Below are 246,213 nucleotides of genomic sequence, written 5' to 3' on the forward strand. Positions count from 1 at the left end.
TACAACCAATCAGAGCAACGCATAAGTCAACTGCTTTGCATAGCGCAGTTTTCAAATACAGAACGTAGCCTACTTTATTTATTTTAGAAGTTAAATAACGAGTGTTACTTCTTTTACTTACTTCTCCATTTTGGCCGGGGTTGGAGTGGTCTGTGATGATGTTCCCTGCCTGTTTCTTCACTCTGGCATTGTACAAGTCCTGAAGGTTGGGGAGGTGTACACCAGTGATCCCTTCAGCTGTCCTAACAGTCCGTTATAGTCTTCTTATATCTGATTTGCTGGCTGACCCAAACCGGCAAGTTATAGAAGTGCACAGAAGCGGCTCAATAACAGCTGAGTAAAACTGAGTAATCTGCGTTTGTGGTAGGTTGAACTTTTTCAGTTGACGAAGGAAGTACAACCTCTGTTGGGCCTTTTTGTCAATGGAGTCAATGCGAAGACAGTGATATCGGTTAAAAAGATGTTAGTCATCTGAAGCACGGTGTCTTTAAGTGTGCTTGTGGCTGTTTATTTCTTTTTTACACTCATGTTTAGAGAAATGTTTTACATCTAAATTTTACCACAGGCTATTGCTACTATAGCCCAAGGACATACTCCCTGCATTTATATTTCCCTCAGAACTCTCAATATCTGAGGTGGTAATAGGCCTGATAGAACTCAACTGTGTTTTATACTGTATATATATATATATATATATATATATATATATATATATGAAGAGTTCAGATGCAAAAGCCTCTAAATGCCATTTGAAATTTTCTTCTTTAATGATGATTTTTATCAAACTTGTATATTTAAGTTCAGTAATTTCACATAAATAACAATTAATAGGTAATTATCATTGTCATTTAAGTGAAATTACTGAACTTAAATATACAAGTTTGATAAAAATCATCATTAAAGAAGAAAATTTCAAATGGCATTTAGAGGCTTTTGCATCTGAACCCTTCATATATATATATATATTCAATTTGGAAGCACATAATTATAATTGTAACTGGTTATAACTTGGGATAAAACTTGGGATAAAAATAAATAATAAAAATGTCTTACAAGTAAAAATAAAAATAAATAATATAAATGAATTAATGCGTTTATGCATTGTGCCTAAACGGTCATAATGCATCATAGATGTGTTATTTCAGTTATTTAAAAGTGTAAGTAGGCCTAATTGTCATGACATTTCAAGTGTTTAAATTTGGGTAAAATGTTCAACTGCTCTGTTATTAACCACAGAGGACTCTTACAATCTGCAAAGTGGGCAGAACCAGTCTCATGAAAGTGCGTATCTATAGACCGAATGTCATTTCTCGTGCCATTTATACGCCAAAAATGTTTTTTTGCGTGCATATGCTAGCACTGAAGACCCCTTGCATACGTTAAATTGTTGTGATTATATCAAACAAAGTGGCCAAAACAACATTTCTTCAACCCGGTATCACGACAAGACGTAAAATAATCACGTTGATCCACTTTTGAAAACGTGTAGATGTCACGGTTTAAACCCCCTCAAACGTGAAACTTACACTTAAACTGAAACTTACCATCACGACCTATTGGTTTTCATTAAACCGAGAAAAACGGAATTTTAGTTTTATTGACGATCACTGAGAAATGGTCTATTATTAAAAATGCAAAAAACATTTATTATTTTCAAGGTGAAAATGATTCATTTGCCTTGATCCACTCCAGAAAAAAAAACGTCTAAATGTCTAAAGGTACGCTAAAACAACGTAGGGAAGCGCGGGGCACAACCTAACGCGGGGTTAAATGTAACACGGACCGTTTACATATCATCAGGATCAAGCTGGCTGTCTTTCCGCTATTTTTCTCTTGCTGCCAGAAGACGATCTCCAGCAAATTTGCGGAAAATTTTGATTATATTTCGTGAAGATACTGGACAAAGAGTGTTTTGACACCATGAAAGCAATTTTTTTCATCATAGTTTTTTTTCGGTTTCTGAGTTGGGTGTATACGTTTCCAAATCTAACTTTATATTGTAAAAATTGAGGTTAAAATATCCCAAAAATGAGCTACACGCATCAAAAGATTGAGAAGAAATAAGGTTGATGATGTCATTAAAAAACTGACAAGTAATAGTGCTGCCGAGATATTAACCTGAATTAGCATGCTAAATTACTAGCCCCGGCCCGGCAGGTGTCGTAATACCAGTTTCGACCATGGGAGGCGGTATGCGGGCGGGCAACGTTACCACCAGCCAAACTGCAGTCCACGAGTGAGTCGCGCTCGCGCCAGCTTGTGTGTGTACTTGAACCTGACGTCAGTCGTGTGGAAAATACAGCCCACTACTACATTTCAGTTCAGGGAAGAGTTCAAAAAATGATTGGTCGATATTATGCATGAGGAATACATTTTGGTAAGTTGTAGCATACTGTATCTTTCAACAGTGTTCGTGTTCTTTTACCATTAGCTAGTAGAGATGATCGGTTCACGTGCGCTAGGGATCTGTCGTGTAAAGCGCCAATACTGTATTTATTGTTTGAATTGCGTAATAAAATGAACAGAATCTGAGAGCTGACATCGGTCTCCGTGTCCTTTTCTGTGCATGACAGAATTGATGTGTGGCGTGAGAGTGTAATAAACGAATAGTTGAAATAAAGTCGTTATTTTTGTTGTTTTTTTGCGCACAAAAGTGTTCTCGTCGTTTGATAAACTTAAGATTGAGCCCCTGTAGTCACTTGGACTATTTTAACGATGTCTTTAATGACTTTTCGAGGGCAGCAAGAGCAGTCCCTCAAGAAGCCTATGGACTGTATGCAAGAGCGATCTTAATATCTTAAATATCTTAATTTGTGTTCCGAAGATGAACGAAGGTCTTACGGGGTTGGAACAACATGAGGGTGAGTAAATACTGACAGAATTTTCATTTTTGGGTGAACTACCCCTTTAAAGCATAAAAACACCACATAGGCATATAACCATTAAAAACTTGATTTTCACCTTGAGGAGACTTTAATACATCTACCACAGAAGATAATGGTCTAATTACCTGATAAAACTGAAATCTAAATAATAGGATTACACAGGAAGTAATATTCCTCATAGTGCATTAAAGACAAATAGTATTTTAGTAAAGATATTTTACTACACCTTTACACAGAGACTTATGGAAGAATACAACAGAAGAGCCTATTTATTATTAAACAAAGAGATAGCATTCACTCACTCACTCACTCAAACCACTGAAGAACACAAAAGAAAGTCTATGAATGAGTAAAATACAGGCAGTCGATGAAGTTGGAGGTCACTGGAAGCGGGCAAGGATGTTCCTCTGGGGTCCCGGCTGAGGCCCGGTCGTCGTCGTGGTTGTCGTCTGCTGCTGCTGCTGTAACTGATGTCGCAGCTGCTGGGAATAAGGGTCTTCCAGAGACTTCACTGACACAGTGGTTTTTGGTCCTGTCTTCCATTCGATCCCGCTGCTGTCTACAACTGAGGCTTCAACAGAGACCACGTGTGTGCCCAGGATGGAAAAGTTGAGCAGGAACTGTGTGCTGAAGTAATCATTATGAGGCTCCACTTTCTGCTCAATCTCATTGGTCTTGGAATCAAGAGGAATCTAAAATCAAAGATGAGATCATGAGAGTACGCAACTGGGAAATGATGTTTCCCACCAGCTGAGAACGACTGCACTAGACGATCAACAATGTGAAACTTTTGACTCTGGGTTGAACTCACCTTGAAGTCTGATCCTGGTTTAGTCTGTAGAGTAGAGCTGACTTTAAGGCAGACCGCCTGAATCTTCCGGAACAGTCCCGGAGTGGAGCCATGCTGCACCACCCCCTCCACCTTTAAAGTCAACTGCTGGTTGTTCTGCACTGGGATTGGCTCGTTGGGGGTGCGAGGAGATGGAGAGAGGGCAAGCTGAAACAAAAATCATTTTAAAATCATATAAATGTGGACATCACACATGAAATCTGCAAACTTTGCACGCGGGTTATTTAGGCATAACCTCAACCAGTCGATTATTTTTAATAATTTCACATTGTACAGATTACTTACTTTAATGCTGGTGGACTGAAGCTTCTGGAAGAAATATCTCTGGAACGACAGCGGTACCTTCAAGATGGCTATGACGGCATCGCACAGGCAGCCAGTGTGCTTGAAATGGATAGTTAAAGAGACACATTTAAAAAAATCAAGTAACAGAAAAATGAAAGAAATGATGTCTCGGAAAAGTTGGCCAATGGAAACACTTCAACATTACCAGGTAAGAGACAGGGGGGTGCTTCCTGCTTAAGTTTTCCACTTCCTCCAAGACGTGATTGAACACAGCCAGCATTCTCAGTTCATACTCGCTCTCTGCCAGAACCGATCCAATGGTCCCGAACTCCTGGAAACTGAACCAGATGGCATTACGACGTGCCAATGAAATATTAAAACGAATAAAAATCTACCAAACGTCTTGTCAAAATCCCACATTAAATATTTGAAGCATCTGTTTAAATGTAAGATTCATGAGTATTCTTACCTGGCCGTTTGTGGATCAATTATTAAAGCCTCAATAACATGCGATACAAGCAAGCAGCTTTGCTGTTGTCTGAGAAAAGCTTTAAGGAAAGTACAGCTGTTTTGAAGAGCAGCTTAAGATTCATTTATAAACACCATATTTACAATATCTTATACACTCACCTAAAGGATTATTAGGAACACCTGTTCAGTTCAATCATTCAATAATGCAATGATCTAATCGACCAATCACACGGCAGTTGCTTCAATGCATTTAGGGGTGTGGTCCTGGTCAAGACAATGGCCGTTTCTCAATATGCGTACTTGTCTGTACTTGTGTTCTTGTGGACTTGTGAAACGTCATCAGTCGCTGCCGAAGTACTGTTCCAATTCAAAGTTCGCATCTAGCCAAGTCCACTTCAAATCCCCGGATGTGTTCTTGATCCGCCCCGTTTACCGAGGATGCATCGAGAGGTGACTTGTGTGGACTTGAGATAGCCAGGTAACCCAGAATGCACCTCGCACCAACCAGCAAGCGTCAATGGGAGAGGAGAAAATCCGCGAAATATCAAAATACTACTGTTATTGAGTCATGAAATGTAATTTTAAGAGTGTTTCAGGTGAGAATGTGGTTGTTTAAATCTCAAATCTGTACTTTATTTATAAAGATAGCGCCTATATTGTAAAATGCATCTGACGTTTTCGGAGTTCTGACATCCAAGCCTTCAGCGGACACTCAGCGAGATCAACCCCGACTGGAACAGCTTATCCTCGGCTAGTGCTTCTGACGTTTGCCGCCGGCTCTGATCTCTCTAGTCTAGTGGATAAACCTTGACGTATAACTCGTCTTTTGTATAAGTCTATCTTTGGTCTCATTAAACTATAATTTGTTCCATGGCGCAAAAAAAAAGGTTTTAAGGTTTCATGGCTATTTTTTTATATTGTCTTCACTATATGAACAATAAAATAAAATGACATAACCCTGTCTCTGTTTGATAAACGTCAATAAAAATCCAATGTTTCATATTTTTAAAATGAAAACAAAAAGATCATGTTCATTTTGTTATAATATATGCAGTGAAGAGAATCGCGTTGACTGAACCACATGGCCATTAGGATTAGGCTATTATATGCTATGTTGTTTTTTGTTAATGAAGAGTCAGAGGGGTGTTTTATAACATATTTTGTCTTATTGTTGACGAAAAGATGCAGAGTTGTAGCAAATTTCGTTTTATTTTTGCCTAAAATATAGAGTAGAGCGTGCTGAGTGACGCGATCAAGTACGCTCTGTTCCATTTGCAGAAGAACCGGACTTGCGTCCTCGCATTCTCGGGAGTTCGTTCTCCGGAGTCGAACTTGCAAGTCTGAACTACCAAGGACGCAAGTCCGAAGTCTGCGTACTTGGTATTGAGAAACGGCCAATCTCCTAAACTCCAAACTGAATGGGAAAGAAAGGTGATTTAAGCAATTTTGAGCGTGGCATGGTTGTTGGTGCCAGACGGGCCGGTCTGAGTATTTCATGATCTGCTCAGTAAAATCCCAGTATTTTCACCCACAACCATGTCACAAACACTGCTCTTACGGGTGCTTGAAGAAATGTCTCAATGGGTCAAATCAGGCTACTTTCAATAAAAGCTCCAAACATATTAGGAATAGCTTTTAGCTGTGTTGCTATATGTCATGATAAGCAACTGAGTAAGCTAACACTCAATACACTGGTATTGAAACATCCATTGTGTAGGATGTGAGGGAGAAACAAACACAAATGAATCTTCCAGATGATTCATTCAATCAGAATTCCACACAAAACTCAACACTCCAGACACCAAATCAACAATCTAGGACCATAAATAATGTGTGGGCTCCAGCCAGTCTGAGCTAACTAAAGAACCCCTGAGCTAAGTACTTTATGCAAGCTTCAAAGAGCGCCTGGCTAAAGGAAGAACGGTGCCAATGTTAGGTAGTTGGTAAAAGACAGATTGGTTCGGAGATGGCACCGTTCGAGTCCCACAAAGATAACGCCAGGGGATGTTTAATCCCATGACAGAGACTTAAAACAGACCTTCCTTTTCTTAAAAAACCTCTGAGCGACCTCAGGGTGGAAATCTCTCCAAAGCCACAGAGATTCAGACTTTACATATGAAAATACATAAGATCATCTCAAAACAATGCTTGACGTACTTATAGACTTACACAGTTGAAAGATGTTTGATTATACCATGTCTACAACTTATATATGACAGTATAGCCCGAACCTTGTGTTCTCACCATTTTAATGACGAATCATTCAAAAACATACATGAATTCAAATGTGGATTCGCAAGCCGGTTGTTCCCGAAGGAGGGCTCAGTATCCAGTGTATATGGATCAGATTCGTCCTCCTCCGAATCACAACCTGTAAGTATTATTAATAATGTTTGCTGTTATGTTTTCTGTAGCATGCACAATATAGTTATATTGTGTTGTGTGTGTTTTGTACACTCCGCGCAGCTTCCAAGCGGGGTAAAGTTAGTTTTGTTTTTGATATTCACCAGACATTCATTGAAAAATGGCAATTACCTCCCAAACTACTTAGCCAAATATGACTTCGCTCTATATAATAAGCACTGCCCCTCAAAAGCCGCCGCAATGTGAGTTTCGCCGGGAAAGCTTGCTCTTGACGGAGACGCGAGTAAGGGACCGTGTGGAAAGTGCACTTTTTCTGACACGTTTGTTCAAACACTATATACAATTTTCAACACTTGACAAGCTATAAACCTGGTTGGGCGTTCCGTTGCTGACAATCTCTGCCTACAGTTTACCAATAACAACTGACTGAGTCATTTCACCAATCGCCACAGATTCGCGTCACTCAAAGGAGGTGTTTGGGAAAATGAATCGTCGAACGACTCATTTGGGAGTCGTTGAGCAAATCAGTTAAAAATAAATGCATATTATAAGACAAATGAAGTGTTTTTTTATCCTTGCATGCACGTTAAACTGTTTTTGGGAACTCCTAAAACAAAAATAGGAACATTTCAAATGCTATGATAGGGGCTCTTTAAAAAGAAAATATTTTATAAAGACAGTGCACTTGTGTATACAGGTGGCACCATCTTTGGAAAACTGCGTTCGTGTAAGACTTGTCGTGACTGTTTTCCAAAGATGCTTCCTGCCTGTATACGCGCAGTGAACTGTCTTTATAAAATATCTTCTTATTAAACGGTCTGTACACTTACAAATTTCTCAATCCTTCGGTTTGCATGAAGGGACCCTCATTATGTTACTGTGTTTGTGTGGGGATATTTTAGATTTTTAAATAAGTGATTCTTTCAAAATTCCCTTTAAACTAATTAATAATTCCCTCATAGCCAAATCGACTGGTTTCCCTTACAATTGTAGTATGTTGCATACAATAGAAATTCACCATTCGCATTGATGTGTTCATGAACTTTTTAATCTTTAAAGGACTAAATGCAGAGAATTTTGGATTGCGCTGGAGCTGAATGTCTGGGATGCTCAACGTTTACAATTTTGGGGGAGATAAACCCCATGAATGGCATACTAATAGTAATCAATGAATTATTTTAACACAAAAATCTTTCATATTTCACCTTTAAAGAAAAAATAGAAGTAAACTTCTTTGTCGGAAAGATCGTCCCCCAAGAGAATAAAGGATACAGTTCAACATTACGGAGGGTGGCGTAGTCGGCATCAAATGAAGACTGATACAGGTCAGCATAGCGAGCCGCCAGACTTCGAAATTCATCCATGGAAAATTTCATCTGATCAAATCCACACAAAAAAGAAGCATACAATAAACATGCTATCCTCATCCTCAATTCTTACATAATTTTAGCTGAGGGAATCAGAGAAACAAACCAAATACAGTCATACATAGTGATACAGTCAAACCAAAATTTATTCAGACACCTTCAACATATCTCACAGTAACACAGTTTATTTGCAATAGTTTAGAAAATGGTAATAAAATATGACAAGAACTCACAGTTATCAAATCAGTTGATATTATTACAATAGTTTTGGCCATTCTTCTGTTAGACAAATGAATTTGATATAATAGCTGTTGGCTGTCAGCTGATAAAGTACACAATTAAATAATACCAATTACCAAGCAAAGCTTAATTTAGTTCAGTCTGTGGTGTAAAAATTAGCAATTAAAGAAAAAACACGGTCAGGTCAAAGTCATTTTTGGTCCCAAATGTTTTATAAATTTTACTGGTAATTGACCAGTATGAAGAATGATTTTGGCTATAATATGTCAGAGTTTACTTTATTTTGCACTAGTAAAAAAATGATATGTGGTGTCTGAATGATTTTGAGTTTGACAGTATACGTTTTCCAGCACCTGTGTTGATATACGGCCGCAGCGCTGCAGTTCGCTGCCCGAGGACAGAGCGATGGTGGTGGCGATGGCAGGAGGGGGGCTGGTCTTCAGACTGTTGCAGGTGCAGATGAGCTGGGACAGCGCCTGAAGAGTGTCTATACGCAGCTTCACAAACTCACACTGGAACGCCAGAGGACTCAGCGGCGTACTGGCGGCCTGAAGGCAGAACGTGGTTATAATCAGTCGCAAAAAACAGTTCTGTGCTTCAATATGAAAATAACTGAAAGGGACGAAGCTGAAAAAGAGAAGAAGAGCATGACTGGCGTATCCTAACCATGAGAGACGCGATTCCCTTCTGGTAGGATTTGAGTGCTTCAGAGATGGCGCTCATAGCTGCGCTGTAGTCTCCATCTGAAAGCCCGCTGAGGCACTGCTCGGCCTGGGAGAACTCCATCAGACTGTTCAGCCAGAAGTAGAAGTGCTCTGAGGCCACGCGGGTGCGAAGGCTCTGGTACAACTCCCTGGAAAAATCATGGCAGCCCTGCGGACGAATTAAGTCATTTTACCTTTATATAGCTACTAACGCAAATCACTCTCTCATTTTTTTTTTACACTACAATGGCCCAAATATAAAAATATATTTAAATTGTACAGTACACTTGAGTGAATATATCATTAAGGTTTTCATAGAATTATTATTATTATTTTTATCCTGAAGCAGCAAAATAAATGTCAGAACAAAATGTAAATATGTCTGGAATTATATATATAATGGAACTATATAAATAACAAAAAAAGTCAGCAAAATGGCAGGTTACACTTTATTTTAAGGTATGTTTAAGTACCGAGTAATAATAATTAACTGCATCTACTTACTATAGGGTTAGGAATTTGCTTTGACTTATGGTTAGTTGCAAGTAATTATGCACAATTTATAATAATTACTGTACACTCTTAGAAAAAAAGGGTTCATTGGGGTTCTATATATGAAGCATAGGGTTCTTTACTCAACTCCAAAGAACCTTTTATGCTAAAAAAGGTTCTATAATGACAAGAAAGAACCCTTTTGGCACAAAGGTTCTTTATAGGCTATTATTCGTTCATATATTACAATATATTCTGCAACGTTTTGTAGTTGTAATTAAATTATTGTTTATTAAACTGTTGTAGTAACTTAATATCACATTTTGATCATTGATTAACTACATAAAAGGATATAAATATATACATTTTCTAACCTCCATATCTTGAATATTGTGATCATTCACATGCATTCATAAATACATTTTAGGGTCTTGATGTTTGTCAATAATATGAAATATTTAATCCGGAAAGGACGACACAAATGATAATGAATGAACCCAAAAGGTTCAATATAGAACCTTTTTCCTGGTTACAAAGAACCCTAAATGTTTTTTATTATTGAACCCTTAAAAAGGGTTCTGTATAGAACCTTTTAGGGGTTCCAAATACGTAGCGCTGATAGAACCTTTTAAGATTCTATATATAAAAACTTTTCTTCTAGCTACATGTAATGTGTAACAAGGACAATAAAATAAAGTGTTACCAATTTTTTAAATAAAATAATATCATATATCAGACTGATCTCATGTATGACACGCCAATTCGTATTTCAATTTTTGGCGCGCTATCAACACGCATAATCGCTTTTCAGCGTGTTTATGAACGCTGTTGACTTAACGTTATCACTGTATATATAAATATATGACTTACCTCAACCTAAACCTAACCGTCACTGGGGTTAATGGCATTTATGACTGTTCCCTAACCATCCTAGGAAAGAAAAACATAGCTCCCCAGATGTAGATGTACATTTTGCTTTGTTTTGCTCGGACATTTGACACCGTGTACAGACACGCGGAATGACGCGGACGTTAATGGCGTAGACATACACGCATACACGCGGATAGCTCAAAATGCGTCGAGATAACACGCCACTTGACTCGAAATTGGCGTGTATGTTTACGCAAAAGTCATGATGTCATGTTGCATATACGGGTCAGAAAAAAAATGCACTTTTGTTTGTTTTAAAAACTTTAACTATACAATATAATATATAAGGTTTTTCACCATAAAAGCATCTTTTAGATTTTTGTCAGTTCATTAAAGGGCCTGGATTGTAATGGTGTAAATCGGACAGTTAATCACGATACGATACGATATCGATTCTCCCAGCCAGCGATATGATATTTGCTGATATCTCAAAAAAAATTCTACAATACGATTACGATTCGATTCGATTTAGGGCTATATCGATCGATTAATCGATATTTAGATATTATGTACCAATTATTATTATGTTTTCCTTTTACGAGCCGAAGAAGATATCACGGGTTGGCTGAAATCCATCCTCAATCACTTTTAGTCTGCTTCGACGAAACTCCTCTCAGCTAGCGCGTCTTTTCAAAGTGACAAGGAGTCTTGTCACCTGACCTGAATACTGCGCACTGATTTGCTAAAACAGACTTTTCGGGGCTTGTCCTCTCTGCTGCAAAACATCAACTTGCGATGCCTTTTCAGTGGAAGATACCAGCTTTTGTGACAAAGGGTTCAGTGAGTCTTGTCAGACGTCTATTTCAGCGGAGAAAAGTTACGTGAGGATTTGGATTGTGTCAAAATAAAGGTACCATATATCGATATTATATGTGTGGTATCAATGCATCGTATCGTTAGACGTTTGATCGATGCATCGATCCATATCGATATACTGTTACACCCCTAACTAGATTGACAAATTAATTTTATAAAGTACAAATTTTCCATGCAGATTATAAATTAATATAATCCTAAAAACTCCATGGATACAAGAATAACAAAATAAATTACGGTACTTTACATTTTTATCATGTCAAACTACAGGACACTGCTGTAAATCTTATTTAAAGACATAAAAGAAGATATTTTGAGAAATGCATTTTTTGTCTATCCAATTGAAGTAAAGAAATGGTGACCTACATTCTTTAAAATACATTTTGTGTCCCACAGAAAAATGAGGTTTAGAATGAGATGAGTAAATTAAAAGCAAATTTGTATTTTTGGGTGAACTATCCCATTAAAGTTTGTATTTAAACCCGACTATTGATTCATAAGTGCCATCATCCAGTGAAGTGGAAGTGGGCTCACCATGCGGGAGGCCTGTCTGGCAATGCGGTACACCGTCCAACCATTGGCCACATTCTCCAACTGCTGCCTGATCACCGTCTTCACCTCAGCCGAGAGTGAGGCCTGACTGGCCACAAATAATACTGTTGCCAAGGAAACCTACGAAAAGCAACAAGACAAATAACTCTTGGGAACGTTTTGGCGGGAAAGTGAGCTACGGTTGGATATCATGTCTGTACTTGCTCACCAGAAGCTCCTGCTGTTTCTCTGATGTTCTGTGACTCGCCACCCTGAAGAGGTCCAGCAGATCTCCCAGCATCCCCTCTGCCAGCACCGGCTGCTGGGTGGCAATAGCAGCCAGAGCCTGACACATGAGCACCCGTGCGGAGTCACATGCGCAGTGCAGCTGTCCCAGCAGGAGGTCCACAGAGCTCTGACTGAGATGAGCACAGCTCTTCAACATCTTCACCAAAGAGGTGAGCGCCGTCTGGGTTCAAACAAAACGCAACATTTCAAAACTTAAAGGAGTAGTTCACTTTTCAAAAAAACTTTTGGTGATAATTTACTCACCCCCATGTCATCCAAGATGTCCATGTCTTTCTTTCTTCAGTCGAAAAGAAATGAAGCTTTTTGATGAAAATATTCCAGGATTTTTCTCCATATAATGGACTTCAATGGGGTCCAAACGGTTCAAGGTCCAAATGAGAGTTTCAGTGCAGCTTCAAATGACACCAGACGATGAATACGGGTCTAATCTACCGAAACGATCAGTCATTTCAAAAATAATTAAAAAAGTTTAAGTTGGTAAATGAAATGAACCAGATGACTCGAAAAAAGATTAGTTCATTTTGATGAACGAGTTCAAACAGGAGAGTCACAAACGCGCATCACAGAACAGAGCAAGGCGAGCATTTGTGCTCATAAAACTTAAACTTTTTTATTTATTTATTTATAAAATTGCCGATCATTTTGCTAGATAAGACCCTTATTCATCGTCTGGTGTCGTTTAAAGCCCTTTGAAACTGCACTGAAATGGTCATTTGGACCATGAACCGTTTGGACCCCATTAAAGTCCATTATATGGAGAAAATCCTGGAATGTTTTCATCAAAAACCTTAATTTCTTTTCGACATAAGAAAGAAAGACATACACATCTTGGATGACATGGGGGTGAGTAAATTATCAGCAAAAGTTTTTTTTAAACGTGAACTAATCCCTTAAATTTGACCTATTATGCAATCCAACCACAACAATTTTAGTTAAAAAGGTTAAAACTGTCTTCGCATCCTGATACCAATCAATACTAGAAGTGGTCCAAATATTAAAACATTATTATAGTTATGTACAATTATGATATCTACATATATCCTTTGTGGAAGACTAAGGACCACAAAATGTTTGTCTAATCATAGCACTCGATCCAAATTGCATGTTGTAACATTAATTTAACGCCGTCTATAGTGACGCTTTGTAGACTCTGCTCTAGTCCATGTGTGTTGGAGGATGTGCCAGAATAAGCTGCATTATGGACCTGGCTTCGTGACTCTAGTGAAAAGTGGCCTCAAACCAGCGCAAGAGCTGAAGGGACATCAGTCACATATTCTAAGACCTGTAAACTTTTGATTGACACTCACTTTAAGTGTCGCCTGTGCAGTTTTACTGTCATCTTGACTGCAGAGCAGGATGAGAGACTCCATCCCCATCACGGTTTCTTGTTCCAGCTGGATGACCTCTGACAAAATATTCAGATTTAAAACCACGTTATTTTTCGTTTCATAAGGATGTCTATACAAGCCAAATTTAATTACTGCTGAGAAGAAACCCACCTTTCTCTGGACAAGAAACAGCGATGCTGGTCAACACAGTGATTCCATGGGCTGCCACTGCTAGGTTACTATGGTAACAGCACTCCTGCGCCAGCTTCACCAGGTCAGTGTGACGGGGGGCAGGAGACGCCTCACCTGCGACATCCAGAGAGATTAAGTGTTTAAACTCACGTTGTTACATGAGAAATGCATAAAATCATTTTTAATAAAGTTAACATGATATGTTTGATATAGATTGAGATTTGCACCTGTATTAGGGCTGAAGTAGTGTTTAATTGCGATGGTTCCAGATAGTGTGGAGAGAACAGAGAGCATTCCCAGCTTCAGACTGTTGTACGGGGTGCTGAGAGCACACTCGCACAGCACCTACAAACACACATAGTGGAAATGATATATATCGGCATTTACTAGTAAGAAATGAACCAGCTGACTGTCCCGTGACTCTCTGACCTGTATGTTCTTCCTGGTCCACAAGTGAGGAGCTTTTTTAGCCAAGAGCTTGAGATCCTGAATGGCGAGTCTTTTCACTGCTTTTCTGGGGTCCTCCTTCAAGTACTGAAGAAGAAGACGAATCTACAAGACGAAAAAAATAAATAAATAAATAAATAAATAAATAAGGAGAAATGACCTGCACATTCCCATCCAAAGATGGGTTTTTACTTCACATTAAAGTATATATTTTTTTATGTAATTATATTAAAGGACAACTCCGGCGCAAAATGAACCTTTGGTCTAATTACACATTGTTACCTAGTCAACCGTTATCTGAGACTTTTTTTCATGATTGCCGAATGTAAATAGTTTTATCTCTAAAAACAGTTTAGCCTATAACGCTAGTATAACGCTAGTATATAGGGCATAGAGTAATGACAAATAAAAATTGCTTGTTATTACCACTAACAAGGCTCAAAATAGCCTCACACTAACACGGTAGCATAATAAGGATCCATACATTCAAACCGAAGCATTGAGAACTTTGTCAGTGTCCATACAGTTTAATAAGCAGATATTTTATACACACAGTCAACTTCGCGAATACAGGAAGAAGCCATCTTTGAAAAATAGTCTCTAACAGTCGATCTACGAACGCCGATCCAAGGGCGCTGGTGAGATGTGAATAAAGTGATAATGTGAGCGCGAACAGTAGGCAACATGTACATTAAAGAGAAGAAAATGGTTCGTGTTTGTGTTTCTTCCGGAAACAATGGACCATATAAGATTCTGCACAGTTCAGCGCACTTGGATCAGCGTTCGTAGATCGACTGGTAGAGACTATATTTTAAAGATGGCTTCTTCCTGTATTCGTGAAGTTGACTGTGTGTATAAAATATCTTCTTATTAAACTGTATGGGTACTGACAAAGATCTCAATGCTTCGTTTTGCATGTAGGGATCCTTATTATGCTACCGTGTTACTGTGGGGCTATTTTGAGCCTTGTTAGTGGTATTAAAAAGCGATTTTTATTTGTCATTACTCTATGCCCTATAGACTAGCGTTATACTAGCATTATAGGCTAAACTGTTTTAATAGATAAAACTATTTAGATTCGGCAATCATGAAAAAAAATCTCAGATAACGGTTGAATAGGTAACAATGTGCAATTAGACCAAAGGTTCATTTTGCGCCGGAGTTGTCCTTTAAACTCACTGCATTTCAAGTTTAGTCGTTAAAGGGATGTTTATCACAAAAAGATTTAATCATCTTCAGAACATTGAGAATAAAGATATTTTTAATGAAATCTGAGAGATTTCTGTCCCTCCACTGATTGAGTCGATTCAGGAAATTTGGACTAAAGCGCTCGATTCATTTGGGTTAGTTTTACAATCTCAGTTTATGAGCTTTTTGAAGTGACAAAATAGTGGTTGCATAGAATGTCAATGGAGAGACAGAAATCTCTCAGATTTCATTAAAAGTATCTTGTGTTTCGAAGACGAACCAAAGTCTTATTGGTTTGGAATGAATTGAGGATTAGAGTCTTTTGGTTTCAAACAGAGATCACGATTCTCCCATGATTAACAATTTACTATAGGTTCTGACAAATGTTAATTGCTGCCGACTATTCAAAATGTCTGATGAATCTATTATCTAGATGGGTTTGAATGAATGATTCAATGACTCGCTCAAAAATACTTCAGTTTCAACACTGGATGAATCAGCGCTTTTTCAACTCTTGAGTGAACGATTCAGTGTGTCAAGAAAACATCCCCTACACCATTACACCTCCACCACCAGCCTGCACAGTGGTAACAAGGCATGATGGATCCATGTTCTCATTCTGTTTACGCCAAATTCTGACTCTACCATCTGAATGTCTCAAATGAAATCGAGACTCATCAGACCAGGCAACATTTTTCCAGTCTTCAACTGTCCAATTTTGGTGAGCTCTTGCAAATTTGCCGGCCCGTCTGGCACCAACAACCATGCCACGCTCAGAATTGCTTAAATCACCTTTCTTTCCCATTCTGACATTCAGTTTTGAGTTCAGGAGATTGTCTTGACCAGGACCACGCCACTAAATGCATTGAAGCAACTGCAATGTGATTGGTTGATTAGATAATTGCATTAATGAGAAATTGAACGAGTGTTCCTAATAATCCTTTAGGTGAGTGTATGAGTGCAGTCTGACCTGCTCAGGGATATCGACGAGCGAGGAGGTGGCCAGCTGGGTAAAGGTGTGCAGGGTGACGATGAGCATGGCTGTGGACGGGTAGGAGGACACCAGCTCCTGGAGTAACTCTCTGCTGCACGAGGCCAGACTGGCGTCATGGTGCATGTGCTGGAGCATCGGGATCAACTTCAGCTTCAGCTCCACTGGAGTGTCCAATCCTTCAGGCAAACACACACCACCCATCAGACTGGAGAACACTTACACCAATGACGATCACTCACATGAGGTGATCACGTACCTTGAATCATTTCACTAATCTTGTTGCAAATCCCTGCAGCAAAATCTCTGAGAAAAAAAGACTTAATGATTAAAATGTTTACGTTCAACATGTTTTCTATCTCTAAATCATCTCAAATTTATAATATTATAATACGCTGCCCGGCCCAAAAAAAGTTTGGATTTAAATAGGGAAATGCTTGAGTGGATCATTATTGCAGTGATTGTTATGTTTCTAGCATGTTATATGTTTGGCAACTGTGTGTAACTGTTCATTTCATAAACAAGCATGTAGGAAGACACATCATGTCCATATTCCACAATGACAAATTCAAGATTCATCAGCCTCATATTGTGAAAGAATGGTAATGCTAAATATAAACATTCACATTTCAAAGAAATTTCTACCATAAAAAGCTTCTAAAATAATTTTAATATTTAAATTAACTAGTACCTAACCAAAAATGTTTTTGGTTTTTTTCATGACAGTCTGAAATGACACTTACTTAGAGTGTGAAGAGAAACTAGCAGCTGCAAAAATAGCCGCTTCTACTTCAACATTATCATGAGAGTCCAGACTTTGCCGGATGCTGTGGTGGGCATTTTTCCTCTCTGGAATAATGGAGGCTAAGCTTCCCAATATCCTGTCAAAATGCACAAATATTGACACAGTGTGTATGTATAGAACAGAACAGAAATGTTATTAAATTTTAGAAAGCTGAGAACAAACGTGACGGAACATTTTGAGGAAGCGAATGCTGAAAAACACTCGCAGTCGCGGATGGAAGTACCTGAGAGTTATTGCTCTGGCAACAGGATCATTGCTATGGATGACGGAAAACACTCTTTTGACGAACTCGTCCACGTTCAGGATCTTCTCCAGGTGTTTCTCGCTCAGCTGCGTGACCTTCAGCACACAGAGTCGCAGGAAGTTGTTCCTAATTTGACAGGAGTGAATTTATAGATTCAGAACTTTTCATAACAGAGACCAGCCAAGAAGATTAGTAGCATTGTGTTATTAAACAAATGCCATTATTTAGAAATATTTGACAAATCAGATAAAGTATTTCGCCCCGGTAATAGACAACTTCAAGCTAATGAATATAGATTTTTTTTTATTATTATTATTATTATTATTTAATGTGCACAGTTACCCAAGTCTAAAGATGTCTGCCAGTTTCAGAAAGGCTGAGTTGATGAGGATGGGGAAGGGATACTTCTGGAAGAGTTTGGGGAAAAGGACCACGGCTTCACATTGCTCGCCCAGTTTACAAGACCTCAAACCTTTAGTTGTGCAAAAATAACAACATGAATGTTTTCATTAGTAGGATATTCCATGTTCTCTGGATGTAAACAATCAGATATCAGATCGTATATGATGTAAGGCACGTATAATGAAAACAGTCATGCATGCTCTGTGTGTTGTTTATGAAGCACCTTTATCAAGCTCCATCAGCGCTGAATTGGCGTCCAGCTCCTGCTCGCCGTAAGCGGCCTCCGACAGAAACGAGCGCGCTGCGGAGAGCGACATTATGACAAGACTACGAGAAAATATATACTGTTTGTTTATCAATATTTTTTATTTGTTTGATTAGATAGACTTTGTGAATGAAGTTTGAAGTGGGTGACCCGGCTGCAGTGTAGATCACGTGGCCATGAAGGATATTGCGTCAGGTTTCCGTTGAAGCGTAAACCAATAGAAAGGCACCGTCCGGTTACCAAAAAGGGCGGGGCCTATGTGTCGGCGTTAACTCCGATTGGTCTCAGTCAGTCTCGTTTGCTCTTATTTATTTATTTATTTATAAATATAAGTTCATGTTGTTTATACATGTGGTAAATAAATAATTAATAAAAATAGCAATAATGTTGATTGTTGTGTTGTAATTCACGTCCAGAAATCGTCTTCATTCTTACAGATAAATAAAATAAAAAAACATAAATATCTAGTTACATGCAATTTTGTTCACCTCTAATAAACAAACGAAATAGCGTCGAGTTAAGAAGTTATAATTATGAGATACAATGTTGAAATAATGACATAAATGAAGAACTTATAAGTGTATATATACAACTTTCATCTCACAATCATGTTTTAGTGTGTCATAAATTCTTAATTCTCATAATACCTACTTGTATAAGCTTTTTTTTTCTTACATCGCAGACAAGGGCTTCCATAAATTGTGATAAACAGTTGTCAAATTTAAAAGAAACAATGTTTTTTTTTTTTTTAACCAAAACAATTAGATGCTTCGGGATTTATTTAGTTATCTGGATACTGGATAAAGGCACCCCCCTTTTTGATATGAGGCATCCCCAAAAATAAAGCTGCAAATGTTACATTGGCACATCCTGGGCCACAGAGTGCCTCTGGTGGCTAGTTACCAAATTCCACTCTGTGCGCCTCAACAACTTCCGATAGTCTGACGTATCGACCAATCAGAACAGCGAACGTCAATCTCGCGCGGAATTCGTCTTTTCCGCTTTTTCATTGTTCGCGGGAAACTGAACACTTCTGAATGAAACGTCTATCCAGCAGGAGCAATGACTCTTTTTCACCATGTTGTTGATCGAGGAGTTATAAAAAGACGGTTCAATGGTGAGTGCTATAAGGATATGTCAGTGGATATCTGTGTTATTACGCTGTTTACTCACTCAAACATGCTTTATTATTAATAAGCAGGCGAGCGTCGAGGCTATCCGCTGTCCTCTCTGCTGGACGGGTATCAGTGCGCGCGACAGGACGAACATATTTCATATGGAGCCTCGGCTGCTGCTGTCCCGCCGTTTGGGTGCACGTTTTCCTCTGGTACACCCTCTATTAAACATTCACAATGAGTTCATATGTAGTCAGAGAAACATACGAGTATATAACGAGTAAACTTGCTTTGCAATGTTCAGCTCCTGGTCAACAGAACAGCCTTGCTGTTGCAAATGAAGAAGGGTTTGTGACCATCTTCAATACCAGAGAAAAACAGAGCTCGGTCCTGAAAGGTTGGTACCTAGAATCGAAACTGACTACTTATGTAAAGCATAGCATTTATACATATTCCTGACACATAATTGTTTTTTGCAGAGTGGCAGGCACATGATAATGCTGTTTTTGATATTGCCTGGGTTCCTGGTACAAACAGCTTGGTGAGTTTTGCATGATTCCTCTGTTTAATAAATAAATATTAAGTATGGCTTTATATGTGAATATTATTTTACAGGTAACCGCCTCTGGTGACCAAACCGCCCGTCTGTGGGATGTTATCACTGCTGACCTGCTGGGAACTTTTAAAGGACATCAATGCAGTCTTAAATCGGTTGCTTTTTCCAAGCAAGAGAGAGGTAACTAACTCTACCCATCACATACGACTGAATATTACTGTTCTGTTTGTGCAATGCGAATTATATGTGCATGACATTGACATATGCCTTATTATTTTTGCCATGTGCAGTATAAAGAGACTGTATCCCATAAGGCAGTGTACCCATTTTAACTCTCATTTTAGTGACACTAACCAGATATAATACACTTTTTATAACATCTTTCTTGACACTCCCAAAAATTAAGGCATACTTTTGTAAAACCACCTTGGCTGCTAACTGAAAGAAGTTGAAGTGCTGAAATAACAATAAAGTGAACTATAAATATAAAAACAACCATTTCTATGAAACACAAAATGACAAACACAAAACTTAATCTAAAATTAAAAGAAAAAGTCAAAAACATTATGATAGAGCATAAACTATGCTAAAAATAACTGATTAATAGGCATGAATGAATGTGCACTGCATACTTGCTATTTTCTTTTCTAGATTTTTTTTTTTAAGCGGCTTGTTCTCTCATTACAGCTGTGTTTAGCACTGGAGGCAGAGATGGGAATATCATGATTTGGGATACAAGATGCAGTAAAAAAGGTTCTTTATTATTCCGAACACCAATGCTTAATAATGGGGCTGTTGAAATGTTTTCTAAAGCTCACTGAAAATGTTTTCATCCTTCACAGATGGTTTCTACAGGCAAGTAAAACAGATCAGTGGTGCCCATATGAAACCTGAAAGATATACACCTCAAAACAAGAAGAGGCGTGGGATGGCGCCCCCTGTGGTGAGTTAAACAACCTGACATTAATTTAAGAGTGCAGGCTTATTCACTTTAAAAAACAAAAAACTTTTGCTGATAATTTACTCACCCCCATGTCATCCAAGATGTCTTTCTTTCTTCAGTCGAAAAGAAATTAATGTTTTTGATGAAAACATTGTAGGATTTTTCTCATATAATGGACTTCAATGGACCCCAACTGTTTCAAGGTCCAAATGAGTTTCAGTGCAGCTTTAAACACCAGACAATGACGGTGTTATCTAGCGAATCGATCGGTCATTTCAAAAATAAATAAAAACGTTTAAGTTTTAAAATGAACAAATCTTTTTTTCGAGTCAATTCGTTCGTTTTGTACGTTAAATGAACCAAATGACTTGAAAAAATATTCGTTCATTTTGATGAAAGGGATCCAACAGGAGAGTCACTGACGCACATCACAGAACAGAGCAAGGCGAGCATTTGAGCTTATAAAACTTTTGTTATATATTTTTGAAATGACCGATCGTTTCGCTTGATAAGACCCTTATTCTTCATCTGGTGTCGTTTAAAGCCCTTTAAAGCTGCACTGAAACTCATTTGGACCTTGAACCGTTTGGTTCCCATTGAAGTCCATTATATGGAGAAAAATCCTGGAATGTTTTCATCAAAAACCTTCATTTCTTTTCGACTGAAGAATCTTGGATGACACGGGGGGAGTAAACTATCAGCAAAAGTTTTTTGTTTTTTTTAAAGTGAACTACTCCTTTAAAATGCATTTTGTAAATACAATGAATATTTGTCTTTTAGGCCATATTTATATCATATGTGTCACGATTCCTCGATTAAATCTGAGTACTCATTTTTAAAAAAATCCTCAATTGCAAGTTAGTCATGACGAGAGACCAGCAAAAGAGGCCATTCCACGGTTGAGGATCCATGAACCGCAGTATTAGACCATTTTCTAAGGCTGCACGATATATTAAAACCATTTTAAAAACTACATTATAGATATTCCATTGAGTGCTTTAATTATTTACAAGTGTCTCAGAGCGGTTCTGTTCACAGATGCTATTGTTTGCTTAGGTTCGTTTTAATTACTACAAAAAATATCTGATTAATATAAAGGTAAAAATCCATTTAAACTTAATGGACATTTACATTTCTGTCACTGCTACAAACTAACCACCGCACAAAATATAAGTCTGCTGTCCAGTCCAAAACCTGCCAAGGTACCAACACAATAACACACTCAGCTAAGTATCATCTGATCATGGTCATCAACAAAATCCTAGAAAATATCGAGAGATTTTTTTTTTTTTGTCAATGTCGCACACCCCAAACTTTTTATTAAAGATAATACAGTGGAAGTTCCATTTTTGGTAATTCAGAGCTGTGTGTGTGTGTGTGTAGGACTCCCAGCAGGGTGTGACAGTGGTTCTGTTCTGCGATGAGAACAAGCTCATCTCCTCGGGAGCAGTCGACGGGTGAGCATATAATGCAGTCCTCAGTCCTGTACAGATTTCTTCTTATTGCTCGTTTTATACATGATTCTGAACATTATTGCTGTGGATATCACACAATAATAGTCACGCTTTTCAATTTCATCTCCAACTGTAATTTGAATGCTGACATGCCGAGATGAAATTTCCCAATAACATTCTGATCTCGTCATAGGATCATTAAAATGTGGGATTTGCGGAAGAACTACACTGCGTACTACCACAACCCCCTCCCTCTACAGACCTATCCCTACCCAGGCTCCTGCACACGCAAACTAGGTACACAGCTCACGTCCATTAGACCAATAGTAATGAGAAGTTGGGTTTTCACTGATGTTTTCCTCCGCAGGATATTCTGGTCTGTCACTGGACTCTACTGGCTCCAGACTGTTCTCCAACTGCACAGATGACAATATCTACATGTTCAATATCAGTGGATTGAAAACCACTCCAGGTAATGGCAATTTAATATTTAATTCTTGTTGTGTCTCTCTGTTTCTGAGACTGAGCTTTTACATTTGTTCTTTTTCACAGTTGCTGTGTTCAGTGGCCACAGTAACTCCTCATTTTATGTGAAGTCCAGTGTCAGCCCAGATGACCAGTTCCTGGCCAGTGGTTCGAGCGACCATCAAGCTTACATATGGAAGGTAATAAGTTAAGAAAATAAGAACATTAAAGTCTGCCTGAGAACATCTGTGGTCACTATCTGCACACCTTTTTGATTTGCTTTTGTTTCAGATTTCAGACCCAAAACAAGCTCCCATGATGCTTCAGGGCCATAGTCAGGAAGTCACATCAGTGGCCTGGTGCCCCACCGATTTCACCAAGGTTAGCACTTTTAAGTGCACGTGAAATACAAGTTTCTGATTGATTGAAACTGAAGTTTTATATCGTTTTTGTAATATCAATCGCTTTCTCTGCAGATCGCTTCCTGTTCTGATGACAACACCGTTAGGATTTGGCGCCTGAAACGCAGACCAGATAGCGAAAACTCATCGACCCGAGACGCAAACATCGTAGGCTGGACACTTCGTAAAGTCCAGTCACCAACCAGAACACCTGGTAGGGTTTTCAGTGAAGTTATTTTTTTTTTATGTTTAACAAGCAATCAAACGTTTGGAATATATATTTTTTTAATGGTTTTGAAAGAAGCCCTTCATGCTGAAGTCAGCATTTATTTAGTGTAATTTATTTGATTAGGATAAACCCCTTGAGATGCAACATCTCGTTTTCGAGGGGGTCCTAAAGTAAATCACAGCCATTACAAAAGAACAAGAAACAAAATAAACAAACAAAAACAACAACAATTACACTTATTTGACAAACAAGTACATACAGAACCACAAAAAAAAAAAAAAAAAAAAAAAAACAACGAGATATGAAAAACTTTACAACCACAAGATCAAATTGGCAGAAATACATTGTATATACAGTAGTATGTAAGCATTCTGTGTCAGCATCATACAAAACAAGAGCAGTTAGTCATAAAATAAGAAGACAAATTATTCTTAAAAATCCCAAATGAAGTGATGGATCTAATATTGGAAGGTAAGTTATTCCAGTCTAAGGTGGCTTTAAACATAAAAGCTCTTTTACCAACTGTCTTCTTGGCTCGAGGGACAAAAAAATAAAGCTGAACGGAGTGCCTCAAATTATAATTTGAAGTATTAAGAACAAAATACCGTTTTAAATAAGAAGGGTAATTGAAGTGGATAATTTTAAATATTAGTTGAAGCCAATGGATTTGTCTTCTTGTATTTAAAGAAGGCCAATTAAGGGCAGAATACATTGTGCAATGATGCGTAAGAAATGGGCATCCAAGGACAAATCTGCACAGTCTATTATAGGCTGTTTTGAGACGGGAAAGGTCTGATTTTACAGAGTTATGATAAACAACATCACAATAATCAAAAATTGGAAGTATAAGTTGAGAAGCGAGTTTCTTGCGCACACTATAAGTAAAGCAATTACGAGATTTGATTAAATATAATATTAAATGCACACCGTGTAACTTTTGACCAAAAGAGTTGACGCATATAAGTTATTTTAAATGATTCCTCAGGCCAATACAGAGCTCTTGACACTATCAATGCTCCTCTTGAAATAGCGCATATGCAAGTTTGGAGAAGACGGACCGTCATGTGTCCTGTTGAATGCCTGGAGACCGTATCGCTTTACGAGCGTCACGTGACCACAAGCTCGCAAGAGTCAAGGAAAAGAAAACGAGAAACTTACCGCGTGAAAAAACCGGACAATAGTCTCACTCGTTCAGGCTTTCACTTAAAATAGGATAAGAATGAGCATCGAATAGAATTAACCCTGTGCGTGTAGCTCTTAAAGGGGCCACACCTTATTTTACGACAGCTTAAGTACTCTATTCTTACATAGTGTACCTTTAAATACAGCAAAATGTTAATATTTGGAAATTTTATTGCAATTTAAGAGAACACAGAATTTAAAATGGGATTTATTCCTGTCATGGCTAAGCTAAATTTTCAGTTTCTCAGAAAACATTTTAAAATGCTAATTTCATGATCCGTTATTATTGGTACTCTATTAGTAATGGTCAGTTAATATTGTTAATAGGATCAAAGTTGCAGTTTGATGCTTAATATTTTTGTGGAAACTGATTCTTTGAATGGAAGATCTTTAGTCACACTAGTAATAGTAGTCTTGAGAATCTCGTTTCTGTCACCTTTTGTTCAGATTAATGTGAATAAAAGTACTTTCTTTAATGAAAAACTCACACCAAAGTTTCTAATTGTACTTTATCATAGTTTACACAAGTATTAAGCAGCACAACTGTTTTCAACATTGATAATAAGAAATGATTTTGAGCATCAAATCATATTAGATTGATTTCTGAAGTATCATGTGATGCCATAAATAACATTTTTAAAATCTATTCTAGAAGCAATTGTCAAATCAATTGTAATTTTTCACAATGTTATATACTGTATCTTTTGATCAAATAAATGTGAAATTCTTAATTATACCAAACTTTTGAGCGGTAGCACATAGCTATAAATTCATAATTGAAATGTTTGGTTTCTTGATGGGTACTTATGATTTCTGATTCGTCTCCTCAGGCCGTTACAACCCCGTTGAGCTCACTCCAGCCAAAAGTCCTGGTTCAGAGAGGGTGGTTTCTCTGGCTTCACCCCAGCCTGCTTCTTGTGCCCCTACGGGTGCCGATTTACCCCTCCCATCAAACACCTCTGCACCTTCAGCCAAGCTCAGCAGCCCCAAAATCCCCTCGTCTATCCAGCAGTGGTTCAGCCGCAGCAGCTCCCCGCGTCACCAGGGCACGTCTCCTCTCCGTAAGGTGCTCACGCCAGTCCTCCAGGGCCCTTCATCAGAGCGCCGTGCAAAGCGACGGCTGGAGACGGGTGATTGCGCTAGCTCTGGTTTGGGAGGGGAGGGTGAAGGGGTGTCTGAATTGTATCCCGACGTTAAGCGGAGCAGGAGTTCGGTGAGCGCAGAGAACTGTGAGGAGAAAGGTGAACTATTCAGTTTGAAAACAGATGAGAGGCTCTGCTCGACTGGTCAAGCCGGCGCTGGCAAGGAGAACAGCTCTCCGAGAAGGAATGATTGGCTGTCGGTTATCAGTCAGAGATTTAAAGGATCGACTCAACCCAAAAGCCCAAACGGCAGCAGCAAACGGCAAGATGCAAGAACACACAGCGCTCCAGTGAGTAGATGCATGGAAATACATCACTGCAGTCACACTTGATATAATCTAGATATCCATATAGATAAATCAATAGCATTCTGAGCCATGAACCAAAACAAACCAACTCCAAGATTATATCAATTGCAACATTGATTTGAAAATTGGAAAACAGGAGAAAAACTGTCTTTTTGTGGCATTTAACTACATAACCAATGAAGCATTGCACATGACATGATCAAACAAGGATATATAAAGCCTAGTGATTTATATACCATATTGTTTTTTTTAGATATTAGGATGCAATAAATTATCAAGTTTGACTTTGAACTATTTCAAACAAATGTTGTACTTTTGATCTGTCTTTTTATCAGATAATCACCAAGATTCAAATGTGAACACCCTAAATGGGACTTTTACTTCCTGATCCTTATATGTTCTCTAACATAACTCCTCTAACTGGCCAAATTATCAATTTTAATTCATATCTTTTCTTTTTAGGCAGCGATATCACCACGTCCCATGACGGTCATCTCTCCAACACCAAACAAGAAAGCATCACCCTCCAGACCCATGAAAAAAATCTCAAGCTACTTCATGAAAAGAACCCAAGACTGATTACTGTGTAGGGAGAGGATCTCTACATCTATGGTTTAAGGCCAGGTTTTCATTAGAAAAAAGGATCAAACCAAGAAGAAATATGCAGATACTACTTGTATTTATGTATGTAATGTGTATATTTTTTTTTTTAAATCTTGTTGAATGTTTTTAAATGTATACGTTTCATTTCCTAGAGAAGGGTCAAATTGATAATCATTTGTCAACATTACAGAACTAGGTGTCATTTGACACCATAATTAAACTACAAGTTCTCTGAATCTCCCATGTCAATCTTTGATGCATTGAAATAGTTTTTTGTAGACACTATTTGATTTACCATGCGTTTTAAAGCATTTGCATTTATATAAAATTCTTTGTATGTCTAATAAGCATTGTTTTTTTAGCTTTCTAAATGTATAATGCTTCTTATTTGAGCATGTCTGTCCTTAAACGTGGGGTCACATTTTCAGAGTTTCATATTGATTGTTAAGCAGCACTTTACATAACTAACCCATTTCCAATTTGCTCAGTGCCTTTTAGTTATTGAACATCAATATTGCAGTGAGTTTAAAAATGATTTGAACACTTTTTTTACACTGTACTATATCCTATAGTCCGTTTTTATTTTAAGTTTACATGATTTAAAGGTTCGTCCGGAATGAGACTTGACCTGACAGTTCCGCTTCTGTGTTTTGATCCTACTAGTTCTTGTTTTGCCTGTTTTTGCCTCAGGTCATCAGCATAGTTGATCAAAACTGTGCTGGTTTAGAAATGAAAGGGATAATTCACCAAAAATTTACGTTTTTGTCATTCACTCACCCTCATGTTCCAAACCTGTATAAGTTTTTCATCTGTTAAACACAAAAGAACAGTCTGAAGGATGTTGGTGACAAAGTTGCCTGTAGCCATTGACTTCCATAGTAGGAAAAAAGATACTATGTTAGTCAACTGTTTGATTGCTAACATTCTTTAAAATATCTTGTTCAACAGAAGAAACAAACTCGTAGGTTTGAAACATTAGGGTTGAGTAAATTACAAACCTATTTCATATATGCCTTTTTATATATTTATGTTCATTCACGCAAAAATGTGAATTGTCGAACCTATGTCATGTGCCTATCTTCTTTATAAAGGATATGTTATGTAGCTGTCATTTCACTTCTGATCAAAAACGATACAGTAAAGTAAATGTTGACTGAATTAGTAATATTCTCACGTTGTATGTTCCAAAGAAGAAAGTAGCTACACGTTTGAAACAGGGAGAGCAATGTTTTGTTTATCTCCTCATTTTTGTATTTCGAGTTCATTTTGGGGTGAGCTGTTTCTTTAACTGACTCATTCGACTAGGCTACAAGTCTTACAAACTCAATTGTTATTTTATGAGCAATTGTTGAATTTTGTACCTATCTGTTCACTTTTTTATCATTGTTATTATTAAATATATTAATTATTTTTGTGTGGTTTAACGTTTGTTTGTGAGAGTTCAAGGATACAACCTCCTGACTTTATTTCCAGAAGAGAATCTGATTGGTCAATGGGCGGGGCTTACTATTTTCTCGAACGTTCATTGGATGAATCTTCTGTCTCTCAAGAGCGCCACGGGACTTTATTAAATTTAGACCTCACAGTGAGGCGCAACAGCGGTTGAATGAAGTTCAGTGGATCAGAGGAATTTCACGGCCTTGCGGATTCACATTAAACTCTTTTCTCGCTTCGGTTATACATGGAGCCGGTGTCAAGCGACTGGATAATCATGACTCATGAGTGTTTCGGCTGTGTGTCGTCTGAGTTTGAGTTGTGTTATGTGGAGTAACAGGTTTATTGAGACACTCAGAATGATACAAAACTACTGTTAACTACGTGTTTACATTCACACGTCACCAAAAATCATCATCATCATCATCGCAGGACACCTGTGTGTTTTTGGAAAGCATGCAGCCTTCATGAGTGTCGACAGTACGTTTCGTCGGATGGGGTCTGGTGAGTTTGATGTACGTTACAGCGCAGTCAATGGGATGTCAGTCAGAATTGAACACGTTTAGGGCTCACACGGACACTGTAAACGCAGCTCGTTGGATAGACCTGCTTTGGAAATGTCGGCGATATCCGCGGCCGAGAAAGTGGACGGATTCACGCGGAAGTCTGTGAGGAAGGCTCAGAGACAGCGGGCGCAGGGCTCGTCTCAGTTCGCGGTGAACAGTAGCAGGCCCGCGGCTCCCGAGATCTCGGCGCTCCCGCAGCTCAAAGGTAAGAGGATAAAGCCTGGAAATAGACTCTCAGGCTCCGTCTCAAACCCGTGCGAGCTGCCTACCTAGACAGCGTTGTGGTGCCTACAATGGTTTAAAAAGTAACAGATACAACTAATAAATTATGATAAAACACGCATTTTAAAGTTACCTATGTGTATCTCTGATAAGCTTCAAGTGAAGTATTTACAGCAGGCCCATAACTGTCTGTTGAGAGACTCGTGTGTTTGGGTGTGCACTGTAAACACCAATTGTGTCAACATTATGTCTCCGAGCCTCTTCTTATCAAGGGAAGCATCTTTATTTCGTGGTCTAACCTGTGTTTTCGCACACTTCCTGTCCTCTTATTTTTGAAGTCACGTGGTTGTCAGTTCTGTAAATCTGTCAATAGAGTGCAACAGTGCCCGCCCACTTTTTCTGTGGCCTTGGTCCCAAAACTATATTTTTTTCCATAGGGATTTTGAAAAAGTCTTGGTTAAAGAGTTATAAAAGCCATGAAAAGTTTAAATTCACAACATTGCAAACTTTGTGTCCGATTTTTCAAATACTTTATTGAATCAAAGACTGTAGTTTACCTGTTGCCTGCATGAGAAAGAACAGAAGGAGCTAGACATGAAATTCAACACTGCTCATAATATTGCATATGAGCTGCCTTTCACCAAATTTACCTCAGATATTAGAAGAAGAAACTTGTCATATCTCTTGCACACACACCCAATGTTTATAGGATGCATTAGGAGGAGGCTGAACTAGTATATGCTGGCATTATTGTTATGGTGATGGTCTGTGACACTGGTGACAACACATGACAAAATTAAAACATGTTTATTCTTTTGTGGCTCTTAAAAAAATAATTTGGCACCTATTTTATCCCCCCTAATAGGAACCAGTGGCTCTTTAATTGATTTGGGCCAGATAAGGCCCAGGTAGGTATGCTATCTGGGGAGTTACTATGGCATTGGTGGTAATATGCCATATTTGGCCCACACACATCACACTGGTTTGAGTGTGAGTTGTGGCTTGCAGTGTGTGGCCCATGTGACCTTTGCCACTGCCAGAAGAATGTGGGAGATGTGGGCCTGGGCCACAACTGGGCCAGATGTCATTTTCTATCTGGGTTACATCTTCGTTCAGGGAGAAAACCGTTTGTTTTTTCACCTTTTCTATGTGTAAAAGAAACAGTTTGAGAAGATTTGCCGGATGGCAAATCTCTTAATTCTGTCACCGATTAAACCCAATGCATAGGCTTTCACTCAATAAAATAATCTCACTGCTGAGAGTTTTTGGAAGTTTTGTAGTGTGTTTGGTTAAACATTACCTTTGTGAGTGTGACTCTGTTTATTGGCTTGTAAATTAGCTGAACTCACAGCCAGCCACCATAAAACTGTTTCAAGCTTCAAGAAATTTGATTTTGGTTGTTGTGTGTTGAAATAAATATAGAGAGAGAAAAAAAGGTGTGTCGGTGTCTGTCTGCTGAATGTGATGATGCACAATCTCTGATTCCCTTCCATGGTCATGCGAAAGTGAATATTTACTGTGACAACCAACTTAACGTTTCCAACAAAGACATGGATCAACTTCTCTCAGCTTTTTTTCAGACATTTTTATTTGGACGTTTCTAGTGTGAAATCAGCGAGCGTCTAGCATGGGACAGTGTTTTCATAGTCAACAGGTGGAGTGTAACTGTTCAAATTACTCACGGTTCGGTTTGTATCATGATGTTAGGGTCACTGTTTATAGTATGGTTCTGTATGTTTAGGGAAAAAGAACTAATGTCAAATAAAGAAAAAATAATCGAACCACCACATGCAACCACACAAATTAGAGCAAAGATACTAATTGGGTATCTAACAGTAGATTCCAGGTACAGAAATTGAGTAAAGTAATAACACTTCATATTTGACTGTATAAATTAGAGATTCATTGTTATTAAAGTTATAAAAGCTATTGAGTCAAGAGCAGTGGGTGGTTTCCTTTGTTGTTTTGGTTAACTTTTAACACAGAGAGCAGGAATATTAGTCTCTTGTCACTTTAAAGAGCAATGTGCAGGTTGGACACCCCTATATAGCATAGTGTATGTTGATGATAAAACAACTAGATTTTCAGAACTGGAGTAATATATAACTATGCCATTAATGATATTTTGAGATAAATTGTGATAAAATAACTTCCGAGTCTATAAAGCACTAACCGGAAGTGACGATGGGCGAGGGAGTCTGGTCAACCAACACAAAAACACAATCATTTACCATTATGGCTTCTTTAAAACTTTCTCTGTCTCTCACTACTGCTCTAACTACACTCACCTAAAGGATTATTAGGAACACCACACTAATACTGTGTTTGACCCCCTTTTGCCTTCAGAACTGCCTTAATTCTACATGGCATTGATTCAACAAGGTGCTGAAAGCATTCTTTAGAAATGTTGGCCCATATTGATAGGATAGCATCTTGCAGTTGATGGAGATTTGTGGGATGAACATCCAGGGCACGAAGCTCCCGTTCCACCACATCCCAAAGATGCTCTATGGGGTTGAGATCTGGTGACTGTGGGGGCCATTTTAGTACAGTGAACTCATTGTCTTGTTCAAGAAAGCAATTTGAAATGATTTGAGCTTTGTGACATGGTGCATTATCCTGCTGGAAGTAGCCATCAGAGGATGGGTACATGGCGGCCATAAAGGGATGGACATGGTCAGACACAATGCTCAGGTAGGTCGTGGCATTTAAACAATGCCCAATTGGCACTAAGGGACCTAAAGTGTGCCCAGAAAACATCCCCCACACCATTACACCACCACCACCAGCCTGCACAGTGGTAACAAGGCATGATGGATCCATGTTCTCATTCTGTTTATGCCAAATTCTGACTCTACCATCTGAATGTCTCAACAGAAATTGAGACTCATCAGACCAGGCAAATTATAGCCTCTTTTTCCTATTTGTAGTGGAGATGAGTGGTCCCGGTGGGGTCTTCTGCTGTTGTAGCCCATCCGCCTCAAAGTTGTGCGTGTTGTGGCTTCACAAAGGCTTTGCTGCATACCTCGGTTGTAACGAGTGGTTATTTCAGCCAAAGTTGCTCTTCTATCAGCTTGAATCAGTCGGCCCATTCTCCTCTGACCTCTAGCATCAACAAGGCATTTTCGCCCACAGGACTGCCGCATACTGGATGTTTTTTCCCTTTTCACACCATTCTTTGTAAACCCTAGAAATGGTTGTGCGTGAAAATCCCAGTAACTGAGCAGATTGTGAAATACTCAGACCGACCCGTCTGGCACCAACAACCATGCCACTCTCAAAATCGCTTAAATCACCTTTCTTTCCCATTCTGACATTCAGTTTGGAGTTCAGGAGATTGTCTTGACCAGGACCACACCCCTAAATGCATTGAAGTAACTGCCATGTGATTGGTTGATTAGATAATTGCATTAATGAGAAATTGAACAGGTGTTCCTAATAATCCTTTAGGTTGAGATTTCAAATGAAATGAGATTTCATTATTAATTTATTTGTTTTTAAAGGACCTCTTCAGACTATATAAATTCAGTTAGAAATTCAAGCTGCACGTTCCTCTTTAAGATGTAATGCACGGATACTAACACTGATACCAATAAACATAAGACGGGCAAGTTGACAATTTTTGTGTGAATTTATCCATTCAAGCACAAGACTTGGAAGAGAACTCAATATGTTCTCGCTCTCTGAGACGCGGCTTTCTGTGCGCGCTTCGAATGAGTGTGAGTCCTCTTTTGGAAATTTCGTATTGGGAAGGGAAGCCAGAACGTGTATCCGTCGACAGCAACATACGTTAGCCGAACTCTGTGTACTGTTTTATGTGTTGTTTTCAACAAATCATATTATGGTTTGTCAGATTTGAGATAAACCATGGGGAAAGTGCGTGGCGAACTGTTAACACCCCTAATAAACTGATACATTGTGAACAATATTCTTCGAAACTATAGTGAAAACATCAAACTATCATGCAATGCAATTAAAGAGCTTCTCTTCCCTGCAAGCAATAGCATTGAGGAATGTGAATATTGAATTTAAAGGTAAAAACAAAACGAAAGGTGGAGATATCTGTATTAATAGTATCAGGAGATATCTGTATTAATAGTATCAGTAGTAGAGGGTGATCCTCTTGAGATAGAGGTGCCGTCCCAGCATGCAACACAGCGTGACAGCGTCACATTCTCTATACTGACATTATCACTCTCCAGGGACGGGCCATGTAGCCATGGCAACCGCACGCCCGGGGTGTTGATGGGAACCTCAACAAATTCAATGACTCATCCTGTGCGTGTTCTTGCATGTGTGCGCGGGGGCTAATAAAAGTAAGGCAATCGATGAAAGCGTTTCTGGTGTTGGCTTGATTTGATACGGTGGCTTGTGGTGAATGCAGTGACTGTAAGCAGAAGTGGTCTGGGAAAGACGGGGCCACTGGCATTCAGATCGGTTGCATAAGGTGTATTAATAGAGCTGCAGCGGGGTTGTGTTGTGTTTGAACCCCTCCAGCTCCGAGTGGCTTACACTGCTGTTCTCTCAAAAATAACATCATGAGCTGAAGTATACAGAGGCCTGAAGCAGATCGACTGCGGCGCTAAAATACAGTATAAAAAGAGCCACTAGTAACTGAAAAAAAATCGTTTAGGAGACATTATGAAAGGGATTATTTAGTGTTTATACATTTTATCTCTGTTGGATTTACTTTGAAAAAGCTACTGTGTCTGTCAGTTTACATGGTTTAGTGATGAATGTACAAAAAAGTTTGATGTAATAATATTGTGAAATGTTATTACAGTTTAAAATTACTATTTGTAACAATGTAAAAGTCTTAAAGGAGTAGTTCACTTTTCAAAAAACTTTTGCTGATAATTTACTCACCCTCATGTCATCCAAGATGTCCATGTCTTTCTTTCTTCAGTCGAAAAGAAATTAAGGTTTTTGATGAAAACATTCCAGGATTTTTCTCCATATAACGGACTTCAATGGGAACCAAACGGTTCAAGGTCCAAAAGACAGTTTCAGTGCAAACTGCAAACTGTTAAAAGGGCTTTAAATGATTCCAGACGATGAATAAGGGTCTTATCAAGTGAAACGATCGCTCAATTAATTAAAAAAACAACAAAGTTTACATTTTATAAGCTCAAATGTTCGCCTTACTCTGTTCTGTGATGCGCGCTCGTGACTCTCCTGTTTGAACCTTTTTCCAGAGTCAATTCGTTTATTGAATGAACCAAATGACACGAAAAAAGATTCGTTCATTTTGATGAACGAGTTCGACAGGAGAGTTACGAACACGCATCACAGAACAGAGCAAAGCGACCATTTGAGCTTATAAAACTTAAACTTTTTTTGATGTTTTTTTAATTAATTGAGCAACCGTTTCGCTTGATAAGACGCTTATTCATCGTCTGGATTCGTTTAAAGCCCTTTTGAATAGTTTGCAATTTGCACTGAAAGTGTCTTTTGAAACTTGAACCATTTGGTTCCCATTGAAGTCCATTATATGGAGAAAAATCCTGGAATGTTTTCATCAAAAACCTTAATTTCTTTTCGACTGAAGAAAGACATGGACATCTTGGATGACATGGGGGTGAGTAAATTATCAGCAAAAGTTTTTTTTAAAAGTGAAGTACTCCTTCAAGGTCTTTGCACACCGAAATTTTTGTACGCGTTTGTTCATATTTGTCATCTAATGCATTCTTGCTGAATAAAATTATTAATATCTTAAAAAAAAAACAACTTTTGAACAGTAGTGTACATGTCCAAAAATGTTTTTTTTTTAACCTCCCGGCCGTGTCCTGTATTAATATTTAATACAATGCAAAATGATTTTATGTGAAGCATATTGAGCCAAATATTCTGATCATGGAGCCACGAATTATTTATGCTGTTCACGGTCAAAGTTCATGTCACCTAAATGTCCGCCTGGTATTTATAGAACCCTGATGATTTATTATTAGTGTACACAGTGTTTGTTGTACACATACAGTACCATCTATATTACAGTCAAGATTCCAGAGTCCATGTGAAAACCGACCATCACAACTTACAATTAAGTCCGTAACCTGTGGCACTTGCGTTTCAAGGAAGATACAGTATGTTATAAATTTGTTATAGGCTTTGCTTTTGGTAAAATGGTTTTGCTGGATGATCAAGAGCTCTAACCCTCTGTAAATGCTGCAGTTTTATGAGCGGCTCTTCATGTGTCACTCACCCAGCTGAGGTCACTGGTATTAGAGTGAATTATGTAAGCTAAGATCCTTCGAAGTACTTCTTGGAACTCAGGCGGCCCGGGGGTTGCAGGCGAGCAACATATGAAACGTATGAGGAATGAATGTGGATCACGGACCATAAAAAGCATAATAAATGTGACTCTCGCACTATATTCTAAGAGCTCTGAAGCCATGTGGAAAGGGATTTTCTTTGCTGCACAAAATGGATGCATGTGGGAACTCTGTTTGATTTGCTGTGATGGTTCTCTACAACAGTGGTTCCCAACCTTTTTTGGGCACTGTACCCCCAAAACATTTTATCCTGCCTGAAGTACCCCCACAAGCGCATGTGATCGGTGTGATTTTTAGATTTGGTGTACATTTTAGGTGATACCTGAATTTACCTGTAAATAATGATATTTTTACTTCTTATAACTCTTATAATATAATACTTGTCTTTGTTCAATATTTGTGACCTTTTCACTTCTTCACATGTTCAGACCAATTATACAAAAACAAAGATTAATAATAATAATAATATTTATTTTTTTATTTACAAACTTTAAATACAAAAATAAACCAATAAAATTAATAATCAAGTTCAAAAATAATCCTTCTAATACAATCCTAAAATAAAAATTTTAAGAAAAGTTTGAGAAATGTTTCGAGTCACTAATGTATTTGAATTCCATACTGTAGCATAGGAACAAAACAGACAAGCACATTTGGCGGGAAGGACAGGGTAACCATATTATAACATGATTATAATTTTATATAATATATATTTTTATATTATATAATTATATTATATAATGTTTTGAGAATAGTCTGTGGTTAAAAAAAATGTTATAGTCTTTTGAGAATCATCCCACGTACCCCCTGGGGACTGCTCACGTACCCCTAGGGGTACACGTACCCCTGGTTGGGAAACACTGCTCTACAAGAAGCAAGCTGTGACATGATTTCCATACAACAATTTTTATGCAAATTTTAAGATAATGCTTTAAAAACGCTGAATGGAAATGGAAAGTTGCTCATAAGTTTTAGAAATGCACATGAAAAAACATATTTGAAACGTAACACATAAAACTGAATTGAGGTGGATCATTTTGTATCCGATGTAGGACTGAAACTGACGGTTATTTTGATAATCTGTCTATTACTTTTTTGATTAAAGTCCCCGTGAACCGGAAGTTGCAAACGATTTTTCTCCAGTGCTGTGACGTATTTCCAAGTGAAACGGAATATTGAACAGAGGGCAGGGTTTTACTCTAGCGCTCCTCCTCTCCATCTCTCGCTCATAGCAAACTAACGGTTTGAGGGGAGTGGTTAAGCGTTTCCCCACCCAAACTGTGAAACCTACGTCATCAGAAAAAGAAACCGTTCCAGACCGGAAGTAACTTTTCAGATTTTGATTAAAGATTACTAAGGTAAAACATTTTTTTAATATATATATTCACTTGCACGGATTAATTGTTCACCACAAGACTAGTAATATGCGCTAACAAAGTAAATAGGTTCAATTTTGATTTCACGGGGACTTTAATCTGATGAAAAATCATCAAAATTATTATACATTACAAATACTTTTTTTCTACATTTAAATTACAATTTATTAATTATTTTAAAGAATTTTATTCTCTATCCTGCCCAATGCTGTCTTCTGGACTATGTGTAATATAAAAGCCTATGAAAACATATTTAGTATATATATATACAGTATATATATATATATATATATATATATATATACTGTATATATGGGCTATCTACACATTATAAGCAGAAAAAAAATACAATCATTTCATTTTAAACCTAAAAACAACTGATTGCTTATGCTTACTATTTTAAAGCAGGAATTAAAATGACCTGCACATAAAGTGTGACGGAAACATTTGTTTGTGTTGAATAATTGTTTATAAACTAAAGTAAACATGAACTGGTGCAAAAACATTTTGTTTCTGAGCTGACCCGCTGCAGAATGGCCTCCATTACTCCAGTTCATCCAGATTACAGGAATTAGACACACGGTGTAGATTACAACATTCTAGTCCACTCAAGCATTCAGAGAGCTCAGTGCATGTGCACACACACTACACACTCAAATATAATTGGACTACAAGTTGCCAAAAACATAGCATGCATGTGCTTTTTCTTATAGGAACATCAACCATGTTTTAATAAGAGTGTAATTTCTAGTTGATTTAAATGTCTAGTGTAAATGCTTTTTAAATGTCTTTTAATCTGTATTTTTTATTTTTTTTATTTGGCCTAGTTGCAATAAATATTTCAGTATGCCATGTTATCATGTTCCGAGAACATCGTTTTAATCGGGCTTGTCTTCATTGAAATTAAAGGGCAACATCTGAAGGATGTGTCCAGATACGTTTAGTGTCATGTACTGTAAAGTCACCAGACTACAGCACGTCACTTCTCAGACATGCTTATTCAGATTCTGCATGTTCAATCGGCAAAAACAGGCTCAGACAGGGGTAACGCACTGATCCGACACAAACCCACAAAGTGTCTGTTGCCGTCTCGTGGTGTGAATTGGCCACAAAATATAACATCTCTTTGATGTTTTTGTTTTACTTTGATTTGTTTTGTTTTGCTTTGCTTTTGTTTTTTGATTAGGTTTGCTTTGGGTTTTTTTTTGTGTTTTGCTTTTTGTTTTGTGTTTTGCTTTGCTTTTTGTTTTCTTTTGCTTTGCTTTTTGTTTAGTTTTTGTGTTTTGCTTTGCTTTTTGTTTAGTGTTTTGCTTTGCTTTTGTTTTGCTTTTTATTTTGCACTTTGCTTTGATTCTTGTTTTAATTTTGTGTTTTGTCTGTTTTTTTTCTGTTTTTGTTTTCTTTTCCTTTGCCTTTTTATTTTTAGGTAACACTTTTTATTTTACATTGTCCTTGTTACATGTACTTACCATAGTATTAACAGTAAATTATGCATAATCACATGCAACTAACCCTCAGCCAATCCCTAATCCTGCCCTAACCATATTGTAAGTACATGTAGTTGCTTATTAATACTCAGTACTTAAATATGTAATTGCACTGTAACAATGACACCTTAAAGGGTTAGTTCACCCAAAAATGAAAATTAAGTCATAAATTACTCCCCCACATGCTGTACCAACCCCGTAAGACCTTCGTTCATCTTCGAAACAATGAATGAAGATATTTTTGATTAAATTTGAGAGGTGGATCACTCCTCCATAGACTTCCTAAGGGATTGAAACTTGACGGCCCAGAAAGTCATTGAAGAAAATGTTTAAATATTCCATGTGACTACAGTGGCTCAAGTATAAGTTTATACAAGCGACACAAATACATTTTGTGTGAAGAATAAGAGCGCAGTTCTTGCGCATGTGTCGCATGCATGCATCTCTTGAACTCTCGTCTCAGGCCTACAAGGAAGAAAAGGGATAGTCAAATAAAGTTGTTATTTTTTTTTATTTTTTTTTCGCACAAAAAGTATTCTCGTCACTTGATAAACTTATAGTTGAGCCACTGTAGTCACATGGAATATTTAAACATGTTCTTCATTGACTTTCTGGGCCGTCAAGTTTCAATCCCTTAGGGTGCCTATGTGGTAGTGATCCACCTCTTAAATTTAATCAAAAATATCTTCATTTGTGTTTCCGAAGATGAACGAAGGTCTTACGGGGTTGGTACAGCATGGGGGTAAGTAATTAATGACTTAATTTTTATATTTGGGTGAACTAACCCTTTAATATAGTCTAACCTATTTGAATTATTCAAATCCATAAATCTCATTATCATCCGTGTGTAGAATGTTGATTATTGAATTAGACCGTACAGTAGAAAGAATAAATGATTTCTTCATTGTTTCAGATGCATCTTCCACAGAGCAGCATGCTCTGTTCATGCAGAAACTACAGCAGTGCTGTGTACTCTACGACTTCTACGACACGGTGACTGACCTAAAGTATAAAGAGACCAAACGGGCCACTCTCAGTGAACTCGTGGAATATGTGTCCACTAACAGAGGCGTTCTGGTGGAGCCTGTCTACCCTGAGATCACCGCCATGGTCAGCCTTCACGTGATGTCCACCAATCTTTAAAAATGAATTAGTTTTAAGCAAAAATAATCCTCTTTTCCTTGGTGATCTGTAGTCAAAGCAAAGTCCAAATTGTTTCTGTTCACAGGTCAGCACAAATATTTTCCGAACACTTCCTCCCAGTGAAAACCCAGACTTCGACCCAGAAGAAGACGAACCCACTCTAGAAGCCTCCTGGCCTCACATGCAGGTTAGAAGATGCTCTGACGTTTTGAGGCTGTAAATATTTACTGTTATACTTAATTTACCTCATAGACAGCAATGCATGTAAATAAATTAAACGAGTCAACCTTAAGACTTAGGCTTTAAGGTTATAAAGAATATAATTGTTGATGTAAATACATACACTAGTTCATTTACATTTTGTTTGTTTGTTTTTAAGCTATACGTTGTAGGGCTGTGTGATATGGCCAAAAAAATCATGATTTAAAAAAAAAAAAAAAAATCAGACAATTATCACGATAAATATCTTTTTTCTTTCATGTTTAAAGGCAAATTTTTGCCCCTGAATGAAACTTGTTAAATCCAGACAGTTGTGGTTTTAAACTACTCTTTATTGTCAGAACATAATAAACACTTAACAAAATAAGTGTCTTCATAGAAATATTTTATTTCTAAGTTTCTGCATGTTCTTCTAGCAGGTTATATTTGTTCAAATGATGGATTTTGTCTTGCCTGACTTTAATGACAGTCTAGAATTATGTTCTAATATCAGTTTCTACATGCTGGAAGCATTAAATAGTGTTTTTTTTGTTTCTGTTCTTTTTTTTTTTTTTTTTTTTTTTTTTGCAGTTGGTGTACGAGTTTTTCCTTCGATTCCTAGAAAATCCAGACTTCCAGCCGAGTACTGCCAAACGTTACATTGACCAGAAATTTGTGCTACAGGTATATGTGCTTTATATTAATTCATGAATCACAAATATAATACACAAATAAAAAAATTAAAAAAATTGGTTCTAAATAAGAATTTGCATGTATTAATCACTTTTGTTCATTGCCAATGTGTGAACAGTTTGTAACAAAACGTAGAAAAGAGGCTATCCGCGATTTCCTAGGTTGTCTATGAAAATACGTTTTTGACAGGAAAATCAAAAGGATGTGACTTTTACACACACTCCTGAGGGCCATTCTACGGAAGCCCTGAACCGCAAGTAAAAAAAAAAAAAAAAAGTCAGTAAAAAAAAAAAAAAAATCTGTAAAAAAAATAAAAAATCTAGCATTTCGAGATTAAAGTCGAAATGTTTCGAGATTAAAGTCGGAATGTTTCGAGATTAAAGTCGGAATGTTTCGAGATTAAAGTCGAAATGTTTCGAGATTAAAGTCGAAACATTGTGCATTCATAACAGTGCGCGTCCACTGGCTCAGAGCGCGCGTGTGCGTGTGAAGTCGAACTGCCATGGATAAACACAAAATAGTAGCTTTTTACTTTTATCTGAATTACTTATCTTACTTTATCTTTATAAAATATAATGCGCCGGAATAGACTTTAGCCTATAGGAAAACCAACACGGAAAACACTTTTCAGACTGGATGGAGAAATCCAGCTTTATGAATGAATGAATGAATGAATGAATAGGGCATTTATATAGCGCTTTCATATATGCCTACACTCAAAGTGCTTTACAATCATGTCAGAGAATCTCTCCTCAACCATAAGTGGTTATTAAATCTTAGGAAATCACAGGATCCGGACAAATGATTGGATACAGAATGATGCACTTAAAATGTATCCAGAGCGTATTTACGGTGAAGAGGGAGACCGAACATACTGTTGTGTTCTCGACCCAGATAGTGTTGACTAGACGAGCACGAAAACACCTCAGAAACACTGCCACTAGCACGTGTGACGTGTGTAGAATTTTGTTGAAAGCCAAGATAAAAGTAAAAAGCTACTATTTTGTGTTTATCCATGGCAGTTCGACTTCACACTGTTATGAATGCACAATGTTTCGACTTTAATCTCGAAACATTTCGACTTTAATCTCGAAACATTCCGACTTTAATCTCGAAACATTTCGACTTTAATCTCGAAACATTTCGACTTTAATCTCGAAATGCTAGATTTTTTTTTTTTTACAGAATTTTTTTTTTTTTTTTACAGATTTTTTTTTTTTTTTACAGATTTTTTTTTTTTTTTTTAGGTTGCGGTTCAGGGCTTCCGTACCATTCTGTACTGTAATGACATGCAAAGAAATTGTGAGATAGAATAGTCTCACTAAGCCAGATCTATATAGTTTATATAGTCTCCAATATGCTTTATAATTAAACTACCATAGTGTAATTTTAATGACCTCATCTATTGACATAATGCAAACATATCCACATCAGATTAGATGATTTCTTAACCGCCGTTTTCTCACAGCAGTCGTTTTTGTTATTGAGAGGAAAGCGTGCAGCACATATTTACATATTCATCTAAACATCACTCAGCAGCGTGGATGGAGTCTGGATGTTTGCTAACAGTATATTACTTTAAATCATGTTCAGTCTCTTGCATGTTACAGGTGTTGCTAATAACAAATGCTACATATAGAGATTTATTCTTAAAAAGCAACAACTTGGTGTTTCTTTGGCTTCAATGGGAATAAAAGAAACACAGCATCATTCAACATATAATCTTAAAACGAGTCATATTGGTTTTACCAGTTGTTATCCTAAAGTAAATGTATGCTGTTTTGAGGATTTTTTTGAAATATGTTAATATTGGAGACAGGCCTGCCTCAGTCAGCCCCTGTCCCTGTGTAAAGCGCTGGGTCATCAGCTGTCCATATCGACCCGGTCATTCCCCCTGAGCGCACTGAATGCTCTGGAATGTGGAGTCAGTGTGGAAGGTGGTAAAGCCGAGTTTCCATGATGTGAGCATTTCCTGGGCTGCTTTAAATAGCGCCCTGTTTACGCCACAGGAAGGAAAGAGGCAGCATTGCAGTCCAGGCTGGGATGAAGAGCATAATGACTGGGGGTTAAACAGACAGCAGACACGAGACAAAAATAGTCATTCTAGCAGAGATGTGGTGGATGGCGTTCACTGTCTGATGCCTTGATGCATTATTTTTGGAGATGCTGTTGTGCAGGAATTACACATTTAATTTTAAAGATAAAAAGTCAAAATGAAACTGCATTTTCTACTCATTTTGGTGTATTTGTGAACCGGGAATTCAACAAGGTGGAAAAAATGCAGGATGGAACTCGATTTTATTTGTTATATTTATTAGTTATGGATCTTTTTGTTAATTTCTGTTTTTTTTTTTTTTTGTTTGTTTTTTAATGAAAGATTACAAATACGCATTCAGTGTGCCAGTCTTGTATGTTCCCTGAAGTTGCATTTATTTGATCAAAAATACAGTTAAAACAGCAATATTTGGATATTATTACAATTTAAAAAATTGTTTCTAAATAATATATTTAAAATGTAATTTATTCCTGTGATCAAAGCTGAATTTCAACATTATTACTCCAGTCTTAAGTGTCACATGATCCTTCAGAAATCATACTAATATAGTGATTTGATGCTTAAGAAACATTTCTTGTTATTATCAGTGTTAAAAATAGTTGTTGCTTAATATTTTTGTGGGGATTTTGTTTTTTTTCTTCAGTATTCTTTGATGAATTGAAAAATCAGCATGTATTTGATTTTATATATATATACACTCACCGGCCACTTTATTAGGTACCCCATGCTAGTAACGGGTTGGACCCCCTTTTGCCTTCAGAACTGCCTCAATTCTTCGTGGCATAGATTCAACAAGGTGCTGGAAGCATTCCTCAGGGAGTTTGGTCCATATTGACATGATGGCATCACACAGTTGCCGCAGATTTGTCGGCTGCACATCCATGATGCGAATCTCCCGTTCCACCACATCCCAAAGATGCTCTATTGGATTGAGATCTGGTGACTGTGGAGGCCATTTGAGTACAGCGAACTCATTGTCATGTTCAAGAAACCAGTCTGAGATGATTCCAGCTTTATGACATGGCGCATTATCCTGCTGAAAGTAGCCATCAGAAGTTGGGTACATTGTGGTCATAAAGGGATGGACATGGTCAGCAACAATACTCAGGTAGGCTGTGGCATTGCAACGATGCTCAATTGGTACCAAGGGGCCCAAAGAGTGCCAAGAAAATATTCCCCACACCATGACACCACCACCACCAGCCTGAACCGTTGATACAAGGCAGGATGGACCCATGCTTTCATGTTTTAGACGCCAAATTCTGACCCTACCATCCGAATGTCGCAGCAGAAATCGAGACTCATCAGACCAGGCAACGTTTTTCCAATCTTCTATTGTCCAATTTCGATGAGCTTGTGCAAATTGTAGCCTCAGTTTCCTGTTCTTAGCTGAAAGGAGTGGCACCCGGTGTGGTCTTCTGCTGTTGTAGCCCATCTGCCTCAAAGTTCGACGTACTGTGCGTTCAGAGATGCTCTTCTGCCCACCTTGGTTGTAACGGGTGGTTATTTGAGTCACTGTTGCCCTTCTATCAGCTTGAACCAGTCTGGCCATTCTCCTCTGACCTCTGGCATCAACAAGGCATTTCCGCCCACAGAACTGCCGCTCACTGGATGTTTTTTCTTTTTCGGACCATTCTCTGTAAACCCTAGAGATGGTTGTGCGTGAAAATCCCAGTAGATTAGCAGTTTCTGAAATACTCAGACCAGCCCTTCTGGCACCAACAATCATGCCATGTTCAAAGTCACTCAAATCACCTTTCTTCCCCATACTGATGCTCGGTTTGAACTGCAGGAGATTGTCTTGACCATGTCTACATGCCTAAATGCACTGAGTTGCCGCCATGTGATTGGCTGCTTAGAAATTAAGTGTTAACGAGCAGTTGGACAGGTGTACCTAATAAAGTGGCCGGTGAGTGTATATATATATATATATATATTTTATACAATTCTTGATCTTAATGATCTCAATCTGGACACTAGCGGGTGATAAAGTTATGGTCAGCTGCTCTTTTATTCCAGCTTCTTCTTAGTGATCTGTTGAAATGAGTCCTGTATATGGAAGATTTTTCCTCCTGTTTGAATCTTGATTTTTGGAGTCACTATTGTTTTAGACATAATTAATGTCCTCATGAATGTGATTGAGGTTAGACTCATTTACCAATAACGTCATGTTCCAAAAAGGCTGTTGTCAAATACATCTCTCATGACAGGGATTCATTGACTCGGGGCTAAAGGTAGCATTACATAACACCTTCCTGTGCAGACAGCCTAACGTGACATAACAGTTGATGCTGCCAGATCAAAACCATTCTATGAAACGGTCCATTAAGAGTTCAAATGGGTACCAACTGCTTTAAATGGCATTGACTATTTGCTTTTCGAATTTTTTATATTAAAAATAAAAAAAACATTAATGCTGCCTTGTAGTATTATGAGAAATGTTAATGAGACCATTATGTAGCTTTCTTCGTGCTTCATAAACCCATATATTCTTGACTACAAATAAAACGCCATATTATTCTTTTGTGTAACAATTTATCAAAGATATTATCACACACAAACCATTTTTTTTCTCCATTCTGTCACCTGATGGAGTTCCTTGCCACTGTTGCCTTGGTTTTTTGCTTGCTTAGTTGGGGACATTTAATATTCAACGATATTATTGGTCTGCCTTACTTAACTACTTGTATTATTTTCATGTTATCCCCGTGAAGCTGCTTTGATACAATCTGTATTGTAAAAAGCACTATATAAATAAAGGTGACTTGACTTGACAAACAAACTGCAGAAAATTGGCACATTAGAGCTAGACAGAAAATGGCAGAGAAATGCTTTTGTTATGGAAAAATTCAATTTAACTCCGTGCATTTTTTTTTCAGCTCTTAGAACTGTTTGACAGTGAAGATCCTCGTGAGAGAGAGTTTCTAAAAACGATTCTGCATCGCATCTACGGGAAGTTTCTGGGTTTGCGTGCCTTTATTCGGAAACAGATCAACAACCTTTTTCTGAGGTAAGAACACATTAAACTGATCAAAGGTGACAGTAAAGATGTTTATGTTACTTTATGTTACAAAAGATTTTTGGTTCAAACTAATTCTTTTCTTTTGAATCCTAAATAATTGAATAACTGGTTTCCACAACAGTATGAAGCACCACAACTGTTTTTAACATTGATACTAATAATAAATGTTTCTTGAGCAGCAAATTTCTGAAGGATCATGTGATATTATTGAAGACTGGAGTAATGATGCTTTCCATCATAGGAAAGGGCTGGGTATCATTAATCATTAATATCATTAACTAAACTGTTAATGCAAGTAAGCTTAAGGATAAAGGCACTTTACAAGATGCCTAGTTTGACGTGATTTAATCCTGTTTTTCCCGGTAAAATTCTTCTGTATTCCCCCCACCCCGGTTTAATTTTTATGGACGGTTTAATTAAATTGTATTTATCAAAAAGCATGTGTAATTAATTTAAATCATAAAACGTGTTCAATTTAACAGCAACTTATTAAGTTTAACAAAAATTGCATTCTTCCCCTCTTTAATGTTGTATGTGCATTTAGTAAAGGAATAAATCCTCATTTTATGTTCATATTTCATTTGACATGTAAATTGTTCATGGATGCCCCAATAATTTTCCCAGATACCTCTATGAAACTGAGCACTTTAATGGAGTTGCTGAATTCCTGGAGATTCTGGGCAGGTGAGTTAACATTTTCTTTCCTTGCTAATGCATATTTATTAATTTTCTGTTCACATAGGTCATCTAATGGAATAAGTGCAGTCAGAATGCATGCTGGGTAGAAGGTTGTTTGGCTGAACCCTTTGGCAGCAGCATGTTGGTGTTGACTGGCTTCAGTCATCTAATTTCGGGCCTCCATGTCATCAGTTGTGTCTTTGTAATCGCAGTATCATCAATGGCTTCGCTCTGCCGCTGAAAGCTGAGCACAAGCAGTTCCTCATGAAGATCCTCATTCCTCTGCACACTGCCAAAGGACTAGCACTGTTTCACGCACAGGTACACAAAGAGTTGGTGCTTAACCCATAAAGCCTTTAAATTATCAAGCATTTAAAGGTGCAATAAGCGATTTCTGAGAAACGCTGTTGAAAGTGTATTGTACTGAGGAACACTACACACTAATCAGCAGTAGGGGGCGTGTCTGCTCTTGATAGAGGAGGAGAGAGAGTGAATTTGAAGAAAGACTGTAGAAAGAGACATTACAAAAGAGAAAGACTATCACTGGAAAAGACCTAAGCAGGAAGAGAGGTTGCGTTGTTTCTGCTCCATGCGTGAGTAATGTATCACAGAACCAAGATATGCTGTTGTTGTAATGTTAGCTCTAGTAACAGGACAGTCTGGCGCTGATGTGCTGCTGGCGACTAACAACCAACTCTTGCTTGTGTTTACTCTTGTGTACATCTCTGCTTTATTTTTCATGAAGCATTGTTTTGCTTCGCTTCAGCTGTAACCCTTGCATTTCGTGCTTGTGCATTTTGGGGGCGGAGCAATGAAGGGAGGTTGTGTTTGTTTGGGTTGATTTCAAATGTCAACAGTGTTTCTCGGAAATCACTTACTGCGCCTTTAAATATCATCTTACTAAGACATATTATTGTGAGACATAGTAACATCTTATAGTTTTGTGCATTTTATAAGCAGTCTACTCCACTGTTATTAAAAGTCTCATTGGATTACATTACAAGCTACCAGAATTTCATCTCACCTTTTGGCCATATAAATATCAGCATTTGCACCAATTCCAAATTGCATATTTTTGCTCGTTAACCCAGAATAAAAGCTGCTCCGGAGCAGGTTACCCGTGTAGCATGGCGATGAACACCTCTAAAAACCACTTGAGCCCAAAAAAACTTTGAGTTTGAGTTAGCTCAAACTAATCTAAAACTTACCTGGGTATCAACTGAAACCAGCTTCACGCAACAGGCCTTTCGTGTAAAGTTAAAAAAACAATCTGAATCTGTGCCCATCATACACCGCATTATTTTCTGTTAAATCTGTTCACTTTCAATGCCCAAAATCTGCAGAATGACTCTGATTTTGGCCAACTACAATTCATCCCATAAGTATGCTGAAACATCCTTGTCTGGTTGATTGCCTGCACAAACTATCCCTTATTTAGTACCTATTCACAATCACTGTTGACCTTTTTGTCTTTCAGCTGGCCTACTGTGTTGTTCAGTTCTTAGAAAAGGATCCGACCCTCACTGAAGTGGTACTGCTCACCTCACTCCCACCTTCACATCACCCCCACTAGAGCTCACACATTCGGCACATCTGAATTCATTTCATTCACCGACAATTTGGTTTCCCCGTTTTCTTTTGTCGTTGTTTTTTTTTTTTTGCAGCTACACTCTGGACCCCATCTGACTTTTGTAGGGCAAAAATACAGTATGGTTAGGGTAGGGTTTGCCATATTGTGCTAAAAAAAAGAGAGAAATATTAGGGCTGTCAACAGAATAACATTTTTAAAGCTTTTTAAAGGTAAATTTTGTTTTGTTTTTCCAAAAAAAAGGACACTTTTAGACTCCAAAAAGGACACCAATTAAAGCTGCAAGCAGCGATGGGCGGGCCCTCGCACCTGTAGCACGTCGGGGTCTGAGGCAGCCGCGTTTCATATTTTGCAGCTCAGCCGGTGCGGCTGTGAATTTGCTACGCTGCTTCATTAAAGGTCACTTCCTGTTGCCAGCAGGTGGTGCTATTACTGTGGGTAAATGTCAGCATGTAGATTTGTTCAGGGCGGGACTCTTGTCAAATGTGTAAAATTTCGTGCAGATCTGGGCATTTACAGCCAAGTTACTACAACTTCCTGTTTCATGGCGAATCATCGACGCCACGGACACGCCCATCGACGAAAATGCGCAGATAGCACAACTTTACATCGTCAATGCCTTTAGAAGGCACAGCAGAAATTTGAAGTGGATCCGACTAAATCCCTAGGAGGAGTTTGTTAAAGTACTGAGTGTGTAAATCGTCCCAAAATGGGCGACAAATTCAAAATGGCCGACTTCCTGTTGAGTTTAGGGTATGGGTTCTTGAGGCTTTTTTGTGCGTCTTGATATGATGCACGTCCCTACCAAATTTCGTGTTTATAGGTTGAACGTGGACGAGGGGCTAATTTTTTTCAATTTTCTAGGTGGCGCTAGGGAGTCATTTTGCCACGCCCATCCGCGAAACCCACAAAATACGAAATTTTTCACCAGTCCTGACATGCGTGCCAAATTTGGTGAGTTTTTGAGCATGTTGAGGCCCCGAAAATGGCGCTTACTTTGCAGAAAAAAGAAAAAAAAAAATAACCCTAACAGTTTCAAGAGGGTCCTCGCACTGTTAGTGCTCGGGCCCTAAATATCCAAATGATAAAAGGAGATCTAATTCATAAATGTATAGACCTTATGCACCAGAGAAACGTGGGCGCCGTCATCTTTAGAATATTGTCTTTGAACTTCCGGTTCTGTATATTTCTATGGCATCGCTGTCGAGGAGTAATTAGCTGGTGAAGTGGATTTACTTATTGTAGAGTTAACAAAAGTTATCATGAGCATTGTAATGTTTATCATAAGCATTCTAAAGCAGATGTCTTAACAAATGTCGACCGGGAAATTATTTACAAGCAGTTCATTCATACCTATGCAAGATCGCTGTGGAAATACAGGCCGGATGTCAAAAGACAACGAGCGCGGCGCTGAAAAGGGGCGGGGCTACATAAGGTCTATACACACCGAAGCACCTATGGCGGAAAAAATAATAAAAATAGCCGCAAAAAGTTTACAGACTTCATAGTTTAGTAATTGTACAGCACAACAGCAAAGAGTTTGTTTACGTTTTAGACAAGTCAATTTGCGATACCGAACAGGAGAACATGGATCCATTCAGAATTACTAAATGCATGACAAATCACAACATTATCCTGAATGTGTGTGGGAACAATGTACTGAAATGTGTCTTTGCATAAATACAATGTGTGATCAGTGCATCGAGATTATATATAATCATAATAATGACATCATTTACGCAGTTTCATCATCAATTCAAGGGCAGGATGGCGGTTCCACTGAAATTGTATCAGAGGCTGTTTGGTTACTGATATTCTTCTAAATATCCAAAAATGGATTAGAAAATGGTAAAACCCAACTGTTTAACTCTGGGTGAGGGCTAAAATGAGCCTCTTTCGGGAAAAAAAAAAAAAGTGGAGTATCCCTTTAAGTATTTTGAGGACACAATGATGATGGTTTATAAATGCCTGAAGGATTTACATATTTAAACTTTGCCATGATGTCAAAGAGCTAGGCCTCTGAACAGGTACTCATCCCACACTTCCTCAGACTGAGGGGCTTCTGGAGGTTTGGCTCGGCGTTTGGTTTTCGAGCCATCTGCATTCGCAATGGAGTGTGTTTTTCAGCCATTGTGATTTATACGCCTGCTGCTGTGTTTGCTTGACCAGTCATGCGTGAACAACAGTGACTTGATTCTGCGGACATGGTGGCGACCGCAGGGAAGCCCCAGTGTTCATGAGTGTAGATGAGAGCTCATTACCACTTGTGTTCCCCTGCAAGCAAGAATTAACTCATGGATGTGCACAGGCATAAATCCCCCAACTTAGAGGGCGGTTATGTTGAAAAATGATATGGTAAGATGAATTATTTTCATGTTTCTAGGTTTTGAAAACCACAAGTAAACAGGGAAAATAGCACAGCACCCACATCAACTTGATCTGTCTTTCGGGTACTCGAAGTAGATGAAATGACCAAAGTTTTCATTGGTGGTTTGCATGATTTTCCAAAAAAAAGTCATGATAAATGGATTCTGACAATCAGAATCTAAAGTCAATTCTTGTCGACACTAATAAACAACTGAATGTCACAATTAGCACAACACATTTCTTACGATACGTTTTTAAAAAGTCTTTATTCATTTTCTTGCAAACAAATTAGACAAGAAAATAATCATAATAAACATCACCCCTTGTAATTGAAGTGATATACCTCATAAAATGATACAAATATATACAATTTATTAATATATAATTTCCTTTATATATATATATATATTTTTTTGTCCTTTATATATACTTTTTAATTGATTTGTAAGAAAATATTTTTAATGAAGTGTGGGCAGATTTAGTTTTTAGATTATTTTTTATTTATTTTTTATTTTTATTTAAAAAAACTTTTAATAACTTTTATAAATTTTGTTTTTATTTGTCGTTTATATACAGTTTAGCTTTTTATTTACTTTTTTTATTTATCACTACATTTTACTTTTTAGTTGATTTGTAAGAAAATATTTTTAATGAAGTGTGGGCAGATTTAGTTTTTAGATTTTTTTAAATTTATTTTTTATTTTTATTTCAAAGAAACTTTTAATGACTTTTATAAATTTAGTTTTTATTTGTCGTTTATATACAGTTTCGCTTTTTTATTTATCACTTGTTTTTCGGCATGAATATACAAGTGTGTGTGTGTGTGTGTGTGTGTGTGTGTGTGTAACGTTTCCTTTAGGCTGCATTTACACTGCAAGTCTTGATGCTTAAATCTTGATGTCGATTGTTCTGACTACATCCGATTTGTTTTTGTTTTTTTGTTTTTTTCTTACATCATCTTTTAAAAGTGACCCGTGCATTTACACTATACACTGCTGAAACTACCAAATGAAGACGTTCTGACCCGGAAAAGGAAGTAAAACAGCACGAAATGCAATGGATGCAGATGCGAATATAATTGGCCAGTGTTTTTCTTTTTTTGAGAAATCATCAAAAAAGTCAGCAAAACATTGGTCTCGTACGGCGGATAGAAAAGATGAGAGCACATATCCCCATATATCGTGAAATGTCTTCAAACACAGATTTATTTCTGTAACAACCCTGCATTTTTGCCCGCACCGTCTCTTCGCCCCATCATTTTCAACATCACTTTTTTTTAATGACTACGACTCTCATTTATTAGAGGAATATCCGATTTGTCTGCTTACATGGCACACGCAAATGCACGCATCCGATTTATTACCACATATGAGTGAGGCCTGAATCCGATCTTGAGAAAATCGGAATCCACACGCTTTTTTTTTCCTGCTTACACGTTCACCGGTCATATCCGAGAGGAAAAAAATCAGATTTGGGTCACTTGAACCATGCAGTGTAAATGGGGCCTTTGTTTGTGTAGTATTTGTTTTATAACTCATATTCATTAGGATTGCTGTATTTATTACTTCTTTTCTGTTTTCTTTTAGGTGGTTCGTGGCCTTCTGAAATTTTGGCCCAAGACATGTAGTCAGAAAGAGGTAAGTCTGATAACTGACTTGATAACAGTAATTACAGACAGCCATTATATTGGCACAGTTGTGCATTCATTACTATTATTTTTTTCACTTTCTCAGTGTATGTTGTCTGAGTTCCTGGTTTCTGTTTCTCTGCTTTATTTAGGTCATGTTTCTGGGGGAAATCGAAGAGATTCTGGATGTTATTGAACCCACTCAGTTCAAGAAGATTCAGGAGCCTTTATTTAAGCAAATCTCTAAATGTGTAGCCAGCCCTCATTTTCAGGTACAGTGTAAGATCTTGATCGCTGTCTGTCAAATGCTAGTTGCAGTTACATTACGGTTTAATAGTTTGGGGGTTGGTAAGAAGTCACTTTTGATCAATTTAATGTGTTCTTGCTGATTCAAAGTAATTTCTTTAAATCTTATTGACCTTTATCTTTTGACTGCTGCACATTTTCAACACAAGTTATTGGCTCTCATTATGAATCTGTCTGTGTGGTGTCTGCAGGTAGCAGAGCGAGCGCTGTACTTCTGGAACAATGAATACATTCTGAGTCTAATCGAGGAGAATAATGCCAAAATCCTTCCCATCATGTTCGGAAACTTGTACCGGATCTCCAAAGAACACTGGAACCCGTAGGTTTTTTTTAATTGATCTTTGCTGTGTTCATTTGAACACTGGCACAGATTGGGATCAAATGTATAAGGGAAATATATAATGGATAGAAAGGAATAGTTCAGCCAAAAATAAAAATAGTAGTACTTTACAATAGTGTTTTATTTTATAACACATTAACAAACAAAGAGCAATGCATAATGTTTTAATACTGTCAATGTAATACTGTATAAACAGATACAACGTTTGTTTTTAAAAATGTATTTGCAACATTAACTAAGATTAATAAATGCTTTAGTAAAGTGTTAGCATGAAAATTGTATCATGGTTTATTCCAAACCACAGACCAAAAAAACAGAAATTATATAATAGTTCATAAATTTAGGGTTGATATGATGTTTTTAAAAGAACTAATCTTATATGATGCGTTTATTTTACAAAAGAGTGTGATCAAAACTGAATTTTTCAGCATCATTCCTCCCATCTTCAGTGTCACATGATCATCAGAATCATTTTAATAATCTGATTTGATACTTAAGAAAAAAACAACTTTTATTATTGTAATCAATATTGAAAATAGTTTTTTTGTGGATATTTTTGTGGAAACTGATTTTTTGATTAATTAAAAGTTCAAATGAACAGCATGTTGTAACATTGTGAATGTCTTTTCTGAATAAAATGAGAGATTGTATTTGCTTAAAGTTGTATGAAAGTCTAGCCTAGAAATATAGATGCAAAAATTATTTCGCAGCCAGTGTGGTCTAGCAACTCTCCATAGACGTTTTAGCTGGAAAAAACAAACTGGTCAGGCCAATCACATCATGTATAGAGTCGGCGGGCGGGCTTAACATGATGACGACAGAGTTGCGACGGTTCACTGCTACTTGAAAACAAAGAATGGCTTCTGCTTTCGATTCGGATTCTTTGAAACCAGAACAAAGAACGGCACTTGAGTCATTTAAAAAAAAAAAAAAAAAGATGTGTTCGGAGTTTTGCCGACCAGATACGATAAAAGTTTATGATATCAACTTGCTCCGCTGGTGGGAAAACGCATGGGACCCAGCCGTCACCTTCTTCGTTGCTCTGATTGGTTGTAGCGCTATCCAATTGCGTGCAGTGAGAATTTGAAAGACAACCGTTTATCCCGCCCCTCGAATTGAGCTCTGTCAATGATGAGTTCCCAGACCTAACATCTTGATGTAGCTTTGTCATGCCAGGCTAATGAAAGTCTTTAAATGGTTGGAACCGTAAATTCTAAAAGTAAAAGTCCGACAGTAAAGAAATGAGACGCAGGCTTGTTGTAAACTCTTTTTTTGTCTCAGGACGATCGTGGCCCTGGTGTACAACGTATTAAAAACACTGATGGAGATGAACAGCAAACTGTTCGACGAACTGACAGCCTCGTACAAATCTGACAGACAGCGGTAAGAATACACCTTTACTCTTTGCATGTGCATTCACTCTTTGAATACACGGCTCATGATTACCATCACTTCTGTCCTCAGAGAGAAGAAGAAAGAGCAGGAACGTGAGGAACTGTGGAGGAAGCTGGATGAACTCAGACTGCAGGAGACATCAGCCATGCAGAATAACAGGCATGAGATGCAGTTCACCTACAGCAACAAAAACACCAACAACAACAACCTTCACGACAAGGAGGAAAACACGGCGGCAGCCGTCACTGAGAGAAGTGCGAGCGAATGACCCCGCCCTCTTTCTTTACTCCGTTTTGTGCTGGTCTGCAAATGTAAACCAATCTAGAGAGCAGTAAAAGGATATGGACCTTGAGCAATAATCTACATTTTTAAACGAGAACCTTTTTTTCTGAAAGAGTATATGTAAAACTAAATCAAAATGCTATTTTCTCCTGGTAAATGATAATATATTTTATGTATGTAAGTCTATTTTGGATGTAAAGTGTGGTTATGGTAAATTATAAATTTTTGTCTAATCAAAGATGTAAAATTTTCAGACACTTAAAAAAAATGAATTCTTAAATGTACACTATGTAACTTTCGGTTAAAAAAAAAACGTAAACATTTTGCGGAGGAACATTGTTGTGGTTGTGATTCGGCTCTGCGTGATTTTGCGGATGAATATGGTTATTATACTGCTTATAAAACATTCACTACTAGCCTTAAAGGAGTAGTTCACTTTTAAAAAAAAAACTTTTGCTGATAATTTACTCACCCCCATGTCATCCAAGATGTCCATGTCTTTCTTTCTTCAGTCGAAAGGAAATTAAGGTTTTTGATGAGAACATTCCAGGATTTTTCTCCATATAATGGACTTCAATGGGAACCAAACGGTTCAAGGTCCAAAAGACAGTTTCAGTACAAACTGCAAACTGTTCAAAGGGCTTTAAACGATTCCAGAAGATGAATAAGGGTCTTATCAAGTGAAACGATCGCTCAATTCAAAAATAAATAACAAATAGTTTTTGATCTGTGATGCGGGTTCGTGACTCTCTTGTTCGAACATTCAACAAACGAAATTACTCTAAAAACCGTTAAGTTTTAAAATGTACGAATCTTTTTTCTTTATTTTTTAAATGAGCGATCGTTTCGCTAGATAAGACCCTTATTCATCGTCTGGACTCGTTTAAAGCCCTTTGAAGCTGCACTGAAACTCTCATTTGGACCTTGAGCCGTTTGGTTCCCATTGAAGTCCATGATATGGAGTAAAATGCTGGAACGTTTTCATCAAAAAACTTAATTTCTTTTCGACTGAAGAAGGAAAGACGTCGACATCTTGGATGACATGAGGGTGAGTAAATTATCAGTCAATCAAGTTTTTTAAAAGTGAACTACTCCTTTAATTGAGTTTAGATTGGAAACTCAAGCGGACTAGCTGAAGACGTTACTGTTGTTTTACACATTAATAGACATGGTACTTTCTTTTAAATAAATTCCAGCATAGCATTACAACAACCATGATGAACTGACCATTCACAATAGATAATGCTTTACTATCAACTCTGTAAAAGAGAGATACATGTGACAATTTATCTGTTCAATAAAACGGCTTCGCTTTTACAACTTTTCAAATCTCAGTTCTTGCCGCCTTCACAAAGCCCAGCCAATGTTGATTCTTGTTTTATTTCGACTCTCCTCTGTTCGGCTTGTTTTTTGTTTTGTTTTTTTTTGTCGTTTATTTTTTTTTAATTTTTTTTACATTTAGCTGCTTCATGTCAGCCTTTCTCACTCGCCAACCCAACGAACCTCTGCCACTCTCACACCACACACACGTCATAGCATCCGGAGCAACTTTTCTGTCTTTACGGATCTGACGAGAAGCACGGACGAGTGACGCATTTATGCTACTTTCCACAAAAACCGTCTCGACAGCTCTAAAATATAAACACTTATAATAGACTTGCCATAGTGAATCAGGAAAAGACAAAAAAAACGTATTAACTCATGTTGCGTAATGTACCTTTATGGTGTGATCACATTCACGCAACAAATTTGACGTTTGTGAAACTCAGTCATTTCAATAGGAATAGGAGATTTTGTGCGAGGACAAAAGATTTCTCCACAGATTCCACAGCGATGTCAGGTTGGTCGTGTGGATTCGACAGAAACTGCTTTTAAAAATGTCTTTCGCTACAGACGATGAAGCTTTTTTTGCCGATGAAATTTCGCTAATGTGACTGCACTTTTAATCAGTACTTTTGTCTTGTTTTTAAATGTACAGCAAAACTGTATACTATATTAATCCAAAATAAAAAGATTTTACGAAATATATAATACTATCTGTTATATTATTAGGGAATGTACCTTGAATTAATTTGTTGGACACACTTTACAATAAGGTTTCATTTGTTCACCTCAACATTAACTAACACATTTTGAAGATCAAAAGTGAACAGGTTAATAAACTGTCATATAAAAGCAATATATTGCTCATTGTTAGTTCATGTAAAGTGAAAACGCTTTACTTAAAGTCTGTATGTATAATGTATTATAAAGGTATTCATAATGTACGTTTATCTCTTCATAAGTAAAAAGTTATGATGCAGTATAATTGTTATACTTTCTGAATGTGTAACAATGAATATTGTAATAATAAATAGTATAAAGTAGTGTAACTAGCTACAATTATTCTATTAACTATTTATATAATGCAAAAAAAGGCTTTAAGTAAAGTGTTACCGTAAAGTGTTAACAATTTATTTTTTATGAACATATATTCTCTATACGTTTTTACTTGAAAACGATGATTTTGACAAAAGAAAATGTTTTGTGTTCGCAGTGAATGCTGTATTTAAAGACTTTAGTTTTTTAATGGTCTCCAATGCAAAAAAAAAAAAAAAAAGTATAATAATATATGAAATTTGTTCCGATAAATGTGACCTGAGCTGAATATTAATGTGTGATGCCTGTTGCTCACATGATACACACAAGTTATACTCCTTGGAAGTGTCAAAAATTAGCCTTAGCAATGCAAAAAAAAAAGTGAAACTCCTGCTATTTAAGGAAGCACAAATGTAGTGAACCTGGTCAGAAAACCCTGTCCACGTGTGAAGAGATGAATCTGCATTATGTTGATCATCTTTTCATATTTTCATCATAATACCAGCCTTTGCATTATAAACATAACATCCTTCATTTGATTAAAAGCTATCGCTGTTCTGTATGATTTCAGTGCACTAGCTGTGCATTTTTCACATTGGGATTAAAACAAGCAGATACTAGTTCCATTTTAACTCAGGGATTACTAACACTCCCCACATAGAATTAAAATGATGTTTTTGTAGTTTATATTTTCGACATTGAGTAATTCCTAATATTTAAAGAACCTATAGATAAACAATATTTTAAATGAGACTCAATGACATTCCATTCAACATTCATTTTTTTTGTTTTGCTTCAACCAAATATGTTCATGTTATGAAATGTTTTTTTTTTTTTTTTTGCTGTGAGAATGTGTAAAATAACCTTGTTGTAATGTGCTTTCCTGCATTAAAAAGCCAAGCTGCTGTTTATTTTTACATGTCATATTAGTGGTTTGTATGCGCGGAATCTCTCTCTCTCTCTCTCTCTCTCTCTCTCTCTCTCTCTCTCTCTCTCTCTCTCTCTCTCTCTCTCTCTCTCTCTCTCTCTCTCTCTCTCTCAGATTCTTTTGAATACTGTTTGAATGAATGATTCAATGACTCCCTTATAAAAAAAAACGTCTCGGTTACGTATGTAACCCTCGTTCCCTGAGTAGGGAACGGAGACGTTACGTCAGAAGTGACGGAGATTGGGGGTTTCGCATAGAAAGCCAATCCTCTTCGAGTATTTAAACACGAGCCAATGGCATGCAATGCCTTGGGGCTGCGGAAATTTGCATAGCGTACTCCGCCCTACTCCGTGAGTATAAAAGGAGGAAGTGAACGCAACCGCAGTATGTCTTCGCTGAGGAGCCAAGACTGAACTCGGCATCTACCCAGCGATACAGCAGAAGTGGCAGGGAGACGTAACGTCTCCGTTCCCTACTCAGGGAACGAGGGTTACATACGTAACCGAGACGTTCCCTTTCGTAGTCACTTCGAGTTACGTCAGAAGTGACGGAGATTGGGGGTCTGTGCCATCACGCCAACTTCAGGCTGTCTTCCAGTGCCCTGCGAAAGTCTGAACCCCCGAGCCTTACCTGTTTTCCTTAGGGGATCCGACTTAGACACAGGATTACCAAGGTACACTGGGAAACATATCCTGAAGGGGACATGCTACCAGCTGCCTACCGAAGGGAGGACTTACGAATACACATATGGCCACATAGGAACACATATGGAATCACTGGAGCACCAACCGCAGGTGGCACTAAATTCAGCTCCAGGGGTGGCAGATGGCTTGCCAAGGGAAGACACATGCTCAGAGAGGCTTACAGTGGATAATACACATGAGACGGTTACCAAGGGGGAACCGTACGCATGGAGGCACCTAGCCAGCATCCAGAGCCACAGCAGTGGTGCCCGCATCGTCGGTGCTGGAGGACTCAAGGCTTCAATGGAAGAACTGAGGAAATATCGCACTTATCCAGTCCGGGGAGTGGAGTGGCGAGCAAGCGAAGACACCTGAGCGGATCCAGAACTGGCCGAAACGAGTACGTGAGAGGATACCGGCTCAATTCGCAGATTATAGAATCTGGCGAAGGTGTTGGGTGTCGCCCAGCCTGCAGCTCTGTAGATGTCTGTTAGCGAGGCGCCGTGCGCTGAAGCCCAAGAGGAGGCCACACTCCGAGTGGAATGGGCCGTCACACCAAGGGGGCACGGAAGGCCTTGCTGCTGGTAAGACAAAGCAATGGCATCCACAATCCAGTGGGACAGCCGTTGCTTTGAGAGAGCCCTTCCCTTCTGGCTCCCTCCATGACAGACAAAGAGCTGGTCTGAGGTCCTGAAACACTGCGTTCTGTCGACATAGGTGCGGAGAGCACGTACCGGACAGAGCAGTGCCAAGGCTGGGTCTGCCTCCTCCGGGGGCAGCGCTTGCAGGTTCACCACCTGGTCCCGGAAGGGAGTGGTGGGAACCTTGGGCACATATCCAGGCCGGGGTCTCAGGATCACGTGAGAGTAAGCCGGCCCGAACTCCAGGCACGCTTCGTCAACGGAGAATGCGTGCAGGTCCCCCACCCTCTTGATGGAGGCCAATGCAACCAGGAGTGCTGTCTTCATGGACAGAAACTTTAACTCTACCGATTGCAAAGGCTCAACGGGATGCCTCTGCAGAGCACTTAAAACTACCGAGAGGTCCCAAGAGGGTACGAGGGGAGGACGAGGCGGATGCAGCCTCCTCGCTCCCCTCAGGAACCTGATGACCAGGTCGTGCTTCCCTAAGGACTTACCTTCCACTGCTTCATGAGAAGCGGCAATGGCCACGACGTAAACCTTAAGGGAGGAGGGCGACAGCCTGCGCTCCAACCCTTCTTGCAGGCAGGAAAGCACGACACTGGTCGAACATCTCCGGGGGTCTTCTCCGCGAGAAGAGCACCAATTGACGAAGAGGTTCCACTTCAACGCATAAAGGTGTCTCGTGGACGACGCTCTTGCGGAAGTGATGGTTAACGCCACCGCAGGTGGCAGCGAACTCAAACCTGCCTCGTGCCGTCCAGGAGCCACACGTGCAGCCTCCAAGATCGGGACGAGGGTGCCACAGAGTGCCCCGTCTCTGAGAGAGTAGGTCTTGTCTCAGAGGAATAGGCCAAGGAGGTGCTGTCGCGAGGAGCAAGAGATCGGAGAACCACGTCTTGGTGGGCAAGTAGGGGGCTACCAGCAAGACCTGCTCCTCGTCCTCCTTGATCTTGCACAACACCCGTGCAAGGAGGCTCACTGGGGGAAACGCATACTTGCGTGGGCCCCGTGGCCAGCTGTGCGCCAGCGCATCCGAGCCGAGAGTGCCGCGGGTCAGAGAATAAAACTGGGCGCAGTGGGACGAGTCCCGAGAGGCGAACAGGTCTATCTGTGCCTCCCCGAACTCGTCCCAAATCAGCTGGACCGACTGGGGATGGAGTCGCCATTCGCCGGAGATGGGGCGGACCCGGGACAGCTCGTCGGCTGCCCAGTTCCGGTCTCCAGGAATGTAAACTGCACGAAGGGACCTCAGGTGCTTCTGACTCCATATCAAGAGGTGGCGGGCGAGCTGCGACAACTGGCGTGAGCGTAGACCCCCCTGGTGGTTGATGTACGCTACTGCCGTAGTGTTGTCTGAGCGGACAAGCACATGCTGGCCCTTGAGCAACGCTCGGAAGCGGTGTAGGGCGAGCCGTACTGCCAACAGCTCGAGGCAATTGATGTGCATGAGGCGCTGGGCTCCTGTCCAGGAACCGGCGGCTGCATGCCCATTGCACATGGCACCCCAACCCGTGGTAGATGCATCCGTGGAGACAACGAGATGCCTGGAAACTCGCTGAATAGGGACGCCGGTCCGTAAGAAGCTGAGGTTCGACCACGGGAAGAAGGTTCGGCGGCACGCTGGAGTCACTGGAACTCGGAGCGAGCCGCGATGCCATGCCCACCTCGGGACTCGATCGCGAAGCCACAGCTGAAGCGGTCTCATATGAAGCAAACCGAGCGGCGTTGCCGCGGCCGCGGATGCCATATGCCCCAGGAGCCTCTGAAATAGTTTCAGTGGAACCGCACTCTTGCCCTCGAACTGTCGAAGACAAGTCAGCAGTGAGTGCGCGCGCTCGTTCGTGAGCTGCGCGGACATGGCGACCGAGTCTATCTCCATGCCGAGAAAAGAGATCCTCTGCACGGGGCAAAGTTTGCTCTTTTCCCGGTTGACCCGAAGGCCCAAACGGGCTAGGTGCTGGAGCACCAAGTCTCTGTGTTCGCAAAGCTGAGCTCGAGAGTGTGCTAGTATCAGCCAGTCGTCGAGATAATTCAGGATGCGAACCCCGTGTTCGCGAAGGGGAACAAGGGCTGCCTCAACGATCTTCGTGAAGACGCGAGGGGACAGAGCTAACCCGAATGGGAGAACGGCGTACTGATATGCCTGGCCCTCGAAGGCAAACCGAAGAAACGGTCTGTGTCGAGGTAAGATGGACACATGGAAGTACGCGTCCTTCAGGTCGATCGCTGCAAACCAATCCTGATACCGAACACATTCGAAAATGCGTTTGGCCGTGAGCATTTTGAACGGTAGTCGATGGAGAGAACGGTTCAAAATGCGCAGGTCCAGGATCGGTCGTAACCCACCGGTCTTCTTGGGGACAATGAAGTAGGGGCTGTAAAACCCGGACTCCACCTCGGCTGGAGGGACCGTCTCGATTGCACCCTTCGCCAGCAGGGTCGCAATCTCCTCTCTCAGGAGTGGGGCATTGCCACCAACTATCGTGGAGCGAACTCCCCTGAAGCGGGGAGGAGACCGTGCGAACTGAATCGCGTAGCCGAATCTGATCGTTCTGATGACCCAGCGGGATATCCCGGGAAGCACTAGCCAGGCTTCCAGGAAGTGAGCCAACGGGGTCATGTGAACCACAGACGTCCCCCCGGAGGGGCAGCGTGGCGGGTCGACTGGCACGCGTGCAGGGATGACCCCGCTCGGATGCGTCGAAGCCCGCTCCCCGACGGAAGGGACCAGGGAAAGCGGAGCGTTCCACGGGGGTCCGTTCCGCCGGGGGTCTGGCGACAGAGGGGGAAGGGATTGGCGTAGCCCGGGGACGACACTCGCACCCTTCCGCACCCTCAGAGACAGAGAGGAATGTGTGGGCTGACGCACTGGAACGTCGAGCGCACTCATTCCAGTCTGTGGGCTCAGTGATGATGTCAAGTCTTTCTTAACCAACTCAGGGCGCTGCCCACCCGTGGGCGAGCAGCGGGAACTGAAAACGAAAGATTTTCCCCCCGGCCCTCCACCGGGGGCAGGAGGGGGCCTGCTCCCGCCTCCTGGGGAAAAACTCAACTCCATCACTGAGCAGCCCGTATCAGGATCATCGCTTACCTGGCGTTTAGCGGGGTGTGCGGCCTGAGGGGGCTGTGACGCCTGCCGGCGGCCTCCTCCACGCCGTGGCCCGGATGAAGGCTGCTGCTGGGGCGGGGCGGGAGGCAGGGGAGCCGCGGGGGGGCGTCCTCGGCGGCGAGCAGCGGGAGGCATCTGAGCCGACGACTGGGTGGAGGCAGCAGCTGGTCGTCGGGGCAGAACATGTTTGATTGCCTCCGTCTGCTCCTGGGCAGTGGAGACTGCTGGGCAAGAGTTCTCGACTGCACCGCCAAAAAAGGCCAACCTGGGAGAGAAGGGCGTCGAGCAGACGAATCCGCTCAGCGCTCCGAGTGTCTGCCAGGTTGACGCTCCTGGACCACACTAGTGGCCATCACCTGACCAACGGCGCGAGCGGCCACTTTCGTTGCCCTTTTGGAGAGCAAGGTCAGTGGCGGACCGCAAATCTTCGAATGCCGTTGGATCAGTCCCGCCCTCGAGCATATCTCTGAGCATCTGCGCTTGCACAGTGCTCATCGCATGCAAAGCGGAGGCCGCCCGTCCCGCCGCTCTATAGGAACGCGCCGCCATGGCAGACGAGAACCTACAGGCTTTGGATGGGTGCCTAGGAGGACCACGGAGGAGGCGCCCTGTGGACACAGCTGTATCGCAACAGAACGCTCCAGCGGGGGCATCCCAGTGCACCCACGGGCGGCCCCCCCATCGAGGGGGGAAAGGCGGGGGAGAGATCGCGCTCTCGAGTGGACAGAGGAGTCCCCCAAGAGCGCGATAACTCCGCATGCAGCTCGGGAAAAAAAAAAAAAAAAAAAAAAAAAAAAAAGGCAATGGAGTTGGCCGTGGCCTTGCGGCGGCAGCTTTGTCCAAAAACCAATTATCCCTCCGTGAGAGATCGGGGGAGAATGGAGGATGCCACTCTAACCCAATACTCCCAGCGGCTTGAGACAGCATGCCGTCAGCTCGGGATCCGACACGGGCAGCGCTGGCTCTCCCGAAGGGGGCAGTGCAGCCGCATCCTCATCTCCCGAGGACTGTAGCCCACCTAGTGATGCTGCGATCGACATCACATCATCATCTGGAGCGCTGCTCGAAGCAGCCGGTACCACTGAAGAGGCAGCCGACTGAATCGAACTAACGCTCGCTGCCTCACGCACTGAGGCGGGAGGTGTGGCCCGAGAAATCGTCGGGGCTTTATGCCACACCGTCACCGTTAATTCGCCAGGTCCCCGGTCGACGGGCCCCCTTTCGTGAAGGAAGCCGATCGAGTAAGGGGGACCGGGGCTCTCACTCTAGTGAGATTTTTTTTTTATATATATAAAAATATATATTCTATATATAAAATATAATTTTTTTATATATATATATATATCTTTTTTTTTTAACCTCAGTGTGGAGATGGTCATGTCCCCATAGCAGGAACATGAGTCATCCACGAACGCTGCTGCTGCATGCTGAATGCCCAGGCATACAGAGCAGCGATCGCGACCATCAGATGACGACAGAAATCGACCGCATCCAGAAGAACACGGGCGAACCGTCTTTAAAAAGACGTGCCGCGTGTAGCTCTTTTACAGAGAGGAGGAAATTCACTCTTTCAGCGCTGAGGCGACCAGGGAGAAGCGCAAAGTCTGGCAGACCACTGCACAGATCGCAGGCAATGCAGAAACTCGCTGGGTACCGCCGTCACACCAACACTGAAGAGGACGCTCGTCTCGAAGAGTCTTGTAATAGCTTTCAGGAGTGAAGAGGTTCTCTTGGCTCCGAAGCGAAAACATACTGCGGTTGCGTTCACTTCCTCCTTTTATACTCACGGAGTAGGGCGGAGTACGCTATGCAAATTTCCGCAGCCCCAAGGCATTGCATGCCATTGGCTCGTGTTTAAATACTCGAAGAGGATTGGCTTTCTATGCGAAACCCCCAATCTCCGTCACTTCTGACGTAACTCGAAGTGACTACGAAAGGGAACTTCTATTGTTCGATTATTACTAAATGAATCTGTGTTTTTGAACGAATCTCTTGAGTAAATGATTCAATGGCAAAGTCACTTCCCAGATAGCAAACTGACATTGAATCAACGTGGAAATATGACATCGAAACAACGTTGATCTGACATTGTTTTGCTCATCGAATTAACGTTGAACCAACGTCAGATGCGTCATTCTTTCAAAACTAACGGAAAATCAACCTGAAATCAACGCGTTGTTTCAACGTTATGAAAGCAAACCAATTTTCGATTTCATTTAGCTTTGAGGAATGCCGCGTCTGACGTTGGTTCAACGTTAATTCGATGAGCAAATCAACGTTGTTTCAATGTCATGAGAGACGTTGTTTCAACGTTGATTCAATGTCAGTTTGCTGTCTGGGTTGTCGCCACCTACTGGTGTAACGATGCAATGTAATCATTATTTGAAGCATCACGTCACTTTCAAAGGGTGCTTTACTCTATTTTTGTCGCTACCGTAGACATCAGTTTATATACGAACTATAAACGTTTATCCCATTACTTCATTCAAGACAGAACTAATGATACTGTGGGGTTGAAACGACTGTTTATGAAGCGGTTTACCTAATCTGCTCTCTGGGCCAGAAAGGATTGAAAAATAATTGTAAAGTTAATATTCCTTTTAAAGTAAATGCTGTTCTGAAAAGATTCTGAAATGTATCACAGTTTCCAAAAATTATTAAGCATCACAACTGTTTTCTACGGAGGCGTATTGCATTCACTTGACGCTGCCTTGGTGAGCAGAAGAGACTTCTTTCAGGCCTCCATGGTAAAATGCTAGTGAGACAATTTCCATATTTTCAGATATAATGTTTTTTTTGTTTTTTTTTTCAGTTGTGCAAAAAAAAAAAAGAGGAAAAGGTTTGGTTATTTTTATATAGATAAATTTTGTATAGTGTATAGCTTCTTGAAAAACTTTGCTTGTCATTTTAGGTTATGGTAATTGATTTGTAAGTTGCATGTCTTGACTTGTGGTCCAGTGCTGGTTCAGTGTTAGCTTATGGGAAATGAAATGTTGAGACGTTTAATTGTGTTGTTCAGTGTTCCTTAACAGTGCAGGGCCTGAAGGTTGTTTATGCATGGACTGGAAGCGTCTGGCTCTTTTAATGGGAAGTTATTGTCGTGATGGATGATGGAAGCGGTGAGCTGCTTTAATCATGGAGACTTTGAAATAAAGGTCAGTTAGCAGCGAGAGACGAATCCATCACGAATATAACACGATAAATGCCATCCTCTGGTGACGAGCAGTCCAGTTGTTTAAATTATGTTTTATTAACAAAGTTCGGGATGAGCACGTCCAGTTAACAGGAGTGGGGTGAACTCAGCAATCAATGATAAGAGGTAGATATAGATTCAGCAAAGTCACCTCACTCCATCGATAGTTTGGCAGCAACCCTCCACCTCTCCTGAAATACGGAAATACCCTGACTGGCCCAGTCTGGTACCAACAACCATGCCACGCTCAAAATTGCTTAAATCACCTTTCTTTCCCATTCTGACTTTCAGTTTGGAGTTCAGGAGATTGTCTTGACCAGGACCACACGCCTAAATGCATTGAAGCAACTGCCATGTAGGTTGATTAGATGATTGCATTAATGAGAAATTGAACAGGTGTTCTTACCTTAATAATCGTTTAGGTGAGTGTATGGTTGAACTTAAATCAGGTTTTTTCAATATATTGTGAATGTTAAAATAGACATTATTTGTATTAACATTTGTAATGTTATTATGTTTAATGATAAAATGTTGAAAATGACAATTTAAAAACATGAGTTTTAGCCTAAGCTCATTCTGTGTTTGTGTTTTGATTGTTGGTAATGGGTACATTGATAAAGCGAGACAAGAGGAATTCACAGGAGCATTTAAAGCAAATTTGATGGACAAAAGTAATCGCTATGTTCTAGTAATATAGCAAGCTGTTTTAGCTTAAATTGTACCCAGGCTTACTCGTCGTAATTACGTTTTTACTAAGAATTCAATTAGAGAGATCTACAATTCAATTCTCACTAGTCAATTGCAGAGCTCTTTTAATTAAATGACAAATCTCTCAAATCTCTAATTGTTATAATTGGGGTTAAAGAGATCTAATTGTAAATCTTACAAGTAAAAATACAATTAAGGCTGGGTACAATTTAAGCTAAAACAGCTTGCCATATTAGTAAGAAGTTTGTTTATGATTGGATGGATGTACTTTTATGAGCTTCAAACTGATTGTGCAATCAAGAGCCGAGCCAGGATATTTTTAACATAACTCCCAAAGTCCCAATGCATTCGTAGAAGTCATGTAGACCTATAGGATGGCTTCGAGGTGAGTAAATCATTTTCATTTTAAAGAAAACTACTCATTTAATAGCTAAAAAGGGTTCATATTGTAATTTTGTAACACTAAGGCTTTGCCATAAAAATCAAAATGACTGAAAAATAAGCAAACTTATTTAAAGAGCCATCGAAGTGGTGTACCAGATTACAAAATGTGCAACAATAACACAAAAAAAAAGACAATTTACTATTAAAATATAGTGTCTTTTACACTCTCAGAAAAGGAGGTCTACAATCTGCCACTGGGGCAGTACCTTTTAGAAAGGTACACTTTTGTTCTTTTTAGGTACTAATATGTAGGCTACTTCTAACGTTAGGTACAAGGTGATCTACTGCACCCTTTAAGCACAAAAGTGGACCTTTTGAAAATATCCTAATCTATTGTGCATTGACAGGTTTTTATTTGTCTGAGCGTGCATGGAGTTTCTCTGCTTTTGAAACAACACAAGGTACAGGGAGTCTGTCGCCTTAACTTGATAATCAATGTGTTTGTATGTTCTTCGTGATTCTGACACATAGCTGACTTTCCCAGGACTCTGAACATGCCTCGTTTTTTTTTTAAAGAACTGGAATTGATTTAAAATAGAAAAATCGCGTTGAGAACGAGAAATGTCTAATCACTTCATGATCTAGTTACATTTCTCATTCCTCCATATTTAAGTCTCTGTAAAGACGTCTCCAGATGTGTGTTATCTATAATGGTCCAGAAGGTGGCGTCTCAGACCTGCTCGTGTGTGTGTGTGTGTGTGTGTGTGTGTGTGTGTGTGTGTGTGTGTGTGTGTGTGTGTGTGTGTGTGTGTGTGTGTGTGTGTGTGTGTGTGTGTGTGTGTGTGTGTGTGTGTGTGTGTCGACATGACGGGCTTTCAGTGAAGGGACAGGACCATCTCTGGCAAAGGTACTATGACTTTTAGAAACTCTTCACCAAAATAGAATAATACTGATCCACGGCAAATTTTAAATTATTTTTGTCATGTTGCACAGCAGGACATGTTAATGTATTATTCTATCCTGACTCTTTTTAAAATTAATTTTGAAGTATATGTATTTTAGTTTATTCTTAATGTAACTTAAAGTATTAATGAAAAATCTGATTATTATTATTTGTGATTATTATTCACTATAGAACTGAAAAAGTACATCAAATATAAAACATGCGTTCATTAAATATCTGCATATCTATACCTAAAAAAAAAAAATGTTATTTAGCTCCCGAGTGTCAACATATTCAATACTCAAGAGATTGCCCAAACATAGTCCCTCCAAAATACATTTCTGTATTTCATGGGTCATAATATGGACACAATTTCCATATTTGACTTGTTTAAAATATTATTCCAAGTGAAGTATACTAACCCCTGGTTTCAGAGACGAGGCTTAAACAGTGACAACATTAAAACATTCATTCTTCATGTCATATTCAATAATGTGACTCAAAATGATGTGAATCTCTCATTCCTCCATATCCCAAAAGAGCTCAATTGGACAGAGATCTGGAGACTGGAGGCCATTTGAGTTCAGTGAACTCATCGTCATGTTCAGGAAACCAGTTTGAGATGATTTGAGCTTGGTGACGTGTGGTATGCTGGAAGTAGCGATCGGATGATGGGTTTACTGTGGTCACGAAGAGATGGACATGGTCAGGAACAATACTCAGGTCGACTGAGGTGTTTAAACGATGATCAACTGGTACTAAGTAAATCTCCCCCACACATTACACCACCACCACCAGCCTAGTCTCGCGTAGCCAGACCTTCGGGCGTGACGTCTGAGGCTGAGACTACCACCAGCCTGAACTGTTGATACAAGACCGGATGGATCTATGCGTTCATGTTGTTTTCGCAAAATTCTGTCCCGACCAACTGAATGTCAGCAGAAATCGAGACTCATCAGACCAGGAAACGTTTTTACAATCTTCTGTCGTCCAGTTTTGGTGATCCCGAGTGAATTGTATCCTCAGTTTCTGTTGTTATCTGACAGGAGTGTCACCGGTGTGTCTTCTGCTGCTGTAGCTCTTCTGCTTCAAGTGTTGTTTGTTCAAAGATGCTCTTCTGCAGACCCAGTGCTTATTTGAGTTACTGGTGCCTTTCCATCAGCTCAAACCAGTCTGGCCTTTCACCTCTGACCTCAGACCGGCCTCTCATGGTGAAGGAAACCACTGCTGCTTAATACATATGTAATGAAGGATTAATCAAGCTATTAATCAATGTTTCCATTTTAAATATCAAATTAGTTGAATGACTTCTCTAGGCTAGTGAGATTTTACTTTGTTATAGAAGTTACCAGTGTGATTGCTGAAATGTTCTTTTCATTAATGTCTCTATTCGATATCTGAATGCAGTAACAGTTGCTCGCTAATTTAGCCCAGCTTCCAGAAATGAAATAGGGACTTGTTTTGTGTTTGAAAAAGGTCTTAAGGTGGCATAAAGGGGTTATTGAAGCCAATAGTTTAAGAGAAAATTTCTTTGTTAAAGCCTTAGTTTCCAGTTGGACTAAAGTGTAGCTATATCCTTGAGAGAAAGAATGCATTATCTTGATGTTTTGAGAGGACTCTCCTGTTTATAGTAAGAGCCTGGCCAAATCCAACCTTGGAAAAGCTGTGTGTCCAACGCGTGGTTACAGGTTAAGGAACCACTGGCATTATTGCCGAGGTGGATATAGTAACTAATTAAAAATACTTTTGTTACAGTACTTGGGTAGATTTTTCATACTTTTTTGAGTATAATTAAAATGTGGTACTTTTACTGTTACTTGAGTAGAAAAACAAAAAATAAAGTATTCAACTTCGCTACATTTGTTTTTCACCAAAAGTACAAAGTACTATGGTACAGCCCATTCTCACTCCCAAGGCGTCACCTAACTGACGCCTTGGGAAGCATTTGGACATGCTTCAATATCTGACGCTTTAGGCGCCCTTTAGCGTCAGTTAGATGACGCCCTAGGATCGCGTGTACCCTACCCCCACCCCACACCTAAACCTAACCGCGTCCTCTAACAGACGCTTTCCTTTAGCGTCAGTTATATGACGCCGTAGGATCGCGTCATGTAAGTGACGCTAAAGGGCGCCTAAAACGTCAAATATTGAAGCATGGTCAAAGGTGACGCCTTGGGGTTAGAATGCGTTGCATGGTACTACTTTGACAAAGATGCCGACGGAGCAACAGCCAATAACAGAGAGGTCTGAAGCGCTTCAGCCAAGCTTCAGCCAATAACAGAGAGGTCTGAAGCGCTTCAGCCAATAACAGAGAGGTCTGAAGCACTTCAGCCAATAACAGAGAAACAGAGAGGTCTGAAGCGCTTCAGCCAATAACAGACAGGTCTGAAGCGCTTCAGCCAAGCTTCAGCCAATAACAGAGAGGTCTGAAGCACTTCAGCCAATAACAGAGAGGTCTGAAGCACTTCAGCCAATAACAGAGAGGTCTGAAGCACTTCAGCCAATAACAGAGAGGTCTGAAGCGCTTCAGCCAATAACAGACTGGTCTGAAGCGCTTCAGCCAATAACAGAGAGGTCTGAAGAGCTTCAGGCAATAACAGAGAGGTCTGAAGCGCTTCAGCCAATAACAGACAGGTCTGAAGTGCTTCAGCCAATAACAGACAGGTCTGAAGTGCTTCAGCCAATAACAGACAGATTTGAAGCGCTTCAGCCAATAACAGACAGATCTGAAGCGCTTCAGCCAATAACAGAGGTCTGAAGCGCTTCAGCCAATAACAGACTGGTCTGAAGCGCTTCAGCCAATAACAGACTGATCTGAAACGATTCAGCCAATAACAGACAGGTCTGAAGCGCTTCAGCCAATAACAGACTGATCTGAAACGATTCAGCCAATAACAGACAGGTCTGAAGCGCTTCAGCCAATAACAGACAGGTCTGAAGCGCTTCAGCTAATAAAAGACAGGTCTGAAGCGCTTCAGCCAATAACAGACAGATCTGAAGCGCTTCAGCCAATAACAGACAGGTCTGAAGCGATTCAGCCAATAACAGACAGATCTGAAGCGCTTCAGCTAATAACAGAAAGGTCTGAAGCGCTTCAGCCAATAACAGACAGATCTGAAGCGCTTCAGCAAATAACAGACAGATCTGAAGCGCTTCAGCCAATAACAGACTGATCTGAAACGATTCAGCCAATAACAGACAGGTCTGAAGCGCTTCAGCTAATAAAAGACAGGTCTGAAGCACTTCAGCCAATAACAGAGAGGTCTGAAGCACTTCAGCCAATAACAGAGAGGTCTGAAGCACTTCAGCCAATAACAGAGAGGTCTGAAGCGCTTCAGCCAATAACAGACAGGGCTGAAGCGCTTCAGCCAATAACAGACAGGTCTGAAGCGATTCAGCCAATAACAGACAGGTCTGAAACGCTTTAGCCAATAACAGAGAGGTCTGAAGCGCTTCAGACCTGTCTGTTATTGGCTGAAGCGCTTCAGACCTGTCTGTTATTGGCTGAAGCGCTTCAGACCTCTCTGAAACTGCTCATTTCGTGTCTAAAGCCATCAATGTGTACTTACATTTACGAGTCATTAAATCATGTTTAATTTGGACTTCTCTGTGCATGCTCTTTGAGGTGGTGACCATAGACCTCCATTATATGACTGACAGACAAGAACGGTTTGACCTAAAAATATCAAAATTGAAAATACTATGGAAACAAAGACACCTACATCTCGGATGCTCTTGAGGTAAGCTAAAACATACCAAAAATTAATTTCAAAGTGAACTATCCCTTTAAGTAGCAACACTTATACTTAAGTCCAATTTGTTAGTACTCTTTCCACCACTGGCATTATGGGAGATTTGTTGTTGTTCGGGGCAGACTGACACCCAGCAACCCAAATCTGTGACTTGGAAGGTCACGACGTGCCTAACTCCAAGTGTCAGCCGCATAATCGATGGAGATATGCTTCCGTCTGTGTGGAAAATCACTATGTTTATCTATTTCTCAGCCAATGAGAATCATTCAACCTGTAAGCAATGATGTATATGGACCTTGGAAATGATACAAACTCCTGTGTGAGTCATGAAGCTGACTTCTGCTGATGATTTCATTTATTATGATTCTGACTCTGGGTCTTCATTCATCATATCTGGTTCTGGGTCTGTAAACCCGTGAGATGGATGTGCGTGAAGATCTCAACAGATCTGCAAATACTCACACCAAGACATTCAAAGTCACTTAAATCACCTTTTCTACAGTACAGTAAAATAACGTGTAATTTGCCCATTTTATTATATTATCAAAGTATATATATATATATATATATATATATATAGTGCCATAAATAGTATAATTAGCAGGGCTGTTCTTCTCCGTGTGAAGGACAGTCAGGACCCCTGTGCGCCCGCAGACGTCAGACGTCCCCCTCAGAGTTGCTATATTGACGCTCTCCGAAACCCCATTGCTTTCAATTAACCTTTCGCTTTAGACCACTGACGCAAAAGCAAATGAGATGAGAGGATATTTTAATGCTTCATCAAGGGTTGTTTGTAATAAAAAGTTATCAAATCCAGCTGGACTGCTCGCTATGCTGATTAGCCGCTTGCAACGTCACATTATAGACATGTTTTGGAAATTCCAATTACACAAGTGTTTATTTGATGACTTTATTTGGAAGGCTGTACACGCCGGAGCTATACTTTTGCTAACCTTGAGTTATCGTCTCTCTCTTTATCTCCTTTTCACGGCAGTCTATTTATGTATTTGTACTGCTTGACTTTTTTTTTGTACTTGTTCTTTTAATAGTGCCATAAAACATGTTTGTACGGACAGTCCTGGAGTTAAAACGGGCGACTGGAAGGAGAGAGCGTCACTTGAAGATTTCCTTATGAGATTAAAATGTGCTTTTGGAAATGATCCATGAGAGGGTTTATAGCACCGCACCTGCTACGCCTTCTGTTGATTTCAGTCATTAAGTAATTCTGAAATCTCATGGCAGGGATCGGGATTTCAGTGCTTTCCAGAAATAACAAAGGATGTTGATTCAGGTCAGGAACACAGGTCTTTGTCATCTGAAGCACAATGCCTTTGTTAATTGATGTGTATTTGACCATGACACCTGATCTATCAATCATCTTTATGGATACGTTTGTGATTTTGGCCAAACAGAAGCTTGGGCCGGTAGTTTTGGTAAAAACCACCACTTTGACACTAAATGTCCACAAATGAGAGGACATAAATAATTGAAATAATTATAAAATGAATTAATAGGTCACACTTGTCCATTATTTTCCAGCCCATTCTCACCCCCAAGGCGTCATTTGACCATGCTTCAATATCTGACGCTTTAGGCGCCCTTTAGCGTCAGTTAAATGACGCCCTAGGATCGCGTGTACCCTACCCCCACCCCACACCTAAACCTAACCGCGTCCTCTTACTGACGCTTTCCTTTAGCGTCAGTCACATGACGCCGTATGACGCTAAAGGGCGCCTAAAACGTCAAATATTGAAGCATGGTCAAAGGTGACGGCTTGGGGTGAGAATGTGTTGTATTTTCTTGTAAAGGAAATATGAACGAATACTTAGTGAGCTAAATCAATACTTGATACTTTTATTATTATTATTATTGGCATTTAATATTTGACCACTTAGAAAAATAATAACAATTGGATGTAAACAATTGCTTAAAAGGAAAAGTTTGATGATAATTAATGACAAATTAATGATTGGAAATGAATGAGCTAATTATCATTATTATGTGATTAATTAACTAACTAAAATGATAAATGCAATACAATGTTTTAAAGGACATATTTTATGAATAGTTTATGAGCTAAATGAATAATTTATAAATCTAAAGCGAATACAATTATTATTATTATTGGCATTCCCAAATTGCCCACATAATGTAAATAATAATTAAATAAAAAAAATGACAAAATTTATGAATTATTAATTAGCTTAATTAAATTATATATTATTTTAATTTATAAAATAAAATGCAATTAAATATTTTAAATTAAATATTTAATGAATAAAGTATGAGCTAAACAAATAGTTTATACCGTATAATAATAGCAATTATTATTATTATAAAATATTAATTTATTTTGCTCATAAATGTATTGCCATTTAATATTTGAACACTAATGATAAACCAATAAATGAAAGGAAATAATTTGGTCTAATGAATAAATGAAACGAAAGGTTTAATGAATAACTAATGAGCTAATTACTTATTATTATTGCCATTCTGTCGGAGTTCTGCTGTGTTCGAGTCCACACAACACTATCCATCATGCCTTGTTACCACTGTGCAGGCTGGTGGTGGTGGTGACCGTGTGGGGGATGTTTTCTTGAAATACAATGTTTTAAATGACATGTTTTATGAATAATTTATGAGCTAAATTAATAATTTATAAATCTAAAGTGAGGAATAAATAAATAAATAAATACAATTATTATAATTATTTGAATTCCCAATTTGCCCACTAAGAAACAATATAAATAATAATTAAATAAAAAAGGACAAATGTTATGAATTTAATAAATGGAATAAAAGGCAATTAAATGTTTTAAATTAAATATTTAATGAATAATGTCTGATGTAAACAACTAGTTTATACCTTATAATAATAATAATAATAATAATAATAATTGTTATTATTATTATTTTTATAAACTATTAACTTAATTTATTTAGCTCATAAATGTATTGCCATTTAATATTTGAGCACTAATAATAAACTAATAAATAAAAGGCAATGTCTGGGTTTAATGAATAAATGAAAAGGTTTAATTAATAATTAATGAGCTAATTACTTGTTAATATTGGCATTCTGGCGGGGTTCTGCTGTGTTATATATAGTCCACACAAGACTAGGAAGTGCTGATACAAAGTCGTTCATAAGGAAAACCAAAATGCAGGAGAGCACAGGGGAATACAAACCAGCGTGAACACACACACACACACACACACACACAAAGACGACACTGAACAGAGAATATATAAGGAGCAAAACAAAGGAAGTAGTAACTAAATAAACAAACCTGGACAGCCTAATAAATCAATGTAAATATGGTAACCAATAGCCTGGGAACAGAGGAGAAAAGGACTAATGAACAAACTAGAAGCAATTAAATGTCAAAACAGATCAGACCAGGTCGACTGAACAAAACAGAACAAACACGTGACGCATTCACAATTTCTAATTTAACACAATGCTAATTGAATGAAAGCTACGTTCTAAGCAAAAGTTTTAATGAATGATTCATTAGCTTAATTAATTCAATTATTATTGGTAAGCTTTTCGTAGTCGACATCTTTTTCTGATACGTTTGCATTCGCATCTCTGCACAGGAAGTGATGTAGAAAGCAAGAAGTGATCCCTGAGTGCATGCTGAAGCATCAGTAAAGTGCAGTCGGCAGCGTTACGTAACAGTCCGAGGCAAGGTCTTGTGTGGCCGCGGGACTCTGTCACAAACGTCAAGAAACACTTACATCGTCAAATGGTCAATAATTGAGCAAAATATGAATAAATGAAGGATGTCCATGGCGCCGAACAAAGAAAAAGAGTTAACTATGCCATTTAGACGTCTTCCTGTTTAATCCGTGTTTTGGAAGGTTTTGCTTCTGTTAATGTATGATTACACACGCTTAAAAGTCGGCATGCAGGGCGTTAATGTGAAAAGGTTATAAAATCCTCACTGAACTCATTTCATCATCATTTATTACACATTGTCTGCCTCCTCAATAAAACATGAACTCGGTCTGCCACGGTCTTGTTATTTTTTTAATGCCTGCTTAATTTCAAGCGCATAGATTTGCCCCGGTCTGAAACGTGAGGGCATCTAATCTCAGCTGACATGGAAAGAGAGTCGTGCTTTTGATGCTGATAGAAGCTGAAGTTGGAGACATATAAGAGGCTCTCACGTGACAGAGGAATGTCGCAGCTGTGTGAGCTGTGTTTGTATTATTTAATCATCCCAAATCCTCACGCTCTCCCACTCGTTCAAACTCCTCTCTCTTCACGGAGGAAAAAAGGGGGCTCGAGATTTTTCAGGACTTCTAAAATGTTTTCAAAATAAATATTCAATCAGCACAAGCTGATAACAGTCATGTGAGGTATTGTGTTATGTTAGACTTGCACAATAATGATGGCAACGGACTTTCCATATAAGGCTAAATTATTCATCATTTGCGTTGTTAATCATCTTGCGTTGTCAACAAGTCAGTCTGTATGTGCATCTTATGCGCGATCTGCAAAGGTCAAACACGTCAGTGCTGTGGAATGCAAAAACAGTGTGTGTGTGTGTGTGTGTGTGTGTGTGTGTGAACATACACTTAGAAGGTTCATTGGCTGTTCAACTATTCAAATGCAGTTACTTCTAATAAAACTATGTTTGTGTGTTTATTCAGACCTGCAAGGACATTCACATGCCGTCATTGCAACACATTTTTGTTTTACGAAGAGGTGTTCAACAAAAACTCAGAATTGCTAGAAATAAACTCATGTGAGAGATAAAAGTCAAAATTTTTAGAGAAAAGTTCACAATTAAAAGAAATAAAGTCAGAATTGCAAGACACAAACTTGTAAATATAGCTGCGAGCAGCGATTACGGGCCCAAGCCGGTGGCACCTTTAGACTTCCTGTTGGCCAAAGCAATTTCGAGAAAAAACTGCACATTTTTGAGTGGTCTTTTATTGTGGACAGCCTTAGGCACACCTGTGCGACAATCATTCTGTCTAATCTGCATCTTGATATGCCACACCTGTAAGGTGGGTGTATTATCTCGGCAAAGGAGAAGTGCTCACTAACACAGATTTAGACAGATCTGTGAACAATATTTGAGAGAAATAGAGCTTTTGTGTACATAGATAAAGTCTTATATTTTTTAGTTCAACAAAAGTGTTGCGTTTATAATTTTGTTCAGTGTAGTTAGAATTTCGTGAGAAAAAGTCGCAATTATGAGAAATAAAGTAAGAATTGCGATATACAATCTCGCAATTACAACACAAAAAGTCAGGATTGTGTGATGAACTCGTAATTGTGAGATATGAACTTGAAATTGCGAGAAAAAAGTCGTAATTGTCAGAAATACAGTTAGAAGTGTGAGACAAACTTGAAATTGTGAGAAAAAGTTCAGAATTGTGAAATAAAAAGTCACAATTTAGAGAAATAAAGTAAGACTTGCGAGATGTAATATGCAATGGCAAGACAAAAAGTCAGGCGTGTGAGATAAACAACTTGCAATTGTAAGAAGTAATTGCAAGATATAACCTTAAAATTGCAAGAAAAAATTGTGTGTTTTTTGTGTGTTGTGTGTCAAGAGTGTTTTTAAGATTTCCACTCTGGAGGGTGGTTTCACTTTTTTGTGTTTTTAAGCCCCCAAAACGCCGTCGCTGTGTAAACGAAAGGCACATTTGATTTTTACATTTTGACCAACGAGCGTCCTCCTGTAAACAGGGCCTAAGACTTGGTGGCATTAATGTATGAAAATAATGATCATTTTTGCCAGTGATATAGAAATTAGGAGAACATGGGGGCAAGTTGCACAAGCACATGTAGCACAATTTACGTTTTTTGAAAGTGTACGTTTTTGAAACCGATACCGTTATCATCTTCATGTCAACTACAAAAACGTGAGTTTGTGAAAACGGTGACGGCATGCACATGCGTAGTGTATCTTTACAAAGGTGACATCGCCAACTACTGGCCTGGCAGCAGAATGCAGTCATTTCCATGGAGGATCAGTGAGAACGGGGATCGGTTTGACAACGCTGCGCGTAAAAACGCGAAGGAAGTTTTTTAGTGCGTCTTTGTCATGTAAACCGTCGATTGTCAAAATGCAGAAATTGGCTTATCATCAGAGAAACTTGTTGTTGGCTTATCAACAAAAGGAAGATCTTAATACATAGTTAACATCATGTATTTATTGAACAAACGGCAGGGACATCAATTTATAATGATCGCAAAATACAATAATGATGGTCATTTAAAAATACATCCCTTAAGAATAGCATATAACAGGCCTGTTTCAAATGAACGTTTGAACACAATCACTTCAGCAAGAAACGTTTGAGAATAAGAAGATTCTTGCAACTCTTTACAATGAAGCAAAACATGAACTTCTGTATATTCGTCTCTCTTCCTTCAACTGCAGAAACACAGCAAAAGGATAAAGTGAATGAATGATTATTTAACTGAAATTTTGACGTGTCTATATCTCGACACACGCACAGCTTAATTTGTGCTCTCCGCCAAACCACTTTCCAAATACTTTCTTTGCCCCTAGGTGGACATATTATGCAGCTTCATTCCCAAATAGAGAGACAGACTTGGATGAAGATGATCGGAACTGACAACTTTGCTTTTTTTTTTCCTTTTCGCAGGAAAAAGGGGGAGGGAGATGAAGGAGACGGGAAAAACCCACACTGACTCAACCCTCTGAGGTAGAGTAACATTAGCAGGGATGCTCTTTGATTTACAAAGTAAGAGAGAACATAGAGGATCAAGGGTATTATTCTATCATGCAATGTGCAATTTGTACATTATGGAACAAACATTAATAGTGATCTAAGGCACCCAGCAAACAATGTCAAACTCGTTCTTATAAACGTGACAAGCACCAAAAGATGCCTTATGGATATTATAGTATGCACGTAACTATGTGAGACTAAACGTTAATACAATAAACATTTATACATGTTCTCCTGACATATTGCTTTGATTATATTTCCTATGTGCTAAAAGTAGCAACAACAAGCACACTTGACATTTCTAGGTAAATTAGATTAAGAAATGACAGGCCCACGTGATATGCACATTTTATTCCACTTTGTGTTGCCAAATCTAAATCTTAATCACATCCTGAACCGGACATTGGAGTTTGGATTGGAAAACCGAGTTGATGGTTCAAGGTCATTAAATGTGTACAAGCACATCCAGTGATGTTTCCACCTACACAATTAAATATCTAAAAACAATTAGTGATGTTATATGGATTTTAAAAGTGCAGTTTAATGGGAGTCCATTTGTGCCCTCTAATATACGGTTTTGCGTATCTAAATATACATAAAACCTGATGCTACAAATATAAATTTCAGTCAATTTTTCAACATTTTTAGACCTGATGTAATTATACAAGGTTACAAATGGTGAACTAACAAAAATATATTAAAAATATACTATTGCTGTTTAATTACAGTCAACACAAACCAATTTGCAACCCATTACTTTCTTAATATGACGTATTTCCGTATTTTAAGTTAAAAGCATATTATATTATGTTTGATTATACAAGTGGTCATTCGATAGCAGAGCGCTCTAGAATGCCTGAGGCTAAAGGTCAAGGTCAAATTATGTTCATTATTATTGACCTAACCTTTATTATGCTTATTTTAATAACAAAATTAAATGCCTAAATGCCTGTTCGGCTGTTGGGAACACGGCTTGGTTTCTTGGTTTTTAAAATAGTTTCAGAAGCAGACCAAGTTATTACATTTTAATCAAACATTACAACAACATTTACTCTTCTTCTTTGGAACAACGTGATGAATTGTGCACAATAGGAACAGGAATGTGTTTTAAGAAAAAGTCCATTCGGATTACAAGTAAAGAGATAATCTGTGCACTCCTGGCTACAACCCTGAACTAATAGATTTCATCTAAAGTGCAACTGCAAGTACAATATATTCCTATGTAATTATATAATCCAGTATAATAATAAAAAAAATAGATGTTACAATAGCTACAATAATGCAAACAAATAATTATTCAGACATAAAAACCTGGTGATACGTTAAAATAATAGCGGATGTAAAAACGGAAAACACATGGATAGATGACCAGTACAATTCACTCTGAATTTGAGTGTGTAAGAAAATAAAAGTGAATAGACCTTAGTCAGGTTAGACGCCATATTGAATTTTACGCAGAAAACAAGGCTGTGAGGGATAGAATTACAGTCTTTACAATGGCATGCACTGTATAAATGTCAGGTAATCTCAACTAACAACTGTTTTGTGAGTTTTTGTCAACTAAAAGTTGTTCTTGTTGATGTTTAGCTTTTTTCCGAAAGGCATTTCATCAGCGAACAATTGTATGTTGTTAAACAACAGTACAATCCATTGAACTCACTATACGCCTTTCCCTCACAGCCTTGTTTTTATAGAGTTCTGCAGGGTTTACTTATTTTTGCACGCTAAAACCCAGAAACGGATTCGCATTTTTGCACATCATCCTGAATCCAATGGGTTTTTAGGGTTCAAACTTGCGTTTTTCACGTGCGTACTGGATTGTGTATCACCCACGGAATTCATCCTATACGATAGAACTCCTAATTCTGAGCAACTTTGCCTCTGGGACCACCGCTGTCAATCGAACCGTTCGTTAAATATCAGAGATTATTTCAAAAACCTAAATTCACAAACTAGTCCAAGGTTTTTGGCTCAACCTTGATAACTGTTTAAAGGTTTTAAAACATACTTCCTTATTAAATTGCCCGTACTGGCTGTAAATGGTCTTCTCGATCTATGATCTAGGTGGTTACATGCTTGCTAAATTAAACATAATACTTTTTTACGCAGTGCTTAAAGGCCTTAAAGCTTGACCCCCGTTATTGCTGCGTGCAGCTTTATTATAAATGAGTTTTTGCATGTAATGAGGTTTGTGGTGAACACAAGCATAATATATTTTCGCCCTTTATTCAATGAAATAAAATACACAAGTGGTCATGCCTTGTGATTTTGTAAAGCTTTTATAAAGGAGTTATATTAAAACATATCCTGGCTCTTCCAAGCTTTGGGAATGAATAGAGCCTGAGATTTTGAAACTCAAAAAAGCGCATCCCTCCATCATAAAAGTAATCCATTTGGCTCCAGGGGGTTAATACAGGCCTTCTGAAGTGAAGCCATGCAAAAGAATAAATAATTTTATAAACTGTAATCACGCAAGTCTAGTTCCGGGGGATGAGTGACCTCTGACCCGACGCATGACGTAGGATGTAGGAGTAGCGTAGGTTTAGGTGAGAGTAGGGTCCTCTTGCGGTTGAAACAGACAGAGCTGAGAAACAAAGTCAAGCTCCTCCAACATTTCTCTGTAAATATTCTCATTTTAGACTTCTAATTCGTGACCAATGCTTGTTTTGATCTATCCTCAACACGTCATATGAGTCGGGTCAGAGGTCACTCAACCGCCAGAACTAGACTCGCGTATGGCCGTTACCGAAAGCAAGTGATTATAGTTTATAAATTGATTTATTCTTTTACCTGGCTTCGCTTCAGAAGGCCTGTATTAACCCCTGGAGCCGTATGGATTACTTTTATGATGGATTCTGGGCTTCTTTGGGCTTCAAAAACTCTATTCACTCCCATTATAAAGCTTGGAAGAGCCAGGAGATTTTTTTGTCTGAAAGAAAAAAAACTATTATACACCTAGGATGGCTTGGGGGTGAGTAAATTATAGGATCATTCAATTTTTGGTTGAACTATTCCTTTAATTTGTGAAGATTTTTTTCGATTAACCAAACGTTTAAAGGACAAGTTTGGTATTTTACAATTAAAGCTCTGTTTTAAGATCATTTCTGACGAAATAGAATGGTTAAGATTGTTTTTTAGACAAATGCTGCTGTCCCGAGAATTTTCAGATTCTGTGGAAGCACCCCCTCACCTCTACAATGGTAGCATAGGTGCACAGGAACAATCCTTCATAAAACGCATTAAACTTTAGTTTACAAAGATGAGAAACTCACCGAGTGGTCTGGGGTGTTCACTGATATGCTCACACAAAAATCGCTGCAAAAGATGCTTTGCTTTCCAACATGTGTTTTACCATTCTTTGTAAAACTGTAGACCTATTTTCCGAACGCCTCACAACCGTACATTCTTCCGTTGAGAGCTTGAATAATGGACACTCCAGCCCAGTTGGTGGCGATAATGCACCTTTGCCAATTGCAAGCAAACCACTTGTTTAGTGTTGCCTACGATACCGCGACTGCATAAGACTACAGAAAGAATACAAACAACCCCATTTCCATTTCTGCCGGCGGAGTAATACCGTACATCACACAACATACAATACAAGTCAATGGAGTAGTACAAAAACTACGATAAAACCTGTTGGAAAGCATCTTTTGCAGCGATTTTTGTGTGAGCATATCAGTGAACACCCCAGACCACTCGGTGAGTTTCACATCTTTGTAAACTAAAGTTTAAAGGATCCGAAAAATCTCGGGACAGCAGAATCTGTCTAAAAAACAATATTAACCATTCTATTTCATCAGAAACAGTCTTAAAACAGGGCTTTAATTGTAAAATACCAAACTTGTCCTTTAAGAATCATACACTTGTGTTGGTCACAGAGCTTATTTTCTGAAATAATCCAAAAGCCAATGGAAAAATCCTACTGGGTTTTTGTTGAGGGAACCAGTGTGATGGTAACTTCTGGGTTGGCCAACAAAAATACATCGTCACTGCAGAATTCTATTCCTGTAAGAAAGTAAATATTGGGCCACCCTGACTAAGGTCTGCACTCTTAAGTTCTCATTTAAGATGATTGTTTGTTTGTTTTTTAAATATGTTTTATTTTGTTTTAATAACTATTTCATAACTCCTGTAAAGATAATAAAGAATTCACTATTTGTTGCATCACAAAATGTATCTATTGGAATGAAAACCAGAATAATATCCTAACACTTTGGGACTCGTTGGTTGTTAAAAGACCAGCATTTGTTTCCATTTACCATTGAGCTCACTGAAGAGCAAGCAGTTTGCATCTTGCCTTTTCTCGAAAACCTCAAAGTACTTAAAAAAATACAGGCATTTACCCTGTTCTTATTGCACGCTTCTATGTCTCCGGTCCTCAAGCAGCACCTGCCGACAGGCCGCCCTCCCCCGTCTATCACTACATTACATTTATTCGACTGACAGAGGATCCGAGCAGCTTAGAAGCAGTGGTTTTTCAACCCCAAGTAAAACAGTGGTTGGTTTCGTAAGGCGAAAGAGATTCACATGCACAACATCCTCCAGCCCTCTAGATGGAGCTGCGGCGTTTGGAGAGTCTTTGGTAATGTGCTGGGCTGAGCAGGCCCGTGTACACTGAACTGGTGCCGGAGTGCTCCTGCAAGGCACTGCACACACAGCCGTTGGAGTGGAGGGGGTCTGAGATCTCGCTGTGCTCCATGTATGTGTCCGAAGTGGACAGATCGTGAGAGATAATCATGGGAATTGAGTAGCGCATCTTCTCCTGGCTCTTGTACCAGAGACAAGAGCACATGGACTGGAAATGCAGCACTTCGGCGTAGACGTTACACAGCCCCTTCCCGGACCCGTGGGCCGCGCCAGACGAGGACGGTGGATCAGACATGGTCCCGCCACCGCCGGTCTTTCTGCTGCGGGACAGCAACGTACGCTGTTCGGCGTCGCGCCGTTCGTCCTCGGCATTCATAGTCATGAAACGCAGAACCACCAGGTTCAGGAAGGCGCCGATGACCGTGAGGCCCGTGAGGATGTACATGAAGCTAAACGCTACGTACTGGGGGTTGGTTTGTAGCGCATTATCCTTCTGCAAGGCCACGTAGTCCCCAAAACCAATGGTCGTGAGTGTTATGAAGCAGTAATAGTACGCGTGGAAGAAGCTCCAGTCCTCGTAGCGGGAGAAGGCCGCCGCTCCCACGCACAGCGTGCTCATGCAGGATATTAAGCCAATGCACACCATGTTGGCCATGGAGACCTCGGTGTGCCGAAGGCCGAGACACTTTTTGAGACGGTGCAGCAGGTACTTGACGAAGGTGTTGATGCGTTCGCCCAGACTTTGGAACATCACCAGGGTAAGGGGGATCCCCAGGAGAGCGTAGAACATGCAGAACACCTTCCCACCATCCGTGCTGGGAGCCGCATGACCGTATCCTAGGAAAAAAAAGAGTAAACGTAAACATTTTCACAACTTCACAACAACAATGTGGATGTCGTTGTTTTCTATATCAGTAAGAACTGTTTCAGAACTCCATTGTAGTCTCGAGCTTTCTTCCAGTAACAAACACTTCACATTATTCCTCATTTGGATAATTCCCGCCCAGGGCATATGCAAAAATATTGGACGAGGGCTGGTTGAGTTGTGTTAGAAGTGTGTTGAAACTTGGGGTTATGGTAGGGGGCGGGTTTAAAGTGGTTGGCCAATCACAACACACTGTCCAGCCGACCAATCAGAGCATATTGCACTTTTCAGAAGGAGGGGCTTCATAGAGGAACTTAACAGATACAGTAGTTACAGATAGACTGGGAGCTGCAACAATGGCAAATATTAAAAAAAGAAATGGTAAACATATTCTATTACACTGTAAAAACATAATCCTGTAAAAAAAACCAGTAAATTACTGGCAGCTGTGGTTGCAAGCATCATACCATAAAAATACAGTGTGTTACTGTTTTCTAGCTGACAATACGGTATTTAGCTGTTAATTTCAAAAACAGTGTAACACACTGTATTTTTACGGTATGATCCTGGCAACCACAGCTGCCAGTATTTTACCGTTTTTTTTACAGGATTATTTTTTATAGTGTAGACACCAAAATCAAAGTCAAGACTTTAAAAAATGGCATACCAGGTTCTCTTTAAATAGTAGGGATGCACAATATCTATTGGTACACTATTTAATTGCATTTGCATGCTGCCTGTTTTTACCTTTTCAATCATTTGCGCTCACTTTATAGTCGAGTCACATTTAATTATAGTGCTTTATTCAATACAGATTGTCTTAAAGCAGCTTCATAGTAATAAACAGGAAAATAACAGTGTTGTTGCAAAAATGTGTCAATTATAATACAGATATGTCATTATTTAGCTCAATTATTTAGTTCAATTTAGTGTAATGTTGATTGAATTCAGTGTTGCAAAGTTCGTCAATTATGAAACTTTATGAAAATTCAATTCAGCTATAAAGCAGCGAAGACAATTCAGCTCAATTTAGTTCAATGTTGATTCAATTCTGCTCAATAACAGTGTCAATGCTGCAAAGTTTATCAGGTACAATGAAATTATTTCAATTCTGTTGTAAAGCATTTCTACAGAATCATTACAGCTCAAGTCAGTTTGTGGCCAGTGTTGCAGTGTTTTCATAATGTACAATAAAATATTGTGATGTCTAAATTCACTTTCATAATCTGACCCTGAAACTGATTTATTTTTCATTTATTTAGATAAAATAGTAATAGCTACCATTTACTGGATATCAGCCATTTAACATAAAATATTAGCTGTAAATATCAGCTTATTAGCATCAGCCAAAATATTAATATCAGTGATATGGGAATGTACATTATACTGGTTAAATTCTTAGAGGAATGAACACAGTAGTGAATCTACACCTTTAATACACAAGCTTCGCCATCCCATTTAAATAGCAATGTATTTATCAAGGCTGCTAGTGCAAATATACTTTCACTGAAGATGCAGTAAATGTGACAAGGATGTTGATCTAGGAACAAGATCAACCAAGTCTTAGAGTAAATCATGTTTAGCTTGAATTGTTCCCATGTGAGCTCATTTACAGTATACCAACTGTAGCAAAATCAGCTAAATCAATCATTAACTAAGGTTGTAAATAACATTAAATAATGCTCCTTATTGTAAAGTGTTACCAAAAAATAAAATCATCCTAAATGTTCATTGTTTTCAGTGTGACAGATTTGCATTTTACATTTATTCATTTAGCTGAAACTTTTATCCAAAGCGACTTGCTTTAGAAGTCGCACGCCTCTGGAGCAACTAGGGGTTAAGTGTCTTGCTCAGGGACACATTGGTGTCTCACAGTGGATTCGTACCCGGGTCTCTCACACCAAAAGCATGTGTCTTATCCACTGCGCCATCACCACCCCATATCCACAACTGTGTAAAATTACTAAAATGCCATTTAGAATATTAATTATGATTAAAACAAGCCTAACTAAACTCTTGTTAATTTTAATGCTAATGCTAGCAGCATAAATAATACTAAAAGTGTGAATAAATCCAGTACTATTATTATAGAGTATTTGCAATATTGAACACAACATTTAGATAGGAGTTTATAACAAAGTTAATTGTTTGTATCTCCATGTGTGTCATGTTGTGTGTTTATGCTAAAAATAAAGGAATCTGTCTATCTTGAATGGGCTATCCTTATTTTGCAATGTTGAAGTGAGCTATTTCCGATTACTTGCAAGACTTATGATTCATTAGCCACTATAGGTAAATAACTAGAACAATAACAAAGTGAAATAAACAGAAAAATATGTGCGCTACCAACCAGTATGTTTATGATAATAGAAGTATTATGATAAATACCAGTTTGCTAACTTAATGAACATAAAAAATGACATGTCTTGCTTTTTCTTTTCTCTACATTTACAATAAACTGTTTGTATTTACTACAGAACAAATCGTTAAATTAATCAAGATTAAAGTTGCAAATATTATAAGATACAACAAATACTGAATATTTTTATACAAACTGATCACAGGCTATGCCTGTTCATGTAAGTTTGTTTCCACAGCATAAAAAAGGGTAAATGTGACTTTATCTCATGATTCTGAGAAAAATGAAGGAATTATTGAGTGAAGTCAGAATTGCAAGATTGTTAGGTACGTAATCATGCATGAAGATGTAGAACCAAATAACAGTCTTTCAAATTAACTTTGCACACTATACATAAACAAGAACCGAGAAGGAGTGACTAAAACACAGGAGTATACACTCGAAGGAAACTAGATAAGGAACAGGTGAACCTTATCAAATAATCAATGAGTAAACATAGAAAGATACTAGGGAGTAATGATGCGTTCTATTATTCATCCGTCTCGGAGATCCGAATCGGACGACAGACGTTGCCTAGCAACACGCCCCCTTTCCTCGGATTTCACCTCTCAGACGGCGGACAACCGTGAGGACACCGACCAAGAATTCCGTTTCGGAATTCAAGATGGCTGCGCCCTGTGTGACATGTATTGTTTTCATTGTTTTTAAAACCGCTTTGGTATTTTAAATGAAGATTATAATCACTTGTGTATTACTGCGTCCCCTGTAGGTATGGGAATCGGTTGTTGTGAATGCAATTACTAACGTTGCTTGAATTGCTAACAGAAGATTAACATTAAAACATGAAATTTTGATAAGGTGAAGTCATAATATATTTTTTTAATGTAAGTGCCTGGTACTCGGCAAGTGCTACCATTACAACAGCTTTCCGGGTGGCGTCCATTTTTTTCTCCGACTTTGACACGCAACACATAATAGAACGCTTGAAGTGTGGACGTGACGTCATATCCAAGGTCCGAGTCGGTTCGTTGGCTATAATAGAACGCACCATAACACTGAAAACTAAACAGACAAACAACAAAATGAGGGGCCGTTTACACAACAGCTTTTTCAACTAAAAATGGAAAACAATGCAGTTTGGGCCGTTCGTGTCCTGTTTCCTGTTCCTGTTTTCCCGCCTTGTTTCATTTTCTTGGTTACCCATTACTCCCTAGTTTTGACACATTTGTTTTTTTAAAGTGAATGGTTCCATATGAATAAAATGTTCAAATTCAAAATCGGTTTTGTGCAAAATATTCTTGTTGAACAGAATGAAAGGTCACGGTAGTTCCCTTTTCAAAGTGAAATTCTACACTGCGTTATGGAGTTGACGCTATGAGCCGGTGTCTGAACAGGTGTGTTACATGCTAATCTTGATGGGCTATCGCAGTTAAGTGACATCACGGGTGCACCAACTGGGTATTGCGGTTAGGTGACATCACGGGTGCATATAAGGGGTATAAGAAGATGTCATGAGCTTCTTTGTCTTCAGGAAGCTGTTTGTTTGCAAGCTGTGTGAATGGACTCTCTGTTTGTTTGGTGCTAGCAGTAGAAAAAGAAAATGTGCGAGCCATCTTGTCAAAGATGCGTAACACCAGGCGATCTTCATGAGTTTAGTGTTATGTGTCTTGGAGAGGAGCACGCTCATTCAGCCCTCAAGGGGGGCTGGTTGTTCTCCCTGTGACCGCTTTAAAGTGAGCAAACACCGCTCCTGCCTGGGAGATGGGAGACAAACGTCTGTGCCCTGCGGATGAGGTCCCGCTGCTGCCAAGGAAGCCCAGTGATTATGACTGTGGGGGTCGTAGATGGAGTTACCAGATGAACTATCCCCTTCTCAGGCATCACCTACAGTAGCTCCTCCGCTCTCATGTTAGATCCGGAAGCCCGCTCGGTGGCTTCTTCCGAGCTGGCAGAGAGCATGCTATTGGCCCGGTTTAGTTCCAAGGAACTAGACATGTTCGGAGTCGAGGCAAATGTGAGCCTGCCTCCTCCCTAATCCCCACATAAGATGAGAATGGCCACCACCACAGCCAAATTTAAGCAAGACTGGTCTGTGGAGAGATTGGAATTCACCCCGAGCAGTTTGGATGAGCAATTCCTTGTGGGTCATCGGCGTCTCACTCCTCTGAGCCTTCCCTTTATTAAACAATAAAGCATTTCTCTCTAGCAACCAGTTACGCTACAGTTAGGGGCTGGCTGAGCACAGCTATGTGAGGATGTTGAGAATTTCGGGTTGAGAATCTCGACTAAGAGAAGTAAGAAGGTGAACCTAATTTTGGTTTCCCCCCCCATTTAAAGGGGTGTTGGGGCACAAGAGGCTGTTAAAGCAACAGGGGTAAAAGTCCATCGCCTATTCTCTAAAAAGAAAAAGAGGAGAGCGTGACATATCTCCCATGCAGGAGATTCATTTGGGGATTTTTCATGGACTGTGTGTTCACAAGGGGGGAACTGCATTAGTCTGGGATTACAGGAGAATTTGCCTGATTAACACATGTTGGGAAGCAGCAGTTGAGGTCGAGTTACTCCCTCCTGTATGAATATTCGCCCCTCCAGACATGGATGACGAAATTCAATCAGTCTGTGCAGGGGTTAAGCCTCATGTGAAATACATCATAAAAATTTCCTGGAGAAGTGGAAACATGAGCACTCTCCAGCATTAGGAGATTAAGAGATAATATTGTCATGACTGTTCACTTATCGAATAAATCAGACTAGTGCAGTAGTATTCGCTCAGATGTTATTTTTTCCCTGAGCCTGGGAAGCGCAGTTGCCTTATGTATGTGAAATAAGTGACTACATATTGACCCACTTTTTCAGTACCCCACTGTCTGAGACCTTGTACACATTGGTGATGCATCCTCACATCTCCGTGGGAGAAAGCCAGACTGTTGTAGGGGAGGTAGAGGGATTGCTATAATCACGTCCTTATTCATCTCTCCAGGGGCTTGCGCTGTGGAGATGATATGGATACGCTTACTTTGTGTGGGGTATTGCAGGAGTAGAGATTGGCTCTAGCACTGTTGCATCCCACTCTTCCTGTTGCCCTTCATAGTAAAGGATGTTGGACCTTGTTATTTTTTGCCTGTTCCAGTACTTGCCATATAAATTCGGTACTGATCCACCACATAAATAGCGGACTAGGATGAATGTAATTGGCATTCATGCGATCATGTTCCACTCTGTTTCAGTCTCCTTCATATTTCATACGGGCAGACGGAGGAAAGATTATCAATTACGCTGCTTGATTATGTTGTGATAAATGTGGATGATGGGTGAATAATGCAACTTGCGTCCCACATCATCATTGGTCACTCTTCCCTCTCTGACACTAGGAGTGCAGAGGTGTTAGCGATGTCCTTCCTCTGTGATCACATCAATAGGCTAAACAGCACTGGAAGATTGGGCAATACTAAGGGTGCTCCGATTGATCGGTCGCGGATCATAATCGGCCGATAATTGCTTTGGGATGTGTGATCGGCGGTCTCTATAAAGGCTGATCTGGAAAAGCTGATCAAGTGACTCAAAACTCAAGAGACAATTTTTTTATGCCCTGGTAGAAATGGCTTCACCAGTCTGGCAATTCTACAAGGTGTGTGAAAAAGACAATTCATTAGCAATCAATCTGCAATGTGTGTACCACGCCGCTAGCCTGGCATGCCAGACCTACATCAAGATGTTAGGTCTGGGAACTCATCATTGACAGAGCTCAATTCGAGGGGCGGGATAAATGGTTGTCTTTCAAATTCTCTCTGCACGCAATTGGACCAATCAGAGCAACGAAGAAGGTGACGGCTGAGGCCCATGCGTTTTCCCACCAGCGGAGCAAGTTGATTTTTACCGTATACAGTCGACGACAAAACTCCGAACACATCTTTTTTTTTAATGACTCAAGTGGCGTTCTTTGTTCTGGTTTCAAAGAAAAGCTTAAAGGGGGGGTTGACGGCTTTTTTTCTTTGCATGACTGTGTTTATGAGGTGCAATATAACATGTATTCGTGGTTTTTCTTTTTTTAAAAGTCTTATTTTTCATAAACTTAAACACCTTTATTGTCAGCCGCGCTCTCCTCTGTCCTCGAACGACCGGTCGACTTCCTGAGTCTATGAAACCACGGTTTCACTTTATTTGGATGGTCCCTTTAACACATTCAGTTTACTATAAGTAACGTTGTACCTACATCTCTACTAACTCTCACTAGAGTGTTAGTAGAGTATTAGTAGACTGGTAGGGTTAGGGTTAGAATAAGTTGGCATGTAGTTGCAAAGTTACTTATAGTCAGTAGATTGTCTGTTGGAGGAGCATCACAATAAAGATTTGGCAAATATTAAGCTGACAGTCTACTAATACTCTAATGAGAGTTAGTTGACATGTAGTTCAAAAGTTACTTATAGTCAACAGAATGTTCAAAAGGGACCATCAAAATAAAGTGTTACCGAAACCACTCCTTTAGAAACAGGCAGTGGGCTCAGATTGGTTAGCTTGGCCCGGTGTGTTGTGATTGGCTAAACTGTCGCTCACGTTGTCCGGAAGGTTAACGCCCATTACCTTTACGGGCGAAACGTGCATGTCATGAGCTCCGGTCCAGATGTAAATATGTGTCGAACTGCAGTGTCAGTTTGAGGCAGAATCAGACCGAGAAAACCGCGATGAAGAGAGTCAAACAGAACCTCACCACACACGGCTCTTACTAAACGTTTCTGAATGATAATTTGCTAAAAATGTTTTAACTTTATACACATTTGTTTTACTCAATAGCATTTGACTGGCAACAATAGCAACTGACTGGCTACTAATGTTAAACTCAAACGGCGTGGCATTAGATTACGTTCTTGATCAAATCGTAAATAACGTCATAAAGCACATGAAAAATACGTTTAAAACATTAGTACTTATACAAAATTCAGGTCAATAATGTTTGCACGCGTTTGTTGTAGACACAAAATAGCATAACTCGAAGCCTAGTGGCTATAAAGCCAGCGCTGGCATTTGAAAAAAATAAAACACAAGGCTACGATTGGAATTATACATGCAAATACATTTAAAATTATTTAAGTCTTAGCCTACTTACAGGTTGTGGCCCAACAACTGCTGCCTCTGGTTTTAAAGTTGGAACTGCTTCATGTTTTAGTAACAGTTTCTTGTTGAATCCGGCATTGAATTCGTGGAGATTCTGAAAGCTGTCTTCCGTAAAATGCGCAGCACAGAGAGCTAGATTACGACCGTCATTTTCAAGAACATAATCAAACTTAAATTGTATCCATTGTTGACAAAGTACAGCGTCCGTGGGAAGCTCGAACACAGAAGACCTGACAGCTGGGTGAACATAACACACTCGACGTGCCGCAGAAATATGTGCATGCCCTTTTTTGCATATTCCGGAGGGAGGGTTGATGCAAATGTGTGGGTTAGTGACGTCTAAAACCCAGCTGTAGTCCCAATCGAGTCGTTTTTGTAGGCAATATACTTCCTGATTTTTAAAAGACGATATCTCTGCTTATACTAAACTTTCAGCGCTGCAACTTTGCAGATACTGTTCATGCACCAACAGCAACATTGCACACTATTTAAAATGAAAAAAGTGAAATCGCAGTCAACCCCCCCATTTAAGTTCAAATCATCCAGAGTAGCGGTCAAAGCCGAATCGAAAGACAGCTGTTCGCCAGCAGCAGCCATTCTTTGTTTTCAAGTAGTAGTGAACCGTCGCAACTCTGCCGTCATCATGTTAAGCCCGCCCGCCGACTCTATACATGATGTGATTGGCCTGACCATAGTTTGTTTTTTCCAGCTAAAACGTCTATGGAGAGTAGACCACACTGGTGGTGAAATAATTTTTGCTGCCGCTAGGTTGCATCTAGATTTCTAGGCTACCACGCTGCTGTCCGCTGTGGATGCGGACATGTTTGGTTCTGTGGATGGCCGCGGTGACCCGAGTTCGAGCCTCGGCATAGATTGAGCTGTGGGACTATCCTCTAATCTAGTTCTTGGTCATGCGTGCGTTGTGTGGAAATGCTTTGGTTACAGTTAACCTCCAGGGCAGTTCACAAGCACGGTTCAGTATGTTGTTCAGAACGGTGCAGTGGGTATTTTGTTCAGATGGCATCAACTCATTGACTTATTGCCATACTTCAGGCATAGCTGCACGTCTTCAGACTGTTGAGATCAGTGTACGCTTATATACACTGTTGAACCAACTGTGACATCACCCAGGGTTCTCAAGTTTGAGCAAAAGCTTGGAGTGAGATCACATGCGGTTAGGGGAGGAGCCATAATGAAGCCCCGCCCCACCCATCTCCGCCCCAAATTTTACCCATTGTTCATAATTAACCGGAACAAATTAAAATTATAACAATTATTAAATCTGATAAATGACAGAGCAATTCATCACATCAAATACTCTTTAATGCAGTATTACAAATATAGCTAACCAAAAATATAACAAATTGCTCCAAACAGTTTCAAACAAATCTTTAAAAATTGCATTTTGATTTTTGAATGTGTCTTCTATCTAGACGAATGATTTATTGTGTGGTGGGACATTGAGAACAAATGGACAGATTAGAGTGCACCACCTCTTCCACTGTCTCGTCCTCTAATCTGGCAACCTTTTTAGGGGGCTTACCCTTTAGTGCCCAAAATGACAAAATATCTTTCTGCTTTTTTCCTGACATCTTTGAAAAATACAAATGCAACATTATGACAATTATTAAATATTACCCAGAGCAATCTGCTGTAATACATCCTTAATGTAACTAGAAAGACTATTAATATTACAGTATAATATAATTTAAAATAAAATCAGTAAATCTTCATTCCTTTCCATACCCACACTATATTTCTCTTAGTTTCAGATAACGTAAGATAGCCAAACTGAGCCTGGTTGCAAAGTAGTTGTAGAGTTTTTGACAGCATCAATAATAATGTACGATGGGCTACATATTAAATGTTCTAGCCCAAAAATGTTAGACGAGCTTCTTCCAACTTACCTTCTTCTCCATCACGACACATGTGTTCGCGCGATGTTGTTGGTTACCTAGTAACGAACGTACGGTGGCCGAGGATGTTCCGTCCATTTCCGTGTGTTCGCGCTACTGAATGACATGTCATGTATAGATCAGTGGTGCACGCAGCGCGCATATATATGTTGCCTAGTAACGAACGCAATCTGGCGGAGATACGCGCTGGCGGCAGGAAACTTCACTTTGTTTGCCTGCGCCTCGTATACAACGTTAGAAAGCTTTCAGCCAGGACAACTTGGTTGGCATTGCCTTTTCAGCGTGAGAAATACACAGTGTGGCGTGTGCGCGTGTGAACCGGTCGAAATGCGTGTGTCTCACGGCCAATGCGTGAGACTTGAGAACCCTGCATCACCTGACCACGGTAGCCAATCAAGATTGGCTTGTAGCACACATGCTTCAGACACAGCTCACGAGGAATATTCCCATAGCGTCAACTCCACAACGCAGTGTCTCGCTCACCTTCTCAGGGAGCCTTGGTTACAGTCGTAACCTGATACGGTACAACAATATCCATACTTTCCCTGCACCTGTTGAGGTTTTTAATTGAGATTTATATTGCCTCCACTCATAATGACCATCTGTAATTTTATTTTCATTGCACTTTGATGGAGTCCAGTTGCTCTTATTATAGAAGCAGCATGAATTATTTCTTTGAAAGAGGCTCAGTCGAGCCATCTGCACATACGGGCTGCTGTTTAGAGCTCATTTTCATGTCTCTGCTTCTCTCCATCCATTCAGCTTAGATCTCCTAAAATAACTCCTTTTTTTTCTGAATGATTATTTCATCTTATCATCAAATGTGCTGCAGTCAGTGCAAATCCATTCAGTAGTTGAACACATGTTATAAAGGGGTTGGGGATTAAATGCTTAGAGAAGGTGTGAGAGTGTGAGGGTGAGTGTTTGGTGTTGGGGGAAGGGATGGTCATTGGTTAAATCACAATATAAGAGACAAACATAGGGGATGATAATAATACTGACAAATATATGTAACGTACCTGTGTGTGTGTGTGTGTGTGTGTGTGTGTGTGTGTGTGTGTGTGTGTCGCATGTGTTTGTTGAAGGCAGATCAAAGGCTGATCTGGCATGCATCCACCTTTATTAGAATTACATCATTGTCAGCTCACCAGCCCTATGTCAAGGATTAATGAAATTATTAATTGTCATCATATGGCACGCCTATATGATTCTCCACTGATGTTGCAGGTATATGGAAAATTACCGTCCCATGTTTATTATATATATATGATAATTTTCATCTTGTGTCTTGTTGTTGTCAGTATGTGTGCACATGTGCTGCGCAAATATGTTTAGTCGGCTATAAATCTAGCAGTGTTTTAGGGGCTGACAAGACTCTGGTCAGATGTCCCACTGCTGTCACTTTTAATATTTCATATCTTCCTGAAAAATGAGAGACTAACCAGTGCTGCAGAGTCATGTGATTATATAATGATATTTGTTTTTCTTTTTTACGTTAGAAAATCATTTGTGATTATAAATGACAAATTGCTTTTTTTAAAATATAGTATTACTGTCTTTTAATTATTTTTTATATAAATTTACATACATACAAGTCTCTCACGAAACTGCATTTATTTGATCAAAAATACAGTAATATTGTGAAATATGGTTAAAATTTAAAATAGCTGTTTTTAATATTTTAAAATGTAATGTTGTGATGCAAAGCTGAATTTGTAAAAGTCTTTACTGTCATGTTTGTAAAAATTGTCAAAAATTTGTAAAAACAAAAACAAAAAAACAAAAAAAAAAAACCATAAACTTTTGAACGGTAGTATACTGTATACTATATTTTGCTTCATATTTATATCAACTATTAAATATAGTTTTTATATTTAATATACATTTTCCAACTTGTACGACTCCTATTGATGTCCTTTTCCAAATTTCCTATGGTTTGTTTTTTTCCTGATTTAAACATTGAAGTTAAACGGGTGTCACATTCATGTTTGGTTCGGTGTTTCATTATCATGTTCTGTTTAGTGTCATTGTCATGTTTTGTTTAGTCTGTGTTCTGTCTCTGAGCAGCAGACTGTGTCTGAAATCGCTCCCTATACCCATAAATAGGGCACTCTTTGAGGGAACAGCCATTTGTACTCACTTGTTTTCATTCACTTCTTCAAGTGGACTATATTAGTGGAGTAATACGGGAAAAAATGAATGAGGGCATTTGGAACGATTTCGAACACAGCCACAGCGATGTTTCCTTTCTGAATGAATCAGTGCTTTTGAACGAATCGGTTGAATGAATAATTCAACGACTCACTCATTAAGAAAGTCAAATGCTAAGCTTAAACGTCTATGACTGGATAATTATTGCAGTGATTATTATGTTTCTTACATGTTATTATTCTTCTAACCCTAATTGATGGAGTGTGTAGCTTTTCATTTCATAAACAACCAGGATGACAAAGTCAAGATTCATCAGGCTCATTTTGTGAAAGAAAGAGAGCATGGAGAATCATTTTCACAAATGAATTGACACCTCTGATTCCAGATCTTAAATTCATTGACAGTCGTTGGGAATTTAAATTCGAACTGCGACTTTATTCTGGCCGGGCAGTAGGACATGAATGATTAATCGAAATTAAACAGCACATGATCTGGCAAAGGCTGTAACTTTTTCATGCGCAGCTTGTCAGTGAAGCACGGCTCAGTGATCATGAGAAAGCCAGAGGGCGCTCTCACGCAGGAACTCTAAATATGCATGTACAATGAATACATACAGTAAGTGAATAATATAATATAACAACTTTTGTATTAATATATTTAAGAGCAATATAAGCTCACAGCTTTGTTTGGAGTCAGAAATGCTGGGGGTCTTTAATGACGGTGACTGTCCATGCAAGACACCAGTGATACCGTCACCGCTGGGCAACTGGCCATGTATCACTTTGTGAAAATGTATCCACATATACAGTGTACGTAAGCATCTTGCACAGTACAGAGTCATGCCAACATCACAAGGACATATCTTACTTTTAAAGTGCTTAAACATCTAACATCTAGAGTATTGTGCATCTGGTGACGTCTGAGATATGATAAAATCATCGGTGAGACAATGGCATAATAGAAAAATATTTGGATAAAATATTGATGGATAAGATTCAAGTAATAAAACTAAATTAGCTGTAAACATTTTTATCTCCATTTCGAGGTTCACTGAATATTGTACATAATATCAGGAAATAATGATTTTTCTGTTTGTATTAAGGAAGGAAATGTTGTAAACTCTACATAACTTCCTTTATTAGTGTGTTTTGGCACCACGGGTGTCATAAAAAGGTCTGTCCAGGTGGCTGGTGAACTGTAAATATGCTTTGGGTGAAGTCGCATATAAAAATGCAGCAAATAAAAGTCCTTCGTAGTCTCTTTGAAACATCACTCGGGCAAGCTGATCAACAGATTGTCTATGTGAAAAGTCATTCGAAATGTATAAAGTGCAAAAAGCCACAGGTTCCGACTGATGTGTGACCCGCTGCTCCGCTGGCCAGGAGGGTATTTATTTTTTCGGTTCGCATTCTTTCCATTCAAAACACTCCTTCCCTGCAGAGGAGGGCAGAAGAGGTGCTCGTGTCCTGCTGTACTGTCGCCGGACACTAGAACTGCATTGATCTTTCACATCAACGTTCTGGAATTAAAAGTCCCTCAGAATCGGTGCTGAACAATCGATATTTATTTTCTGTCCTCAAGAGTTCTACTATTGATATTAGTGATTGGTATTACCTAATTAAGTAAAACAAAATCACTTTATATTATTTGTTAAAATATGTTCTTTATCATCCTGCTGGAAGTAGCCATCAGAGGATGGGTACATGATGGCCATTAAGGGATGGACATGGTCAAAAACAATGCTCAGGTAGGCCGTGGCATTTAAATGACGCCCAATTGGCTCTAAGGGGCCTAAAGTGTGCCAAGAAAACATCCCTTACACCATTACACCACCACCACCAGCCTGCACAGTGATAACAAGGCATGATGGATCCATGTTCTCATTCTGTTTACGTCAAATTCTGTCTTGATTCTGATTGGAGCAACTACCATATTGATTAGATAATTGCATTAATGAAAAATTGAACAGGTGTTCCTAATAATCCTTTAGGTGAGTATAGTTCACTGTTTCCAGCTATAACAAAACAAAAAGTGGCAGTAAAACATTTTTAATATTTTTCATACAAAATTTTGATTACAGGGGCAGATTCGTCTGGTTCCACTGACCTCAAGACACTTTTACCATAGCGCATGATTTGAAAGCGAATACTTTTTGACGTTTGTTTCACATTATTAGCTTCATATCTATGGCTTTTCTGACATAGTAAACTTGCTCAGTAGCTCCCTTGATACAGACTGCACCAACTAGTATGCTAATAGCATTCTAATGACAGCAAAGCTACTAAAAATAAAAAATAAAAATAAAAAAAAATTATTTAAATTCTAAAAAAAGCCAACCTTACTAATTGACTAATTGGTTATAAGCCAACTATTTAATCAGGTGACCATCTTAAATCAACTGATATACATCACGGCTAAGTGTTAGCTAGAAATGCTATCATTAGCAACAGAAGTTCATTGTCAATATTTATTTCAAGTTCGTTCTTTTGAGTTTGTTCGGAATAGTCAAAGTACGTGCTGCATTTTAAAAAGCTTTAAATGATCTATAGATTTATTTTTGTGGTTGAGTCACTTGCTATAAAAGCTTCCTATCTTTAAATCAATAGATCTGGTCAACATGGAAACAAAACTAGCCTGTTGGCAATAAGGATGTAACCAAATATTCAAGATATCGATTGACCATACACGTCTTTCTCAATCGCTATTTCTCAATCGCTTCTGTTTGATAATGCAGCACCAACTTCCACTAGACTAATGGATCAGGTTAGCTCCGTGTACTAAACTGATACCCCAGACCGCAGATAGTAAACAGTTCCTTGTTTACAGAGTCTCCTGCATTGACAATAAGGTGCTGGCAGGCTGATTGCTGAACTGATGATTAGATTACTGGCAAGTGTACACGGAAACCTGATCTATAGCAGACACATGAAACAGACCTGACCATGGATGTGTCTGATAAGAGGAAACGCAGCATACATGACAATGAATGGAAACATTACAGTTGTTGTGGATAGTAAATGGGGTTGGGATTTTGATATGATTTACAGTCCATTACATAACGAACTGAGTTGCATCTACAAGGTGCAAAAGAAGCACTTTAAAGCTGCAGTCCGTAGCTTTTTTGGGGTTAAAAATTATCCAAAATAAATATTTGAGAATATACATAAACAGCCAGTGTTCAACGCTATCTGCTTGCCGACCGTAGCTCGATTCAGAACGGTAAGCTTGTAATAATGTTTTTAATTCCAGTGGGTACTGGTGGATTTCTGTGCGAGATTCGAGTATGTCTTTGCGTCATTACATCACATCTGTAAACATAAAGAAGAGTCTCTGCTAGTAGACTATATTGAGTCATTACGTCACATCTGTACACATAAAGAAGAGTCTCGGCTAGAAGGCTATATTGAGTCATTACGTCACATCTGTACACATAAAGAAGAGTCTCGACTAGTCGGCTATATTGAGACATTACGTCACATCTGTACACATAAAGAAGAGTCTCGGCTAGTCGGCTATATTGAGTCATTACGTCACATCTGTCCACACATAAAAAAGAGTCTCGGCTAGTCGGCTATATTGAGTCATTACGTCACATCTGTACACAAAAAGAAGAGTCTCGGCTAGTCGGCTATATTGAGTCATTACGTCACATCTGTACACATAAAGAAGAGTCTCAGCTCGTCGGCTATATTGAGTCATTACGTCACATCTGTACACATAAAGAAGAGTCTCGGCTAGTTGGCTATATTGAGTCATTACGTCACATCTGTACACATAAAGAAGAGTCTCGGCTAGAAGGCTATATTGAGTCATTACGTCACATCTGTACACATGAAGAAGAGTCTCGACTAGTATAAGCTATATTGAGTCATTACGTCACATCTGTACACATGAAGAAGAGTCTCGACTAGTATAAGCTATATTGAGTCATTACGTCACATCTGTACACATGAAGAAGAGTCTCGGCTAGTAGACTATATTGAGTCATTACGTTACATCTGTACACATAAAGAAAAGTCTCGGCTAGTAGACTATATTGAGTCATTACGTCACATCTGTACACATAAAGAAGAGTCTCGGCTAGTCGGCTATATTGAGTCATTACGTCACATCTGTACACATGAAGAAGAGTCTCGACTAGTAGGCTATATTGAGTCATTACGTCACATCTGTACACATGAAGAAGAGTCTCGGCTAGTCGGCTATATTGAGTCATTACGTCACATCTGTACACATGAAGAAGAGTCTCGGCTAGTAGGCTATATTGAGTCATTACGTCACATCTGTACACATGAAGAAGAGTCTCGGCTAGTTGGCTATATTGAGTCATTACATCACATCTGTACACATAAAGAAGAGCCTCAGCTAGTCGGCTATATTGAGTCATTACATCACATCTGTAAACATAAAGAAGAGTCTCGGCTAGTAGACTATATTGAGTCATTACGTCACATCTGTACACATGAAGAAGAGTCTCGGCTAGTAGGCTATATTGAGTCATTACGTCACATCTGTACACATGAAGAAGAGTCTCAGCTAGTAGGCTATATTGAGTCATTACGTCACATCTGTACACATAAAGAAGAGTCTCGACTAGTCGGCTATATTGAGTCATTACGTCACATCTGTACACATGAAGAAGAGTCTCGGCTAGTCGGCTATATTGAGTCATTACGTCACATCTGTACACATGAAGAAGAGTCTCGGCTAGTAGGCTATATTGAGTCATTACGTCACATCTGTACACATGAAGAAGAGTCTCAGCTAGTAGGCTATATTGAGTCATTACGTCACATCTGTACACATGAAGAAGAGTCTCGGCTAGTAGGCTATATTGAGTCATTACGTCACATCTGTACACATGAAGAAGAGTCTCGGCTAGTCGGCTATATTGAGTCATTACGTCACATCTGTACACATAAAGAAGAGTCTCGACTAGTCGGCTATATTGAGTCATTACGTCACATCTGTACACATGAAGAAGAGTCTCGGCTAGTAGGCTATATTGAGTCATTACGTTACATCTGTACACATGAAGAAGAGTCTCAGCTAGTCGGCTATATTGAGTCATTACGTCACATCTGTACACATGAAGAAGAGTCTCGGCTAGTAGGCTATATTGAGTCATTACGTCACATCTGTACACATGAAGAAGAGTCTCGGCTAGTCGGCTATATTGAGTCATTACGTCACATCTGTACACATAAAGAAGAGTCTCGGCTAGTTGGCTATATTGAGTTATTACGTCACATCTGTACACATAAAGAAGAGTCTCAGCTAGTCGGCTATATTGAGTCATTACGTCACATCTGTACACATGAAGAAGAGTCTCGGCTAGTCGGCTATATTGAGTCATTACGTCACATCTGTACACATAAAGAAGAGTCTCGGCTAGTCGGCTATATTGAGTCATTACGTCACATCTGTACACATAAAGAAGAGTCTCGGCTAGTCGGCTATATTGAGTCATTACGTCACATCTGTACACATAAAGAAGAGTCTCAGCTCGTCGGCTATATTGAGTCATTACGTCACATCTGTACACATAAAGAAGTGTCTCGGCTAGTAGGCTATATTGAGTCATTACGTCACATCTGTACACATGAAGAAGAGTCTCGACTAGTAGGCTATATTGAGTCATTACGTCACATCTGTACACATAAAGAAGAGTCTCGGCTAGTAGACTATATTGAGTCATTACGTCACATCTGTACACATAAAGAAGAGTCTCGGCTAGTCGGCTATATTGAGTCATTACGTCACATCTGTACACATAAAGAAGAGTCTCGGCTAGTAGGCTATATTGAGTCATTACGTCACATCTGTACACATGAAGAAGAGTCTCAGCTAGTCGGCTATATTGAGTCATTACGTCACATCTGTACACAAAAAGAAGAGTCTCGGCTAGTCGGCTATATTGAGTCATTACGTCACATCTGTACACATGAAGAAGAGTCTCGGCTAGTAGGCTATATTGAGTCATTACGTCACATCTGTACACATGAAGAAGAGTCTCAGCTAGTCGGCTATATTGAGTCATTACGTCACATCTGTACACATAAAGAAGAGTCTCGACTAGTCGGCTATATTGAGTCATTACGTCACATCTGTACACATAAAGAAGAGTCTCGGCTAGTAGGCTATATTGAGTCATTACGTTTAGCTGAACTTGAGAGTTCTTTTGTGACCCACTTAAGTAGGACTTAAGTATGTATTTATGTAATTTCATAATTAATTCTATTGTCTTTGAAATATGGAGCAATTAAGTGCATTTAAAATATATTTTATTCCTTAAAATAGCTTGAATGTAACTACACACTTGCCTCATTTAGTATATGCGGTTCTATGAATATGTAAATTAGCCCCACCTCCACTCACTAACACCAGAGATCCACTCGTTGACAATCACACTTACAAAGTGCTCTTTTATATGTGTGTGTTAAGAAATGGTCATAAAAGTGTTCTTTTTAAGTAAACTTAGGTGTCATTTAGTTTAATTAATATTATATTATCTGTAAGTACAGCACGACAAACATTCAGAACAATTCGGCACAAGTGGAACTTTGATTTAAAAAGACAAAAGGACAATATTCAATATTTTATTTAAAAATGTGGGTTATTGAACATGAACGTATGAGTTAAAAATGTAGCCTATGTGTGTGTGTGTATGTATGTATGTATGTATGCATGTATGTGTGTGTCTATACAAATATATGTTTTAAAAAAGTATAGGAGAATATTTATTTATTTTATTTCCTTTCAGCTGTGGTGCACTACATTTAGTTGTATTTAACGTGGAACAAATATTGAATGAGGTCATAAATAAGCAACTGTAATACACAAGAAATAAAAATAAATGTTTAATGTAATTGTTGATGAAGTAAAGCAGGTCTGCAGGACAGTGCTGTCACTGCTCGACATGTCTTGTCAACTACCCATTCCCTATATTGCTGAGACACAGAGACAGAGAAGGCTTGTCACTGAACACGATCTGTTGATCTTTAGATGAATTAAACACATCGCTGTTCTGTGTCTGATTCTTCGAGAGCTGTCCAGTGTCACACACACACTACACTGCCAAGCTAAACCAAAGCCTGCACAGATGTCTCGACGCCTCCGGGAGATCTAGGACTTTTTCTGAAGGCTGTGTACACAAACTATCCAGGTCTCTGCTGGAAGATCCAGTTTAAGCTGGTTGCAGTGTTTGGAACATAGAAGTTGGCTTCTAGCTAGTATAAGCTGGTTGTTAGCTGCTTGACCAGCAACCTAAAATCAGTGTTAAGCTAGTATGAGCAGCTGGTGGATTTCAGGATCATCGCAGCTCATACCAACTAATGAAATTCTTATACCAGCTAATGTCTTGACTGGACCAGTTAATTGTCTGGATACACCAGCTAATGACCAATTAGGAGCGAATGGACATTTTCAATATTAGCTGGAACTTCGCAAAAAAAAAAAAAAAAAATATGACAAATAATTAACGACAATATGTTTTTGCATTGCTGTAACTCGTTTTTGTTGTTTTATAAGTTATACAATATTCCACTCATTTTTTTAAAAGTCAGTTTAGGTTAATGTAATTTAAGTTGAAATGACTTAGACATCCAAGATGATTGTAGGCTACTTACAACTTTAAGGCAGCTTAAAAAAAATTACAAGCTTAAACCTGAAATTTCGCCACTGTGTTATTTTAAACACTCCCAATTTGATTTACAAGGTTGTGAAATTAATACATGCTGATTAATACGGCGAACAATATAACATGTGGTGCAGTGGCGTGGGTTGATTTTGAAATTGGTAGGGGGACATAAAATATATTTTAAGTTTTAATCGAAATTATTGCTAGGGTCACTGGATATTGGTCCGTAGCGTCCCTACTAAATGTGTTGTATTTTTATTATTATAGGCTACATTTATGTATGCAAATAGCCTATTTTAATACGCTCAAGGAGATGAAACATCAGCGTACAACATGGGCGACCAACTCATTTATGATTTATAACGTTCATAACGCATATTTGCTGAGCAAAATGACAGCAATGAAAAAAGTTTGATTTTGAAAAAATAAGCTGATGGGGACGATATTTAAACGTCTGACATACCTATAGTGGTGATGACCGTGATGGCGAAGTAAAAGGAGCCAGCGAACCTCCACTGGACCCCAGCCTTGTGAGGCTTCAGCTGCAGCACGACCCGCTCCAGCTCGTCAAAATTGACTTTGCTCAAGTTGTACTTGTCCATGAGCTCTAGCTTCCGATCGTCCAGGACCTTCTTTTGAGTGATCTCCATCTTGGATTCTAACGCGTCAAAAACAGCCGCTCCGACGAGCAAATAAGTGAAAGTGCAGATGATCAACACGAGGGTTCTGATGTTTTGCCTCTTCATGGTCAGAGCGAATGAAACGAGCCACAAACTTTGAGGAGTGATGGTGATGGTGATTTCATTGCGACTGAGCTGTTCCTTCAGCACCACGGGTGCACATGTGCCTGTTGAGTCAACATCTCAGCCTGGGTTCATCTTCAGAACCTCCCAGTGGTGCGAAACAGACAGTTCATTTACAGAGAGGTTTGAAAAATGGAGGATTATTGAGGCTTTTTAAATTCATTTTCTTATTCTTTTATAGCCTACTGTAATACTAAAAAAAAAAAGGATTATCCAAAATGTTTTGTAGCCTATAGGATACATTGTCGAGTGTGGGTTTCGCGAACATCAGCTGTAAAGTGGAACAATACCGTTCATTAAATTTGCATGACATCATCATAGTGGAGACTGTGATCAAGCTTCAACAACTGATGCATGAAAAATCAGCCAGCACAAACATAAGCCTCTTTCAAAACTTCAGTTCGATGGTCAATTTTTTTTTTTTTTTGTAAGACAATAGCTTTCAGGTTAAGCTTTTAAAACTCTTCTGAATGATTATTAAAACAAACATTCTAAGTAAGTCATAAGTCTAGTCTCAGACTAAAATGCTTGAGCTGTTTTAACTAGAAGCATAAAGCATCTAACTGGAAGTCTTAAAATATTAAGATGCTCATCAGTCACATTTATAAATGCTACTACAAAAGCCTAATTCTGGCTTAATCTAAAGCCCTGTCTATGAAACCGGCCTTAAGAGTCTGGATATTTCCTGATATCTTGAAGAATGTAGTGCTGGAGGCTGCGCTGTATCGAATAAGTAGCTAACGGCTGAAGCGCGTTGTTAGGCGCGACGTGAAGCGGTAACCCCTTCAGCCGTTACTTATTCAAGATACAGCACTTGCCTCAAGTAGCCTACCATATTGCTTTTATAAAACGGTTACCACACAATAAAAATGTTAAAGTAAAAATAATAATAATAATAATAATATCTTAGTTCAACTTTCATGAAGTAAAATCACTAAAAACCTTCCTTTCGCTAGAAAAAAAATAGTCCCTGACCGTGAAAAGCAACAACGTTCCAATGTGTAATATTCATGAAAGCTCCGCTGGGTGAAGCGGTCATAGCCGTGTTTTTTTTTTTATTTTTATGAATAAACCAACCCAGATAGCACTAACACACGTAGGCTACGTCTGCAAGATGTATGTTATCACTTCATCTAAGCATCTGCTGTGTACCATCTGATTAACATATTCGAAATCATTACATCTTAAAGACATCTTCTAAACGTCTATTTGACATCTGACAGGAAATGTCCTATAGATTTTTTTTTTTTTTTTTTTTTTTTTGCAGATGAGCAAACACTCTAAAAAAATACGTCTTCTGTCTTCCAGATAAACACGCACATCAAATGGACGTCTCCGTGATGTGCTATCAGGGAAGCATGGCTATTGACCAATCAGAATCAAGGATTAACTAACCGTTTTGTAAATTAGGTTAAACTGACAGTAATTGTTTCTAGCTGACATGCTGGACATTCCTGGTCATGAACTGGTCCAAGCTGATCTACATAATGGATTAGTAGTATACCAGGTTATGGGGCTGAGATCAAGCTGGTAGATCTTGATCTCGCTGGTTAAAGAAGTTCCAAACAACAGCAACAACATTACCAACTTAAGTTGATGATATGCATTTCCAGCAGAGTCACAGACTTTACAATATTATATAATTATTGTAATAATTATGCATAGAAACTCTTTTGTAGTATTTCATATAGCATGCATTTAACATTGGCGTCCCATTGATATAATGTCTCACTTTAGCCTAAAAACATTTCAAGTGAAAGGCAGTTATTCTCAATTAGCGCATGAAATTGTCTTCAAAAAATGTCTTCATTTGGCACACCATGCACCCTATCATCTTAAAAATGACAACGCTTCCACAGAAAATGATGTTGATGAATAATTAAGCTTAATGTAATGACCTCTCTTTGTATTGTTCGTTCTCATTAGATTCCCTCCATTTCCTGAAGGATGCGGTGAGTGAGACTAAATGAATTAGGAATGTGATACTGTCAGCTCGGATAATCAGCTCTGCTGGCTCTGCCCAGATTCGGACAACAGATATTAGCCTATACATAATGAGCAGCAAAATACTGCCATATTCATCTGGATGCAAATAATGGCTAATCAAACTACAGAGGCAATAGGTAAAAACAGGTCTTTTATTCAATATTTTTTTTTTGGTTTATGTTTATGTTAATATGCCAAAACCATCATAGTTTGATACAGAAAGTGTGTTCAAAATCAAGCTTTTAATGTTGTCTATGTGTCTATGTGGTGTTTTTAATATGATTTAAGACAAACTATGTGTAAATTCAAGGGATGTCAAACGATTAATCGTGATTAATTGCATCCAAAATAAAAGTTTGTGTTTACATAATATATGTGGGTGCACTGTGTATATTTTGTATATACAGTGATTTGAATAAGTTTGGACACCCATGCTAAAGGTTCCTAAAAAGAGGAATAAAAAATCATCTTTTAGATATTGATCTTAATGCCTTAATTAGAAAAATGAGGAAAACTCCAACCTTTAAGGACACCAATTTTCTTTGTGAATGAATAATGTATCATAAATAAATAAATGTTTTTCCTTAAAATACAGTGTGCATAAGTCAGGACACCCCTTAAATGCCCATAGAGTCAGGCAGATTTTTATTTTTAAAAGCCAGTTATTTCATGGATCCAGGGTAATATGCACCTGATAAAGTTCCCTTGGCCTTTCAAATTAAAATAGACCCACATCATCACACACCTTCCACCACACCTAGAGATTGGCATGGTTTTACAAAGTACTTCAGTTAGCCCAATAGCTGGTTTGATTTGCATTGAAAGATGATCTTATGGAAAGTACCCCATGCCAATCTCTAGGTGTGGTGGAAGGTGTGTGATGATGTGGGTCTATTTTATTTCCAAAGGCCAAGGGAACTTTATCAGGATGCATATTATCCTGGATCCATGAAATAACTGGCTTTTAAAAATAAAAATCTGCCTGACTCTATGGGAATTTAAGATAGGGGTGTCCTGACTTATGCACCCCGTATTTTAAGGAAAAACATTTATTTATTTATGATACATTATTCATTCACAAAGAAAATTTGTGTCCATAAAGGTTGGAGTTTTCCTCATTTTTCTAATTAAGGCATTAAAATCAATATCCAAAAGAAGATTTTGTATTCCTCTTTTTAGGAAACTTTAGCATGGGTGTCCAAACTTATTCATATAAATACACACATATGCATATGCTATTTTAAGGCATTCGTATGTTTTTAAATGGAGAACTTTAAACTTTATGTAATAACTTTAGAATATGTAATTTTGGGTGATCAAAGAATAGTTTTAAGGGATACAATTATTGACTCCATGGGGACTTTAAATGTAGTAGGCTACTTAAGATGACTGAAAGGGTGCAAGTTCTTCCACATCCACTCTTGACTTACAGTATAATGGTGTTATCAGGGGAATGATTAAGTGTGCATGCGGCGACTGTCCATAAGAGAGCGTACTTGCGCAATATATCCATAACATCCAATAAATTACTTCCAAGCCTATTTTACGCACAATTGAGGTCATCACATTCACAACATAATGGATCAATTCATGTGGAATGTCAGAATGCGTTCAGTGATTTATGGACAAATAAGGACTTAAAAATTTGCAGCATATTTTAGGCTACTAAACCTGACTGCAGCTTGTTTTTGGTTATTCATATTACGCGGCTATTAATGCAAACACATTTCATCTTTCAGTTTAGGGTGAATCTAGCTCGCTCTTTAAGACAACAATGGGACTTGTTTCTGTTCCAGCCTTTCAATTTTTGTTTGACTTATCCAAGTGTTTTCCCCTCCCTAAAGCAAAACACCGCTGGTCTTATTTACCACAGCCAAGTTCCTCTATCTAAATGGCCAGTTAATGGGAAGTGAAGTAGCCTACTTTTACAAAATTATAAAACATTTTCAGTGCATTCGCATTTCAGTCAAACCGCATTCGCCCCAGTTTAAATAGCCTACCACATGAAGCAGAACATGTCCAGTACTGCTCAAGTTACCTTTGGTAGACTGCAGCTGGGCGGTCCTCTGACTAGCTAGAAAGTCACCAGAGAACAAAGTTTGAAATGAGTGTCTGCAAAACAAACCTGTTCAACACACACTGACTGACTGAGCGCGCGATCAATAATGGATTCAGCCAAGCGGGATGAACACATGAGCGAGCACGCCGCCAACCTACTGGGGACAGGACAGCGGTCCAAACCGACACAAAACGACACAAAAACAAGGTCAAGATGCGTGAAAATCCTCTTTGCGGTAAGAGAAGTCTCATTGGACAGTAGCCGGTGTCTGAAAGGTTAAACAAACAACTCATAACTGACTCCGTGCTACTCATTTAACCCTTAAGCTTAATATTTTGCGTAAAGGTTTTCTTTTGTTATCTTTCTTTAACCTATTTGAAGTACATTTACACTGGCTACATTCTTAAAAATTAACATTTTTTTTGGCCTCTGGTTCAGTGCTGCACCTTTATATTCAGTGGTTTCAATATTTATTTCACAAAAGGTTCGATAATAGTGGAAAAATCTTCTTTAGATTTTTAAAATGTGATTTAGTGATGAGAAAAATGTGTGTTATTTTAAGAACTGTTCACTTATAGAGGTTCTTTTGAGAACCAAAAATGACTCTTCTACAAAAAAAAAAAAATAATAATAAAAAAAAATAAAGAATAATAATAAATTAAAAAGCATCTTCTCACAAGACCAATGTATTGTAATACATATTATAGTATAGTATAGTATATGGATGCTTAACTTAAGTCAGATGATGACTCATGAGGCACCTAAGTTGTCATTCATCAAAAAAGAAAAGGTGTATTGTCTTAGATGTATATTTGTACTTTTTAGTATAACTATATTGTACATAAAGTTTTGTGGCGTTTCATCTTTGTTTAAAGTATCTTTAATCATTTTTGCTGTTAGATATAGGATGTTTTAGGTAGCTGAGATTTAGCTCATCATTCGTCCTAATTTTTTCAGGGTTCCTACCTCAGTGAAAGCATGGAAAGATGGGGGAGTTACGGAAATGAATATAATCTAAAGTCATAGACATGTCTATTGTACTGCAAAAACAAGTAACAAATGGCTGCAGAATAGTTTCGGAGAAATGTTACAATGATTAACTAGAGAAGCCAGTGTACCTCACTGTGTAACATAGCGTAACAACATGCCTTTGAGTTGAGCTAGTGGACTTTTCACAAGGTTATTCATCCCTATGAGGCTGCAAGTTGCAACAATATTTGATTTGATATTTCTAAACAATTCTCACTCCATATAATCCTGTGTAAGTTTAAATGTGTGGCTGGTGTGTTGATCTTGGCAGCTTTCAGTTAAAATTTAAACGTTGAGCTAGTCTATGACTCAAATGCATCCTTCACCCAGGTTGTCACTATGCATTTCTGTATATTAACCTTTTGTTGGATGAACCACTACTGTAGAAGACTAAACGAAATGACCGAAAATACCTGTTTTTTGTTTAGTGTGACATTATAAATGTAACAAATCTGTTTAAGCCTCGGGCATCATGTTTTAATTCTGATCTCGTATTTCAGCAAAAAGGCCCCAACCCTTTTTTTTAAATTTAACAATTCACTTTAAACTCAAAATAGAATGAAAGAAAAGTGTGTGCAAGTTCAAGGAATTCTTGTTCCCTTTCGTTCCCTACACAACAGTCACAACAGTTTGAGACATTCAGCAATGTACACACAAAGAACTGGAAAGACCCTGCTGCTGTTTTATTGTAGCCAACAGGGAAAAAATCATTTCCTGAGACATTCAAGTATATGTGAAACTGCTGTTTGGAATTTCATTTATTCATTAAAAATATACATTATGTGATTTTTCAATGGTCTTGAAGTCAAGGCATACCGTTTTAAGAATACAGTAACGTTTAAAAGGTTGGGGTTAGTGGATTTTTAGGAAAAATAAATTACTAAACAGCACATGTTTTCAACACACTGATAATAAGAAGAAATGTTTCTCAGTGTCATCGTCATATTAGAGTCATGATGCTGAAAATTCAGGTTTGTCATAACAGGAATACATTACATTTTAAAAGAGACAATTTATCTTAAATTAAATTAATATTTCCCGATATATATATTTTAATTGACTGTAATTTTGATCAAATAAAAAATACAAAATATATTACCAACCCCAAACTTTGAACTAAACTAGGAATTAAATTCATAACCTTGTTGTGAATGCAAGTAGACAAATAAAGTTTGATGTGTTTTATGTTAATGTGTATTCCTAACCGTTACCCGTTACATTTTCTTACAGTCCAAGCAAATTATATTCATGCAATTATTTGCATACAAAAATTTTGTAACTGCATTTGTCTGTGTTTCTTTAGGTTCTTCTGCTCGCCTTGCTGGCTTTAATTCTCACAGTCATATTTATACTGAAACTCCGCTGCAGTGATAAAGGTACAATATCAGTTTTGTTCTGTTTTTCTGGTCATAGCATTTGACTGAAATTGTTTTAATTAAAGATCACCCTTTTAATAAGCTTTTACTACATATATTACATACACTCACTGTCCACTTTAATATGTACACCTGGCTAGTACCGGATTGTGCAATGTGCTGGAAACGTTCCTCAGAGGATTCCATGCAAATCTCCTGTTCCAGTACATTGCAAAGCTCCTCTATTGGACAGAGATCTGGAGATTGTGGAGACTATTTGATTATAGTGAACTTATTGTAACTGTGAAGGCCATTTGAGTTTAGTGAACTCATCGTTGTGTTCAGGAAACCAGTTTGAGATGATTTGAGCTTGGTGACGTGTTATCCTGCTGGAAGTAGTAGTGTTGTAGTACTCGAGACCGGTCTTGGTCTCGAGACCACTTTTTGATGGTCTCGGACTCGACCGCTTTTGGTCTCGGTCTCGGACATTGAGGACTTGGCATTTTTTTCAAGATCAGACAACTACTGTAAGACCATAACTGTGAAAATATCACTAATTTGCCAGTATATTGACTATTTTTTGTAAGCATCCTTACTTTTATTGTATGTAAAATCTACTGATTCAAATCCAATCAATAACGTGACTCATTGGTCATTACTAATTATGTATTTTTGTTACATCTGCCTGCCACCCATGTATTCATGTTCATGTATTGTTAATAAAAGGCGGAGAAAAGTGAAGACTTGTTTTACATTTTGTACTAAAGGATGGAAGTCATGCACTCAGGACTCAGGAGTATTGAATAAAGATGGTTTATTTCAGCTTTGAGTGTTAAATATCTCTGTTTTTATGGGAATGTGGATCTTTCAGATCAATCTGAGAAGATTTCAGATCAGATTTTATTGTGTCATGTAGTGTGGGGCGCTGGTCTTGGTCTTGACTCGGTCTCGCCCTCCCTCGGTCTTGGTCTTATCTCGGCCCCTAAAAGTCTTGGTCTTGTCTCGATACGCTCTGGTCTTGGTCTTGTCTTGGTCTCGGGTAGCTGGTCTTGACTACCACACTAGGAAGTAGCGATCGGATGATGGGTTCATGTGGTCATGAAGAGAAGAACATGGTCATCAACAATACTCAGGTCGACTGAGGTGTTTAAATGATGAGCAACTGGTACTAAGAAAATCTCCCCCACACCATTAAACCACCACCACCAGCCTGAACTGTTGATACAAGGCCGAATGGATCTATGCGTTCATGTTGTTTTCGCCAAATTCTGACCCGACCATCTGAATGTCAGCAGAAATCGAGACTCATCAGACCAGACAACATTTTTACAATCTTCTGTCGTCCAGTTTTGGTGATCCAGTTTTTTTGTGTCTTCTGCTGCTGTAGCTCTTCTGCTTCAAGTGTTGTGTGTTCAGAGATGCTCTTCTGCAGACCCAGTGCTTATTTTTATTTTCCGAGATACTGTTGCCTTTCTACTAGCTCAAACCAGTTTGGTCATTCTCCACTGACTTATCATCAAGGCATGTTTGTGTGTGAAAATCCCAGTAGATCAGCAGTTTCTGAAATACCCAAGAACCAAAGTCACTTAAATCATATTTCTTCCCCATTCTGATGCTCAGTTTGAACTCATTACATCTGCATGCCTAAAATTCATTGATTTGCTGCCATGTGATTGGCTGATTAGATATTTGTGTTAATGAGCAGAAACATGTGTACCTAATGAAGTGGTCGGTGAGTGTGTAAAGTATATATTCTATAATCATTGTGTAATCTTTAATCCATTGTATAATCACTTTAAATGCCATGAAGCATTGGAATAAAGCTCTGTATTAATATTCAATTTGAGAACTTATATTTGGGAAATCATTCTGTCTACATGCTCTATATTTTGTGTGTTTTCTCTCTGATAGTTAACGATAGCTGTAAAAACCGCTGCATGTCCAAAAGTCGTGATGCTAATGCAGTGTGCCACTGTGACGCTGCATGTGTAAACGAAGACACCTGCTGTTGGGACTATGAGGAAGTGTGTGTGGAACCAAGTAAGTGTCATTTCTATTTCTATTGCACTCTCTTTCTCAAGGCCCTGATATACTCACCGCAAAGTTGTTTTCCTTCTTTGCTTAGGGGGAAAAACAAGAAAGAGTAATCACTCGCATATGTGACTATATTTCATGTCAGGCGACTAGTAAAGTCTATCATTAGCCATTGGCTATTAAATTGTTAGATTTCAATCGCTAGTGTTTGATGCTAAGTAGCACAGTCTAGCACAGATATATTTTACAAACAAAAATAACGACTTTGTTCGACTATTCCTTTCCTTGTAGGCCTGAGATGAGAGTTCAAGAGATTTCCACGACGCATGCGCAGGAGTCTCGTGGAAATCTCTTGAACTCTCGTCTCAGGCCTACAAGGAAAGGAATAGTCGAATAAAGTCTTTATTTATTTATTTATTTATTTTTTCGCACAAAAAGTATTCTCGTCGCTTTACTCGTCATTTTCAGGAACATAAACATAAATTGTATCCATTGTTGACGAACAACAGCGTCCGTAGGAAGCCCGAACACAGAAGACGAGTGTGAACACAACACACTCGACGAGCCGCAGAAATATGGCCACGCCCTTTTTTACATTTTCCGGAGGGAGGGGTTGATGTACTAAATGTATGGGTTAGTGATGTCTAAAACCCGTCTGTAGTCCCAATCGAGTCGTTTTTGTAGGCAATTATACTTCCTGATTTTTAAAAGACGATATCTCTGCTTACATTGAACTTTCAGTGCTGCAACTTTGCAGATACTGTTCATGCACCAACAGCAACATTACACACTATTTAAGATGAAAAAAGTGGAATCGCAATCAACCACCCCTTTAATTTTGTGTAGTATTTCTTACCTGAATACTACTGTTAGACCCACCAGAAAAACTTAAAGCTGTTTATTTCTCTTTCTCTCTTATGTCTCTTTGTTTTATTCTATTTATGTGTGCTATGGATGGAGGGAGGGAGGTCATTAAACGCTGATAACAATTGCGAGATTTGCTGTAACAGTAGAGAGGAACAAAATAATGTATTTTGGACCAAATCCCAAATGTTTCATTAGCGCCCACATATTGCCACTCTAACCAGTCAAAAGCATTTTTCAGCATCCAATGAGAGCACTGCACATTGATGATTCGCCAAATCTGCAAACATTATCTGCTTCCAAATGACCCCTAATAATGCCTGTGTGTGGTCATGACGAATTCATTTATCCATTACCTTATCCAAGCATATCACAAGAGCATTGGCATATAATATGGCATCTATCAATGATTTGGGACGACAGCTGGAACAAATCATGGGGTCATTTACATTTTTTTTTTTTTAAATAATAATGTTATAAGAGCAGTTTTCTGATTCTTATGTTAAGTTTTATTCTTTAGGCATAGTTAATCAAATCTAATATTAAAACTTCAACTATGTCCCCCATATGGTTAAATAGAGCTCTGGCAGAATACCATCCCAAGCCAGGAGATTTTTCCCTTTAAAAAAGACTTCATTGCTATCAAATGTTAAGGATTATTGAGTCCTTCAAAAATTCTATATCAGTGAGCTGTAATTTTGGTAAGGTACATGCTATTGAGGAAAACTTAACAGTTATTCAGGTCCACCACATTATCGTGTACAGTTTCTTGTAAAAATCACAAAATACCTTATTCATTTGTTTAGGTTTTGTTACAATATAACCCACATTATTTCTAGTGGCATTGATGGAAGATCTTGTCTAATTCTGTTTGAATTTCCATGTAAAAAAATAATCTTGGCATGTCTCCCTAAAAATAATATTTAGTTCAATGTACAATGAATTCAGCTTTGTATAGAGACAAAGAGCTATATAGTCCCCTTAAAACCGATAAAATATTAGATTGTTCTGTGAAGTGTTATTTCTGTTGCATCTCCAAGTCAAACCTCTTTTTTAATCTCTGTCATTCGCTAGATCTTTTTGCTTTTAACTTTGAAGAGAAAGCCATGCAGACACCTCTTATAAAACACTTACACATCTCCCATAAAATTTCCAGATTGTGAGCAATGTATATCCAAGAACCCCGATTAATTTGCATCATAAATTCTGAGTTTGTCAATAGACCCTTTTACAGTTGGTAAACATGGTGACGTTTTTTTTGTGGGCGGAGCTTAGGTGGAGGCAGAAAGATCCATCTGGCCGCTTCACTAACGCTAGTTAGCAAGGATTGTTAGCTTGTTTTTTAACAATGACTGGAGAAAATCCGATATTATCTTAATGTGTAAGGTCACTCAGTAGTATCCAGGACCGCGATTCTTATTTTCAAAAGTTATTTTTAAACGACGGAACCAGATTGGCTGACCTGTAGCCGCCTACACGCTCACTCAATGCATGGATGATCTGACAGGATTAACGTTACGTTACCTCGGTTGAGTGGCCTGACTTCTACACCTACCTTATAGAGAAACCGATCGTAAAGAGAAACTGAGGGCATACAAGTCTTTAGATGCCTATATGGTCCTGTACAAGACTTGTGTGTACGAATCAATTCTTGCACCAAACAACACAACAAGATGACATTTAATAATAGTAACAATTATTTAAGCTCCTTATTATGTAGCCGAATCTGTGCTGTTTTGTATTGGCCGCCTCCAGTTTTCACTTTGTTTTGCCTCCAGCTAGCGCCGTGACGTAACTGTGACGTCGGCGCAAAAGGGGTCTATAGACCATCACTAAATCGCCACCTATAGCTTGGGATTGAAAGTAGGAATAATACTATAAATAATCTGACTTTTGACCTGTAATGTCGCCTGAATCGTATCACATCAAGCTCATTCATTGGCCAGAGGAGAACTGGCCCCCCGACTGAGCCTGGTTTCTCCCAAGGTTTTTTTTTTTTCTGCCATTCTGTTCATAGTCAGCCAGACTGTACTCTCTCAGTCTCAGTTAACATTAGAGACGACTTTGCTTGTTCTTTCCAATGCTGAATGTGCGTCTCCTTCTCTTGATTTAATCATTTCTTTAATTCTTGCTGGTTTTTCGGGGGTAGAAATATTGAACTTAGTCAGTTCTGAAACCATTGCACAAAGATGACTTTTCTTAGCCCTTAACTCACGTGTTTTAAATGCTTTAAAATGAAGATTGGCTTCAGAACTAGCTTTTAAATGGATCCAGAATTTTTGAGATTTTTTTATAATCATTAAATTGAGGGGAAGAGACCGCCTAGTTCTGCCCTACATGAGTTGGTAGGTGTGAACTCTACATGTAGACCTTCTAAAGCACGTTTGTCTCAAACCTTATAGCTGGGCCTCAGACCTCACTTCCATATAAGGCAATAGGCAGTCTCACACAAGCAAAAATCTTTGTCCAAATTCTGATTAGAATGTTTATTTCGAATAATTCCCTTCATATGGCGGGCAGTGCTCTGCGAGCTTTTGTTTTAATTGCTAAATTACTGTTGGTGTTAAAACCAGACCAAGATAATTATATTGTAAACAGTGTTGAAGTGTTAAATACATGTGTGTGTTTTTTCCCTGCTGAAATGTCATAATCTTATTTTTTTTGGATGTTGACTTCTAAGGTTTTGTTGAGGCAGTATTTAGTTAATATGTCAAGGTTGTTCTGGAGACGTGATGATAGAACAAAATTATTTTCCCAACACTGATTCCTAACTCCTATAGAGGATCTCTTTTTTTTTTTTTTTCTTTTTGTGTTGTTATAATAATCCAGTCTTCTCAGATTTAGTGTGTTCTTGTATCGTTTCAGAAGTTCTGAGTGTTTTAAGTGTAACTCAGAGTTGACCTGACCTTTGTGTTTTTGAATGAATCGGAGCTTGTCTAATCGTTTTACAGTCGTGGTCAAAACATTTTCCAGAAGTGTTTTTTTGTTGTTGTTGTGTTTATATAGTGTCAATTTATTTAAATAAGCACTTTAACCATATCCTGAAAATTATAAAGTAATAATGAAGTTACATATAAAGATAAACTCTACTAGTGGGTCAAAAAAGCTCTCTCATATTCAACCAATTGAGCCTGTATTTAGTGCTGATCTCTTATGAATGGATCACCCGAGACGGTTGTTAGGTGTAAACTCTCCCTTGGGTCGCGTTACTGTTACGTCACACTTTCACTCTTCAGTTTAAGGAAGCCTTAAGTTAGGTTTGGTTTCTCAGTAGCCCTGCAAACCATCTGTGTTTGTGTGTGTCTGAGATAGAAAAAGGGAAAATGAAGCTATTTAAAGTGTGAGCGTTTATGCAGGGCTGAAACGGCCTTACTTTGCAAACATTGGAAACAAGAATGTCTGAACCATCAACACCTACCCACCTGCTGAAATTCCCTCAGTACAGTGTTAGAGCTCTGGGGTCACTCCCTGTCGTTTTTTTCGCCCCTGATGTTTTGAATCAGTTCCAGTTTCCTACACAGTAGCCAAATGTTCCCTCCCCGTGGCGCCTGCTGTGTGTGCACTGCACATGAGGAATGGGTGGATTTCACATTCATTTGGTGAATTGAGGAAAAACGGTCATTTGCTCGCCCTCATTTCTTTCCAAACATATGTGGCTTTGTCTGTGAAATATATTTTGAAAGTCATGCTGTTTTTGGACCCCACTGACTTTCATTGTGTGGACAACCTTCTTTTTGTATTCAAAGCAGAGATACGTTATGTGTAATATGTTGCTAAGAATATGTTATATAATTATTTGAAAGCATATCAACCCAACCAGCATTTTTTTATGATAGAACTAATAGATAATTATATATGTCTAATATAACTTTAATAATAGTTATAACTAAATGATGATAATAAAAACTAAAATGTGAACAAACTTCTTAAATACTACCAACGTATTGTCATGATCCGTCCTTCTTGTCCTTGATTTCCCCTAGTCTTGAGGCTGGATCATGACAGACCCATGTTTTGTTAACAAGCACATGGTCTTGTGTTTGGGCCATGTGCTCGTGTTGTCTTATTACGTAACATCGCCCCCTTGTTATCCTCATTGTCTAGTCAGCTTCACCTGTCCTCGTCATTAGTTTTCCCCTATTTAACCCCCTTGTGTTTGCTGTCAAGACTTTGTTCATTGTTTCATACTTTGTGAGATTCTCTCCAGATGCGGATTGGTCTCTCGTATACACGAAAACCCCGTTTTTATCACAGAAAACGATTATTATATAACAGAAACAGAAACCGATAACAGAAACTCCGGCCAAAGTGGAGATTTCTGAAAACGGTTCTCTCTTGTCGATTCTGATTGGCTTGCATGATTTAATGACCGGCAATAGGTTTGGCATAGTTTTGATGGCGCTCGACGGCATATTATGCGGGTGTGTGAAGTTATTTTTGAAAACGATGACGGGGAAAATATTAGTTTTGCTAAATATCCGGCTTTGTGTAAACGTGGCCTTAGTCTTGTAGTTGCTTGTGATTGTCTACCGTCTGCACTGGGGTTCATCTGATATCCCAACCCGATCTCACGGGAATTCGTACGAATTTTACGAGGTGGCTAATTCGTAACAATTTGTACGACCTCACTCGTACGAATTAGCTAAATCGTACATATTTTACGAATTAGCCAATTCGTATGAATTCGTACGAATGACCAACCCCTGACCCCGCCCCTAAACATAACCGTCACGAGGGTTTAGACAAATCGTACAAATTTGTACGAGTGAGGTCGTATGAATTAGTATGAATTAGCCACTTTTGAATCATTCGTACGAATTCGTACAAATTGGTCGTGAGATAGGGTAGGATATCCTCATAACACATATAAACTTACAGAATTACGTTTTCTTGAGTTTCTTCAAGTTTGAAGTTCAATTGAATTTTGGTTGTCTTAATAAAAATTGGTAAGACTTTATTTTGCAGTGCCTTTGTCACATGTGACATGTTACTCCTGTAAAAACTATAAATTATACATAATGCCACCTCCCCTAAACCAAACGTTAATCTAACATTAACCCTATAGTAAAAATGTGAAGATAATATTAATATTACTCTCAGTACATATGTGTTATTTCACTGTGACAATGACTCCTTAAAATAAACTGTAACCCTAAAATTGTACCACAAGTTATTTTTGTAAATACAGCTCTGAAGGCTTGTTATATACACCACATCATCAGCTGTTTATCTTGATCCTGCTTTGAAACAAAATGTACCTTGCAAAGCACTCTACAACTAAACTTGAGTTTGAATACGCTCATATCTGTGTCGTGCTGTTTATCCTCAGTCGTTGTGTTCCAGGTCGACTCTGGACGTGTTCTAGTCTCCGCTGCGGCGAGGAACGCTTGGTGAACAGCCTCTGCTCCTGCTCTGCAGACTGCCTGAAAGCGGGCGACTGCTGCTCCAACTACAAGAGCACATGTGAAGGTACATGACATGCTTTGCTCTGTAGGCCACAGCTGCATATTCATCAGTTGTCATTTATTTTATATAAGTAAAATTAAAGAGATAGTTCACTTTGAAATTAATTTTTGATATGTTTTAGCTTACCTCAAGGGCATCCAAGATGTAGGTGTCTTTGTTTGCGCAGTATTTTCAATTTTGACATTTTTCGGTCAAATCGTTGTTGTCTGTCAGTCATATAATGCAGGTATAGGGGCTCCACCTCAAAGAGCATACACAGAAAAGTGCAAATTAAACATGATTTAATGACTCGTAAATGTAAGTACACAATGATGGCCTAAGACACGAAACGAGCGGTTTGTGTGAGAAAACGAACAGTATTTATATCATTTTTACCTCGTGTAACCACAGCCACGTCCAAGTGATCTGAATCAGTTATCCAATGTCCAACTGAACCATGTCCAACGTTCCACCGGAAGTGATCTCTCACTCATGTACGTCACTCATTGTTTACTCAGAGATTTCGAATATTTTACCTTTCACTGTGAAGATCTAAACATATTTAGATATACAGGAAATCGCAATGGAAGACGATTTAGTGAAAGGTAAAACTTCCGAAATCTCTGTGTAAACAATGAGTGACGTAGACGCGCGAGAGATCACTTCCGACAGAGCGTTGGACATGGTTCAGTTGGACAACTGATCCAGATCACTTGGATGTGGCTGTGTTAACAAGAGGTAAAAACTATATAAATGCTGTTCGTTTTCTCACACAAACCGCTCGTTTCGTGTCTTAGGCCATCAATGTGTACTTACACTTACAAGTCATTAAATCATGTTTAATTTGGACTTCTCTGTGCATGCTCTTTGAGGTGGACCCCCTAAACCTGCATTATAAGACTGATAGACAAAACCGGTTTGACCGAAAAATGTCAAAATTAAAAATACTGTGGAAACAAAGACACCTACATCTTGGATGCCTTTGAGGTAAGCTAAAACATACCAAAAATTAATTTCAAAGTTAACTATCCTTTTAAGACATTTTGGGGTTGATACAATCCTGCAAGGGTTGTATAAAATCTTCAAGCTAGTTATATATGTTGTATATTTTGAACAGACATGCATTAACAATATCGTGGATAGTGACAATATGTATTCAGCTTCACAATCATCAATATTTTTATTCTGGCGTCACCATTGTCCTGTGCATTGGGTTTCCAGCACTAAGTCCAAGCCTATTTATTTAGCATTTTAATCAACAGTATGGTTTTTTTTTTTCCTTTTACTATATATCTTGATATCGTGAGTTCGGTCAGTATATCTTGATATGTATGGAATCGTGACATGGAGGTATCATTACACCCCTATTCAACGGCTGGATTCAAAAGTTGTGATGGATCTGAAGGATTTGTTTTTGAAGATATGTGAGCCTGGAGTTCATCTCCGCTCAGCAGGATAGAGAGCTGTGCATCTTCCTTTCATAATGTTTTCATGGACTGATGTTTTCCTTTTAAATATTTTCAGAAATGTGCAGCTGATTATTTTAGGTCACTTTTCGGGTGTGGTGGACAGAATAGTGTCCAAATAGTGATATAACAAGCATCACTATTGTTTTATGGCAGTCATCTCACATTTACTCCAGTAAATAAGCCAATTTCTGTATTATATCTTAAAGTGTTACACTAAAAGCTGATACACATTTGGGGGGAGGGGTTCAAGATTTGTCTCTAGCTGAAATGAGAGCAGTGGTACTGATCTTCGAACCTTTGAAAACCCAAATTGCACACACATGTATGTGTTAACCCTTTTAGACGTTGTTTAGATAATTCCACTAGTTGTCATACTTCAGTAATGTTTATGTACACAATCATAGCCATGTTGTTCCTGTAGCTGCTTAGTCACTGACAGCTAATTATTATCACTTGAAAATAAGCTGCCTGGACTATGTCAGTTGTTTGTTTTTATAATCAGAAGACTGTGACTGAAGTTCCTGTATATATATATATATATATATATATATATTTTTTTTTTTTTTTTTGAAGTTTGGCTTCCTTCTTGATTGATTTTGTCGGAGTATGTGTGTAGTGTTATTGTCGTACCAATGCCAGCTATTCCACCCTCTCCCTCCATCAAAAGAACTGAATTGTTCCTCATTGCCCTTTCATTTCTCTTTCTCACACTTAAGTCGATGCAAATCTTGGAAAATGTACACTGCAAGAACAAATACACCTGGCCAGAGTTTCCAGTTACTAACACTTGCTTTCTCTTCCTCCTTTCTTCACAGGTAAAAAAACTTGGCTTCAAGAGGACTGTGAGGACATCAGGACTCCTCAGTGTCCTGCTGGGTAACAGACTTATGTTTATAAAATGAGATCTGTGGCTCTGTATCAGGTTAATATCCTTAACTCAAAGCTTAGAAATTAATTATTTTGTGTGTTGGCCGCCACGTTCCTTTGAAAATATGTTTTTGGGATAAAACATGATTTGTTTCTTTTTTGAAAATTATATCACTGGCTTCGTCTGAAAGCTAAAACAGCTGCCTCACTGTTTGCCAAAGACTTCACTGGAACCGATCTACCAACCCTTTGAAAAAACAAATTTCTCACATATGACGTATGTGTTAATATTTTTAGATGTTGGCTGCATCAGCTCATAATTCTTCAGTTACGTTTATGTACACAATCATAGCCATGTTTGTTCCTGTAGATGTATTAGCAGCTGACAGCTAATTATTATCACTTGAAAACAGCATACAGCACATCTAACATAAACGAGACCCAACAGCAGTGAACAGAAGATTTAAGATATGCTACTGCTGCATAGATAGATATACATTCATCCTGTTGCAGATCTAGACAGGTGGAGCTGGGGGAGGTGGAGGGTCTTAGCCCATTGCATTTTCCGTAATTGAATAACTTAAAGTGGTCCTATTATGGTTTTTCGAAAATTCCTTTTCATGCAGCATGTAATATGTTTGTGAATGTAAACGTTCTGCAAAGATGTAAAGTCGGAAGTGCACTATAAATGAAGTTAATGTCTCCCAAAAGAAAGAATCGACTCTGAACTGCCTTTACGAGTCGTTTTTAATTCAATTCCTACTGCTTTACTGTTCTACACCACTACAATATACATTTGCATAATGCCCGCCTATGTTGTACTTTGTACGTCCACAAACAACTTGACCAGCCCTCAAATGTCATTTTACTGATGACGGCTTCTCAAATCTCGGAGTTCAACGTGGGTGTAGCAATGTTCGGGAAGAACATGTTATGGGAAGAAGGGGGCGGGTACTGGCGGACATTCAAAGAGTTTGATACAATAAATTAAACAAATACGAAATGAAAGTAAAAGTGACTTGTTATATGTGACTGCTGTCACATTATAACAAAACACAACTTAAATCCAGGCCTGGACTCGTCCATGCGATTGAGGTTCGTGTTGAGTAAGTTTGGGTTGAATAAGTTCTTCCAATGTTTCGTCATCGCACTCGCGCGCGGATTGGTAAAATCAAGGCCATCTTTACTGTTTTTATCATGTGTACAATCGCTGAGGTTTATAAAGAAGCCACCGGACAGAGCTGACGTTATGTTAATGGGAAATTAGCTTCCAAAATGCGATGTGTGTGGTTGACCAATCACAACAGACTGGCCCATCTGGCCAATCAGAGCAGAGTAGATCAATCACAACAGACTGGGACATCTGGCCAATCAGAGCAGAGTAGACCAATCACATCAGACTGGCCCATCTGGCCAATCAGAGCAGAGTAGACCAATCACAACTGACTGAGCCATCTGGCCAATCAGAGCAGAGTAGGCCAATCACAACAGACTGGGCCTTCTGGCCAATCAGAGCAGAGTAGGCCAATCACAACTGACTGAGCCATCTGGCCAATCAGAGCAGAGTAGACCAATCACAACTGACTGAGCCATCTGGCCAATCAGAGCAGAGTAGGCCAATCACAACTGACTGAGCCATCTGGCCAATCAGAGCAGAGTAGGCCAATCACAACAGACTGGGCCTTCTGGACAATCAGAGCAGAGTAGGCCAATCACAACAGACTGGGCCTTCTGGCCAATCAGAGCAGAGTAGGCCAATCACAACAGACTGGGCCATCTGACCAATGAGATCAGGGTAGGCCCTCCGAAAGGCCTACTCGTTTGAGGATCATTGGACAATGTGGTGATTTGTAATGTGTATATATAATAAGAAAAGAAAAAAAAACAGTTTTTTTGACTTTTGATGCATGTAAACCTGTTGTAGGAGACCTCAAAAACAAAACTAGGAGCCTTTAAAATAGTTGTTTAATGTTGTTGTTGTTGTTTTTTTTGTGTAAAATCATTTGAGCATAACTTCAGTAGTTGAACTGAAAGAAGTTACATGACTTTGGAAATCATGTATTGTATTGGAGTAATTAGATCACCAGTGTTCTTATTTGATTAGTGGTCTATAAACAGTATTTATTGTATATCATAATAGTTTGTTTTAAATTGGCAGCATCCTAAAACGTACCTTGCCCCCGCAAGTTTAAATTGGTATTTAGATCACATGTGGACTCAGACTTTTAAATGGCACTGTATATAAATGCATGTATTTAGATGCACGGAGAGATGTTTGGGCGTGTGTGTGTTTATGTCTGACTCTGGGTAAATGGACTGTTTGGTCAGTGCTGTCTTTCCCATTAGCTATAATAAACTCACTCTGAAATGCATTCAGCTTTGCCCGTAATGACATTTACTGGCATAAACACGAACTTAATGAGCCATGTGCTCTGTTGAGAAGACTTTCAAACAGTTATCGCTGCCATGTCATATCATCATAAAAACACATTATGAGATGTAGTGGGGAGCCATAATTATTAAAAAAATATAAAAGTAATATTTAGGAAAATTGTTTTGCAGTGGGCTTGTATATTTCGTGCATTTCCTTTCATTTTATAACTTATTATAGTTTGAAATTGAGCAGTCTCACAAAAAAAAAAAAAAAGCTAATGTTTTATGCATTGTTCTGTTTCTATAAAGGCACAATCTTCATTCAGTTTTGAAGGATATGGTTAAGGATAACTGGTCTTTTAGGAGTTGTGTGTAAGCAGAACGGCATGCTAATGTAACTCTTTAGAGTTGCCTTTACATAAGATTTTAGTATTACCAAAGGCACAATATCCCTGTCTATTAAATCACTCATCCAAAACCAGCTTTAAAAGCTGTATGATCAAAACAAATAGAGAATAATAAATAAAAATAATACATTTTACTAAATCAACTGCAAAGTTTCTTTTTTACTGAGAGCTTTTTCAGCAATTCAAGTCAATTTCAAAGCATGTTGGTTGTTGGATTTGGCGTTTTGCGCTCTGCCTGTAGACACACACCAACATCTGCTCTTCTCTGGGTGAAACTGCTCATGTTTCCTATTGCTATTTTTACTTATGCATCAGCACTTCTACTAAAAGAGGAAGCTACTTGTTTCCATGGTATGACAAGCATTTGAAGAAAGCATTTCATCTTTTTCTTCAGGTTTTCTAAAGCGCCGCTACTGCTGGTGTCTCTGGACGGATTCAGGGCAGGATACATGGAGGCGTACAGCAGCCTGCTTCCTGTCATCAGCAAACTCAGTATGTCACATTAACTCTGTCTGACCCCGGCTACAGTCGTGCTCAAAAGTTTACACACAGCTAATGTTTATTATTTAAACAAAATAAGAAGGATCATACATAATGCATGTTATTTTTTTTAGTGAGTACTGTCCTGAATAAAATATTTTACATATAAAGATGTTTACATATAGTTCACCAGACAACCCCCGTTTAAAAGTTCTTTAAAGCTACACTGTGTAACTCTTTTAGTTTATTCTTAGCTAAAAACACTGGTAACACTTTAGAATACTGTATCTTACTTACTGCATAACTAATAAGGAATTAATGAAGAACTAATAGGTAATTCTTTATTAACACTTAAGTCACTACTGTTAACTACTAAGGAAGATGTGTTAACTAATCAGTATGTCATATAATTTTATGATTGTGTTAAGTATCAGTTAGTTAATCAATAGCTAATGAATTCTGTCATACCTCCTGAAGAACTACTATTAATTATCTATTAATTAAGGTTCGAGAAAAATAACGATGAAGTAACTACTAATTAACAGTAGTCAGTTTGTCATTCTTCAGCACTAATAAGAAAGAGAAGTGCAGACATTTACCTATAGGCTATGATCTGCAAATAAGCAAAAACATATCATGTATATTACACCTTATTATTATAAGGTTTTAGTAAGTTTACAGTAAGGTTACAGTAAGTTTGATTTGAGTCAGAAGTATGTAATTCTTTATTAATTACTAATGGGTTCCCTATATTGTCACTTTAGAATACTGTTCCAGGTTCTAAGTAATTCCTGAAGGACTATCTAATAATTATTTATTAATTACTAATAAGTTCCTTATATTTTCACTTTAGAAGACTGTTTCAGGTTATAAGTAGCCTAATTCCTAGATAATTATTTGATAATTCTTTATTAATTACTAATGGGTTCCCTGTATTTTCACTTTAGAATACTGTTCCAGCTTCTAAGTAATTCCTGCAGAATTATTTGTTACTTATTTATTAATTACTAATAAGTTCCCTATATTTTCAGTTTCCCTCAGTCGTTGCCTCAAATTCATGAATTTACTCAGTGGCATTCTGCTGAGGAAAACAGACACACACAGTACTGGATATAAAATATACAAATAATTTGAGGTTAGTTTTGTATGACTGTTCAGTAGTTGCTTCTTAGTTATTTTTCTTGAACCTTAATTAGTAGATAATCAGTAGTAGTTCTTCAGGAGGTATGACAGAATTCATTAGCTATTGATTAACTAACTGATACTTAACACAATCATAAAATTATATTACATACTAATTAGTTAACACATCTTCCTTAGAAGTTAACAGTAGTGAGGAAGTAGTTAATGAAGAATTACCTATTAGTTCGTCAATAATTCCTTATTAATTCTGCAGTAAGTAAGATACAGTATTCTAAAGTGTTACCAAAACACTTAGTTCTTTCAATAATATATGCGCTCATTAATGTATATTTACTTCGTTCAAGTAATAAAGTATTCTCGTGAGTGTATAATATGCCATTGAAAATACATACGGGTAAGGGGTTCTAATGTCGGTCGCCATGTTGCCCCTCCATCTTGAAAGTACATTAGCCAAAGAGGGACATACCCGTTAATTCAAGCTTCGCCTTTCGCGTTTACGTTTGAGTTAACACTCATGGACGAGGTCGAACTGGAAGCCACGTTAATCTTGGACTGCATTGGCCACCGTAGGAGTTAAAACGAAATCGGAATTGAGAGGAACAGGATGGTCATATACCTTTTTACCACTAGATGGGGGTAAAAATCACACTATTAAAGTGTCGCTTTAACCCTCCTATTATCCTTGGGGTCAATTTGACCCCATTCAATGTTTAACGTCTGTAAAAACATAATTTTATTTATTTATTTTTTTGCTTCAAATTTAATGACTTTTCCTAATTTAGTGGGGACAACTCTGTAAACATAAAATTAACCTGCTAATATTTTTTCAAAGTCCTGTACAAATTTTGTAGCATCGGTGTTCCTTGGGGTCAATTTGACCCCAGGCTCTTTTAGCTGTATAATAAAACAGAAGAAATATTAAAATGTCACACATATTTGTTTTGGTTGTTATATTGAGGTCATTATAACATGTTATAATTTGAATTTATAATGTTCAATGTAATTTTACTTAATCAATATCATTTTCAAAAAACGTCCCTCTGTTTTAGGGCTCTAACCAAACATAACCATATCTGTAGTATTGCGAGAACTACTAGTAGTTCACATGACATGTGACATAATTCTCAAGAGAACTAATAATTCTTTCCTGTGCATTTGGGAGGGGAAAACATCATTTTTGTGAGAACTTTGATGTTTCCCGTGCCATGGGGGAGGAGAAAACATAATTTTTGTGAGATTGACCCCAAACATAACTCGTGTTACTATCCTTGATAAAATAAATAGTTTTTTCTTTCCAAATGTTATAGATTACAAAAATCTATACTTAGAAATAGTATAAAACAAACAAAACACCAGATGTATTTATAATTTTCCAATTTTATGTTGATTTGTAAATTTGTCCATAGTCGGGCAATGGGTATTCTGGATGTGTAAGGGGTAAGGTGGAGTTAGGTGGGGTTAGGTGGGGTGGGGAGGGGGGTGGGTGGGTGGATGTCAACTTAAAATGTTACTTAAGTAGTCAACAAAGACATAAATTAACTGAGACAAACCTTTGTAAAAAAAAAATAAACATATTGTGGAGGTTTAAATTAAACCCCAGAGGTCAAATTGACCCCAGAGGGTAAAAAGTGTTATCAGATTTGAGGGTAACAGGAGGGTTAATAGTGTATTGTCCGGAAGGACAATACATCTGTGATTTCATACATAAATCGCCAGGCCTGTGTCAGATGTAATTTTTTTGGAACGGGGTATCTATTTTTATAAATTCATCTCTTTTTTTTTTCTATGGGGTGTAGATGTACTAGATGTAAATATCTTTTGTGTAAAATATCTTATTCAGGACAATACTAAATAAAAAATAACATGCATTTTTGTATGGTCCCTCTTATTTTGATAAAATTATTAACATTTTGCAGATTCTGCAAGCTGTAAGTAAACTTTTGAGCACAACTGTATATTATCTCATATCTCAAACATCTACTGAACATTGTGGTAATAAAAACATTACAGTACTTATCATTTTCATCCAATTAATCCACAATTTTGGCACAAATAACTCAATTGGTCTATTAAAACCAACAGAAACATCTTCACATGGATAAATTGTCATACTGTGCTGTGGTTAATCTAAACCAGTGGTTCTCAACTCGTTTTAACTCCAAGGACCCCCATTGTCCACAACAACATTCCCCATTCCCAATGTCCCCATGTAGACCATTTTTTAGTGTTGTTTATTAGGCTTATTAGGCTACCTCACATAGTGTGTGTCTTATTTTAAATCATATTAAGTCATGTTAAAACCCCTTTGGAAGTTTGAGGACCCCCTGGTTGATAACCACTGGTTTACATGAACTAGTACACCCGTGTTTGAGGTAATGCCATGGTTTGTTTCCTCAGAGAAATGTGGAACCTCCACGCCATACATGCGACCTGCGTATCCCACTAAGACCTTCCCAAACCATTACACTATAGTGACAGTAAGTGACAGGTAGACATTAATCCACAATTTTTCTTGAAGAACTTTATGCATCAAAATGTAATGACGGTTCTTATTGCTTTCTGTAGTAGATATTATATATGTTTGATTTGAATCACTTTCCTATCATGACTATCAAGTTACTGTCAGTTCTGTTGGTTGCTTACAGACCAGACAAGTTCATTTTATTTGCTCATCCTGATTTGTAATGAGTGAAATACGGCTTTTTTAATGAAGCATTTTTCGTTTGCAGGGTCTATATCCAGAATCACATGGAATTGTGGACAATAAGATGTATGATGTCACCCGTAACGCCTCTTTCAGTTTGAAAGCCGATGAGAAATTCCACCCCTCGTGGTACCAGGGTGAACCAGTGAGTATATGCACACAGATAAAACTGAAAAATAGATAGGCACGGATTTAACTCTATACATAAAGCTGAATATATTTTATATCCAACATTATTTGTATACGTTGCTGGGTAGTAACTGATTATATGTCATCTGGAGTATGTAATCAGATTCCAAAAATGAGGTATTTGCAATTAGATTATTAACCTCTGGTTTCACAGACAATGCCCTAGTCTCATAATAAAATGCATGTTTGTGATAAATGTTGAGATATTGTTAAGATATGTCAGAGCTATGGCTCTGATATATCTTAAAATATGTCAGAGCCGTTGTTTTGTCTCAAGATTCACACTATTTATGTTTCTTTTCCAAGGAACGTTTATAAAAGCCACTTAAATGTCCTAATTGAACTAAGGCCTAATCCTGGTTTATTCTAAGCCCTGTCTGTGAAACCAGGCCATTATGCTATAAAATGCTCATAATCAGACTACAGTTACATTTTTATTGATTACTTTATTTATTAATATTCACAAAATGATAGGAAATTATTCATCAATTATTGATTCACCTTTCTAAAACAGCTTATGCTTATGTATTCGGGAAGTCTTCCAGCTTTGTGAACTTGCAAGAGTTAGAGGCCACACAGCATAACAAATAAAAAATTTCATTTTTGCATTATTTTAATCGTTTTAAAATGTTACATTTTTATAGTTTAATTAATTATTATCCTTTCATCAACTTACATGCTCTGCAGTTCCTCCGCAAACCCCAGTTTTGGGACCCTGGCATAATGTGATGTTTAATGCACTTCATTTTGTTAATGACACATTTTCAACAACTCTGTTTTATTATATCACTATAGTACACTTTTATCCTATTAAAATCTATGTGATAAACATGTTAAGGCTAAAAGAAAGGTCAAAAGTAATCTAAAAGTAATCAAAAAAGTAGTCAGATAATATTGTGCATTATCAGTGTTGGGTGTAACTAATTACTAAGTAATTGGTTACTGTAATTTAATTACTTTTCCTTTGAAAATGTAAAGTAAGGGATTACTCTTCATTTATCTGTAATTTAATTACAGTTACTTCTGATGTAATTGAGGTAAATACTGTGTACAGATCAATCCGATCTCATAGCGATTCGTATGCATTTTATGAGGTGTCTAAATCGTATGACCACACTCGTACAAATTCGTATGAATTATTGTACAAATAAAATATGTATGAAAAAAGTGTGAAATGTCATGAGATCAGACATAAAACAATAGTGGGTTTAACATCAAAATGTATTGTCTGATGTTAAAAAGTATGTTTTTATAATGTAACCTTCTCCACCTTGGTCAGTTTAAGGATAATTCATGCAATTTATAGTATTTATTTGAAAGAATTAAAACAGATTCATGTCTATCCTTGTATTATTCAGCTGGTTGAGATTGATACATGGGATTTTTAAAGTAATTAGTAATTAAAAGTAATTAAATACTTTTTAGAGAGAGTAATTAGTACAGTAATCTAATTACACTGTTAAAGAGGTAATTAGTAACTAGTAATTAATTACTTTTTTAGAGTAACTTACCCAACACTGTGCATTATGCCGTTTTATTACAGTCGAAGTAGATTGGTCTCTCATAGTCGATAGTACCAATCGGTACGCCTGATTACGTCAAACGTGACCAAACTGAAAGGGAACCCAATGCAAAATAATAGCGCTTTTCCACTGCATGATACGGTACGGTATGGCTCGCTTTAAATGGTACCTGGTTTGTTGAGGTTCCAAGCGTACCGTAACCAGTACTGAAATATGACGTGAAACACTGAAGATCACTGATTGGTCAGACAGAATCGACATCTACCAGCGTCATTGTATTTGCGGCCAATAGACGTCGACACGGGAAACCAAACCCGGTACTGAGCCGTACCGAGCAGTGGAAAAGTGCCATAAGGATTTCAGTTGTGGGTACGTCACAATTGGGCTTGGCCTGTGACCATCCTAATTCTCCAATAGCACATCCTTTCAAATTCCTGTTTCATGACCCATAATTGAGCCTCGGTAGGCACTGCTTGAAGAGTCCTGATGTTCTTTTCACTGTTACAAAGTGATCACACTCAAGATACAAAGTGAAACTTTCTTAAAGCTCTTGAGGCAGAGATGATCCAAATGATCCTGTATGAGTGTGTGGGATAAGAGGAAAGTCACACCCATCCCCTGTTACCTCATCATCATCATTATCTTAAGAGTTCACCAAGATAGCTGTTTGAGGGTAATGAAGGGTGGAGCACAGATGTGAAAGCAAACATGAAGCAAATGGTAAAAAGAAAAACATCCTGGTTGCTTCCGGCCAGAGCTTCCTTTAACTCTTCACTGGGAACTCTTCGTTTTTGTGCTGGACTTTCAGCTACGCGCCTTTGTTTTGCCCCGTCCATGGTGCTGAAATGTGTACAATGGAGGGGTTCTACAGGAGATCTAGAGATTTGCTTGATCAGTGGCAGAAGTGTTGCCATTTGAGACTAAATAACTAATGGTGTCCAATGTTCACATTCAGTGGTAGCCTGTGTTACCTTGAAGACTGGGTTAGAATCCATCTTATATGTTGCCTTGTACAGTAATTACATAATACAATATAATTACCCGACTATATAACTGCGAGACTACTATATAATTGATTTTTTTTTCCCCTCCCATGTCATATTTCTGTTCCATCACCATGTTTCTTTAGGGGCTGTTTCCTTTACGAACAGTATTCGGCTTCGGAGACATCCAGTAGCGACCATTTTTAGTTTTTACTACTTGAACTGTGAATGAATGAAGCTGCATTTCCAGTCCCTAAAACTAAAACCATAAAAACATTTTCATTACTTGGAAAAAAAAAAAAAAAGAAAATTTAAAAATTTAATTAAAATTAAATTTTTGTTATTTTATTATAAAGTTTATTAAAATTGTTGTTCAAAATGTTAACGAAAGCTATATTATATCACTTATATTAAAAACACTGCCTCAACATGAATCTTAAGTTAATTTACGAGTAACACTCACTGTAATGTTACTCTTGCTGCAAGTAGCTAATAATATGACATCATTTGCCTCACTTTTTTTTTACTTTAAGTTGACTTTAATTTTTTTATTCTTAGAGGTGTTTTTTTTAATTATCTTTTCTGTGCTTTATCTTTGGTCAGCATTCTCATTTAGTTTTCCTGTGATTGTTTTTAGGTTTGGCTCACAGCGATGAGAAACAAACTAAAAACGTCAACTTTCTTCTGGCCTGGATCCGATGTGAAAGTCAACGGAAAATACCCAGATTTCTTTGTGAAGTATGACAGGTGGGTATTTACATTAATACCACATTGTTATTTACTGGATTTTAACGTTTTAAAAGCACAACACATTAGACTTGTGAGGACTGACTGTAATTCACGTACAGTAAAACACTCGGAATCTAGAGCCGCACTTCATATTTCAGTATATTTAAAAGCTTTTGAACCCTTTGAAGCTGGTTCATTCATTACACTCCATGAAGTCTTCTGATGAACTCAGGGCTAGAAGATATCAGGGTTTTTAGTAACAGCCATCAATTAGAAAATAATGTTCAGATAATTTAAATAATGGGCATCAAGATATGAACTATAATGGACTGCATTTATATTGTCCGCTTTCAACAGACCCATGGCCACCAAAGTGCTTTACATATTGCCTCACATTCACCCATTCATACACTGAAATATATAAATATATTAATATCTGTTTTCTGTTCTGAACTCTCCAAGAGCAAAGCTATACTGTTTTTCTTTTTGTTTTGTTTTTAAGGAACATTCCCTTTGAACAGAGGATTGCAAAAATCTTTGAATGGTTGCATTTACCTGAAGGAGAAAGGTAATGCGATGTGTTTCCATCATCTTTTGGTGATTTTGTTTTAAATTAGGCCAACTGGTTAAGTTTGTTCTGCATAGACTGTAAAAACATGCAATTCTTAGCATAAAGAGCTATTTCTGCCTTACTTAACCCTTAAACGTGTTTTTTGTTGACATGCAATTTTGTGTTTAGGTGATGATTTCAATCAAATCAGTTAATTTAGATGTCATTTGTAGTTTTGTTTTTCAGTGTGTATATTCTGTTTTAGGCCAGATTTTTACACCTTGTACTTTGAAGAGCCTGATGCTGCGGGTCATCGACATGGACCAATGAGCAGCCAGGTACACTGAAGACAAACCACATGTGCAAAACATTTATGAACTTCAATTTCTTCCATTTATTTTGGGGGAAAATGTCTGATTTAGGATATGAAACATTAAATGAACACAGTCATTGTTACTTTTTTTGCAATGATTGATATAACATCAATGTTTGTCTCTCTTGACTGCAAAGAAAAAAAAAACATAAAAGGCAGCATTTTATGTAATTTGGTGTTAGCACTCTTAAACACTGTAGATAATTGGCATGCTAGTGAAATGTTTTCATTCAAAATTGTGATTGATGTTTTGTTTCAGGTAATTGAGGCTTTGCTGAATGTTGACAAACTTATTGGGCAGTTGATGGATGGCCTCAAGCAAAGACATTTGGACAAATGTGTCAACCTGGTTCTGCTGTCTGACCACGGTAAGTACTGTGATAGTTTATTGTGTTTATCATGCATAAATTGCATTTTGTGTTTTTGTGTGTGTTTGTATATTAACAAACAGTTATGCTAATAGTTATCACTGGCTGTAATTTGTGAGCAAGTTTAGCCATCTGGTAACACTTTATTTTGTTGATCCCATTTAGTCATTCTGTTATACGTTTGACATAACTCTCATCAGAGAGTTAAGGGGGTTTCACACTGGAGGAACATTTACATAGTTCCTATAACTATTGGCAGAAGTAAGTTTGGCTTTTTGGCGTGTTCACACCAGAGGAACTGGGAACGAGTTTAATTATAGGAATGGCTTTTGGGGGGACTAAATTAGCTCCGACTTCAGAGTAGGGTCTAAACCAGCACAACCTGCACTACCAGTGACGTAAGTCTATGTTGATTGGCTGAACACATGCCATACGAAACAGCACCCACCATTTTTAAAAAGCCATGTAAATACACAGTTTTCATATCTTTATGCCACAAAACGTCTCGGGTTACGTATGTAACCATTGTTCCCTTAGAAAGGGAATGAGACACTGCGTCAATGACGTCACTATGGGAACGTCCGACAACATAGCACGTCTGAATTTATAAATGAAATCTAATCCAATCCTATTGCCGTTGCGTGATGTCGTAGCATGTGACGGCATATACGGATGTGTGCAAATGCACGGCGGCACACAGAAAAGCCAGCTTTGCTATAAAGCAAGTCGTTCCAGGCGGGGTGAGGCGCGGCGAACCGACGTAGTGTCTCGTTCCCTGTACATACGTAACCCGAGACGTTCCCTTTCGAGGGAATTCGAACTGTGTCGATGACGACTGTGTATACGAGACCCACTATGCCACAATGAACCCACCTGTCCCAGTGTGAAGCTGTCTCCAGGCACAACTAGGACGAGAGCACTCATGCGCTGGGTGTGGATGGAAAATCCAGACTGTAAAATCTCATGAATGTGTATGGAGTGGCCCAGCCAGCCGCTTCACATATATTATGGATAGGTGCACCTGACAGGAGGGCTTTTTGTAGGATGCCATGCCTCTAGTAGAGTGAGCCCTCACGGCCATAGGTGAAGGGAAATTGCGCACCTGATAGGCCCGGGAAATAGTCTGAACGATCCAGTTCAGTTCAGGATCTCCTCAGTACCTGGAGCTTGCTCCTCGGAGCATTTACGTCCGGAGGTCTTTACAGTGGAGGAACGCGGACCAGTTGCTGGTGTGTTTCGTGTTCCCCAGGAAAGGGCTCCCCGCCTCCAAGCAAACCATCAGCAACTGGTACGTTTTGGTAAATACCTGAAAATTGTTTGTGCCTGTGTCCAAATATATATTGACCTGACTTTATATAGCAGCTCTGGAGAAAACCGTGATGTCATTGATTAGCTCAGTTCAGTTCTCATATAATGGTGTCAATACTGGCAGATCAGTAATATTGTTGAATATTAAATGTGCCCAACTAAACAAGCCATAAGCCAAAGGCGACAGTGGTAAGGAACCAAAACTCATCAGGTGGCAGAATTGGGAAAATGATTTTGGGAGAAACCAGGCTTAGTTGGGGTTTTAGGTCAGAAGTCAGATTGGATCAGAACATTCAGAATATTTTTCGAGTTCCATCTGGTTGAAGATCGGAGTCATCACCCCAGTATGGAGACGAGTTTGTTGAGGATCACTGTCGATGAGGCCTTCTCAGGCGAGAGTCTAGTCAACACAATCTCTGCTGACACTTCAGGGATGTGTTGTGGTCATGTCTAGGTGCAGGTCCTCCATCAGGTCTGGATACGGCCTGGATCCAGCTGACTTCAGTAAACCTCGGGATAAACAGGAAGACCAACATTAGCGAAGATGCTATTCTTCTTATGATGTAAAGAGGACATTGAGTGTTATAGGAAGTGTTTCCGGCTGACCTAGTTTATGCTGCCTAATAATCCTTTAACTGATTTGAATAATAGAAATGTATAATGTTCTATGTGTATGCCAGGTTGAAGAGATTTATAGTCTAGATTTAAACTGACAGAGTGTGTCTGCTTCTCGAAAAATGCTAGACTGTTCCAAAGTTCAGGTGCTAAATAGAAAAAGGATCTACCGGCAGCAGTTGATATTGAAATTCTAGGTATTATCAACTAGACAGATTTTTGAGATCACAGTAGACGTGAAGGACTATAATGCGCTAAGAGCTCGCTCAAGTACTGGGGAGCTAAACCATTTAATGCTTTGTAAGTAATCAGCAATATTTTAAAAATGTATTCGATATTTAATAGGTACAGTGTACTGTAGCCAATGCAGTGTTGAACCGGGCTAATATGGTCATACTTCCTGGTTCTAGTAAGCCGTTTTGGACCAACTGGACTTTGTTTATTAAACGTGCAGGGCAACCACCCATAAGAGCATTACAGTTGTCTAGCCTTGAGGTCATGAACGCATGAACTAACTGTTCCGCATTTGTCATTGAGAGCATATGTTGTAATTTACAGATGCTAAAAAAAATGGCTTTCAAAAATCACTCCTATATGCGTACCGTTAATTTTGTGAATTTCGTCGGGGCGCGAAGAAATATAGAGCTATATTTCGAAATATAGAGTATCATCAGCATAACAGTGAAAACTAATCCAATGCTTCCTAATGATATTTGGTAAGGATAGTATGTAAAGAGTGAAAAGCAACGGTCCTAGCACTGAGCCTTGTGGTACACCATACTGAACTTGAGATCGAAATGACATCTCTTCATTAACTGCTACAAACAGATAACGGTCAGGTAATATGATTTAAACCATGCTAGTGCAATATTCCACTAATGACGCCAACTTAATTTTTGAGTCTGTTCAAAAGAATGTTGTGGTCGATAGTGTCCAATGCATCACTAAGATCCAGTAACACTAACAGAGAACTTTATCTAAAATTAAATTGCAAAACAGAAAAAAATAAAGCTAATAGTACCTCAATGATGCTATAATATCACTGGTTCCCACCTAACTGGGTGGGCACAGAAGTTATCAAAGCAGTGACATCTGTTTGACGTGTGTCTCCATTTGAGATTGGGGCAAATTAAAGGCGTGTGGGATTGCACGTGTCTCCTGCCCTTCAAGTACGCTAGCATGCTAATTTTGACTCTTGTGTTTTTCATTTTCTGTACCGCTCTGCCTTTTTGGTTGGAGTGATTGTGAATGCATATTGAGGTTGTATATTTTTATGTGCTGCTCTTCAGTTGCATCACTGGTGTTTAATTAGTACTCGCTCAAGAATATAATGAGAGAAGTGGTGGTTTTGCTGTAAGCCTTTACTGTCAGTGAATTAGACGCTTACTTTGACACTAAAGTGAGAGAGAAAAAGAGTTGAATGTTATAATACTTGAGTGAATACATTAAGTTTGGCAAAATGTTTTATAACAATAATTCTCCCATAACTTTACTGTATTTACTCACACTTTCTTTTTGTGATTTGCCTTGACCTGGGGGTGAATAAATCATGAATTAATGAACCAAATTTAATTGCAACCTGTGAAATCTAAGTTCATTTTGAATGATTCTGTCCATCTCTGTGTCTATAAAACATGCAGGGATGGAAGAAGCATCGTGTAAGAAAGCTGCATACGTCTCCGATTATCTGGATAACACTGATGACATCACTGTCATCCAGGGCCCTGCGGCGAGAGTCCGGCCCAGACGTTTGCCTGATGAGTTCTTCTCCTGTAAGCTGATAGATTTCTCATACCACATGTTTACCACATCCTTGCTGTTTTGAGTGTTTCTTCAACTAATTACTTTGTTGCAGCAGTTGATTATTAATTTTTAATTACATCTTGCAGGTTTGCAGTATAAAGGTCACAATATAACTTATTCATTATATTTTGCTATTTTTCATATTCCACATGACTTAATTAAAAACTATGATAATCTAAATACATTATATAATCATAAATAACTTGTATAACATTATATAATTTTTATATAAAGTGTTTTTCATTTTACACAATTTGCGAGTTGTGGTGTAATTTCCAATATGACCAACAATTTTGTCCCTAATAAAGTTTTAGCAATTTTTAACACTATACTGTATAAGTTGGTGTTGTTTACCAGTGTCATCAAAGAACCTGAAAGAAATAAAAACAAAAACAACAATCTGCAAGAATGCATTAAATTGATCTGACGCGACAGTAAAAAAAAAAAACAACAAAAAAACATTTCATTAAAGTATCCTGAAAAAAAAAAAATCACATTTTCTACAACAATTATTTAGCAGAACATCTGTTTTCAACATGGGTGGTAATAATTGTAAAGAATCTCGGCTTAAGTTTATAGCTCAATTTGAATTCAGGGGAAAAATATTCCAAAATCAATGATCTGGATCAGCAACTTATAGAATATTCGTTAAACCGAGTTTCTCACATGAATTAAATCACCCAACGAGGGGTGTGTCACAACACACGCCTGCTTCAGGTATATATGACGAAATTAAACACAACGAATTATGATTAATTTGGAACATATATTTCCCACAGATCGGGGCTGTTCTTTAAAACAACAAGGATTACACAGTTTTCTCAGTCAGCGCGCCAGCGTGCGGATCTGTAAAACTATCAATCACTTGATCTGTTTAGCTTAATTTTCTGACAATGTTTTGTGCACTCAACAAAATCAGATTGTAGCGTTAGGATCTAATATTAAAGAGGCTTTGTTATGTGATTAATACAAACAATGGCAAAGAATGTATAAATGAGTTTAATAAAAACACACGACTAAGTTACACTACAAAAATCACACGATATATGTATGTACACAAAATGAAAGTGAAACTAAAAAGGAAACAAGGGAAAATGGGAATACAAAGAGAAGTACAGTTACTAGCACAGCTTTAAACCTTCAGAGACAACCACAGGATTATATCTTGAGTTTCAAATTTGATGGAACAAATTGCTATTCAGACCTTTGTATGCTGGAAGCGTGCGGTTGTCCGTGAGGCTGGAGACAGGTTCCTTTGTTCTCCCCACGTGGGTGTGCGTCGCGGGAGTTCAAAACGAGTTCGTGCTGGATGGTGTCTTCTTGTTGGAGAGGACACACGTACGAACTGTAACTGGCTATTCGCAAAAGTAAACGAAGTAAAAATAACGAAAACTGATAACTTTAAAAAGCTTCAGAAGACGCCGAGAGTGTCCAAGGAATTCCGGAAAGAGTTCAAGAGTCTAAGCTTAAGAGTAAGAACAATAGCAATCAGGTAAGAGAGCTAAGAAATTAGGAGACATAAGAGTTAAGATACAATAAGAGAGCGATGATTCCGTGGCGAGAGTTTTTCAAGGGTGTTTTGGGACCCCCCTAACCCTCGGATGGCCAATGAGCGTCACACAACTGAAGGAGCGCGCGCCCACTTGATTAACATATCACGTTGTTAATCTTGGTTCTTAAGACAAAGGAAAAGTTCTGCTAACTTTGAAAACAAACTTATACATAATGGTATACATTTCACGATATCGATATACAGTTTAAAAGACAGATCATGCTATGAGGATTACAAAGACATCAAACACATTGGACTATTTTGACAGCATTATTGAATTACATGTTTAAAGCATTGTATTACAGTTATCTAAACTTCTTTGACACGCGTGAGTCCATTCGAAGCTGAAATAGTGAATTACAGTTCTTTTACATGTATTTCGGCATACAAGATAATTTTGGTAACTCTTTTACAAGCTTTCAGAGATGTCCGTGTTTGTGTGCGTGCAGGAATGTTCAGCGTGCGGACGCGTTAATGTGTGTGTGTTGCATGTAGGTGTGGGTCAGCGGGTCGCACGTATATTGCGATAGAACAAACGAAGTCTGGCTTGTATCCAGAGTTCCCTCGCTTTTGGAGGTGTCAAAGGATCAAAGAGGAGAGAGAGTTAATCTGATCGCGATCAGTTTAACTGGCGTTATTGGCGAGGGATGTTGCCCCGTGATGTCTCCGTGTTCGTCCTAAATCACACTTAGTCAGGTAACTCCAGACACTCGGGCGCCTGACTGCAGTAAAAGTCAAAGTTGAATTAAAACACATATGCGTAGGAATGTGTTAAAAGGGTCTCTGCCAACCACGCTCTGAGTAATTGCATGCAAACTGGTTAATGATGTCCGACCCAGAATCTCTACATTCCCCCCTGATTGGAAGATGACGTCCCTGCGGAGACGTCCTCTGCCGATCACGCATGGGAGGATGGAAGGTGAATCATGAAGTTGTTAGCAGGGGATCATCAGGGCTGGGGGCTTAACTCAATGAGGTCGCTGGCAACTTCCAGCGCAGGAGCTTCTCTTCGAGGGTTTCGGCGGAAGCCTCCGGATACAGCTTTGGTGAGCTTGACGGTAGATGATCGCACCTCATTGAGTCTCCTGTATAGGATGAAGGCCAAGCCCAATGTTAAGAGGTGGCTGACTACCATGGAGATGCACAGCGCCGTGTCGGCTGCGCTCCAGGCTCGGATGACAGGTGAGGTAGTCAAAGGAGGTTGTCGAGACAAAGCTTGCAGAGCAGAGTCAAGAGGAGCAATGTCAATTACCTGTGACCCCCCTGTCTCAATTCCCAGTTCCAGTTCTGGACCCAGGGTGAAGTTGTGGTCCTTGAAGAAGGAGGGGATTTCCAGTTCGGATTCATATTCACTGCTCGGGAGATGATACAATGCCAGATCATCGACGTGGAGGATGGCACCTTTAGGTACTTGAATCCACATGCTCTGGTTGAGCAGGCTGACCCGAGTGGCAGTGTCATGTTGGTCATAGGTGAGAGTAGCAGTGAGAACCGGAGTGTTGACGAGCCAGCGGTCACCGATGATTTCTGCTCGTGTCTCGCCGACTTGCATGCGAGGTCTGGCCTCAGCAGGGCACCGGTTGTCACTGGACATGGGTTGCAATCCACAGATTCCATCAGTGTTGTCTCTGAGGAAGGGTTTGCTTGGGCAGAGATAATGAATGTCTTTGGTCAAGGTGCACATGTGCAGGTTTGGAGCCAGGTACAGTTGCGGATCGCTGTCATGGTACGCTACCACATCGGGGGTGCGAACCTTGATGTGCGTGTTACCTTTCCAAAACCCCACATTGACAATGTCCTTAAGTCTGTAGATTCGGCTTGACTCTATGATGGGCAGGTTCAAGAGGAATCCCACTTCCCTCTGCTCGGGGTCGACGTAGAGTGGTATGGCGCTGCCCAGAGAGTAGGCCAGGTGGACTTGGAGCGGGTCGGCTGGCGTGGTGATGGCGGAAGCCAGCACATTTTGGACCAGGCTCAAAGGTATGAGATAGGGCGGAATGCGGCCCATAGCTAGGCTGTCGATGGAGGAGCTCACCTCCCGCAGCATGTCTGTCATGAGGGCGGTGACAAGCTGCGTTTGGGCAAAGTCAGTTTGAAAGTCATTGAACAGCTGCTTCATGGAGTTCACAGTCTGGTTCAGGAGGACGCTGTGGGTGTTGAGAATTACCACAGTTCCTCTTAAAGTCTTTCCGATGGTCTGCAGGGAAGCGCTCTGCGTGGTGAGCTGTTCTCTTAACTGTGGGATCTCTGTTTGAATCTCGGCCACGTGTCGTCTTACAGTAGCTAGGTTGACTGCGTTGACGCTGGACATACCAATGTTAAACAGGGTTCCCACAGCAGCTGCGGCTCCGAGCAGGGCTCCCAGGAAACGTTTGGGGCGGCGATTGTGTCCGCTTAATTCGGCTTGGGTGACGGTCATCTTTTCAAGTTGGTTCAGCATGTGCCGGATGTCAGCATCGGCGTGGGAGAGGGAGTCTTCTGTCCAGCGGGCACCAGCCCAGCTGTACTGGATTACTGTGCGGGGGTAGTGTGCTCTGTAGACATTTCGGGGATCTAGTCGGACGTACACTTTCTGGGTGTGGGTCCGACAGTTGGTGATCAAGAGACCTGGTTGCTCCCTCAGCACGATGCCTGACGCCGGACCTGGTGAGATGACGTCGGGTGGTGGTTGCCCTCTGATCGCTTGAAGGCACAGGATGGTAAACCACAGCAGCATCCTAGTAGCAGTAACAGAGGAGAGGGGTGAAAGAGAGGGGGAGAGAGAGAGAGGCAGTGTGTCAGCGGGAGGTGTCCATGGTTTTGCAGGACAGTCTTCCGCTCCTAGGATGAGAAACAAGTTAGTTTGCATTGGCCCCTCCCCGCCTCTCCCTGCCAGCAGCCGAATGTCTCTTAATTTGGTTGCGGTGGACCCATTTGAGCACAGGGTCTTTCTGTCCCCGGCTTAGTTGGATGCGGTACGCTACTGGTGAAAGTTTGTCAACAATTTCGTGAGGTCCTGTCCAGCGTGGCAGGAATTTCTTTGACAGCCGGTTGGAGGCTGTGTGTTGTGGCTGTGCGAAGCTATAGTACCAGACCCTGTCACCCACAGCCAGTTCCTGGTGTGACGCTTTCCGGTCGTAGTACGCTTTCTGACCCTCTGCGCTCTTTTGAAGCTGTTGCTGAGCGAAGGCAAAGGTTGATTTCAGATGCCGGTGCAGCTCTTCGAGGTACTGGTGAGTGGTGCAAGCGGTGACGAGACTTGAGTCCCCTGGCTGGTACAACAGGTGCAGGGGCAGTGTCATCTGCCGTCCAGTCATTAGTTCGAAGGGAGACACTTGGGTTGAGTCTTGCGGAGTAGCTCTGAGAGCCATTAGCACCAGCGGGAGTTTCATGTCCCAGTCTTTCTGGTTGGCGGCCACATACTTTTTCAGCATACTGACCACAGTCCGATTTGACCGTTCAACTTGGCCTGATGAACTGGGCTGGTGGCTAATGTGCAGTTGAACGTGGACACCCAAGAGTTTCCATATCTGCTGCATTATCTCAGCTGTGAAGTGAGTACCTCTGTCTGAGTTGACACTCATTGGCAATCCGAACCTTGAGAATATGTGGTTCATCAGGAGGTATGCCGTGGTCTGGGCGGTGTCGTTGGGTGCTGGGAGGCACTCTACCCATTTTGTGAACTGGCACACGACTGTGAGAAAGTATTTGTTGCCTCTTGTTGATCGGGGTAGAGGTCCTACCCAGTCGATTTGCAGGTCTGACCACGGGAATGTGACTTTCCTGCGTTGCAGCGGAGCTCTGTGGTGTGGATTTGCAGGTTGAAACTGGCAGCAAATCAGACATTCTTTGATGTACTCCGCCACGTGTTTTTGCATGCATGGCCAATATGCCACTTGTTTCAGTGTCTTATAAGTGGCTCTGACGCCGTGATGTCCGGCACATGGTGCGTCGTGGGCAAACCTCAGCATCACCCCCCTTAAGGACTGTGGAACGACAAGCCGAGGCATTGTGGTGTCATCAGGCTTATACCACAAGATGTTGTCCGTTACACGCAGCATGTGCTTGATGTCGTGCAGGCGCTTCAGACAAGGGTCGGCCGCGAGGTCGGCCAACGTGAGTGGGTGGTTGGTGGGGTCTGAGAGGTGGTGCAGAAAAGTCTTTAATGCGGTGTCAGAGTTTTGCATGTCCGCTATGTCGTTGTTTGAGATCTGCGGAGTCAGGGTGAGAGGTTGTGAGGTGGGCAGTGTGGCAGGGAAAGTTCGTTTGCTGCGGGTTAGCACTGCCACCTCGAAGGTTTGTGGTTGGGCAGGAGGTGCCCATGGAGTACCGTGCAGTGCGCCCGCCTTGGCGAGGCCATCGGTACGGTCGTTCAGGTCCTTGTCGAGGCCTGGTTGTTTGGAGTGACCTTTCACCTTTTTCCAGTAGACAATCATGTCGTGTTGTCTAGTTAGGTTATCACATGCTTGAAACAAACTTTGGTGTGTGACAGGCTTGCCGTTTGAGGTCTTAAAGCCATTTTGTTTCCAGCTTGGAAGGTGGCATGTGAAACTTAGTCTGGCATAGTTCGAGTCTGTGCAAATCAGGAGTTCTCTGATGTTGTGGGCCGAGGCTATTTGCAGAGTTATGAGAATGGCTGCCACTTCAGCATATTGTGATGACTGGGGTCCTAGCTTGAAGTGTTGCGGTGGGCAAGGCAGATCATTTACCCATAACACACCAGCACCTGCTTGACGAGCGCCCTCTTGGTTGTAGGAGCATCCGTCGACGTAGGCTGTTGGCATACCTTGGCACGCATTTTCCTCAAAGTACCTGTGACAGGTCTGTTGTTGTGGTTCTTCCACATGGGCTGTTGCAGGTGGGACATTGTCGGAGCAGTTTTGGCAGGCCGCCAGGCCGTTGCCCAGGGCTGACTTGTGGTTTTGTGCATATCTTGCTTCAACATTGCGACCCTGGAGGGCCATTAACCACGTGGCGATGCGGGAGTTTGTGACCACACCATCACGGATGCGTTGGCTGTTGAGGAACATGACAGGCTGATGACAAGTCTCTACGATAACTTTCTGAGCTCCAATGTAGTTGGAGAATCTTTGTATAGCCCACACGGTGCAAAGCAACGCCTTTTCACAGTCTGAGAATTTAGTCTCTGGTGGAAGAAGTGTCTTGCTGGCATACGCAACTACCCTTTTGTCTTGGTCATGTCGTTGGTACAGACCAGCGCTGAGACAGTGTTGGGAGAATCCAGCTTCCAAGTAGAATTCTCTGTGTGGGTCAGGGTAGGCCAGGCATGGAGCTGTACACAGGTGACGTTTCAACTCTTTCATGGCATTGTCCTGGACGGTTGTCCAGACAAACGGGCAGTCTTTTTTCAGCAGGGCAGTTAAAGGCTTTGCAATGTCTGAATAGTTCTCTATGAACTGCCGTGAGTAATTGCACACCCCCAGGAAACTTCGAAGTTCAGAGACGTTGGTGGGGGGTTTGATGTTTTGAACAGCTTGTATGCGACTTGTCTGTGGTTCGACGCCTTGTGACCCGATCAGTAGTCCCACGTAGTTAACCTTGGTTCGACACCATTGTCCTTTGTGGAGGGCGATCTTGGCACCTGCAGTTGTTAACTGGTTCAAAACATAGTCTATTTCTTTCAGGTGATCGGCTACTGTGGTACTTTTCATCAGCACGTCGTCCACATAGATGAGATTCCCTCTCATTCTTGCATCGGGGCATGCTTTGTTCAGGAAGATGTTGAACTCAGCAGGTGAGTTAGCATAGCCGAATGGACACCTGGTGAAAGTGAATTGTCTGTTGCCAAAAGTGAAAGCAAGCTTGTGCTGGTCGTCTGGATGTACTGGGATGGTCCAGAATCCAGAGGCCACGTCGAGCGTAGAGAAGATGGTGGCTCCTCTGATCTGGGGTATTTCTTGCTCCAGCTGGGTCATGGGCCATCGTGACAGAGGCACCTGTTGGTTCAGTTTCCTGTAGTCGATCGTTGGTCGCCACTTGCCATTCGGTTTGATTACCGGCCAGATGGGAGCAGAATAGGTGCTGTTGCATGGACGAATTATACCTTTCTCAAGCATGGAGTCAATAATCTCTTGCACCGGTTCGTGTGACGCCAGTGGGATTTTGTATTGTCTCATATAGGTAGGGGGAGCTTGAGGGTGCGTTGGGATGCGCACGGTGTGAAGGTGGGTGAGACCACAGTCTAAAGAGTCTTTGGCAAATGACGCTTTGAATTTGTAAAGGACTTGTCTGAGTCTTTGTCGATCTGCATCGTCCTGGATTGCATCAGCGTCGGATAGGATTTGTTGAACTTGAGATTCAAATCCCGGATAGGGCTCTTCAGTAAGTGAGTCACCCGTTGAGTTGACAAGCGTAGGTGCAGAGGTTTCATCAGTCTCGCAGGCAGGCTGTTTGGAGACTGTGTAGACAGCGAGGTGTCGGTCGTCCGTCAGCTCCGTTCTGCATACTTGATCTCTGTCCATTGGCATGACTGAGGCAATGGAGATGATCTTGAAAGGGGCTGTGCGCAGTGTGTCGCCTGTGTACCCGTCGGGCATCATGGCGATCGGGAGGGGCCCGATAAATGGTAAAGTCAATTCAAAGTCAGGGAAATCATGGCTCACTAGCCATCCCAGCCGATAGGCTTTTGGGATTGTGATGTCCACTGCGATGCAATTGTTGAACAGGATGTAGACCGCACGCGATGACACTTCAGTGAGGGGCGTGGCTTCCAGTGTTAGTCCAAGTTCAATGCACTCAGGTGACTGTTGAAAGAAACCCAATGTGTGGTTTAGGGTTTGACCACGTCGAATGTTGAGTCGAACAGCGACCCCTTTGGTGTAAGCAGGTACTACAGTGTCCTGTTCACTGATCAAGGTGCAGACCTCTGGGATGGTCTGGCCTGACATGAGGTTGTCAGTGTGTGTGGGAACAACAGCTGGCTGTAAAGTCACTGGGGCCCACAATACCTCGTTGATAATGTCCACATGTGCTTGGAGGCGAATCAGGATGTCCGCCCCAATGTAGACGTTGTGAGACGGGTCCGGCAGGACCAGGAAGTAATGAGTGAGGCACCTGTTATTCCAGTTCAAGTTCAAAGCACAGATACCTTTTGCAGTCACCATGTTTGATGGACTTGAGTTCAAAGGGAAGCGTGTGCGCTTGCTTGCAGAAGGAAGATCAGGTGTGACTTTAATTAGTTCAGTGAAAAGTGACAGGCTAATGGCAGAGTTGTCTGCCCATAGCGCGAGCACAATGTCTGTTGTGGGTATACCATTCAGCTGCAGGTCAGTGTTGACCTTGGGGCAGAAGGGCTCAGAGTCTTTGGGGAGTTGGAAAGTGCAGAGGAGTGAACTTGAATCTCGCTCCAGTGTTGAGTCTGTGTCTCGGTGGCTGTCGGCGAAAGTTCCCGTGACCTTGGTGACCTGACAGTCTGGCTCAGTTGACCTGGGTGGCTGGCAGGGGAGAGGTTCTCGCACTTGAGCCCAAATTTTCAGTTGTTTGAAGTCCATTAAGGGTTCAAAGCGATCTAACAGATCTTTGCCGACGAGGAGAGGATATGTGTCCATAGGTGAAATGTACACAGGATGGATGAGACTCATGGGACCGATGGTCAGATGGATGGGAGCTATCTGTTCAAGCCGGATGTTAGTTTGGCTGTAAGACTGCACATTCAACCCACAGTTCTGAGAATTTAAAGTTCTGTTTTGCTTGTTAGCTTCAAATCTGAGTCTTTCAAAGAGTTCAGCTGAAATCAGAGTGAGGTCCGATCCCGTGTCGACCAGGGCTTCAAGCTTCACTTTATTTTCCAGCGTGATGGAGAGATACAGCTTGCGTGCTAGTCCTTTTTCGATCAGGTTCCCCAGGAGTTTTGGCGATGGGGTTTGTGTGGTGATCGATAAACAGTTAGGGTCAGTGTCTCGTGATTCGCTGTGGAGACACACAACCAAAACAGCACTTTCAGGTATCTCAGAGGTTTGTTCGCTGGTGTGAGGGGTTGCGTTGTCCACTTCGGGATGTGTGGTGGGCAACAGCAAGGAGTGTGTATCGCTGTCACTCGGTGTTGTGACAGCTGGTTCAGCGGTCTGTGTCAGGAGAGCAGTGTTCGGGGAGCTTAATTCAATGGGAGGGCTGTCAGACAGGCTTTTAGTCCTCACCCTTAGTCACGAAGAATCTGGCCTATCCTCTTTGTCAGTTTTCTTGTGAAGAAGCTCTTTCAGAACTTTCAGGATCTCTGCGGTCTCTGACGTAGACTTACTATTTGTCTTTGTGGCAGGCTCGGATTTGGACTTGGACTTGCTTGGGGCCTGCCGTGGAGTTTTCTGTTGCCGCTGCTCTGGGCTAGGCGTTCTTGCTGCTGGAGCTCGGCTGGTTCTTGACTGTTGGCTGGCTTCCCGGGTGGCTCCACCCCTTTGGTTGTGGGGAGGCCGTGGGTTGCCAAAGGACTCAGGGCGTCGGCTTTGCTGCTTGGGGCGTGCACCCTCACGGTTGCGTTGCCCTCTGCTGGCCTGAAACGTTCTGGAGTCGTTGTTAAACAGTCTGTTAGTGTGGTGCTGTTGGGCGCCCTCTAGTGCCAGCTCTGAGTGGTGATCAGTGATGGGGCAGATAGAGGGAGTTCTAACAGTCTTTTCAGAAACCATTTTCTGTTTGACAAAAGCTTTGTGGGCCAAATCTCGCAGTTGTTGGGTTGTCATGGTTTGAGGGCATGCCAGGACCCCTAAGTGATGGCTCACAGTGGGATGCAGATTTCGGAGGAACAAAGTTCGGAAGTTAAAGTCCTCTTCCATTCCGGGCTCGTTCCGTGCACCGAAGTAGGCTTGCCTGAGGCGAGCATAATAGGCCTGCGGAGTTTCCAGTCGTCCCTGCTTGAGGTTCATCGCGGTGATTAGTCCTTGATCAGTTTCTGGATCAGAGAATTCCCGGATGAAAGCTTGTCGCAGTTGCTGGTAATCCGTTTTGACAGCGTCTGGTTGACGATCCAGGAAGCTGCGTACGTCCCGACTGGACGTAATTCTGACCAGATACAACCTGTCCCACGGGGTGACATGGGGAACAGTGTTCAAATGAAAGTCAATGTCCTTCAGGTAGGCATGAACATCGTGGCCTCCTGCAGGGTTTGGTGTGAAGGTAGGGATGTTTCTTGCCAACTTGTCAAGTTCTTTGAAGCCCATGCCGTGGCGAGTGTCAGGGACTGACGGTGAGGCCCCCCCTTTTCCAGAGGGCGGGGACCCTGGCAGGCTGTCCGCAGATGTCTGAGACGGTGGACGTCCGTCCTCCATCACAGTTCTGGAGTCTTGACTGAAGTGTGCGGGTCGACTGGTCAGGGAAAACTTTGTAGTGTGCGTTTCCCTGACTCGGTCACTCTGCAGTTTATAGGAGTGTTTTAGTTCTTGGTGGACGGCGTCAAGCTCGTCTTTATAGAGATCTAGTTGTTGGGAAAGTTTATCAATTTCAGCTTGAGCTGTTTTCAAGTGTTTTTCACAGGCCTTAGCTTTAGCGTCTCTGTCTTTCAATTCAGCCTTGGCTCTGGTAAGGAGAGCGTCACCACGTTCCAGTTTTTCAGTGAGCGTCTCTCTGGCTTTCCTTTCATTTAAGTCCTTTTGGTCGGTGTCCAGACGGAGGTGTTCCAGGGCCTCTTGAAGTCTTTGCACTTCATTTTGCAGGTCTGGGTACTTTTCCTCCTCGTCGCGTAGTAGCTGGTCTAGACGACTCTGGGTCTCTGCTTGGTCGCGCCGGGCCTCCTCCGCTTGGAGCCGTAGAGTTGCCGTCTCCTGTTCCAGGTCGGTGGCAGTTCTCTCGTGAAGGCGGGCTTGTGCGACCAGCGTATGGGCCAGCTTTCCCACGATTCGGGCCCATTCTTTGTGGCTGTAGCTCTGCGTCGGGTCCTGCCTCATCAGCGTGTCCAGTTCGGCGTCCAGCTGTTCCTGGCTCCGGGGCTCAGCGTCGCTGTCCTCTTTGGGCAGGAACGCGGCGGTCATGGCGGTCAGCCATGTCTCAAGGCTGTCCCAATGGGCGGCCGGGTGGGGAGACTGGGACATACTGGCTTACTGTAGGCGAGAGGAGCACAACACACACAAAGACCAAATGCAAGTTTGTTCACAATTTAGGCGCTATCCCTTTGGTACGGACGATGCCGTTTACGGGAATTTTGGCTAACTGATGGAGACAGTTAGACAGTGAGAGAGACAAATTGTTTAGGTCAGCGCAGGGCCTAAATAGAGATTTGACAGGGCCGGAGCCAGTGGGTCACTGCTGCCACTGACGGCTCGGCTGTCAGTCTGTTATTTAGCTTTCCTGGGGTGTCTCTGTAGGCTGTGTCTCTGGGTGACCTGAAAGGCACAGTTCACACAGAACAGAGAGCAGAAGAAAAACAGCAAGGTAAGAGAAAACTTAAATGGGGTTAGGCACTGGGACTAACGGGTCTGTGGATACAGAGAATGATTACAGTTGAGAAAATGTTACGGGGACTAAGAAGGCTTGTGCCGGCTATGTGTGTTTTCTGAGGCACGAATGGGTAGCACTTAGACGACAAGGGAGAATATCTAATATTCTTGTGGCCTATGCTAAGTGAATGATCTGTATTTCTTTACCTTAATTCAGCTTGCCTGGGGTGACCCGAAATCACTCCTGAATGGAACCAATGGTGAGGAAAATTCCCCCGTCGCTCCAGACACTCAACTGAGGTGTCCGCGGGCCTTTCCTGTACATCTACCACGGTGCGCCCGCTCAAACAACTTCGACTTTTAACACGACCTGGCAATTCCGAGGATGTCACCTGCTTACGACACTGCAAAAAGGGTGTACCCACAGAACCCCCTTTTCAGGGTGGCCCCTTTTTAGGCCCCGGTTTGCGAGAACGTTCCGAAATTGCCTTGTGTCGCAGCGTGAGTGACCCCTCTTTGTGGAATTTACCAGATTGCTGATGTCTTGTTGCGTGCCGCACCAATGGACAGAGACAGGAGGGTCCGAGACTCACCCACAGCTAGCGCTGGTTACGCCGGTAGGAAAAATCCGTCCACTGGAGACCAACCAGGGATGAAGATCAGATCACCACACACAAAAGAATGTTTCCTGTAAAATACTGAAATGTGGCAGAAAAAGGGCTCTAAAATTAATTAAAGTTGACCTTGTTTAAACCAAATTGAGTATTTGTGAGGTATAAAATACAAAATCTTACTACCTAGGGGCAGAGAAGAAAACACAAAAAGGGAAGTATGACAATTTGAATACCCTAGAGGGAGAGAGAGAGTCAGAGAGTGGGGCAGGAGACACAGGAGTACACAGGCGCAGTGGCGGGTTTGGGCCACCAGAGGGCGTGTTCTCTGTGGTCGGCCTGCTAGAAAAGACACACTTAATTGAAATTGCAATTCAAAGGTTTTAAATTAAATTCAAATAAGCGTGTGCAGAGATGTTACGTAATCCCTAAGGCTATGTGATAGGGTATCACAGGCTGAAGGAAAAAAAAAGAAACAAAAAAAAAGAAATCAAATAAATGAAAGTAAAAATTAATTAAATTTTTTTTTCAAAAAAAAAATTAATTAATCAAAAAAATTATTAAAGAAAATTAATAAGCGTTATCAATTCACACAACTAATAACAGTTATTGATCTATTGAAAACAAATCAACAAAAGTTATCAATTCCTTGAGACGAATTAACAAACCAATCAATTTATCAGAAAGGAGAAAAGTAAATTATTAATAAGACTTATTGATCTACCCGAGGGAGAAATCAATAACCTTATTTGGAGGGAAACGAAATTAAGTGGAAATGCCCATAACACAATCCATGAGATTAAATGAGAATTTAATTCAGGTGCATCTTCTTACGTTTTCTCAAAACCAAATCTGAATGAGATTATGAAAATTAACGGATGGATATCACTCTCGATGCCAATCAGCTTGTTGTAAGTTGACACAGAATGAGTCCAACTGAAAATAGACTGAAATCTCAAACAGAACGCGAGGAGAGGCAAACGTCGCTGCGATCGCTTCAATTATGAGAGTTAACAATGACTGGAAAGGGAAATTCAGGAAAACAAGACCTATTCAACAAATGTCCACGCGATGGCACTATTTTGCTCACGTCGATGAAAAGGGTCTGGTGGTAATTTGAAACTCTGAGGCGCTAGGCTGCGCTCTAGCGTTGAGGAGTAGAATTACAATCAGAACCACTTCATTGTCCCTTCTGGGGCGCGCAAAATTTGAATGCATGCAATAAAATCCAGGCGGATTTTCTCGTGCTATTTTCACGGGTGCGTGAGGCAGAAATTATTTTACTGCGCTTACACGTACACTTATCACAGGAATTTACGTCTGTGGCTTACTCCAAACACATTAATCATTTAGCACTTAATGATTGATATGTTCTGCTTTAACATCTGGTTAGCTAAATCAAAAGTTAAAACTCGGAGTGTTTCGTTAACTAAACGAATTTAAATCAGGCCTTGGCTATAGGAAGATTAAAGGAACATCGCTTTACTCTTTCCTCTTTCGTCCTGACAAAAGAATCTCGTTTTGAACAGGCGAGTCGAAAGAATATCTTTAACATGTACACGTCTGTACAGGTAAATATTACTTTCGTCACAAACTACAGTTTAACCTTAAACACTTAACAGTGAATATCAGTATTCTGAACTGCAATTTATTTTTAACAATTACCACGACTAAAACGTTAAGCACATTCAATCATGTAATTGCGGATTTGAGAGATACTGCAGATTCTCAATTTGCGTCGGCGCGCACTTGAGTCACGCGACGGCGCGCGGTCGTGTTTCTCAACCAAACAGCAAAGTATACAAAAATTGTCACTGCATTAATTTCACACACAACAAAGCTTAAAATATGCCTTTTGAATTCCTCCACCATAAAACTGTAAAGAATCTCGGCTTAAGTTTATAGCTCAATTTGAATTCAGGGGAAAAATATTCCAAAATCAATGATCTGGATCAGCAACTTATAGAATATTCGTTAAACCGAGTTTCTCACATGAATTAAATCACCCAACGAGGGGTGTGTCACAACACACGTCTGCTTCAGGTATATATGACGAAATTAAACACAACGAATTATGATTAATTTGGAACATATATTTCCCACAGATCGGGGCTGTTCTTTAAAACAACAAGGATTACACAGTTTTCTCAGTCAGCGCGCCAGCGTGCGGATCTGTAAAACTATCAATCACTTGATCTGTTTAGCTTAATTTTCTGACAATGTTTTGTGCACTCAACAAAATCAGATTGTAGCGTTAGGATCTAATATTAAAGAGGCTTTGTTATGTGATTAATACAAACAATGGCAAAGAATGTATAAATGAGTTTAATAAAAACACACGACTAAGTTACACTACAAAAATCACACGATATATGTATGTACACAAAATGAAAGTGAAACTAAAAAGGAAACAAGGGAAAATGGGAATACAAAGAGAAGTACAGTTACTAGCACAGCTTTAAACCTTCAGAGACAACCACAGGATTATATCTTGAGTTTCAAATTTGATGGAACAAATTGCTATTCAGACCTTTGTATGCTGGAAGCGTGCGGTTGTCCGTGAGGCTGGAGACAGGTTCCTTTGTTCTCCCCACGTGGGTGTGCGTCGCGGGAGTTCAAAACGAGTTCGTGCTGGATGGTGTCTTCTTGTTGGAGAGGACACACGTACGAACTGTAACTGGCTATTCGCAAAAGTAAACGAAGTAAAAATAACGAAAACTGATAACTTTAAAAAGCTTCAGAAGACGCCGAGAGTGTCCAAGGAATTCCGGAAAGAGTTCAAGAGTCTAAGCTTAAGAGTAAGAACAATAGCAATCAGGTAAGAGAGCTAAGAAATTAGGAGACATAAGAGTTAAGATACAATAAGAGAGCGATGATTCCGTGGCGAGAGTTTTTCAAGGGTGTTTTGGGACCCCCCTAACCCTCGGATGGCCAATGAGCGTCACACAACTGAAGGAGCGCGCGCCCACTTGATTAACATATCACGTTGTTAATCTTGGTTCTTAAGACAAAGGAAAAGTTCTGCTAACTTTGAAAACAAACTTATACATAATGGTATACATTTCACGATATCGATATACAGTTTAAAAGACAGATCATGCTATGAGGATTACAAAGACATCAAACACATTGGACTATTTTGACAGCATTATTGAATTACATGTTTAAAGCATTGTATTACAGTTATCTAAACTTCTTTGACACGCGTGAGTCCATTCGAAGCTGAAATAGTGAATTACAGTTCTTTTACATGTATTTCGGCATACAAGATAATTTTGGTAACTCTTTTACAAGCTTTCAGAGATGTCCGTGTTTGTGTGCGTGCAGGAATGTTCAGCGTGCGGACGCGTTAATGTGTGTGTGTTGCATGTAGGTGTGGGTCAGCGGGTCGCACGTATATTGCGATAGAACAAACGAAGTCTGGCTTGTATCCAGAGTTCCCTCGCTTTTGGAGGTGTCAAAGGATCAAAGAGGAGAGAGAGTTAATCTGATCGCGATCAGTTTAACTGGCGTTATTGGCGAGGGATGTTGCCCCGTGATGTCTCCGTGTTCGTCCTAAATCACACTTAGTCAGGTAACTCCAGACACTCGGGCGCCTGACTGCAGTAAAAGTCAAAGTTGAATTAAAACACATATGCGTAGGAATGTGTTAAAAGGGTCTCTGCCAACCACGCTCTGAGTAATTGCATGCAAACTGGTTAATGATGTCCGACCCAGAATCTCTACATAATAATAAATGTTTCTTAAAAACAGAATATTAGTATGATTTCTGAAGGATCATGTGACACTGAAGAGTGGAATAATGATATGGAAAATTTTACTTTGCATCACAGGAATATATTAAATAGAAAAATATGTTAAAATAGAAAAGTTATTTTAAGTTGTAATACTATTTCACAATATTTTTTAATCAAATAAGTAAGGCATTGATGAGCATAAAACATCTTAATGACCCCAAATAAACAGTAGTGTAAATATCATGTGAGAGTGTAAAAATCAGGCCTATAGTGCACATAGTTGAAGAAACAATCATTTATAAAAAATTGTTTTGTCTATTAACTGCAAGTCAAACAATCCATGTCTTCTCTTTCCCTGTATTCATCTGGCAGTTGATTATGAAGGTCTCGTGAAGAACCTTTCGGTATGAGCCTGTCAGCATCCCCACACCTCACTTATAGACCACATCTTCTACTTAATCACGCTGAAACCATTATTCTTTCCTCCTTCTTTCTGTTTGAAGTGCAAAAAACCTGATCAGCCGATGAGGCCGTATCTGAAGGAGCACCTCCCCAAACGCCTTCACTTTGCACATAACATCCGTATCGAGCGAGCACATCTCTACATGCAGCCCCAGTGGCAAGCAGCACTGTGAGTTTGACGCTTGTCATGTCAAAATGAGTGCTATAATGAAGGAAATCGATATCCTCAAAGTATTAATATGTTTGTAAAACTTGTGGGGAAAAATGGTCTTTTAACCGTTTGATGTTTTTGATCAATGTGCGAACCGTTTAGTTTCAAAATGGTATCTAGACTTTGACTGAAGACATTTGGGGATTTGGTTAAACTTTATTTCGATAGACCACTTTAGCATTCTACTAACTCTCATTAGAGTATTTGTAGACTGTTAGGTTTGAGTTTGGGTTATTGGAATGAGTTGACATGTAGTTGTAAAGTAGAACGCCTTCTGGGAAGCATCAAACTAAAATGTTAGCAGATATTAAGCAAACAGTCTACTAATACTCTAATCACTGTCAATTTACATGTAGTTTCAAAGTGTAGAAGTGGACCATCAAAATAAAGTGTTATCTAAGATAATTTTTTTTTTTTTTAATCCGCACTCAAACAAGTCAGTACTCAGTATTTTGTAAAGTATTTTTCTTTCCCACCTTGGTCAACAGAAAACCGAGTGAAATTAAATACTGCAATGGTGGCTTCCATGGTTCAGATAATGTCTTCAAGAACATGCAGGTTGGTTTTTAAAATACTCTCATATTCAAAGCACTTGTCTTGTATAATGCAAGTAAATGAATAAAACAAATAGTCATCTAGATATTGGTCATTTTAGCTGATGTTACCAATAGATTTTCTTGACCTATTAGGTTGAAACGTGCAGTTCAAAAGCCTTCCTTCCCAAAATATGATTAAAAATGTACTGTAAAGTAACATTTTTAGAAGTGCACTTAAGTGTGTTAAAAATGAAAAATTCTGTCATTATTAACTCTAATGTCGTTCCAAACCTGCAAGACTTTCATTCATCTTCAGAACACGAATGAAGATATTTTTAATGAAATCTAGAAGCTTTCTGTCCCTCCATTGGTTCTTGCTGAAGCTCAAACGTGCTGCGTAACACGAGAATGAACCTCATTGGTTCTTGTTGAAGCTCAAACGTGCTGCGTAACACGAGAATATAACATTCTCTGTATAATATTAAATGTTTTAATGTTTATTTTAATCTTTAAAGGGTAACTAAACCCAAAAACAACTTTTTTAGTTAATGATCTGTAAGACTGGGGCTTTATTAATGCTGTTCATTGATTAATTGATGACATTTGGGTGTAAAGTTTTGTAATTCTACACTATATGGAGTGCTGCCCTCTTCAGGTTGAACGGTGGCTACTGCAGTTGAATTTTCCTATTGGAAGTTGTGGTGCCCTGTGATGTAAGCAGGCACCAGCTAACCACGCCCTTGCCTACAGGTGCACCCCCCCCCCCCTTCATTTATTTTTTAAAGAAAATTGTTCACAGAGTTGGCCCATAAGTTCTCCGTTACTTCTTTTGGCTGCTCCAGTGTTTTCTTCTCTTTTAGGATCTACTCCATCAACATAAACCCTCATCCACAAAATTAAGCATGATCCCTTAAATCTAGAGCAAATATTGCTTAAATCTGTCATAGACACCAAAACCATTTCTATTTTCAGTTTCTGCTCGAGGCACTGTTCAAATGCTTCTGTGATGGAATTTAATGAGGTTTAGGAGACCAAGTACTTAAGATGGGGATTATACTGAATTCATATTAAAGGATCTAGGTAAATTCCCATGAAGATGATTATGATACCCTGGGTCTTTCTACAAACTCTGAGAAAAATCCAGACATGCCCTTTAAATGAACTCATGATGTCCATTGAGAATAACTCCATTGTGCCAGATTCACACTTAGTTGTTCCTTCAAACTGGAAGGTGTTCAGATTGCAGTTTTAAACACACACTCAAGCCACATTTTGGACCTTTGACAGAGTCTTGTTTATGTCTGTGACGTGGGTTTACTTCTAGCCGACTGTGCCCCCGGTCTATGTGGTTGTCTAGGAATGTCTAATGCTGCTGGTAGGACTTACAAAAACATCTTACAGGAACTCTTATGAGGTAACTGTTTGAGGTAAATTGCACAAAGTAGTCACAAACACAGGGATGTTTTTTTTCCTTTACTTTAGGCTATCTTTGTGAAAGTGAAATCTCCTGTTAGGAGGAATGAAGATCATTTTCATGTTTGTTACTCAGTGTCCAGGCAATGAGGTCAGACTAGTTTCCACCACTCAAATGTTCCCTGTTTCAGCCAGAGGCGGGTGGAATGTGTGTCTCTTTGTGACTGCAAATCCAAATAAGTGCTTTTTCGACGGTCTGTGTTTTTGGAACTATTGTGGGCGTTTTGTTGACATATCCAAGGACCCCGAATAGTACTTGGAGACCAAACCACACTTTAGAACGTCAAATTTCCAATGCATTAGACAACAAAATGTTAAAGGGATAGTTCACTCAAAAATTAAATTAGCCCATGATTTACTCTTCTTACACCAAGGATGGCTTCATAGATAGATAGATAGATAGATAGATAGATAGATAGATAGATAGATAGATAGATAGATAGATAGATAGATAGATAGATAGATAGATAGATAGATAGATAGATAGATAGATAGATAGATAGATAGATAGATAGATAGATAGATAGATAGATAGATAGATAGATAGATAGATCGATCGATCGATCGATAGATCCAAATGGTTTAGATGTTTCCAAATTCCAAGTGTTTGTTTTTTTTTAGTGTGATTTAAGTAACTAAATGTTACTGTTTGCAGGCCATTTTTATTGGGTATGGACCAGGAATCAATTATAAGACGACTGTGGCTCCCTTCGAGAACATTGAAGTCTACAACCTCCTATGCGGTAAGTTCTGCTTTCTATTTGGTATCATGAACTTAAGGGGTTCAATCCTCGGTTCCACCTGACCAAGTGTCGAGGTGTCCATGAGTAAGACACCCCACTGTAAAAAATATTTTCAAGATTTGTTATCACAACATATTTTCTTTTGTCAAATCAACTTTATAATGATTTATTTAGTTGAGATAACTTATTATTTTGAGTTTCTGATGATTAAATTAATCGCCTTCATTGTATTAACTCACTTTTTCCAGTTCAATCAACTTAAAATTTTAAGGCAACCCAGGTTACTTACTTTTTTAAGTTAAACCAACAATATTTTTTTTACAGTGTAGTAATTACAACATTTTTTCTTTTGTCAAATCAACTTAAATAATTTATTTATTTCAGATAACATATAATTTTGAGTTTCTGATGATTAAATCATTCTCCTTCAATTTATTTAACTCACTTTTTCCAGTTCAATGAACTTAAAATTTTAAGGCAACCAGGTTACTTACTTTTTTAAGTTAAACCATCAATATTTTTTTACAGTGTAACCCCAGCTGCTCCCGATGAGCTGGCGTCTTGCATGGCTGACACCGCCGTCGGTGTATGAATGAGTGTATGAATGGGTGAATGTGAGGCAAATGGGACCATTAGGTCTATGAAAGTGCTATATAAATGCAGTCCATTTACCATTTGCGGTCCATATGAAAGAAGATGCTTTCATAATGTTCATCAGATATTGCAGGGTTATGGTTTCTCATAGGATTCTTTGAGCCTTGTTTTCCGTCACAGTCTCCGTCACGATCACTGCCAGGGACTTGAAAACAAAGTGGCCAACGTTAGCAACTTATTCTCTGACACAACAGTTGAGGAATAACTAAAAGTTAGTGACACTACTTACTTAGCTACAAAAATGCTAAATTGCTATTTTTTGTCACATTGAATTTAACAGCCATAAATAAGGTCATAATGAAACACTCGCCTACAATATCCACTTTCTCTTATACAAAGCAAGTTATTTTCTTTTTCGTGAGTCACTTTGTTAAATGAACCCATTCAAAAACTGATTCACAAGGTTTGCTTGAGTCTTTCTCCAGCATTAACTACAGCATGATTGCAAGTGACATTGCTTTTATATGACAGTTCAATAAACAAGACATTTTAGTTATTGTATTAGCTGTCCATTTCCTACGGAGCCCCTAAAGGGACAAAGAAAATGCACAAAATAATCCAATATTTAGTTAAATGCTGCTTTCCAGCCATGTTTTGAATTAAAGATATTGGTTTATAATTGTGTTTAGTGTAAATTGTTCTGTTTTTGTAAACAGCTGACAGTATTGTGTACTGAAATGGATTGTTAACAAATAAAAAAAACTAATGTTTAAATGATCTAATGAATTTTGATTTAATGAAAAATATACATGAATGAATCTTTCATAGTGATATCAATAACATGCATTTATAAAATACTGTAATACTGAATTTTCATTTCATGCCAACTTTAATACTGTCACCCTGTCTGAGGTCCTCATTGTTTCTGAGCCAGATAAACACTGCTCTGATCATCTAAGTACTTTTTGAAGTGTAGATCAACTAGATGAACTGCTAATGACCAGCTTGTAACTTCCCATGTAGCTTACGTAACGTCTGGTTTCATCACACTCTATTCGCCTAGTTACACTAAATGTAAGCATCCAAAAAGGTATTTGAGGCCATAAATAGGATCTGTCAACAAGATGTCATATGGTTGCCAACTCTCACACATTTACAGTAAGACACAAGCTTTTTTTAGGCTCTGCCTCACTCTACCCAACGAAATATCATGCCAAAAAACAAGTCAATGCAAAACAAAATAGCATTAAAAGAGTTTATATAGAGAGTTTAATTTAGGCTGTTTGGATGCTAACAGAATTTTACTGTTTATTAGAGTTGAGAGATGCTTTCCCAAGCGCTTCTAGGCTATAAGTTACTAGGCTATAACATGATCTTTAAAAAAAAAAAAAAAAAAAAAAGTCATTACATTAAGGCCCTTCAGGAAAAATATATGATTAGCATGTTACAGCAGAAGACTGAATGTGTGTTCTTACAGCTCATAAACATTTGACCTTTTCACACTTTGATTGTGCCTTTGTTTCTCCATATTGTACTTTAGTCTTAAACTGTCTTTCTACTTTAAAGCTTTAGCCTGCAACACTTTTTATATACTATAACATACACTACACTTTTCTGCCATACAATGTAGAGCTTACAAAATAAATGTGATTTTTGTTTTTTAACAAATTAGTCAGTAAGCATTGCTAGCTGTTAGCATTAGCTGTTAATGTTAACTTGCAAGCAAACCAGCAGATAAAGTTAAAGAGATAGTTCATCCAAAAATTAAAATTCTGTCATTAATTACTCACTCCCAAACCCACCACACTTTCATCTTTGAAACACAAATTAATATATTTTTAATGAAATCTTAGAGAAATCTGTCTAGCCTTAAACTGTCTTAAACTGCCCAGATAGCAAACTGACATTGAATCAACGTGGAAATATGACATCGAAACAATGTTGATCTGACATTGTTTTGCTCATCGAATTAACGTTGAACCAACGTCAGACCAACCATTCTTTCAAAACTAACGGAAAATCAACTTGAAATCAACGCGTTGTTTCAACGTTATGAAAGCAAACCAATTTTCGATTTTCATTTAGCTTTGAAGAATGCCGCGTCTGACGTTGGTTCAACGTTAATTCGATGAGCAAAATCAACGTTGTTTCAATGTCATGAGAGACGTCGTTTCCACGTTGATTCAATGTCAGTTTGCTGTCTGGGTGTCTTTCTACTTTTAAAGCTTTGTATAGCCTGCGACACTTTTAATATACTACAACATATACTACACCTTTCTGTCATTGTAGAGCTTACAAAATAAATGTGATTTTTGTTTTTTAACAAATTAGTCAGTAAGCATTGCTAGCTGTTAGCATTAGCTGTTAATGTTAACTTGCAAGCTAACCAGCATATATGATAGGTAAAGTTAAAGAGATAGTTAATCCAAAAATGAAAATTCTGTCATTACTCACTCCCAAACCCACAAGACTTTCATCTTTGAAACACAAATGAATATATTTTTTAATGAAATCTGAGAAATTTATGTCTCTCCACTTCAAAACGTTTGTAAAGAGATCCACATGAATCGAGAATGAATATAATGAACATGAATGAATATGATGAAACGGCTTTTATTCGCATACACATTGATCAATGGATGTACAGAGAGCCACTTTGGATAGTGCATCTAGTACAGCAATAGACTGAAATATTTAAGAAAGTTGCATTTAAGACGAAATTCAAAAGAATTACAAACCTCAAATAGGGGCATGTCACTGAGTCAGCTAGTGTCATCAAAATCCCACTCCAGCCAAGAAACCAAATTTGGCAACAGTGATATTGTAGATGGATGATGTTTCTTGGTAATTGAGTCATCATTTACTCACCCTCATATCATGGACACATTTTCTTCTTCTGAACACAGATAGCAAACTGACATTGAATCAACGTGGAAATATGACATAGAAACAACGTTGATCTGACATTGTTTTGCTCATCGAATTAACGTTGAACCAACGTCAGACGCGTCATTCTTTCAAAACGAACGGAAAATCAACTTGAAATCAACGCGTTGTTTCAACGTTATGAAAGCAAACCAATTTTCGATTTTCATTTAGCTTTGAAGAATGCCGCGTCTGACGTTGGTTCAACGTTAATTCGATGAGCAAAATCAACGTTGTTTCAATGTCATGAGAGACGTCGTTTCCACGTTGATTCAATGTCAGTTTGCTGTCTGGGACAGACACAATTTATATATATATATATATATATATATATAGAAGAATGGTAACCAAACAGTTTCGGGTCCCTTTGACTTCCATTGCATTTTTTCATTTTTGCCCATACAATGAAAGTCAATGTTTAGTTACGAACATTCTAAAAAAAGTGATCCACAGATGAAAGACTTAGGTCATACTGGTTCATAAGGGTAAGTAAATTATCCTATTTAGCATGTGTCACAGTATATTGGCATGGCTGCCTCCCAATAAGGGTATCATAAGTAGTAAGTAAAAGTAAAATAGCTGTATATTTCTCTTTAGATTTACTGGGTGTTCCTCCGGCTCCCAACAACGGCACCCATGGCAGTTTAAACCATCTGCTGAAGAACCCACCCCATCAGCCGGTGTATCCCGCACAGCGCTCGGCTCCGTCCACATGCACCCCTGTTAGCGGGACCGCACGTGACCCCCGGGGCTGCACCTGTGACTCCCTCTCTGAGGCTGAGGTGGGCATCACAGACATTATTCAGGGCTTCTGCATTTTTCATCCTGTGATTCGTTCTCATAGGGCCGCAGAGACAATGCTAAATGACTATACTGAAACACAACTCTTTCATTGTGCATAGTTATAGTAGCAAAACAAATAGACTCATCGACTTTCCAAAGGAAGGAGCAGTTTGCTGTTATTATCCTTCCATTCAATCAAACTCTGATGCAAATTCATCTGTCGCTTAAGATTAAGTCAAATTACACAGATTCCAACAGGGAGAGACTGCATGATGTACCCTTAATCCAGACCATGATATTATTAATAGATTGCAATGATTATTTAAGGGCATTTTTGAGCATGCTTTGAGACTTTTTTAATGACTAGTTCCCTTCAAAGGCCAAGGCTTTAAATCGAAAGCCTGCCTTGATTAATGGTATAATCCTGTCTTTGAACTGGCTGTTATTAGATTACTCACTCCTTGGAAGAGGAGGGGTTTCCTCTTGGTTCCACCCAAGGTTTCCTTGTAGTTTTTCCTTGTCTTTGTTGCTTTGTGCTTGTTAACAGGGGGTTTAAGCCTCAAATCTTGTGAATGCATGGTCAATGTACAAATTAAATTGCACTGCAACCAGAACTGCATTAGACGCATTGACTTGGAAAGCCAAATATATTACCTTTACCTATTACAATTCTGAAAAAAAAGTGGATAGAGTATGTCATTTATACATTGATACAGAGTTGAGGTCATCATGTCAGTGTCTGCCAGAGAGTTCTGCAGTTTAACACTGTAGCTCTGAGGAGTTATGATTGTTGTTTGTTTGTTTGTCTTTTCTGATCCGTATCACTTACGCACTTTTGGCTTTGTGGTGTTGTCTGGATTTCTTAATTGTTCCCCCCGTGGTTTGTAACAATTACATAGCTTTTCAGTTTTTGAAAGGGAAGTGAGTCAAGCCACTTGTGCTTAACCACTCTAAATGATTTAGTGTATACACTGCCGTTCAACATTTGGGGGCAGTTATATTTTCTTTTGTATTATTCCACAATGATGCATTAAATTGATCAAATGTGACAGACTAACATTATTACAAAAAAAAAAGATATTTCAAATGAATTCTATTCATCAAATGAAATATTTTTCCACATAAATATTAAGCTGTGCCGCTGTCTTCAACATTGACCATATGTCAGCATATTATAATGATTTCTGACGGATCATGTGTATGAAAATTCAGGTTTTATCATAGGAATAAATTACATTCGCAATATTTCACAATAACACTGTTTTTACTGTATTTCGGCTCAAATAAATGCAGCCTTTGTGAGCGTTGTGTGTGTGTGTGTATACAATATACTGTGTATATAAATTATGTTCAAAAATGAATTTCCAAAAACATTTTCAGGTGAACCGTCTGGACCAGCGTCTCATCGACTCAAATTCAAGTGAGTAAATATTAGTTCATATTGACACTGTTTTTATTGACAAAACTGTACAGTGAAAAACTTCCTGTTTAATCTTCCTTTAATAGATGAAAATGTAAAGCCTGTTCATCTGCCATACGGACTCCCGCGTGTCCTTCAGGAGCAGTCGGATCACTGTATACTCCAGCACAGCGCGTACATCAGCGGATACAGCCGAGACATCTTGATGCCGCTCTGGGTTTCATACACTGTGAATGCAACGGTGAGATTCATTTATCGACTCAACTATCACTCCAGATGGTGTATTTGAAACATGAAGTGTAAAGGCTGGGACATATTGCTTACTGTTAGTCAGAGGTGGTATTTATAATTAAAAGGGAGGAACCGTCTTTTTTTAGAGCGCACTTTCTCGCATATTTGGACACACCCATGAGAGCAAGACGAGTCATGTGGTGTCAGTATCCTACCAAAAGTGAATGTAAATTTTAAATGTGTACAGGTTTACCTGTTAAAAGTTGATTTTGTAAACTTTTAGGAGTACACTAGTATCTCACTATCTGATATGGCTAGAGTTTATTGTAGAGGAAGCTCTTTTTACACAGCAGGGGTTGTTTGATGTGATAATAATCTAATGGGATTTAAGTGAACTACTCCCTTTTTCAAGTCATTTCAGGACTTTAACTTCAAAGATTTGTGAAAACAAAGCGTACATTAAAAAAAAACAATTTTTTCTGACACTTAATTGCGATTGATACATTTAATTTAATTTTTTATTTATTTATAAAGCTCAAATAAACACAACAGACGTTGATTACTGTGCTGTACAAATGAAGAACTATAAAACAAACCACACACAATACATTAATAACAGACAATAAAACATTAAGTTTAGATTGGGAGAGACCAAATAGAATATATTAAAGTTTAAACTTGCATTTAATTTAAATTACTACTATTATCATGTAAATAATGGTTTAAGTTTACTGCCGAATATACTATAGAAGCATTTTGGTTACTAATATATATATAATCCTATACTTTGCTCCTATATAATTTATTGAAACTTGTATCTCATGTATTTAAATACATTTGTTATGTTGCATTTGCAATTTAGTACATTTTAAAATACTTTAACTTTAATCGAATAACACACCACAGTTAGAATAATCAAGTACAATATAATTAGTCAACACATTAAAATAAGTGAACATATTGATTTTAAATGTCCTTTAAGTAAAAAATCCTAAAGTAAAACTTTTAACTTGATATTAAGTTTACTTTTAACTCTCTTTTTAAGTACACTTAAGTGGCCTCTTTTATTTCATTATGTTATCTGCAAGTACTACTAGTTTTTAAAAATATGAAGAGTTCAGATGCAAAAGTCTCTAAGTGCCATTTGAAATTTTCTTCTAGAATGATCATTTTTATCAAGCTTGTATATTTAAGTTCAGTGATTTCACTTAAATGGCAATGATAATTACCTAATAATTGTTATTTAAGTGAAATTACTGAACTTAACTATACAAGTTTGATAAAAATCATCATTAAAGAAGAAAATTTCAAATGGCCATTAGAGGCTTTTGCATCTGAACTCTTCATATATATATATATATATATATATATATACTTTTTAGATTTGAAGTACACCATTAAACGCTTCTTTTTCACAAGGGGAATTTGTTCTGATGTAGAAAAAGGACGTTGTAAATGTGCAGAGGTTTAGTGGTGATGCTGAAGGGAGGAGAGGAAAATCATATATTATATCTGTCCTATTTTCTGACCTCACAGAGCATGTGCTGCTCATTATGTGGGCCGACCGCTGAGTAAATCTCAGTCATCACACTCAACGGGAGAGTGACAGACAGAATCATCAAGTGTTTTCTCAGCTTCAGGCAGATCTTGTGTTTGTTATTGTAATTCATGTGAAATGTGCTTTGACTGGAACTGACATTTGCTATTTGCATAAATTCTGAAACAAAATGCATAAACTAAGATGAAAACAGATTAACTGAATAGAAATTGACTTAAAGGGGTACTCCACTTTTTTTGAAAATAGGCTCATTTTACAGTTGGGTTTTACCGTTTTCGATTGTATTTAGCCGATTTTCTGATATTTAGAAGAATATCAGTAAACAGACAGTTTCTGGTCTCATTGACTTCCATAGTAATTTTTTTTTCCTACTATGGTAGTCAATGAGACCAGAAAATGTCTGGTTACTGATATTCTTCTAAATATCAGAAAATCGGCTGAATGGATTCGAAAACGGTAAAACCCAACTGTTTAACTCTGGGGGAGTGGTAAAATGAGCCTATTTCCAAAAAAAGTGGACTATCCCTTTAATACAGAATTGCACTGACCGATTGGTGCCTGAAAAATGCAATGCATTCTAGTTAGGTTTGTCTGACTTTGATCATGTGTGCTATCAAAGTAACGCGAGACGAGACAGGAAAAAATGTGAAAGTCTTTCTGTTCCTTCATGAAACCATCTTTGTATTTTGACAAATATTGCATCTAAAGCACTTCATAAATGATAAAGTATGCACACACCTCGTGAGCATCCCTATGGGAAGCAGAAAGTGTCTCCGTTTGAACTCCTCCCTGATTGCAACCAGCAGATCTCGCCTGTGAGAAGCCTACAATAGTTTAACTCAAACACATCTAATAGCTTATGCTCAGCAAAATGACTTTACCTCAGCAGAAGATGTGATTGGATAACTGGACTAACCAGTGAACCCATCTCATTTAGACATAGACCCGCGAACTCCCCTGACAGACACCATTTTGAAGTGCATTCGACTTCATCAAGTGGACAGCTTTAATTGGATAAACCCTTGAACCCTCTATTTTGACCGAAGGAGCGAGTCTACTCAACATGTACACTTCAGACAGATCCATAGACCACAATGCACCCTGATTGTGACACAATCATACCTCCCCACACAACTCAAGAGTTTGATACTGGACTTATTTTGATATTTAACCACATAATACTAGTAGCTATCTTAAGCTGACTGTTATTTACACAGTTATAGTTGACTGTATTGTTGTCATTTTTATTTGTGTAATTTTTTACAAGCATACATACAAGCCTTTAGAATGGTGCGTAAGCAAATCTATAAGGACAAATATATATATATATATATATATATATATATATATATATATATATATATATATAATAGGGCTGTGCAAAAATTAATCGCGATTGATCACATCCAAAATAAAAGTCTGTGTTTACATAATATATTTGTGTGTGCTGTATATAATTATTTTGCACACAAATGCTTGTATACATTTAAGAAAATGTGTTATTCATATATAAAATATTTATATTTATACAATATACTGTAGATTATGTATTTTTTATATATATATATATATACAGAATTTAAGCACAAATAATTCTTAAATATATACATGCATGCATAGGTATTTAAATATACAAAATAATTATATACAGCACACACAGATATATTATGTAAACACAGACTTTTATTTTGGATGCGATTAATCGCAATTAATTTTTGCACAGCCCTAATAATAAATTAACTCCATATTGGATTCCAAGTGATCAAGCGCAGAGCGTCCTATTTAAACACGTGTCAAGGGTTCCGCCAGTAGTGGGCACTAGTGGAACGTTAGCAATGACGCACATCCGAGTAAGACGAAGGGAAGTTAGCGAGGGAACGGCACAAAATAATTTGATTTAAATGCAGCCTAGGTTTGTTTTTGTTGTTCCATCCCATCTGTGTCTTTTTCGACTGTTAAACAAGAGCCTGGGACTATGTTGCCATCTTATGGACAAACTAATGTGTGCAAATAAAATCAAGGCACATGTTCAAGATGAGCGCACACATTCAGAGTTACTGTTTGTCACGTGCACTGTACATGTATCCTAGTGTACACATAAAAAACAAAGTGAACTATGAGCTCCAAGTATCATAAATGTTGTCCAAAAGGACTTGACACCATATGATAGCTTTGTGAGAAACAGACTAAAGTGAACTAAACAGGAGCTCAGTCAGCAGAAATGGCTCTAATTTCCGCCTGTTCCTCAAACAAGCCACTGAATGTTTCAATCGAGTTTTATGGTGTTTTTGTCATTATGGGGCTTGACTGCGCTTGTCCTGCAAGGAATAACCAGGATATTTTTCTTTTATGTTCAAAGGGAAAAATGTTTACACAGGTTTGGAATGTCATAAGGGTGTTAAATCATCCTTACAGTATCTTCTGGATCTCTTAACTCATAAGCCAACTGCAAGCCACAATATGAGATAGGCTTGATCTTGCAATACATGTTTTGTTGTTGATGTTGATGAATGGGAGTAACTTCACACACAAGCATGACTCACAACATATTACCAAATCGTACTGTTTTGGAAGGTTTAAAAGCTGAAATGTTAAGCTTGTACTTAACATTGTGCTCTCATTTGACATTTAAAGCTGTCTTTATTACTGTTTAATGATCTAGCACAGTTTAAGACCATTAAGCCAAGATTCGAGATGTGTTGCTTCAACACAAAGCTGTAACTGGCCTTTCTCATGAGGCTTGAAACAGTTTTCAGATGTAAATGTGTGGAAATGTAAATTTACTAAATAGCTCTGACTGTATTTTCACTGTTATGTTTCTGTCAAGATTTGCGTCATGAGTGTTTTAATGGTCAAGTAAGCACTCTTTCATCTGAATGCTGATTTTCTTTGTCTTTGTCAATCCAAGGTTAGCGTGCGTCCCTCAGCACAGACATGCATCCGTGCAGATCTGCGAGTTCAGGCCAGTGCGAGACAGTCCTGCTCGTTCTATAAGAACAGTCCCACTCTGACCTTTGGCCTCCTGCATCCGCCCAGTGAGTCCAACGGGATATCTAGATTTACTTTAAGATCTCTAAACAAAGCTCACAATTCATTTCACTTTCTGCCCTCTACTGATAATTCAATTAGAGCTATGAGTGATATTCTTTATTATTTATGGCTGTGTTCAAATGTTATTTGAATTAGATGCATGTTATGTATACAAGTACATTTTATAATTTTTAAAGATATTTTTTTTTTATATATGATGTATATATGTATGTATTATATGTATAAATGCATTACATGTATGTACATATATCCTGTCATTTGTCATACGTGTGTATGTGTGTATGTATATTGTGTTGTGTTTACTGTACTAATGGCTGATTATCTTTCTTCCTCAGACTTCAGTCCTACTGGAACTGAGCCAGACTCCTTCATTACAAGCAACATGGTGCCCATGTATCCAGCCTTCAAAGGTACGCCGTGTTTTACATTCAGCTTAAAGCAAAACACACACTCAGTACTTATGTAAATTAAAAGTTGTTGCCATGCTGGAATAAAAAAAGTTCCAGTTCTACTCTTAGTGAACCCTATGGTTGATTGTTCTGTAGCTTTTAATGATTCAAGCATAGACTGCTGGGAACCCTGTTGTTTTAGTCTTCATTATCTATTTATTATTATACTCCTAAAATACTGAATTGGACGCACAGCCATTGACGCCAACATAAACAAAGGATAATGGGTATGGAGTGCCGTTTTGAATAATCATGGGAAAATGTTGAACTTTGAATTCAGAAAGTCAATAAACATGTTTCCTGATTTACTCAAAAAGCTGTAATTCTGCAACTCATAAAATAAGAATTGCCAACTTTCTATTTGGAAAAGTGTAATAGAATGACAGTAATGTGTCTAGAACATGGCAGCCCCTGTGAAGATTTACACTTTTTAATGATAAACATTCACTTCAAGCTTATAAAATGCTTTAATAAGTCAAGGTTCCTGCATTACAAGATAATAAAACTGGTTTGTATACATTAGCATTAGCATTAGCATGGGTGTAAAACATGATTTACAGTGCTATAAAAAGTATGCCAGCCTACTAACTGGATCTGAAATCGCATTTGAACCAAAATAGACTTTTGAAAAGCTGTGCTTTTTATATTTAATGAAGATATGCAACACTCCCTGGAAAGATAAATGCTGCCTAAAGCTGGTCTTTGATTAGAATCAGTTGATCACAGCTTAATTGAGGCTTTTATACCATGAATCACAGGAATGAGTCCCATGGGAGCAGGTGACCTGCCATAAACACCTAGGATTGAACAGAAAAGAGCGTTCAGAGAGCTGCAGTTTTCTGAGCTGTTTCTTGTTTGTGTGGGAACAGGTCACTGGCTTCAGTGAGACTTCATATAGGCTATCATCTTATATTTCATGTGTTTTAAAGTTATTTTATTGATGTACCACCAGTGTCATTTTCTTTTTTTAGTCATTTTATTTACTTATTGGTTGGTTTTCTGAACCTTTCTGTAGCAGGATCAGCTGTTTGAGTGGATCTTTAGACACTTCTCATATATTAAAAGTGAAATTGACTTTCCTTTTGCGAGTTTTGGCACGCAGATATTTTTTAAGGAAATTTTTGGTATGGAATTATGTAATATCTACTTGACTACATTAAGTAAAATTAACAAGTAAGTTACTCTAACTTTGCCAGTTAAAGTTTGTTAAGTCATTTCTAATTAGTTGAAGTTTACTTTGCAATACTCTGTTTCAAGTACATTTTACTCAAAAAATAAAACACTGAATTAAGCCATGCTTTCAAAGTATATGCTTTACTTTGTGTATTTTAGTGTACGATTTACTATGTCTATTAATTCTGCAGCCTCATTTAAAATAATTTAACAGTCCATTTAATAATTAGCTTTTTATCAGCTCACAAACCACTGAATCCAGATATCACAAAACAGCAAGTTACTAAACCTAACAACAACAGCAATGATAAAACAATGTAAATATAGATGGAAAACAGTGGAAATGCAACTTTATTAATTATTCACTCCCTGGTGCATGATGGGAACACAAGTATCAGAAAACTGAGTACACTGTAAAAAAATATTTTTTTTTTTATTTGTAATCACAACATTTTTTCTTTTGTCAAATCAGCTTCATTTATGTAGTTCAGATAACATAATATTTTGAGTTTCAATCTCCTTTATTGTATTAACTCAATTTTTCCAGTTCAATCAACTTAAAATTTTAAGGCAACCAGGTTACGTTATTTTTTAAGTTAAACCAACAATATTTTTTACAGTGTATAAACACTTTTAGTACACTGGAAAAAAACACATTTTTTCTTTTGTCAAATCAACTTAAATAATTTATTTAGTTGAGATACCTTATTATTTTGAGTTTCTGATGATTAAATTAATCTCCTTCTTTGTATTAACTCACTTTTTCCAGTTCAATCAACTTTTTTAAGGCAACCAGGTTACTTACTTTTTAAAGTTAAACCAACTATATTTTTTTACAGTGTAGGTTTATGTACGCTTTAATTTTTTCAAGTTTAAATGGCTTAGTAGCTTAAATCCTCACAAGTCATGATGAAGGCCTGTTGTGTTTATAGACAGCATTGAGAAATTTACACAATAATAATTATGCCAAGTGAATTGATGTTCTGCTTTAACCTCATAGAGTCTCATCAGTGGTTATTGCGACACCTGTGTATGGTAAACTCTTTCTTCATTCTGTGTTATGCAAGTGTTTAGATCATTTAGAGTGAAGATTACCGAGTTTATAGTTTATCCCCCGCTAACTTCATGTAGAACATCATCTGCACTCCATTCAAAATCATTCATCTGATAGAATAAGTAGTATTCGTGTACTTTAGTGCATATACAGTGTGATAGTGTGAAAATGAACATCAGAATGTGTGTGTGGTTTGAACTTTATTTGCACCTGTATTTCATTACACATTTATCTGTTATCAGTGATTGGCTTGATTACAAAAGTTGATAGTTTATGCTTTTATCATAAGCGTATTATTCAAACGAACCCAAGTAAACACGGTTCATGCTTTTGTTACCCCACCATTCCTTTGTGGCTCTTGGTTTCAGTCAGTTAAAATGCTTCATTTGTTCCTAGAAACATATCGGGGTTATTAAAGAAGTCATGACATGACGAATCAAAAGCTGCTTTTGACGTCGCCACTCAGGATTGGTCACTTCTCTGTTGCCTGACAAGTTAATAATGAAATTGAAAGAAATGTCTGATCAACATGGTCACTATTTACATATACTAGCATCTGTAAACGTCTCTGGTTACGTATGTAACCCTAGTTCCCTGAAGGGAACGAGACGCTGCGTGTAAACGCCGTGGGAACGCCTCTGCGTGACGAGTCATGAAGCACGTATGAAATCTGTCCAATGGCGAGACGGAACGTCATAGGCGGGGTGACGTATCGACCAGGAAACTATAAAGCATCCCCGAAACACAAGCGCAACAGCTTCTGATAGGACTGAAGCAAGCGCTCACGGGCATGCTGGGAGTATGGCATAGACACGCAGCGTCTCGTTCCCTTCAGGGAACTAGGGTTACATACGTAACCAGAGACGTTCCCATTCAGGGAACTTCGAGCTGCGTGTAAACGCCGTGGGAACGCTAATACCAACGCCGCCATGCGAGCAGGTGTCCGTTGTATGAAATCAGGCACATATTTAGACGAAAGCACCTGCGCCCCTGGAGCGGAGCTACCATACCCCTGGTTGAGTGAGCCCAGACAGCCAAAGGAGAAGGCTGACCGGCGGACTCATATGCAAATGAGATGGCCTCGACCACTCACTTACTCAACCTCTGCTCAGATGCGGGACAACCTTTCTTCGGAGGTCCAAAACAAACAGATAACTGTTCAGGCTTTCTCCACAGGGCAGCTCTGTGGACATAAGCATCTAGAGCCCTCAGAGGGCAGAGCAGATTAGTTTCTCTTGGTCTGACCTCACAATACCACGAAGAAAAAGAATTACCAATGGGTATCTCCCGTGAAAAGCTCCACTCAAAGGGACGTGGTAAGCAGATAGGCCACCACATACACCTTTAGTGTGGAGTGGGATAACCCTGTGGAGAAATGCTCCAAAGGAATTCCAGCACCGCCACACCGGGCAGTTAACTGGGTCCAACTGGTGTTCTCCCCACCAAGAGGTGAAACATTGCCACCTCAAGGCATATAATCTCCTCGTGGACGGAGCTCTGGATTGGAGGATGGTCTCCACGACCTCAGTCGAGAGACCCGATTCTATGAGCTGGGCCCCCTCAGAGGCCAAGCCACAACCTCCATAGATCTGGGCGGGGGTGAAGTATCGACCCGCATCCATACTCGGGCCGGCCAACGCGGGGCTACTAACAGTAGAAAGACCCCGACTCGGTGAACCCTCTCCAGAACTCCTGGGAGCAGAGCAATCGGGGGAAATGCGTACAGGGGTGACCTCGGCCACTCCTGTACCATCGCATCCAACCCCAAAGGGGCTGGTGGATACAGAGAAACCACAGCATGCAGTGTCTCAGTCCCTGGATTCAAATAGGCCTACCTCGGTATGACCGAAATGACTCCATAGGAGCTCCACCACCTCGGGGTGGAGTCTCCACTCCCCGGGCCTCGGCCCCTGCCTCGACAGGATGTCTGCTCCCCGATTTAAATATCCTGGGATATAAAATCGCCAAAGAAGAAGCTTCCCCTGGGCCCACAGAAGGATCTGGCGCTAGCCTGAATAATGGACATGAGCGCAGACCCCCTTGATGGTCTATAAAAAGACCCCCGATGTGCTGTCTGACCGGACAAGAACATGGTGACCCCTCAGGTCTGGGAGAAAGTCCACAGACCCCGGGCTGAGCGACCACTCATGATCGCCCCCAGCCCGTGAGGGAGGCGTATATCGTTAGCTTCTTTGGAACAATGAAGTAACGGCTGTAATACCCCAACTCTCTGTCGGGGGGAAGAGCTCGTTCTATCGCCCCCTTCAGTAACAGAGCTTTCACCTCTTGTTCCATGACCAGAGCCTGCTCGGGGGATACCACTGTAGGCAAAATCCCCCGAAAACGAGGCGGACGTGACCTGAACTGGATCGCGTACCCGCGTTCGATAGTCTGCAGGACCCATCGAGATATATTTGGAAGACTTCCTCATTCTGCCAGAAATTCCACTAAGGGTACCAGTCTCTCGAGACTGGCCTCTGGAGTAATTATAGAGACAGAAACAGTGCCCTGTGACCGCGCACAGGCAGGGTTTAACGACTGTTCTGTATCGCTCCTCGGAGCAAACGAGCTTCCCTCGGGAAACCACTCGCTAGGACCGTCTGCGCCCACCCTCACAGGCAGGTTCAGCAGAACGGGTCCCTGCAGACCCCCCTGGTGGTTTATGTAAGAGACCACAGACATGTTGTCTGACCGGACAAGAACATGATGATCTCTGAGGTCTGGGAGAAAGTGTTTCAGAGCCTGAAACACCGCCATCATCTCTAGACAATTTATATGCCATCGGAGATGATGGTCTTGCCACAACCCGCGGGCCGAGCGACCACTCATGATCGCTCCCCAGCCCGTGAGAGAGGCATCCGTCGTCACCGTTACCCGGCGACACGGGGCTCCCAGCGCAGGTCCCAGGGACAGGAACCAAGGTTCTTTCCACATAGCCAGGGCACGGAGACCACGTCGCGTGACCTTGATCTTGCGGAGCGGCTTTCCCCTCGGGGAGAACCCCTTGGTCTTGAGCCACCACTGTAGTGGTCTCATGTACAGCAGGCCGCACGGTAACACGTTGGATGCTGCTGCCATCAGACCCAGAATTCTCTGGAATTCCTTTACAGTGAGTGACTGGCCTAGCTTCACTTGCTTGACAGTCGAGATAATCGAGGCTATACAAGCCGGCGACAGACGTGCCTGCATCGTCGTCGAATCCCATACCACGCCTAGAAAAGTGGTCCGCTGAACTGGCGAAAGCACACTCTTCTTAGCGTTGAGTCTCAACCCCAACCTTCTGATGTGGGCGAGGACGGCATCTCGATGCCAAATCGCCTGATGCTCCGATTGAGCCAGAATCAACCAATCGTCGATGTAATTTAAAATGCGAATGCCCTGGAGACGCAGCGGGCCAAGGCCGCGTCCATGCATTTCGTGAAGGTTCGAGGAGATAACGCTAGGCCGAATGGAAGGACCCGATATTGGTACGCTTCGCCCCAAAAAGCGAACCTCAGGAACTTCCGATGTTGCGGAAGGATGGAGATATGGAAGTACGCGTCTTTTTTTTTTAGGTCTATCGTGACGAAACCAGTCCTCGGACCTGATCTGTGACACGATCTGCTTGAGAGTCAGCATTTAGAACTTGAGCTTCCCTACTGACCGATTTAAGAGGCGCAGGTCTAAAATCGGACGCAGCCGCCCATCCTTCTTTGGAACAATGAAGTACCGGCTGTAATACCCCAGCTCTCTGTCGGGAGGAAGAACTCGTTCTATCGCCCCCCCATTCTACCAGAAATTCTACTAAGGGTACCAGTCTCTCGAGACTGGCCTCTGGAGTAGTTTTTAAAAACAGAAACAGCGCCCTGTGACCGCGCACAGGCAGGGTTTAACGACCGTTCTGTATCGCTCCTCGGAGCAAACGAGCGTCCCTCGGGAAATCGCTCGCTGGGACCGTCTGCACCCCCCATTACAGGCAGGGTTGGCAGAACGAACCCCTGAGGGCACCGAGAGAGAGCGGGCGCCGGATTCAGCGGCGAACACCTCTGTCTCACGGTGGGGACCACCCTCAGTAGCCTGACACCAGTGGCGTCAGGACTTCTTCGACGAAGCCTTCCTGGCGACAATAACCGTCCTCAGATCGGTTCTATCCCGGGAAGACCTCGCCTGAGAACGCCGCGTCTCAGCCCAGTTTTGCTGGGGAGGAGCCCGCGACGCTCTCTCGACGGGCGGGGCTGCTCTCGCCCAGCAGCCCCCGAAGGATGAGTACGGAGGGGGAGACATTTCTGGAGCGCCGCTGCCTGTTTTTTTCCGGACGACAGCGGCGCATCCAGGAGAAACGCTTTATCTTTCTCCTTCATATTAGCCAGATTTAGCCACAGATGCCTCTCCGTGGCCACCAGGGCTGCCATAGAGCGGCCGACTGATCTGGCCGTCTCCTTGGTGGCACGGAGAGAAATATCTGCCGCCTGACGCAGTATCTCATTAATCACGTCAGTGCCGACGACCTCCCCCTCACTCATATCTCCTAGACCCAGCAATATTAGCATACATAGTATATAGGTCTGGTGTGTCAAAAAATTCTAGCTGACACTGGTTTGTTCCACGATCTACACACCTCGGTGTGTAGATCGGGGAAGAAGGGCAAACACCGGCATGGAGGTAGTGAGTGTGATATTAAAAATCTCTCATCCATTTTACTCTCTCGACTCTTGTTTCTCAACTGGCCATTCAATGGTTAATTTTTCCACAGCCCGAGTCAAAAACCTCCATTTTTTTTTTTTTTCCCTTATTTTTACTACATTCGCGGGAGACTGGGATGGCAAACGAGCTTCCCTCGCTCTCCACTGAGTCCATAGACTCTGCATCCACACTTTCAACATCCAGCTCCTCAGAACTGGATAATTGAAGTGATGGCGCCTCAGCCCGGGCAGGAAAAACCGCAACGCGGACTCCCGCAGCGAGAACTGAGGCACTGGATCTACCAGGTAAGGGCAGAGAAAGGGCGGGGCCCGTCTCAATCCCCGCTGATAGATCCATCTGCGATCCCCACGACGCAAGCCTTCGCTGTGCCTCGGCAGCAGCGGGACCCGAGCCGCGGGGAGCGCGCACCGAACCACTCTCCTCGAAGAGTGCCCGGCGGGAGCGAAGTGTCTTCATGGGCAGACACTCGCAGTGCACAGCCGGCCCCCTCGAGAGCCGACTGAGCATGCTGCACTCCCAAACAAACAACACACAGATCGTGTGTATCCCCACCCGTGATGAAGCGAGGGCAGGGATGAACACACTTTCTGCTGTTGTTTGCTCGCCATATCAATATATATAAATATACAATATTAGACAGACAGACAAAATTCATACATAGAGCGCTTGTGAAGACTCAGAAGCTGTTGCGCTTGTGTTTCGGGGATGCTTTATAGTTTCCTGGTCGATACGTCACCCCGCCTATGACGTTCCGTCTCGCCATTGGACAGATTTCATACGTGCTTCATGACTCGTCACGCAGAGGCGTTCCCACGGCGTTTACACGCAGCTCGAAGTTCCCTGAATGGGAACCCTATTGGCACCGCGTTTCAGTACCCAACCCTATCCATAATGCATCCGTATTCAGTACCTTCGTCCATACTTTCAAAAAGTGTCTGTCGGTGAAATCAAACGCACTGGCACTGATCTGTGATTGGTCTGTTAGCACATTAAGCCCAACTTTTAGTCTTTACAGAAATCCCCCCTCTTACACTTCCTCCTACAATGACGTGAAATGATGATTTTTGCATCATTGTAGGAGGAAGTGAAAAAGGTAAATAGCGGATTTCTCTCGTCTCGGGGGAAAATGAGAGTTTTGCACGACCATTCAATAGTATAACTGTGTTTTTAACAATGGAAATCTTGATGCAAATGGGTGGTGTCCCTTTAAGGAAAAAATAATAATTTTGAAAAATCATGTCATGACCACTTTAAGCATGTATAAACAGAATTATGGACAGCACAGTTATTACTTTTTCTGAATCATATGTTTTCTTGTCACACAAACCCCATACTTTCATGTTTGTTGATTGTGTCACTGTTGTTCTTGTCTAATGTCTTTATAACAGATATTTGGGATCACTTCCACAATGTTCTGCTGGTGAAGTATTCACAAGAGCTGAACGGTGTAAATGTTGTGAGCGGGCCAATATTCGATAACGACTTTGATGGGAACTATGACTTAATGAACAAGGGAACACCGTAAGTTTGCAAAATGAACCAGTGTTGATGGAGCGTGAAATATATACAAGAATGAACAGACAGAGTACACAAATACATCCTAGCACTTTCACAAACAAAAATACAGTAATATTGTGAAACATAACAGTTACCGGTACCGGGACGCCTAACTTTACTTCACTATATTTCTATTAAATCCTAATCTAATTATGACAAATTATATATTGTTGGAAAGGTCTAAGACTTCTAAATAGATATTCTACCCCTGTTTTGTGTTAAAAATTATGTAGGAAGAGTAATTGATGAATTTATGACAAGAGTGCACCTCAAAAAATCTGCATCATAACGGGAGTTTTGACCTTTGTCACAAAAAGTTGATGAACCCACTTTTAATCATTGAAACTTCTGTTTTTATGGTAAAAGTTCATAATAAACATATAATCTAGTATTTTTCAATAAAAAATAAAAAATTATAGTACAATATTATCCTCTAAAAATGATAATATTTATATTTAGCCTATTATCCTCTAAAATATAATATTATTTTGTATCGCCTTTTTTTATTATATCACATATTTTAGTAGTTATCATAAATTAGGTATCATTTGAAAGCTTATAAACTCAGAATTCATCGTGTGAAAACTGTTTTATAATTGAAAGTTGCGTTACCATAGAAACGGTACTTATTTTATCAGGCTCCTCCCCTTTTGGGCATCATTGTATTTCAGCCCATTCTCACTCCCAAGGCGTCACCTAACTGACGCCTTGGGAAGCATTTGGACATGCTTCAATATCTGACGCTTTAGGCGCCCTTTAGCGTCAGTTACATGACGCCCTAGGATCGCGTGTACCCTACCCCCACCCCACACCTAAACCTAACCGCGTCCTCTAACAGACGCTTTCCTTTAGCGTCAGTTAGATGACGCCGTAGGATCGCGTCATGTAAGTGACGCTAAAGGGCGCCTAAAACGTCAAATATTGAAGCATGGTCAAAGGTGACGCCTTGGGGTGAGAATGCGTTGTGTATTTCATAATTTATTATCAAAACCTTTTCTAATCTTGACAAAACTGATATTGTCAGAAAGGTCAGAGTCTCAAGGTTCCAAATTTTGTGACAGAATTGATATTTGGACAGAAATGTATTAATTTGTTAAGGCAGAATGTATACAACTAAATTCAATGGAATTTAATGGCACCCGGTGGCTATTTTTGGTACTACGCCTAAACAAAATCTCATGGGAACTTCAATTTTTGTGATTTCAACTTCAAATTTGGAACATAACTTGATAAGATGTATGGCTTTGATTTTATAGAAATTTTAGTGTAAAAAATATTTTATAAAATATATATTTTATATAAAATAAAAATATATAGTACAGTATATTTAATTTACTGTAAATTTAAACTTCCATAACTTTTTCATACTTTCATTTTTTGAAGTGTTTTCACTTCGGCAATATTCTGCTGAGTGTGTTCTTTAAAACAAGACCAAACTTGGGTATATATTCCAAAGCATTCTTAAATTACAACCATTTAAGTTTGAATGGTGCATTTTAACCCCCATTCTCAAAAAGGGGGGTGACAGCTAAGGGGTTAAAATGACATGTGATCAAAGCTGATTTGGTGCTCTTATAATATTTTTGTGAATAGCGTGATGTGTATTTTCAGGGTTCTTTGATGAATAAAATGTTTATTCGCGACATTATAAATGACATCCATCCTGTATAAAAGTATTCAGTAGTGTATAATTATTTTAGATTTCGCCTTATCTAAAATGACACGTAAAAACAACAAACTGTGGTTAATGGTCACATGCTCTCTTCCTGTCTCTTCAAGTGGGCGGTTCTTGGCCGGAAGATGCAAATAGACCCCAAAAATCTGATAATATGAGATGAGAAATGCTTTATAAGGCCTAGTGCACCGTTTGTGAACAGGCCTTAGACCTGATGAGTTTGTTTCCTTATTGGTGCCTCACAAACAGCCCATACTGCCCACTGGTGGCCAGATGTTTATTTCAAAACTGTGTTCCTCCCTTCATCCAGATGATTCTCTTCTGCTTTCAGGAACGGGACGCCCATCCCTACACATTTCTTTGTGATTCTTACAAGTTGTAAGAACTCGTCCCTTCCCATCCGAGAGTGTGACGGCCCTCTAGACGCTGTGTCTTTCATTCTACCTCATCGACCTGATCAACAGGAAACATGTCATGTATGTAATCAGCCATTCATGATCTAAACCACAGCGGCCATAAGATTGTACTGAGAAAGTAGTTGTGTAACTTGCTTGTTAGGAAACTTGACTGTTAAAGGGATAGTTCACTTTTTGTATGTTTTAGCTTACCTCAAGGGCCACAGTAGTTTCAATTTTGATATTTTTAGGTCAAACCGTTCTTGTCTATCAGTCTTATAATGGAGGTCTATGGTCACCACCTTAAAGAGCATGCACAGAGAAGTCCAAATTAAACATGATTTAATGACTCGTAAATTTAAGTACACATTGATGGCCTAAGACACAAAACGAGCGGTTTGTGTGAGAAAACGAACAGATTTATATAGTTTTTACCTCTTACAGCCACGTCCAAGTGATCTGACGGCACGGGCGCTTTGTGGCTGTATAAATTATATAAATACTGTTCGTTTTCTCACACAAACCGCTCGTTTTGTGTCTTAGGCCATCAATGTGTACTTACATTTACGAGTCGTTAAATCATGTTTAATTTAGACATCTCTCTGCATGCTCTTTGAGGTGGTGACCATAGACTTCCATTATATGACTGACAGACAAGAACGGTTTGACCTAAAAATATCAAAATTGAAACTACTGTGGAAACAAAGACACCTACATCTTGGATGCCCTTGAGGTAAGCTAAAACATCCCAAAAATGAATTTCAAAGTGAACTATCCCTTTAAGCTTTCGTGTTGCATTCGTGTGAAGCACTGTGAGCACTAATGCACTTGTAAAGTATGTATATAAATTATAATTGAAATACTTTACTTCATGTTTTAGAAGAAATGACAAGTGGACCATAAAAGCTTGTCAGTACATTCAGAAGTACACTTTAAATGACTTTGTACACTTTCTTTACCGTTTATTTCTCCAGAATGGCACAGACTTCTCATGGCTCCCGGACTGGGTTCAGCTTCACGTGGCTCGAGTCAGAGACATCGAGCTTCTGACGGGCTTGAGCTTTTATCATGACCGGATATCTGTTGCTGAAACATTACAACTCAAGACCACACTCAAAACGTTTTAGGATCCTCGTTTTACCGCATCTGCAGGCCACAAATGGTTCATTGGTGATGGATTTTTTTTTCCAACATTGAAATGCAGTTGAGCTTTACCAGACTCTGATACAAAGACACATGTTTATCCAGAGAGCCTTTGAACTCCTAATATGGAAAAATTAAACCGTTTATGATATCTGCTTTAATTCTTCATTCTCAGAGGCGATCTATTTATAACTGGGAATGTACCGACTGAACTAGAGACTGCCCAGCAAGAGTTACAAAGAATCTGTTTTCCGAAAAACAAAAACAGTTTTTCAGCACACATGTGGTTACTGAACACAAATCACTAACATGTGTGTGTTGACTGACCACAAATCACTAACATGTGTGCTGTAAAACTGTTTTTGACTTTTTTTTTTTTAACTTGCTGAATGCAGGATCAAGTCTAACTATCTTGGATTCAGCCAGTGAAAAAGAAGAAAAAATATCTAAAAAGAAACTTTATCAAGAGTTTTGGGTTAAACAACGGTAAACCATGTTTTCCACAGGAATCACTCCCAATGTGTCACTTTTGTTGTTTTATTAAATTGTTCTACAGCAAATGCTCTTTCCAGCTGTTTGCAACATGTCCAAGCCAATTGAAGATTTATTAACTCTAGTATAATAGTGGCTTTTACTCCCCCTTCAGGCCAGAAAGCAGAATTACATCAACAATTGAAGGCATTTATGTCACTGTGTATCAGTTTCTAATGATTTAATAGGGTACTCCACCTAAAAAAATGAAAATTCTGTATGAGAACTCACCCTCAAGGTGTTGCAAACCTGTATGAGTTTGTTTCTTCTGCTGAACACAAAGGAAGATGTTTTGAAGAACGATTGGAACCAAACAGTTTAGCACCATTGATTTCCATAGTAGAAAAAAAAATACTATGAAAGTCAATGGTGCCAATCGTTCTTCAAAATATCTTTCTCATACAGGTTTGCAAACACTTGAGGGTGAGTAAATGATGACTTTTGGTGGAGTATCCCTTTAATTGATTCACTCTCTCAGGTCAGTTTTGATATTACTAAATCTGGATCAACATTCATATTACATTTGTATATGTTACTTTTGTTATTCAAGGTTTACAATGTCTCGTCTCGTTTGGGGAATAATTATATCATATTTAATATGACGTTTATGTATTTTGTTTGTGCAGTTTGTTATAGTTCAATGCCATTAAATGAGTAGGTTTTTTTTTTTAAATGAAAACTTTTGCTGATAATTTACTCACCCCCATGTCATCCAAGACATCCATATCATTCTTTCTTCAGTCAAAAAGAAATTAATGTTTTTGTTTGGTCTTATCAAGCGAAACGAACGCTCATTTAAAAAAAAAAAAAAAAGTTTAAGTTTTATAAGCACAAATGCTCGCCTTTCTCCGTTCTGTGATCGCGTTTGTGACTCTCCTGTTCGAACCGTTCATCAAAATGAACAAATCTTTTTCCGAGTCAATTCGTTCATTTCGTTCGTTGAATGATCCAAATGACTCAAAAAAGGATTCGCTCATTTTGATGAACGAGTTCGAACAGCAGGGTCACGAACGCGATCACAGAACAGAAAAAGGCGAGCATTTGAGCTTATAAAACTTTGTTATTTATTTATTAAATGAGCGATCGTTTCGCTTGATAAGACCTTTATTCATCGTCTGAAATCGTTTAAAGCCCTTTGAACAGTTTGCACTGAAACTGTCTTTTGGACCTTGAACCATTTGGTTCCCATTGAAGTCCATTATATGGAGAAAAATCCTGGAATGTTTTCATCAAAAACCTTAATTTCTTTTCGACTGAAGAAAGAATGACATGGATATCTTGGATGACATGGGGGTGAGTAAATTATCAGCAAAAGTGAACTACTCCTTTAAGCATCACTGTCAATATTATTCACTTCAATAAGATTTTTACTACATTATGGACCTATTCATTTCTTATAAAAATTAGCTACTAATTTAGTTAGTTATTGATCATTTTATTCAGCAAAAGTCCATTAAATTGACTGTAAATACATCCGTGATGTTACAAAACATTTCCATTTCAAATAAATGTTGTTATTTTCTTCTTAAAATGAGAAGAAACGTTTCTTGACCACAAAATCATCATGTTATAATGATTTCTGAAGGATCATGACGACTGATGCTGAAAATTCAGCTTTGCCATTACATAGTTAAAATATTAATATATTTTACAATTTAAAATATAAAACGGTATAATATTTCACAATATTACCATTTTTACTGTATTTTTGATTAAAACAAAATTCAGCCTTGGTGAGCAGAAGAGACTTCTAAAAAAAACATTAATTCCATACTTTTCAAAGGTTAGTGTGTATCCACTACTCCGAGTATAAAATGGCACCTGTGAAAAACCTCATCCTCTTCTTGCCTGAAGGAGATGTGTGCATTCCCCTTTTCAGGAAACCATGGTTACATGCGTAACCTGAGACGTCCCCTTTCGAAAGAGTGTGCTATGGGGAACATGCTGAAGGGATGAGTGCCCAATTGGCTGACCTAAGACCCAAAGGAGTCCTCATCCCTAAGGCGCACACCAGCAACATGATCAGTTCCCTGTGGCCAGAGCCTGAGCTACAAGGCTCCTCATAGGTAAACTGAAGAGCTTGGTGTCTTGAAAGGACAATAGTCATAGACCGGAGCTTTTCAAAGAGGAAGCCAAACAATGTTCACATTCACGCCAGCGTCCAAGGAGGTCCACAGAGAGCCTAAAGGTGATACACAGGGCAACTTTTTGAGCAATTGTTGCTTGGGGACTTTCCCATTGAAAATGGGCTAGTCCCAGTCGTGGGCCCTGTGTCTCATCTGGTTGTCCGTTGACGGAAACATTGCTCAAAAAGTTGCTGTGTATCATCACCTTAACACTCAGAACTTCTTTTCAGAAAGCCCTAAAGCATGGAGGCCGAAAACAAGAGGCCTAGCAATGCTCTAACCCAAAGACAGTGCCGAGAAATCTAAAAAAGGAGCTATAAACTCAGTCTAACTGGACCGTGGAGCTCCGCAGGGTGGAGGCCTCAATACAACGACTCTCATAATGAGAGGAGGCCTAACAAGTAGCCAAGGAAGGCTTACCACTCACAAATGCTACCCTAGCAGAGCTCAAGGGAGCAGAGGCCTCAATAAGATAAATCTCTCTAGAGAGGAGGCCAAGCAAACGCTTGCAGTAGCCAAGGAGGCTCAAAGATAGACTAACCGCTTAGCCTATGCTCATAGGACGAATAAACTACATCCTATGCTTGAAAACAGGGCTAGGAGTCTGACACAATAATGGATGGAGGTCAAAGGAATGGAAGCCTCTATAGCAAAAGGAGGCCTATAACAATGCTCGGTAACACTTTAGAATACGGTTCCTTCGTTAATGAATAACTACACAAGAACTAATGAGTAACACAATATTAACAATCTAGTAACTATTATTAACTAACAAGAAACTCTAATTAACGAACTAGTAAGTAATAGCGCACAGACGAAAGTGGTAGTTCACTATTAAGTAATCAATAACTACTATTTTTTTAATACTTCCCAGAGAACTACTGAAAAAGTTTATTAATAATCTAGTAACTACTATTAACTAAAATAAACTCTTATTAACGAATTAGTAAGTAATAGCTCACAGATGAAAGTGTTACTAGATACTTCTGTGGGAATTACTAATTATTTGGATTCGTATTATAAAGTGAAGATCATGGGAACTAACTAGTAATTACTAAAGTATTACTAAAGACATTTTCTAAAAGTTACTAAAGTTCACCAAAAAATCTCAAACGTTTGCACAAATCATGACTAGATCATGTAGTAACACTTGAGTCATTACTAGTTAGTTCCGATGATCTTCACTTTATAATACGGATCCAAATAATTAGTAATTCCCACAGAAGTATCTAGTAACACTTTCATCTATGAGCTATTAATTACTAGTTATTTGGATCCGTATTATAAAGTGAAGATCATGGGAACTAACTAGTAATTACTCAATTGTTACTAAAGACATTTTCTAAAAGTATACTAAAGTTCACCAAAAATCTCAAACATTTGCACAAATCATGACTAGATCATGTAGTAACACTTGAGTAATTACTAGTTAGTTCCAATGATCTTCACTTTATAATACGGATCCAAATAATTAGTAACTCCCACAGAAGTATCTAGTAACACTTTCATCTGTGAACTATTACTTACTAATTCGTTAATAAGAGTTTATTTTAGTTAATAGTAGTTACTAGATTGTTAATAAACTTTTTCAGTAGTTCTCTGGGAAGAATTAAAAAAATAGTAGTTATTGATTACTTAATAGTGAACTACCACTTTCGTCTGTGCGCTATTACTTACTAGTTCGTTAATCAGAGTTTCTTGTTAGTTAATAATAGTTACTAGATTGTTAATATTGTGTTACTCATTAGTTCTTGTGTAGTTATTCATTAACGAAGGAACCGTATTCTAAAGTGTTACCCAATGCTCTAGTTCAAGGGCAGTGACTAAGTAGACTCATAGAGAGCCTAACAACTTAGTCCCAGACTGAGCTTGGAGGACTAGGCATTTTGATAAGGACTCTCTCTTGAGAGAGGGGGGCCTATAGCTACATCCAATAAATGTCAGGGAGGCCCAACAAAAGCCTAGCAACTTCACACTAATATAACAGATAGAGCGGATAAACAATGGTTAAAAGTACTTCCAACCCAGGTGGACTAGAGGAGCCTCAGGAAAAGAGCCTGCCCAATTCTGGCTTAGGTCCTCTGAGGGACTTTTGCAGTTCCTAGAACCTAACGTTCCTTTAACCCTTTTTTTCTCGTGTTCTGACCGGACTAAATTGGTGATTTTTTAGTTCCTCAGACCGTAGGCCTCAATATACAGATTCTCTAAGACAAGAAGTGGCCTAGCTATGTTTTATACTCAGGGCAGCTCCAAGGAGGCTCAAAGAGACCCTACAACTCAGAACTAAAAGGGTTGAGCTGCAGGGGAGCAGAGGCCTAAAAGTCGGCCTATCAACGCTTTATCAAAAAAGCAGCTGAGGATGCTTGAGAAAACCACGACTCTGCAATAGCCGCTTTCCGACCGGAGGGTCTTTTGCAGTTCCTAGAACCTAACGTTCCTATAACCCTTTTTTTCTCGTGTTCCGACCGGACTAAATTGGGGATTTTTTTTAGTTCCTCACGTAGTTCCTATAACTCTTTCCCAGTCAAGAGCGAGGACTTTTTTAGTTCCCTTTCCCTAGGTCTACGTTTATTGGTTCAACTTATAAGTCATGCCAACTGTCAACACGGAACTTGTAGCACGCTGTCTACCATACGCTGTGTGTTTTTGCAAAACATTACAACGAGGATTAAGACAAACGTGACGCATTCAACCAGCTAATTGCTAATGCTAGCTAAACTCACCCGCCGTTTTGTTTGCCTCCTGCGCTCTGCTCTTTTGTCTTCTTCCATCATATTACTTAATATCACATTACGCTGGAGCCTTCGTCTTGTGTTTCTCTGTACAGAACTCAAGCACAGAGAGGACCCTGGTAGACCTTCATGTTTGGATTTAAAGCCTGGTAGGTCAAGATCGAAAATGGAACTGATTAAGATCATCAAGGCAAAAAAGCATGTTAGAAATATACTAAATTAAATGCCGCAGTCTTCCGTAATCACAATCTGATTTATGTAATTCATTGCATGTGCACCTTCAAACTAAAGATGTGAATCAAATTGTGGCCTTGCACAGCACTCTTGAAATGAAGAAGATACCGTCGTGGCTTTTTATAGCAGTTTCACAGACCTGTGTCATCATCGTGTGAACAGGAAGGAAGTGGAACATGACGACCAGCGTTGAGTCTTTATGTAGAGTTGACATTGCAGATCTTTGAGCTGTCGCATCTCGCCAGCTGGAGGGTAAGCTTGCTTTAAATATTTCATCATGACACATCAATATAACGATTATTATTACAAGCACTTTTAACAGAGCTGCAAAATGGGTAAAGTTTATAACGTATGTTAGCAGCAAGGTATGAATTGTTTTAGAGAAGTACTCTATGGATGTTGGTAAACATTTTAATTTTGGAAGGTCTTAGTAGTTTGAGCTTGCCATGACAACAATGCATTTTTAGGGCTGCAATTGTTAATGTGTCCAAAGACTTAAATGTGGAATTTGTTCAAAACAATGGTTTTACCAAATCTGACAACATTAATATTTTCATTTCGCTTAAAGATTGGAAATCATGAGGTTAATTGATTGTAATACTATAATAACAGTAAGAACAATTTGGGGGTCCTTAATTTGCAACAAACCCTCTGATTTTAAGGGATGCATGTACGAATCGGACCATTCAGTGTGGATCAGTTTAGTTTTGTTTGCACATGTCTGGTGTTTCATTCAAAAAAAAAAAAAAAAAGAAAGTAAATAAGGCCAAACTAAAGTAGATTCAATCTGTGTGAAGCAGGTTATCTACTCTTCTCACGACTATGCATAGAATAGACACTTGTGGCATTTGTTACACAAACCCATTCCTGGAAGTGGCTCTCGCTGCCTTCACGTTGAGCGGCCGAGGCCAGACTTTGTGGGTTCCCGCATAACCCCATGCATTGCATGACAAGAGCAGTTCACCAGATATGAGTACAGCGAAGTGACTTCACGTAAATGAGCTTATGAAGAGAAATGACAGCAGAATCTTCCCACACTCCTCTGAATTCCGTGTAGGGTCTTCTGACTCAGTTTCATTGATGCTGGGTCGTCCCACACATTGTCACAATGACATCATTTCCAAAAAATTTGCTTTTTGATTTGGCTTTGGGTTTTGTTATCTGGTGTGTTTTTTTAAATAGGGCTGATAATCGATTACCATTTCATTGATATACAGCCCATTCTCATCCCAAGGCGTCATCTAACTGACACCTTGGGAAGCATTTTGACCATTAATAAGCAGTTTATAAATAAAGCTATAGATGATGTCTTCTTGATTTATAAGCATATCTATAATGCGTTTAATAATTGTATTTTCATACTTTGTTAATGATCAATTTATAATTCCTAAATGAAGTATAGCATTATTTACAAACCAGTTATTTAAGTATTGTCAGTCATTCATAAGATCACTTAGAAAGTGTAAGTAATACAGGTAGTTATAAAGTGTTTAGTAGTGGTCAGTTAATTATTTCGTGAGTGAGGACTATTCATGCCTTGTAAAGGATTTATAAAGGAGATTTAAAGGCTCATCAATCTTCTAAACAGTAAAATGTAGCAAACACAACACAGTGATCCAGAACATAGAAATATTTAACAGCCTTTAAATCTCCTTTATAAATGCTTTACAAGGCATGAATAGTCCACTTTAGATGAGCTCACGAACATAGTGAACTGACCACTACTAAATGCTTTATAACTATGCGAATTAACCCTGAATTACAGCATAAATACATGTTAATAAAGCATTTATTAACCATCACTATATGTCTGAATAATAAGATGTATGAGTGTACATTTAAATAGTTTATTAAGTAATCTTATGAACCACTGAAAACTCTTAAATAACTGGTTTATAAAAAATCCAATTCTTCATTTAGACATGATTAATTGATCATTAATAAAGGATGACAATACAATTATTAAGCAAATTAAAGATGTGCTTTTATCAAGAAGACATCATTTATAGCTGTATTTATAAACTGTTTATAATGTCTATTCATGCTTTATGAATGATGAATTAACTGTTTACTCCTGCTTATCTAATGATTATTAGCGTGTAGTTATTATAAAGTGTTACCGAATGTTCGTTCAAAGTTTATCTGGTCTTTAATTATATTCTCAAAATATTAGTACAAAAACATTATTTATACATCCTTCATGGAAGCGTTTTTTTTTTTTTTTCTCAAAAGTTTTAGTTCGGTTAACATTTTTTTATAAATATTATTTATAAATATTTAGTATCCCATAATGTTTGCAAAATGATTAAATGGAATGTTTCCTTCGTGTTCTCATAGGCTAATCAAGAAAAACGTTTAAATAAACTGAACGTTTTGAACGTTTTGGTTTTTATAACCCACTCGGAATATTAGCAAAACATTAGTAGACTGTAAGTATACAGTAGTTCACATGACCGCAATAGACATTGGTAGATTTTACTTGACCATTATTTGACTATAGTCGACCATTAGTAGACTGTAGTAGACTGTGAGTGTTCTGACCATTAGTAGACTATAGTAGACCATTAGTAGATCATTAGTAGACTGTAGTAGACTGTTAGTATGCAGTAGTACACATGACCGCAGTAGACATTAGTAGATTTTACTTGACCATTATTTGACTGTAGTCGACCATTAGTGGACTATATAGTAGACCATTAGTAGACCATTAGTAGACTGTCTGCAGCACTGACCGCAGTAGACATTAGTAGACATTTACTTGACCATTAGTTGACTGTAGTCAACCATTAGTGGACTATAGTAGACCATTTCTAGACCATTAGTAGACTGTAGTAGACTGTTAGTAGAGTGTAGTAGACTGTTAGTATACTGACCGCAGTAGAGATTAGTAGATTTTACTTGACCATTATTTGACTGTAGTCGACCATTAGTGGACTATAAGAGACCATTAGTAGACCATTAGTAGACTGTAGTAGACTGTTAGTATACTGACCGCAGTAGACATTAGTAGACATTTACTTGACCATTAGTAGACCATTAGTAGACTGTAGTTGACTGTTAGTATACTGACCGCAGTAGACATTAGTAGACATTTACTTGACCATTAGTAGATCATTAGTAGACTGTAGTAGACCATTAGTAGACTGTAGTTGACCTTTAGTAGACTGTAGTAGACCTTTAGTAGACTGTAGTAGACCTTTAGTAAACTGTAGTTGACCTTTAGTAGACCATTAGTAGTCTGTAGTAGACCATTAGTAGACCATTAGTAGACTGTAGTTGACCTTTAGTAGACTGTAGTAGACCATTAGTAGACTGTAGTTGACCTTTAGTAAACTGTAGTATACCTTTAGTAGACCATTAGAAGACTGTAGTAGATCATTAGTAGATCATTAGTAGACCACTGTAGTTGACCTTTAGTAGACCATTAGAAGACTGTAGTAGATCATTAGTAGACCACTGTAGTTGACCTTTAGTAGACTGTAGTAGACCTTTAGTAGACTGTAGTAGACCTTTAGTAAACTGTAGTTGACCTTTAGTAGACCATTAGTAGTCTGTAGTAGACCATTAGTAGACCATTAGTAGACTGTAGTTGACCTTTAGTAGACTGTAGTAGACCTTTAGTAGACCATTAGTAGACTGTAGTAGATCATTAGTAGACCATTAGTAGACTGTAGTAGACCATTAGTAGACCATTAGTAGACTGTAGTAGACCATTAGTAGACCATTAGTAGACTGTAGTAGACCTTTAGTAGACTGTAGTAGACCATTAGTAGACTGTAGTTGACCTTTAGTAAACTGTAGTATACCTTTAGTAGACCATTAGAAGACTGTAGTAGATCATTAGTAGATCATTAGTAGACCACTGTAGTTGACCTTTAGTAGACCATTAGAAGACTGTAGTAGATCATTAGTAGACCACTGTAGTTGACCTTTAGTAGACTGTAGTAGACCATTAGTAGACTCCTAGTACGCCCCACTAGGAATAGTCCATGTTTTTTTAAATGTTTTTACCGTATGTTGCCAACTAGTCAAATTGTTCTGTTTTCTCATGAGAATGGTTTAGTTGCAGCTTGAGCTGCACTGACTGTGAACTCACAAAAAATATGCCTTTATTATTGATGCCTTCAAATATGCCATTCATTCTTGATTGAACATTTTTTTTCAGAATCCTAGCAGAGTGGCGTCTTCTGAACTGAACTAAACTGAACTGTGGACTGAAATGAAACTCCGAGGGGATAACCAACACTATCAACTCTGCCCTATGGATCTGGGATTGTTCCAGGCTCTGGAGAGAGAACGAGTCCTAGAGGTTCTTCAGAGAGACAAAGCACTTCGAACCATCGAAGCAGACAGAATCAGGTCCGACAATGGTTCTGTTGAACGTCCTAATTCTTCCCTATGTTCCCAGACGGCAACATAATGTCGACCCAGATCCAGGCCACATCTGGTTCATGTGGATCTGGGCCGACACTATGTTGCCATCTGGGTTCCTAGAACGTTCTTGTATTTATTGTGTTGGTTTAAAAAAAAAATGCATTGTACTATAAAAAAATAACATTTGAAACTATTTTTTTTAGGAGGTTAAAGATAGAACTTCAAGGTATCTATCGCCAGGGTGCCAAGAGCATTGCTCGTCCGTATGGTCAGAGATCGTGTGCGAGATGTCAGCGACCTCTGGGGAAGTTCTGGGACTGTGGTTCTGTGTGCTGTGGATGCAGTCACCGCATCTGTAACCGCTGTCGGGTCGTCCGGTCCGCTAGAGAGTGGAAGTGCACAATGTGTCATGCATTTAGGTAAAAGCAATGCATCATTCGTGGCTTTTTATAACACCTTCGGATCTAATTTGAATTGAAGATGTGCCTAATTTGGACTCCCTGCCGCTACCTGATTGTCCACATCTAATCCTAAACTATAATGGAGATTTAAGGGAGGGGACTTAAAGGGGTCATGAATTGGCTTTTTAAATTTTATTATATTGTCAACTTACAGTATGATGTTTGCTTGGTTTTTGCATTCAAAAACATCAAAATGAATGAGTAATAGGCTATTTTGTACCCTATTTTTGAGCCTAGCTGAAAAACACTGGGTTTTTTATGGGCGTCTCGCACTGAAGACTTGGAAGTAAACGCCCACTGTTGTGAGTGGGTAACAGTTTTGCATATTATAATGAGTTTCAACTCACCCGTCGGTGCACTTGGGGGAAAACGTCCAATGTTGTAAAATGGTAACCGGAATTATTCGCCCATACATGTTCGACCCAGAGTCCGTGTGTTGCACAATTCCTGTCAGATCCAATATAGACGGCACACCACCGTTCTTTACTCTTAAAGGGATACTCCACTTTTTTTGGAAATAGGCTAATTGTACAACTCCTCCAGAGTTAAACAGTTGGGTTTTACCGTTTTCGAATTCATTCAGCTGATTTTCTGATATTTAGAAGAATATCAGTAACCAGACCGTTTCTGGTTCTCGTACTATAGCAACATTTTAGTCAAGGACATTTTGTTTCCTGGCACATTTGACACATTAACCTATATGGGTGTGTAGGTGTTTTGAGGGCTAGATAATTGGTCGTAGTTAGTTGTTTATTTCACTGTATTTTTCACCGGTTGCAGTTCAGGCAATTCTAACTTGATGCATCTGTCATTGTGTGTGTGTGTGTGCGTGCGTGCGTGTGTTTTATAGTATAAAGTAGACACAATGAATTACTTTTGGTGGTGCTCGTATCATGGTAACTTGTGTGGATTCATCATGGTAAAACTGCTGAAATTGTGTGTTTAAACGTGTTTACGCGTATATATACTGTATATTAATTAATATATTAATTGATATTTTTGTTGGTTTAGGATCACAATATTGTGGTCTAAAACCAACAAAAATATCGATGAATCATATATTCTATGTTGGCCTAGGTACAGTTTTCATTTTTCAAAGTATTCATTTTTTTCATTTTTTATATTATTCAATGCTATGCCGTTCTGTATTTGCTCATAGGTTTTAGGTTTAGAGTTGTAGAAGCGAAAGCTTTGTTTACAGTCCAACATACTTGAATGGGCCATATAAGTGTTTCTAGCTGAGGATAAATGTTACATCATCATCCATTGGTGTTTCCAAAGCTTTAGATAGATGGCATACAGATAAATGAGATAGATGAGTAACTATAAGTAGTATTTATATAATAATATATATATATATTTTTTTTCAGGGAATTTAAGATCAAATCTGGCGAATGGTTTCTGGAGCAGCAAGCAAAGAAATTTACGGATGTCAAAGGTTTGTCTGCTTTAATTAGCTAAAAGGAACAATTTCTGATGATTATTGGGTTGAACAAACTAAATTTACAATGAATTTACAATGAAATACATCAACACTGAACACTTATTCACGGCTCACTGTAATGTCTTCATTGGGATAAATACCTGCTAACTTTACATTTATGCCTATTTTACACATAATATTATTTTCTGATCTGGTGTTTGTGAAGTTTTTTGAGGAGGTTTGTCAGTCGATGAAAAGCTAATAATCATAACAATTTACAACTTTAAAACTATTTAATAAATCAATTAGGCTATTAAATAAGATAATATATTTTATTAACCGGCATCAGAAAACTGTGGACATATAAATGTTTTGTTAAATTATTTAAATATTAACTCAATATTTCAAGACTTGTACATGGGAATTCCTGATGTACTATATCTACGTTCACATCACTACGTGTCTACTATTTGTGCATGATGATTTGTGTTGAAATAAACTTAGTACCATCCCAATCAAATGTCAATATTAATACATGAAGTCTGTCTTTTTTTTGTTTCTAGGAGACAGTCATGAGACCACCGGAGACAAACTTTTACAGTCTTATCAACGGCTCAGGTTGGAGAACCACCTTCACTTCATGACAATTCTTCAATAATTTTTTTTTTTAAATGAATCATTTTAATGTGTTTTGTGATTTGGTTTAAGCTTCATTGCAGTCGTGCCACCAACACCTCCTCCCTTTAAAGAAGTCCCATCATTTAACAAATCAATGGTGAAAAAAATTATATGTATTTTTCTATTATGTGTTTTTTTTTGTTCCCTGTATGTTTCTTCATCACCTTATAATCTGCTTGTGTGCATCTGCCATATAGGATCCCAAAACATCAAAGCCGTTTACTAAATCTATGGAGAACCTTATGATGTCTGTCAGTGCTCACATAAAAAGTAAGAGAACAAAGCTCGAAGCTTTTCACTGTAATAACATTGTCATAACTCTGAGATCCCCCAAAGTTTCTACAACTGCCTGATCCAGACATGTTTGTGTTTTCCTGATGCCAGAGCTCTCCAAGTCTCAGAATGATTTGAGTGAGGAAACCGGTCAGCTGACTGTGGATTACGGGCGCATGAACTCCAGACGCAAGAGTCTTTCAGAGAGCGCCCTCGACAAAGCCTGCAATGTAAGAGATAGACGTTTTCATTAACTGTTTTTTATTCAATTGAATTGATGTCAAGTCATCAACAGCTCTAAGCCAGTTCTCTGGCCTCAGAATGAAGAACTAAATTAATATCTACTAAGCAACTCGTTTCTATAAAGTTCATGATAAAAACACTGTAGACTTCCTGCCAGTCAGGTTTAACTAGGGCAGAACCTGTAAAATAATTTGAACGAAACCTTTAAACTTTTGAAAGAAGTCTCTTATCAAGGCTGCATTTATTTGATCAAAACTGTGTTCTCCTATGACAATACTCCTGTGACCAAAGCTGTGTTTTCAGCATCATTACTCCAGTCTTCAGTGTCACATGATCCTCCGGTAATCCTTTGGTGTTCAATTACTAATAATAGTTTTTAGACTGGGAAAATGTTGCCTGGTCTGATGAGTCTCGATTTCTGTTGAGACGTTCAGATGGTAGAGTCAGAATTTGGCGTAAACAGAATGAGAACATGGATCATCATGCCTTGTTACCACTGTGCAGGCTGGTGGTGGTGGTGTAATGGTGTGGGGGATGTTTTCTTGACACACTTTAGGTCCCTTAGTGCCAATCGGGCATCGTTTAAATGCCACAGCCTACCTGAGCATTGTTTCTGACCATGTCCATCCCTTTATGGCCACCATGTACCCATCCTCTGATGGCTACTTCCAGCAGGATAATGCACCATGTCACAAAGCTCAAATCATTTCAAATTGGTTTCTTAAACATGACAATGAGTTTACTGTACTAAAATGGCCCCGAAATTCACCAGATCTCAAACCAATAGATCATCTTTGGGATGTGGTGGAACGGGAGCTTCGTGCCCTGGATATATACAGTATATATATATATATATATATATATTTGACATCTAATGACCGTGACTAGATGTTTTCCATTAGTGTGACTCTTAACTAATTTTGTTCCCTCACAGCTGTGCAAAGCTCCCAGTCTTCCCGATCTTTCCCAAAACACCAAATCCTCGGAGCAGTACGCATCATCAAGCACAATTTACCTGACAGATGACGATGTTTCATATACATCCGCATACAGCGATGAGCACAGGGTGTGTAGTCACACAATCTTTCATCAGTTTTCTGTTTAATCTGATAAGAAGTGCAGAGCTTTCAGTAAAAAATCCCCTGTAGTCTGCACAAATTTGTAAGATAGCCTTTTATGGCATCAACGTTTAATAAATTACAGGCTTGTGTTGAAAATTGTGTGTGTGTGTGTATATATATATATATATATATATATATATATATATATATAGAAAGAGAATTTAAATGAAATATGAATTCATTCCAAGTTGTGTTTTATACAGGACAGCAACAGCAGCACAGGAATGGATTGTGGGTTCTTTGAAAACAGCGTGACTGGAGAAATAGAGGTTGGCTTTGGGTACAACAACAGGACGTCCTGTTTGGAGATAACTATCAAAGCCTGCAGAAATCTGATGTTTGGAGATATGAGGAGGAAATGTCATCCGTAAGTTTTTTGATAGAGTTTGCAGTTTATTACGATAAATGTTTGCAAATTGTTAGGAGAACATAGTTGCTGTAACATATTTTGCATATTTTGCTCATATACAGTTGGTCTGACAAGAAATGTTGCTTTTTCTGAACAAACAGGTATGTAAAGGTCCGTTTGCTGCCGAAGGATTATCACAATAATAAGATGAAAACAGCAGTCAAGAAGGGAAACAACCCGGTGTACAATGAAGCGTTTACAGTGAGTATTTACAAGCAGGAGTTACTAGTGAAACAAAAAACAACAAAAAATCAACAATGAAAGTGTTATATTAGTATCATCAAGTGTGTACTTGAGTGCAGTGGTCCTCATGCAGATGTTGTGTTTGCAGTGTGTACTTGAGTGCAGTGGTCCTCATGCAGGTGTTGTGTTTGCAGTGTGTACTTGAGTGCAGTGGTCCTCATGCAGGTGTTGTGTTTGCAGTGTGTACTTGAGTGCAGTGGTCCTCATGCAGGTGTTGTGTTTGCAGTGTGTACTCCAGTGCAGTGGTCCTCATGCAGATTTTGTGTTTGCAGTGTGTACTTGAGCACAGTGGTCCTCATGCAGGTGTTGTGTTTGCAGTGTGTACTTGAGTGCAGTGGTCCTCATGCAGATGTTGTGTTTGCAGTGTGTACTTAAAGTGCAGTGGTCCTCATGCTGGTGTTGTGTTTGCAGTGTGTACTTAAAGTGCAGTGGTCCTCATGCAGGTGTTGTGTTTGCAGTGTGTACTTGAGTGCAGTGGTCCTCATGCAGGTGTTGTGTTTGCAGTGTGTACTTGAGTGCAGTGGTCCTCATGCAGGTGTTGTGTTTGCAGTGTGTACTTGAGTGCAGTGGTCCTCATGCAGGTGTTGTGTTTGCAGTGTGTACTTGAGTGCAGTGGTCCTCATGCAGGTGTTGTGTTTGCAGTGTGTACTTGAGTGCAGTGGTCCTCATGCTGGTGTTGTGTTTGCAGTGTGTACTTGAGTGCAGTGGTCCTCATGCTGGTGTTGTGTTTGCAGTGTGTACTTGAGCACAGTGGTCCTCATGCAGGTGTTGTGTTTGCAGTGTGTACTTGAGTGCAGTGGTCCTCATGCAGGTGTTGTGTTTGCAGTGTGTACTCCAGTGCAGTGGTCCTCATGCAGATTTTGTGTTTGCAGTGTGTACTTGAGTGCAGTGGTCCTCATGCTGGTGTTGTGTTTGCAGTGTGTACTTGAGTGCAGTGGTCCTCATGCAGGTGTTGTGTTTGCAGTGTGTACTTGAGTGCAGTGGTCGTCATGCTGGTGTTGTGTTTGCGGTGTGTACTTGAGTGCAGTGGTCCTCATGCAGATTTTGTGTTTGCAGTGTGTACTTGAGTGCAGTAGTCGTCATGCTGGTGTTGTGTTTGCGGTGTGTACTTGAGTGCAGTGGTCCTCATGCAGGTGTTGTGTTTGCAGTGTGTACTTGAGTGCAGTGGTCCTCATGCAGTTGTTGTGTTTGCAGTGTGTACTTGAGTGCAGTGGTCCTCATGCAGGTGTTGTGTTTGCGGTGTGTACTTGAGTGCAGTGGTCCTCATGCAGGTGTTGTGTTTGCAGTGTGTACGTGAGTGCAGTGGTCCTCATGCAGGTGTTGTGTTTGCAGTGTGTACTTGAGTGCAGTGGTCCTCATGCAGGTGTTGTGTTTGCAGTGTGTACTTGAGTGCAGTGGTCCTCATGCAGGTGTTGTGTTTGCAGTGTGTACTTGAGTGCAGTGGTCCTCATGCAGTTGTTGTTTTTGCAGTGTGTACTTGAGTGCAGTGGTCCTCATGCAGGTGTTGTGTTTGCAGTGTGTACTTGAGTGCAGTGGTCCTCATGCAGGTGTTGTGTTTGCAGTGTGTACTCCAGTGCAGTGGTCGTCATGCTGGTGTTGTGTTTGCAGTGTGTACTTCAGTGTAGTGGTCTTCATGCAGGTGTTGTGTTTGCAGTGTGTACTCCAGTGCAGTGGTCCTCATGCAGTTGTTGTGTTTGCAGTGTGTACTTGAGCGTGAGCAGCTGGTCCGAAGTGTGGTCCAGGTCTCAGTCTGGCACTCCAGAGGACTCAAGCGCAAGCTCTTTCTGGGTGAGACTTTTCTCCGTCTGGCAGACTTCAGCCTGGAGAACACAAACACTCAGCGCTCCGTCTGGAACACACTCGGCCCTAAGGTAACCTCGATCATTATCTCATTATATCTATCAAATGATTTGCTTAATTTCTATCTATCTATCTATCTATCTATCTATCTATCTATCTATCTATCTATCTATCTATCTATCTATCTATCTATCTATCTATCTATCTATCTATCTATCTATCTATCTGTCTGTCTGTCTGTCTGTCTGTCTGTCTGTCTGTCTGTCTGTCTGTCTGTCTATATTTAGAGAGAGAGAGAGAGAGAGAGAGAGAGAGAGAGAGAGAGAGAGAGAGAGAGAGCTGTCTTAAGTCAAATCAACTTGGATTTACAAGTTATTCATACTTAAATTATATTAAGCTGAAAAAACAAATTGCCATAGCTTATAAAAAAGTGGAAATTGCTTAAATTATTTTGATGAGTTAAAGTAAGGTAAAAAGGGATGTTGCCATGACTTGGGGAAAGCAATAAAAATGTGCCAAATTAAATTAAACAATAAGTTAATAAATAGAGTAGATCAGGAGCAGTAGATGCGCTATTGGAGATGCTTGAATAACTGACCCAATTTAAACAATGGGAACTTGTGGGAGTGCATATGGTGCACTGTATGTGCAAATTGTAATACCATCAAAAACAAGTAAAAGGAAGTAAATAGATTGGCAGGAAGTGTAAAGAACAAATCAACACGATCATGCAAACGTCTGCTCATGTGAATAATCTGAGGCTTGTTATTTCATAGCAGAGACATTCACTGGGTGGCGATGTTGAGCTGTTCACCTCAGACCCGCTGCTGCTTAAAGCACAACTACAGTTCCTGACACACACTCACGGTACAATACTCTGGGACTTATCCAATATATAAATTTGGCCTATTTCAGAATGAAAACACTAATTAATCTATCATTACAGACACTTTGATGGGATCTGCAGGACAGATGAAAGTCGTCATCACTGATGTGTGGAAGCTCTCCGTCTCAAGAACAGCTTACATCGAGGGGTGAGGCGACAATATGTGTAAAGTTTGCACAAATAAACATAACGTTACAATAGCAAATTTCACGGCAAATTCTGAAAGATTTCCACCTTTAATAATCATTAGAAAGACATTCAGTTGGTATCATTTCTCATAGATTCCTGGACATTGATTAGCATGCTAACCAAGGCCCATGCAAACAGAATGATTTTTATTTTGCACCATTTTAAGCTAAGTCGTAATTAAATGTTACATTTTAACACTTTTTTTTTCTTTTTTAAAGCATTATTTCTGTTCAGCCACTTTTGACATTTAGTTTTAATGTCAACAATTTATTTACTGACCACAAATTTGTATTGGTACTGTATATGAATCTGTTTTCTCCTCTCCACAAGGATATATTAGTCATATTGTCATTTGTGGCACATGAGTTGATGTCGTTGTGTGTGTTCTCCCCAGGACTCTTCATCTTCCTGGAGAGAGAGAGCTAGTGCAGAGAACTGCTCTGAAGAAGACGGATTCTCTCCAGATGAGCTTCAGCAGAGTCTCACTTCTGGAGCTCCAGCAGGCCGTCCTGCAGATCAACCTGTGGGAGAAACACACCTTCAGCCTCGCTGACCGCTTACTGAGATCAGCACGACTGGCCGGCGGTGAGACACACACACACACACACGACACATTACTAGCTATACCACTTTATTTACCACAAGTTTAACACCTAAAAGCACATGATGAAATTAAAATGTACTCTTTCATCAAAGTTTGGGGTCACTGTGATATTTTTATACTTTATTATACCTTAATTCAGCAAGGATGCATTAAATTGATAGTAAAGCATTAAATTGATTTTTCAAATACGCTGATCAAAATTATAAATGCAACACTTTTTTTTACCCCCTATTTTTCATCTCATGAAAAATAGGGGGTAAAAATACACATCATCTCACTTCATTTCATCAAAGATCTAAGATCAAAAATTTCTCTCAAGTATTGCTCACATATCTGTCTAAATCTGTGTTAGTGAGCACACAAGTGTTGCGTTTATAATTTTGTTCAATGTAATTGCTGTTCTATTGAATTCTTGAAGCATTAAAATGCATTTTAGAATGATTTCTGAAGGATAATGTGACACTGAAGACTGGAGTAATGATGCTGAAAATACATCTTTGAATCACACGAATAATAATAAAATAGAAAACAGCTATTCCAAATGGTAACATTTCACTGTTTTTCCAGTATTTTTGATCTCACAAAAGCAAAGAAATTTCATCGACCCCCAAATTTTCAATGGTGCACATTCACATGATCTCAAGATTCCAGTTATATCATGATCATTTGAATAAGTTTCTTTGTATCTATAAATGAGCCCCAGTAGACTTCTCTAAAAATACTCTGTCTGCTTCTGTCAGCAGAATCCTCATGGCAACGCCTCCAGCAGAAGCCAGGAGAGTGGCATGACTTCGTTCTTCCACTTCACGCAACTGTCAGCACAAACATGAGGTCATAACCGAAGAACGTGGACCCTTTTCATCGACCCACACATCCTGGCATGTGGCAGTTGTGCTCACAAGAGGCCACAGAATCCTGCGAACAGACTCTCATTCCCATTTCTTGCATCCTATTTCATCAGACATCAACAGTTTTGGTGTTTTATTTCATGTATAAATTATTTCATAAATTAATAAACTGAATATAATCTACAAAGATGTGTGTGGTACGTTATTATACACTGAACTTCTTAAATAAGACACCCAGATTTGTTGTTCATAAATCTTTATTTCTAATATAATAAACACCTCTTGGGGGGAAAATAAATAAATCCAGTTTTTGTGAAGCTCAATGATACTTATATTACTACTGCTTTATACAATAATAACTCTGTTCTCTTATACACAGGCTTGTTGTCAACTAGTTCTTACAATGTTTTTGTTACTTATATAACATTGTTACCATGATCCAGCTCCATAATCCAGGTTGGGTTGATGTGAACGCAAAAGAAGATATTTTGAAGACTGTTGGTCCCCATTGACTTATGGAAATACCATGGAAGTCAATAGAGACCAAACCAACATTCTTTAAAATAGCTTATTTTGTGCTTGACAGAAAACTAAACAGGTTTGGAACAACTTGAGGGTGAATACATGACATACTGTCCCTTTAAGCCCTGCAGTGTTGGTAGTGTGAAAAGCTTATATTTATATTGAAACACAATAGCTGCAAGTGATTAAACTAGCTTATCTTCATAATGGAACCTCAATTAATGAATTAACAGTGACAAAGTAAGTAATAATGAGCATCATTTGGAGGAAACAAAGAAAAGACATGTAAGCCCTAATAACTTGCCCAGTAGCAAGAAGAAAAAAAACAGATGAGACAAAAAAATAAATAATACTTTCCTATTTTTATGAAAGTGGCACTGCATGGTTACAGGCATCATAGAAACAATTTACTAAATCATTGGTTGGTATATCACCCCAAAATGCTGAACGTGTAAAACTCTGTTCTAGTGTGATCCCTCCAATAGAATAAAGGTGTCTTTAACACTACCTGATTTGTGCTATTTTTAAGTTTGAATTAAAATATAAAGAGCTGCTAGTAAGTCAGTGAAAACTGTCCGGAACTTACTTACAGTAAGTTGAGATGACAAAAGGTTATTAAAGTTTCTAAAAACAAGTCTTCGTCCAACCCAATGTCATGGCAATAAACATTCAGTAACTAATTCTATTGAAAACCATAGCAAAAATCAGTTTGTACCTAATGCAGAAAAGCTAATGATTTAACATGCTTCTGAACTATATATAAAATATATTAGGGCTGTGCAAAAATTAATTGCGATTAATCGCATCCAAAATAAAAGTCTGTGTTGACATAATATTTTTGTATGTGCTGTATATAATTATTTTGTATATATAAATACACACACATGCATGTATATATTTAAGGAAATGTGTTATTCATATATAAAATATTTATATTTATATAATATAGATTATGTATTTATATATATATACAGAATTTAAGCGCAAATAATTCTTAAATATATACATGCATGCATAGGTATTTATATATACAAAATAATTATATACAGCACACACAAATACATGTTGTAAACACAGACTTTTATTTTGGATGCGATTAATCGCAATTAATTTTTGCACAGCCCTAATATATATATATATATATATATATATATATATATATATATGAATCCTCATAAAGATCTTCATTTGGGTCAGTACAGAATCAATAAACAAATGAATCCACACTGTCATTAGTAAATAAGCATAAAGTAAATCTACCCCAAAACCTTAAATAACCCAAAGAAAGAATAAATAAACACTATAACAAATATTCTGGCAAAAGCCATATTCAACATGAATGAAAGAGTTTTAATATAAGACAATACATAAAATTATTATCATACTGCCAAGCCCTGTGCTGAGTGGATCATGGAAAAGAAAACAAAACAAAAAAACGAGTACAATCCCTTATTATCATTATTATTATTATTATAATATTACAACCCCAAGCTAGTTAGAATTTGGCCAGATTATTGAATTAATAAACACATAATTAACATAAGGGGATGCATTGTTGGCACGTGCGTTTACATATTATTTCGCTTCGTATATGTCTATGGCAAAATGATTTATTATTTCAAGCACATTCTGTGAAAAAGTGATTTTGTGAAATTGGTAACATTTTAAAATAAGCCTTTATACATAAACATTAGTTAGCAATAAACCAAGATTAATAAATGTGTATTGGAACATATATAAATACATCAATATTACAAGTTGTTTGTCATCTAAAGCATTACAAACCAAGAATGAACAAGTGCAAATGTTCATTGTTTGTTAACTAATGCTACAGTATAGAACCTTACCGTAAAGTGTTGCTGTGGGTTTCCATGTACACCATTAAGGGCCGGGGAATCAATGTATATAAATGTAATGACAAAACCCATTTGTCATTACATTTACATAGTGCATGTTTTTGGTTTTAAAAGAATTTCTTGTTTAGTGCACACTGAACCACTGAATGAAATCTGTTGCATTACCGTGTGCATGTGCCTCTTGCATTGACCACTCAGACGTAAGGGATAGAAAGAAAACAGACAAGGGCTTTGAGACTCATTCCTTCCCCCTCCTTCCCAAAGTTTCCTGGTCCAGATATTTTATAAGGCCTCAAACTCATCAATTCTCTGTTTGGTGTTGCCCTGGCGGATCTGCCGGAGAGTTTTGTATTTGTCTCGGCCGGCGCGCACGTTCTCTGTGTGCAGCAGGTCGTTCTGAGTCTTCTTGCTGTCGTCGCGAGCCTGGGATAACTCGGAGGTCAGAGCCTGTAAAGAAGATAGAGTCAGGAATTTTGGGATGCTTTTTTTGATCTATGACTCAAGAATACAACCAGTTTGGAATTAATCTTCCTGTCAAACAAACCTATCCAAACCTTTTAATGTGAAATAGGATCATGTTTCTGGATTAACAACATTGTTCTTAAAGGAGTAGTTCACTTTTAAAATAAAAACTTGTCACCCCCATGTCATCCAAGATGTCCATGTCTTTCTTTCTTCAGTCGAAAAGAAATTAAGGTTTTTGATGAAAACATTCCAGGATTTTTCCCATATAATGGACTTCAATGGGAACCAAACTACTCAAAGGGCTTTAAACGATTCCAGACGATGAATAAGGGTCTTATCAAGCGAAACGATCGCTCATTTAAAAAATAAATAAAATTTAACTCTTGCTCTGTTCTGTGATGCACGTTCGTGACTCTCCTGTTCGAACAAATCCTTTTCCAAGTCAGTTTGTTCATTTCGATGAATGAGTTCGAACAGGAGAGTCACGAACGTTCATCACAGAACAGAGCAAGGCGAGCATTTGAGCTTATAAAACTTAAACATTGTTATTTATTTATTAAATGAGCGATCGTTTCGCTTGATAAGACCCTTATTCATCGTCTAGAATCGTTTAAAGCCCTTTGAACAGTTTGCAGTTTGCACTGAAACTGTCTTTTGGACCTTGAACCGTTTGGTTCCCATTGAAGTCCATTATATGGAGACAAATCCTGGAATGTTTTCATCAAAAACCTTAATTTCTTTTCAACTGAAGAAAGAAAGACACGGACATCTTGGATGACATGGGGGTGAGTAAATTATCAGCAAACATTTTTTTTTAAAGTGAACTACTCCTTTAAGACCAAACACAATGTCAGGCTCTAAACCCAAACAATCCAAACGATATTCCGAATGTTGTTTTAGGACCGATAAAGTATGTTATTTCAGGACCATGACCTACTTGGAGAAATCTTATTGACTATTCCTAACCCCAACTGTTAATTACAGTTAAAGGCAGAAGAGGTTTAAAAGACAAGCCCCAACCCCAGCCTAAAACCCAAGCCTAATCCTATTTCTAAAATCTGATTTGTTGATAAGAATGTCCAGGACCAACAAAGATCTGTTGGCTTGGCTGTACTAGACTAATCATTATGAGACAACCTAATGTACCTAAGGCCATGTTTGTAGACATCCCTGGTGCTAGAAATTGCTATCAACCAAGCATATCTCTCGCTCTAATCAACCCTAAACCTAACTTTCTCTTCAAATCAGAAGTAAATGACTGGTAGTTCAGGTTGTGCTGGGTTAGACTCTACTCTGAAGTAGGAGCTAATTGAGCCCCCACAAAAGTTTTTAAAAAAGATTTTAGTTCTAGGAACTAATTTAGCTCCTACTTCAGACGAGTAGGGTCTAACCCAGCACTATAGGAAGTACCAGTGACGTTATTGACGCTGTTTGGCCGAACACACACGAAACAACAGCACCCACCATTTAAAAAAAGGCTGTTTAAACCCACAGATTATAGATTATACATCAACACCAGAAACTAACCCTACAAACGTGGATCATCTCCTCAGCAAAAAGGTTAAGAGGCCCAACGCAACTTTGAGGGGACCAAGCCAAACATGATTATGAATTTCTGCTCAGCTAGCAACACTGGATATATGCTAATAACTTTTCATAATGGTCTAATGTTACTTTCTATCCATAACAATTCTATCTAATAAAGTTTTAGACGGTACTGTTAGACAGATTTTAAACTAATGAATGTGAGCACTGTTAGAGCTCCTACTGGCGGTACGAATGCAACCAGGAGAACTTTCCTAGGGAAACCATTACTTCTCGGGGAACAACCCTGGTGGCTAGTTGCTTTAAGTTGTAGTTCTACTACCCAGCACAAAAGCCCCTTTTGTCGAGCCCTAAAGAGGACCTACACAATGACTATGTACTCTATTGGCGCTTTTCCACTACACAGTACCAGCTCAACTTGACTCGACTCTCCTTTTTTTGTTTTTCCACTGTGTAAAAGTTGTACCTCTACCCGCTTTCGGGTACTTTTTGTAGTATCACCTCCGGCGAGGTTCTGAGCGAGAGCTTGATAGGGCAGCGAGGAACGAAAGCCGTCGCTATGACGACCGGGTACTATTTGTGGCGATACTGTCTGCAATGGAAAACGGTGCCGAGCTGGTACTGGTAATGGAAAAGTGCCATTATATTCACAACCCTAAAATGCAAAGCCTGTAGTGACAATTCATTTTTAGTTTAAAATGGTTTCTGTGCGCAACAACTACAATAATGGAGGACGGCAGGATCGGGACTACACTTTCATTACTCTTCAAATACTTTTGTTGGTTTTATGCTATTTACATTAGCTCCAGCCCCAATTAAACATCTTACTAGCCATCAAAGCCCCTCAAAGGCAAGCCTTTTAATGGATGTTAATAGAGGAGAGTGTTCCCAATGCCGAGTAAACCACTTGTTGGAGGAAATAACCCTAACCCTGTTAGGAACATGCTGGACTCAGACCTGAATTCAATCTTCAAGGAGCAGGATTGGCTACCCTGCCTGGGCTCTAATCTTAAAGCCTCGTAAAGTTCAACCAATACGCTGAATTCACACAGCCGCCATTTTGAAATGGCTCCGGTGGGAAGAAAACCGGAAGTGACGCCTTTAATCTTAGGAGAGTCACGAATGTGATGGCGTAATGTTGTTTTTAATGTAGAAATGAGTTATTCTAAAAATGTACATACATTTCATTCTTTAGACTATATACAGTGAAATTCATTCATTTATTTATATGTATATATAATTCAGAAAGTAAAAAAGAAGCAGGAATGAACTATATACATATCTTTAATTGGATATTAACATCCAATAGTGTAAATCGCGGCAGCAGCTTCAGGTTGGTAGTCCAAGTCATTGTTGTCTATCTTTACTTCCGGGGGTTCTTCCCACTGGAGCCTCGCTTTCGATTTCAAAATGGCGGCTGCGTGAAATCAGCGTATTGTTCCTACAATGTTACACTTACCAACAGCTGTTTCTGAACTCGTTCATTCTTCTCGGCCTCAGTGAGTCGCTGTTCTTCGTTGCGGTGGTCATGGAATACTCCTGTCTGGAGGTCTGCACTGTAGCTACCGTTGCTCTCCTCCCCATCTTCATATTCGTTCTCATCAGGTTCGTAGGCGGGGGGTGGTGGAGGGAGAGGTGGCGCCGCCATCACGTTGTGAAGCTCCTCGCGGGTCTTCACCAGGTCATCCTGGGCCTCTTTCGCCTTGAACACAGTCCAACATCACAAAGATCAGACAGTCTGCCAATCCAATTACTAAAGAACTTGAGAATACACCAAGAGTATGGATACACTGAATATTTTTGGACACTTTTGCAGTAATGCAAACTATCAATATTTCCATATGGGTTCATGTCTTAATGCTCTTACTCTGTGCTGCCATGTCACGGCTTCCTCCTCCTTGCGTCTTTTGGCCTCTTCCAGGAGTGCAATGCGAGCAGTATGTTCTGCTAGCTCAGCGGCCTGAGAGAAATGAACGGGGAGGATTGTTAATGGAAAATAAACAGCTCTTCATTTCTCTGAGAATTGGCGTTAAGTTCTCACCAGCTGTTCTTGACTCTTTAGCTGGTCCTTGGCTTGACGGGCCAGTTCCTCCTTCGCGAGCAGTGCCGCCTGCCTGTCTGCCTCCAACCTGGCGGCCTCCTCCTCGGCCAGTCTCCGTTCATGCTCCAGCTGCACGGCCCTCTGCATCTGCTCCTGCAGGTCTGAACACACACATCCAGATTTCAATTATAGTGATTTTCTTCCCACTCAATGAAAGTGAATGGGAATGAGGGGCTTTCAAACAACATTCACTTAAAGGAGAACAAAAAAAAACTTTTGCTGATAATTTACTCACCCCCATATCATCCAAGATGTCCATGTCATTCTTTCTTCAGTCGAAAAGAAATTAAGATTTTTGATGAAAACATTCCAGGATTTGTCTCCATATAATGGACTTCAATGGGAACCAAACGGCTCAAGGTCCAAAAGACAGTTTCAGTGCAAACTGCAAACTGTTCAAAGGGCTTTAAACTATTCCAGACAATAAATAAGAATCTTATCAAGCGAAACGATCGCTCATTTAAAAAAATAAATAACAAAGTTTAAGTTTATAAGCTCAAATGGTCACTTTGCTCTGTACTGCGATGCGCGTTCGTGACTCTCCTGTTCGAACTCGTTCATCAAAATGAACAAATCTTTTTTTCATGTCATTTGGTTCATTCAACAAAAAAATGAACGAGTTGACTCAGAAAAAGATTCGATCATTTTGATGAACGAGTTTGAACAGGAGAGTCACAAACGTGCATCGCAGTACAGAGCAAAGTGACCATTTGAGCTTATAAAACTTAAACTTTTTTTTTTTAAATGAGCGATCGTTTCGCTGGATAAGACGCTTATTCATCGTCTGGAATCGTTTAAAGGCCTTTGAACAGTTTGCAGTTTGCACTGAAAGTGTCTTTCGGACCTTGAACCGTTTGGTTCCCATTGAAGTCCATTATATGGAGAAAAATTCTGGAATGTTTTCATCAAAAACCTTAATTTCTTTTCAACTGAAGAAAGAAAGACATGGACATCTTGGATGACATGGGGGTGAGTAAATTATCAGCAAACGTTTTTAAAAAAAAAAAAAAGTGAACAACTCCTTTCATACGTATTACTCGTGCACTATATTCAGTATCTGAAAGCTGCAGAATAATTTTTCGTAAGCAAAATTAAATTTAAGTAATTATTCACTTGAATTCTAGCTTGTCAGCTGTGGTCACCACCATCCACTTTCATTGTCTGATTCATATTGTGCTCCATATAAGAACGAGACATCTGGGGTTTGAAGTAAATAATGACAGAAATTCCCTTTAAGCTTGATGTCTTTCACAAACTGACATAACTTCTGCCTTTTCTGCAGAGTACATGAATGGTTGATTCAGGAACATTATTAGGCGAATCATTTTTCATTCAGAAAGTTTGCGTTTTGGATCAAATATTCTAGTCTCAAACTGGATATCAGAAAGTAAAGCTTTGTGGCAAACATGAAAGAAACACGACATGCAAACAGCAGAAACGGGTGCAGTTCGACACCACCTTGTGTTTGGATTGCCAGACAACGGCATTGTCAGCTCGAACACACTCATCATGATCAAAGTATAATGTCTCCGCTTTATATAATAACAAGCTAAAAGGTTACATAAACTGAAAAGACCAAAGTGACGCTATCTGGCTTGACGTCTCCAATTATGACTTGCATAAACACGATTCCTCACATTTCAAAACAACTGAACGCAGTCATGAAAACACTTATCTTGCATTAGACATGAAAATGTTTTAACCAAAACAAACTGTAATTTTACATGATATTCGTCCAATTAAAAACAGACACGCTGGACCCTGGCTTCTTACCTTTCTCTGCTTTTTTGGTCTTCTCCTCAAACTGGTAGAGTCGCATCATCAGCTCCTGTTTCTCCCTCTCCATCTGCTCTTTCTCTCTCTCTATGGCCTCTCGTCTCTTCTTCTCGCTCTCCAGCTGAGCTCTGCAGATAAGACACAACCAAAGAGACACGCTGTAACATTTGCTCAGGACACCGCTCTATACCCACAAACTAAAGTCATCTCTCAGACCGACCTTTATGATTGTTATTTTATTCTATGTACAGCACTGTGGTCAACTCAACTTTTGTTGTATTAATATGTGCTCAATAAATAAATTGAACCTTGAGCCTGCCAAGGGAGACATAATAAAGTGGTCGTATAATACAAAACTTAATTTGCCCCGCTCATAGTCCGATGTTAATAATTCAAAACTCATTGACCTGCTGCAAAAATGGCTTATTCAGAAATCTTGTTGGCTTGATGACATCACACCCATTAAAGGAATAGTTCACTTTGAAATTGATTTTTGATATGTTTTAGCTTACCTCACAGGCATCCAAGATGTAGGTGTCTTTTTTTTTTCCACAGTATTTTCAATTTTGATATTTTTAGGTCAAACCGTTGTTGTCTGTCAGTCATATAATGGAGGTTTATGGTCACCACCTCAAAGAGCATGCACAGAGAAGTCCAGATTAAACATGATTTAATGACTCGTAAGTGTAAGTACACATTGATGGCCTAAGACACGAAACAAGCGGTTTGTGTGAGAAAACTAACAGTATTTATTCCATCAAACCATATAAATACAGACCGCTCATTTCGTATTTATTCCGTCAAACCATATATATATATATACAGTTCGTTTTCTCACACAAACCGCTCGTTTCGTGTCTTAGGCCATCAATGTGTACTTACATTTACGAGTCATTAAATCATGTTTAATCTGGACTTCTCTGTGCATGCTCTTTCAGGTGGTGACCATAGACATCCATCGTATGACAGACAAGAACGGTTTGACCTAAAAATATCAAAATTGAAACTACTGCGGAAACAAAGACATCTACATCTTGGATGTCCTTGAGGTAAGCTAAAACATACCATAAATTAATTTCAAAGTGAACTATCTCTTTAAGAGACGGCCGGTCAAGTTTACGTATCAATATCTATTCAGTATTCGGTAACTCAACTCATGATGGGCAACCGCTAGTTAACCAATCATGACCAAGGTCATTATATATAAAACTGCTTAAATGCCATTTGGAAAGTAATTTGTAGCAACAAAAGTAAGGAGTTGACTAAAGCCAATGCCACTGTTGGATACTGCTATTTGAGAGACCGATAAATCAGTACCATAATATTTTTAATCACTCGCCTAGCAACCTTTCAGAAGATCATAAGGTACCACAAAGCAAATCTCTAAAAAAACCCCAAAAAAACAAACAAAAAAAAAAGCAAAAAAAAAAAACCCCACCTCAAACCCTTTAGAAACCACCTAGCTACTACATAAAACACATTAGCAACCACGGATACATCCTGTAAATTAAAAGAAAAAGCAAAAAAACAAACAAAAAAAAAAAAAAAGCAAAACATAAAATCAAATCAGGCTTTGCTAATCCAGTTTCAAACCAAAACAAAAGCAAACCAACCAACCAAACAAACAAAATAAAACTACCAAAAGAAATCAAACAAAAAGAAACCAAACGAAACGAGGAAAAAAAAAAGCAAAACAAAATCAAATCAGGCTTTGCTAATCCAGTTTCAAACCAAAACAAAAGCAAACCAAACAAACAAAAAGAAACCAAAACAAAAAGCAAAAAAAAAAAAAAAAAAAAAATAGCAGGCTTTGCCAATCCACAGTTTCTAGTTGTCATAAATGTGGTAGAAATAGTCATATGTACATATGGTACACAAATGTAGAACACGGTCTGTTTTATGTCCTGCAGCATCTGCTGATGATCACTCCTCACATCGCCATGGTGATTCATTCTCACCTCTCCATCTGTTTGTGTTGTTTCTCCTCTCGAGCCTGCGCTTTCATCTGCTGCACCTCGATGGTGTCCGGCTTCCTGCGGCGCATGTACAGCTCATGGTTCCCCATGCACAGCTGTAGGATACGCTTATTAATGCGCAGACGTTGAGCGTAGAACACGAAATCCTGCAGAGATAAGGAGGAAGAGACAAGATATAAAGAAGCAGGGGTTTGGGAATCATCATCTTTGATCAGATTGAGGAGTCTGTGTATTAGTATGATACAGTCGTGTGGTAACGGAAGAAAAAGCAGCTCAGCTGACGCTCAGAGATAACGCTCTATGAAGACAGAGACTGACTGCTGGTGTTTATCAGCTGAAACAGCACTGCGACACGCATTACAGTGATTTACTGTGTGTGTCACAATAAAGCCATACACATTTCACCATCTTTTTTTTGTCACATCATCACAGTGTTATTTTAGGATTATTTCATACACCAGACACGCCAAATTTTATTTTATTAAGAAAACAATTTCAGATGGGAGAACACACATAGTTAGAGAGATTAGTAATATGGTGAGAGCAGAAATAAAGGAGGATAGATTCAAATGCAAAGATAAGTTGGAATATCAGCTGAATGACAAAAATAATAATAAGTGCAACATGACAAGGATTTAAATCTTTGGAAGGTAATGAGAGAAAGGAAACCAAGAGGATTCAATAATTAAGGTTATCATCACGATTTTAGTGCAGAAATCATTTATTCAAAACAAAGAACAAAATTGTAGTAATTGTGATGTGCACAAGGTTAAATGTATTTTCAAAATAAAGATTATTTGATAATATAGGAGGTGAGGTGTTAAACACCTGTGCAGAACAGTTGTGTGGAACTTTTTTCCCATTTTTTTGAGTCTCTTAAGCAACAAAATTACCAAGAATATGGAAGAAATGTGCCAAAAAAAAAAAAAAAAAAGAAAAAAAAGCGTGCCTAAGATTTTAAATGATTTTAGACCAGGTGCACACGTTGTTAATAATGAAACATTAAAAAAAAAGAAAAAAAAAAAGTTAGGATAAAAGTGATTTTACAGCAAATATAGTCTAGCCATTACTATTTGAGGGTAGAGGTATTTTCTTAAAGTAGTTCACTTTTTAAAAAAACTTTTACTGATAATTTACTCATCCAAGATGTCCATGTCTTTCTTTCTTCAGTTGAAAAGAAATTAAGGTTTTTGATGAAAACATTCCAGGATTTTCTCCATATAATGCACTTCAATGGGAACCAAACGGTTCAAGGTCCAAATGAGAGTTTCAGTGCAGCTTCAAAGGGCTTTAAACAACACCAGACGATGAATAAGGGTCTTATCAAGGACCCTTCGAGTCATGACTCGAAAAAAGATTTGTTCATTTTGATGAACGAGTTCGAACAGGAGAGTCACGAACACTCATCACAGAACAGAGCAAGGCGAGCATTTGTGCTTATAAAACTTAAACTTTGTGATTTATTTTTTTAAATGAGTGATCGTTTCGCTTGATAAAACCCTTATTCATCGTCTGGAATGGTTTAAAGCCCTTTGAAGCTGCACTGAAACTGTCTTTTGGACCTTGAACCGTTTGGTTCCAATTGAAGTCCATTATATGGAGAAAATCCTGGAATGTTTTCATCAAAAACCTTAATTTCTTTTCGACTGAAGAAAGAAAGACATGGACATCTTGGATGACATGGGGGTGAGCAAATTATCAGCAAAAGTTTTTTTTAAAAGTGAACTACTCCTTTAAATGTTTTAAATCTTTAGTTTCTAAGCTTCTAGAAAACCTATGGCGTTATTTGTTGATTTCTCTTCTGCTTTTAATACAATTCAGCCTCATTTCATTTGTTAATAGAGAAATCAATTTAACATCGATTTAAATGTTGCTGAATGGATTTCAGATTTTTATTTAACAGGAAGATCACAGTGTGTTAAAATATGTTGATGACCCTGTGATAGTGGGTCTTCTACAGGAACACGATCAAGCGCCTGGTTCAGTAGATGTGAGTTGATGAGTTAATGGGGAAAAAAAATTCCCACAAAGGTAGATTTTATGATATGAACTATGATGTGTATGATATATTGTTTGTGTATTATGCATTGTCTGTATTTCTGTTACCTTTTGCTGCAAAACTAGTTTCCCCTAAGGGGGACAATAAAAGTAAACAAACAAACAATGGTTTTAAAGAGCATCTTGTGCTTTACAGCCCTTCACAAAGCTCAATGTTTCAAACGCACAATTAGTGACCTAAAAAGACCTGAAACGTTTCTTACTATCATTCTTTAACATTTTCTATTATTTTAATTAGACGTTGCATCCAAAAACCTAATCCTAGACGTTGGTGTGAGATAAAACATTTGTTGATCAGAGTGTAATAAAACGAGTTTTTATTCTGGTCTCGTCAGTTCTTCATTTTTAGGTTGGGCTGTGTGATGTACGAAGGCGGCTTGTGTCACAGTTGTAGTTTCACTTACTGGAGCTTTTTTATCTATCGGCTTGATGACAAACTTCTTGTCGTTGAAGGAAATGTTTCTTATTTCGCTCCAGGGGAATCCAATTTTCGGTGTGAGTCTGTGAAGACAATGATGAAATCATGAGATGTTGTTTTCATTCCAAACATAGTTACGCAAAACCTGAAATCGCCTCTTAAAAGGTGGAAGACAACCATCAGATCTCGCCGATCGAGCAAAAAACTAAATATTAGCATTGAGATCAGTTTGTAATGCAGTGGGAATGTTGTACCACAGGCATGACGGTCCATCACTGAGATACTCAAGGAATGCGGAGACAAAGAAGGGCCTGCGATTAACGTAAGCGAATGACAACATCGCAGTGAGGAGTGTGCTGTGATGTCTTTGTGGAGCTCACGGGAGTGGCATTACAATGACGCCTTCCAACGTGTGTGTCACGCTGTCTTAACAAATAGCTAAGAGAAGACAAAGATATTGTGGCCCACCTCGTATGACGCGTCACAAACCTGCCCTAAAACAAATGGCAGAAATGGTTCAAATAAATGATGGTAATAAATATGAAAGTTTTTTTCTAAGGGTAGTGCAGTTTAAGGTGCCAGGAATTTGGGGGGGAAGAAGAGTGGAACAAATAAACTAGAACATTAACGGTCATATTTCATTAGCATTAAACATTTATACAATATTACATTTTAAATCCTCGATGTAAGTATTTAAAGAGGCCCTAGTTTTTGTCCTTGTAGTGCTATGACGGTTACGGTCGGCCTCATGCTTGGCTTTGATTGGCTCTAGAGGGAATAGAGTTGCAGAGAGGTTGTGCTGACTAGGTCTATGTGGAGTAGAGCTGCTAAAGATGGCCCGAACGTGCCGCCTTATTTTCTCCTCCGGTGGAGAGAAGGCGTGCCGTATTTACAACAGCTATTCTATCATTTAAGGAAAATTATATATCCATAAATAAATTAAATATTACTACAATATTATATACCACTACATGTTTATATAATATATCATTATTAGCATAAACAAATTATATACAGCACCTGTCAAAAGTCTGGAAACATATACAGTATATACACACACATATATATATATATATATATATATATATATATATATATATATATATATATATATATATGAAGAGTTCAGATGCAAAAGCCTCTAAGTGCCATTTGAAATTTACTTCTTTAATTATGATTTTTATCAAACTTGTATATTTAAGTTCAGTAATTTCACTTAAATAACAATTAATAGGTAATTATCATTGCCATTTAAGTGAAATTACTGAACTTAAATATACAAGTTTGATAAAAAAAATCATCATTAAAGAAGAAAATTTCAAATGGCATTTAGAGGCTTTTGCATCTGAACTCTTCATATATATATATATATATATATATATATATATATATATATGCATGTGTGTGTGTATATATATATATATATATATATATGCATGTGTGTGTCTGTATATATATATATATATATATATATATATATATATATATATGCATGTGTGTGTGTGTATATATATATATATATATATATTTTTTAAGTAGTCTATTCTGCTCACCGAATACGCATTTATTTCATCAAACAGTAATATTGTGAAATATTACTCATTAAAATGATTTTTTTTTTATTTAATATATTGTAAAATGTATGTTTTTCCTGTGATGTTAAAACCGAATATCCAGTCTTCAGTGTCACATGACCCTTCAGAAATGATTCTGATATGCTGATTTAATGATCAACAAATATTATTATTATTATTATTATTATCATCATCATCATCATCATCATCATCATCATCATCATCAATGTTGAAAACAGTTGTGCTGCTTAACATTTTAGGAAACAATGATACCATTCAAACAATTGTGGTAAGATAAAAAAAAAAGAGAGAAATAAATACTTTTATTCATTAAATTGATCAAAAGTGACAGTGAAAGACATTTCAAAATGTCACAAAATGTTTCTATTTAATAAATAAATGTAATAAATGCCGTTCATTGAACTTTCTATTCCTCAAAGAAAAAATAAATTTCGCAATTTCCACAAAAGTGTTAAGAATAGTTTTCAACACTGATATTAATAATAAGAAGAAATGTTACAGAGCATTAAATCAGCATATAAGAATGATTTCTTAAGGATCAAGTGGAGACCGAGTAAATCACCTTTTGAAAGTTTAAAAAAGGCCGAAAATAACAATTGTATTGGCTATATTGTTACGCCATTATGGGGTGAATAAAGTAATTGTTAAAAAAAAAATGTATTTTTCATTGAATCATTACCGTAACTCAAGAGATTCATTAAAAATAAAACCTATCCATCCAATAGCAATGAAACAAGCCATGTCAATATGAGGGAGTAATTTAATCATTCATTCAAACCACTTCTTAGTTATGAATTCAGATTATTTAAACAGACTGCAGAAATTAACGTTGTCATAAGCAAATTTTGCATATTTGTCGGTTCAGAATCGCGATTCGAAACAAATGGAAAGCTAAGATTGTGGGCCACTCGGCAGAAAGAGCACAGCTAACACAACAACACTTTACTCCGTACAAACACAAGCAAAGATCAGATGAATGTGAACTATTTCACAGGTCGTTGTGCAACATGTGTGCACTCGAGAAGCCTTCTCTCAGTCACACACACAATCCTTGCCCAACGTTTTCAAGGACTGCACAGCTTGAAAAACCAGTCTTTGTTGCTATGGTTAAAATAGAGGGCATTGTGGGGGAAAAGCCATTAGACGCCACTGCTCTTATGTGCACACACAGAGAGATCTCTGTTTAAGGAAACAATGGAAATAAAATAGATGTTACTTCAAAGAAGAACATTGTGTTCTAGGAATCATGTAAATCACCAAAAGCACTCCTCGATAGCTTGGCTTTCACAGATTGGTGTAAATGAAAAGGGGATGATGGAAGTGCAGGCCAGAAGTATTACTAAGTAGCCACAAAATACCGTCGTGTTATGGTAACCATACAGTACTCGTAGTATATACAGCGCTTTTTTGTAATCGAAATTATTTAACAGAAGAGGAAAACACGTACATGAAGTGTAGTTGAAATGGCACTTCAGATATGAATAATGTCAAATGAATGTTGGGAAAGGCTGAACTCACTTGTCGTCTTTCTCATAGATGTTTAGGCCCAGGGCATCCACACCCAGCCACAGCTCCGATCCCTTCTTGTTCTTGATGTCGAAGTAGTTCACCCCATACATTTCCAGATCCTGAGCAATTTTCAAATACTCAAGCATTGCGTCCTCTCTAGGGATAAATACAACAGGACAACACGATGATCGGTTTCGGTTTGTAATGCTGGCTGGTGATATAACCAAACTCTTTTAGCACAGTATGATATAACATGGTAATAGTATATCACAATGTAGTCATAACTAGGGTTTTACACGTTAAATAAAATGTTATATATTACATAACCATAATCCAGAGTATTAAATTATTTGTATATTATTCTGTGTTGTTTTTGTTGACTAAGGTAGTTTACATGACAACCATGTACTAAAAACGGAAAAGTTTTTGCTATGGACAACGTTGTCAAAATGATCGCCGTTCAAATATTTTTATCCACGAAAAAACGACTAAAACGCTGTATTCATGCCAGGCCAGTAGTTGGCGATGTCATTTTGTGAAGAGATGCTATGCGTCACCGTTTTCACAAATTCACCATTTGTAGCTTACATGGAGAAGATAGCGGTATCATTCTCAAAAATTAGCAATTTCAGGCCGCCAAAACGCTGTTGTCGTGTAAATGAACAGCCAAAATACATAAAATGTTTTAGTTGAAAGCAGTCTTGTTTAAACGGCCCTTAAACATATTAGATCATCCAGTAATTGAAATTTAAACAGTTTGTGTTTACATAATATATGTGGGTGCATAATTATGTGTATAATCATAATATACACATATTATGATAATTTTATAGTAATATAAAAATATATCATAATATACACATATTATGATAATTTTATAGTAATATAAAAATATATATTAATATACACATATTATGATATAGTAATAATGTGTATAATTATTTTATATATATACTGTATATATATATAAAAAAATAAATACACACCCATGCTTGGATATATTTAAGAAATATTTTCATGTATATACTGTATATATATTTATATTATATATAAATATCAATATTTTATATATAAATAATTTTTTTTCTTAAATATACACGCATGTGTATGTATTTATATTTATATATACAAAATACTTATACACAGTGCACCCGCATATATTATGTAAACACAAACTTTTATTCTGGATGCGATTAATCGTTTGACAGAAGTACTAAATTACCAAAAGTAAAATTAATAAAAATGAAAGCTACAATATAAAAAACAAACAAAAACAAAAAAAACTGAAACAATAACAAAAGCAACTAAATAATAAAATCATCAATAATTCTAAAATAATCCTGATATGATTATTTACCTTTTTTATATGGATATATAAAATTAGATGTTGTAAAATTGCTAATCATTTAAATTGCACATTTTTGAATCATGGATGTCATGAATTGAATGTTAACATGGAAAGTTGAGACATTATCAACCATAAACTACCGACAGTTATACCAAGTTTATAGCGGTCTACACTGTGACACGGATTGCAAACTGAAGTCACACTGGAATTTTTGCAATTGCGCCACAGACATATTGCGGTATAAATGGCAAAACATAATCTTTACCAACTGACATTATCATTGCATCATTTTGCATGGCATACCGTATATGGTCAAACCACTTGGTCCTATAGAATGACTTATCAAGCAAGCCAATTAATAGAAATCAGTCAATAAATGTGCCTGACTGTCCAATTGACTGTTCTCTAGAGACTGAAAAAAGCCTGTGAGTGGTGTGTGTGTGTGTGTGTGGAAACCCAATACTCTAAAATCTCTTTTCAAGATGCTTTTGCAAGGAAGTCAACTTACTTGAGCATTCCTCCATGTTCCTCATGCCACACTTGAATCCTCTCCTCCCACTGTTCCCGTGACAACTTGTGCTGGTCTAGAACCCTGCAGGACACGACGTGGAAATGGACAATCAAGAGACTTGTTTCTAAAGCTTCATTCGCTATCTGAAACCAAGTATTGATGAGAAATGACAGCAGAACTCAAATGAGAAACCTCTGCGTCTCACCGTTGGGGCAGGAGGCGATCTGAAGTCAGGTATCCAGGCCTGTGCAGTTCCTTGTTGAAATCCCCAAATTTGGCCTGCACTGAATAGGAGGCCAGAAGCACCGCAGTCTCTGGAGGACAGTAGATTTCGTCACTCAGAATGCCATCTTTGACTTGCATGAAGAACAACTTTTGAGTGATCTCCTGGATCAACTCATCCGACACATCTTCTGGGAAGAATTTAGCCCGGAACTTAAACTGGATGGGGTTCTCCTTCTTGACGTCCTGCGCGGAGACCTGCGAGAAATGAGTTGATCATTCATAATGTTGACTATCATGAGTGTATCACAACTCCAAATATGCACATTTAGGCCACATCCGATTATATATTTTTACAGTTTTTGTATTTGTTGTCTACGAAGCTACAACATTCGTTAGGATTTGAATAAGCCAATGCGATTGACACAAAATGCTGAGGTTTTAGTAAATAAATAAATGCATGTGTGGACATGACAACCCCATTCTCTCTGAGAGCGGTTTGCCCACTTGCGGTTTGCGGTTTGCCGGTTTGACCACCAATCAGTTTAGGCAGTGGCGTGAAAGGTCATGTTGTGAGGTTTTCCAACAGAGCGGACGGACATTAAACTGGTGGCCAAAAAATAAATGAATAAATAAATCTACCCGTTATGGCGATATTTGTCTATAAAGAAATATGAAATATTTGTTATTTGATATGAAACAAATGATCAGCTCTCAGATTCTGTCAATAGCGTTTTGGTGCTTGTAAATGTGACAGATCGTGGTTGTGAACCGCATCTACTGCAACTAATATTTATCATATTGAATCAAGATCGGAATCAAATCACAAGATCAAGCAATAATAAAAACAGTAGCCTACCAGTCATTGTACCATGCAAACATTGTAACATATTGTCACTAAACTTAAGTCTAGTTCACACTATATGATTTTAAAACGTCGGGCTGAACTGTGCGGTTCACACAACATGACTTGCTCTCAGTGAAATCATGAGTGTTCAAGTTGTTGAGCTGTTCACACCACACGACACGACGTGATTGATCCGCAACAGGAGGTAACTCACTACACGAGTTGACAACGCACTACATAGAGATACAACCACAATCGGATGATAAGAGCAAATCATTTGTGACTCTAATGAGAGCTGTTTCAGTACTATGGTACGGTCTAAATCCTGAAAATAATCAAATAAATAACCAGTTGACAACAACTCTGTCACCCAATGATTCTATCTTGTCTACAAACCACGTTTTGTCACGAAAAACCACGCAATAAAACGAACCAGAAATGATGCGAAACAGCACGTGCACACGAACACAGCACGCGAATATGGACGTCAGACAGAAATTAGTGCTGCAAACTGTTCGGGCGATGATATGCTCTGATTTAAAAAAAAAATGCAAAAAAAGAAAAAATAAGATTTACCCAGTGACCTTAACCCATGCCTTGCTATGATTGGCTGTTGCTCATGACATCACTGAGGTTGAGTCGCGCGCTGGCTCTGCATATCTAGAATGCTAGATATTTTTCTGGGCTCGGCGACGCGTCCGTGAGCGTCTTTAATGCTTTGTTGGCTCTTTCATACTAACAGATTGGCAAGCGTTCATCGCCCGCTAATCCCCCGCGATAACACCCTGACCTGTTGGCGAGCTCAACGATTTACAAATCGGGCTTAAAATCATGTAGTGTGAACTTGGCTTTAACAAAATTATGTTTAGTTGCCTAATGTTGACAATCACAATACACATCCCGCTTAAATGTCTCTGTTTGTCTGGACAGAATGTTTAAAATATCTTATTTTTATGAACATAAAATTGTTCTTATTTATTGTTCTATTTATTTCATTCTACTGTACTATTGAGACAAGGTTGCAGAAATAAAAAAAAAAATGTCAGTTTTGAAAAAAAAATAAATAAAAAAATATAAAAAATAATAATAATATGAAAACACCGAGTTGAGAAATACACATTTCAACATTAATCTGTGTGTGCATTTTCCTTGAGAACCATTTGTTTATTATATCGCAATCACATTATTGACCTCAATAATCGCAATATGCCTTTTTCAAATCGTGCAGGCCCAGATTTATCTGTGCTTAAAACTGACTGACCGAGCAGCATGAGTGCCAAGAGTGTTCTTATATAGTAAAACAGCACTATTTTTATTTCTTTGTGAGTCTGTGTGAGAGTGAGGTGCAGAATTTTGGGGAATGTGGGGGGATGAAATGTTCCCTCAAATAAAAAGTGATTTAGAATGTGATAAAAAAAAAAAAAGAAGAAGCTCTCGGTTGTGTGTGTGTGTGTGTGTGTATTACTATTGTAATATTTCCCTGTAATTAGTTAACCACCTTAGTTAAGACAAACTAACAATGAACAACGATTCCAAATCATTTATTGATTTTAATTAAATGTTAAATTTCAACATTTACTAATACATTAAATATTAACGGATCCAACTTTTAATTTTAATAATGGACTTGAGCTATCATGAACTTAAAAAGCGTCACCAATACTAAATCGTTACCAATTTTATTACAGTATAACTGTAAAATTACAAAATGTAATATTTATGGCTTTCTTAATTCATTTTCAAATGTGAACCATCCAGATTTTATTCTGGAGGTAAAACACAGCAAGCCCTTAAATATTCTCTTTAACTTCAGTTCAGGGTTAAACAAGTTCTCTCTCTCTCTCTCTCTCTCTCTGAATTTGAGCTCTGATCTGTGAGGTGTTTATGAGAGGAATGAAGCCAAACAAGTTTCTTCTAAAAAAATCTCCCTTTTTCTTCGTTTTTTACTGCTCCTGATTTATGGTGGTTAAAATATAATTTATGACCCGCATTTGCTCAAATATTTTCACACCTTATTAGAATAACAGTCCTTCTAGGACACTGATTTTACTAGATAACTATGACCTATGATTTTTTAAAAATCCATTTTTTAGGTACAATTTAAGTACCATTTTCATAATTGTTTGTTGCACTGGTCTAAGTTTTCACACTGCACACATTAGTGGTGCATATTTATTATGGTGGCCATATCACCAAGTCAAAAACAGCTGGTATTAAGTCACCCGTATTCAGTCAGATTTAATCAAGTAGCTTTTAGTTACACGTCTGGGTTTGGGTTCAGTTTTGGGTATTGTGTGTTACTATGTGGATGACAATGCATCCTCTTATTAGAACTAGATTGCAATTAGTTACTCCGATTAGATTTCATGATTAAAACTCAAGTAAATACTTATTAGTAATTTCTATTAAAGAAAATATTAAAGGGAGATTGTCTGCAAAGCCACAGGTCTGTTACCGCATATGTTAAAGCACAAAATCAGCCGCCGCTGATGCTTACATTTTGGAACAAACATAATACTTATTCCAATAATTCATAAAAAACAAGCAGACTGAAACATAATCCAAAATAGGGTTGTCACGGTACAATAATTTCAGTAGTCAATACTACCAGAACAATTTTGTAGTTCTCTGTACCATGTGCACTCAAAACTTTGTCCTGTTTTGTCTTATTGAACAAACCAAGAGAACCTCTCCATTTATAATAATGATGGCTGTCAATCTCTGAAGAGTAAACTCAATGAATTCTGTACTATGGCGAAAACTCCTTTTAATAAAAAAATATGTCTTAATTGTATCTCAAAATCTCTTATTTACATAATGTTTGTACTTTGTTGAAAGGATTTGTGAGTGTGCTCGTGTTTTATATCTGTTTTAAGCAGATTATGACTAACTTACTGACTAGCATCTTTGATTGGCGATTGCGTTCACATGCTCCACAGATATGATTGTGATTGGCTAAAATGCTCAACGCTTGTAAAAACATATTCTAAATAGAAACCTTTGAAGGTCAGAGGGCAGGGCACTCAAAATAAACACAAAGCAGCATCAATTGGCAGGTACTCGGTACTGTACTACTGTTGGCGCTTTCCTTCGAAGTGTGTTTTAACTGTTCAAAGACAACAAGGAAACACATAATTCAAATGTTTAACCTACTGACTGTGTCAGTCCAGCAGGTTAAAGGCATGTGTGGAGTGGAAACGTACGCATGAGGGTAATTCAAATACATTTATGAAAACAGAGAGTACACACTCAAGTAATAGACTGTAGTCAGGAGAGACGCCATATTGAATTTAACAAGGATGAAAACGAAAACCCTGCGGTTTATTAAAACACATTCTGTGTTGACAATCAGTCTTACCTTTTTATCAAGTTTCAGCCACGTAAGGTACCCTTTGCTGTCCATATATTGTAGTCCGAAGTACCATATTTCACGTAACCCAATGGTCTTCACCACCTGTCAGGAAAAAATAATGACACCTTTTAGCACATAATAAATGGATGAATGATTTATTAAGTGGTTGTTGGCTGCTTTATGACAGTTGTATATTTGGTGCTTTGAAATATAACTTGGCACATGCTTAAATTTCCCAAAAAAAAAACAGTATAATGAGTATATTTTAAGAGTAAATACTGAATAATATACTATTTTTGTCTTCTTCCCATCACTAAATAGGCCATTAGCTCATCCACGCTCATTAGCTTTAGCAGGAATGGGTGCGATAGAGCACCAGAGGCCCTGAAGGCAAAACTTTAGATTTCAAAAGGTCTATATGCATGTTCACAATTTCCCAGAGGGTTTGTGCACAATGGTATTTATTAGGGTTTTTGACTAATGCTGCAGCACCCATCATCTGCTGGTCCAACCGGAGTTTAGATCATCTACACATTGCATTTTCAACACTGACACCACGTTGAAAACTTTTGAAACATTTTTAACACAAAACTAACTAACTAACTTGACACAAATAAAGGTCAACAGGAAACTTCAACAATGCCTTGAGCTCTCTATATCCACAAAGCCATTAACAGAACACGTACCATCTGTAAACTTCAGTCTAGTAATCAAACGAAGCGTTTATGAACAACCGTTTTTAGCATGTATTGGGGATGTAGCAGAAGACAACTTCAATGGGACAAATTATAGTAAAAAACTGTAACAGAAACCAAATCAAAGCAAATGTTTTACATATCTGCGTTTGATCAAAACAACATTTCAACAATAGATTCATTCAACCAATCAGACTTTCTATAGCCTTATATACCCATTCACAATTATGCCAAATCGCAGAAAGAAAAAAAAAAAAAAAAAAAAAAAGATCCAAACTGGTGATGGACACAACAGAAATGTTGTAAACCAGTTCAACAAGTTCTTCTAATCAACTCGAAGCTCAATGACAAAGCCAAGTAAGTAAAGTGAAAGAAAAAAACAACAACTGCAGAACAATTGCTTCATAGAATACATTTTTAATCAGTAAAGACATAAAACTAGCAAAACCATATGCATGCTTCAACCCAATAAGAAGAAGAATTTCTATTTTCATTTAAAAACGGAGAATTAAAACGAATACGATCTCCGTCCACACCAGCGTTTTATCTGTGTATTAGAATTGACCTCAGTCCACATTAAAACGACTAAAAACACAGATCACATGACCATTCACCAACACTGGGCATGTGGTCCACATTAAAACGACTAAAAACGCAGATCACATGACCATTCACCAACGCTGGGCATGTGGTCCACATTAAAAACGACTAAAAACGCAGATCACATGACCATTCACCAACACTGGGCATGTGGTCCACATTAAAACGACTAAAAACGCAGATCACATGACCATTCACCAACACTGGGCATGTGGTCCACATTAAAACGACTAAAAACGCGGATCACATGACCATTCACCAACACTGGGCATGCGCGTACCAGTGTAAACGGTGGCTGACGAATCAGGGAAGGACACGTCATGACTGATGACACTCAATCATAGCGCCGAGCGTGAGCCTCTGCGTCATCGTTTCTAAACTCCGGTTTGTCCCGTCTTCACTAAAACGCCCTACGGAGATTCAAAATGCAAAACGGAGCTGCAGCGTTTATAAACTTCTCCGTTTCAGGTCTTCGTTTTAGTCCGGGCAGGAGGCCCGTTTTTAAACAAACTCACAGTAGTGTGGACGGGGCCTGAAGCTAGAGAACGTCAAGAACTAGAAAAGGCTTTATTTAAATCTACACTGTGTGATTTTTTTTTCCCCCCCATCTAGTGGTGAAAAGGTATATGAACATCCATTGAATATTAGTTTCTGTTCCTCTCAATTCTTATTTCGTTTTAACTCCTACGGTGGCCAATGTAGTCAAAGATTAACATGGCTTCCAGTTCGACCTCGTCCATGAGTGTTAACTCAAACGTAAACGCGAAAGGGGAAGCTTGAATTAATGGGTATGTCCCTCTTTGGCTAATGTACATTCAAGATGGAGGGGCAACATGGCGACCGACATTAGAACCCCTTACCCGGATGTATTTTCAATGGCATATATTATACACTCACGAGAATACTTTATTACTTGAACGAAGTAAATACACATTAATGAGCACATATATTTTTGAAAGAACTAAGTGTTTTTAGCTAAGAATAAACTAAAAGAGTTACACAATGTAGATTTAATTTAAACATCCTGCTAAGATTAATTTGAAAACGACTTTGGACATTTTATTTAAGGCGTTCCATGATTTTGCAGGGAATGAACTCCGCCTGCCGGCAAGGACAGCTGGACTCCCATAGGCTTCAGTGAAAATCTCTCATCCACAGTTCGTGACTGCCTCTTTAAGAGCAAAACACTCTGAAGTGGATTCTGGTTCTGTTCCACATGGGAAAACAAGTGTGCTCCGAGAGGGACGGCCCTTATTCACCGTTTCCACAGTCGTGGCAGTTAATGAGCACATCGGTGTAACAGTCAATGAGTCATGATTTAAGGGATATGTATTTTTCAAGAAGAAAAAGCTTCCCTGTGAGGCATTCGTGGTGTGTGGGACCTTCTATTTGGAGGGGATTATCCCATGTCACCAAGCTGGTAATTAAATTAGGTCATAGGCATTGGAGCTACTGACAGCAACTTTCCCAATGAAGTCTGAGTTTGTCCTGTGACGTCCTTAACTGTTTTTGCTATTATTATATAAAACAATTTAAATTATAAATGATTTAAAACATTATTTTTTTTAATTAATGTTTGATATACTTTATATTCAAATTATACATTTTAAGATTGGATTCAAACGTGAGCAACGTTATTTTTGTGGCTGTACTACCAAAGCACCTTTTCGTTTTTTTGAACAAGAATTTGACTGAAAACAAATGTGAATGTCATTTGCATTCTTGATTTACCTTTTAACATTTCTCTGAATAACTGTTTGCAGACCTTTTCCTCTCATTACATGAATTTGTTTAAGGAATCAAGGAATTATGGGAGGAGAATGAGAAGCTGTCATTGAGGGATTAAACTGATGGATTGCAGAAATCCGGTATACATTGTCTGTTCCACAATCTGATCTTGTAAGAACCGAATCAAATAGTCTCCTTTTCATATATTACATATCGACTGCAGCCAAATATTTGCTGAAACACAGAACTTTACTATCTGTTGATGTTATAAAATGAATAGTTCAGGCAATTTATTACATTAATGCAATCATAAGTAAATTGTACTAGTTCAGATTTTAAATCTAAACAAACAGAGAATTTGGCACATGATGTTTAGTGAGGTACTTTCAGCGAAAATGTTTCTCAGCCCAGTCTAAGGTATAATCTTTGTTGTGCGCATCTCATCATTTGTAAACAGAAATATCACCAGCCAATGTTGACATTAAATAGGTTGAAATCTGGATGATTTCACATGCACACTAGTTAAGATAGATAAGTGTCAGATAAGAACAAGAAATTGCAGCAAGAATTCAGATGGTAGGGTCAGAGTTTGGCGTTAGCAAAATGAAAGATGAACTGTGTCGTGTCAACGCCTCCTAAATTCATAACTAATGATTTTTACAATCTGTGTGGTAAAAAGCACTATACCGTATAAATAAAGCTGACTTTACATAAAACCATAGATGCATCCTGCCTCGTATCAACAGTTCAGGCTGGTGGTGGTGGTGTAATGGTGTGGAGGAGATTTTCTTAGTACCAGTTGCTCATCATTTAAACACCACAGTCTACCCGAGTATTGTTGATGACCATGTCCATCTCTTCATGACCACAGTGAACCCATCATCCGATCGCTACTTCCAGCAAAATAACACGCGTCACCAAGCTCAAATCATCTCAAACTGGTTTCCTGAACATAACGATGAGTTCACTAAACTCAAATTATATTATATTTCAGTGAATCCCTAATTTTCTCATTTCATGTTACAATAATAAAATTCAAGTAAAATGACAGAAAGCAAGTTTGAGCTGAAATTGCGACAGCTTTTTGTAACCACTGAATTTCTTTCAGTATTTAAAGGAGTAGTTCACTTCCCCCCCCCCATGTCATCCAAGATGTCCATGTCATTCTTTCTTCAGTCGACAAGAAATTAAAGTTTTTGATGAAAACATTTCAGCATTTTTTTTCCATATAATGCACTTCAGTGGGCACCAAACGGTTCAAGGTCCGAAAGACACTGTTCAAAGGGCTTTAAACGACTCCAAACGATGAATAAGGGTCTCATCAAGTGAAAAAAAAAAAAAAAAATTTGCTCATTAAATAAATAATAACAAAGTTTAAGTTTTATAAGCTCAAATGGTCGCCTTGCGCCTTCATCAAAATGAACGAATCTTTTTCAGAGTCATTTGGTTCATTCACCGAACGAAACGAACAAACTGACTCAGAAAAAGATTTGTTCATTTTGATGAATGAGTTCGAACAGGAGATTCACGAATACTCATCACAGAACAGAGCAAGGCGAGCATTTGTGCTTATAAAACTTAAGGTTAACGATAAACTTAACGATAAAACTTATCGTTTCGCTTGATAAGACCCTTATTCATGGTCTGGTGTCGTTTAAAGCCCTTTGAACAGTTTGCACTGAAACTCTCATTTGGACCTTGAACCGTTTGGTGGCAATTGAAGTCCATTATATGGAGAAAAATGCTGGAATGTTTATCAAAAACTTTAATTTCTTGTTGACTGAAGAAAGAATGACATGGACATCTTGGATGACATGGGGGTGAGTAAATTATCAGCAAAAGTTTTTAGAAAAGTGAACTACTCCTTTAATGCAGTTATGTTTTGAGTAACGTTTTAGTTGCAGACCTGGTCAAAAAGCTGCTTGCCAGTTGTGCTGGGCTGGACGGCGAACTCCAGCTCCGCGTCCATCGAAGTGACGCGAACATTTACCTAAGGAGAGAGAGAAAAGAGAAATTTCATAAGCAACTACTGTTGACATCTGTGTTTCAAATACAGAAACAGTGGAAGAAAACGGTCATCTACAAAAAACAATCCGGTTACAACTTCAAATGTTCCATCTGATGATGATGATGAGACCATCATGACCATGTGGGGAAAAAAATAAATCACAATAATGGGCCCATTGATAAAGACAGACATGATCTATATTGAAGTCTGACTGTGTAGAAAGCAGATGACCCTGACTGGGATTCTCCAAACAGACATGGCTTGAAAGAAACTGGGAAAACTGCAGAAGTGGCTGCGCTGAACAATGCGCCTCAGCCACTATTTGAAAAGGGGAAATGCCAAACTATTCTACAGTTAATGTTTGACAGGAAAAAGTCAACAAACAAAAGGCCGAAGCTGCTTTACAATCAAATTTGCACCATTTTATGCGATCGCAAAGAGTAATTTTTAAGCCATTTCTCAAAAAACATGAAACAGAGGCGTTTCCTCACAATGAAGACAACAGACTCACAGAATCAAGCTACAATGAACCATTTGTGAGAGCCAATAAATGAAAAAAAAAAAAAAAAAATCATGTCTAGAGGAAAGTATTAAATGTAGTTCTTACTCAGGAAAGAAAACAGCGGACTAAGAGAAGTTTCCAACAGACAAGAATTACCATTGTCAACATGACCCATCTCGGCACATCTCAGATCGTACATTTGATTCAGTGATTTATTTTCATATGATTACCATGAGAGCTGAGAAAAATAATGGTCACTGAGAAAAAATTATGTAACTGCTTTAAAACTAATGATCCACAACGAAAAGTCATAAGTTTACAGAAACTCAAACAAGGGTTCAGACCGAAACTAAGAGCAGACAATACAGAATGCACTCTTTAGACTGGTGAGAAAAAAGGAATAGTATATTCTGTAATGTCATCATCTCATGTTGTAAGACTTCCTACCACAACACAAAAAAAAAAAAAGAACACCCTTATTTTTCCAAGCAATCATAATTATTGTAGACAGCGAATGATTCAGGAATAAGGAATAGTCATATAGACTGCTTTTATCATTTTTTGGTGCTCTGTATAATTTTTAAAGAAGAATTTATTGTAATTCTATGGAAAAAAGGACCAGTACGTACTTTCATCAATGGAATATCAAATTAAAATAAATAAAGTAATGCTGAACTATGTGTGCTACATTTAAATGGTATTATTAATTAACACAATTATATTGCCTGCATATACATGTTTACTTGTGCATTTAAATGAAAATGATACAATATTTAAGAATCATTTCATTTTGATCGTTTTAGCAAAAAAAAAAGAGAGAGAGAGAAAACATACCTTGAAAAGCATTATTTTCACCACTTTTATTTCGTTTAATTCTCATGACTTTTAAATATTTAGATTTTCCTTGAAAACAATGACTGTTTGGTGGTTGTAATGACCATTTAGATGCAAAAGAAGCCATTTCATAGCATATACATTATTGTTCAGATAACAAAACCAGATGATCCCATCACAGTCCATTTCCAAAACTACAGACACTCACTGAACTTCAGTGGAAGAACAAACTCCCAACCGTCCCCAGAAGACATAAATCCATGCTACTGGAAGCACTTGTATTATTCGTAGGGGTATAACGATACCCTCATGTCATGATTCGATACATAAAGATACTGAACTCACAATACGATATTATTGCGATACTCTTCAAGTAGTTTAATGTAGTACTGACACTAAATTTCTCACACAGTAATTTTAATTTTGGGGAACTATCCACGATACGTATTGTTGCATTTTTGTATTGCGATATATTGTGGTACGATATATTGTTACACCCCTAATTATTCGTATATGTACACTGTTTTGGATAAAAGGATGTACTTAATGCATAACTATTAATATCAAGATAGATTTATCAATTTAGTTAACATAGAAGTATATAAAGCGACTGATCAGAGCACAAACAACACCACAAGCATTATAACACGGAAAGAACTTCCTGTACCAAGCTTAAGAAGACTGCTGGGACCTTTCCTGAAAACAGCACTGCGATAGCGGCTTCACATACACAAGTCACACGGGCATTCAGGGTTGGTGTTAAGTCATTAAAATATATAATTACACATAAAGAACAACACAAATACACAACTTGATCTAGACCATCCACTGTCAAGAATCATAGGCCTGCTGTGTACATCTGAAATCTAGTGGTGAAGAGTTCAGCTTAAAGCCCTGGCATCCAACTCGCCAAAGAGGGGGAGACGGAGGGGTATCCATTTACTCAGCAAAACAAAGGGTCTCTTTCAGAAACGTCCTCTCAGTGGTCCACCTCCAGCATCAGGCTGCATTTTAATAGTCTCACCATTTCTCTGCATTGCTCTCAGAAAGGTTTCAGCTGGCCGACTGGCGAAATCAAGTACAGTCACCAATCTCAGGTTCCAACTAGCGTCATGTGGCGACAGGCGTCATCCGATCGAATTATCTACGTTACAAGGGGCTTAAACCTCGGAAAATGTCTGACTGAAAACATAAAAATAAAAAGTTTGCTTGTGAAAACTATAACCACACACATACGCTTTTACTGTTAATCTACAAATAATGCTACGCTCTTTAAATTTTTTTTTTTTTTTTTTTTTTTTATTGGCATCTGGTTCCACGAAGACACTTTAACATCCATGGAGCCTTTCCATTGCACAACAGTTGAAAAATGTGCTTTAGATTATTAACTTTTAAGAACTGTTCATTGAAAGGCTAACTGGAGAACCTATTTAATATTTTTCAAATAGCATTGCTGATTGGTTTGGAACAACATAAGGGTGAGTAAATGAATGATTACAGAATTTTGATCTCTTTAACACTGTCCTGAATTACACAGGAGATGGGTTTTGGTGTTGTATGCATCATGGATGTTAGGAATTGAAATGTATGATATAGGTGCCAAACGCTCAACTTTAGGTAACTTTACACTGTAAAAATGCATATGCTTTATCTAATCAATAGAATTGTGGCAACAGATTACAAGAAATATTATTAATTAAACTTGAATTAGAATTGAGTAATAATTAATCAAATGATTCCTTAAAAGTTAACCATTTAAAATGAGTTAAGTTTTACACCAAAAAAATTAACAAAAATATCTCACCAACAGACAGACGTCAAAGATAAATAAAGAACTCTTTATTTTATATTGCCAAGATTGAAGACACCTGATGTTAACAAGCAGAATGACTGAAGGAGAAAACCCTCATTTTAAAACAAACACCGATCACCATAATGATGACTTAAATTTATGGGTTTTTTTTTTTTTTTTGGTTGCTACAAGTGGTGTACTCTGCCAATGTTAATTCATTGAGTTACTCCAGTTGTAGGAATTATATGCCTGCCATGTTATTAAAGGAGAACTCCGGCGAACAATGAACCTTTGGTCTAATAAAACATCGGTACCTAGTCAATCGTTCTCTGAGATTTGTTTTCATGATAATCGAATGTAAAGAGTTTTATCTCTAAAAACTGTTTAGCGTATAATGCTAGTAATGGGGGCATTGACTAAGTAAAAAGAAATCGCTAGTTTATACCACTAACAAGGCTCAAAATAGCCCCACACTAACGCAGTAACATAATGAGGCTCCATACATGCAAAACGAAGAATTGAGAACTGTGTAAGTGTACAGACCGTTTAATAAGAAGATACTTTATAAAAACAGTTCACTTCACGTATACAGACAGGAGCCATCTTAGGAAATAGTCTCGATAAGTCGATCCCCGAACAAGGACCAAAATAATCATGACTATAGTTTTTGCCATAATCCAGCAGCCTTATTATAAGCAAATGTGAGATAACACATTTGCTGAAGAAACCATGTCATTTTAGCTTCCATGTAAAATTCTTTAGCTCTTTTAACAAGGTGTTTCACAGGACTCATTCCTGAGCGCTTAGCATCACAAAAGCAATGCTGTACTAGGGGAACGATCGAGGAAGTTTACTATGCAAGACATAAATATGCAAGCATACATTTTTTGTAAATGTATTAGTTAGTTTTATAAAATGAACTATGGTAACAGTTCATAAGCATTGGACAAAAATAAGTCTTTATGAAGCGTAATCACCCCTGTAATCATAATGGGCCCTATTATAGTGCATGCTGTAAAGCGCAAGTGCACTTAGTGTTCCAAATACACTTTTGCTGGTTTAACGACGGGAAAAATGGTCGGTTCGTCCGGTGCATGGTCTAAAAGGGTTGTCCCTATTCTCTTCATGAGTAATGGGTGTGTTTGGGCTCAACGTGCCATATACCAATCAGAGTCTCATCTCCCATTCCCATAAAAAGGGGTGATGAACTGAGAAATTACATTTTCCTTGAGCTTTTGACATCTAAGAGCTCATCATATTATAAGAATATCCTGTAAGTTTCAGAACTGAAAACGTCCTTGTTAGTCCAATAAAAGCTTTTATTGTTTTTCAAAGTGGGGAACTATGACGTCAAAGAGGATAAAACACCACCCCCGCAGAAGAAGATCAATACCTACTTCAACACGGCCGGTTTAGCCCCACCCACCAATTCGCGCATTACACGCATAGCTAAATAACATAGATTCCTACATCGTGATGACAAACCGGATCGAGAGTGAAACTCATTATAATATGCAAAACTGTTCTCCACTCACAGCAGTGGGCATTTACTTCCAAGTCTTCGGTGCGAGACCCCCATAAAAAAACGAGCGTTTTTCAGGTAGGCTCAAAACTAGGGGACAAAATAGCCAATAACTTTTTCATTTTGATGTTTTTGAATGTAAAATCCAAGCGAACGTCAAAAGTTGACCTCAGATAACAATATGAAAAAAAATAAAAAGCCAGTTCATGACCCCTTTAAAAAGCAGTTGCGCTCACGCCATGGTGGATTTGCTATTTACACGGCGGAATTATCAAGCGGAAAGACTGAACGCTTCTCTAGCGAGGAAACGGATCAGCTTAAGCGCGCGAGGTTAAAGCTAGCAAGCAGACCATCTACGGTAACGGGACAAGCCGGATTCCATATCTTTATGTAGACAATAATAATCTTTTTACATTGTAATCCTTTTATTTTGAATATTTGGCATGTTTGTGTGATGCTGCGCATCCCTGTGCATTGTGCACCCACATATAGGCTCAAATGTACCCTTTAAATAACAAAAAATAAACTAATGTGGCACTGACTTTAGACCAGGGTTTTTGTTAGTCAATAGCGCAGTCCATTTCAGTCGCCTCAAAATAGGAACGCACCAACAATGCGCCAGAACACACCTCGCTTTCAGACCAGCACACCCATGAGCGCACAAATGGGTGCAAACGCGTTTGCTATTTAAACAACGTGGGGCGTGAAAATGATAACTGCGTCAGGCTGAAACTAGCTTGCGCCGCATTGCGCTAGGCCCAATTTGAGGTAAAAGAGCTTAATTTGAAATGTCGCCTTCATGTACTATAAAAGGGGACACAAAGTAAAGGGACCATGTACTTATTTTTCCTTTGAACTGGTTTTAGCCTGAAGTCCCGATTTGGATGGCTCTGTTAGTCTTTCGTCGAGCTGGTATGAGCTAAAGCCAGAGAAAACACGAGCACATTGATTACAGCACAATGTGCTTTTGTACTACATCACCAAAGGGCGTGACAGCGGCATTGTCGGTTATCAATTATTCAATAGAACAAATGAAAACAAAGATTTGAGAGGAAACACCCTCAGCTGCTGAAAGTGCTTATTATAGACGCATCTGAAAGAGGAGGGGAAATATTAAGACGTAATATAGAAAACTCTCTTTATAGGGGGTTTCAGAGAAAAATCCAATCAAATGTGTAATCATTTTATCAGATAATCATTACTGGTAGCCCATCTTGATTTAAAAGCATCTAAATGACTGAATCTTGACTCTTTTGAACCCAATCCAAACGGACCATGGCACCTAAGAACAAGCGTTTTTGTCTACAGCGTCTCGTTTTTGTATACAGTGGGCCAGGAATGAATGAAAAGCAGCATGATGAGGTCATTTCCTCTGTAGGCTTCCTGACGACGATGTTACTATCTTAAACAAACTGACATGCTTCAAGCTGCACTTGCCGTTTTCAGTGTTCATAAGCAAATTCAATGTGAAGTTTGTTTCAAACATTTTAACTAGGCTTACACATTCTCAGGATTACAATTTTGTTCAATATAAACAAGCCAAAAAACAGGAATAAGTAATCCAAAAGCCTTATAAACTATGCCTTGAAACAAATGCCTCTGAGAAGTAACTGTCAGTGAGAAGCACTGCCAGAATTTGCATAAAGTTAAGGATTTAGAAACTACAACGTATAATGTTTAAGAACTAAACTTTCATTCCATGTTAAGTTGAAGTCAAGATACACAAGCATGTTTTCTATCATGAGAGAAACACCGAACAAACACTCAGACCTTCTATACAACAAACATTTTACCAATTAGAATAAAACTTGAAGAATACTTACAGGTTTGGGCATTTTGAGTCCTGTTGTAGATCCCGTCAAAGATTCAGAGTAAAGTGAGTTTCCACGGAGCCTCTCCCTCTGAAGCAGAAAGAAGAGGAACGCGTTTGAGCAGCGCTAGTGAGAATGACTCACAAACGGCTTGTCTGTCATTTAAACATGGGTGAGAATAAACCCTGACGCACACCATACAGCCAAATGAATCACGATTAAAAAACTGGAACTCAAGATTGTGACAGCCTCACCCAAAAGAGGTAACACCGGCGCCTGCCTTAAAGTCCCCACCCCATTCTGCAAATATTTGCTCCAGTCTCTGTTTCCCAAAGATCAACCCTTGACAGGGAGTGCAGCCAAATATTCAGTTATAAAATGTAGCGGTACCAGAGTCAAGCAAGCAACGCAAGAGAGTCACACATGACTAATATATATATAGCATTAGCTGCCCTCAGATGTCTCTCTAATATCATATATTATGCTCAACAAGTAAAGATTAGAGGCTATAGCAAATCAAATAAATTGTATACCGTACTCCTTATTATACATATACACTTTAAAATAAATAAAGGTTATTTACTGGAATGTATTGTTTCATGAAAAACATTTAACATCCATGGAACATTTTAATTGCACAACATGTTCTTTATACTTTATACTCAAAACACATCTGTTTAGCTGTGCATTTACTGAATGAGCACTGTGCCACTGTTCGTCCGACTGTTACTGAACTTCATTTTATTCTAAATGGTTTTAATTTACTGTATTTTATTTTTATCATAATTTTTATTTTTCATTATTTCTTATTTTTTATTCTAAACTGTTATAATTATTCTGATTTCTTTTTTGGATTATTTTAATTTCTTCTATGTAAAGCACTTTCAATTGCCATTGTGTATGAAATGTGCTATATAAATAAACTTGCCTTGCCTTGCCTAGTGTGGGAGAGGATTCTTAAAGGTGCAGCTCACTCAAAAATGACATTTCTGTCATCGTTTACTCGCCCTCAAGTTGTTCCAAACCTGTAGGAATTTATTTTTTTTCTGTTGAATACAAAAAAAAATTATTTCAAGAATGTTGGTAACCAGACAGTTGATGGAACCCAGTGTAAGAAAACACTATGGAAGTCAATGGGGTCCATCAACTGTCTGTGGTTAGCAACATTCTTCAAAATAACTTCAACAGAAGAAACTCACACATGTTTTGGAAATTTTCATTTTTGGGTGACCTATCCCTTTAACAACCATTCTGTCGGCTGTAACATAGCACACTAGCCTAACAGTTTCGGTTCACAAGTCGGACATGACGAAAGCAATAGGCTATCAGTAAAGTGAGTCGGATTAATTCAGTAACACCTCCGACTGATTCATGTGTTTATTTTCATGAATCATGCACTAATAGAGATCCTGTAAATGAGAATATTATTTCCGGGCAGCAATGCAGTGCAAGTTATTTATTGAATCACTAAAAATAACCACCTCAGTCAGAGTCATTCATTTGGTAACCTGACTGCACTTCTCGGGCTGGAGGTTTGTTTTGGATTCATTGAAAGGAACTGGCTCATGAGTCGTTCGTTCGGGATTCAAATTACACCAATGGTTTCACCAAAGACTGACGTTGGATAGTGCAGGAAACACAGTTAGTAACGTTACGGTGTTCCGATTACACCGGCACAGAAAAGCATGTTATAAGCGTTAACGGAATCGAGGGTAATGAAAATCTGATAATGAAAAGCTGATTTCGATATTTTACTTAACGTTAACTGAAGTAAAAACCGCGCGTTTTACGTTTCCCAAACATATCACTCACTGGGCTATCTAACGTTAAACAAAAATGTGCACATAAGTTAGCTCATTTATCCTCATGGTAACCTAACGCTACTCATCTTTAAAAGAGGGACGCTTTGTCCCCCCCTTTTCTTGACTTATAAACAGCCCATCTTTATGGTATGATACAGACTGTCCCATTATCAGAGCAGCACCTGTTGGTAGAGATTTCTCTTTGAACTGGGCGGCGTCATACAATGACAAGGGAATGAATGATAGACGCAATAACTGTGTTGTGGTCTTTGACCCATGCGATAATCGATAGGAGCATGTCTTACCAGAGCTAGCGAGTAAATTCAGTCCAGCTTCGGCCGATAATTCCCCTCCCTCCGAGGAAATGAGCAGAGTCCGGCGCTGGTAATATGGCTGACGGTGCGCTCACCTTTGTGCGCGCGGCTGAATGACAGTCAGCGACTCTAGTTCCTGTTTGAGACACGCGCGCGACGCCCACAACGCCAACGGAGGAGACGACGAGTAGCCCTGCTCAAGTGTGGCTTCAAAGCCTTTCACATCATAGAAGATAGCTGAATGACTGAAGTTTACTTGGAAAATGATTTCAAATACAGAATAATGTGCAGTAATAGTAGGACAGGTGCCCTGCAAACGGAAGTGCATCATTCAGAAACAGCTAGCATTAAAGTGGTACAATGTGGGACTGTTCGATAGGTTTTTTTTTTTTTTTTGCAGGTCATAAAAGACTCGGATGTTTTTATTTTTATTTTATTTATTTACAAATCTCTAATATTTGTGTCAATGAATATGGTTTCCCTTTATCCGGTAGTGTAAATTCATCATCTTAAATGTAGCTTACTGTAAACATCTTTTGAGTGGTTGTGATGTTTTCTTTACTGTCTATGAAGGCCATTTTCAAACACATATAAACCTGAAAACCTAGAATGCTTCAACAAATGTATTTATGTTGGAAAAAAAGTTAGAAAAGGCTATTTATCTGTCAGTACAATGAATGTGTGTGACATAAAATACAGGAACGGAGCAATTTGTGGGAGATATTACAGACATCAATAGATGTATCCCCTATGCCTTTCTGGAAATACAGTTTTTATATATTTTGAAGATAGTGTCATCAGTTTAATAACAATGTGTCATACAACATATTGCTAGGCTATATACCCTACGCCATGAACAAACACATATTCACATACACACACGTTTGTGTTTTATGGGCACTTTCCATCGACATGATGATATTTACACGGTACTGTACAAACTGTTTATTCTATACCCTAACCCTACCCCTAAATCTACAGTACCCATCACAGAAAACTTTCTGCATTTTTACATTTCAAAAAAAAAAAAAAAAAACACTTTTCTTCAAAGGGACCAAACAATGTACCTACAGGGACAAATATTTTCGGATATTGACATTTTCGTGGGAACATTTTGTCCCCATAATATATAGTGTTTTTTTTTTGTTTGTTTGTTTTTACGGTACCGTACCCACACACTTCACTTTACCCAATCAGAGCATGTTGAGCACAAATTAAAAAAAAAAAAATGTGTGTTATACTCTCATACTCAAATTCCATGTGCTATGTAGGACAGATGGAAAAAAAACAAATAAAAACAAACAAAAAACAACAACTTGACTGTCACTGACTATATTAATTGATCCATGACCTATTCAAATATACAAAATATAACAGTATTGCTTGTCTGACAGAGATATGATATACGAGTGTGTGCTTACTGTATACTTTAGAGATTAAGTTAAAGATAAAACAAAATCTGACAAAATAAAGTTGTGTAGTACGTCATCATTTAAAGAGGCTAAATAAACGTGTATGTTCCCCACTTAACCCCAAGAAATGATAAACAGGTAATTTGATCAGTGATTCTAGATAGAGCCGTCATTGCATAACTACTGCCTGCAGGAACATCTAAACGTGAAAGAATGAGGCAATGTTTTAGTCATTGCTGCACCTGTACTTGGACATTTCACAATATACAAAAAATGTATGCGTAACATGAGAAAAAGCTTAGCACTTTCATTCACATGACGACTGCAAACTGTTTAATTATTAAGGGTAATCGCTTATCTGAGGGAGAGAGAGAAAGAGAGAGGGAGTTCAATACAAAACTGTTTGGTCAAGAATAGATGGCGCTTTTGCCCATTCAAGGTCTAGAGTACATTCAGCTTTTATTTCGTGTTTACTTTGTAATGAAACTTCATATGTTTGAATGATGTACAATAGTAATTATGTCATTCAAACATTTACGTCGGTGTAGGTCTGAATAAGTAAGTACACTGTGATGTGACTCAGAGGTCTTTCCTTAACGATGTATTTACATCAACACGCCTGTTTCTGTTTGTGTTGCCAGAGCTGCACCGACGGAAGTGAAACTCAGGAGGAGCATCTTGTGGGCGTGGCCGTAGGTGGGAGTTGACCAATGGAGAAGCAGGATTAAAATAGTGCGGTATATAGGCTAGGTGAATGAAAGCTGAAGCGGAACCGTCCAACAGTTCAAGTCACGGTGTTTAAGCAAAGGACCAGGCCAGACAGGTAGACGGAAAGTATGAAGTAGTCATTCCTCTGGAATTTTTTTTTTTTTTTTAATCAAGTTTACGAGGACTGATATCATCTCAGTACAGTATCATGGCAAACCTTTTGAAAACAGCTTCTAGGTACAACATATATCACATTTGGGGAGGACATGAAAACGAGACATTAATATATTCTTCAAATAATGCTGCTTTTACAAACTCTAAATATAAACGAGAGTCGAGAGACAAGTTTCCAATTTAATACACTCGCATTACAGCAATAACAGTTTGAGTGATGAGCAGTATTGTTACTCCGCAGCGCCTCCTACAGTGTTGTTCTTGAAGCGACAGTGTAGTGACAGATTTGCATCTTTTTAGCAATTTGATTCAAATAATATATGAATAATATATTTATAATGACACGATTTTTATAAAGAATGCGTGAACCCTTTAATATTTTCCATCATCTTTCTGGTTCCCTGGTATGACCTGAAATGAGACTATAAGGTTAATTCTTCACCTCAACGATTTAATTAAACTGACATTACATAAACAGATTTTAATTTGACAAATGTGTAAGAGTGATTAAATGTTTCATCCTGTCCTCTAATGGAAATCGTTTATTCTTTCACCTGAAAGGCCTCAGATCTTTGGTTAGTGACATCTTGAATGAGCACTGTGGAAAAACAAGAAATCCAAATTATGCACAAAATACTTATCTGCCTAATGGATCTCAACAAGACAACAACAGATGAGATAGATTAATCCCAAAGTCAGTGTTATGTAAAAAATGTAATACAAAAATGACTCACTGTCAAGCACCATTCTTGCTACATATCTCTGTTCTAAAGTATTGCTGACTTCATCCATTAGCCAAGGGAGGAATTCGGTCTCGATATCTGGAGCAGAGATAATGAACTTTCATAGACAGTATAATGGAAATTCATGTATTATTCAGTAAAGATCTAGAGATGAACTAATACAGAGATGAATTCAGTTTTTCTGTTTTTCATGCACTTGCCTCTCTGCACAGGGTCATAGAAGTACCCACAATCCCTCAGATTGGAATAGACTGAGGGCAACAAGTCAGACAAATACTGTTGAGCAAATGCTCTTGCAGCAATTTTATCGGCCGTCTCCTTCTCTTTTTCCAGCACTGCCTTCTGCTGCTTTATCCGGTTCTCCTGCATTGCATTAAAATACATAAGAAGCATTACCACTCCTCCTTTGTCCTTCTTGGATTACTGTAATAACGTCAAGAGAAATGCATTTTACTAGAATTTAGTTTTGGTACAGTAAACAGTAACACAATATATATATATATATATATATATTAATCGTGATTAATTGCATCCAAAATAAAAGTTAGTGTTTACATAATATATGTGGGTGCACTGTGTATAATTATTTTTAAGAAATATTTTCACGTATATACTGTATATAGATTTATATATAATTTATATTATGTATAAATATAAATATTTTATATATAAATAATATTTTTTTCTTAAATATACATGCATGTGTGTGTATTTATATATATATACAAAATAATTATACACAGTGCACCCACATATATTATGTAAAGAAAAACTTTTATTTTGGATGTGATTAATCGCGATTAATCGTTTGACAGCCCTAGTGTATATATATATATATATATATATATATAATTTTATTGTGTTTATTATCTATTAAGCTTTGTAAACAAGATTTTTCTTTTATAATTATGCACACTGTTTTAATAATTTAAAGATGAAATGTAATGTTTTTACTTGTAATATAAATATATTTCACACCAAAGGACTAGATAAGTGAACTGAAAAAATAAAATAAAATACTATCACTTGTACATTCATAAAAATACAACATGTAAATAAATTATGTTTAAAAATATATATAGTTTATATTTATATATAATGTATTTAAAGTAAAAACCTGTAAATTGGTAAAAATCTGGATTCTGGAAGAAAAAAATGCTATGGTTGATGCAATTGGATGTGATTTTTCTGTAAAATACTGTCAAATTTGTTTTTTGCAAGTAAAAACTATAAATTACTAAAAAAAAATTAGCATGTAATTTACAGTTGAAATTTGAAAACAGTAAAAGGATATTTATATTATAAATAACAAAACTGGTTTCTTCTATTTTTTGTTGTCAGTAAATGTAGGCTGTTTTGTGTGACATTTTATGCAGTTAATGTTTATTGCATTATTTTAGTGTCATATGTGTTACACCATTCACAGTCACACCAAGGACAATAATCATAGTAACAATCATTCTAAATATAAAAAAGAGCAGAGTCCACACCACAAATTTAACAATAACAGCACATCGTTGGAATTACTTTCAGATTGATTTTTGACAGCCAATAAAAAACCATCCTGCTTTAAAGAGCTTAAGCATTTAAAGTGGCAGACAACATAACGGCAGCTCAATAATGTAACAGTTATTGGTATAGTTATCTCTATAGTTTTTTTTTCTTTATTTGTAATTTATCAGCCACCCTCTAATGCATTTGCTGCATGGAACAAAGTCAAGTTCAAGCCACAATGCAACTAACTGTTAACAACCAGCAACTAAATTGTGCCAATATTTCCAGACAACAATATTGTTTTGTGGCCCATATCTCTGTTGCCATAGTCTTTACTTCTGACTTAATCAAAACCACAACCTTGGTGTTTTTTGGCTGAGCATCAAGCTGTGTATGGCTTGTAGTGATTCCCACCTTCTCCACACGGAGGCGCCGTTCCCTCTCCTCTAGCCTTTGCACCTCCACTAGCTCAGCGTCACGGATCTCCTTGAATGTCTGCTGCTGGGCCCTCAGGTTAGCCAGCTCCTCCTCCTCCAGCACTTCCAGCAATGCCTGCTCTATCGTCTTCCCCACCAACACCTGCAGCACGGGCCGGACCTCCATGTCAAAATCAAACAGCTGCAGACAAGAAGAACAGATGCAAGTCTTACCACTGGGAAATGATCAGCAGATTTAGAGATGTTAAACGCAATGCTTTTCCATTTCCTGGTCCAACCCTGTTGAGAATCTCAACAGTTGTTTATGAGCACTTAACCATTCTACATTATTTAAGGTAAGCTTTTATTAAATCATAAGTCACAGTGTTCACTACAGTCTTTAGGCCATAGACTGTAAACAACAACAACAACAAAAAAAGATGGACGACGTGTCTCCACTTCCTTCCACTATAGAATCCCAGAAATAACTGATGACATCTTGCGCCAATTACAGTTGTAATCAAAATGATTCAAATCCCATTGAAAATTTAGAGACTTTCGGCTGTTTGCAATGAACAAATCAAACAAAAGTAATTGAAATAGCTCAACAAGTGGTTTCCCCAAATTCAACTGAAAATGCAACTTTTAATGACTTCTGCAGTCTCAAAATTATTCAACCCTTTAATGGATAGCATATTTAATACTTAATTAGTACATTTTTTTTTTTTTTTTACATTTTAATTCATTTAGCTGACGCTTTCATCCAAAGCGACTTACAATTGCTATGTCAGAGGTCAAACGCCTCTGGAGCAACTAGGGGGTTAAGTGTCTTGCTCAGGGACACATTGGTGTCTCACAGTAGATTCGAACCTTGGTCTCTTACACCAAAGGCATGTGTCTTATCCACTGCATCATCACCACCCCTATGAGTAAGTAGAACACCCTTGTGCTGTGTATTCTTTTGACTTAGCTATATTTCAAACATGACACTCAACAAACCTAGCCAGGGGTGCGTTTCCCGAAAGCATCATTAGCCAACTATGGTCGCAAGTTCCCTCGTTATCAGCATAGTTCAACGAGTCGGTGTTTCCCGAAACCATCGTTCCAACGGACATTCGCAAACAGCATCGCAAAGTTGTGTAATTTGAACGACAGCTCTCGACCTGTGGTTAGAGGCATCGTTTCTATATTGCATGGCATTTGGAGGTAATAAATCCTTATCTTAAGTAAAATAAGCAAGCTGACATTCAGTACAACCGGTGCCTTTTATTTAGAATACATACAAATGGAATTTACGTCTTTTAGTTTGACAAAAGATTGGAAGTAACGTGTTTGAAGTGTGCGCATGTGCGAACGTGCTCTACTATGTAAGAACGAACCACATATTGAGTCTGGTAATAAAGCGAAACAATTACAATGACATGTCTGTAATTTATATAAAACAAATCTAGCGTTAATTGGATCTCAAACAGTTTCATTAAAAGTAGTTTTTACTCCACCAAGTGCGAAACCAACGTGGTTGAACGATACTTTGCGACAGTGGGTTTCGGGAAACAGTCGTGACTAGCTAGTTGATTTTTCCAACAATGCATCATACTATGGTAGTGAATCAGCGAACTACGTCGTTGTACGGGAAACACACCCCAGTTCAGATGTTTCGTGTGTTCTAGCTCTAGCACACCTGGTGCTACCAATGAAGCCCTTGATTAATTGAATCAGGTGTGCTTGAGACAACACCTGTTTTGCAGATTTGTTCTGAGGGATTCTATTCAGGGGGTTGAATAATTTTGAGACTGCAGAAGTTTATGACCTATTCTGCCGACAGCCACCAGAGGCCTGTTGCATGATGCTACAGTAGTTGAACAGAGTCTGAGTTTCAGATGAGGATCAGGTTCGGCGGGCTCACAAAGCTCTGTATTTAAATGTTCTCTGTCAACTCAGGGTTTGATCCAGAGAGTTTGGGATTCACTCTGAAGCACGTGCACCTGAAAGTCTTTCCATCACACGGGACATGGAGAGCATCCGTTTGATTCACTTCTCGCGAGAGAGCAGCACAATTAACTTTTCTGTTGAAGATTAAAGCCCTGCCCCAAATGGCACCCTAAACACTCAAGGTCTTCCTAAAAGAGTCCGCACTTTTGTGATGTAATGCCGCTTTTGCAGTCGGGAATAGGGTTGGGTATCGTTTGAATTTGAACGATTCTGATTCCGATTCCTTGTTTCGATTCCGGTTCCCAACGATTCTCGATTCCGATTCTTTTAAGAGGCAGGGTCAAAAAAGTTTAGCTAACCTTGCTAACCAACGGCCTTTCTGAAGGAAATAATCCTTTCTGAAGGAAATACTCCTTCTGTAAAAATACTCCTTTTGTCACAAATTTTGCATTTTGCCGAGATTTCGTTATTTTTAGAAAAGTGAAGCCACACTTTGGATCGCCGACGTAAGGTACTCATGTTCGACTCGCGTGGTTATGCCAACACTTCCGGTAGACGCTTCTTCGTTGGTGTTGTTCAGCGGTTTCTTCTTCCGCTCGGCGGACTGTGAATATCGAAACTAGGAATCGAAATTTTAACTTTTGAACGATTCCGGGAAAAACGAAAAGTTAGTCTCGGTTCCAATCGATACTCGATTCTCGATACCCAACCCTAGTCGGGAAACAGTCTGCTGCAGCGCTCACAGGCTCTGCAAAAGTGTGATGGAGGGCGCATATCGTCCATAAAGGGGGGCGCTCGCGAACACTCTTCTGAAACCTAAAATGGCAAATGGGCATGACATCCTGAAATCTATACTTCACCTCTCCCTCTTCTATCTGTGTGGCTACATCGCGTCCGGTTTTGGCTGGGATGAAGAGGGGAGTGGCTGGTTTATCCAGGAACATGTCTGTTTGGCATTCCACGCTGACATCCTCTACACGATCGCTCAGCTCTTCCAGATACATCTCTAAAAAACACACCAGTGAGAGATTTCATCACTTGATTTCTGGGCTTACATGTGTGTGAAGTTGCATTTCCATTCTGCGATTTTCACTTGTAAAACAATGAAAGTAAGCACTGGTTATTTTAGGGTGGCTTTTTGTCAGATTTTAATAATAGACAAAGTAGTAGAGGACAAAAGATGGGGACATGGCCTGGGCCAGACTCTAACCCGGGTTTCTCATGAGCACCAGAGCTCAACATTGGGCTCTGACAATAACGCATAATCATTCACTACCTGTCTGCAAATCTATGTTCTTTCTGCCCTCGAGTGGTTCTGGTGTTTTGGGGTTAAACTGCTCCTTCATCCGTTTTCTGGACATCGCTCTTCTTCTGACCTCCTGCTGTCTCAGGAACTCCACTGGATCAGGCTGAGATGTCTGATAAACACATTTATATTCTTTTATATTCTATCCATTCATCAATTGTGCTCTTATCACAGTAGGATGCAAAACACATGGTTCTATAAAAGTAACAAGCTTTTTGGGCTGTTTTGTACTCTGTTATTTTGACATTATGCTGTCAGACTACACAATAAAAAAATTTCTTATAAAAAATATTTCTAACCTCTGTGCATTAATACTCACAATGGGTAGGATATGTTGAGCATATGTATTTCCTCTGACAACACGTCGGTCGTACATGATGTTTCCATAACTGCTCTCTTCATTTCTGCATTATACAGTAAAGAAATATTTTGCATGCTTTTATCCATTTGATAAATAATTTTCTTTTTTATTTATTCCTTTGCTAAAATGTGCAGACCATCATATGTGCATTAACAATAATATGAATATTAATATTTTAGCCACATCCTCAGACTTTTGATATTTGATAATGTTACCTTATAACTTTAGCCCAGAACAAAAAGCTTAACGTTACCCTGGTAACGTTAATCAAAGTTGTCTAGTATTACTATAGTTAGTATTATTAGTAGTACAGTTAGAGAGAGATGACACAATATGTGAAGTGAGATCTCTCTGTGTGTGTGTGTGTGTGTGTGTGTGTGTGTGTGTGTGTGTGTGTGTGTGTGTGTGTGTGTGTGACTCACAGCAGCGGATCGGCTCTGTACTTAGGGCGGTTGGGAACCGCACGCGGACGGCTGGAAAACGTGTAAACTCCGCTCTGCGTCTCGTGTTGTGCCTGTAAATTAGTTGCCATTTTTTCCTTTTAATTGTGATATCAAAAGTGTGTCTGGACACTGAAATCATTAACTTTTAGTTGTGGAAAGGTGGACTAGCATCTGTTGTAGCTACAATTGTTGTAACGGTTACCATGGCAATTGAATCCAACAACAGCGGTACGCTTTGTTTACTTCCGGCTCGGTTAATCTTTTTTTAATTATAATTTTTATTCCACATATATGTGTACATGTATATACCAATATATATACATGATATATACATATATATCATATATATGTATACGAGATATATATATAGCCTATATCATTGACGGGAACCCATAATCATGCATAACTGAAACTGCATCATTGTGTTGTCTTGAATCACTTCAGTAAAATGAAATATAGTATATAATACATAATAACAGAGTTACAAAGAAGTTTTGTGCGAGTTTGGTGCCTTTCTTTTCATTAAAGGTGTGTGTTTGTTCCTAATGTTTCCTGCCACATGTGTATAAAATATATAACAATAAGTGAAAGTGAAATACATAATATAATATAAGTTGAATAATAATAATCTTTGCCAGAGGGGGAACAAAAATCAAAATAACCGTCTCAGCTCTAAAATAATAATTTAGATCTATGTGTACAACGTGATCATAACCAGTAGGGGGAGACAGATAAACTGCATGATTTTGCTGTTGAGAACAAAACTGAACAGATGAAGCAGCAGCACTCAAGCTGACCTGGGCCCGTATGTGTAAAGCCACTCAGAGTAAATGTTTTAGTCAGTTATTAATATTTCATTATTTCATATTTCCTCTCTTGTTTTTTTCATGTGTTCATAACTTCTTTGCATGACAGCCTGGCCAAAAATATGTCATTTGGCATGTTTCATTGAGTTATCACAAATAAAATTGACTCCAAGCACAACTACACAATATGCTTACGAAATCGTTAACATGTTTTGAATAGGCTACTATTTGAATAAAGGGTGTTGTCGATTTTCCTATGCTGGACATCACGTGCCAGGCAGTTCTACCAGAAAGACTCAGGAGGCAAAATGACGTAACAAACCATACATTTATTAAGAGCCCAGCAATTAAGTATTGTGTTATAAAGGTCTTTGGCAAGAACCATCATGGTGGTGGAGGGGAGGATGGAGGGGAATGTTGGCGTGAGCATCTGCGAATTCAGACATAACGATCCTTTATACTACGAGTATTAGAATACGATTGATTTGATAAGAAGGCAATAAGTGACGTAACAATCGAGTCTTCATGGCAGAATGTACACCAAAGCTTAAAGTTTCAGTGTCTTAAATTAAATTATTTTATTATTATTATTATGATAGGTGTCATACTGCTGTAACCTCACCCTTGCTGGCTCACTATTTAGTGGTTGAGGGCGGCCATTTTGCCACTTCAGTCAACACTTGAGAAGAAGTCTTGGGGTGCTTCTCAATATCCCTGCTCAATATCAATATCCCTGGAATTTCGAGGATGCTACGTCATCAACATCCGTCGAAGGACTGTTCCAATGTTGAGGATCCTCAGAATTTTAAAAATCCTCGGAAAGTCCTTTGTTTGCAAAATATCCCATACACAGGAAAGGATGCATATGTGTATCCTTCGCGCTCTCAAATCACCCACAATCCTAAGCGCAGCTTTGCTATCAGGTTCAAAAAATAAAAAATGTCAGACATTAGCGGAGTCGGAGTGATAACGGCAATGTGCTTTCAAATGTAAGTTTTAAGTATAATTTCAGTTTTGCCATTTATTTCATGTTTGTTAAACTCGGCTCAAGTGATTTACAGAGGAGGATTAAAAGCTGTTCCCTTTTACTGGTGATTTCCTTTTTAATTTTTACTTCATATAACATTATAGCCTTTTTTTGTTGATCCAGCCCATTCTCACCCCCAAGGCGTCACTTAACTGCCTTGGGAAGCATTTGGACATGCTTCAATATCTGACGCTTTAGGCGCCCTTTAGCGTCAGTTAGATGACGCCCTAGGATCGCGTGTACCCTACCCCCACCCCACACCTAAACCTAACCGCGTCCTCTAACTGACGCTTTCCTTTAGCGTCAGTTAGATGACGCCGTAGGTTCGCGTCATGTAAGTGACGCTAAAGGGCGCCTAAAACGTCAAATATTGAAGCATGGTCAAAGGTGACGCCTTTGGGTGAGAATGCGTTGGTTGATCACATATTTACCATTGCATGTGTTTTAACAGCTAGATTGTGTTGCTATGGACACAGTCCTGTTCACTCCTGTTTTTAACTGTTTTTAAATTAATAAACTCTTTTTAAATCAATATTTTGTGTCAAATTATTGATTTATTTGGTAGGTAGCCATGTTATAAGTGGGAAAATGTATAGCGAGGTGGTTGTTACAGCAAATACAACCCCTTCAGGCTGATTCAAGAGCCCTCCGCTTTTAGAGTTCGCAGGGTTGTTCGGTATAACAACCGCCTCGCTATACACTATCCCTTACTTTTATTTATTGATTTTTATGAGGGCTGACAAGACAAAATAAGGACTGTCAAGTGTGTTTAAACAGTGTGGTACAGCAACCAAACCAGTAGCACTTCCATTTTTGCAGCGCGGAAAGCGGACCTTTCACTGATGTAATGACGCAATGATGTGCACTTGCTAGCCTGTTCCATTTAGGCGTTCTCTGAATGCTAAAGAGGAGCCTCGTCTAGCCTCTGAAGGAAATGACTTGTAAGGACCCATCCTGTGAAGGAAGTATGCTTGACATTGAGAAATACCTTCTGTGAGTGAGATCCCACCCTCTATGGGCGGGTTGAGAACATGCGGGACAGACCCTACTACTGACTGTAGTCTTTATCCTCTGGCCAAAAAATCATCCGATGACGCAAAATGACGATTTTTGCGTCATCTGAGGACTTTTTCCAGACAAAAAATACATAAATCTCTTGTCTCAGGAGGATATGAGGGTGGAAAGCATGGTAATTCGAAAATACTACAGGTTTTCTACTAATACAAAGCTTGATTCTAAATCCATCCCTTTAATGCTATAAAGTAGCTCCTAATTTGCCGATTTAGGTGTCAGTCCAAATTCTTTGCTCTATACTATTTCACAAAGCATTATATTACTAAAACTATTAATCTGTGAAACTTTAGGAGTAGTTAGTATGATGTAAAATACCCCAAAATGGTTGTTTCCAAAAAACAATCCCTTGGGTGCTGAACCTTTTCTTCATAAATGCAATAAATACTTTGATGTATAGATTTTAATCTGCAATGACATAACATAAAGGTTAATTTATATACGTATTGAATGATGGAGAATAAAATATTTGCAGTCAAGTTGAAAATAATGTCCCATCATCTGGCCTGATGTATAAAAGAAGGTGAGTTACAGCTCATGGACCTTTCCCAATCCCACTTCACTTCCTGTCTACTGTTCTACCATATAAAATGATGATGAAGAAGAAAAAAAAACAGCAAAAATAAATAGGCCTACATAAATAATAAAATAATATCTGATTACCTGTGGCAGTTGTTTCATGAGTTCACACTTAAAGGTATAGTTCACCCAAAAATGAAAATTCTATCATCGTTTATCATCGTAATTTGTAAGAATGTTTTAATCAAACAGATCTCAATCCCCATGGTAGTCAATGGGGAATGAGATCTGTTTGATTAAAACATTCTTACAAATATCTTCATTTGTGTTCAGCAGAACAAATAAACACATAGAGGTTTGGAACAACTTGAGGGTGAGTAAACGATGATAGAATTTTCATTTTTGGGTGAACTATCCCTTTAAAAATGAATGGAGAGAGTAAAAGAGTAAAATAAGCCTATATTATTTTGCAATGCTGGGATTGAGGGCTCCGAGCCAGAATTCAGCCCAAACACAGTGTACTTCCCCAGTGAGGACTGAGAAGTTGGGGTGGCGGAGGGATGGGAAGCTGAAAACTGTCTAGTCGGCTGTGTGTGTATATACTGTATGCCTCCTCTCGAGCTGATTGGATTGATAATTTGAACATTCTCCTGCACTTTGTTTATAAAACACATTTTGTTGTCTCTCGAGATGCAGATATATAAGAGAATGACAATTAGCTGATCAAATACTTGAATTAGTGACACCTATCTTTATTTGAATATGGCAACATTTTTATTTTAAAACTTTTAAATGGCAACATGATACCTCGTTCTACAGTATTTCTATGATTAAATCACTGACAGAGACCCCTCCCCCATCAGCCAATCACTGTGGTCATGTAGTTAGTAAGCATGTTGACATCATCCATAGCAACGAGGTCAACCCGCCCTTTATCTTAGCTTCAGACTTATTTCTGTTCCTTAGTAAAAGTTGGTCTCAGCAGCTTTGCGAGTAGGTTTAAAGAGGAAACTCTTATACATGTTTAGATAAGTTGTTCACACTGTGATTTCTGGAATACTTTCTCTTATTTTGGCATGCCTGACACATTAAAACCATTGAAATATATATAAAAAGTGTTGTCCTGGGTAATTAAACTCACTTTGTTTAGCATTATTTTTATACTTCCTAAATCACTGACCTTTTTTATATGTCTTGCAGTAATTGTTTTGGAATTCAGAAATTGAAATTTGTGACTCAAGGAAGTGGTTTAGTTTCTTAGAGTGAAAAAAACAAGAGTGATGTTAACAGAAGTCACCTTATCACCGCAAATGTACACCGATTAGCTCTCATTGTAAACAACACCACGGCCACAATTAAACCATGCCTATAAAAGTCACTGCATTACAGTGTGTATTCATATTTTGCATTTTTCTATGGATGTTTCATTTAATAACTGATTTCCATAATTACAAAACAAAGGGGACTG

At 38.7% G+C, this 246,213-nt stretch overlaps 9 protein-coding genes across 14 annotated transcripts; 4 read left to right on the plus strand and 5 right to left on the minus strand.

Moving 5' to 3' along the window:
* Nucleotides 1-2,936: 2,936 nt before the first annotated feature.
* On the minus strand, nt 2,937-18,289 carry ints7 (integrator complex subunit 7). Its single transcript, XM_039692014.2, has 20 exons — nt 18,065-18,289; nt 17,782-17,911; nt 17,419-17,565; nt 17,134-17,271; nt 16,650-16,696; nt 16,370-16,569; nt 14,194-14,316; nt 13,992-14,109; nt 13,744-13,878; nt 13,552-13,649; nt 12,165-12,404; nt 11,939-12,076; nt 9,129-9,335; nt 8,816-9,010; nt 8,128-8,231; nt 4,490-4,558; nt 4,226-4,358; nt 4,021-4,119; nt 3,697-3,882; nt 2,937-3,577 (listed from the first exon to the last, which is right to left on the minus strand). The coding sequence occupies exons 1-20, from the start codon at nt 18,156-18,158 to the stop codon at nt 3,266-3,268; spliced, it is 2,913 nt and encodes a 970-aa protein (XP_039547948.2). The 5' UTR covers nt 18,159-18,289; the 3' UTR covers nt 2,937-3,265.
* Nucleotides 18,290-19,036: 747 nt separating this feature from the next.
* dtl (denticleless E3 ubiquitin protein ligase adapter) lies at nt 19,037-26,866 on the plus strand. Of its 2 annotated transcripts, none has more exons than XM_039691870.2 (15): nt 19,037-19,223; nt 19,308-19,433; nt 19,526-19,618; nt 19,701-19,762; nt 19,837-19,957; nt 20,465-20,530; nt 20,620-20,720; nt 22,104-22,177; nt 22,368-22,471; nt 22,542-22,646; nt 22,727-22,839; nt 22,931-23,020; nt 23,116-23,254; nt 25,282-25,883; nt 26,364-26,866. In XM_039691870.2, exons 1-15 carry the CDS (start codon nt 19,169-19,171, stop codon nt 26,478-26,480), a joined length of 1,968 nt encoding a protein of 655 aa, XP_039547804.2. In that variant the 5' UTR covers nt 19,037-19,168; the 3' UTR covers nt 26,481-26,866. The 2 variants fall into 2 exon arrangements, with proteins under 2 accessions (XP_039547804.2, XP_039547803.2); XM_039691869.2 differs by having other exon boundaries at nt 19,083-19,223; nt 19,305-19,433.
* A 1,421-nt stretch (nt 26,867-28,287) lies between these two features.
* ppp2r5a (protein phosphatase 2, regulatory subunit B', alpha isoform) lies at nt 28,288-53,858 on the plus strand. The gene is made up of 14 exons (XM_089118472.1): nt 28,288-28,442; nt 28,531-28,709; nt 38,775-38,971; nt 39,090-39,191; nt 39,794-39,886; nt 44,831-44,961; nt 45,598-45,657; nt 45,864-45,972; nt 47,129-47,182; nt 51,193-51,243; nt 51,386-51,505; nt 51,731-51,858; nt 53,161-53,262; nt 53,344-53,858. Exons 2-14 carry the CDS (start codon nt 28,556-28,558, stop codon nt 53,540-53,542), a joined length of 1,500 nt encoding a protein of 499 aa, XP_088974598.1. The 5' UTR covers nt 28,288-28,442; nt 28,531-28,555; the 3' UTR covers nt 53,543-53,858.
* Nucleotides 53,859-81,385: 27,527 nt separating this feature from the next.
* Nucleotides 81,386-102,466, minus strand: kcnk3a (potassium channel, subfamily K, member 3a). Its single transcript, XM_039692125.2, has 2 exons — nt 102,077-102,466; nt 81,386-82,408 (listed from the first exon to the last, which is right to left on the minus strand). Exons 1-2 carry the CDS (start codon nt 102,357-102,359, stop codon nt 81,534-81,536), a joined length of 1,158 nt encoding a protein of 385 aa, XP_039548059.2. The 5' UTR covers nt 102,360-102,466; the 3' UTR covers nt 81,386-81,533.
* Nucleotides 102,467-106,409: 3,943 nt separating this feature from the next.
* enpp1 (ectonucleotide pyrophosphatase/phosphodiesterase 1) lies at nt 106,410-178,648 on the plus strand. The gene is made up of 25 exons (XM_039692640.2): nt 106,410-106,696; nt 108,794-108,866; nt 110,757-110,885; nt 117,087-117,212; nt 119,473-119,533; nt 122,699-122,796; nt 126,325-126,404; nt 126,657-126,776; nt 129,964-130,073; nt 130,558-130,623; nt 130,871-130,943; nt 131,238-131,346; nt 134,910-135,041; nt 151,706-151,737; nt 151,837-151,964; nt 152,495-152,564; nt 154,671-154,758; nt 158,875-159,059; nt 160,441-160,480; nt 160,567-160,721; nt 165,178-165,304; nt 165,656-165,730; nt 174,068-174,200; nt 176,243-176,387; nt 177,281-178,648. The coding sequence occupies exons 1-25, from the start codon at nt 106,568-106,570 to the stop codon at nt 177,431-177,433; spliced, it is 2,637 nt and encodes an 878-aa protein (XP_039548574.2). The 5' UTR covers nt 106,410-106,567; the 3' UTR covers nt 177,434-178,648.
* On the minus strand, nt 136,834-147,620 carry LOC148976506 (uncharacterized). The gene is given in 3 exon segments (XM_089118257.1): nt 136,834-139,457; nt 139,459-144,760; nt 144,851-147,620. Coding segments are annotated over 3 exon segments (8,976 nt in total). The 5' UTR covers nt 146,641-147,620; the 3' UTR covers nt 136,834-137,573.
* A 3,265-nt stretch (nt 178,649-181,913) lies between the features above and the next one.
* Nucleotides 181,914-196,811, plus strand: sytl3 (synaptotagmin-like 3). 4 transcript variants are annotated; one of them, XM_039693497.2, is made up of 17 exons: nt 181,915-182,987; nt 183,158-183,324; nt 187,238-187,431; nt 187,650-187,865; nt 189,278-189,345; nt 189,894-189,948; nt 190,039-190,105; nt 190,206-190,278; nt 190,393-190,511; nt 191,459-191,590; nt 191,849-192,012; nt 192,156-192,255; nt 193,998-194,168; nt 194,874-194,964; nt 195,044-195,131; nt 195,567-195,757; nt 196,520-196,811. In XM_039693497.2, exons 3-17 carry the CDS (start codon nt 187,292-187,294, stop codon nt 196,612-196,614), a joined length of 1,770 nt encoding a protein of 589 aa, XP_039549431.1. In that variant the 5' UTR covers nt 181,915-182,987; nt 183,158-183,324; nt 187,238-187,291; the 3' UTR covers nt 196,615-196,811. The 4 variants fall into 4 exon arrangements, with proteins under 4 accessions (XP_039549433.1, XP_039549431.1, XP_039549432.1 ...); XM_039693498.2 differs by having other exon boundaries at nt 183,235-183,324; XM_039693499.2 differs by having other exon boundaries at nt 181,914-183,324; nt 194,877-194,964.
* Nucleotides 196,812-198,740: 1,929 nt separating this feature from the next.
* On the minus strand, nt 198,741-232,466 carry ezrb (ezrin b). Its single transcript, XM_039692946.2, has 14 exons — nt 232,325-232,466; nt 230,230-230,307; nt 223,655-223,738; nt 218,732-218,827; nt 214,510-214,784; nt 214,302-214,385; nt 212,455-212,601; nt 209,328-209,424; nt 206,848-207,011; nt 204,887-205,017; nt 203,054-203,214; nt 202,880-202,972; nt 202,472-202,714; nt 198,741-199,449 (listed from the first exon to the last, which is right to left on the minus strand). Exons 2-14 carry the CDS (start codon nt 230,239-230,241, stop codon nt 199,285-199,287), a joined length of 1,752 nt encoding a protein of 583 aa, XP_039548880.1. The 5' UTR covers nt 230,242-230,307; nt 232,325-232,466; the 3' UTR covers nt 198,741-199,284.
* A 2,516-nt stretch (nt 232,467-234,982) lies between these two features.
* On the minus strand, nt 234,983-241,512 carry rsph3 (radial spoke head 3). Of its 2 annotated transcripts, XM_039691953.2 has the most exons (9): nt 241,302-241,512; nt 240,838-240,922; nt 240,489-240,630; nt 240,073-240,218; nt 237,279-237,482; nt 235,571-235,733; nt 235,362-235,448; nt 235,182-235,225; nt 234,983-235,038 (listed from the first exon to the last, which is right to left on the minus strand). In XM_039691953.2, the coding sequence occupies exons 1-9, from the start codon at nt 241,409-241,411 to the stop codon at nt 235,000-235,002; spliced, it is 1,020 nt and encodes a 339-aa protein (XP_039547887.1). In that variant the 5' UTR covers nt 241,412-241,512; the 3' UTR covers nt 234,983-234,999. The 2 variants fall into 2 exon arrangements, with proteins under 2 accessions (XP_039547887.1, XP_039547888.1); XM_039691954.2 differs by having other exon boundaries at nt 234,983-235,225.
* Between the last annotated feature and the right edge of the window lie 4,701 nt (nt 241,513-246,213).

The sequence above is a fragment of the Pimephales promelas genome, chromosome 13 (assembly GCF_988280905.1).
Source record: "Pimephales promelas chromosome 13, fPimPro1.hap1.1, whole genome shotgun sequence".
Classification (NCBI taxonomy): Eukaryota; Metazoa; Chordata; class Actinopteri; order Cypriniformes; family Leuciscidae; genus Pimephales; species Pimephales promelas.

Bases quoted from the DNA above. Each gene is read 5' to 3' on its own strand.
- ints7 (XM_039692014.2), bottom strand. From the start codon at position 18,158: ATGTCGCTCTCCGCAGCGCGCTCGTTTCTGTCGGAGGCCGCTTACGGC. The intron at 17,566-17,781 runs GTAACTGTGCAC...CTGTCAAATTAG, and splicing joins GCAGACATCTTTAGACTTGG to GAACAACTTCCTGCGACTCT. The intron at 3,883-4,020 runs GTAAGTAATCTG...TTTTTGTTTCAG, and splicing joins TTCAGTCCACCAGCATTAAA to CTTGCCCTCTCTCCATCTCC.
- dtl (XM_039691869.2), top strand. From the start codon at position 19,169: ATGACTCTTTTTCACCATGTTGTTGATCGAGGAGTTATAAAAAGACGG. The intron at 22,472-22,541 runs GTACACAGCTCA...TTTCCTCCGCAG, and splicing joins CTCCTGCACACGCAAACTAG to GATATTCTGGTCTGTCACTG. The intron at 23,021-23,115 runs GTTAGCACTTTT...CTTTCTCTGCAG, and splicing joins GCCCCACCGATTTCACCAAG to ATCGCTTCCTGTTCTGATGA.
- ppp2r5a (XM_089118472.1), top strand. From the start codon at position 28,556: ATGTCGGCGATATCCGCGGCCGAGAAAGTGGACGGATTCACGCGGAAG. The intron at 39,887-44,830 runs GTATATGTGCTT...TTTTTTTTTCAG, and splicing joins ACCAGAAATTTGTGCTACAG to CTCTTAGAACTGTTTGACAG. The intron at 44,962-45,597 runs GTAAGAACACAT...TAATTTTCCCAG, and splicing joins ATCAACAACCTTTTTCTGAG to ATACCTCTATGAAACTGAGC.
- kcnk3a (XM_039692125.2), bottom strand. From the start codon at position 102,359: ATGAAGAGGCAAAACATCAGAACCCTCGTGTTGATCATCTGCACTTTC. The intron at 82,409-102,076 runs GTATGTCAGACG...TTTTTTTCCTAG, and splicing joins CACGGTCATCACCACTATAG to GATACGGTCATGCGGCTCCC.
- enpp1 (XM_039692640.2), top strand. From the start codon at position 106,568: ATGGATTCAGCCAAGCGGGATGAACACATGAGCGAGCACGCCGCCAAC. The intron at 119,534-122,698 runs GTAACAGACTTA...CTTTTTCTTCAG, and splicing joins ACTCCTCAGTGTCCTGCTGG to GTTTTCTAAAGCGCCGCTAC. The intron at 151,738-151,836 runs GTATGAGCCTGT...TTCTGTTTGAAG, and splicing joins GTCTCGTGAAGAACCTTTCG to TGCAAAAAACCTGATCAGCC.
- sytl3 (XM_089118473.1), top strand. From the start codon at position 187,292: ATGAAACTCCGAGGGGATAACCAACACTATCAACTCTGCCCTATGGAT. The intron at 194,169-194,873 runs GTAACCTCGATC...GTTATTTCATAG, and splicing joins GGAACACACTCGGCCCTAAG to CAGAGACATTCACTGGGTGG. The intron at 195,132-195,566 runs GTGAGGCGACAA...TGTTCTCCCCAG, and splicing joins AGAACAGCTTACATCGAGGG to GACTCTTCATCTTCCTGGAG.
- ezrb (XM_039692946.2), bottom strand. The intron at 214,386-214,509 runs GTGAGACGCAGA...CGTGTCCTGCAG, and splicing joins GATCGCCTCCTGCCCCAACG to GGTTCTAGACCAGCACAAGT. The intron at 212,602-214,301 runs GTAAGTTGACTT...ATTTATCCCTAG, and splicing joins GAACATGGAGGAATGCTCAA to AGAGGACGCAATGCTTGAGT.
- rsph3 (XM_039691953.2), bottom strand. From the start codon at position 241,411: ATGGCAACTAATTTACAGGCACAACACGAGACGCAGAGCGGAGTTTAC. The intron at 235,734-237,278 runs GTGGGAATCACT...AATGCAATGCAG, and splicing joins GGCGCCTCCGTGTGGAGAAG to GAGAACCGGATAAAGCAGCA. The intron at 235,226-235,361 runs GTGAGTCATTTT...GTTTTTCCACAG, and splicing joins AGCAAGAATGGTGCTTGACA to TGCTCATTCAAGATGTCACT.